The 288,358-nt window shown below is 41.4% G+C and overlaps 10 protein-coding genes and 3 non-coding genes across 20 annotated transcripts; 10 read left to right on the top strand and 3 right to left on the bottom strand.

The window, feature by feature from the left end:
• The first annotated feature begins 4,399 nt into the window (after positions 1–4,399).
• eloca (elongin C paralog a) lies at positions 4,400–7,376 on the top strand. Its single transcript, XM_051410369.1, has 4 exons — positions 4,400–4,524; positions 5,017–5,044; positions 5,328–5,471; positions 6,285–7,376. Exons 2-4 carry the CDS (start codon positions 5,041–5,043, stop codon positions 6,473–6,475), a joined length of 339 nt encoding a protein of 112 aa, XP_051266329.1. The 5' UTR covers positions 4,400–4,524; positions 5,017–5,040; the 3' UTR covers positions 6,476–7,376.
• An 808-nt stretch (positions 7,377–8,184) lies between these two features.
• ube2wb (ubiquitin conjugating enzyme E2 Wb) lies at positions 8,185–17,073 on the top strand. Its single transcript, XM_051410368.1, has 6 exons — positions 8,185–8,272; positions 9,159–9,250; positions 12,305–12,407; positions 14,353–14,508; positions 14,605–14,680; positions 14,819–17,073. The coding sequence occupies exons 1-6, from the start codon at positions 8,258–8,260 to the stop codon at positions 14,830–14,832; spliced, it is 456 nt and encodes a 151-aa protein (XP_051266328.1). The 5' UTR covers positions 8,185–8,257; the 3' UTR covers positions 14,833–17,073.
• A 1,538-nt stretch (positions 17,074–18,611) lies between these two features.
• Positions 18,612–100,091, top strand: stau2 (staufen double-stranded RNA binding protein 2). Of its 3 annotated transcripts, none has more exons than XM_051410314.1 (15): positions 18,612–18,674; positions 20,619–20,826; positions 21,722–21,852; positions 22,699–22,858; positions 24,280–24,415; positions 37,625–37,784; positions 42,581–42,688; positions 50,045–50,257; positions 50,537–50,674; positions 53,615–53,743; positions 56,066–56,123; positions 62,557–62,918; positions 74,963–75,076; positions 98,570–98,635; positions 99,658–100,091. In XM_051410314.1, the coding sequence occupies exons 2-15, from the start codon at positions 20,628–20,630 to the stop codon at positions 99,691–99,693; spliced, it is 2,010 nt and encodes a 669-aa protein (XP_051266274.1). In that variant the 5' UTR covers positions 18,612–18,674; positions 20,619–20,627; the 3' UTR covers positions 99,694–100,091. The 3 variants fall into 3 exon arrangements, with proteins under 3 accessions (XP_051266274.1, XP_051266276.1, XP_051266275.1); XM_051410315.1 differs by lacking the exon at positions 18,612–18,674 and adding an exon at positions 19,874–19,896; XM_051410316.1 differs by lacking the exon at positions 74,963–75,076.
• A 6,130-nt stretch (positions 100,092–106,221) lies between these two features.
• On the bottom strand, positions 106,222–117,908 carry rdh10a (retinol dehydrogenase 10a). The gene is made up of 6 exons (XM_051410354.1): positions 117,261–117,908; positions 116,605–116,840; positions 110,008–110,106; positions 108,749–108,894; positions 107,955–108,086; positions 106,222–107,867 (listed from the first exon to the last, which is right to left on the bottom strand). Exons 1-6 carry the CDS (start codon positions 117,544–117,546, stop codon positions 107,744–107,746), a joined length of 1,023 nt encoding a protein of 340 aa, XP_051266314.1. The 5' UTR covers positions 117,547–117,908; the 3' UTR covers positions 106,222–107,743.
• A 1,885-nt stretch (positions 117,909–119,793) lies between these two features.
• si:ch211-171b20.3 (60S ribosomal protein L7) lies at positions 119,794–128,206 on the top strand. Of its 5 annotated transcripts, XR_007886038.1 has the most exons (8): positions 119,794–119,890; positions 120,400–120,499; positions 120,608–120,774; positions 121,475–121,612; positions 123,182–123,291; positions 123,777–123,992; positions 124,439–125,168; positions 125,248–125,369. XR_007886038.1 is itself a non-coding variant. In XM_051410357.1 (7 exons), the coding sequence occupies exons 1-6, from the start codon at positions 119,877–119,879 to the stop codon at positions 123,983–123,985; spliced, it is 738 nt and encodes a 245-aa protein (XP_051266317.1). In that variant the 5' UTR covers positions 119,794–119,876; the 3' UTR covers positions 123,986–123,992; positions 124,439–125,369. The 5 variants fall into 5 exon arrangements, 4 of the variants coding, with proteins under 4 accessions (XP_051266317.1, XP_051266316.1, XP_051266319.1 ...); XM_051410357.1 differs by having other exon boundaries at positions 124,439–125,369; XM_051410356.1 differs by lacking the exons at positions 119,794–119,890; positions 120,400–120,499; positions 120,608–120,774; ... (1 more) ...; positions 123,182–123,291; positions 123,777–123,992 and adding exons at positions 125,469–125,563; positions 125,934–126,072; positions 126,600–126,707; positions 126,808–126,869; positions 127,461–128,206 and having other exon boundaries at positions 125,248–125,293.
• On the top strand, positions 121,768–121,859 carry LOC127369828 (small nucleolar SNORD12/SNORD106). Its single transcript, XR_007886125.1, has one exon. It is a non-coding gene; the product is annotated as a small nucleolar SNORD12/SNORD106 (small nucleolar RNA).
• Positions 123,512–123,601, top strand: LOC127369823 (small nucleolar SNORD12/SNORD106). The gene has a single exon (XR_007886121.1). It is a non-coding gene; the product is annotated as a small nucleolar SNORD12/SNORD106 (small nucleolar RNA).
• LOC127369824 (small nucleolar SNORD12/SNORD106) lies at positions 124,041–124,133 on the top strand. Its single transcript, XR_007886122.1, has one exon. It is a non-coding gene; the product is annotated as a small nucleolar SNORD12/SNORD106 (small nucleolar RNA).
• Positions 128,207–135,279: 7,073 nt separating the features above from the next.
• LOC127369230 (somatomedin-B and thrombospondin type-1 domain-containing protein) lies at positions 135,280–138,910 on the top strand. Its single transcript, XM_051410361.1, has 5 exons — positions 135,280–135,895; positions 136,894–137,088; positions 137,182–137,260; positions 137,849–138,025; positions 138,386–138,910. Exons 1-5 carry the CDS (start codon positions 135,670–135,672, stop codon positions 138,501–138,503), a joined length of 795 nt encoding a protein of 264 aa, XP_051266321.1. The 5' UTR covers positions 135,280–135,669; the 3' UTR covers positions 138,504–138,910.
• Positions 138,810–145,810, bottom strand: terf1 (telomeric repeat binding factor (NIMA-interacting) 1). Its single transcript, XM_051410346.1, has 10 exons — positions 145,585–145,810; positions 144,901–144,996; positions 142,960–143,087; positions 142,420–142,506; positions 142,160–142,309; positions 140,409–140,518; positions 140,283–140,309; positions 140,037–140,134; positions 139,747–139,847; positions 138,810–139,593 (listed from the first exon to the last, which is right to left on the bottom strand). The coding sequence occupies exons 1-10, from the start codon at positions 145,766–145,768 to the stop codon at positions 139,432–139,434; spliced, it is 1,143 nt and encodes a 380-aa protein (XP_051266306.1). The 5' UTR covers positions 145,769–145,810; the 3' UTR covers positions 138,810–139,431.
• A 3,744-nt stretch (positions 145,811–149,554) lies between these two features.
• On the bottom strand, positions 149,555–233,057 carry kcnb2b (potassium voltage-gated channel subfamily B member 2b). The gene is made up of 3 exons (XM_051410312.1): positions 232,604–233,057; positions 230,790–231,494; positions 149,555–152,509 (listed from the first exon to the last, which is right to left on the bottom strand). The coding sequence occupies exons 2-3, from the start codon at positions 231,372–231,374 to the stop codon at positions 150,518–150,520; spliced, it is 2,577 nt and encodes an 858-aa protein (XP_051266272.1). The 5' UTR covers positions 231,375–231,494; positions 232,604–233,057; the 3' UTR covers positions 149,555–150,517.
• Positions 233,058–251,093: 18,036 nt separating this feature from the next.
• trpa1b (transient receptor potential cation channel, subfamily A, member 1b) lies at positions 251,094–272,843 on the top strand. Of its 2 annotated transcripts, XM_051410308.1 has the most exons (29): positions 251,095–251,189; positions 253,339–253,463; positions 253,713–253,865; positions 254,278–254,440; positions 254,665–254,840; positions 255,998–256,105; positions 256,314–256,422; positions 256,983–257,128; positions 258,381–258,517; positions 260,445–260,493; positions 262,643–262,742; positions 262,849–262,949; positions 263,445–263,620; positions 264,775–264,939; positions 265,699–265,813; positions 266,050–266,216; positions 266,682–266,772; positions 266,943–267,002; positions 267,089–267,181; positions 267,899–267,969; positions 268,128–268,284; positions 269,096–269,185; positions 269,532–269,701; positions 269,793–269,922; positions 270,712–270,894; positions 271,024–271,092; positions 271,504–271,605; positions 271,699–271,817; positions 272,164–272,843. In XM_051410308.1, the coding sequence occupies exons 3-29, from the start codon at positions 253,770–253,772 to the stop codon at positions 272,375–272,377; spliced, it is 3,357 nt and encodes a 1,118-aa protein (XP_051266268.1). In that variant the 5' UTR covers positions 251,095–251,189; positions 253,339–253,463; positions 253,713–253,769; the 3' UTR covers positions 272,378–272,843. The 2 variants fall into 2 exon arrangements, with proteins under 2 accessions (XP_051266270.1, XP_051266268.1); XM_051410310.1 differs by lacking the exon at positions 253,339–253,463 and having other exon boundaries at positions 251,094–251,189.
• Positions 272,844–275,548: 2,705 nt separating this feature from the next.
• Positions 275,549–277,281, top strand: LOC127369235 (musculin). The gene is made up of 2 exons (XM_051410366.1): positions 275,549–276,210; positions 276,524–277,281. Exons 1-2 carry the CDS (start codon positions 275,788–275,790, stop codon positions 276,605–276,607), a joined length of 507 nt encoding a protein of 168 aa, XP_051266326.1. The 5' UTR covers positions 275,549–275,787; the 3' UTR covers positions 276,608–277,281.
• Positions 277,282–288,358: the final 11,077 nt, after the last annotated feature.

The following is a 288,358-nucleotide window of genomic DNA, read 5'->3' on the forward strand; positions in this document are numbered from 1 at the left end:
GGTTTGTCTGGGGTCAGTTTGTACTGTTTCCACTGCTGATCAGCCTTGGATTAGTGTAGTGTTACAGCAGCAGCGGCACCTGCCTGAAATCTGCGACTCCGTGTCATGCACTGGCTGTGCCCTCTGCCCTCACGTCAGCAGACACTGCAAAACCTGCAGAGACTTCTCTCATCTCACACTGTTTCAGAGGGTGAATTTAGGTTTTCTGTGGGGCTGAGTGAGCTAGCAGGAAATTTATATTCTTAACTAAGTTTAGCCCAGAACGAAGAAACCAAAAACTGGCTGTGTGTAGGAGAAACTACCATGAACTCATGAAGGGCCCTATCTACAGCCAGAGTTAGGTTTGTCTGTAGACCCACGCCGTCTGTAGATATAAACGGCTCATTCTAAGGTAACAAAAATCACATTTCTTATTTTCAGGTAATTATACACTAATGAAAACATACCTATGAATAGTATATCCCATCTCTGGCAATAGAGCCTCCTAAATGTTACACAGTGGACCTTTGAGCACTTATTAACTCTTTATACACCAGTTATGGATGCTTGATTAGAGGCATTATAATAAAAAATATTTAAATATATATATATACTTCTATTTACTTACTGTGGACTGAACCATATATTGTACTGCTTATAAATTCTAAATAGGTGGTAAATTTGGTAAATTGATGCTGATTGGTTTATGAAGAATAAATCAACTATATCAAGAATTATATTTCCTTTTCTGCTGTGTGTCTTTTGGCTTGAACATACAGTATCGGCATCTCAAGTCTGGCACATACCCACTAAGATGAAAGCAAGAGTTTCTCATGTGTATATTTAACTTCCCTCTCTGAGACCAAGCCTCCACCTTCTGACTGAAAAACAACTTGGTTGTGCTTCTAAAATTGGATTAAGGCTTGTAAGCAGTGAGGGGATATCAGTGCCCAGCGTTTTTAAAAACTGTTGCTAAGACATCAGTATTAAGCAGATCCCCTTTCCATGCCTTGCATAGCTAGCTTAGCATCACTTCATCTGTTATATTTACACAAACAAATCTCAGTTATAAGAGCATAAACCTACCACTCTGTCATCTAAAGTAAACTATTATAGGTGTATGATAATTCAAACATGCAACACTTTTTGTGCTAACATTTCCAAGTGACGTTTTTATAGCACATGGACAGCTAAAAAGTAAACACAATTCACTTATATGCCTTTTCATGGTCTGTTTATCTAATGACATGTGAGTTGTGGTGAAGGTTTTATCATAGGGGCCTGTTGGGTGAGTCATTATAGTTCAAACAAGCAAGGCCTCAACACAGCGCATTAGCCTCAGGCTATTGAAAGTAAATGGTTGTCACATCCACTTATCTGTCTGTTATGCCATTTGAAGCTTTCATCATGTGGGGAGTAAGGGCAATGGCATTGTTTTGTATAGAAAATGAACATCAAAAGCAGGAACATGTTTTAAAGGACTTTTTAGATCATTTTATGATTTAGGAAGATGTTATTTCTCCTCAGTTTGATTCTCTGCTTGTGGCTAGGTTATGAGCAAACCACTTTGTCTTAATGGTCGCGTAAGTTGGTGGCTTTGAATCAATATTGTATTGCAGGGTGCACTGTTAATCATGATTATAATAATGTTGTTTCAGTGACTCAGAGAGCATTGTGTATTGCTGCTGTGCCTGTAATTTTCAAAAAGATTTTGATAAAATAAATAAAAGCCCCTTTTCCCTTTGACTCTCTGTTTGGTAAACAGCTCTGCTTCCAGTGCATCTATTTATCCAAGAAATGATTAAGAGACTCTGACCACTGTGTTTGGGTAAATAAAGGTATCACATTACCGGACAGCACTTTTTTTGTTAAGTCGAGCACATTCGTGATGCCAATGTCAGCCGTCAGCGTGTAATAAGATTCCTGAAGAATTTAATGATTTAACAATTTGTCAGACGTTATGTCCATCCAAGGATTGCACATGACAGATGTGTGCTGCGTGAGTCAGTGTTCAAACTGTCACCAAATGATACTACTGTATGTGGTGTTGTGGTTTAGTAGCAACGAGAGCTGATAAGCTTCAGCATGTCTGAGCTTGAAATCACGCAATAAAGACAGTCTAATATGTCTTCTTACACATTATGATACACTATAACTATCACTGATTCCATTACACAAAATAGAAAAAAACAACTGTTCATTAAAATAGATATTATTCTGTTGGTGTATTTTAAGACTATTGAAATAAATACATACTCTAATTTACATTGCATATAATAATTTTACATTTCATGCAATGAGACATAATTGTTTGTGACATGCCATGGCTCCTCTCCAGCAAAGGTTCATGAGATAAGGACCAACATGAGACTTGCAAGGCACTGCGACTTGCTGCAGGCAAAAGGGACAGTACCCTTCAAATTCATTGTGACAAGCCGTTCCCTCTTTTCAGAGAAGAAACGCCCAAAGACACTCCTCCCCCATCTTTCCCTATCATGGCTAAATTTCTGACCTGGTTTCATTGGGGGCCTCTACAACTAAGCTATTGTACTGTTCATAAATGATCCCATACATTGACATTTGACCGACTCTGGTATTGAAACTGGTGGTATTAAAAAGTGGGAAAGGAGGTATGCTAGTCAAATCATTGTGTCAACCATGTATGAACCAATTGTAACCGCACATATTCTCACCTATAAGAATGTAAACCATGCTGAATGCGGCACATTTCACTGTATAAGATGTCAGACAAACACCAATATTGAATTAGACTAACAAGCATAAAGTCTGACAAGTGCCTTTTCTAGCAAGTTAACTGCATCCCACCATCTGCAGAATGACCTGTGCAAGATCTGAGAAAGTATACAGTTGTGTGGGTGATATAACTTGGCATGACAAGAGAGTTTGCATGTATTGTGTGTGTATGTGTGTGTTAAGGAAGCCCTGTTCTAAGGGCCCACAGCAGGGTCCCCAAAATAGAGCTGAGAGCAGCTGCAGCAGGGTGGGTCATATCAGAGAGACATCAAAGCGGCTGCCGCCACCCGCCTGCTCTGATCATAAGCACTAATGGTGTAATGGGGGACTGGAAGGTCAGTGATTGTTTTTGGTTGTGTGCGAGAGCGTGTGTAAGTGTGCGTGTGTGAGTCAACAGGCAACACAGGGAGGAGGCTACTAGAACTTTCTGGAACACAAACTGACAGCATTGCTAAGCCGGGCATTACTGTAAGATAAATACCAGGTCAGGTGTCACCTCTGCAGAAGTCGCTATTGACATCTGAGGTAGCAATGAGAACAGGCAATTAAACAAGAGTGGTCAGAGCATTAGGGGTGATGGTCTACTTTGTCCCATCTGTGAATCAGTTGTGAATCCCTTATATATGTGTGTGTAAATGAACAACAGTATAAAAAAATGCTATAATTCCTTCCCGTCTTCCACCTCTGGGTCAAACGGCACAATTTACATGCAAGCTCAGTAGTCTACTCTTACTGTCCCGGCTCATATAACCCTGCGTCCATTTGGAAGCCTCGGATTTCAACAGTCATCACTTTTCCTGCATGAAAGAAGTCCAGGAAGGATCAGGGCAAAGTCACATTCTGAACCTGACCGTGACAACAGAATGTGCCCGCTTCTCAACTGTCTATGATCTATATGACTGACACCCATCTACCTGTTAGAAGATACTTGAGCTGTAAGGGTTGGTTGGTGATACAAACAACAAACTTAATGGTCTAGTTTAGAAAATGTGGGTGTTTTAGATGACCCTGCAAGGTTATAACACTATCAAAACATGAATACTCTTCTAACTGTCCTACCATACTTTTCTAATTAAAATAAAGTATAATATTCTGAAGTGCTGGGTTTCTACTCACTGGGCTTTTAAAGTGTGTGATAGTGCAGAGTGCATGCCTTCTCTCTCTCATTCTTTCTTGAATCCAGATTTATGGGCCTGCAAAATGTCTCTGTCATGTCCAATCAGCACCTGCTTTCACTCATCACAGCCAGTCAGGGAGGGTAACCTGAAACACAAGCGCCCCCTATAGGCGTCAGAGGGAATCTCATCTCCTCCTTGATGGCCTGTAAACCAGTGTAAATTTGACAAGTCATCTCAGGTCTTTATTGAAATTAAAAATTCATATCCTTATTTCCCGTCTCTTATCTAAACTTAATATCCAGTGACACTGACTTATATTGAGTGGCGCATGTGTTAATGTTCCTTATCCAGAAATAGCCTCTGCTTTGCCCATGTTTTTCATTTGCGCATTTTGTGATTAACTTACAACATATGGTTTTATTAAACGTGTTGTGTCTTCTGAAAACTGAAGAGGGACACAAATAATTTCAAACAGACATTTTTTTTTTGTTGCGACGAGCAGGATGTAGAGTAAATAAATTAAATGGGGGGGGGCGATTCTCTCTACAAATGAAACTCTACGGAAGACATTTATCGCGGACGGGTGTTCCAAAAAACTAGTTCCGGGTATCAACAGCCTGGTGGCTAACATTAGCTGAAACGCAGTATCCACTCCACATTCTACTACAGAGTGGTAAGAAACAGTGTTGTGTTTGGATTTCATGCCGCTGTGCGTTGTCGTGTGTCGAACTGTTCATCCGATATGAGTTTTAAACACTGAACAGTCGATAAAAAGAAAAATGAAGACGTTGTCGTTCGCTTGGTACGGCGTTAGCTTGCTAGCCGACGCTAGCTAACGCAGACGGCTGCGAACTCACTGAAAAACATTCTGGATGGAGAAAGACATCGCCACTAATCCGACTTTAAACTGGATTAGAGTTGAGAACTTACAGTTATAGTCATTTGTAACGATAGACAGGTTATGTTTTAGTACATCACTGGTAGATATTTGATCTGGTTAAACGTTATGCGGTGATTTTCACTAAAATAAGGCCTAGCTTCTGAGATAACGGACAATTGATCTAAGAGAGACTGTTTAAAGATACATACCAGCATTACGGGCGACTTTATATCATATGTTCAAGAGTCGTGATGTCCTAAATAAGATGTGTCTGTTTCCTTTCAGGCGTAACAGAAATCTCGGAACAAGATGGGTGAGTAATGAATTGATCTAACGTTATCTATCTATATATATATATATATATTATTCTGTAACCTTCCCAGAAATGTTTGCCCATCCATAACTTGTCTCAAGTGTCATTTGTTGACGTTTCTCTTCAGTAGCAAAATCTGGCTGTTCTCCAAAAGTCACTGGCGTTAATACAGTTGCTCAAATGTGTGTGTGTGTGTGTGTGTGTGTGTGTGTGTGTGTGTGTGGGGTATTTAAACATTTGGCTTACACCTGTTTTGAGAGTGTCAGTTTGTGTTGCTTCACAGATGGTGAAGAGAGAACCTACGGTGGCTGTGAAGGGCCAGATGCCATGTATGTGAAATTGATCTCTTCAGATGGCCATGAATTTATTGTGAAAAGAGAACATGCCTTGACATCCGGGACCATCAAAGCCATGTTAAGCGGGCCAGGTGAGAGTTCAGACAAATTAGTAGAAGTATAGCAAACGGCTGCGTCTGGTTAACATTAGAACAGCTGTGTGTATGGATCCACTGTAGGTACTCTACTTTAAACCACAATGCTCAATAAATATATTCCCCAGCTCACTCAATACCACTCTGATGAGGAAGTCCACTTTGAATGGAAATAATTCATATTGCAACAGTGTGACACATGTTTAGGAGCTATCGGAAACAAGCAGGGGATTTGCCCATGGTATTTTCTACTTACTATAGCTTCTGTTTGTTCTAGGATTTGATAAATGTTGGCAGTTCATGCAAGGTTTGCTCTTCCAAGAGACAATAAACTAAGAATTGGAGTGGAAAGGAATAGTGCTGCCCAGATGGATACAACTTTATTATCAGATGCAGATACAACACTGATGTCATTACTGTTGAACAAAATAGTTTGCCTGGATAGTTTCAGGCAGTTCTGTCTTTAAAAATAACTGTCAAATTTAAAATGAGACCTGCTCCTCTGTCAATATGTAGACTACCTTGTCTCCCAGTGTTAAATATGTCATGAACAGGGTTTTATTGAAATGATAATATACCGCTACTCATGTATTAGCCTAGTTTCCATTGTGTGCTTTGCTTGCTTAATTGCTTGAGATTTAAAAAGGCAGGGAAATAAATCACCTGTAGTTTAAGATCATATGTAAATCATTGGTGTTTATTAAGTTAATACTGGTTGTCCAGTTGGTGGCACTATGCTGCCTCCATACAACTGTTTTTGTTTTAATTCAATTTCTACTCATGACACCAACCTTAACCCTCCATCTGCAGGTCAGTTTGCTGAGAACGAAACCAATGAAGTGAACTTCAGGGAGATTCCATCTCACGTCCTGTCCAAGGTCTGCATGTACTTCACCTACAAGGTCCGTTACACCAACAGCTCCACAGAAATACCTGAATTTCCCATCGCTCCGGAGATCGCACTGGAACTGCTCATGGCTGCAAACTTTTTGGATTGCTAAAGTTACAGAGATAATGTAGCAGCTTAAAACATTTTTTTAGATTTTTTGAATATTTAAATTGTTTTGCCATTTACATGAGTTAATAAGTATGTCACCTTCAGTTTGTTTTTTTTTCTTTTGTTTTTTTTTTCCGCACCTGGCTTTCTGTCATAATTTTATTAGTATTAAAGAATTTCTTTTTAATGTAATAAATGGATATGGCAGGATGCATCACTTGCCTCAAAATGTGATAAATGTGCCCCCCCCCGCCCGTACATCTTTCCTCACCTTTCCAGCTTAATAAAGACCTGTTTGGTGAGCACTTTGTTGCCTTGTTCCACGTGAAGTGCCACATTCACTGACTTTAAATACCACTTTCACAAATACCTACATCCTACTTTAGTTGTGTGTTTTAGTCCAGCTCAAGTAAAACATGACAAAATGTTTTAAAATCTACAAACAACAATTGGCAGAGATATTTCACACACTTAAATACATAATTCAGTGTTGAACATTAGTGGTTTTATATAACGGAGAATAACTTTAAAAATGTTACTCTTTATATGCACTTGATCAAACACGATATGATGTCTAATAGAAAATCTGTTGAATTCTCTATAAGGATAAAAATGTAATAACAGCTGGGAAACAATCAACATTCAGTTTTATTTAGATAGAAAAACTCATGTTTCAGTGTAATGTTTATCTTGTAATACAACAACCACAGTGGTTGATGTAATTGCAAGAGGCAACAACACAGTTGAAATTGCTTTATGAGAATGTCTTACATCTCAAATGTGGTTTGTTTATACTTTTATAAGTGGTTGGTAGGTGGTAGTCAATAATGTGGGTACATTAACAGTTAAAGTGTAAGCTGATGGCCAAGATCTTATAATTCCCAATAAATGTTGCTTAGAACATACATGTGTCCTTCAGCGTATATTAGCAATATCAATACAAATGTGGTTTCATGTGTCTGTATGGTCTACTCCTGCGATGCTTATAGTGAGTGTGGGAAGTCTCTTCTGAGCCTATATCTGTCTCCTTGTGTCAACCATATCAGGTGGGAGCTCCTATCACATCCGGTAACATTGGCTACAGAGTGAAGGTATTTTATTTTATTTTTTTTAGTAGTCACTTGAGAAGGCTTAGTCAAATTACACTTCAGTTGAATAAAATATTATAAACTTTGCTGACACAGAAATTAATATACTTCCTCTGCTTTTAGACAATCCAGCTTTTATGACCAATAGAATAAAAAGGTATGAGGGTTTGAACAAGTTATACATTCAAGTTTCTCGGGATTTCTTTTTCCAATTGTTAATTAAAGGAAGCTGACAGAATAAACTTCATTTATCAAGTGTGTTGATGGAGCTATGATAACAGACATTAATCCATTTTATAGTATTATTAAAGATGACTATCTAGCTGCGGGATATTATGATTAATCAGTGTATTTTTAATATTTCACTGATTGTGATCATGTTTTAACAACCAAAACACAAACAGTAATTTGTTTACCTCCGGATCAGGGACGACAGGCGGGTCAGCCCTCCTTCGGCAGAGGTCATTGACCCTCCCTGATGTCCTATGTGACCTCAGTGGACTCAAACACCACATTTATCTCACAATATTATGTAATTCTGTCGTAAAGCTGCCAAATTGGTCCGCTAACGACATAAAATGAGTGAGTGGTGACCCGGGGGGGGGGATTGTTTTTCCTCTGTCAAAACAACTCCTCGTCTCACGTGACTGCCTGACGTACAGTCCTCCACTCTGCGCTGATGCAGGGGGGTTTCCATCATGGCGTCGATGCAGGTAAGAACACAAATGACAACGATCCCATATTTATAATATACCCGACCTTCAGTTTGGTCTTTCCTGGTAGTTTATCAACCGTTTTAATTGAGGTACACGCGTATTTGTCCGAAGCAGCGGTGACATTACGGTAAAAGCGATTAGATTTATCCTCCACTGTCCAGGGTTAGCGCTAGGTCTTTGCTAGCAATACAACTAGCACATCATCATCAACAGCACCAAGTCAAGGGCTAGCATCGAAACCAGCTTCCCGGATATATATGTATGTGTTGATGAGTGGCGATGTATGTTCTTCGTCGTAACATATGGATTGTAATTCAAAGAATGTGAGGTTACGAGTTTGAATTAATTATATATATATATATTTTTTTTTTTAAAAGGAGCGCTAGCTGCTATTTGGTTGGCGTTAGCTAGCTAACGAGACGGTGCGCAGATTGAGTAGTTCCAGTTTCCTCTTGAGCTGAACAGGTGCATCGCTTTCTTTAAGATAGCTTTGTCGATTTAGCCTCGTCTAAAAGCCCGCAAATATAACGTACAACCCGTAAATTGGTCTATTGGTGAAGCGGGTTTGTTGCTTATGTCTAACGGGACATCTCACCTGTCTCACGTTGTTTCATATGTAAACGGGTTGTATCAGTCAGGGAGGTGATTTGCGTAAACTACATTTCCACGTTAGCTACAATGGTGCCGTCATTAAACGATATCCAGTGATGTTTTACGGTGGCTTGGTTAGGGGGCTCTTAATCCAAAGATTATTAGGCAATTAGGTTATATTTTCTATCCTTGTTTTTATTTGATTTGCCTCTGTTATGTTGGGTATATTCTCGTGATGCTACAGTTCATCATATAAGTGTGGTAGAAACCCAAACACATTTCTCTCCAACAGAAAAGGCTACAAAAGGAATTATTAGCCCTGCAAAATGATCCGCCCCCAGGAATGACTCTAAACGAAAAAAGTGTACAGAACACCATCACACAGTAAGTATTTTTCTCTCTTATTTCTCAATGTGATTCATTTGTTACAGCGTTTTTCGCAGTAAACATTAGGGCAGGGTCACCTTACACCTGCATTAGTCACTGAAGAAGGGTTTGCATCTATGAATAAACACAAACCCAGTGTGGCTTTTGTTAAATGTCGTGTTTCAGCGCTGTGGCAGGGCAGTGTGGGGAGCACATGCAGTAAAGGTTGCTGTTGGAAGCGGTAGGAGAGTCTCGGCAGCGAAGGGTGAGGAGGAATCGGGGTCATTCCCAGTGACTGGCAGCTCCGGCCCCTCAGTAGAGTGTCTCTAATGCGCAGTGTCACTATTCATCCTTATAAAATATTTAACAGTTGGCATGGAGGAGTTGGGACTAGAGTAGCAAGGAACAGAGGCTCCTAAGCTGACCTTTCTTTCTTGGTGTTCTCTTAAACGCCCCGTGAATACTGTAACTCAGTAAGTGGAGTTGTGTCTGATAAGCAGCGAGGATCGACCGAGTTGCGTCCTGTAAATGGACTCGAGACACATTTCTGGCCGTCGTTCAAGTGTCTTTCAGTTGCAGGCTTGCAACGTTGACTTTGAAAGTTACTACCTGGTTGCGCTCATCAAAATGTCTTCCAGCATCAGGGCCGTCTTAAAGAGGCAATACGTGTTACAGTGCTTGTGGTTATTTTAGGAAAACAAAACAATGAAAGGTCCTTTATGTGGCATCTCCTTCATCTTCCTGGAGGACAAATGTCCCGGTCAGACTGAATGAATGTTTTGGGTTTTGCATGACTGATATGTCTCCAAAACCTGTTCTGCTGGCTTCCGAGTTCTCTGTGCATCCCAGGTTTGAGATGGTATGTATGGGTGTGCCTTATTGTCTTCAACTCCGATGTTGAAAGGTGTTTGAGCCTGGTTTAGTTTTCCGTCATAGTGACAGTAGTAGGGATTTGCCATGCGTGTCCTAGAGGAGGAAGGGACTTCGACTTGACATTGAATCTTACCATATCCTTTAAAAAAAAAAGAAAAAAAGGGGAAAAAAAGACTCACTAGGGCTGTGCGTATGACAGTGATAAGGTGACCATGTGTTTTTGGTTATATAGCTTTTGTTAATATAGTACACTCTGTCTCTCAGTGCTGCTTGTTAGATTACAATGTCTTTCAATGCAGATGGCTTAACTCGATGTTGTAATGAGTCAGCCATTGCAAACAAGGAAACAGCTGCTTTAAAGCACTACAGAGTCTCTCATGTGTGTACTCAGTTTCCCCCTCTTTCACTAAATGGCTCGGTGTTATTTTTGTTGACTGGATCATATAATCACCAGGCTATGGGGAATTTGAGCAAGTTGAGCATAATGTCCTTGGAGTCCTTGCCTGTGTTCAGCGTGGGTTGCATCAGGTGTAACTCAGCTTTATGTACAGTGATGCTGCCTCCCTCTAAGCGTTACTTTCAGAAGAAAATTTGAGTTCCTTCAGACGTTTTGACCATTGGATTTTCTAAAGGCGATGTTTTAAACGGGACTGACCTTGTAAGTAGGCCGAAATGATCATGTGCCTGAGGGTAGATTTGAAAGAGACACAAGGCTATGAACCCGAACAACAGCCACAAGTCTCTTTGGTGTCCTATCTTCACTGCTAGCCCGGAAGAAATTAGGCCAGAGATTGCAACGCTGCCATCAGTATTGCTCCTTCTTCTCCTCTGAGGGTTCTACTGTGATCAAGCAATCCCTATAATTATTGTGCACTGGACGTCCCATGAAGCAACATCTCGCCTCTCGGTTAAATTGAGAAGGTAGACTGCCCTTCATCCCAAAGACCCGGGATCAAGTCCCTGTGTTTGCAATCATCTCCCTTTCTGAGCAAGACATTGAATCCCTCACAGCTCAGTCAGCACAGTTCTGTAGCTTGGCTACAGAAGCGAAAATAGATTTTGTCCACTAGATCAATAAAGTATCACATTATCACTAAACCACTGTAATAACCCAGCGGAATATTGAATGTCACTGGAATGAGTCAGACTAAAAGCTTTTGATTACACACTTACTGCCGCATTGGCAGCTCACATTTTGTATGATTCTTTTTTAATGATACTGAGATGGGATCCCTGCAGTGATGAAAAGAGCATGTTATTAATCATTAGTCAACAAGACTAAGAGTCTAGAGCCACGCTCTATGGCTCTATGCGTGGGCATTTACATGTACAACATTACATGCACAACATATATTAATTAGCAGGTAAGACCGAGTACAGCTGGGGCTGATGGGAACATTAAGGATTGGACACATTTTGAAATGTTGATTTGATGATGGCGCTAAGTGGAAAGCCTGGGGATGCCGAAAATTAGTACTATTCATCCTGAGGGGGGCAAGAATGTGTCAATCCAGTTTCATGGCAACCCATCCAACAGCTGTTGAGACAGTTCACACAAAACTACATGCCTATGTCATGATGGTGCTACAGGAAAAGTCAGGGAATCACCAAAGTAATTGATACATCATGGCATAATGGATGTCTGTACATTTCATTGCAATGTATCCGGTGATTGTTTAGATATTGAAGTCTGGACTGACCGACTGACATTGCCATCCCTAGAGCCGTGCTGTTAGTATGGAGAGAAAAACAACAACAACAACCCTGTATTGCATAAAACCATTTCCTCCCAAAACACAGGACAGACTTGTTCTTAAAGGAAATGTTAACCTCATGACTTGACAGCAGGAAGTTAATAACTCTGCTCTATTACCTTCAAAATATTTTGCAACAGTTCAGCCTTAAACTTATCTCAGTCATCTTTTTTTAAACTGCTAGAGGCTTTGGTTATTTAAACTAAGAGTGTAGTTAAAACAGATCAAATCAAAGCTAACTAACCTCTGGGTTTAGGACTCTATGAGGTCATAAAAAGTAGCCTTAACTGTTTTCAGTCTGAGCTCTAAGCAAAGTTAAAAATGTTTTACTTTTGGGACACTACCTTTGTTTTGGTTTATTGTTGGGATGATATGTATATATTTTTTTGCTCTTTTTGTTTGAGTGAAATGTTTAACACATCTTAATATTGTGTATTTCTTTTAGGTGGATTGTAGACATGGAGGGAGCAACTGGCACACTGTATGAAGGAGAGAAATTTCAGCTGCTTTTCAAATTTAGTAGTCGATATCCCTTTGATTCACCTCAGGTAAGCAGAAGTTGCTCTGCAACCATCAGTGTGTGTGTGTTTATTTGTATGTGGGTAAATATGAGGCACTTTGTCTTGCTCTGCTCTTGAAAAGTGTTCTATAAAGCAGTCCATTTACTATTTTGCTTTGAGGTGCTAGAAAGCACTGACGGCGTTCAGCCATGACATCATGGCAGCTTTGCTGGGTGTGGACACCAATGAACGAACACACCTGGAGTCTGGTTACATTAATTTTGACTATACTGTGTGCTTTTGTGACTAAATGTATAATATCCCATCTCCTGCGACTGTTCGATCATAGAATTAAGTTCTTAATTACGGAAGTGGTTACTGTGGGTTTACAGGTACAGAGTACAGAGGTGCCCTTTTCCAAACAAAATCAAAAACTGATGACCTGTGTAAACAGTCCGCTATATCCACTGTCTGGATGCCTGCCGTAATCACATGAAACACATTGGCTCTGCAGTTGTTAGTGGAATGAATCTCGGCTTGGAAACATTGGAGCCAGGAATCACCGACAGAGATACCAGAACAGAGCTCCCACTGAAGCCATGTTTGAGTGGATTAGTTTAACTCAACAATCTTGTTTCGCTCATCAGTAGGCTGGCCAGCTAAAAATAGATAATGAGCTGATGCAGAGAAAATTAGATGCTTTTAGCTCCTTAGCGACTATCCTTTGAAATAGGAGGGGCAGGCTGTCAGAGTATCCCTCTGTTGGGACTCTTCTTGGGGCTCCTGAAGGAGCTTCAGTGTTGACTACTGCAGTGCATTACTGGTTGTGTGGGGAGCTTCAGTTGTAATTCTATATTGCACAAATGTGTAGTTGTGATAGTATGTGCGCATTGTATAGTGAATGCTGTTATTGTCATGAAGAAAAGAAATCTGTTGTTGTTGGCCTGCTCAAACTCAGTTGAGCTGCTTGAAGCTTCTGTCCCTACAGAGCCTGTATAGTTCTATAGTGATTGTGGGCTTGCTGCGCTTCGCAATCAAAGCCACATGCAGCACCCTGTTTTGGTTGCTAAACTGCCATTTTCCCCACTTCAATGAGTTGAAATTGATTTTGTTCTGAGAATGCTTGTAAATTACAGCTCTGGAAAAAAAGGACACAGAATAACAACAGAAAACAAACAACTAAAGTGGCAAACAGCAGGATGCAAACACAAATAGTACCAAGGTAGCTGCAGTATAACATGGAGATGGGAAAGCAACATGTACATTAACTTCAGTACCTGTCTGCTCAGAACTCCTGCTCAGACCTCCTAAGCTTTTTGTGTTTCAGACATTTCTGGTAATATTTTAACTTTGTGTAAGCGAGGAGCCTTCAGTTGTCTTGATGTTTTGAGTGTAGTGCCAGCTTTACTTTCTGCTCCTATCTGTAACACTCATCCTGTCACCCACCCCTCCAGCCCCAGTGGAGTGGAGTCTGTACTCTCCTGTGAGGCCCTATCTGGTGCCAGACTGCCTCAACCCATTGTTACACTGCATTACCCTCTTTACCCCCCCTTCTCTCTACTTTTAAGCACCTCAATGTTGAGTTCCTCTCTTCTCATCACACTTTCTGTATCTGCTCTGACTCTTACACCCTTTTACTGGCTAATATCCCCGTTCCTTTTTATAGAACATGACTCTTTTCTTTTTTTGTTTCATAAAACTCCTCTATTAGTCTCCCTTTCTCTCTTCCCCTCTCTCACCCCACCCCGGCCCCTCTTTCCTAATGCCAGAGCCTCGTGTTGCAGTTCGGGGCTAAGCCTAAGCTTATACAGCAAGTCTCATTATTTTGTCATTAATGAAAAAATCTCAACTTTTGACCAGACTCTCTGAAGTTGTACCACCAAAATACCCTCAATTCAGTAAAAAAAATAAAGAAACAGTTGCTTCTTTTATGACATATTCACTGAATGATCTTAATAACCCCTGATTTGTTTGTGTCTTTGTTTCGCTGCAGGTAATGTTCACAGGAGAGAATATACCTGTCCACCCTCATGTGTATAGTAACGGTCACATCTGTCTATCTATTCTAACGGAAGATTGGTCGCCAGCTCTGTCAGTGCAATCAGTTTGTCTTAGCATTATCAGCATGTTGTCCAGCTGCAAAGAAAAGGTAGGGGACGTGTAATGATGCCCGTGGTGCACAAATAGTGATTGGTGTAAATTATACGCTTTTTAAATGTTAAACCTGAATGTTCTTTTTCTGCAGAGACGACCGCCTGATAACTCCTTTTATGTAAGAACGTGTAACAAAAATCCAAAGAAGACAAAATGGTGGTATCATGGTGAGGATTTTCAATTTTACCCGTTTTGTTTTGGTGTTTTTTTTCACTGTTTTTTTTTTTTTAATTAGATGACATAAACGCAGTTGCTTGTGATCGCAAAGTTGATGTCATTTAAATATTTTTTGTCTTCCTTCACAGATGATACATGCTAATGTACAAACTTTGTAATAATCGTAGAAGAAAGAAGTCCTACTGACCTACGTAAAGCACTTTTTAAATCATTCAGTCTTTGAACTCTGACCTTTGACTGGAAAAATGGACACCACTCGCTGGAGGCTCTTGACTGCATATACCCCATGGACAGTTGGATGCATGTTTTAGTCGGCTGTAATATAGAGAACGAAAATAATGGAACGTTTAGATGCACCCGAGACGGATCATTTTTTGTTTGTTTTTCTTGGCAAAAAGGTAGTGACGCAGCGAGCGAGCGAGATGATTATAATTCCTGTTTTAAGATTATTATTGTTACTTTTTCGTTGTGTGTGGGTGCATTTTAAGGTCCTTGTGTTGTGCAATAATAACTGATGGATGCATGCTTGGGCCTACAAAGAGAAATCCAAAAGTAATCGTTTTCTGGAAGGGATCTGACCATCGTAACCCCAAGAAAATGCTTCATCTGTGTGTTTATTTTTAAATTATATGCACTGTGAAAGTATCTAGTAAAGTTATTCGTATGTTATTCCCAACTTGCAGTCGGACTGTAAGCAGTCCTCCACTTATTTATCAGGTTAAAGGGTTTTAGTTTGCAACACTGTATCAAGAGTAGACGCAATTTTCTTCTTCATCTTCCTACTTTAGACCTGGGCTGCAGTTCTTCCTGCTGATGGACAGAATGTCGGTACAGATGGGAATAAAACAGATGCGGCGCTTTAGTCAGCTGATGACCTCAGTGTACGTCTCCTGGTAAAGTCAGGCTGAACTCGTGTAGTGTTCACCAGTCCAGTCTAGAAGATGTACAGCAGCCTCTCTTCCATTTAAAGAATGTCTGTGAGAGAACATTTGTTGCATGATCCATTTTTATTCGTACGATACTTTTTTTTTTTTTTTTAATTTCATGCTTTAATCTTCTAAAATGTTTGATTTTAAAATGTCTTTTTTGTACTGTTTTTCAACTAGCTGATACTTTGAAAAGGGGGGTTGTTTTGATGGGTCAGTATGTTTTGGGGATTTTTTTCTTTTTCTTTTTGTATTTGTTATTTAATTTAAATCTTTGTTCTTCAGAATGGTAATGAATGACGAAAAGGAGAGTCTTTATAGAAGTCGTATAGACGAGGCTTTTTGTGATTCCCCCTGGTCAGAGTTTTGGCTCAGGTACTTTTTTCAATAAAGAGATCACCTCTAAAAAGATACCTATCAGATATTTTGAATTTAACTATATTTTCACCAAAAGAGACTGTTATGTTGTAAACTTATAACACGTCTGAAACTATTGTATATAAGTCTTTAAATTGTTGGATGATGTGAACGAAATTAGCAGAGGATGCATATACTTTATAGCAGAATGATAATAGGAGCGCTTTAGTTCATTGGAAATTATCCTGCATCTTTTGCTAATTAGGATGTGTACAGACAACAACAAACACTACTGTTGGTTTAAAAAAAAAAAAGAAGTTTAGTAGTTTTACAGTGGGGGTGCATGCAATTTTAAACCCTACTTTTTTTCTTATTGGCATCAGACATTGTGACAACTTTTAGTCTTTCCATAACTTAGGTAATGGTTTATGGGATGGATATTACAAACCTCGCCTCCAGAGGCTGTGTGGCTCTTTGTCATTTCAGACTGTAATCGACTCCATTCCTAAAGAAATGTTTATCGCCATCCAGTCAGAGATACTTGAATTTTTCCATCTTGGGTTGTTTGTATTGCATTTGCTTTTTCCAGAGTTTTCTTGAATGAACTTGAGTGAATGTGATGATACTCTATACTGTAGAGGAGATTACCACAGCACACCGCTATCTCAAAAACTATATTGATAACTTAAATCTATTTAACCAATAATTTTTTTTCTTTCATTGTAATGGTCTTGTCTGCTGTCAGAGAGAAATAGACGGTAGGACTGAGATAATTGTGTAAATGCAGTCACAACAGCATTTGTGTGGGGACAAGTAGCCTTCACCCAGTGGGCAGTGGATCAGAAGAGATTTGAAAAACTTTTGAGTGAATATGTTGCAAACAGTTTGGATGTGACATGTTGTTTTTTTTTCTTCTTAGGTTTTTTTTTTTTTCTTTTTCAATGCTGTTTGAACTCTTAGCTTGCAGGTTGTTGTGAGTGATCAACACTAATGAGGGTGTGTTATTTATATTTGACATTTTGTTCTGGGATGTGCAAGCTCCATGTAATAGGTGCCTGTTCATTTTCATAATCAATAATAAAAGCAAAGATTCACTTTTATTCAACCTTGGTTTGCACATTGTTTAAATAGCTAATGCTTCTGTTCTGCAGCCTTTAAAAACCTTTTATGGATTTTATGCTGACATAAAACTAAATTGTTCCACTATTAAAGGGAGTGGAGGTGGGGATGAGGATGATTTAGGAAGAGAATGGTTTAGCTTGCCAAAAATACTGAAGGATCCCAAGACATTTCAAAGTGTAACAGAAAAAGTGGATGGATCTGGAAAACTATTTAAAAAAAGTATTTCATACCAGTCGTTTCAGAAAGCTTAACAAATAAAAAGGTTTTCAGAAAGATTCATTCTCATACTCGAGTACAAGTACACTAGAGCTATGGATGCATTCATCACTCCCCTGTTTAAAATGTAGGCCAAACTACATCAGTTAGTCTTCTTGAACGTTCAGTTTTGTGTATAATAAAAGTGTAAGCACAATCAGTCACAAGACCTTTACAATGCCAGATTTTTACTGCATGAAAGAAACCAGGGATTGGTTCATGTTATGTCACTGTGCATGTGTGTGTGAGAGATCACACAGAGGAAGAACCCAGTGTTTCATCTTTGTAAAGGAGAGTGCACTGGTCCCTCTGTGACAGGCAGTGCGCCACAGTAACACAAGAAAGGGTGATTTAGTGGCACCATCTAGTGGTCACATTACAATAATACTCTTGTCAAGTTTGAATCCACAATTTAGTTATTTTTTTTACCTTCTCCCTGCCACACTTCATAATAAAAGGTTCATACTGGACGTTATGTGGGCCCTGTCCAGCTGTGGGTCGCCAGAATCTCCCCCACCTACCATCGTAGCAATAACAGCCCTGACTGGTTGTGGTTTCTTGCGCAAAGAGATTGTTGACACAGAATACACACCAGGTGGTCTTGAGGTTTGAGAGACACTTAACTGTTAGACCTCTTCATTCAACACCAAAGGTGTCCTCCCAAGTGCCCTTGAGCAAAGGCAGTAAACCCTACAATGGCAGGGAGTTATGTTCTGTAGGTTATGTGCTCACTAAAATAAACAAACAACATTAAAAAACACTCCAGCTATAAGTTTTATTGTTAACTTAATAATTAAACTCACTCAATGAAGAAGCTTCCCTGAGAAAAAAATTCTCATTTTCAAAATTTCATTTAAAGTTATAAACACCGATCCATAGATCAAATCTCAGTGATACTTGTGCTGTCAAATGCATAATATAAATATAACACTATCCAGTAATCCACATGAATAAAGTGTGCAGAGAACAAGTTTGAAAAGGTTCATTTTGTGCTCTGAATCAAAGTTACACTGTTTCAGGCTGTGAGGTAGCAAACCAGGACTGAACCATTCACAGCACCGCGGGGGTGGCTGATTCATTCAAGATTCACCTCAAACTGCAATGATGGTAAGTTAGCGACACCCGAAACATAACACTGGCGGCATAAACACAACACAAACTTCATAAATGAAATCTCAAAATGACCAGTCGTTTGCCTCTAATGGGGCTTGTTTTATTTTTTTTTACCCAGATACAAATAACGTGGTCTGTTCCCTCTTCCATCCAGTTCTCTTTAGTGTTTGCCAATGTCGGAGGTGTAACTGGGGTCTGGCCCTGGACAAAGGTAAAAAATACCCTAAAATATTTGCCCCTTTGTTGTCGGATAGTCTCTGGATTATTCGTCACGCTGTCGCCAGTCCGTATATGATGTTGCGGTGGGCTGAAATCCCCCAGATTTTCGTGGAGGATGGGGTGGTACGGAGATGCTAGCAAGAGGGGTGCTCGGCCGATCAGCCATGATGAGCGTTAACCGGCTAAAGTAGCGTTACCGGAGGTGGCTAGATTGTGTATATTCATCAGAAGAAATCACACTGACACAAGCATGACAGCATGCACGCTCGCCAGTCCTGGTGGTTCGTTTTTAGGAGCTGACATTTGCAGGAAACGGCGTTTTTCTCGTTGGCAAACGTTAGCTTCCTGCTAAGCTGGAACACAGTCGAAGCTACAGTGTAGGTTCAGGGGTTGCAGACAAACCCTGTAGCTCTGTCAGTCACCCTTAACGCAACACCACCTCCATATTCAGCTCAGTGGACGGACAGACATGCATTCGGGTTGCTGTTTGGCGTTGGGTTTAATGCGTGTTGCTGTGAGAGAGTGGAAGAAAAGAGAGAGAGAGAGACAGGGATTGTGACCCCCCGAGAACCTCAGGGGGCAAAGCAAGATGCAAGCAATACATAAACAGGGAGAAAAAAAACAACAACAATCGATTGCATGCAATGAAATAAGGTCACAGGTCAGAGTTAAACTTGCATTTTATTTTGTGGATACGCAAGTGCTCTGTTGTTTACACCAGTCCAGCCATGGCCCTCCACTGTAAACACTGGACCTGGGTGACACCTGTAATCATGAGTTCAGGCTGAAGCCCATCTGAAAACTGCCTCCATTGATCTATGTGACATCTCAAACTAGAGTAAAGGCATTGATTATTTTTTTTTTTTTCATGCACTCAATTTTACAATCCTATAGATTATTTTACGCTGATACGCGGATTGAAGATATTGTCCATCTCCTTGAGGTGGCAGGTTTAAAGCCAGCATTTCAGGTGTCCGTGTGCAATTTCTCCACACACCGGGGGGTTCAGTTCGATGTCTGACCCTTTGCTCTGACCTCTGTGGGGACAAGAAAAGAATTTCCCTTCATATCCCTTTTGGTTCATGCCACATATTGATGTGAACCAGTAGTTGAGCCGTTTTGGCAAAATGTTGTGATACACTTTATATCTTTTTAATTATTTTTTCTTACATTTCAGTGTTCTGTCTTCATCTTTTGTTGATGAAAAACACAAGGTAGACTATTATGTTACTTATATTGCATAGCCACAGGCTGTAACCTGTGTGCAGTTGAATTTGCAAAATATTGCATGGATGCATAAAAAGATGATTGTTGGGCCCTCTCTGCTGATCATGTTAACCTGGTTCATATAGGTCCGTCTAGCTCTCTTTAGTCGGAAATAAAATGTGATTGAGCGTTCATTGTCTTGTTCAAGCTGCTATCACAGGATTCTCTCCTTTTTCCGGGGAGCTTAGCTGCAGTAACATGAGCAAAGCTCCTTCAAATAAAGCTTCATTGTCTGGGTGTATTAGCTGCCAGTGGATCAGAATGTGAGATAGGCCTAGGGCTGCTCAGTTTGAAGTCCATTCTCCAGGCCCACAGGAATCTGTCAGATGACAGTGAACTGCTTGAAACTGTGCAAAGACTGGCATGGAATAATGTGGGCTAGAGCACAAGTGCAGACAAATGCGTGTTAATGATGCACACTTCATGTCAACCCTAACCCTCCTTATTTATTATGAATTTTATTCTTTTAAACACACACCTCTGATTTTCCCCAACACTAGTTCAATTCAATTTAACTTTATTTTAGACTCATACTTCCATATTAACATAAAAACAACAAAATTCCATACACAACAACAACATAGTCTTTTAAAGTGATATGATTGCAGTCTGTAATGATCACTATGTTTCTAAAAAAGTTTTAAGCTCTTACTCCAACGTTACGTTCCAGGAATAGAGCATGGCTCAAGTGAAAGTACAGACCTCAGCACCCCTGGCTGGTCCTGGCCTCTCCCCCGGAGTTCCCCCGACGGCCATGGCCAGCCCTGGATCCCTGGGTCTGCAGCCCTCCGTCAACGGCACAGGCCCGGCCCCCACACCCGCCTGCCCTGCTCCTGCAGTCGGATATGGGGACGCCCCTGTGTCTGCCACATCGCCAGGTAGACCACCAACAGACTAGTATGCCTTTCGGGGGAAATTAAGTGATGTTTTGTAATAACACTGTGGTCTCAATTATTGTTGATGATTATGTTCATTTGATTTATGATAAATAATTAACCACTTACGTCTCATCAGCATCTCCTATTCTGAATTGCCACAGGCAATGTTAGAGAGATTAAATGTTTCAGTGCTGCAAATGTGCCAGCATTGTACAGTTATTGTGTATTCCTGGTTGTCATATAATATTCATTGTATGACAAGAAAAGAATGATATAAATTCAAGTTACAAAGACAATGGTAATATCAGAATAGACCTTGTCACAGACCTTTCCTGCTCTTGAGTTTTTGACCAGCTTTGGATGTAGGTTCAGTGGTAAAGGGTTGCGCTCACCAGCGACCGATGTAGACAACCTACCTCAAGATTAGTGTTGTGCATGTGTATGGTGTTGCACTATAAAAAAAACATTTGTCGAGCAAATAGACCTGCAGCTCCTGTTCTCTCCACTGCTTATTGTTAAAATCTCATAGTATCGATCAGATACCCTAGTATTATTACTAAGCAAAATGAGATTCTCTGCACTATAAGCCATGGTCTTGGATCACAATCAATACCCTGTAAGATCCTGTCGCTTTCAAACAAATGAAAACACACCTGAGCCCTTGCCCTTCTGCCAAAGAGGAACAGTATCTTGAACATTTCTGTTTTCTGTAATGCATTTTGTTTCTTATGCATGATAATGTAAATGCTGCACCAGATGCATGCTACGATATATGAATATCCCATTTCAGTCACACATTCAATCTCACATTCAAATTAATTCACAAATTTTAAAATGTATTATATCCATACCATGTTGCTCAGTATGCCATGTATTCTGCTGTGCTCTGTTTTAGGCCCACCCCAGGAGAACATGGCAAACCCTAAAGAGAAAACTCCAATGTGTTTGGTGAATGAGTTAGCCCGTTTCAATAGGATCCAACCACAGTACAAGCTCCTCAATGAGAGAGGGCCTGCACATGCTAAGGTAAAGAAGGGGGACATGACACTGAAGTCACCTGTTATAACACTGTTATGACATTTAATTTTCACAAAATTAGTGGCATGATGACCAGTGTGCCTTTTTTGACTGACTTTCATCCTGAGGTAATCAGTGCTTATTTTTGGCATTTGCTCCTGTGATGATGTTTCATATTTTTGAGTACTTTTCATTAGAGATGGGAATTGATAAGATTTTATGTTCCCTTGTTGATTTCTGATCAGTTTTCTTTGTGGGGAAAAAAAATAATGCAAAAAAAAACAATGTACCTATAAAGCCTGGGATGGTAAGCTTATGTCCCAGTTCAATATGATTCCAATACTTGGGGTGCTGATTCTGTAAGTATTGAAATGATTATTTATGTTCGATATTATGATTTATTGTGATTTTTGTTTGCTTTTTTAACACTACACCATGGCTAAATGTTTTTTATTTTAGCATTATCATTGCTATACTACATATAAGAGTGGTAAATAAATATATAAATGTATAATTGATTCAGGAATTTAATTTTTTTTTTAAAGAATTGCAGTACTAAGGTGAATTGAGCCATGACTCCTCTTGTTGCCAGTGCAGATGCATGAGTTGACATTGTTTTGCAAAGCACAACTATCAGGAAAACATGGCGGCATCAATAAAAGAAACTGATAAGCTCAGAGGCATACGATTGCAATGGATCGGAAAATTTGGATTCTTAATTCCCATCCCTACTTTTCATAAATGAATATTGGTCATGTAGAAAAACAGCTTCTACCACATGGGTTACAGCGGGATGTTGGTAAAAATATAGTTGCTCTCGGGTAAAGTGTCTCCCTCTGGGTGTTACTGTTCCAGATCTTCACGGTGCAGCTGACTCTTGGGGAGCAGGTGTGGGAGGCAGAGGGCACCAGCATTAAAAAGGCCCAGCACTCCACAGCCGCCAAAGCGCTGGACGAGAGTGTCCTTCCCAGGCCAGCACCCCGCTCCCCTAAGGTGGATATCAACAGCAACCCAGGTACTGCAACTACAACAAAATCTCATTGAAGTGAATGATTACATCTAAACTCACTTGTTACTTATGTTTAAGGCCTGGAATGGCTATTTTAACTGAGGCTGATTGAATTGGGAAAAGCTGCAACTCAGCTTCATCAACTGATAACAGATGCTGCCTGCAGCAGCCAGACAAAGTAAGTTGGCATCAGGACCTGTCAGAAATAGAGGAGGACCTGTTAAGCTTCTCAATAGGGTTGTCAATAGTGAGCTTCATTTTTTTTAAAGCCGGAAAGCTGGTAGCAGCTCCTATTTGAGTGAAGCCTTACTCAATAAGTAAAATAACCAGGTCCCATTTTCAGGTCAGACTATATTTATTTTTTCAAGTTAAGCTAATATTTTCAACCCCTCTAACTGCTAGTGAAATTCCTAAGCATGTAGAGCATAGAACGTATTCTTAATTTAACTTAGTATCTATAGTAACGTCTTCTAGTAATAACTTATAGTGTCAATGAAAAGTGTGAGAGTGGAGGCAGTGGCAAAATATGTCAGCTGTGGAGTTATACGTAGATTACTTGTTGCATACTGTAATTATATATATATATATAATAATGTATAATTGAAAGCTGACAGCGTATCTGAAACCACTATAGAATATGACTGTGAAGGTATGGAAGGGTAGAAGGGACATCTTTTATCTTTCTTCTCCTCTGTATGTGGTTAAATGTAGGTCGCATCCACCTACAGCCAGTCATTTGTAGTGCTATCGATGCATGTGTTCAAATTCTGTGTTGTGGTTTAAAATGTCTTTACAGATATGAACTGTTCCTTTAAGGTTGCATTAGTGCCCTCTACTGTTCATGGTACCTGCAAGACCTCTGTGTCTCAATTATTAATGGAATTTCTCAGTATTTTGGATTTTCACCTGAAGGACTTTGGCTTCCAGGTGTAGCTTTAAAGCCACTGGATATATTTAGATAATCCGTGTTCAGAACAAAGCCAGCACAGACCCTCTCAATAAAGCCTAAGTGCAGGCTTATGTTTTGTCTTTGGCTAAATTAATACCGCTAGCTTGTTTTACCTTCCCTGCCCTCTGTGGCATTGTTGTGAAAGACCTCATGGCCAACCTCTTGATGGGATTAAGAAAGCCCTGTGATAGGTTATGCAACATCAGTGGGGATCTGTGTGATTAGCGGCGCGTGCATCATACACGGTTAAACAGGTAGGCAAGTTCTACAGTTTTTAGGTAATACAGAAATCCTCATATTTCAACATGTTAGATGTAAAGTCCCTTGGTGATGCTGTTTTAATTTTGAGCTTCAGAGGCAGTTTTTAAAGTTTTATTTGCTTAAGTCAGATAGAAATATTTCATGTAACTTTTGGTATGTAATGTTTACTACAACCTTTAATGGCCTTTGTTTTAATCATGTTTATTCTCATTTACAGGCAGTATAACACCCACAGTGGAGCTGAATGGTCTGGCCATGAAGAGAGGGGAGCCAGCTATCTACAGGCCTTTGGATCCCAAGCCCATGCCCAATTACAGAGCTAACTATAACTTCAGAGGGATGTTCAACCAAAGGTGAGCTCCAAAAATAGAACTTTTATTCCTTTTCGGTCCCAGAGCTATGCAGTGACACGGCTTATTGTTTCGCTAATGGGGGGGATTATTCCTCTTCCTTCGACTGACAAATTACAAATTCCTGCTCTACAACGTCATTTGTTAATAATTAGGACAGACACCGCCTGGTTACTCAGCAGGTTAAACATCTGTTCTGTCACCTCCCGCTCTACACGGTCACCTAACTTGTGCTTTAATGTAGCCAAACTTGCACTTCAGTTGTTCAATTTCAGTGCAGATATGTTGGAGAGAAGCTGAGGCTACAAATTAAGCTTTAGAGGGGACAGTGAGTTGTCTTATTAACGTTACTGTGTCTGTAGAAGCATATCTCATCATTTTGCAACAGCTTTGTTTCTGCCATCTATATTAAAAATAGAGTTGTTTTTTTTATTCATCCACTTTGGAAAATATTCAGTTTGGGTGCCTGAAATGCCAGCGTATTGTGGAGTGGGTAGTTGGATGAAAGCACAAAGGGAAAGTTGAGCATTTACATTCATCCAACGTATTGTGGACATGGTCTTGATGTGTTTTGGATGGCCTCAAACTGCACTGTGTCTTTGATCCAACCGGCTCAGATGTGTGTCAGACGTGGTCCCCCGCTCCATATGTTCTCTAAACTGATCAATGTGGTGCCCTCATGGGGTCCCTTTGCACTCAGTCTCTGTCAACTTTCTTTCTCCCATTTCCTTCCCGTTGTTTTTTTTTCCCCCACTTTACTGGAGCCATCCAACCATTTCCAAACCTCCATAAAAATGCCACAGAGGTGCAATTAATGATCTTCCCTCCCTCGGTGAAAGAATGTTATTTAGGGGTCTGGATGTGTTGACTTGCCCTACATGAAATTCAGGTACACTGAGGTACTCTGGGCATGATGCCACTTTTTAGGTCAAATCAAGCAAATCAACTAAGGAGGGTAGAAAAAAGTGTGTTGTGGGAGAGCAGTTGACGTATCTTTTTCCTATGTTTAAAAGGCAAGCCATAAATGTTTGTCTTCAAACAAAAGCTTATTCTTTGTGACGATTCTACTGAAATGTCAGCTTAATATAAATATTATCTTACCATAGTAGTTTAGGGTGTTATTAGTGTTCTAAATATTATGGTATCATTTTAAATACATGAAAAATAAAGGACATAATTTGTGCATACAGTTTACAGAAACAGAGGTATTTGGCTCCAGAGAACACACTGTTCCTGAGAACATGGCAAATTTCATAAAGCCAATTTTTATCTAGGTTAGTTTGATATGGATGGAGTTATTTTCAGGAGATACTATGATTCCCTCCAGATGGCAGTGTTTCCTCATTTTAAGAATCATGTAGCACTGCTTTTATAAGGTGATTGAGCACCCATTTTGTAAGAAGCAAGGTCAGAATATGATGATTTTTAATATAGGTTTTCATAGGCACGGATCTCTGCAGTGTAATCTGTAATATTTACATGCAAAGCTTTGCTTATTAAAGGAATAAAAACAGAACACTGTAACAGAGAATCACACATGTCTGTTTTACTTTTGACATAAACTTTGGCTCATTAAATTCCGATGGTAAGGTATTCTGATGCCAAATGTGTGGGATTTTATTTTTAAAATGTGGATACGTTGCCAGAAGAAGTCATTGATTCTGTTGCAGTGTTGGGTAACTGAGTCTAGTCAGCAGACAGTCTAACATCTGGCTCACATCTTCTACTATTTGATCCATGCAGGAACAAACAGGGGGTGAAAGACAAATGTCTGTGGGGTAGGAGGAGAAAATCTGTTTTCAAGCATCTGTCTGTCAATGTCATATGTCACAGTGATTTTGTCAGTGTTTCTAAGAGACAGGCTGTATCCATTCCTCATGGTCCGTTTTGTTTTCCTATGGCACTTTTGTAAGGAAGAGAGAGGGGGGTGGGGATGTGTGTGTGTCCGAAACAGAAAAGACATAGGAGTAGATATTATCCCAAGGTCACGTGTGTTTTCATAAGGTCTCTTTCTTTCAGTGTAGTCAAGCCCCGGATTAATGAAAGCGAGACCTTCTGAATATGAATTCTCTTCATCAGACGACTGACTATGTGGCAGAGTGACAGACCATATCCACAATCAGTCACCTTAATGATGCTGCGGGGAAACGAAGGTTTCCATATGCCCATGTCCTTACCTATTATGATGAATAAGAGTGATCCGGAGTCATGTTGATGGAAAATCTTACCATTAAAAGGGCAGCCTGGCTCTGATCCATCAGCGCTCTAATCACCACCAAGACCAGTATTGATTCATTCAGAAAGTGCCCTGATGTGAAAATATGGCGATAATATGAAATGTGCATTTATCTGCGTCTTAATGAATCTTATTTATGGCGAAGGGCCTGTGCATAATTTCTTACCATCCAAGTCCGAGTTTAATTCAGCGATTCATCTCTGTTATCCTGCGGTCTTAACCACACCATTGTTCATTCTCAAATACTGAACATATTTAGAATGATATGTGTTTTTACAGCTTATTCAATCAGTTACCTAGCTGCTGTGAAACATTGTACAGGAATTCAGCCCAGTCACATAAGTGATCACTGAATCAGGAAAATATTTTTGTTATCAAGAAATGTGGTTACATCAACCTTTCTTCATGGACAATCCCGACTCCTGTGTTATCATTGGAACACCTGATTCCAGTGACTCATACTGGGCTCCTCCAGTCTATCCATGGCACTCCCAGCTTTCCTCCTGCTGCTCTGATCCCAAGGGGGTGGGGGCGCCTGCATCCTGCATTCTGTCAGAGTTGGAATTTGGATAGGACTTTCCCTGTTAGAGCAAAGCAGAAAAAGTCAGAAGCCACCCACCTCCTCCGGGCCCTCATTTGGTTATGACCGTAACATTATGTCAGCTGGAAGGATAGTGGGCTGAATGACTGGGGGTGCTTTGCTCTGTGACATTTCCTCCTGTGATGATGTTCAGATACTGAGCTGGCCGTTACTGCTTTCTCTGCAGGAAACCGAGAGGAAGAGTGTATCCTTTGCAGCACCTATAGTAAAGTTGTATTGGCCATTCTGAATTTTTAAATGTGTAAATAACATATATAAATAACACAATAATAAAAAAATCCACTGTACGCCACCTGCTCAGCATCAAACAATAGACCGACGAAGTTAGCAACTAGCTAGTGAACATAGTGGAGCACTGAGTAGCTGAAGAGACGGATATTTCCCTCAGGAGTTGGTGGAGACCAAACCAGAGTTAAAAGGAGAGTGAATATTGGAGTTCCAAGTGGACCTGGCTCTAAATAAATGCTTTTGTTGTTCAACTTTCAACTTTGTAAGGCGATGATATGCCAGTATTTGTGTTCACAGCTAATTGCGCTGCCCTCAAGTGGCCATAAAATCAATTAATGTAGTTATTGAGAGTGAAAAGCCTAGTGTTTGCTGACCTTGGCTTTTGATTGTGGTACATAAAGGGTTACAATGGTAATGTTCTATACTGGCCCTTTTCACTATATGGCAGTGTCCTTGTAAAATCAATCATAACCTCACATATACCCCTAGAGAGTGTGTGTGTGTGTGTGTGTGTGTGTGTGTGTGTGTGTGTGTGTGTGTGTGTGTGTGTGTGTGTGTGTGTGTGTGTGTGTGTGTGTGTGTGTGTGTGTGTGTGTGTGTGTGTGTGTGTGTGTGTGTGTCTTCATGTAAGAGCTGTAAGAGACAGTTGCCATTGAAAGATACTTATCCTTGAAAAATGAATACCTTTCTCATGCCTGCAGGACATCAGCATAACACCAGACAGCAAAACTGCAGCACACACACAAAGAATGCACACACACAGGTGTACTTTGTCATCTACATCTCTAATTGGGGCAAACCTGACTCACTGAAAAGGCAAATCTGCCCATGAGCGCTTTTCTGTATTCAAAATTTCCTCTCATCTCTTCCTATATGGAAGTATCAGATATCCTCTGAGGTCCCCTTCACACGCGCAGTTGCCTTTCTTTCCCCCCACTCACTTTCTCCCACTCAAGTTTATTTTTCTATATGGCTTACCGGCCTGTTGGGCTTTACAATCTCATATAGTCTAATCGGGACACTGTGTGCTCTTTCGTCCACTCAGGCATGCCACAGATATGGTTTCTCTTATCCATCCCATCATCACTGTTGTCCAAAAACAAAAGGGAGCTGCCAAAGCCCACAAGGTAGAGACGTCAGAGGAATAACGTTTTATTGCATTACGTTTTTTTTTGTTTTGTTTTTTTAAATCGCAACGTATCTGCGTAGATCAGATGCATTCCCTCAGATAGTTCATAAATTACCATGGGCGACATTCCAGAACAAAGGATAATCTGTCCAAATTGTACAAATGGGTGTAAACTCATAAAGCTGTGTTTTATTGAGGAGACTGGGGGTGGAGGAGTGGAATACAGGTCCAACATAAACAAATGCTTAGAATGATTTGTGCTCAACAGACTCAATGACACAGAAGTCTGGTCTCTCCTTTCATCTCCTCTCCTCTGAGTGGAGTTTCATGTTTGTGTATCCCTGCGTGTCCTCCTCTCCTCTTTGCCTTGATGTATTGAATGTAAAAAAACGGACCTGAGACCAGTACGTACGAGGCAGGTTACATCAGTGGAAATACCTTTCGTAATTTCAGTATGTTTGGAAAGGCGCGTCAGAGAACCGAATGGGCTGCTTCACAAAAACTCACATCTTTTGTGTTTGTACAAATACACACCACTTTTATCTTTCCCTAGGAAATTGGACTGTTCTTTTTCTGGAGTTCTCAAAGTGATTTTTTTTCAACTCCCTGGGTGAACACTTTCCTTTTTCTGGGGAAAAGGGTGACTTCGTCACAATCACTAATCATTATCCAGGTCTTTGGATGTTTCACTAGAAGGAGGGATGAAGAATACAGAAATTCTATAAAACTATTACACATCTATCATTTGTTTACTTTGGGTTTGAATCCCTCCAGCAGTAGACACACCGTTTAACTACGCATCTACGTCTTTTAGGGTTCACACTGCCATATTACCGTTAACAGACATCTTGCGCCATTATAATACTTATCAGAGTGGGAAAAGTCAGAATAAAGTTTGTTCTGTTAACTGATGCTGCGCTTCTTCTTTGGTGGTCCGACCAGCTGAGAGCTCACAAAGAAATATGGGAATCTTGAGCACCTGTATTTTACATGGTGTAATTGGTTTGTGTTGCATTCTCAGCAAAAGCAAACCACATTTTAAGGGTGTCTCAGTGTGATAGTTTGTTGCATGCGAGTTTGAACAGCATTATTATCACCTGACCTTGAATAATAAGCCGCTAAATTATTAAATTAAGTTTTTTATTTTTTTTTATTGGTTTGGTTGTATGCTGTTCTTAGAAGATTGTATACAAACACTATGGTATAAAAATACACTATTCAGATCTGCATTCATCTCTGGCACGCATTCAGTCTAGAATGCTCATTAATGTGACATTTGTAATGGGGACTGAACGCAAGCAGCCGCATTAAGGACAACAGACAATTAAGAGCGACCATTTATCTGTCAGTAAAATATTTTGCATGTTTCCCTAAGAAATGCCTGTATGAAAAGAAGGAAGGGAAATCATTTGCAGGCAGAGAGACTCGCATAGAGATCAAGTCAGAACAATTTGGCAATAACAAAATCATATTATTTCTTTTTTAGAAAATGGCACAGGTTTTTTTTTTCTTTTTTTTCAACAAAGCAATTCGTTTTCCCCACTTAATGACAATGAACATAAAACAGCAGGTCACAATGTAATATTCTTAATAAGGACAGCAGGGTCTGATTTTAGACTGATCCCCAGCCAGCCATTCCTCCCAGCCAGCCAAGTCTTAACAGTTGGCACTCGAAGGGCACTAGGGTTAAGAAGTTTTTTTTTTTTTTTTTTCTTGTGTTTTTTGCTGTGTCACATAAATGCACACATGGTGTAATTGGTTTGCACAATTATATTCTGTAATCATCTGTTTTTAGTCCGATGATTAGAGTGGATTATTTTCCAGTGTTTGCTTTTATTACTAGCATAATGATACCAGCCCTTGTTTTTTTACCTAGTAAACCTATTCCCCTTTTTTCTTCCTGTAGCGTGCTACCTGTCAATTACAACTCTGTAAATCTATCATGTTTGGAAACAATACTTGATGTACGACTGTGACTCAGCAATAAAGTGTGACAGGAGAGCTGGGGTCGGTTTACACGGTGCTGTGACTTCTCGTGAGCCAGGCATGGAAGGAGGGCACAGAGACGGCGCACTGATTACAGAGCTCGCACAAAGACAGCTTTAATCTCTTGTCCAAAATTGAAACCACAACAAACAGTAAAAACAATGAACACCGTCAGATTGTACAATTTAATTAAAATAAGTTATGAAACCTCCGCTTTATGCGCCGAGTCTGTTAGCAATTCTGGATAAATAGCTGTTGTCAGTAAAGGTAGTGATATGAGTAGAGACACCAGCTGTCTGCTGCTACAGGAGTGCATTACACTGGAAGGATATGAGGTAAGAAAATACATTGCTCCCATGACAGGCTTTAATGAAAACCTACAGAATGTAAGGTTTGGTTATATTAAACTGTAAAATGAGAGCTATTAGTGACCGCTTGAAAGCCTTTGGACGGTGAGCCAACACACCATCGACTTAACGTTTGCACTTATTGCGTTTTACACGTTTTACACCTGACTCATTCGATGTGTGCTGGTGTCCGTTTTTAAACATTCAAAGAGCTTTTTTTTATTCCACCACAAGATCCACTTTCTAAATGCAATCCGACACTGATGGTTTCACAACACATAAACCATTTTAGTTATTTATCTTCACAGTGAATGAAGAAGGGATCTCTGAGTCAGCGCTGCCTTAGGGGGACGTGTGATTGAACATTTGTTGTGGCTTCTCTGAGACCGCTAAGGGTCTCACATACACAGTTTCTCATTATCTCTTCTATAAACTGTTATAACAATCATCTGAAGGTGAACACAGTTATACACACTCAGATTTTATTTTGTGTGAGTATGTGTGCTAGTTATTGTCAGTTCAGTTGACATTATAATAAGAGTTGTTCCAATACTGGTTTCGGCATTGGAACAATACTGGTATCAATATCGGAACAACTTGAATCAAAATTCCTCTGAGACCACCTACAATGTCGTATTTGGTGTCTGTGAGTACACACGTCTGTGCACCGATCCAATACCACTTAAATTATCAGCCCCAAAACTAATAAATAAGCCTGTTCGCCCTTTTTCTTCCCCCTAGGATAGCAAAGTCATGACCTGCCCTAGTCTGACTCTCCCTCCATACAACAATCGCAATCTTACAGGCTTAATAGTATATAAACACTGGTACCGGACCATCTCTATCCAGGTCTCAACACACCTCTTACCATAGAGTCAGTACCAACAAAGCTGGTCCTGGTCTTGTCACCATTATCATCACACCAAGCATGATGTTTTGGTTTTTTCAATCCCATCACTGGGTTTTATTTTTTAAAATTAATTTTAAACACCATTAGAACATTTTTAGTGAAGAACATTTGTGGATTGAAACAACCTTAACTTGTCTTTTTGTATTTAATGTAACACATGGAAAAATGAATGTGCAGCTACTTACAAAGAAACAATTTCATGTGCAACCACAACTCCACCACTACATTTCTCTCATGTGGATTAGTGGTTCCTAACCTCAGATAGGGTCCAAGGAACTTTGAATGCAACCCCCCCCCCCCAAACAACATGACAGTTGGTGTTTTTAGCACTATGTTTACTTGACTACATGGACCGCGTTCTCACACCGCTATGTATTTTCTACATTAACAATGGCGTGAGGCAGAAGAAAGGAAAGCAATCAATGATGGACACAGGGAATGAAGTATGGATGTTGGGAGGGAGAGAAAACAAGTAGAGGTCTGACAGGAGATTGGAAGAAAGTGCAGCTGGTGGAGGAGTGAGCCTGTCCAAGTTTTTTTCTTGCCCCCCCTCTCCAAAATCTCTGTCACCCTTTTGCTCCCAACTCAGCTCCATCCCCCTTTTCAAGCCTCTGAGTCTGTTCTGCGTTTTTATGCGTGTGTGATTGTGGTTTAATGCATACAACCATTTGTTTTTGCATGTGTGGGTTGTAGATGTCTTGGTGGTCAAGCTCAGTGACGCTGGAAGACAAAGTGGGCCAGTACGCCCCCTCATTCCTGCCTTGTTATCTGCCTGTGTTTGGTTGGCCCACTTTCTCCTGTCTGCTGCTTTTTGCTGTAGCAGAACGCATATGTTTCCATCCTGAAGAGAAACTAACAAGTATGCTTTAATTCCTTTTTAAAGCTACTACCGGTAGCATTGGGGGAAAAAGAGGTCTGTAATATTGAATGTAGAACTATAGTAAAGCTGAAAGCAGTACAGCCAAATGTTTTTATAATTTACTTCCTGACTTCCTTTACCCTTTTGGGCTGTCTCGGGCAAAATTTATTTGACAGTTGTGAAAGAAAAGGGTTGAAATGGGTTTTCATCACTTTAGAAAAGTGGTCCTAAATTTCTTACACTCAGCTGTCGGATGTGTCTCACAGTAGGATCTGAAACCGAAGTCCAGTAGCATGACCGTTTGTACGGCCGACATTTAGAAACCAACAATCAGATTACCACGCAGGCAAGCAAGCATAACGCTATTGCTGTTCACTCACTCGTTTATTTTGCAACCGCTGCATTTGATTTTGACTTCTTTTCCACACTCTCCTGCTCCTCTTCTGAGTGCCAGCACTACAGCCAAGTCTTTGTTTGTTGTTGCACTACAATTTTATTATTATTGATTTTGAGGAATACGCCGTAAAAAAGCACGACAGATAAGTCACATGATCAAAAGAACACAGACAAACTGAAATGACAGCACCATCTCACAACGACTTTTAAAGTCCATTATCACAGCACCAGTCCAAGGCACGGAGAGACCAGTAAATATTTACAAAAACCAGCAACAAAATATCTCTGACTCTACTATAAATGCAAGAGCCCACCCGTAAAAAAAAAATCACCAACATGTTGTGCTACATTATCTACACCGCTGGGGACTCTATTGACAACCACAGTTGACTGGGCTGATTGGGGGGGGCAAGGCAATATATTCAAAACTAAATTGAATTTGATGTTCTCATGAGCAAAAGGGCAGGTTTATGACTAAAAGGAAGTGCTGCATTTGGTTTTGATTGCTGTGGTCTGCACAAGTTTGCCAGCCAAAGCTGTTGAAATGTTCACCGCTCCCTATACACTGCCATCTGCAACTGGTCAGCAATGTCATGTGTAAAGTTACAGGCCATGTATTTTCAGTTTACTTCAGTTTAATTTCTTTTCGATTAGTCTGCTCCAAGCATGACTTGAAAGCTCCTCCATCTGGCTTGGCCACCATTAAATAAGTGGATTGTTGTACAAATATATCACTGTAACTACTGAAAATGATGCAGGATTTCCCCAAAAACGTAGAAAATAAAGTAAAAGGAAAACCAAAATAAGTCTATAATATATTTTCATTAAATGTATACAGCCTATGGTACATAGCTCTGTGACCACGGTACTAATTTGTGTGTGAGCTGGGTTTTGTTTTTTGACATTATATAACTACAATATTGATCTGATCTAAACCAGTGGCTGTATCTGCAGCCGTGAATGTTACCAAATAAAAATGTCAAGGTGGTTATAACCTATTCAGTTTAGGAACAGGTGTAAGACAGAATGAGCTTTTTTTTTCTCTACACGGGCATTTAGAGTAGAAATAGTTTTGTGCCGCGGGAGAAAATGGTTTCCAGCCGAAATGTCACCCTGTCATTTATTGTAATAATTGGAATACCATATCTCCCATTTCCCAGTAAGACTGTGTGTGGGCTCAAAAACCCCAGTACCTTTTTTTGAATGCGTCTGTCTCTGTGTGTGTTCACGCATGAGTCTTTGAATGATTAAGATGAAATAGTAACCTTAACTAACGTGGCTGACATTAAAGACAGATGCAGGGAAAGCTTCTGGCCTCAAAGTCAAATTCATTACTCACTGCTAAATGCTGATGAGTTATCATTTGATTGAGTTGTGGTATCAGTTGTTTTTTCTCACCCCAGAGTCTCACAGCAGACGCACAGTCACATCATCACACAGACACGGTGGTGTTTCTTTTTTCTTTTTTTCCCTTATTTTTTATTTCTCTTTCAGCAGTCTCCACACCCTCCCTACAGGTGTCCTGGTCCAATTCCCTCTCTGTAGTAATAATAATAACAAAAATAATAATTGATAACACTGAACAGGCAGATCCAGCCAGCATGTGCGGATTTTTGTGCTGGCCACAGAACGCTGACGTGATTTTCCCTGTCTTTTTTTTTTTTTTCTGTCTGCATGATTTTGTTGTGTGTGCGTGTGCTCGCCTGTGTTCTTGGCTGACTTGCTTGTGTGTAAGCCACTACTTTCCCACGTTGTGAAGTAGGGTCTCCCACAGGCCTCCCTCCATTTCCCTCTCTCTCTTCTCTCTTTCTTTACTTCCCTTCTCTCTCTCTCTCTCTCTCTCTCTCTCTCTCTCTCTCTCTCTCTCTCTCTCTCTCTCTCTCTGTCTGTCTCTGTCTGTCTCTCCCCTTCAGTCTCGCTCCCCTCTCTTTCTTTTCCCTCTCTCTTTCCTCCTCTCTGCACCTGTACTCAGTGCTCCAGCCCCAGCTGCTCCCATCTCAGCTTAGCGCTGTTGGCCGGAGCCCATGTTGCACTTGGCATGTCCTCTGAGACCCTGGGGCCACACTTGACGTGCGAGGGCCAGGCAGGCCCCCGCCCAGGCAAGGCTCCCGTGGCCAGGAGGAGCTGAGAGCAGACGGATGAGAGTAGGGCTGTGGGCTGGAGAAAGACCTGCTGGAATTCTGGGAGTAAAACGCTGACTCATTGTTAGGCTTGCTGAGCAGGAGATTGAGGAAACGCATTAGGAGAGAGGAAAGGAAGGGAGGAGAAGAAATTGAACAATTATCTTGTAAGAGGGAAGAGTCAGTATTTCTGGTAAATTGGTGGAAAAATAACCACACGTCAGCTTCCGGAGAAGCTTCGGAGTTAAAAGTTGATTCCAGCTTACAACTTAGGTTCATAGTTTCAGCCTTAGTTTGTATCAATTACGATAGTCATGATAACGCTGCAACTGCTGAGATCCGGGAACATGGGAGGATGGCTGACATGTTGTAAACAATCCTACAATTCATTCATATTATCTTAATAAAGTAACTATTTAAGATTACAGTCAGTCTGGCTGGTTTGGCTAATAGTAGTATACTGTTGTCTTTGTTTTCTCTTTCAATAAAACGCTGGGGTATGTTTAGTATCTGTATGACTGCTCATGTTTCTTGCCCCGTCTGAGCAGTGTCTTCAGCCCATTTACAGATCTCAGCTATTAAATACAGTACAGTGTTATTATTGCCAGCAGGACTGATGGCCAAAACCAGCAAAATAAGATCTTAAGTCATAAAAGATCTTAATTATACTGTAATTTTTGGTAACATTAGCAGACCTTGCCAGTACTGTCAGTACTCTTCCGAGACAGAGGCAGCTTCACAGTGACGCTCTAGCAATATCTTCATTTAAAAAGATATTTACTGTGAAGCATGTTACAGAACGCTCAAACTTTACTTTTAATCCCCGTGAGCAGCGTTTGTCACAATGTCTGTCAACCCGCACCTATGGTCCACACTGAAATATATAACAACTATTGTGTTATTTATTTGTACAGCCGTTCGTGGTGTCTTTGGAGATTCCCTGACCTTTCCTCTGCTGGCCCCTTTAGGTTTACATTTGTGGTTTTGGATGTTGGACCGATTGCCAATATATTTGGAACACGCGTAAATGTCCAGATAAACGAAATGACATTTCAGCTCTACTTTTTGTTAAGTGCTAATCAGAAAATGTTGGCATGCTAACACGCTAAACTAAATAGGTAAACATGGAGTATTGTCTTGTCTTTTTGCACTTTAAGAGACACAAGAGAATGAATGACTTGTAGCATTTGATCTCAGTCATTAAATACATTACAGTCTATACAAGTGAGTGTTTGTAGTTTTTCAAACAAATCAAAAAGGGTTTGTTGGGTTGAACATGGCGCTACAACTTGAGATCTCCTCGTTTAATGATGTGCATGTGTGCGGTTGTGAAAGAAACGGCGAGAGTTTCCAGCACACACAGGTTTTCCTGTCCTACATAATCGAGCTTCTTAGGTTTTTGAGCTTCTTAGGTTCCCCAAATTCCTTTCAAGTATTGAATCTCACAGCTGCTGCAGTGCCAAGTAGGATGTTTTGGTATTGCTGAAAATGAACAGATACGTATACGCAGAGAAAAGGGATAGCTGCTTTTCTGTAAAGCTTGTTTTAATTTTCTTCAGCATGGAGTGAAATAAACTCCACCACATTCACTTACTATTGATTTTCTCTCATTAAAAGCCCAATTCCTTGACCAAACATGAAAATACTGAATACGTTTCTGGCTCTAGTCAAGGCATAGTTCCATAAATATAATTTTGTGTCTACCACATAATAAGCTGGCTCGGTGCTCTTATGAATATAAGTGCATACTGGCAGAGAAAAAAAAGGACGGGGAGACGGATATTAAAAAGTTTGGATTACTCTCTTCTCTTGTTAGCTTTCCCACTATTTCTCTTTCCTTGTTCTCAGCCTGGCAGACATTCTCAGCCCTTCTCCTCCTGACCCAGGAGGGGGTATCTCACACACGGACTCGCAGACCTCTAAATCTGCTCAGTGACAGCTCAGTCCCGCTCTGTCAGGCCCCAAAGAAAGAGCGCAAAATCTATGTTCGGGGCCAGAAGAAAGAGGAGAGGATATATATGTCCCTGTGCTTTGTTTGGCATCCCTAAGCTGAGATTCAATAGCAAGACATTAGTCAAGTGGTTGGCCAGCAGGCTATTGTGTAGTAATTGACCCTGATGAAGTGGTGGGCCTTTAATTTGGGAACATTGTAAACGGTGTGAATTGATAACTTGGCCCATAAAGCCTGAGCCTCTGCCTTCCCTTGCTTCTATGTGTATATGTGTATATATACATATATAAATATATATATATATATATATATATATATATATATATATATATATATATATATATATATATATATATATATATATATAACACACACTGTATGGTATATATACCCAGCTAGGAGTTTTTATAATCCATTTTTCCTTCTTCTTTCTGTTTTGTTAATTCCAGGTACCATTATCCTGTTCCTAAGATTTTCTATGTGCAGCTGTCTGTGGGGAGTCATGAGTTTATTGGTGAAGGACGCACCCGCCAAGCAGCCAGACACAGCGCTGCCATGAAGGCCCTGCAAGCCCTGCGCAATGAACCCATCCCCGAACGGCCACCACAGGTAAACACACACAAACACTTATAAACACACAAAGGGTTACACTAACAGTGCGTGCCAAAAGCTGTTAGACAAGGACTTGCTGACTTCTCCTCTGAGAACCCTTGCTGCTATCTTCAGTACATTTCTATTACTATAAAAGATTAAATTGACTCCTGTCTGACTGACCATTTTAGACTAATGAAAGTAAAAGATTGCCATTTGTCTGGACACAACCATTATTGTTTACCTCTGCCCTGTATTGTATTAGCCTATTTTGGCACTATTACAATGTTTTTTTTTAAATTAATTTAATAAACAAAATATATATATATATATTGTTTTATTAATGTGTGTTGCTCTAAGTGCACTGCAGCAAGCAGCTACAATAATCTTTGCACTGCATTAGTAATTATATCTAAATCATTTATTACTCTTAATGACCTGCTTAAAGGTCCATTGTGTATCATTTAAGAGGATCTATTGGCAGAAATGGAATATAGTGTCCATAGGTGTGTTTTCATCAGTGTATAATCACCTGAAAATAAGAATCGTGTTTTCTTAGAATGAGCCGTTCTTATCTACGGAGGGAGTGGGTTCTCTTCTAAGGAGTCCCACATGATGAACTGCCATGTTTCTACAGTAGCCCAAAGCACACAAACCAAACACTAGATAGAGATGATGTCTGTGCACTTCCCTAAAATCTGAGATTCAAAAGCACCCCGGGCAATGTAGACTTGGTACGTAACAAAATTGGCGAAGAAACCTGTGACTTGTCAGTACAGAGTGCGAGAGTTTGCACTAGCATAGTGAACGTTTTGACAGTGAATGTGGTGAGTGTAGTGTTTTGTTTTGGAACTTCCTTCCACTATTTACTGTTAATAACAATGTGACCATGTGAACACACTGTAACACCATAGCAGATATCACAGTATGTTTTACATCCACTAACACTGGGTCAGCCACTGCCAGTTACAAGCTAACAAACATGTAGGTTGATCGACTTTTTGTTTTAGCTCCGTTGACATCACAATCATATGAAAACTGAAATGGTTATATCTGACGTCACATGAGTAGTTGCGCTGCTGTCTGCACATATTTCAACATTATGAAACCTCTAGTCCCCTCCACAAAGCTGTTTCCTTTCCAGCCTGATGTTCTGTCATTCATTCTGATTATTAAAGGTCGCTCCACTCTCCACTCAAATTGTCCTCCAGTCATTGTCACCCCATCCCTTTAGCACATTTGTCACCTTGTGGCTGCTTTCAGGCCAGATGACTGTCTCTCTACTCAACCCCCTCCTACTCAAAAACTCTTCCCTTAATGAAAAGTCAAAGGATTTGCGCTGCTGATTTGTTCATGCTCTCCCCAGACAGACTCTCTTAAAAGTGTTACGCAGTGTTTTTCTGCAGATGCAACGATGAATACATAACAGGCTTTTCATCAAATTGAATCCAAATCCACCACAGCTCTAATTACTCTAATGTATAACTTAAGCCATGCAGTCCCTATAGTTTAGTTTGCACCTGGCAGGAGTGTATTTCCTCCTCCCAATTTTTCTTTATTTTGTCCATTTTTTTTTCTTTCTGCCTACTCCCAATGTCACTGTACCTTTCAGAGTGTCCCCTCAGGTATAGCTGTTAACTGTTGTTAGCATCTCCCACCGGAAATCAAATTACCCATATCCTCACCGCCTGGCATCGCTGATGGTTATTCAAAACGCTTTGGCTCCTCTCACTTGCCTGACTCGCTGTCTTGTGGCGTCGGCCTCCATAAATGTGCTCTTTGTTTGCTGCTGCTTCTGAGTCTTGCTTTACAAATTGAGGCACATTGTGTCTACACTATATGTCTGTCATTCTGTCTCTGCGTGAGTGTGTGCGCTCTTAGATGTGTAAATGTGTGGACGCCCTCAGGCTGAAAGTGTTCCTTGTTACCATGGGCTGTCAAACCTTTATTTTGAGGAAGACCGCAGAGAAATATCAGTGATGCTCTAATTGTGTTGTTTATACACCGGTAGAGCAACAATATGTAACCCTAGGGAACACAAAAAACACCTCCAACTTTACAGGGCTTCGGCCAATAAAAATTATAAAATGAAACTGCTGACTAACTCATAAATCCCTTGCAGGTAGTTTCGATGCCAGTGATGATATTAAAATGAAGATATCCGATGTTAAACAAGTGCACTTCCTGTCTTGAAAAGTGCTGGTTGTTTACCACACAATCAGTGGGTTGAGTGGGTATTTATGAGGGGAAGTCTGCATCAGTATCTCGGAAGAAGGGTTGCATTGTCATGACATGGTTGGTGTGAAGTAGGATATATTTAACTTAACTTTATAATAAGGTTTTTATGTTGTTCTGTCCAGTGGGAGCCCCTTCTTCCTATCCTTTTGATCTAGAATCCTTTAGCCCTATTACGAAATCAATTGCCCATGAGCATAGATGTGAATGTGAAGCCTTCTGTTCGCCCACAGTCACTGTTCATTCAAAGCAGCTCCTTCAGGGTGAGACTTGATGTCTCAGAGCACTATAGGGGTTCTTCTCTTGCTTACACTTTTCCCAGGACTCTCCGTCTGGTAGATCTATAAGTAGAAGCTGCAACAAAGTCAGATTTAGCTCTCTATTTGTCTTTGTCACAGGAAGGTTGCTTATCTGCTTCGTCATTCCAGTTTGCACGCTAATACACTCCCACAGACACATGCGGACACTGACTCCCGGCAGCTTGTTAATTCAGCCTTGAGAGGGGATTCACACTATTAATCACACACATCACGAATAGTGACAGAGGGAAATGTAACCATGAAAACCACGAATACACATATTGTAATGAAAACAGTTCATGGAAGAAGGATGGATGAGGCACTTTTGACTGGCTCACTTCTCTTATGTCGACATATATTTCTGGAGATGGAAAATGTACGTCTCAGCACACACAATAACCGTACAGTGCGTACACGCACACCTCTCCCCAATGTGAGGTCTTTCGCCCAGTGCGGTAGGTGCTTCGTACCACGTGACAGCGTTTCCTGTGAAATCCAAGAGATCTCACAGTATGAATCATGCGTCGTATCAGGTCGCACAATGAGGCAGGAGAAGGGAAGAAGCCCAAAGGGAAAGACCGCAGCCATTCAGACTTAATCAGACAAAGAGCTGGACATGCAAAGATAAAGATCGAGACAGCACTCTGCATTCCCATAGACAATTGGCACCAAAAACCCCTCATTGTATGGCAGATGAAATTATCTCTATGCTGTGAAATAGGTTTCTTTATTAGTAGAGGGAGCTGATAGCTAATTCTATTCAGAGATTAATAGTAATCAATTTAAAAAGATTTAGTCTGTTTCAACAACTAATAATTTAAAAGACATTAAACTGACCAAAGGCTCAAACCTGAGTCATCTGGTATAAAGTCCAAAATTACTTCATAGATTCAAGGGCGGCAAATTTTGAGGACTTAGAAAAATGTTCTTATGTCTGGATCAAAAAAAAAAAAAAAGGTTATCCCAATGAAACCTGCCGGTGCTTTCCCACTGACCTTTTCCTTATTAATTTTCTGATTTGAACCCTTGTTCCCTAGTTTCTTCTTACAGGGAGAGACAGTTCTTGATTTTCACAAATAATAATTTGACTATCCACAACAAGAGACTCAATATACAAAAAATCTCAGATTTAATAGACCACCCCTTCAAGAGACCTTCCTGTACAGACAGAGGACCACCAGTCATGTCCTGGAATACCGAGTTCTCAATCCCATATCAGATAAGGATCATAGCCAGAAAACAGACAGGCTTCTCGTTGCAGCAGCTTGGCCGAAATCCACCCTGTAGGCGTGTAATTCTTGGTTTGATGTGTGCCACAGCTTTTGGGTCACAGTTTGGTATTTTTTGACCGTAATACTTCCTTTTGAAATTTTAAGTACTCAGACATTTGCATTTGATCAAGTAAGTCCTCTAAAAGAAAACAAAATCTTAGTTTTGCTCCAACTTATTAACAAAAATATCTGCATGTGTAGGAACATTATAGCAGGCCCCAAGCACTTTGTGTTCTCCACGACTAAATATGATTTCGATTTTTGTTTCTACTTCTTGTGGGATTCATTATTGCTTTGACCCAGGAAGTTTTTGGGAAGAACATCTTGCACCTCAGTCCCTTTTATCCACGCTTTTGGGATGGCATTTCAGTCGAGTACATCTTTTAATGTAACTATTTCCGCAGACAAAATGTTACCTGATGTTTAGTTGGTTGAACAGTGTCCACGTTTATTTGTGGTCTAATCCACTCCATCTGTTTTCAAGCAGGGAAAAAATGGTGGTCTTGTCACATAAAGTACTTTCTCAAAATACAGCTAACCAGTATACTAAAATGTGTTTGTGAAAATATTTTTTATGGTGAGAAATAGGCAGTAACAGAATCTTGATTCACTGCCTTGTTTGACAGTTTTGTGAGACTATCTATTGCCATGGACGGACCTGGAGACTGGACGCAATTGGACAGGCCTACAATTTATCAGAGCAGCGAAACATCTGACGTGACTTTTCAAATTTGGCCCGGCGTCGCTCCTCGGTCAATCATCATACAAAACCCGCTACATATTAAATAAATGGCTGTGATTGGCCCAATCAGATCCAGGATGGGTGGAATTCAGTTTGAATGGAAGGATGGCCTGACCCGCCTGCCAGAGCAAATTGCATCATGAGTTGCATCGTTACAGAATAATAGGCCATTTGAAAACCTAAAAGTGGCACTAGGTTGAGCGGTAACAACCAGAATGTCCCCATTTACCATTTTGACCTCTGATTTTTTTCCCTCCTTTTTTGCAGAGCCCAGAGGAAAAAGGTGAGACTGAGGAAGGCAGTGATGCCAGCAAATCAGAGATCAGCCTGGTCTACGAAATTGCCCTCAAGAGGAACTTATCTGTCAACTTTGAGGTGAGGGAAAATATGCAAGTTTGGACATTGTATTCCACAAACACCTGTAGAAAAATGGCCACGTGATGGCATTATTACTTCTTTGAATTATAACCATGTTCAAGGTGAGGATAAGGCCACATAGATGTATGAGTAGTCATGAAATCATTGTAACTGCGCAAGGATGTGTGTTTACCCAGTTTTGCTTAATTTTCCCATCAGTGAGGTCACTTATTGTACAGAGAGTCAGAAGAATCTGCGTACAGGAAGTTTTAGATGGATCACTGCCTTTTTATGCGTGTGGACATTCTTATGGTGTTAAGTTCAAAGTGTTTCTGTACTGATGTAGGACGTCACTATGGGTTCATTGGTTCATTGGTCATTGGTTTTGGCGGTGACTCAGCTGATAAGGTACGAATTTGTTTTCCTGTAGAAGTCAGCCATGTGTCCAGTCCCACAAAACAAAATGAAATGGGCTTATAGTCATTCCTTCATCAATTAGATATTCTTTATAAAGCAACTTTCCTCCTTAAATTATGTCTTATTTTTTAGCTGCAAAGTTTGATAAAACATTTATTTATGCACTTTCTGAAATCTCCTTTAAGTTACTAGATTATTGGGTATACCTGTACAATGTAATGCACTCTCCAATAAATCTTGCTTTGGGAAGAGAGGTCTAAAGCCCTCGGTATACTCACCGTTGCCGACCTGTCACGTGACAATGTGACATCACGGGAGCGCCGTAACTATTTATACTTGCGCGTGGTGGTCGCGACTGAGGAAAGGCTACCGACTTTGCTATTCCTAGGCACTAGAAGAAGAAGAAAACGTTTTTTATTTTTTTATTTTCCAAATCGGTCGCGGAGGTTCTTCCAAATTTTCCAGCATATGTCCTCCTCTTTTCCAATTCTGGCGCCTCTGGCCATCTCTGTGTTCCTTCATTGAAAGATCGTACAGATCGTCCATCTTCCTGTTTCCGCTTTGGCACGCTCACCCGAAAAAAACAGTGGTGTGCGACTTGGCGCGACTGGGCCAAAATCCTGGCGCACCAGTGAGATCTACGTCATTTTGATATCAAGTTGTCGTGCGACAGGTCGGGAACGGCAAGTATACCGAGCGCTTTACACCTCAGACTTTCTATGGTTTCATTGCTACATAATATAAAAAATGTATGAGCCTTGGAATCTGGACAAGAATTCAAAATGTAATTTTGTGGGCTTGAACAGTGAGTGCTTGCGTACACAAAGCCAAAACATCTATTCCCTGTCCCCACATTACAATACGAGCAGTCCTGTTCCTTAATTTACCCCGTTTACTGTCCTGCACAGTTAAATCTGCCTCTGACATTTCATATGTTCTAGCAGTAGATAGATAGATAGATACTTTATTTATCCCGAGGGAAATTTGTGATCCGTTATGGTTTCCAACCACAGGATGTTGTTTAAGGGCAGACAACTTCTGATGAGTCATTGAGACAATCAATACAGAGCTATTGACATTAAAATACAAGTCCAGCTGCTCAGAATCAAGCAACAAATGATCTTAATCTCAATGCATTACATGCACATGAAAAGTGTTTGCAGCTGGAGCTTTTCAGACCAAACTAACTTAAATTCAGTACTTAACCTGCAATGCTGCTTGTGCTCTCTCACATGTGAGTTATTTGTCACACACCAGGACCTGACCGATATTTCAATCACTGTCATCTGCTGGGCCAAGCCTTGCAAACACTGACATTGTGGGTTCATTGGGATCATTTGATGTCCTATGCTTGGAGAAGAAAAGTGTGTGTGTGTGTGTGTGTGTGTGTGTGTGTGTGTGTGTGTGTGTGTGTGTGTGTGTGTGTGTGTGTGTGTGTGTGTGTGTGTGTGTGTGTGTGTGTGTGTGTGTGTGTGTGTGTGTGTGTGTGTGTGTGTGTGTGTTATATTGATATTGAAACCCCAGTGCTTTGTAGATTCTTTGGGATTTTCCTTTTCATGTCAGTACATTCTTAGGCAGTTTTACACCCAGCATGTAGTGACCATTGGAGGAAGTTAATCCTAAAGCCACCTCTGCATCGGTCAGTTTGTTCTGCTGTGTTTGTTTCTGTTTGGTGAGAACATATTTTTATTGACGGCTTCCTCTTAGAAAAGATTTTTGCAGCGGAGGGTTGGCAACCTTGGTAAAATCAGCTGGGAGCTGCCCAGTGCTGCTGCATTCTTCGACTGTTGGCCACTGGCCTGTTCTGGATAAGATGAGGGTTAACCGCCTTGCTCAATATTTTAGTTTTGCCTTGCAGGATTCCTGTGGACCTTGCAGGGAATCTTACCACTGCTTATCCATCCATCCCTGCCCCTCTCAACTTTTTTCTAAATCCATGTAGAAGTTTAGTGTGTCCTTACGTGACCTGCTGGGTCCGTTCTCCTTGGCTTTCACCATATCTCAGCTGACTCATCCAATATTCACTCCCTGATCGCCCCCCTCTTCTTCTACTGCATTCTGCAAGGTGCCAAAAACAAGGGAGGCTCAGTTTACTCTGTGTGCCCCCTCCCTTCCTCCACAGAATCCCTGCCTTCCACCTCTCTTACCATCACTCCCAAAAATCACACAGAGGGCGGCTGCGTGTTGAGGCTAGGGGGATAGGTGGATTTGGGTGAGAGGAAATTGAGACAAGGATGGAAGGAAGGGAGGGGAGACTCTTCTCAGTCTGTTGACTTTGCTTGCTAATAAGAGTTTACACAACGTTGGAAAAAATTATCTGGAAAGCCGTCCAATCCTCCCCTTTGTTCAAAAACGCATTTGCTCATCGGACCATGACATGACTATCCTTCCTGGAACTGCTATTAATAATTTCAGCCAGCTAAATCTAGATTGATGTAATTTCATTATCTGTCATGTCTGCGTCACTGTCAGCAATTACGGCACTTTCATTTTCAGTCCTTCCAGAGTGGAAGCTGACAGCAGCGGTTTTTTAAAAGCAGACCACAGCCACATTCCTTCAAACACTTTTCTCTTCTGCGTGCTGTCAGTGTGGAGACTGGCTGTTCATTACTGCCATCTGATGAGCAGTAAACCACTTTATTTTACCATCTGTCTACAGCTAATATTCTTTGCCAGTTGCAAAGTTGCTAATTGTGTGTTAAGTGTGGACCCTTTCTGTGGTGTAAATAGACTATGATTTAAAGGTCCAGTGTGTGACGTTTAGGAGGGTCCTTTGGCAGAAATGGAATCTAATATTCATAGTTTTCAGTTAAGTCTTTTCTGCTAATATCTACAGAGGGAGTGGGTCATCTTCTACAGAGTTCTCCATGTTGAACCACCATGTTTCTACAGTAGCCCAGAACAGACAAACCAAACACTGGCTTGATTTGAGTTCCGTGCCCACCGTTGTTTCTCCTACACGCTTGGAATGGGATGGTCAAGGCGAGGGGATTGTAACCTGCAACTAAACCGCTAGATGACACTAAATCCTACACACAGGTCCTTTTTAAAGTATAGAGTGACTCTTTCCCTAAGTGCTGCCTTTTCATTTGTGCTTCCTGTCAGTGACTGCATTTCTACACCCCAAAACTGATCAGTTTTGTTCTCCACCTCTGCATATCAGTCACACCACATTTGTTTCCCTGTGCCATGTGAAACTAAACTGTCCGAAGGCCAGGCTGTGTTGAGGCAATTATCCTCTCCCTCTCCTGGCATGTCATACCTTTCTCTCCCCCTCATAGCCCTGATGGCTCTCCAGCAGATTCACTTTCATCCTCAATCAGCATGTTGCATGCAATATGCTCTCATACTGCCACTACACTGGGGCTAGAGACCAAGTGTGAGTTACACATGTCTCTATGGGTCTCTTCTTGCCCATTGGGTCCATTACATTATAACTCATTAGACAAAGTTTGGCCTCATATTTTACCCTGCCATGTCATATCCCCTTTTACCGTGTCTTCTTTGATGCACTGAGAAGAAATGGAACACTCCCACACCCCCAGTAACAGTCAAATTCGCACAGATGCACGCACAGTTATGTATTCATGCACCCTACACAAAACCGTAATGGTCATCTCCCATGTGAACGCCTTTCACAGCAGCCATGTTTTCACATCATCTCATCCCTGCCCTCACTAGGGCATGAAATTACCCGTGAGTCACTGCTCGCCAGTGTCTGCTTTCCCATCCCTCTGCAACGATGAGGGTCGCCGCCACCCTGAGAGCCAGTTGGCTCATTTAATCCCCCCGTCAGGCAATATCAAACAGATGTCAGCATCAAAGAGGAACCAATCTATAAATCACAGCTTGTGTGTTGGATCAGAGGCTCCCTTTCCAAGGAGGACACAAGAGAAGAGGGTCCGAGCCAAGAACCACCCATCTTACAAGAAGCAGCTTCCCTCGGGGCTTGTCCATCCACCACTCGTTACAAAAGAGCCTTTCTTCCCTCTACCAGTCCCCACCATTGTCCTACCCTGCTCCCATAGCCTCCTCTTCCAGAGTACCTGAGGTCTCGCATGCACCGACTGCGCAGGGTATTAATGTCTCTATGAGAAGCCGAAGAGAAGGCTTCCCATGTTAGAGAAAAGAAGAGATGAGGAGACAAGAGGAGAAGGGGATTGGGAGAAAAAAAACATTGAATTACCAAGTGTTTCCTGTGTACAACCTGATCCTTGTCATTAGGTGGTAGACAGGTGTGTTTGTGTGTTTGTTTGCATGTATGTGTGTGTGGGCGTGCGTGTAAATGAATGGAAGTGCTGAAATCCCATCGGTGTGGCGCAGATCCTGTGTCGTCTGCCAGGAGACTGACTGCAGCTCGTCTGCCGCCATCCCGGGCCAAGAGTGTGTGACATGTGTGCACAGATACACACTTTGTTCCATACTTTTGGTTGACTGTACCCTTTACGTATACAGGCCACGTTGGAATTTTGTGCTTCCTGTCAGAGACTGCATGTTTTCATTTGAGACAGTACAAGTGAATCTCATCAGTGCAACATTTCAGTCCATCGCTTATTCTTCTGTATTTTGCAAGTTCCCCAGAGTGTTTTGGATAAGCGGAAAGGAAACAGACAACTTAGAATGCCAAAAACCAAAGAGCACTGACTCAGTAACAAGCATGCTTGAGCATTTGTTTCTGTAAAGGATTTTGGTGTGTTATTAATAAAATAATAAAATGTTCACTTTATAAAGTTATATTACAGTTGTTAGACTGTGATCTAAAGATACTGGAATATGGTCCACAGCACAACATATGCTCTTGATATTTTAAAAGGAACAGTTTGACATTTTGAGAAAAATTGCTAAGAGTTAAAGGAGAAGCCCGATGCCACACTCACGTCAGCAGCAGCCGAGTGAGCTTATCTTAGCAAAAAGACTGAAAATCGGGGTAAAAGCTACCCTGACTTGGTCTAAAGGTAACAAAATTCCTTCGATCAACCCTAAAGCTCACTAATTAACACGTTATATGTTGTTTCTTCAATCCGTACCTAAACCAAAATGTAAAATCAACAATTTGTTATTTTACAGGGAGTTATGTGTCAGACTATTTCTTGGCTGGAACCAGCTGAGTGTCCGCTGGTTGCCTGACAAACAAATAATGTCGTGTAACAGAGTTTCATGGTCGGAATCAAACCGGGAACGTCGTGGTCACCCACCAGGATGCAAATATGTTTATTTCCCGGTCAGCTTACCATCTTGCTTAACCACATTAGCTGAATAGTTACACATGTTTGGAAGAGCCAATGATGGACATGGAGAGAGAGGAACAGCACAGTACAGAATTGAGGACAGCTGAAGACACTGCCTTTTCCTACACATACCATCATCCACGACAGCAGCATTCGACACACAAATCCTAATGACAAAAATCTCAGCCGACCAGTGGCCAGCGGTGTGCAGTGTCATCACCAAGTTCAGAAATGTGGATGGATCTAGTCCCACTGAATGTTGTACAAGAAGCTGCCATGTTACGTTTCCTTTTTCAGGAGATGAGCAAGACCAGAGCAGATCCCCTGGGTGGGAGCGAGTTTGGCTGTTAGCTTGGACAGCTCCAAGGCTTCCTTACAACACCCATCCTCATATATACTTAAAGTCATTGTGCTGGAATGCTGACAGGTACATTGACAGTGAACATGGGGCCAGTGGTAGCCATGTTAACAAGAGTGTTCTGCAGTCATTTGAGCAGAAATATGTAATATAGGGTGAAGGAACCTTAATATAACCTTCTTTTTTAGCCTTTATGTAATAAAAGTGACTTGTAATTTCACAGTAAATAGTGACATTGCAATTATAGAACTTATGGGCATGAATGTATTTTTTATTTATGTTTGTTTTATCCATTTCTGAACATTTAATCATTAATTCAGCTTCACCTTTCTTTGTTTGGTTTTCATGCACCAGACTTTCATTGTAATCTTAGTTTTTTAACTGAATTAAAAACACAAGTTTGTCTGGGTTACAGTATGTAGTAGGAAAGGAGGGGTATGCACACATTATCCTTTGTTCTCCTCGAGGTCTGGTATTAGTCTGTGTTGATGTGTGAAGTATTTAAAGAATGCTTAAGGTTCCGCTTATCAGTTTAATCTGTTTTATCGGTCACTGGGTTCAAATGAACTGTTTCTAGATTGCATCTGATTGCTGCAATTTGTGCTGTCTGCACCACAAATTGAGCTCAAATAAAAGAGAGCGAGCGCGAGAGAGAGAGGGATAGAGAGGTGGGGGCCTTTTGAGAAAGTCCAAAGAAACATTTACAGACGGCAGCTACAGTTAGAGGCAGAGCGAGGGAGAAAGTCAGTGAGCTATGAATCAAAAAAGGCGTCCACATTAGCCAAACATGTACTGTTGGACTCAGTAAGTGTGTGAAACCTAATTCTTCCTCCAGTGTGTTTTCCTAAATAAGGTTGGGGAGAACCCCACCTGCTGCACACACACACATACACACACTCGCACTGTTCTCGGACTTCACAGGAAGTAGACGTGATTGCAGAAGCATGACCTAACGCCAGCCGGTGTTTGTTTTAGGTCTCCCAGGTGACCAGAGGCTAGAGGAAGGAAACTGAGCCCTCAACACTAGAGACTGTCATCTAGGAATATGTTCCTCCTCATATGTGTGTTTGTACGTCTGTGTGTGTGTGTGTTTTGTATATGAATAACACACACACACATGGGTGGGTAGCACTGTGACCATCGAGAACAGATGTGTTGGACCACCTGGTGTAGCTGCTTGCAGAGCGCGCTACACACTCCCTCACACATACGCTTGCGCATGCACGACAAAAACACACACATTCATTCAGTCTTTTCTACTTGTAACTCAAATCTGTCTGTTTTCCATGTAGCAAACCCTGGTACAAGAAAACCTTTTCCATCCAAACGTTCCTAATTTCCAAACCCGTCCACCCTGTATCCTCCCCCCAGGTGTTGAAGGAGAGCGGCCCCCCGCACATGAAAAGCTTCCTGACCCGCGTCACGGTGGGAGAGTTTTCTGCTGAGGGCGAGGGCAACAGCAAGAAGCTGTCCAAGAAGCGTGCCGCTCTGTCCATCCTGCAGGATCTTAAGAAGCTGCCCTTCATCCCCGCTGTGGAGAAACCCAAGACGCACTACAAGAAACGTACCAAGACCATCCTCAAGGTAGCGCAGCCCGGGGTCTGGACCTGGAGGAGCTGCGGTCTGGGCACACAGAGATGCTGTGATTTCAGTCTTTATTATGCAGAAAAGTTGTTTGATACAATTTTTTGATGACTTATTTCTCTTGACTTACATACAATACTGTTGTATATTAGCAGAGAATACACATACACACCTACTGTACTATTGATTGAGCTCAGTAGACTGCTGACAATTGTGATAATACAATCAAGAGTGTGATAATTTGAATTGATCGTCACGTGTCACCTCTTTACCTCCCAGACGGGACCAGACTATGGCCAGGGCATGAACCCGATCAGCCGTCTGGCCCAGATCCAGCAGGCCAAGAAGGAGAAGGAACCAGAGTACCTGCTGCTCTCTGAAAGGGGGATGCCCCGGCGCCGGGAGTTCATCATGCAGGTGAACAATGGTTTTGTTTCATATTCTCTTCATTTTCTCCCCATTGTCACATTTCTAATTACATGTACGCTAGAAGAAACCAGTTTCCCTTCAAGGGGTTTTATAAGTGTAAGCTAATGCAATGGCTGGGGGTCATGTATTCACAGGTGGAAAAGGAGCTTAACTATCACATGCTGAATTTTACTGGAACATTGAATATGAGCAGCACATTAGCAGAGCAACAACAGCAGTGCTGTCTGTCTGTCTGTCTGTCTGTCTGTCTGTCTGTCTGTCTGTCTGTCTGTCTGTCTGTCTGTCTGTCTGTCTGTCTGTCTGTCTGTCTGTCTGTCTGTGGCTGCAATGGATGCTTTCAGGCACAGAATTGAGTGTAGGTCAGCAGTGTTTTGGCACCTCTCAGATCCCAACACACAATCACTGCTGAAATGCCTCCAGTGCTGATACGTCGTAATGGATTAATCAAAGAATGAGTGTATGAGTTGGTGGAGTAGGAATATGCTTGACAAAGTGCTCCATAAGTGGATGCACTGCCCAATGGCAGAACATAGGCAACCAGCAGCAGCATTATATAACCTCTTTATGCTATGACAGGCGTGTTTTGGTTTTCCTGTTTCAGTTAGGTTCGTTGTCCAAGTCCAATCCCACACACAGCCAACAAACTCCATGTTGTAGAACAAGGCCTGAGGTCATTTAGGCTTAAGAACATGTTTATGCATCTGCTCAGAAACTCACCCTCTCACCCCGCTCTGTCTGTTCTCTCTTGAAAGGTTCTGTTTTAATGTTCATTATTTTTATAGCATGCATATAAAGCTCAGGATAAATGAACATCCATCTTTACAGCCCTGTTTTTCCTCGGTGGAACAGCCAACTGCTTTATACTATTAAACAGCTATTTCAGGCTGTTGTTGCTGTTACAGAAAGCACACAGACTGACTTTTGTACTACAGAAAGATATTAGAATGTGGCCTGTGTGGTAAGGAATTGGTATTCATTAACAGAATAAAATGTCTTGGTCTTGCTGCAGGAACGACCTTTAACCCTTAACTAAGTTTTGGGCGATTTTCTGTTCATCACTAATCCAGTAAATAGAGCGGGGACTTTGTATGGAGAACTAATCTCATCAGATACAACACTCAACGTTTTCAGAGTTCCTTTAAGTGTTTGAGGTCTTGCATAAAAAAGCCACATCGTTGCTAGTCAACAGGAAAACAAGTCATGAAAATCTGTCAATTAGTTCATCGTGGTTAAGATTTTGGCACCAGCGCATTACTGTTGGTCTGCCTTAGATTAGACATGCCTAGTTTTTAATGAGACACTGCCATTGCCTGGCTATATTTTATCTTAAGTTAAAGCTTATAACCCGATACTGCCATTTTTTTTACACAAGTATAGTCACAATAAGCATTTACTTACAATTCAGTTATTACAAAATTAAGAAAATATGAAAAAAAAAATACTGTCATTCATGAAAAAATTAAGAAAATGAAAATGTGGATTTCAAAATTCCTGTTTAATTGGAATTAATTCATGCTTTAGTGAGCCAAGTCCGGCTTCTTTAGAAACCGGCTTACTGTGAATCATGTTACTGTTTCACTGAAACTCAGCCACTCACAGTTGTGTATGTATAGAAGTTGTAATGAATGTGTCAGCATCACAAAGTGATTGATAAAGCGTTTTATAGTCTTTGTCAGCAGAGATGGCAAAATATGAAAAAATGGAAAGGGAAGGACAGCTGCACAATTTATATTTTAAGAGGAAAAATTAAGATTTTGTTAGTTAGTTAGTTAGTCTTTTTTTGGTTGTTGTTGCTCCAATATGTGTGTATCTTACAACCCCAGTCAGCAGTCCGTTTCATGTATGAGACAAACAACTAGCGAAGCCGGCGTAGTACATGTTAATTTACGCACAACACTTTTAACTGCATTGCTCTTTGTCTTACTCTTCCTCCTCGTCTTTCTGTGTCAGTCTCTCTCAGTCAAACTCTCGCTCTTTGTCTCTCTTTCCGTAATCCTCTTCTTTCATAAGAAGAACAGAGCTTCTCTTAGCATCAGGCAGTAATTCAGCCTCAAACCTATTCTCCATGCCTCTTTGATACACACATTAGGCCGTGTGTGTGTGTGTGTGTGTGTGTGTGTGTGTGTGTGTGTGTGTGTGTGTGTTCCTTTTGTGCAGTCCACTCACTCTTCTAAAATTTCCACATTGTTTCCCTCGGTAAGCAGCAGGGCTCAAATGAGTCTCTGTTTTCACTTTTTTTCGGAACCTATCGCTAGTTACATAAAAAGCCTCCACCAAGTGTCAAAATGCCTCCTGAGTTGGCGATCATCTTTTAATTTTTTTTATAATAAGGGGCAATGGTGTTTATTTTGCAATTCTGTAATTTATTGAGGCTTTCCTTTCTTATTGTACATTGGAGCCTACTTGATGCATTCAGACGAGCACTTAGTGAGCATGTCAGACTGCTTTGAGTAACTGCATGGAGGCCTCGCCGTTCACAGGCTTTGGCTCCCAGAATGTTATTTGTAGAGTGTAATTGTCTGTTTGCATAACATAACGACGTCTGATATTCTCTTGGAAATATCTGCTTACATTCTGTGTAGACAGATTTAATGTTTTGGGATCAGTGAAAAACAAACACTTCACTTGGAGGCTTTTTTTTTTTTTTGTGCGATGTAAATTGCACGGCTGACTGGGACCAAAGTGCTCTCGGCCGAAAGTGAACAAAGTCATGAGAAAAAGTGCTTTAATTTAGTACTGGTTTCAGCGATTCATTCGTCATCCCTGGTTGTTTCTGCACAGACATAATATTCAGTTGTGAATCTGATGATGATCTAACTCTGGATGTGTGTGTGTGTGTGTGTGTGTGTGTGTGTGTGTGTGTGTGTGTGTGTGTGTGTGTGTGTGTGCGTGCGTGTGTGCGTGCGTGTGCATCCGTGCACAATGCAGGTGAAGGTGAATAACGAGGTTGCCACAGGAACAGGGCCCAACAAGAAGGTGGCCAAGCGGAACGCGGCCGAGGCGATGCTCCTGCAGCTGGGATACAAGGCCTCCACAGTCCCTCAGAACCCCACTGAGGTACGCACCCTACTTTACTTCCCTTGTGTGTTTAGATAGACAGTGTTTCGATGCATTTTGAATCTTCGTCAGGTCCGAATGTTTAGAAATGGATACCATGCTGTTAAGCTTTATTATGGCAGGTGTGGTTAACCATCCAACCTGCCCAGGGCGATGAGCATCACAATACAGTTAGTTACATGAAAGGACAAATGTATATGTTCATACACTTATATATTTCATATGATATTTTCCTCTACAATAGTATAAAACAGAGAAAAGTAGCAAATCCACACATTAAGGAAACTGGGACTGGTATATAATTTGTATTTTTGCTTGACAAATCACATAAATGATTACATGATCATCACAATTGTTTTATCAATTTTGTTTCAGACATTTTTTAAGCACATTTTTTAAATGTTTGCTGGTCTTCTTAGTCTTCGGTGGTATTATTTGAATATCTTTTTGTACTGTTTGTACTGTTGGTCAGATAAAAAAAAAGATGTTACGTAAATACCCCAAATAAATCAAGGAAATAACTGGCTGATTCATCAGTAATGAAAATAACCATTAGTTGTAGCCTGAATGTTTATGATCATTTAACATTCATGTAATTTGTGGATCCGTGGATATGGATTATATTTCACAAATGAGATTTACACTCTTACATTAAGGTGGTAAAAATGTATAAATATGAAACATTCACACAGTTGATGCGCACCACACATTATACAATAAACATACCGTAAGTAGGTCACTCACAGATGTCTCTGTAAAAGTGCATTTTCTATAAATGCAGAAACACACCCACACACTTGGAGAATATAGGACATCTTGCAGTTGGTATTCCAGCCACATTAGCAGCAGGGCAGCAGGGTACCTGTGTAGCTGCATGCTGAAGGATTCCATAAAGCAATTATCTGCACCGCACCTATCTTTTCTACACACTATCTCAACTGTGCAGCACTGCACAGAACTATACTGAATACCCATACTCAAGTCGATGCTTGCATTCATCATGAGATCCAGTGCTTCTGACCTGTTACGCAACCTGTTCAGCTCCTCTGAACCGAACGTGTTTTGCAAGCAACCATTGATCTCCATCATCTTCATTCACCTCATTGGTTTTTAAGCTCAAGGGAGCAGATTCTGATAGACGTGATGTTACATAACCAGCCTCTCTGTAGAATATTCATCGCTCCCCAGACAGCTCATTAGTTAGATATGTGCTGCTGTATGTATCTTATTCAGATAACCATACCATATAGCTAAAGGATGACACATTGCTCTTCTCACAATGTGACTGTGAAGTTGACTAGTTTTCTCCAAAGACACCACAACCCAGTTTGCAATCTATATTTCCTTTTGCCTTCGTCCTCATACTAAACAGTCGAGGTCTGACTTTACTCAGTTTGGTTACCTCTGATACGTTTCAGCACATTAGTTTTTGAAAGTGTTGAACCATCTGCACACTGAAAATGCTCTTGTTGCATCTGTCTACAAGGAAATGTCAAACATCGCGCACAAGTTATCAAATTTCTGTTTGCATCATTGCCTGTTTTATTTGTTAGCCCTATAAACTACTATGTTTTGATGTCTAAGGTTTCAGATTAATGAGAGTCTGCTGCTCTGGAAATAAGCAGTCTCACTGTTTAAGATAATTCCTGGCAAGAGGTGAGACCTTTCTGGTTACACTCAAGGCAGAATATTTAGACAGAATGGAGTTAGGGGCTGGTACATGGCTGTGCATTGGCTCGAAAACACCTCGAGGAGTATTAGTTTGACACCCTACTTCTTCCGAGCTTAATGTAATGATTAAACGGTGTGTTGCCGGGCTTCAGTATTGTATTACACCCCCCCGTCTTTCTCTGCCTCCCATTTCGGTTGGGAGCTCTGTTGCACTACATTCCCACCGTGGGATTGTGGACGATCTGTGCATAAGTGTGAAGAGACTTTGGGGGGGGGGTCAGATTAAAACAAACGCATCCCACATTTGTTTACAGCCATGTCATACACAGAAATGATTTGTTTTTCAGTTTCACACACGTGTGTCTGTGTGTGTTTGTGCAGGCAGACACACATACCACAGAAGAAGTAGCACACTGAATAGGAGCCTTTTTTTTTTTTTTTTTAAGTTACCAAACACTGACAACCCCCCTAATTAAGTAGTTGGCCTAGACAGACACTAGGCTCCTGAAGCATCCCCTCCTGTGACCGCTTGTCTCTTTGTGGCCCAAACAGTAGGAAGGAACTCGTCTGACATGCGTGAAGAAGCTGTCTGTTCAGGAATCTACATCTCTCTTACCTCCCCCTTCTCTCCCTCTCTCCGCATCACTACAGATGGACAACAAAGGCTGGAACGGACAAAAGGCGTCATTTACCGAAGCGACAAGTAACAGTGAGTATCGGCACGTCCCCCTGTGTCTCTTTCCATTTCCTTCTCCGCCTCCCTCTCTGGCTCTCCATCGCTCCCTCCATCCCGCAGGTGGTTTTAGCCGCCGAGATGGCCCGGCGTTTAATCTCTGTGACTGGTCAATGGGCTTCTGACTGTCAGCTTAATCGGCCGTGCGTCCTCGTGGGGAGCCTGCGAATTCAGGCTCATTCACACAGGCTTACAGGGCCGGCACACTGAGGCCCTCCAGGGAGTCCCCCCACTGCCTTCCTGTGCAAAGAAACGTAGCCTTTCACTCAGGATTAACACACAAGCACACTGCAGCGCAGAACCGCACACACATACCCATAATCCTGCACACAGAGACACAAAATTGTGAGACAGGATATATGATGAGATGATATGAGGATATACGTGATGCCAGATATATCTCACTCAGCTGTGTGTCTCTTCCACGTATCATCTGTAGACAAAATAAGATAAAGAGCTCATGAAAAAGTGGTGGAGGTTTGAAGAAACTTAATCATCTTTACACAAACACTGCTACAAAGGAAGCTCATAGTAACCCAATAGCAGTACTGATGTATTATATATAGTCCTTTACACTGTATATCTCTATAATTTCCCTTTTGAATAGTCTGTTGAATAGCCTGTGACTTCTTTCTTGATGCAGTTGGCAGTTCTTGGCACATGGTGTCACAAGTTTAGAGGCAGGTCTCAACATATTTAATCATTTTAGATTTTTTTTTTTGTCCCTCCAGTTTGAGTCCAGCCCAGATGCTCCAGCCTCTCTGGATCTGGTTTTCAGTCGGCCCACCAGGTAGGTCCAGACTTAAATATCTGGACTATAACTATTGGTTGGATTGCCATGGAACTGTGTACGGCCGTGGTCCCCAGAGGATGACTCCTGTTGACTCTCCCCTAGCTCCACCAGGAGGTTGACATTGTTTTTAGTTTTAATGAAACAGCTCAAACACTAATGAATGGATTCGCATGAAATACAGTACAGATATTCAAGCCCCCCTCAAAATGAACTGTAATAATCAAATTCCCATCATCCTCAACTGTACTTTGTGCTTAGTGATTATTAGCAACTATTACCATGCTAACACACTAAACTAAGATGGTAAACATTACACCTACTAAACATCAGTCATTTGAGTTTTTTATCATGCTGGAGAACATTCAGCTCAAAGCACCGAGGGGCTTCATAGAGTTGCTAGAATGGCTGTAAATTCCCAGTCTTGTTTAGTCTCACGGTGCATCGAAAACCAACATGTCGGATCACCAGACCTCTTTTATAGCTGACAAATGCTGCTGTAGCTGCAGGTGTAATGCTAATATATCGTAAAAGATTCTCACTTGCTTCAGTAAGCTGACAGTAACCTGTTTACTTAACCAGATAGGAAACAAATGCAGACGTGGAGTAGACAACCTCCTAAATCATCACGTCATTTGGAAAAAATCCTCTACTTTAGGACATTTTTAACTGTAGACAAACACAAAATAGTTTCATGACAGGATTTATGTTTGAATTTACATGGGATTGTGGTGGCCTTTAGGGACATTTCATTTATAGAGAGGGATAGGAATAAAACGTGCAAGGATGCAATTTTGTAGGAAACAGCTGGTTTCTATCAGCTGTATCTGTTAAGTTGGCTGTCTTGTCTGTAATCAAAATAAAAACAGTGAAAAAAAGTCAAACGCTATTTCAAGACATCACATTCTATTTTCTGTTTCCTGGTCTGGCAGCGATGTTATTTTTCCATTTATTCCACATGGTGTGGGAGTTAAGTAAGTAAATATTTATTACAGGTGTAAAAATGCAAAGAATTCATAGTCATGGTGTTGCTTAAGCAGATTTACGTGTCTCATAATAACGTCTGAGCTTAATTTGTTGTGATGTACCAGCTTGATAAAAGGACACACTGCAAGCAGTCTCGCTCTGGATGCCAGCAAACTAAATGCCAGCAAGTTTGAGAAAGAGCAGTTTAAGGGACAAATGAACAGTCTGTGAGATGTGGAGCAGCAGAGTGGAAAACAAACAGATAGCCTTATTAGATTTGAATGTGCTGTCGTCACTCAGCCCTAATGAAGGCTTTTGCCAGCGCTGCAGTGCTGTGACATGGTATCCAGCTTCAGTCTGGAGAGGAGAATGAATGTGATGTTTCAGCTTTCTCATGTTGAAAAGCACAAAGCAGATTGGTAAGACTAATCACTCTGCCTCTTTGTGTTTGCACATTGCTGGTCCAGACTTGATATACAGAATCCAGATGAGAACGAGCCCCTGCCACAACTTTATATAGCACTCATATGTGTGATTTAGTCCAATTTTCTGAAAGATATGTCATCTAAATTGTGTTTATAGATAAATGGTTGTTCTGTTGGATAAACTATTTTGGTGGTTGTGGTTTCTATGGTAGCCCAAACTCCAGGAATTGCCCAATACCTCCGGAGCGGAGCCCCCTGGGAAACGAAGTCTTCCTTATTTGGTGATTATTCCTATTGTTGGCTCAAAGCGTGCCTTTGGTCCCGTGCCATTCCCACTCATAGTTTATCTCACACTCAGCGTGAGCCTTAACTATCTGCTAATTACCTCTTTAAAGTTGCCCAAACCGCACAACACTCACACGACGCTAATGTCTGAATAATGTTTATTGCATAAACACCATTTACAACTCATTCAAACAGATACAGCTGGTCTCGGTTTTGTGTGTGTGTGTGTGTGTGTGTGTGTGTGTGTGTGTGTGTGTGTGTGTGTGTGTGTGTGTGTGTGTGTGTGTGTGTGTGTGTGTGTGTGTGTGTGTGTGTGTGTGTGTGTGTGTGTGTGTGTGTGTGATTGCTGAATGGAAGATGTTTCTGGTTTGTCCATTGTTTTGATTGACTATGCAGTTTATTGAATAAAAGTGGGAATAACTAAATCAGTTTGCAGAAAATGCATCGTACTCAGTAAAAATAAGCTCTGGCCTCAGAATTATTGTAACATATTTTATGCGATAAACAGTGCTAATTGTAGTTTGTGCTGGGTTTTTTTTTTTTTTTGAGAAAATAAATAAAAGGAGTTGTTTGCCTTGACTAATTTCTGTGCAATCAAAGTTGAAATCCAATAGCTTCTTCTTGTGGATATTTTCACATTCAGCTTTTGGCAGACTTTACTAGTGTTTGAAATTACAGGAGCTTTTTCACTGCTAAGTTCCTTTTCACTATTCAATACAATTGTAGCACATGGTGACATTATGGTTGCCACTCCCAACCACATACTTCAGGGATGCTGGCTGTAGGTGCAACAAGCTTGAGGGGTTCAACTGGAGAGAGTAGATCGAAGCTCTTCTTTTAATCCTGGTATTAAGTTACTCTTTAAAGTTATAAGCATAAGATTTCAGTCCTGGTTGATTTTGGAGGTTTGTGGTGTGATTTGATAATACAGGTCAGTAGGAAAAGGCACATATGTCAACCACAGGAGCTTTTGTCTTCTATTGTTTGTGAATCCTGCATAAAAAGGCGGACTCCGCCAGTCAAGGCAACAGTAAAAGCTACAGTAAAGATTTACCTACAAAATGCAATGGCTATTGCAAAAAAAAAAAAAAACCACTTGAGAATTTGCTTATGGTAGGTGGCATGGTGTGGCATGACAGACAGATTAAGTAATAAACCAATGAGGTTTATGAATAACTCCTATTTATTGCTGTTATAAAAATCTTTTGGAGTATAATTGTGGCTAAGAAGATGGTTAAGCTGTGTCACAGTTGTACCTGAGCTAACGTACAAACTGCTCTCTACAAAACTGCCATTGGCCGGCTGTACTCCACATAAAGACTGTTGCTGTATTACGCAAGGCAAAGCAGCAGAAAATAGGTAAATGTGTCAAAGGGTGTTCACTTATGGCTGTGTCCTTCCATTCTTGCTGTTCCACATAGAACACACACACACACACACACACACACACACACACCCCTCAAGCACCCACAAGTACTCATTGTTTTTGTGTATGTGTGTGTATGGAAGTGTGTGGTTGTGTCCTTTGCCCCGTGTGAGCCGTGGGATGCAGTGCTACAACAAACAGGGTGGCTTAGAAGACAGGAAGGGAGTATAAAAGGAAAGAAGAAGAAGAAGAAAAAGAAGTAAGAAGAGAGCAATTTTTCTCCCTTCTATTCCCATGGGTATTGCAGCAGGGCTTTTCACTCGAGTTGCCACATTTCATTTCCTGCTGTGCATATTTGTGTGTGCGTGAATGTGTGTCTGTGCATTCTGTGCGTTGTGTGCATGTGTGAACTATGTGAGGGTCTTGCTCCACCGTGGTGATTTATAGCGGTGGGCTCCGGCCCTATCTGTTTTCGATCAGTCTCATGCTTGGCTCTGGCTTCCCTCCAGCGCTCCCCTGGCCCACCGGACGCCGAGTCTGGGTGGGACCCCTCCAAAACTGCCTGGAACCAGCACCACAAACACACACTCTCCCTTACTCTTTCATTCCCCCTACTTCTCCGCCTCACTCTGCTTCTCTCCTGCTCCTCTAACTTTCTCCCACTTCATGTACACAGTTGCACAATCTTTACCCAACATCCTCACGCACAAACACACTCCGTCACTCTTACTCATTCACTCTCACTGTCTCTGCTTCCTTTGTCTCACTCTCACTCTTTCTCTTGCTGTCACGCTCTTGCTCGCCATCAGCTGACACCAGCTTCAAGCACTCAATCACATGCAAACATCCTCACGGGCACGCCCACACACACACTTAGGCGGACCATCACTCACACACACACACACATACACACACACACACTGTTCCCAGCCCCCACCACCACAGTATTCTTTGTCCACAGCTGATGTCATGTTGGCTAACACCTTTAATTTTTTGCGATAGATTCAGAATTCACAGGCCTGTGAGTTTTACTTGCGTAAATTCAAATTAAAGTTGTCATCGTGATTGGGAGGGGGGAAAAAATCCAAGCAGTTGTGTCATTGCTGGCATAGGGCAGTTTGTTGTAGTATGAGTAATAAGTCCTGGATTTCATTGCTGTTTCCTTCAGCTTCTCTGCTGCTCTGGAAAGGAATGCAAACTTCATTGTTCATAATGGGAAATATTGTCTGCAGGTTCCCAGAAACTTAGACCAGAGCAGGCTACAAGTGTGCAAGAAAATGTCTGTCTTTGTATGTGTGTATCTATGTGTGATGGTAATGTTAACTCAAACAGGAAGTGGCCTGTCAGTCATGCGCTCACTCCAGCGCTTTCTCCCAGCTGTTGGTCTGTACACACACACACACACACACACACACACACACACACACACACACACACACACACACACACACACACACACAGCTGGTCTTCCTGTCTCTGGTGACCTTGGCTGGGCTTCGGAGGCTCCGCATGGTTTTCACATCCACTCATCCCCACCTCCTCTCCCATTTGAACCGGCTCCCAGCTCATCCTTCTCTTTTATCCTTTCTGTCCCTTCACATGTCTTCGTCTTGTATGTCTCATATTCCTTCCTCTTACTTTCACTGCAGCCACAAAGTGATGTACTGAACCCATGGATGTATGATCAATGTGGGTACTGAGTCAGAGGCGGGGCTCCGTTCATTCCTGCTTGGTGTTGCTTAGTGCCGCACAAAGGTTTGTGTGCCTCTGTTACTGAACAAAGCTTGATTAAAACTCGACTGTCTCCTCTTCCACCTGTTGCAACCATTTTGGGACAGTGATGTCAGAGTGTGGGAGGCCAGCATAAACAAACGAGATTCATCGGAACAGTCTGGATCCGAACATAGTATTGGAGTGCTGTTGTGCTCAGCTGGCTAGAACCGCGTATTTTCCAGGCAGAAAGGTTGGTCAGAGTTCCCTGGGTGTCTTGGATCCAGAATTGAGACCAAACCTGCTTCCGAGTTCTGTTGGTAGGTCTGCGTTTTGAAGAGACATTATAAAAAAAAAACAGGATGCCGCTTAGCTGACAGTGCCGTTTCCCATCAGTGATGAAGTCATAGCGGCTCTGTTGATATTGGTAGATGCTCCGTTTGTGTTTGTGTTTGAGAGCGAGAAAGAAAGAGGCTGTGTGTGTGTTTCCCAGAAGACACCGTGATAGCGCTCGGAAGTGCCAAACCACATGAAACTGTCATCTACGTTCGGTGATGGAATGCCAGTTTGGGAGCCAACACGCACGCCTGTACACACACACACACACACAAATGGACACAGTTAGGCACACACACACATGCACAAACACACACTGGCATTGTCTGTTCGTGAGGTTAATAATGAGAGCCATAATAACCCCTTTTCTCTCTTCTCTCTCTCTCTCTCCCAATCTCCCTTTCTGCCCTTCTATCTCTGTCTACTCTTCCACCCTCTCTCCTCATCTCTGTCCATTTATCTATTCTTCCAACCCTTACTTTGTTTCTTTTTTTATGTCCTCCTCCCTCCCCTCTTTCTTGACCACTCCAGCCCAGAAGGGTCTGCTCCACCTGAGCCCAGACGTCTACCAGGAGATGGAGGCCAGCAGGAAGCAAGGGGGCAGTGCTCCCGGCCCGGGCAGCAGCAGTGGCGGCTCCATCAACTACATGACATCCAAAGACATGGGGCCCTGCTCTGCCCCACTGCCACCAGGACACCCTCCATACTATAGCGGCTCAGCCTCCTCACCCAGCCCGACCGCCACCATGGCCAGGGAGCTGCTGCTTAACGGTCAGTCGCCCACAGCCGACGCCTCCCTGCCCATGAAGGGGAAGAACCCAGCCCTGGCCTGCGGCGTCTCGGTGCAGCCTGCACAGCAGCTGGACTACCTGGCTCGCATCCAGGGCTTCCAGGTGAGATGCAAGAAGGTGGACATTAAAGCAGAAAATAGGGAGGTTGAATGTAAATTACAGTATCAACAACTTACTTAAACTACTGTTGAGATCTGGAAACATGCAACAAAATACAGGTTAGACAGTCGTATTTAGGAAAGAAAACAAAGGTGAATGGTAAAATTACCCAAGCTGAAAACATCCATCACAGTTTACAAACTGACTTCCTGCTTCAAATTTGACCAATATTACTTATGCGGGGTTTCTCCCGGGAAAATGTTGAGCAAAGGTGGTATGCTACTGTGAAATGTATGATCTGATCGAGCTGAATTGTACAGGTCCTGAGGCATCTCATTATATCAATATACTAACTAAATAATAGATGCCTCGCTCATTAAATGTGTGGCCTTTGCTGTGCGATGTATCGCCACTGCACATTTCCCTGAAGCTTAAGAAGCCTAATATCATATTTCTCAAAGAATTTACTCATTTCTTCTGACGTTGGGGACGGTGCTTTTTATTTCAGGCAAGGAGTTGGGACCTCCATCGTAAAATGTTGCTAAGTTTAGTTGTCTGCGTATGCAATGAAGTAATTATTCACATTTTGATTGCAGCCTTTCTGATCATCTGACCGCTTGTGTTTCTTGCCCTACTGGACTTAACCGTGTTCCCAGATCTCAGCACTATACTCACTAAAGTAATCTTCAGTTACTTTGAGTATAATCTCACAATTGATAGAAATTACATAAATTAGGAAAGTGAGACCTTAGTTGTAGTAAAGCAGAATTTTCAGTAGTTCAGTTTTGCATGTTGCACTTAAGTTGAAGGCTTTGTTTCCTCTGGCCCCGTCAAAGAGGTCTCTATGGCTGATAGACACGCAAGTTTTTTATTTCACTGTAGGCTTGTGTTTCATTTTAACTGCCGTCATTTAGGTAATAAAAGTCATAATATAAACTTGCTAAAAGTATCAGACACCCTGTGGTACAGTCATACAGTATGTACACATACTAAAGTGACAGCACAGATGTTAGCGTGACCATGCATAAATATAACCACACACACACGCACACACACACACACACACACACACACACTCCTGCCCTAATTCTTCTCCCTCTCGGGCCATTGCTGTAAATAAGAACGTGTTCCTGATCAACCTGTGTGCTTATAAAGAAGAGTTTCACGCAAACACAGCCACACACGCGCGCACTACTTAAAACCTCTCCACAAAATCGATGCAGGCTTTCTGTGTCAAAACATCTATACATAGTGTGTACGAACATACATGCCGCAGTTACAGGTTGATGTGAGGTGGAAGTCGCTTACCAAAGCCCTTCCAAGAAGAAGAGAGTAATGAGAGTGGTGCTCCTGCAGAACAAGTGGACTCGCGAAGAGTAGACAGAGTCTCCATAACACACAATCCGTTTTCTGTTTCTCACTGTGGACATTATTGGCAGGCTATGGATTTAGAGCTGGAACTAAACCTCACAGGTGCTTCTGTCATTACCAGACCGGACACACACACAGAACAGAAACACACACACTTAGCTGTTAGCCGTGTGTGCGAAAGAGAGGACTCCCCGGTGTCTGTTTTAATCAGTGCCGGCCGTTCTGCGTTGCATACCATGCCACTGATACCAGCGCCTGTTCATTTAAGCTGCAGATGCTTTTTATCAGTTTGAGCGAAAACATTTTATCTTAACCTGCTGAGGGTTCCTTTGAAAGGCCTTTGTTATTGCTCTGAGCCTTCCTGTGTGTGTGTAACCTGAGAGAGCTCTGCTGCCTGGCCAAGCCCAAACACACTTGTACACACACACACACACACACACACACACACACACACACACACACACAGCAGGTTCTGTTTAGTGGAAATGGAAGAGTTGAGCTAAGCTTGTGTGTGAAGTTTAAGTCCTTGTCGTTCTCATACTCCACAAACCATATCGCATAAATATGAGTTATTCTCTGTGCATCTTTACATGCATTGATCTGAGTAAATACACAGGCGAGCATCACTTGCTTGTTTCCATGTGCGTGTGTGTGTGTGTGTGTGTGTTTCTTAAGGGAGGAAATCAGGCTGTAATTGAGACATGCAGACAATATGTGTTCTATTGAGGGAATGTTTCATATCATGTGGGTTTGTAATGAGAACCTCTGGTTGCCTACAAAGCCATGTTAGGCAGAGTTTTTAAGGCTTATGTATTCTTATGTGTTTTTGTGGGTTAAACTGCCACAGATTTCAAAATGTTTTTGCCAAAAAAAATGCACTTTCCCTCGACCACACTTGACAACAAACAAGCACTCAGATCCGTCGTAAGTAATTTTTTTTTAGTAATTTGATAATAATCTCCTTGTCTGATTAGTAACTTTGTTTTTGTAATGTAATTATGTTATCCAAGTGAGCGGATTACAGTGACTGCCCAACACTGGATTAAAGGGGGCTAAGCAAGCGCTGAGGACATTCTCATAGTGTCTGTTTCGTCCATCCAGCTCCACAGACAAAGGCCCGGGCCTACCTGCTAAGCCCTTCTTTTGATTTGATTGGAAAATAGCCTCTGGTGGAAGCTCTGACTGGATAAGCAACAGTGTGTTGTACTCACGCCAGCTTGGAGCAAGGATGCTGGCACTTACTCCAGTGTGTTTGTATGTGTGTGTGTGTATTTCCTATTAATTTGGCTGGCGTGTTGTTGGCACGGCGGGTATGTGCGCTGGAAGTAGGGCAGAAACAAAGAAGCAGGAGGTAATAGACAACACATGGACCAAGGAGGAAGTACTGAGTAAGCCACGTAAGAGATTCTCCCTCTTTTCTCTTTGTCCCCGTATCTCTATCTTTGCTGTCTTTCATCATCTCTTTCTCAGTGCAATCGCTTCCACTGTTCTTATTTCTCCCCTTTCGCTTCCACAAATTTACGAACTCTAATTTCTCTCATCGTTTGTGTAGTTCGAAGAAGTTGAAGACTTTGACCCCAGCATTGCAGTCACCAGCTGCCCATTTACTCTGCTATCACATTACTTAATAGAGTCATCACAGACTGCCACCGCTTCACATTATTAACTGTTACCTTCCTTTTAAAGCGAGCAGGAGATTTTTTTTATAGGAGATCAATGATTGATGGAAACCTAATGATTTTTTTCCCCTTGATACACACCTGGAGTACGACAAATCTGCTGCTTCAGAGCTGATTTATTCTCTTTCATTCCTTCAAACGGGCCTTTTATTTCCAATAACCTGCTCGGTTCTCGGGAGACTGGAATGTTTATCAGAGCAGCTCTCTCTCTGTTTGTCCATGTCTGAATGTGGACTGGCAGGGCTTGAGTGATTTAGTGGTTGAGCGAGTTAATGAAGAAGAGGGGAGTGAAAGGGGCAGAGAGAGGAAGGAAGTGTGGATGAAAGATCTTTGTGTGTGTGTGTGTGTGTGTGTGTGTGTGTGTCATCACATGCTGCTTTTATTTGTTATGTCAAATTATAAATATGCCAGTTACATCAGTGGCCAATGGTGCCAGTGGTGGGCATGTGTGCAACCTGGTGTGATTACATTTGGTCCTTTTTCTTTTTTTTTTAAAGGATAAAGATCATCTTAGCCTACTGTGTGTGCATCATATTCTTTTATCAGATTTATGCTTTGGATGAGTGGACCTGATTTGTTTACATCTGTATATCACTTCAGCTATAAATCATGCTCTCAACTAAAGCAACACACAGTAGTTAGTTCATAACAGACACCACAATGTGGAAACCCACATTTAAAGCAAGACTGTGCTGAGCAGAGGTCACTGTGGCTACAAGTGACAGTAATGGGACTAAAATGCTAAACTAATGTAACACCAGTGCAAGTGGAGAAGAGTCTTGCAAACCTACACAGTGATGTTCCTTATACAGTAATATTTACATGAGGTTTGCTAACATTAGCCACCATAAGCTTCTAGTCATACCAGACCAAGTAAGGCTGTAACTGCAAAACCACCTCAGTGTATTGAATTGAGCAAATTAATTGTTTTATTGCTAATGAATTAATTTTGCATCTGTGAGAGAGAGTGTGTTGATGCTTCTTTCAAAAGTGACATCGTCTTCACTTTAAATCCTATGAGGACCAGTTGATTTGGCATTAAGATTTTTCCGTCACCCCGGCCTTTTGTGGTTATGCTGTATATAGATAAGATTAACCTTGTTAAAACAGAGGTGCATGAAAACAATGTGACGCAGAACAGTAAGCAGACATCTCATTATTTTTGCTGCGCATAATACAGTAAGCCATATTCCTCGGTAATTGGCAGATACAGTGAATGTAACACCTTTTCAGCATGAATTAGAAATTACACCCCTCCTGAGGTGCTCTGGTTGTGCAAATGGAAAATATGACAGAACCACTTTGAGTATTGTTGCAGAGATTTTAACCAGCCTGTGGAGTTTTGATGACCTGCATAACCAGATAGAGTAGCTTGAATTATTTGAGTGTGTGTGCAGAGTTGAAACTCTCAAAACAGGAGTGCAGGATCAATCTTATGTATGGTATTAAATATATATAAGGGTTGCAACTACTGTTGTGTGGTAGGACCTTTTTAAAGATTCTGGCAGTTTCAAGTTATATAACGGAATTTATTTATTTTTGCGTGACCTGGCCTTTAAAACTTTTTAATGTCATCATGTTAGGGATATTTATTATTCTGTATTCACCCTTTGGTGCTGGGAAATAAAGAAATCTACAAAGATAAGAATCATGTGCAGCATTTGATAAGCATCAGACGGTCACAGATTGTTGTGTGTCATGGTGTTCTGTCCTGTTAAAGACAGTTTAGTTGTGGGTTCTTAATAGTTGTGTTATAAAGGAACTGAGTAAGAGGGGTATGCAGTTAATAGGTCCCCCGTCTCATTACACGCTACACAGCTTGCCCGGACGGTTACGCTCTTCACTGCAAAAACAATATTGCTGCCTATTGAAGAGCTACAGCAGTTGTTTCAGCTAATGGTGGTATATGAAAATTTCCTATCATATGGGAAATTCAAACCAGTATACCGGTTCATCTGGTGTACCGCCCAGCACTAGTTGCAACGGTAGGAGATTCTCATGTTATGTCTCAGAAAATATCACGGTGCAATAATTATTATTAGCAGATAAAATCTTTACGTTAAAGGAATCAAAAAAGAAGGGTTTTTTTTCAATATCTTTGCCTTAATAACACTAATGCAGTAACATTTAATACAGCAAATAAGCAAATGTACAGAGTACGAAAACATCAATCTTCATACCATTGTATACCGTGAAACAATACATACTGCTGCACGTTCACAGTGCCAGATGTTACATCTCTCAGTGAGACAGGATATTGCAACATTTTCCAAATTGTTAATATTCTCTTACATATGGCGATCAAAGATCAGCATACTGTACTATAACATTCCAGGTTGTGTCTGGAAGAGTTGAATGGTATCTACTTCATCTATCAGTCCCGTCCACCTGCTGAATCCTAATGCAATAACACAGCAGAGATAGCGATCAGCTGAGTTATGTTATCTAGCCGTGACAGGCTTAACTTGGGAGATGGATTTGGAGAAAAGGGAGGGCCCGTACTCTTCTCGGCGCTGGAATCAGAACTTTGTTGGAAATCCCATGTTAATGAAAACACTATCCTTGGCGGGTGGCTGGTGTTGAAATCCATTCAGTACAGTTCCCAGGATTTCTCACACTTTCACGTTGTTTGTTCTTCTCTCTCTCCGCTTCCTTCTTTGGCTGTGTAGAAAAACCACTTCAAATGGTGCCGACTACACCTTGTACCCCGCATTGGCAGTTTCTACCCTTTCTCCCCCCCCACACCCTTTTTTCCTCCTTTCCTGATCTCCATTGCCGACTCTCTGTATCAACAACAAACGCCTGATCTGGTACAAACGTTCAAAGACTCTAACAGTTTGTTTCCAACTTCCTTGTCATCGTCTCATTCCTCTACTCTCTGTTTACTCTGGGATTTGCGTTAGAAAATACATTTTGGGATGGCTAATCCCACCACGTTTGATTTCTGCGGCAGGGTGATGGCTTCCAGCTGCGCTCTGCGGCATATTTGTGTGAAGAGCGATCTTCGAAAACAAGTTTTGTCGGTGGTATAAATCAGACCGTTAATGCTGTGCTGGCTCGGCGCACAGTCTCTCTGCTTGCATGGTGGCCCTCTGTGTGCGTGTCGGTGCGTATGCCTGTTTCTGTGTGTGTTTGGCAAAACTGAGTGATGATGTTTTTACACCACAATCAAGCCCATTTGCAAACCTTTAAATCAAATACCCTCAAGTGCTAGCACAGCATATTGCAAATTTGAATATGCAGCATAATCTTTTTTTTGTTTGTTTTGTACTTGCTTTTGTTCTTTTGTATTTTGATAGTATTGATCATATTTCATGTAGTTCTCAACACTAGGCAGTGATAACAGCTGTGTGCCAGCACAGTCTAAGCATGGGGAGATGGAAGGGTGTGTTAACCTGGCACTTTGTTTGAAATCCAAACAGTTCTCTTCATTATCTGCACATTATCTGTCACTGTAAAAACAGCTATCCTGGCGCTGTACAAAGGTAAATAAATCCACCTAGCTTGGCAACCTCACAGAAATGACAAGACCCAGAGAAGTCACTGCTTCCAGCAAAGAAGAAGTCCCTCACGTAAACCCAGAAAAACCACAAATTAGCATTTTTACATTTACAAACAAGTTATAACATGTTAATAAGTGAGCTCAGCAGTCTTTATCCTGCAACCTTTACAAGTGGGATGTAGAAACTTGCAGCAGCCAGTGCACATTCACTGAGAATGGAAAGTGATGTAATAAGAGACATCTTGTGTCCAGCAGGAAAACTTTAGAAAAGAACAAAATCTATATAGTTAATGTAATTTTTAATGTGATAGAAGGTGTAGATGCCTTTTTAAGGATTTTAATGAGGAACTTATTATCAGACACACATTGTTACAAACAGACTATCTATATCTTATCTTTATTGAGAAAAGATTCAGAAAAACAAACAAAAAATACCATCAGTGAGCCTTTACAAACATAATATACTGCACACAGATCAGTGGCCTGAAAGTGCTGAATGGTAAAGCTCCTGTAGATGTTCAAGCTTATTAAATGTCCAATATGTACCATGGGAGGGTCAGTCCCCTGTCCAGAATCCTCCTCTGGACTTCAGTCAGTACGTGTTTAATCACCATGTCCCTGTCAGTAACAGATAGGATTATAGTCATGGTGCGTCTGATTTTCCACAGTCTTAATACTGTGGGAAATGAACATTGTACATTTAATAATCAGTGTATTGATTTGGTAGTGCCAATGGGATTTCTGTGGTTGTGAGGAAACCAGGGGAGAATCTGCTGACAGTTGCATTGTAAGATTAAAGGATTGTACTGAGGAAGGCCTAAGGTATTGACATGAAATTAACACTTAAATTGTCAGGAGGTCGCCAATTGTTTTGTCTGTATACTTGAGCATTCTAAACGACTGGGAGATAACAACCGTGCCGAGGTCTTCTCTACATGCTGCATGAAACAAAGAGACTCGTTCCATCGCACAGGGTCTCAATCTTTTGGAGGAATTTCTCTTACAATACATGTCTGGAGGGTATTTTTACTACCTATAAAAGTTATTTTAAAAGAGCGAGTCTCTCTTTTGTGCAGTACGTCATTGTATTAGGAGTTAAAGGAGAAAATTCCAGTAGGAGCAGCAGGTGAGTTAAGCCAAAGAAGTAGCTTTTATTGGTTACAAGGGGCACTTCTTATCAATAACATGTAATACACTAATAATTATACAAGTGGATAATGATAGCAATGCTAGTAGTATTTTTACATGCACATATTGTTGCAAGACGGTTGCAAGTAACCATGGCGCATTCAGGCTATTTAACAATATTTACTAAAATTGGTAGCAGTTCTTCCAATAGGTTAGTCATCTGGATGCACATATTGTACTACAGTTAAGACTGTCATTACTTTTGGATTTATCATTTTAACACCCGTCCCTGTTCAGTCAAGTTCTCAATGAATTGGTTTCCTCAGAACTTGGAACTCTCGTTGTCTGAAGACTTCTCTCAGGGAAAGTGCTCTCAAAGTTTTTTGAGGAGCTTTGTTTGCCCTGAACCTCCTGCCATTCGGAGAAGTGAAAGGTATATTAGCAGTGTGCTTAAAACACTCTTGACCCTTGATGTCCCCACTGAAGTGGCTCCGCACAGACTTCTAATTGCTTCTCACCAACAATGACAGCGTCCTCGGCTGAGCAGGCTTGTTTATTTTGGTAAAATGGAAGTTATTTCCGTGCTCTTTGACTCTGCAGCCTGCACTTGGCTTAGTCTGGAATCAAGCTCTTTGTCCTGCAGTGCTTGTGTTCTGTGGTTTTAACTGGAGTAATATGACAACATACCTAATAAGTATTTGTTTTGCAGTTACCTTGACAGCATTGTGTAACACAGTCCTAATGATATGGACATTTGCATCTATGTGTGTGTCCCCACCTTGTCTGTTTGGATTTCGGTTTGTAGGTGTGCACATGCATATTTGTGCCCTTAACATGCTTTCGGGCATGTCTGCATGAGCGCTATGACTGTGATTTGCTTTTTTTTAAGATTGTGTTTCTTCGAATGAAGAGGAGCATTTGAAGAGGAGCCATCCAGCTTTAGAAGCCAAATGTCAGAGGTCGTTCCACTTTAGTGCCGCCGATCAATCGCAGGCCTTGCGTAACTTTCCTGCTTCTTTGTCTCTAAAGGAAGTGGATTAGAGGCTGTTTTCTGAGTTGGGCCCTGGGATGATTAGTTAGGCCTGTTTTAGAATGCGTGCACTCACAGACGCATACAAACATGCACTCAAAACAGACAGTCTGGATGGGAGAATAGACGGCTTGTTTTTGAGATGCTCGTTATTTGTTTCTGCCAAATCAACGCAAAAGAGTTGATGCAATGTTCTTTGATGCTGGCCACTTTCTTTCCTGCCTGCAGGTAGGAGGTGATGGAAAATCCCCAAAGTAATCAGTAACTTTGACTATTTTATCAACAAGCCACCAAGAAAGTAAGACCTCCTGGGGACATTTGGTGATCTGCCAAATTTGCTGTTTTAAGCAGATTTTGGCTGGTGGCTAGAGCAAATCATGTTTATTTATATAGTCCAATATCACATACAGAGCGTCGATGGGCATACAACAGCAGTTTTTCCAGACAGAATAAGATGAGGAAAAAGAAAAGAAAAACGCATGAGCATAAGCACATGAGGAAACAAGGCTAAGAGTCAGCAGCCATGCTCGTGAGCCTGTACTTGTGCTTTGGACTGAATGCCATCATCAGCATGCTGAAAAGGTCTTTAGCAGGTATAATGTTTGCCATGTTCACCATCTTAGTTTAGCATGTAAGCATTTGCCAACTAGCACTAAACACAAAGTTTGAATTCAAATTTTGACCTGATGATGGCGCTAGAGGGAAAGTTAAGGGATCACCATTATTATAGGTCATCCAGTGGGGAACATGAACGTCTGTACCAAATTTCATGGTAATTCATCAAGTAGCTGTTGAAATATGCCACTCAAAACCACAAACGTCAGCCCCGTGGCGTGGCATTGGAGGAGAGGTCAGGGGATCACCAAATTTATTAGGCCTTACCCCGTCTGGGAACCATGACTGTCTGTACAAAACAGCAATGGGATCATTAAGCAGCAGTAGGATTACAATAATAGGATGCTAATGAAAAAGCGACATTAAACACTGACGTTGGATGTTAGGCTTGTAAAGCATATTTCCTAATGTTTGGTCATGACATGGCTGATACTTAATAACTTAATTTATTTAATAATGAGAATATATTGTATTATTATAACACAAGCTTTATCTTGTTTTAGGGACGTTATGATCTTTGCCCCCTCATGGTCAAAGATACCAGATGTAATTGGTAGTTTCCATCAACTGAACATACACACTTGTGTGCATGTACACTCACAATGGGAGAAGTTGGAAATTATTAGTAATTTGATATATATCCAAGCATACATCTCTTTACAATGAGAGCCTGAGAGAGAGCGTCTGTTTCCTCCAGCGCCATCGAAGGGCCTCACCCTCGGCTGGAGTCCTGACAGCTCGCAATATATGAACCGAGCGAAGTGCCCGCCGATCAGACAGCATGATTGCTCCATACATCACAGGCCTTTATACTGCCTAAATGGAACCAGCACACTGGACACACACACACACACACACACACACACACACACACACACACACACACACACACACACACACACACACACACACACACACACACACACACACACACACAAAGATTCATATCTTTGTGATCTTCACACTGAGGCTAAATGCAGAAGATTATGGCAGAAGCTGTATTTCCAGCTCCTTTTATACGTGTTAAAACTTCTGGAATAGGATTCTTGGTACCGAACCATTATATTCTTACCCCTAAAATGTCCCCCTCTTCTGTTTTTTCACCCCTCTTCCTTTCTTTCTTTCTTTCTTTCTCTCTCTGTATTGTTGAAGTCTGGAGAATTTATTAGAGATTAACTTGTCAGAGAAGGCTTTTTCCACGGCTCACTTTACTACATTCATCATTTATACACATAACAGATAGCATTCCACAATTTATCACTGTGGACCCATCTCGTCAGCAGGTGTGTGTGCACACGCACAGCGGTATGTATGTGTGCGTCTACTCGTGTACTGTACGTAACATCACATTGTTTGTGCATATCTCTGCTTGCACATGTTCGTACCTCCCGTGTGTTTGCATATGTTATAATGGGTCTGCATCTTAACGGGCAGACGTCCATGTGTCTGGCCGGCTGGAGCAGACGCACTTTTTCACATATGATCATAACTCATCCAGAGAGACGTACACACCTCGCTCTGGAAGCTTTCAGTCACAGATCATATACAGCCGCTCCGCGTGCGTGTGCGTTCCACAAGTTCAGCATGTATAGCCAGCAAATTGTAGGAAAGATGAAACTTTGATCCAGTGAGGAAAAGACACACACACACACACACACACTCTTTTGTGTTGTGACACACGTTTTCTGTTGATTAAAGGATTGTAATAACTTCAAACTCCTCAGCCAACAAAAATATACAGAGACAAACCAACGCCCACATTGTATATAAATTCAGTAGATACTGACATCAAGCTTTTTTCCGACACATCTTTCGATAATATTAGCTGAACTACAAAAGTAACTGAAATGGACTTGTGCGTCATGATTATGGTATTCAGTTTGGCTTTAACAAATTCCACTCATCATGGCTCAGAAACCAAGAATTATCCTTTTTTTATTACATCTGACTTATGTGAGTTTTCAGTGCACTCCATTTGTACTGACATAGCTAGAAGCCTGTTATGTTCACAGCTATATTGTTTCATACCTGCTAGCTTACTTCTTTTGTTTGCTCACTGAAGTGTAAAACCATTTCCAATCAGTGATGTTCTCTCTCGTTCCTTCTCTTCTTTGTCTCTCTGCATCAGTCAGATATTTCTCTCTCTTTTTTTTTTCTTCAGTTCTCCAAGTTATTTGTGCCATTTATGAAGATGGCTGCAGCTGCCCTTGGCATAAGTAGGCCAGACAAACACATGCGCACGTACACAGACATACACATGCAAATACACACATGTGCGCCGAGTGAGAACCAGTGAGAAGTAGGGCAGACAAGCAGGCAGTATTACCAAAAGCCCTTGGATCTCAGGAGCAGGCTGTCCCAGAAGAGCATCATGTCATAACAGTCCTGATTGCACAGCATTTAGGAATGCCTGCAGAGTTAACCTCTCAATGATGAGGGGTCGCCAGTGATGTCATCACCACCCCCTCGGATGCCCCCCTTCACTTGCACATACACATCCTTACATTCATTCCCCTCCGTTGCCATCTCTGTATGGTGTGGGGTAATCGTCCACAAATGCTCTGTGGTGGCAATTAGACATGCAAGATTTACTCTCAAGCCAACCACTTCCCACTGAAAACTTGAGATGTTTCAGTGGGCTTGTCTTTTGTGCTTTGACTGATCTTTTCCTGTATTTACTTTTGGAGTAACTCAGTTTGCCTACCTTTGCCCTCTCTTCCAGGTGCAGTACAGTGATGCGCAGAGTGGTAAGGATTTTGTGACCTATCTGACCCTCTCCCCTGTGCAAATGACTTTCCACGGCACCGGGAGCACCCTCCAAGCCAGCCATGACCAGGTGTGTGTGTGTGTGTGTGTGTGTGTGTGTGTGTGTGTGTGTGTGTGTGTGTGTGTGTGTGTGTGTGTGTGTGTGTGTGTCTGTGTGTGTGTGTGTGTGTGTTGTGTGTCGTGTGTGTGTGTGTGTGTGTGTGTGTGTGTGTGTGTGTGTGTGTGTGTGTGTGTCTGTGTGTGTGTGTGTGTGTGTGTGTCTGTGTGTGTGTGTGTGTGTGTGTGTGTGTGTGTGTGTGTGTGTGTGTGTGTGTGTGTACACATGTGGAGGGAGGATTGAGTGTCACACCTGTTAAAAGCACTGTTGCTGGTAGAAAATGGTACATAAATATAAAATATTATAGATCAAAGTGGACATCAAACAGTGAGGTTACAACAATTGAGTGATTTCAGTGAGATGGTTTTAGCATTAGCTGGTCATAGCAGTGCCTATCTGAAAATCACCAGATATACAGGTATGAGCAGTTTGATTGCTTGTTGCCTGTAGCTGGTTGCAAACACTTCATACTATTTTGCTCTGCATTGCCCAAATACTTAAGTAAATAGGAATCCTTCTTGTCTACTAATCATAAATATCTATTAATCTCTTTAGTAAAGTCCAATCAATACTGGATTTTTGAGGCCAATACTTTTATTGATACAAATCTCAAAACAGTTATTGTCTGATGTCCGATTTATGCTGACGTTTGATGCATTTTTCCCAGTATACAGTATATAGCAATGCCAATATGTCTATGACAACCCAATAATGGCTGATAATATCAGCCGAGCTTTACTCTGCAGGTTCTGCTTACCCTGGTTCAGTGAAGTGTAGCATATATAATGTAGTATATAGGGCATACTTTTAGGAGGTGTTGGCAGGGCTCTCATCCTTTAATTAAGAGAGAAGCCTTGGCTCCTTGGTATTAATCATTGGGGCATCAGAACCACCTGTGATAATAACCAATGGTTGTATTTATCCTTGACAAGCCTCTGTTCCACCAACACGCAGCCGCCACTTCTCTGTGCTTTTCAATCCATCAAAGTATTCCCCATCCTGATATCTGAAAGATTACCTCCACAACTTGTGGCGTTACCCCTCTTCCTCTCTCCCTCCCTCTGTAGTTTTCTCAATCACACTCTCTCACATACTCCCCGTGTTCAGAAGGAGGCTTTGTCTTGTGTTGCCCAAGCAGAAAACCAGTTGCTTACATTCTATCATCTAAACATAGGACGCCCCTTTATTCAGCGGTCTTCAAAGCTTTAATAAAGGGCCAACCCGGGCCCTGAATGGGACAGCTGACAGGGGGCTAGTGCCGCCACCGCTAACTGAGAGCCAAGCCAATATAGGCCAGGCAGGTCTGCGTCCTTGGGACCTGTTGTTGCCAGGAGCACTGGGGCATGACCGACTGTTTGAGAAGGCCTTTCTTTTTCTCTTCTCAGTACAGTGAGGAGTGCGACCACAAAGGGAGCACGTAACAATAAGGGGTCACCCTCAGCAGCCCCCCAAACCCCAACACTTGTTGAACAAAGTGGGGCTGAAGGCGTCACACTTTGGGTCTGTGATGTTGTACGGACACTGGCAGCTGTGAGGATGGGCCTGTTGTTCATAATAAGGTTGTAGAATTACCTGTAAGTAAATAGAATTGGTTTGGTTGAATCTCAGACTTCCTGTTGCACATATTCAGATCGATCCGGCGTATCTCAGTTTCCAATTAATAGCTCACCAGAGATCCACATGTTTCCTGTGCCACGTGTTGGCCTTGGCACCCGTGCACACACCAACACAAACCACTAACACTTATCTGTGTAATTAGACATTGTAAATCTGATGAAATGGAGCAGGGAATCTCTTGACTAAGAGGTGATAAAAGCCTTTCCTGGAGCATTTCTTTGTTGCTGTGCACAGTAATGTGCAGAGGCTCCGCTGTGTTTTAGTCTACATGGGAATTTCCTGCTGTGTTATCAGCACTGTTATGGAGGTTTATGTCATGTAGACCAGAGGAGTTGATAAAGATCAACAGCCAAAGGAAATCCTCTCTGCACCTCTCTGCCCATGATGTATGAAGGAAAGATGTGTGGGATATGGGCTGCAGTTATGCATGAATAGCTGAGGAAATTGCAGTAGGTAAAACAGCACTTGATGAAAAGTAAACAAAATGTGGATTAATTTATTACTGTTAGAAACTTGGTAGGTTGATTTACAGTTTGCAAACATGACAAATAAACATTTGTGTCATCTTTGACGATAATATATTTCGTATTATTGAATTATTATTATTTTTATCAACACAGGGAAGTCTTTACAAAATAGGAATTGTTTTGGTGTCAGAGGTATAATCGAAACATGTACCGTAAATCAGAAATAAAAATATGTCCGCTCTTGCTTATCACACTTAATCAGCCCCCAAATGAGTATAAAACAGCGACTTGAAGAAAGAGCACGTGAGGCGACTTACTTTTTGTTACAGATAAAGAAAGCATGTAATCTGTTCAGTTAATCATCTCACTGTAGAACAATAGCAGTAGTAATAATGGTAAACATGTTTAATATAAATAATGCGTAAAGGGACAGTCTGCATTTTGTGACCAAAAGTTTGTTGTTCTGGTTTAAAACTCAAGGAATATGCGTCCGTCCCACCCCCATGTGCCCCTCTCTCTTTTTCTGCCCACTAGCCGTTTGTTCCATTATCCATTATTAAGTCATTTCACAGCTCGACCTCTGTTGCATGTCATACGCCTCTCTAGCCTGTTTCCTGTCTCTCAGCTGGCAAAACTTAAAATCATCCCAAAAAAGTTGTGTAAACTTAGTAAGTTTCAAGCTAGTGATTTGCTAAATTGAGGTGCACCATTAAAACTTAAGAAGTGCCTTAACTATTAAGGACATTAGTATATCAGTTGCTAGAAAACATATGTAGCGTTGTCCACATTGACAGGATATATAAGGTTGTCCAATCAAAAGCAGTCAGCTGCTAGTGTCAAACTGTAGCATAGCTTTAAAAAAAATAACAGTTTCAGTAATTTATTTTATTTAAACATGGATATATGGAGAAATATAATATATTTTTGATTATCGATTATTTTAGGTGTATTATATTATTTTCCTAATTCACATCATTATTAAATAGCATTATCAACCATATTTATTATTACTTCTTTCACTCTTAATGGGCAACACATTAGCAAGCTAATGTTATTTTGTAAGTTGGTTCCATTAGCTTCGTTTCACCTGGGAGTTTGTATTTGTAAATATTGAGTAACAGCTCATTTCTACGTAAGAAGTAGCATTTTAATTTAGCTATGTGTACATTTCCGCTTAGTGAACATTAGCATTCGAACTACCGGCTCGTGGTACACCGGGTCATGCTCCCAGCTAATGTCGTCAGCCACATGCTGTTTTGTGTACATGCGTGTTCAATAATGTTACCAGTGAGTTTGGACATAGATAATGAGCTGTGTGTGTTATGTGAAAGAGATTTAATAATCTGTTAGAGGTGCAGGGTTGGTGATCTGAGAATAAAACCTCGGTATCCTTGTATAAAGTAAAGTAAACATTAATGATCGAGAGCAGAGGTGTTAGAGGTGTCGGTTTAATTTTTACAATGGTCTGCTCTTTATCAACAAGCGCAAACACACACACACACACACACACACACACACACACACACACACACACACACACACACACACACACACAGAAGCACCTCCACATAAACACAAACCCCAGTGCTTAGTTGCCATAATCCTTGGCCTTGTGTAGACATTCCTGGAGGGCCTGTATGTGTGAGAGATATACAGCTGAGTGCTCTTTCTGACCTTATGTGCCATCTACTCTGTGCCATCTGCCAAACACATGTGGGCCCGTGGGCTGCTAGGCTTGCTGACACTCGCCTGGAGTCAAATATGTTTGTCAACATGTTCTCCATTTGAGCTCTAAATGATTTCTGTTGATGGTTTCCGTTTTTGCTTACAGTGTAAATAATTTCTTAAACCTAATACATGAGAAGTAAAAATAAAAATACAGCAACAGCTATTTGACTAAACAAATGCACTGTGAAAACACTGACACATTTTGTATATTTAAAGCTTGTCTAATTTTCTCAATTCCCATACTCAGCTTTAGGTTTATCTTTAGGTGACCTCTGCAGCGCAGTAGAACTTACAACCACGAGTCGCTCTGTGACTGCAAACTGCCAGCCTTGCTCAAATTCTCTCAAGGTCGTATCAGTTTTGCTCAGTTGAATCTGTACTCAATCAATCGATCTGTGAGTTACAGCACCAAATTAAAGCCCATCGCACTGGGATATATTTTGAATTTTTCATGACAGGACTGCATGCTTTTTAGACAGGCAGATTTCTGTGTTTGTTCTGCAGAGCTGAAGTAACTCTCTGGCAGTCCCTCTGTGGCGGCAGCGGGACACCAGGGGGGCCGAGGCCCACTGAGCTGTGTGTGAGGTGTCGCTGGTCCAACATGAGCGGCCCACAATCGAAGATGACAGGGTGACTGTTGTCTGCCACCAGACTCTGTATGCGTTTGTGTGCGTGTGTGTGTGTGGAATTGCTTTGCGTGCAGTAATGTCCTCAGCTGAGCCACCACAGGTCCTGGGGGCCCTGTCTCCCAGATTGTCAGCTGTGGCTGCTTGGGTTTCCTGCAGCAAGAGCACATTTTGGATGATTTGATGTGACATGTTGAACATAGTGTATCAGGATTAAAATGTGTTTTAGACATGGCTTCAGGTAATGAGGCCTACTTTTTTGGGGATTTTTCTACTGGATTTATTTCGTGTGAATTGTCCCAGGCCTACCAGGTCTCTCGGGTGTCCCTGGAAATGTGCTTTTTCTCTCCTCTCTTTGTGGTTTGTAATCTAGCAAAGGAAAGGTTAGGTTTTCCATAGCCTGTCTATGAACAGACTTCATTTACTGAGATAGTGCTATAATTACCCCCCTTTCACAAGGCTGACATTACCTTACCAAAACACCATTTGGTCACATGCGTGCTCTCTTTACTGTGTATGTTATCTTATACCAGTTTCACAAACACACAAAGATAACCATGCCATCAGGTTACCCAATCCTCCCTAGAGAAACAAAACATTGGACATTGGACAGCGAAAATTAATTGGGCATCCGACCTTGTCCCTGGTATGTGGATTTTTGCTGCCAGCAGAGTTGCGTTGAGGAAACAAAGGATGAAGGAACAGAGCTGTAGGGGAGTGATAATGAGGAGCAGTGGTGAGGAGTACATTTATTTACGTTTTGCCCACATTCTTCCTGACTTCATTCATTTGGCTGGTTGACAATGGGTATAAATGGGAGAAAAAAAAGAGTGACGGGAGGAGAGAGAGCATGGTGGCAGGAAGAGGATAGACGGGACTGATTCATGGCATGGTGACTGCTGGGATGGTCTTCAGAGATCCCCCATGGAGCTTAGTAGAACAGCAGGAGAGGGAGCTGCAAGAAGGGGTGGAGGTTGTACAGGGCTTGTGTTTGAAGTCTTTCCTTCCCGACTGGGACACAGACGTTACCCAAGGCTGGGCTCCTCTCAGGGGGTCCCGCAGGAGTGTTACCCAAGCAGGCAGGCAGCTGTTGGACAGCCTCTCCTCCCTTCTTATCTGTCTTGTCTGTCTCCTCTTTATGCGCCAGTGTTGTGTAACCAAACACAGCACCTGGACGTATCCTAAATCACTGTATGTGGAGAAAACAGGGGAGTGGGACCTAATCTGCATTGACATGGCCTGAAGGCCTTTTCAGCAAATATGGAGCAGGCATTCTTAAGTTTACATCGCAGACCTGAAAATGTAGGTCAAGACGTAACATGCATATGGCTTGAAACAGCATGATGCATATTTGGCTAATATATAGTCACAGCTGAGTGTAATGATCCAAAACTTTGTCCTGCAGGAGCGTACATCTGTTGCTTCTATGAACTGAGCAAGTCCGAAAAGGCCTCAGCTACATGGAAATGGGTCATATGTGGAAATGTAAATGCTGCTACAGACGCAAACAGTGGCACAAAGGTCATTTAACAGAAATCAATCCAACAGGAGGAAAACAAACAAAAACTTTTTGGGATATTGTGTGCGTTCAGGGGACATGGTCAGCAAAGCATTGTGTAAGCTTAAACTCGTTACCAGTGTAAGACTGAATGTCAATTGGAGAGTTGGCATTGAAAGGGACTGTAATGGGAAATCAAATCTAATTGAGAATGAATATCGTAATAGACTAGCTTATATTCAATTATTAACCGGGGATAAGGTCACAAGCTACCTTCACGTCATGGGACCTGAAGTTCAGGAACTTGACAGGAAAATATGATGCACATGCTTCCTAAGTTCAGGAGGATCTATTTTAGGACAGCGACTTTAGATCACATACCTGTTGCTATTACTGTAAATATTTAGAGCTTAAGTGTTTATTATTAAAGATTAAAATGACCAACAACATGGCAGACTGATCTGTTCTGGTCTCAGTATACATTCATGTATAGCAGGCAAAGTAAATATTGTTTTAGTAGCATGGAACTGCTCAAAGATGGCGCCTTATGTAGAGATTTATATCTAAAATGAACAAGGGAAGGTGAGAGCCTTTGTGCTGTGGTTGGTGGCTGGAAAAGTTGGACATGAATCTCTATTTGAGCAGAAACATTTGACATGCTCTCTCTGCTTCATTAAAGAAGTATTGGAGTATTGTGAGGCTTAATTTCTGTCAGAATGTTACAGTTTTTACAATTTTTGCAAAGTGTTCTGATCTATGAATAACACTGCAACTTCTTTACTATCTGATATTGATGTCCGATTTCCACAGCCTTTGGTCGACTTAACTATGTGCACAGCGAAGAAGTTACTTGTCTTCTTTGCAGTTTTTCAAATGTTTGCATTTTTCGGGAAAAAACTCAATTGAAATAAATTGAATTACAATAATGAGACAGTTGTGATCAGAATTTGCAGCAAGAGTTCTCATCCTTCACTATAAATAACTCCCATCATAATTTTTAAACAGAGATCCTGCTATCCTGTCGTAAACAAGAGTTGTCATCAAGCTGGCTTTGCTTTTTTACATTGAAACAAACAATGCTGGTACAATGGTGCCCCTGTATGTGATTTTAGATAGCATGTCGGCTTTCCGGAAGCAAAAGAGGCGTAACTTGTATCACAAGTGTCGGTGTCTAATGTGACGACTGTGTGTCCCGTCCTGCCTGCTCACCCCCCCATTCTGTCTTTGTACATATTATACAAAATGACCAGGCTTGAACAGGCTTATAAATGGGCCTATAGAGAACCGGAGGGGGGGACAGTCACACACACCTCTCCTGCTCCCCCTTCAACACCACCTTTCAAAGGAGCTTGTACCTTGCTTCCCTCCCCAACACCACCTCACCCAGCACTCCCCCTGTCAGACCCACCCGACCCCTGCTGCTCCCCTTACCCAACCCCACCCGGTTCCCGCCCTGGAGAGAGGACAAAGTGAAGCATCCATGGAGCGATCCATCACTCCCGCCTGTCTTCCCGCATGCCCTCCTCAGGAAACACCTTTCAGACCAGGAGATTAGAGTGTGACGGGAGAGGAGAGGAGCAGTGAAAGAATGATGGAGGAGGAGGAAGAGGGGGTAAACGATTCAGAGAGAGAAAGAGGGAGAGAGAGCACTGGAGAGAAATTGATTGAGTGGGGATACGTGAGATGGATGAGGGCAGAGAATGAGAAAATGCAAGATAGAAGTGACTGTCTTTTCTTTCTTTGCACACGAGAGGAAGCAGTGGACCAGTGGGGAGAGAATAAACATGAACTTGCCCATTAGGGGACGTGTTGATAGCTCCAAGTGGCCCCCTTGGAACATTAGCATGTCTATTAAGGGCTGACATGGTGTGGAAGTAAACACACGCTCATGCAAACACTCCGAGTCTTATTTATTTATTTACTTGCTTACTCACTCACTTTACTTACATAATATGAAAGATTGAAAGCAACAAACCATAAGTAGTGGACATGTATGTTATCTAAGATGTGAATGTTCAGCTCTGTAATGAGATGCTCTGGCAGGGATTGTGTTGTACTGTTTTGTAATGTTACATCACAGCCCCTTTCAGACATGCACACGTTTACATTAATGTGATGACTATTTAACATATCTCTTGTCTAAATAAGCTCCCGAGTCACTTTTATGTAAAAAGGGTTTAAATTGCCATCTTTCATTCAACACTCATTGTTCTTGCAACACGTTAAGGGTCGGTTCACCCACAATACAACAGAAAGAAATTCTTAATTACTTTTAGTAGTACGCTTTATAGACATGCAGATCATTTCATCTTCTCAAGAGCTCCCTCCAGCACAGTATATATATATATATATATATATATATATATATATATATATATATATATATATATAAAAAAAAATTAAAATATGCAACAGCAACATCTCTTTCCGGGAACACTCCTTATGGATAAGGATAATCCCCAGAACACGCTGTCAGCTGTTTTCATAGGGGACTTTTTCTTTGGTATAAAGTAGTCCCAATAAAACTGATCAGTTCAGCGTAAGAAATACATTATAAATATTTTGGTGACTTGACCCTTGAACACCATGTAACAAAGCAGCTGACCTTGTGTCACGTTGCATGTGTATGAATTAACAGTGACTTACACCTCCTGCAGAGTCAGCTTTTCATGCAGAATGTTCGCTGTGTGTGCCGTGTGTGCAAGCAGGCTTCTCTCACATGATACAGTATTTACCTACAAACGCTGGCTAACCAGATGATAACAGGTGATAACTTCTGTTGTGCCCTTATTAAAACAAAACTCAAATGCCTGCATCTGCGCTCTAGGCTGCTGGCAAGTGTTTGTAAAGTATGTGCGAGAAAGTAACTCGAAACTTTCTGCTTGTCAGAGGTGTGTAAAATTGTGACAGATAGTGTTACACAGCCTGCCAATTTAGATTAAGATATTAGATATTGCTTTTTTTATTTTTGGAAAATAACCAGTTTTTGTGAAGGAAGTATGTGAAAAGAAGTGATGTGTGCTTTTAAGTGTAATTTATTTCTATATTTATGTGTTTACAAATTAATTGTTCTCACTCCCTGTAGGTTTCTGAGACCTGTCAAAACCATGGTAATTGCCTAAAGGCAACCAAAGGTGTTAGATTCATTATCGCCTCTATGCTAAGAGGAGCAAGATGTTTTGGCAGTGGCCTTGCAACCTCCACTGCTGTCAGTCTGTGTGTGTGATTTCCCACACACACAAATTTGGTGTGGATAAAGGTCTCTAAACCAATCACACCTCTCTTCACTCATCACCCCCATGGGAGGCATAAGCAGGCCAGGCTGCTAATTCGCTACCTACCACTCTTTGTAGCGTCTTTGGCTCATTAACTTAATGCCATTTGATACTGAGTGATAGTCCGCCTCGCTGAAAAGGTTCCAGAGATAAGGGCCTGGGTATTAAATCTTTTCCCTCTGCTTTGCCATCTCACAGTGACAACGTGTGAGATATGTCACCTGTGGCAAAAACACCTTTTTCTAACATCAACACAGTTAGGTTTTCACTCCACAAAGGTTAACATGTCTCCTTTGTCCCACAATCAGCATTATGCAAACTGTTTTTCTGCCTCCTATTGTATCGTATTGTCCTGATATACATACTATGCTGCAGTAGAGGAATGTTAAGGTTGTATTTTGAGAGTTTCTTTCTTTGCTTCAAAGATATGAAGTGAGCACTAATGCATATTCCCTTTTATATGAGCAATGTGTGACATCATAGCAGGACATGCATAAAACCGAGGACCGCAAACCAGCACTGATGCTCTGAGCCATGTCCAACTCTCGGAGAGTTGCACAACGCATCGAACATCTATTGTGCAACTCTCTGAAGAAAAAGCCCTGATTATAAAAAGCCCTTTAACTTGATATGTGGCACACGTCTTTTGGTTAACATCTAAGAATTAATCATCATAAGCAAATCACACACTGACAGTAATTGCAGGCACACCTCACAGGCATAAAAACAACCACACATATACGTACATTGACAAACACACACACACTGCACAATGACCTGTATTGTTGGTTGTAATTATACTCTTTTGTTGCTTTCCTGACTTACTGAAATCAGATCTCCCAGATGCTTAGGTGCTATTTGTTTGTGAAAGTTGTTTTTGATTTCCATCATACACAATATGATTAGGGTACGTCTTTCTGAAATTACAGGCCATCACTCAGGTTTCGCTGACAGGTCCGTAGGTGTACAAGACGAGGCTCCTCCTGCCTGATACAGAATAACTGCAAGTGATTTATTTTACCCTAACGACAACCATGAGGTAAAAAGATGAGCCTTTCTTTAATGGCGGTCATGAATTGGGCCCTAACTGACCCTTACTGTTCGCTGGCAAGTAACAGCGCTTCCAGTGGTGGGAGTCGGGTCGTTAATGTCCAACGTTAGGATCAGTGCTCTGTGGCTGCGTACTGAGTTATGGAGATGAGCGTAGCGACTGGGGAATGTTTTTCTGTCTGTCTGAGCCCCCCTCCCTCCCCCCACTACAACCACCTTCCTCTCATCTGGATGTTAACGCATTCTCAGGCCTCAAACAGCAGACATTATGAAACACTCAAAACAACAGCCACGTCGGGGGTTAACACCAGTTACGACTAAGGTGTCACACACTCCTGCGGTTTAAGTAAACACTGTGTGTGTGTGTGTGTGTGTGTGTGTGTGTGTGTGTGTGTGTGTGTGTGTGTGTGTGTGTGTGTGTGTGTGTGTGTGTGTGTGTGTGTGTGTGTGTGTGTGTGTGTGTGTGCCTGCCTGACTCATAACAGTATCTTCATGATCTTTTAAATCTCCTCTGTAAATAAAGTCACAAGTGACAGCTTGTGTTCTGTTTTACATGCAAATTCAGCCCAACCTTTTGCATTTAAAGGAGATAAGGAGAGATTAAGCCAACCACACTGTCACTACCTAAATGTGAGAGGAAGAAATCGCAGTGGCAAGTGAAACAAGAGATGTATAGTGCTTTTTCCTTCGTTTTTTTATTAATCTTGTGCATGTCTTTGCTATCTAAGCAAAAGGCGGCGGCCCTGTTTTCTCCTGTTGCGTGTGACAGCTATCACCGGCCAAGAGGCTTGTGATGATTTAGCAAGCATTTATCCCGAATATGATCTTGTGATATGACAAATTGCACTGCAATGTACTCCAAGATGCACTGTGTGGATGTTTTTTAATCTGAATTTAATTGTTAGACCCTTTTCCAGAAACTGTTTTTTTGGATGGATTAAACAAACAAGTGGGCAGATTTTGTTACTTTTGGACAAATCCATTCTTTGTGCTAAACTAACCAGTGACTGGCTCCAGCTACATATTTATCACACAGATGTGGGTGTTGCATAAATTTCTAATCTTACCTCTCAGCAAGAAATAGAATATTTCCCAAAATACCAATAGTTTAACATAATAATGACTTGGGGTGTCCCTCAGGGTTCCATTTAAGGATCCCTGATACTCTCTTTGCATTATCCTTTGTCTTTTTTCAAAATTATATTCATTGCACAGAAATGTATTGTTTTCTCTTCCCTTCATATGCCCCAAGAGTGTCTGTATATGTTACTGGTTTTGATTAGGTACTCTCAGCGTCATTCGGATGAGGTGTAGAAAGACTGTATATGTAACAACGAAACTTGTAGTCAGGAAACCATTAATTTTAAATCCATATGTAACTCATCTGCTATGGATGCATAGACTAAAGGAAACCACAGAACGTCATTATCTCAACGATCATTTATCCCTCTGTAGAACGCACACCTCAATTTACCATGAAGAGAGGGGAATTATGTTTTGATTGCACTTTATAGGTGCTCTGTGAACTGTACATGTGCAACAGAGGAAGGGATTTAATCTCCTCTACTTTAACATGTGCCCACATGCACATTGTGTTAGAGTGATGCTGTAATGACTTTCCCAAAATGGTTTGATTTATTGTACATTCTTTCAAGTGAGAGGTCTAATGCAGCATAGTTACTAAATAAACATTTGTTTTAGAGGCCCCCTTTTCCTCTGGGACATCTTCTCTATTCCTAATTTCCCTCTACCTCTCACTTAACCCAAACTCATTCTTGTTCCTTTTCTCTCCATTTCTGTCTGTCTTTCTCTCTTCGAGTTGTCCCCCCCTCCCTACACATCTCCCTTGTGCCCAGTGAGTAAACGTGGAACCGTGTGAGCCTTCAGGAGGACTTTGAAATGAGACATGGCTGGGACATCAGAGGACTCTGCCACTCTCAATGAAGCCTGCTTGATTTATAAGAGAGCAGGGAGTCGGGGGGGTTGTTTCCAGAGGCATACAAGGCCATGAGGTCCTCCATTAGTACCCTGACCCCTGTTTCATGGGACCAACCACTGCATAGGAGGAGAGGGAGGAGAAGAATGGAGGGATGGATGGATGTTGGTCATGGGGGGCTTGTCTGTGAGGGGGTCTTTTCTTTTTACCATAGAAAGTCTGCTATTTACATTTTCACCACTAAGAAGGCAGCAGAAATGAGAAACCCTAGCTTAGTCATTTGTCAGTGGCCTGTGGTGTCCTGACTTAGACGTCGGTTGGTTGTACCTGATCTCTCGCTCAGGCCTGTCTCTGCTCCCTCTTTTACAATTCCCTTCACAGTTTTACTGTCCGCAATCTAATTAGCTGTGTCTTAATCACGTGTTAAAGCGCAGCGCCTTCCTGGTGTTTACTGTCTGTTTGCCATGCTGTAAAAAAGTGTGAGGGGGCTCGTAAAAACTCGACCACAGAGGATTAAGTGCTCACTCTCCTTTAATGGATACAATCACAGCATTAGTGACAAATAATGGGTTATAGCCTCTGTACTGTGCTACTACAGGAAAACTCAATCAGTTCCAATCATAAAATTTTAATCCTGTTCGATATACTAATATATATATATATATATATATATATATATATATATATATATATATATATATATATATACTAAGGTACCTTATCTGGCTGAAACTTTGGCAAACATCACTTATTTCATTTCATTTTCTATCCAGCTTTGGAGAAGATCATGTCATCCTGCTATTATCCTCCATGCCTACGTCAGTTTATGTTTGCTCATCACGTCAGGCAATCTGTGTGTTTGCAGCCTGAATGCATAACATGGCTTTGTTCCTGTTGAAATTGGTTCTTCTTGTTGATGAACATTTTGTGACAGGCCTGTCAGCTTTGAACTAACCCTGTAATGGCATTATGCTAACATTTTTTAAAAGACATGTGTTTTCAGTGTGCATTACATTATGTTTTTTTCCCCCATCACGCTCCATCTTTGGCTAGTTAGCGTGGCCCCTGGACCTATTCATCAGAGAACTAGTTGGTTGGAGGAGCCTTAGCCAGCAAGGCCTGCCTCTTGATATAAGCATACTGGAATTTATTGTTTTGAGTAAACATGCCTTATACATAATCTGTCTCTGGAGTACACACTGCCAGTTGCCATAGGAACATAGTGGGGTTTTTATAACACTTTCGGGGCTCCCTTAGGCATGATAGGTCTCAGTCAACCCCCATCACACATTGCATTGCAGGCCAACTCAGTATTTCTTGGGATTTAGGTATAAGACAAAATGTCCATACACATCTTATAGGCCCATGCTGGGTAATGAGAAACAGTCACAGTCCTTGTGGGGATCCATAGCAAATTATAAAACACAGCAACAGGTTTTACGGGCGTGTAGAAAGGAGCTGAGGGAGCTACAAGAAGGACGAGACAAGAGGAAGAAGGCGTAAAACGCCGTCTGACTGCGCGTCCTCTCTTGTTACCGGATGTCCTTGTCCACCAGACATCCACTCTCTCATACACACTGCCGTCTCTGACAAGAAAATATAAAGGGCTTGTGATAGAGAGTTGGGGATTATTGCATGCAGCTGGAGGCTGTCACAGTGAGACACTTAGTCCCTCTCCCTTCACCCTTTATCTTAACCCTTCCATATACCACATCCCCAGGTTCCTCTTTTTTGCCTTTCAACACCTGTAAGTCTCCTCTGTAAACCTTGTCACCTTTTTTGTTGGTCTAAAGGGGTCAGTACGCTTCAAACTTATCGGGTCGCTATACAGCGTAACCTCCTCCCCTCATACCTTTCTGATGTAAGAATTTTTGTCACTTTCCAGAATCAACAAACTAACATTCGGAACCACTTCACACAATCACTTGCCAGTGCACAAAAGTGAGACCATAGGCAGAGTTTGAACTTCTCTCTCAGACTCCCTTTTTTCATTCTTCACTTCTTGCCCCTTTTTCAGAAGTACAAGTGTGTGCAACACCATGAATGCCTTCGAGGAAAGACTACAAAATTGTGTATTATAAATTATTTCAATGAACCATTATCACATCACTTCTATGATGGCAGGCTTCTTATCATAGCTTTGAGTGTAGCTGTTCAGAGCAGGTATAAGCACTTTTGCCTTCAGTCATTTTTCGACAACCCGTTGTGCAGGCTGTTTTGTCACTAGCATACCACGGACCTTAACTCATACTAAAATTCTGGGGAGGTTTTAATAACTACTCTGTCTGAAGTTACTGTTTTGATGACTCATCAGACTTACTCATCTCTTCATTTGTTCGAACCATTTTTAATACAAAAGGTATTTTAGCTTCCATTACGTACCCAACAATGCAGAAGTAATTGGATTCCAATTTGAACGGAAGGGCTGATAACAGCCTTTGACATCCAGGCTGATATCCTCACTAGTGATTGATATGGCTCACTGCAGTATCTTTACTAAGTTTATAATCTATGCAAATGGGGGGGAAGTGATTAAGACCATGGATCGTACCACTAGTGTGTGCTGCCCATACCTCTATGCTGCAGATAGACCATGTCTTTATCTCTGGTTGTGTGGCACATCTCCCACCCAACCCCTGCTTGTACCACTGCCCACTCTTGACATGGCTATGCACTTCATCACCAAGCAAAGAGTGTGACTATGTCATTTTGGATTCACAATGAAAATTGGCAGGAAAAGAGCAGTTAAAAGGATCGTATGGTCGAACTTTGACACAAAGAGAAAAGTGGAAAGGAAAGGGAGCAAAAAAGAGAAAAATAGGACGCCCCTTGAGGCCGATCACTATCTCTCCACTGATAAGAGAGCGAGTGCCTGGAGGGTGGCTTTTCTTCCCACAGTTTTTTGTACCTCCCAAGGGCAATTTGAGTCCAATTGTTCAGGATTATAGAAGCTTCTCCCGCCGGTATAGAAAGGTGGATCTTTGCAGGTGGAGATGAGGTGACGTAACAGGGGGAAACCCGATGGAGAAACCTGATGGAGACGGTCCTAAGAGGATGCTATTAGGCCGTATTCATATCAAATCAGGCGTTGCAGCCTTCTTGCAGGGTTGTTTGGGCGTGTGGGCACGGTAATTCAGAAAATAATGATTTATTCAGTGGCTTTCTCACTTCCGCTGCTCCCTCTCCTCATTCGCACTTTAGCTCGCTTGACCACCACTGCTCCCTCTCTCGGCAACCGCAGCACAACACCAGGTTGCATTTCTGTAAAAGTTTATGGTGTTTGAACATTTTTTTGCTCATTTGATAATTTGATGCCTGATTTGGTGTGAATACAGCCTCAGCCTAGGAAGTTCATCTTCAGTGCAGCAGTTGATGATCTCCTCGACATCCCCATAATTGTGAAGCGTCTGCAAGCCGTTGGATGCCTTATAGACACAGTAATATTGGTTAAGCAACATTATTTTCTGTCTATGTCATCTACACAACAAAGCAAAAATTATGAATTAAATATTGCAGTTCCTTGGACGAGTCACAAAGGAATAATTCACCCAGACTGTGTCTTATCACCCAGGTTGTGACTGTGTACAGGTTGTTTGTCCATGAGAATTCAAGGGCCTTTCCTTTTGGCAAGCAATTCAGCTTAGTCAGTGGTCATGTTGATGCGTCACTGGCCTTGAGGCTGTTTTTTTCTTCTTACCCAATATCTTCACAGGCAGAAGTCCCATCACTAATACATTCTTCATGCCCTACTGTATATTTCATCTCATGCTATATTTAGTCATTGATTCATCAGCAACCTTGGAAGAAGTTAGCAATATTGAGGATAGACAAATTTAGGCTCCCTTGCGTAACTTCCTGCTGGTGGCCAGTTCTTTTTCCAATGAAAATGTGTCATAGTTTCCATCCGTGATGAAAAAGGGAAAGTATCATACTTTCTGTTCTCTGTTAAGGAATGTGTCCTTTTGTCCAGTCACTCTTGAACTATATTGCTTTATGGTGTGAAGGCTTAGATACAGCAGCAAAACAATACAGCTCAATGTTATCGATCTTTAAGAAAATCTATATTAAACAGTAACACTTAGTTTTAACCTCCTCCCCTATTTGTTTATAATGTAATGTGTTTAATTTATTTATTTTCAGTCAGTTATAATATATCAATAATACAAATCATTCACAAGTGGTTTTAAAAATTGGCAAATTTACTAATTAAAACTAAGAATGTTCTTATTTCTGCTTACAGCTACATTATAGTGTTGAATAAATTATATTCATTGCTTGCATGCTGGTTATAAATGTTAAATAGTGTTACCAGTTGCTCAGTGGTTTATTGCTGTATCTTGTAATTATGATGTGATGTTATAACATTAAAAAAAAAGCTTAGTGATTAAGTTACCGTGTCTTGACAAAGTTTGATTGCGGCATACTAGCACATTGTATCATATAGGCCGCCTTAAGGCCCGGACACACCAAACCGATTATCGGCCGTTGGACGTCATCGGACAGTCGGGCGAGGTCGGTGACTCGAGTCGGTTCGGTGTGTTCATTTTCTTTTGGGGCGACAACACAGATTAGCGCCGCCTGCTGTTATGGGGACGTATTACGCCTCGCGCACACGCAGAATGTACGCTCCAGACGGCGTCGGTTTGGTGTGTTCGGAGGCACTTTTTTGACCGACTCGGGGAGATGGGAGCCGACTGATCAGTCCAACTGCTTTTCTGCCGACGGTCGGCGATCGGGTTGGTGTGTCCTGGCCTTTAGGCTGTATCTGCTTTTCCTCCGAGAAGCTTTGCTGACAAGGCAGAAGTATGGTATGCTGAGGTGCTTCTGCCTCTCGCCCTCTGCCCATATGTTTTGTATTACGCCCTAGGAGGTGCCATCCTCAGCAGCTTGGTGATGGGAGGGGAAAAGGAGGCCTCTCCGGCCCAAATGACGCATGACATAGCGCTGCGCCCTGGGTCTTTATTTATGGCTTCCCATGTCAGCAAAGGCTTGCTCCCCTGGGGATCCCCGTGGCTGTTACCCGCTAAGCCAGGCTTCAGTTCTCATCTCAGGTCTGGGAGACACACAAAAGAATACACACACTATCCACTGTAGGAATTCTGATCACTATAATGTGGCGGCATGCGCACATAACTGAGAAGTATGCAGAAATCAAATATATTTCCTCATAGAGAAGTTTATTTAGCTATTTAGCAACATTCACAGTTGCTACACTGCTTCGCAAGAAGTGAAGTGGCGCATATGAAGTGCCACTTGAAAAGAATGAACGTCATGTCAGGCTACAGCTAGGCCACTGCCAGGCACACACTGCCTCTTTTATTAATCCCTCTGATGTGGATGAGGATGTGAAATCTGGAGAGAGAGTGAGGAAGATATTTGGTGAGAGGATCTGAATACATTTTCTCTGTAGTTACTCAAGAATCCATGTACATATCACACCGCATTAACAAATGGGCGCATACACTGGCAGCACTCATGCACACACAGGTGTTCTCCACGAGCTATCCAGGAATGTTCCAGTGATCCCTGTCCAGGGTTTTGATGTGGGTAGAACGAAAATACAAGAATTTAGAGGAAACTAAGGCCAAGGGATGAGAAGAAGCTCGAGAGTAGATGACAGAAGGAAAAAAGAAGAGAAAATCTGCGATAGATAACGTTTAAAGAATGTATTGAACATCAGAGAAAGATGTGATGTAATGGCATGGTAGTGACAACAGGGTTAACACAGGACAAAAAGAAGGCTGGGATTTTCTCTTCCCTGGTATCTCATATTTCTTTGTGCTTTGGGGAGTGAGCGTAAAAAGAAGGAGCACTGTCATGGTTTTATGTGGCCTTTTGAAAACAGAACAAGCCCTCTCCAGAACAATATATCCAGCTTCAGAACTTCTTCGACAGCAGGGCACTCATTTTTCCAACTTCCCAGGTCCTCCCTGTAAAACACCCTGTTTGAAATCCACTCTGGCCATTGTTTAGTCTAGTGGAAGTCCCTTAGATCATCCTCATCCGCAGCCGTCCTGCATCCCCTTCATGTTCTGAGTCCCCCCGCTTTGCAGCAGCTCAGAACCAGCCACCCAACGTTAATCAGATTCTTTTTTAGCATCATTAAGACCTGACAGCCAGCGTGTTATTGCAGAATGAGAGGGTGAATTGTGATTACACAATTGAGCAAACAAAAGCGAGCAGTTTGGGTTACGGTCCATCCACCCAGCGTTGTCTCGAGTTCTAAGAGGACACTTTTATGGAAGTGGTTGTGAAACAATGCTGTGGTTTGTGTGTATCGGTGGTGGAGTGGTACTTGGTAGAAGTGGGGAAGTGCGTCTAATATTGTTCATGTAAATGATGCAATGCTCCACTTTCTAGCCATAATAATGACTAATGTTAAACATAAAGTATTAAATGTTTGCAAAAGCTCATGAAAGATTTCAGTTTTTAGCTATGACAAAGGCATCGTCATGTCCATCCAACAACAGTGTCTACTGACTGTGCAGGGAGAATAAGCCTGCATGACACCACACTGAGTTTTAAAATTGTATATCTGCAACTTTTTTGTTTCATTTTTGTATACACACTCACATGCATCTATTTTAGTGCACCTGCAGAGTTGCTAAGGGTTAGTTTTATAGTTCTGTGTTCATATGTCTGAGTAAGAGAACAAGCATTCCCTCTCTCCAGCCTCTTGCTCCTGTGGATAATGTGGACATCCTTAACACATGACTTAAACAATGACGTGTGATCAAAGGAAAAAAATGGGAGGCTGCCATTGATGCCCTTGGCCTGGACTTAAGAGAAAGGGTTCGAGTAGTCCAGCTGGACTGTAGAGAGCCAGAGAAAGCCCTGGGAATCTAGATCTGCTTGGTAAAGAGTGAAATACCACACTGTACTACTGAGACTAGGTCATTGGGTTAAACCTTAAGCTGGTGTCTGTGCTTTCATCTGGCCTCCAGCAGAGCAGAGGCAGCATCTGATCTGATAAAGCCAAGAGAACATGCAAACTAGGCTAATGTTTCCCTTTCTTCTTCTACTCTGAAGATTCAGAGTAGGAGGGGAGAAAGAGATGCAAGTATGTGAGACTGAATGATATGCTGATGGTCTTCACCTCATTAGGACCTCCCTGAGGTCTTTGATGGCTGCTAAAGGCCATAGGGTGAAGTGATGGAAATCGAAGGATTGAAGCCTCCCTTTCTCTCTTCTCACTATTTCTTTCTGCTCCTTTTCCAGCCTTACCTTCTCCTGCCTCTTCCCCACATTCTATTTTATACCTTTTCTCTTCAGCCAGCCTCCTATTCCCCAAAATGTCTTCATTGCTTCCCTAGAACACAGTAGTCTAGCAGTCAGAGCTGACACAGGGGTCTGATTTGTCAGGGTCTTGTGTGATCCAACGATCCATCAGATCCATCAGGCTGATGCCAAGGACTCCTTGGGGGACTGGGCCTTTGTTTGACTAACGCTGATGGAAGCGAAGCCTCTGTCAGGGAAGCCATTAAGAGCACAGCAGGCCCAGAAAAATGAGCCGCCCTTGTCACTCCACATCAGGAGCTGGGCCACGGTCGCAGATGCTCCTCAGACGCCGTCACATTTGACCGATATTTGTCCAAGCCTTTGAACTGGGGACAGCTAGGTAGATAGATGAATGAGCCCATGTGTTAAGTTGCAGAGGGGCGCTTCAGGTTGGCTCCCAGTCTTGGATTGATGGCGCTGTGCTGGTTTGTTATCTAAAGTTGGGGCGAGGACAGGATAGGTGAAGAGGGAGTGATGAGGGTGACTTCAGTACTTGTTACCATAGCAAATTCAAGGGGCTGCAGTGATATGGGCATACTGTCATGGGCAGTGTTGGGCAGCACACGTTACTTACTAGTCATAATAATAGTAATAAAATGACTTTACCCAGTGACTAGTAGTAGTAGAAAACATGGCTTAAAGCTGCCATTATACTCCATGAGTGAGTGCTTGTCTTGCCTCAGAAACCCCATAAAAAAACACCTTTCTGTGTTCGACAATGTCTGTAACTTTCTGAATCCAACATTTACACCCACTTCAAGCAGCGACTGGCTAGATTTATGGAGATCACACCACCTTCAAGTGTGGCTGTTCGAAACCGCTATTAACACCCGCCTCGAGATATGGTAAGATGACACGCAGAACAAATCAGTTCATTTCTAGCTTAACCCAGCCCTCAGAGGTGTGAAAGCTCTTAGTGGCCAGTTAAGAATCAATGTTTTAAGAATCAATTTCTAAAGCCTCCGCCATTTTCATTCCTTTCTCATTTATTAATGACTCCACTCTGCACAGTGTCTCCTCACCCACTCCTTACTCTCTCTTTGTTCCATGACAGAGATGGAACACCTCCACCTTGCGTGTCATGGCCTCAGACTAAACATACTCTTCTGGTGTTGATGCATCAGTGTAGCGGCTGCTTCTAACGATGGCCAACTTATCTCATTAGAATAATAATGATTTCACTGGCTGCCATTCCCACAGATAGGCCCAGTATTTGTCTTAGACTGTGTGTCCTTCGCAGAGCTTCTGGGCCCAAGGATTGGCTGCCACGGCCCTCATGCTTGCCTGCCGTATATCAGCAGTGCTGCCACCGTCAAGCCCCTGATTTATGGCTGTTTATCTCTAGTCCCACCCCCCACAACCTCCAACAGATGGGCTCTGGCTATTGACTCTGGGAGAGAAAGGTCCCAAACTGATGAAATGCAACAAACGAGGTAATCATGGGGAAGTTGGTTGTGATTACAATTTATTGGTCACCAGAGAAAATGGAGATTGATCCATCCATGTTGTTTATCAGGTGTGACCTGATCATGTGTCCTAGATTGATCTGGCTGCATTAGGTTTCCCCTCTAATCTTAATCACTATTTCTGCTTCTGTATATGTACAATACTGGTCAATGTGAGATGGTTAAACAGTTATATCAAGAGTCCCCTGATATGATTTATGATTATTAACAGTGTAATTGTGAAAACATTCCTTCAGCTGTCATGTTCTACAGGGTTGTCACCTTAAATCTCTGCAAGTATATTCCAGCTCTAAATCTCACTGGCTGTCAGATCTTCACAGAGAAAAAAAAACACATTGCACCATAAATTGTCTGTTACAGACTTAGAGGGGCTCCAGTTGATTTCTGAGTCTCTGGAGGAAGGCCTTAAGTAATAACCCCCAGTATCAATTTTTCAAACCAGTCCTACTATATTGCTGCAGATTCTCCGGTACCTGCGAGCACAATTTTTTTTTTTTTTTTTTTTCTCAATTTGATGGATACAGACCAGATTTTGACCCTTGCACCTGTCAGTCATAAATTAGGATTCCTGGTTTATGTTACTCAAAATCTCAAGTTAAACGCTTTGAAAATTGTTCTGGGCGCAAGCACGCAGATAATAGAGTGTAACATCCTCCTCTACATATTGCATTCCATAGAGACACGTTGATACGCCATGCAGTGGGATTTGTATTTTCTCAGGATTAAACCCTGATTAATGATTCCTCTCAGTGCATGCGATCTTAAAGGCAGACCGTTGGTCTCCCATTCAAATATTCTTCCGAGGAGAATGTGTCAATGCCATAAGAGCTGATGTAACTAATAAGAATTAAGTACAAAATGATGTTGGTGGGCTACATAATGAGGTGAACTCAGTCAGTCGTCACATCTCACTCATCTACTGAGCAGATTCACGGCGCCTTATCTCAGCTCTGATTAACCAGTGATGGAGTGTAAGGGATCCAGGCTAGTTCTGACCAATGTAGTACCAGATGTGTGTAAGAGAATGAAGTGGGGCTTTAGGAGGTGATGTTATTTCTTTTTTTAAATGTTTTTTGTTGTAATGTCCACTTTATATTAACCCCTATTTCTTAGTACTCTTCTGATCTACGATCGAGTATTGAAAGCAACCAGTAATCTTCCTTTTCCTCCCATTATACAACATGTATAAGAAATGCTTTTAGAGGATACATGTTCAGATTCAGAATATTTCAATTTTATAAAAAATGGGCACCCAAATTACATAATAACATTACATAACTGCAATAATGAAAGAGCACAAAAAGTAAAGTCAGTTCTGCTGGGAGATATATTCCCCAGCTTACATCCTCTGCTCCAACTCAGGAGACACATCTGGAGCCAATCTTTAGGATCGTGGAAGGATCTGTGTCAGGATCGGACCTGCAGTGTGCTTTAAGATCAGATTGACCAGTTCGTTTCTGGCACTCTTAAACGTCTCTTTTTTTTTCTTCTAGAAGTGGTCCACAAGTGGTTTCTGGTTGTGACATTAATTGTGTTTGGTAACAGCAATTTAGCTCAGCGGTTGCCTGAGCGCCGCACTTCAAAATGACCTTGTCACAAAATGTCAAGAAGATTTCCTTAAAACAACCTCTGCCTCTCTGGGTTTTCATTTGTTATTTTATTTTATCTCACAGTCCCACTGCACATAGCATGTGTGTCAGTCTACACTACACCTCTCGACGCCCACACATGTTGCATATTATGATAGCAGACTGGACCCTCCTCACGTCACCACCGGCCCCTGGCTGGCACAGACAGGCAGGCGATGAGCAGGAAGGAAATGACATAATGGCAGTTTTGATAGAGGCTTGGCACAAGGCATCAGAGAATTATTGAAGCTGCATTCATGGAAATATAGATTGGATGTAGTTTTTTTTTTTTTTTTTGGAATGACATAGAATTAGATTGCTGCACATGGCTGGTTGTGAGTGTGAAGACGCAGTAGATTTAAAGCTATTTCCTTGATAGTGTGAAGCTCAGAAGTGACATTTCGCACTTAAAGCTTCCTCCTCTCAACCACAAATTTAGACATAATTAAACTTATTACATAATTAACAATACTAATGTTACACGCACACTTGTCTATTTTCACTTACGGTTATTTAGCGAGGGCTTTTGGGCTACTCGGATTAAATTATTCTGCGTCTTGTGCTACATTTATGATTTCCAGGTATATCAGACCCGCCGCTATTTCTTTAGCTGTGGTCACCGAGAATACTGATGTCACTCCGACTGACTTAGGAAAAAGCCAAAACATAAAGTGGAAATGTTAACCCAATAACGCTAGATAAACAGTCAGCGGAGAGGAGCCAAAGACAACAGACAGCGAAGGGAAAGTGTCCTGCTGGCATCAAGTTTCCCAGAGTAAGTGTTATTTGAAAAGCAGCTGAAGGGTGACACTCACTCTCCTCCCACCCAATCTCCCTCTCTCCTTCCCTCCCTCCTCCCTCGCTCACTCGACCATCTGTTGTTCCCTCTCTTCTCAGGCTGCTCTAAGTGCCTTGAAACAGCTGTCGGAGCAGGGACTGGACCCAGTGGATGGCCCCATTAAGGTACGGTAGGATACGGATCACGCCAAACTCAGACTCGCTCACCCGGTGCTGGATGTTCGACCGAACGGCCAGGCCCGGGGAGGACAGATGCTTGTTCAGTTAGGGGCCAGATGTGCGTGTGCCAATCTGGCTTATTGCAAATCCTCAGCGCTGCGGGCTGGCCCGTCATCAGCTCCCTCCCAGCCCACACACGCGTCCAACATTTCCGCTCGACATTTTTCCTCCATAGGAAAGCAACAGTAGGCGTATATATTTACATGCACCACACTCCTGTCAGTGCTCCATACTTTGCATGATGGCTATCACCACCAAGGCTCAGTCATGGCAGAAAAGAGGGCTTTCTCCACGCACCTCCCCTCCCTTCCCCTCGTTCCCTATCTCCTCAACGATGAGGAAGGGAGGGAAGGAAGGAGGAAGGACGAAGGTGGAGAGTCAAGTAGGAAAGGTGGAGCGCCGTGGGGGGTTTTTTGGAAACCATGGAGGAAATCAAGCATTTCTGGAGTATTTTCATAGTAGGTGTGCCCTGGGAAGTTAAGGCAGGGGTGTTTTCTTGCGACAAAGAGAGGAAAGACAACCGCAGCTTCATTTACGTCACCGTCAGAGGAGAGGGGCAAATATGGCAGCAATTGCACTTTCACCTGAGGAGTTAATCACTGCTTTCTCAAAACAGTCCCCCCCCCCCCATCAGTCTCTGACTCAAAATTCCTCCATTTTGGCTGCACCCCCACACATTACATTTCTGATAAATCCCACAGAACAGGAGACACAGCTGATCAGTTAGCGCGAAACAGATTGAGGTCAAGGACTTCTTAAGTGTCTAGAGTGTCAGCACTTTCGGTTTCCCAGAAAGATTTCTTTTACAAGAATCGCTGATCATGTTTTGAAAGCATTACTGAGCGAATCCCAGTATCTTTCTGAGGAACATGTAGAACAAATTACCAACAGCAGGACTGATTAATAGCAACATCGTTCGAGTCCTTGGACAAAATCTGCCCTAACAAAGTTCTGTTTGTCTTTTTCAGACCAGTGAACCATGTGGGAGGGAGGATGGACATTAAACAGACTAACTCAGGCACCACCACTCAGGTCTGCAAGGATTCAAAGGCTGTCGTCTAGGAGCTGACAACCCCGAACCCCTCCTTCGGCATACACAAACCTGACAAAGCCCCCACCCACCCACCCCACCCTTCACCCTGATCTCCCATAACCTACAACCCACGGTGTCCCCACTACCCTCACCCTCTCTCCCCCAACCCAACCCAACCCAACCCAACCCCACCCAACGATTGCCACTGTATCCTGCAAAACCTGTCAACATGCAATAGGGTGGATGTGCACCGAGAAATGACCGACTAAAACACCATTACCTGAGTCTATGTGAAGACAACGCTATCTTAACACGTTTATTGATGATTTCAGTCAAAATTTAGAGGTCAAAAAAAAAAAAAAAAAGAAATACACAAAACACAAACTAATGAGATAAATGCATGGTACTGTATGAAAAATCAAGGGAAATCCAAAGTGATACACTGCATAGACAACTTTCCCTTTGGATCAATGTCTGTTGGTATGGTTAAAACAAATATGTACATCATGCCATTGAAATACAAAAGAAACATTTTAGGGGAGAAACCAACTTGCGTACAGTAGCTTATTTTTTTCGGGGGTATTATGTTTCCATTTTTTTTTTTTCTTTTGTTATTTTATTAATCTAACAATGCTTGAGTACTGTATTTAAAATTAACCAATGCCAGTGCTGTGAAAGTTGTAGTTGTTGTCTTCATATATAGTCACCCAGCTTACCTTGTATGCTGACATAAGAAAAAAAAGAGTTCATCTATCTATATGGATGTGTATGACTTGCAAGAGTATCATATTCCGAATAATAACACAGAAAAGTTTTTTCATGTGGACAAAAAGGACAAAACTGGTGTTAGCCGTAATCAGTAGAAGTGTTGACCACCCAGGAGGGAAGGTTGGACTAACCTTTACTTCCTGAAGGGTCTAACTTTCCCGTTTAACATGACCCCACACTGGCATAGCATCACTGGAGCATCACCGGAGCAAGAGCGGAGGAAAAGGGGGCCACCAACCGTTGTACTTTTTATCTAAAAAAAAAAACAAACAAAAGTCCAGTTGCATCGACAATGGCTAGTTTTTTGCGCACATTCTCTAATGCCAGTAAACTTTTAACCTAGAGTCCAAACTCCAGAGGGTTTTTGTAGGGGCGTGACTGCATGTCCTCCAGTGAATGAAAAGTCCTCTCCATTCCAGTGATTTTGTGTCAGTGGATCGTCCCCCCCTCCCCTCTCTCCTCCCCCCACAGTTTTGTCGATCACATCTACACCCATTGTGTGTGTTGTATTGACCCGCCAAGGCATCAACTGGGTGCTTTTAATGCCTGCATTCTGGAGTGCATCTTTTGAGCGGAGAGAGCCTGCGTCCGATTCGCAGACTCCCTCCCCTAAAGGCCACTTTGAATCACTTTGTTCACTGACATTGAGGATGTGTCGTCTTCTTCGTGTGAGTGCAATGTGTAATAAGGCTGTTTCTGTTACTGAAATGCAGTAAAAACACCTCAGTTCATGTGGAAAAAAAAAAATCTGTTTTTGTGTCTTTATTGTCTTCTCCCAACAGGTGTAAACACAACATCCCTCCAACTGCAATTAGCACTGTTTCTTAATTAAATCTACTTTTTCACACATTTTCTGAAGCATAAGCTGGAATGGAAACTGCATTCGAGTAAGGGAGAATGAGAAACAGTGATGAGTCTGCCCCCCCCCCACCATCTGTTGAATACTCCAAAGGCAGTTTGACAAAATAATCTTAACTCAAGGTCCATTTACTAGCTTTTTCCAGTACTTTCAAGTACATACAACAGTCTTCAGCAGTGTATAAAGTTTGCTCAGTTGTCTTCACATGACTCAAGTATGGAACTAGTCACATGATGCGTTTGAAAGCTCTGGTGAAAGCTAGTAAGTGAACCTTGGAGGCCTGATTGTTTGTGAAACTACTTTTCCCAAGGTCAAGAATGAGCTTGATCCAAAGGCTGTATGGAAACCGTCACCTGACTCTACTCAAGTGAGACAATCTCTGCAAGAAACATAGAGTACTTCTCAAATAATCCTTTTCATCTCAAGGAGCAATAGACTTCACATTGTCCCCATTAATAACATTTATTGTATCATTAAAGTTTACCTCTTAAATGCCTACACTACTGCGTTCATCAGTCATAATGACTAATAAAATTTAATAAGCAAATTATAACAAATTGGGTAGTTGTGCTCCAAAACCAAAAGAGCACTAAAAATTGTAAGTGTGTTATCATTCCAACTCTCTTCATAGCACATTGAAATCTACTGCTTTATCTAGTGCACACGATTAATCAGCAACCCTAACTGGTTTCTTATATCTCAGAAGTATACAGTATTCTTTATCTTAAGAAAAAGTCTGGGGATAGTCTACGTTTGTTTTTTTTACTCTCAACAAATCCAGTAAAAAGACCAAAATCAATAATGCATCAAAGCACTGACTTTCCTACCTTGTCTGTGGCTCTCAGACCCACGCGCACTGTTTCCTACATAAAATATACATCTAAACATTAATATGTAAAAACATATTGTTTCATAAAAAAAGGCTCAGTAATTTACTAAAACAGTTGAGCATTAGTTTTTAGCAAATGTTACTCAGACTGGAGTAAACTGCATTTGTTGGGGACAGTTTTGAACTGGGGATTAATAAATGCCAGTGCTCCCTGAATTTAGGGAAGCAGGATTTCGTATTCTGTGTTTTGACTTAAATAACCTACCCATGTTTATCATAAAGTGTAACTGCACCACTCAATTTTGTTAAGTCCCTCTCTCTTAGAACATTATTAAAAAAATCCTGCAAAGGACAAATTCTTCAAGGAGTGTGGCCTCGACACCGACTGGAGTGATTGACAGACTGACCACAGCAGTCTAGCAGGGAGAGCAAGCTGGTAGTCAGAGCTATCCAGCCATGAGTCACTGTCAGACTCTCCGTGTCTGCGCCGGAGTCACTAGACACACATTCACAGCCCTTTGTAAATGTACCTGTACCCAAGCTAACGGCTCAGAGAGGCTTATAACTTACTTTACAGCTCAAAAACAGGTTTAAGTATGCAGTACCTCTTTAAGGAACACAGAGGAAAAAGCTATGTCAGTCTTCAGCTATACACACAATACTTGTTAGTAGGATCAATTCATTGTAGGTTTTGATAATTTCATGGGATACTTTATTTATTTTACTTTATTTATTATATTTATAATCATTTATTAATATGTAGCTATGCAGACCATAATAAAACTTTTTTAGAACAAGTCCTTCACTTCTGCTATTTAAAGATTTAGCTTTACAAATGAATAACTATAGCTTTTATAATGTCATGACATCCTGTTAATTTATACTGGAAACAAACAAACCTTATTCTGTAGTTGTCACTGCCACTTGGTGAAGGAAAAAGGCAGTTTGTGTTTTCCAAATAGACAATCTTTAACTTTATGACTCTCAGCTGGTCTGATAGCACAAGGATAGATTGTGTGCACCTTATCTATCACATACTTGTGTTGCATCATTCCATCACATTTACATGGGTTTCTACATGTAACTCCACCACCTCTGCAACACCAAATCCACTCTGTTCTCTCCCATTAGCGAGATGAATGAGCGAACGGGACAGCGGTGGTCTAATTCAACTGCACTGACTAATGGACTCAGCTGGCAGCTACATCTGCTAGCCATTGAGGAGCGCCAAGGCTGTTCACACACATTAGCAGCAGATCTCTATTCCAGAAGCTTGTTCAGGTAGTGGCAGACCAGCTTGAGGCCATGTTAGACCCGAGATGAATGGCCCTCCTCTGACCAGCCAATATGGGAAGTGAACCTTACTGCCCAAAATAGAACAAAATCAATGGGGCTGTGGAGCTTGTGCGTGCCATGCAAAAGCAAATGCCAGAGCCATTGATTTTTCTGTCTGAATTATGTGCCATCAACCCCTTTGAAGTCCTCTAAATTAGAGCTGTATTAACAGGAGGATAAAAGAGTGAGGGGAATCCTATAGATGTTGACGAATGTCCAAGAAACGATTCCAGCCAAAATCCTAATAGTTTTCTTTCTTGGATGAATCAAAAGCATTTTTGTGTGTACTTAAATAAAGGCCTGTTTCACACAGTAAGACTGTTTTGAGTCCTTGAGTGGCTGCATTAGGTGCTGATTGCTTCTGTACACAGAAGGATCGAAACTGTCAGTACAGCTCTCCCTCATATTAGAACTAATCTGCCACTGAGCAACTTTATCCAGCCCCGATTAGTCACGGCAGAGGAGCGCTGCGTGCTGTGGGCTGAGGCTTTGACATCTCAGCGCTTCCCTGTAATGCACCGAGGAGGTTGGAGTAGAAACTCGCAGTCAGCAGTCAAGAGTCGGTGGGATGGGGGTATTCTCTGCGACTGACCAAGAAATCAATTTGTTCTGTGGGGAGATGAGTGTCTGCTATCACACTGATAGATATGTGGAGAATCACTTAACTCCTAGACTCCATTTTGGATTCAACAGTTTTAAGATTCTGAAGGTAAAAGCTTTGTTAGATGAATTAGTTCAGTTCCAACATAAGAATGTTCGAGATGAATGAAGAAACCTACTTTGTTCTTGAGATCTGGTTTTTAAACTATAATTCTGCTAGCTGACCTTTTAATGGCAAATGTACTACATTTCTCCAGCTCTAGCAGGCCTATAGAAAGCTCAGTTTTTGGTATTAAAGGTCCAGTGTGTAACATTCAGAAAGATCTGTTGGCAGAAATGGAATATGATATTCATAGTTACATTTTCATCAGTGTATAATCACCTGAAAATAGGAATTATGTTCTTCTTACCGTAGAATGAGACATTTTTATCTACAGTTGCCACAGATCCTGCTCCTATGGCGTTCACCATGTTGAACCAGCATGTTTCTACACTAGGCCAGAAGGGACAAACCAAACACTGGCTTTGGATTGGGTCGATGCATTTTTTTGTGTGAGTTTAACACCCACCATAGTTTCTGCCACATAACATGAACTCTGTGGAAGTGACCACTTCCTCTGTTCCCTTCTTATTGTCAGGTGATTATACACTATTAAAAACATACATATGAATATTATATTCCATTTCTGCCAATGGATCCTCCTAAATGTCACACACACTGAACCTCTGTGTTATATCGGTGGCTGGGGTCAAGGCTGACTAATCTAGAATTGACCCGCTGTTTGAAGACATGGCTGTTTGTCTGGACCAGATACAAATATATAAGTTGAAGCCTCCAGGCCTAGGCTCATGACTTTTTTTATTCATAAAAATGTCTGCGAGGGAAAGAACAGTGTTTTTTCACATTTAGTTTATTGGAACTGTTCAATTATATTTTCTCTGCACTTCATTTATTTTATTTGTTTAAAGACAGTAGCTTTCCCAGAGTTTAGAAGCCAATACAAACAGACATTTCTGTAGAAGACATGTGGACCATTGAATTCTTTTTATATTCTTGGCTTAAGAATCTCTGGAATCTTTAAGGACACGTCTAAAAATGTTTGTATTTGACTAAAACCACCAGGATTATATGCTCATCCATGGGTTGAGAATCCCAACTGAAATGTGTAAAAAATGCATTTTAACTCTAAATAAGTCTGTTTTTCCAACAGACTAATTTTCAGAATATAAACAGCACCTTAGGTCACTAAAATCCCCAAATTTTTCTGACAAATGCCAAGGACATGACCTCAAAGGCAACTACAGCCATGCAAACAACTCAGCTGTTTGAGCATGTGAGTCCAGTTGTAGCTCATGACATCTTAATGTGGGACACATTAGGAGATGTTGCTTCTTTTTCTTTTGGGGAAGTAAAAGGTCAGGGTCAGCGACATTAACAGCTCCTGGAGTTTCGTTATTTTTGCTCCCAGACGGTTGCCAGAACTGCTTTTTAACATAGGTAGTACCATTGATTGTTCTTGCCAACCATTAGGACACCCTGGAAGTGTGACCCACAGCTAACTTTTTGTGTACTTCACATTACACTTGTGCATCATCTTTCCTTTTTAGTAATTTACAGTGCGACAGCCACCTTCTGACTCTTGGGTAAGCCTTTCTTTCGCACATCATGTGTGCTTGAGCTGTATGTACAGTATGCTTACTTACAAAGGCAAATGGCTCTTGCCCTCTTTAGCCAACACCCATATCTAAAGGCCACCTGACTCACTGTGTGGCACAATGTGGGAGGACGGTGATACCGATACTAGTCAAAAGAGAAGTCATAAAGAGGAGAAAAGGGCTGGTAGGGTGTCATTTTAACAATGGAAACAGCGTCCAAGAAGTTCATCAGCATTACAGAAGATCCTCTTTCCTGTCACTTTCTGTGGTTATTCACAGAATTCAGATACATACTCACCACTACGTCTAATGACATCAGCATCAAAAGTAAGTGTGGGTGTAAAAACTCTTAAGGGCAGGAGAATTTCCCACAACCATTTTCATGCCATTTTCTCCCACTGCTGATTCAGGTTGACAATTCACATCCTTACTAATATAATAATGAGACACCATTTAATAATCTAAATCACTTTTATTAATTTAAGTTAGGTAGAGACACTAAACATTGGAACCACATTTGCTCTGCTCTGGAGCAGTCTTCAGAAAATTACAAAAGAAAAAAAAAAAAAAAAAAAAAAAAGAGGCTTTTATGTCATACTGTCAAAACAAATGGCAAAAATTAAGAGGTAGAGAATTTAGGCTCATCACTGTGACTGAAGGAATGATGCCTATTGGAATGTAGTTGAAATTCAAAAACTCTTGTCGTCCCAAAGGTATATAAAATATTTATACATCAAATAGGGTGGAGACAGGTAATTTTGGGATACTGGGGTATTCACAACATTAAAACATTTACATTTCACTTGGACAAAGTGGACTATGGACAGGAGAGTTAGTGTTACTTTGGAAAAGAATAGCTATGGTCTTTTAATGCATTTCCCTCAACCACACATCAGTGTCGGGACAGCGGTTCACCTGGAGTTACAGCCTATGTCGGGTTATTTTTTTAATTTTTTTTTTTAAACAAATATTGGTAACAGATAAATTTACAATATAAACACCACATATCTTGAAAATAAAGACAAATGAGAGAAATAAAAATGCATTTCCTCTCAGTTTCTCCCAAAGCAGTACATTCTGAATGTGTCACACAAGCTAGTTCAAACACATTGACTCCCTCGTCCGCTTTTCATTTGAGAGGTTTTGTCGATACGGACCTGAAACAACAGGACCATTTAAAAAAAAAAAAAAAAGGTCAATGTTGAGTCCCATTACACTGGAAACTCCTATGAAGATTTAAGTCAGCCACGGTCTGGCCTTTAAATGTCCCATTTGGAATGACTTCATTATCAACATATGCTACATGTGTGTAACTTAAGTATTTAACAACAACGGAATATGGTAAACATTAATTGTGAAATATTCTTGCTTTGTTTTAAATTGGAGTCGTGTTAAGCTGCAAACCAATTTCCTGACTGCCTGAAAAAGAGCCTCTGCATGGGGAGACGTTGGGTAGTTTGAAACGCTGTGTTGAACCTTCCTACACAGAGAATGCTGGCAGTGTAGAGAAAAATCAGAAATTACAGTGCATGTCTACAAAAATAAAATAAAAGTGAACACATTTTTTTTTTTTTTTTTTTTTACTGTTTGTACAGTAACATACTGTATATTTCCACAATGACACTAGATAAGGCTGGTGACTACATTACGTAAATAGTTAATTATTGGATACCTTTTCTGTATGATTTCAAAACTAGTGACACAGAATATAGATGGTTTCTTTTAACAAACTTAAAAGAAAAAAAAAAAAAAAAACACAAGACAAAGTCAAATAAATCCTTTGTGTAGTACACAGCTTTCTTTGTTCCAGAGGAACAATATGGTAAACCTTTGCATTTGCTCAATGCAAGTGCACCAGTCTAGATTCAGTCTTTCCTTCCCCCGCCCCCCCGTCTTCCCCATTTCATCCTCAGTGGTTGTTTCCTCATGCTTGCAGGTTTTATGTGCCTCTGTTCGTGTTACAAACAGCGCCCACTAGATCCCATTCTTCGCCTCGTTGTTGTTCATGGCCTCCTTTCTCTGAGCTAGGAAGGGGTACATGCACTTGTCGGCGCCCAGGAACCGGTACATGCACACAATGGCCTCGAAGGGCAGGATGCTGCAGAGACAGGACAGAGAGATAAGCTTAGTGACACAGGACACTCCTGTATAGTTTACTGAGAGCTGATGGGAGTGAAAAACGGACCTTTTCATGAAGTTGACCATATAGACGATGCGAGGTGTACAGATCATGGGCTGGTCAGTGAGGATGGCCCTCATGGCCTGTTTCACGCAGAACTCTGGCTTCAGGGGAGGTAGAAAAGGCTCAATCTCCTTCCTGAATGGAAAAAACAATAATCATAGACAGATAGTTATTTACAGGCCCAAAAATCAGGGGGATTAAAAATCTAATTTATTAAATCTGGTTTGGAAATTTGTTCGGAAAACCCATCAAAAATCAGTCAGAGTGGAAAGAGCTTTTTTTTTTGGTGCATTCCATTTAAAATGTTGATAAACTTTAAAGATAAATCAATCCATGAATAAAGTGGTGCTGGTTAAAGAGGTTGTTAACAGTTCTTGCGCACAGTAATAAAACAGTTCTAAGGACAGTAAAGCTAAAGAACATGCCACCTGCTGACTGTAACCATCAAACAAAGTGAGAACTATTACAGCAGCAGCAGGGGGGGGGTGGAGTGGGGGGTGGGTGTTAGCCCATGGTGCACCTGTTGGTGAGGTTTTCCCCTGGGAAAGTCGCCCTCTTTTGTTTAAGCAGCGCGGCCAGCCAATGGCATACAAGTGACTTTATAATATCTCGAACACAACACAAACTGTCAGCTGCTGCTTTGAAGTTCAAAAGGTGTTTGTGAGGCAATTTTATAGTGAAAATTAGAGACAGCAAAGGCATCCCAGGTGCAAGAATGCTGGGGGAAAAAAAAAAAAAAAAAAAAGGAATAGCGCACACAAAAACAATAACACCGGCCAGTGTGTGTCGAGGCTTACCTTATCCTGCAGCCTTTGAACATTCCCGTGTCTACCAGGTAAGGGCACACCAGAGTCATGTTGATGCCCTCCTTCTCTGAGGCCTTCAGCTCATGGCTCAGTGACTCGTGGAACCCAATGGCACCGAACTTACTGGCGCAGTAATCCTGAGGGAACAGAGAGGGAGAACAGTTAGCCCTGTTAAAACTCTGCCCCTGCCCGCACCCAGGGACCACGGAACATTATCAAACATGCCCCGCGGGCACAGAGGTCTCTCCTGGCTGGTAATGATACAGCCACAAAAACCTGAGCGAGCCTGTCCGCCACTCTATGGTTTCATTAGCATTCTTCTCAAGTGCATCAGGAGACCGCTCTGCTCGGCGGAAAGGTTTTGATGTGGTTCGCTGTGGAAATAATCTTTAAAAAAAAAAAAAGGGCTTGGGCAAACACAGATGCATGTCGATAAACATGGGGAGGATTTGACTGTGCCCACATGACAGACGGAGGCTTTGGTTCCTTGAAATTAATGTGCACGTTTGAAATGACAGTCGAAGCATTTCCAGGAAGCATAATAGGTTAACAAAAACGGACTATACTGCATTCTCTTTGAAGGAGGGGGGGGGACTTAATCATTATGGATGAATGCTTGTTCAACAAAAGCAAATGTGCAGCTATAAAAACAGAGGCAAATGGAGTAGTAGTCCCTGTAGACCATCTGAAAATGACACCATTCTCAGCCAAGGGGGATAAATGAGAACTCTTTACTGTGAGATATCAAAATAAAACCTTCTGCAGGGGCTACCAGTTTACTCCCTATGCTGTTATGGAGATAAATGACTCCACTAAACATTTTAATATGTATTAAATAAACAAAAAGAATCTGTACTGGGAGAGAAAAAAAAACTATAGGAAGGAAAACCAAAACCTTATCCATTGAAAGCTGCTGTGAACAGAATACTGAGTGAGCACCAAGTTGTTCACAAAGCAGTGATGAAGATGTCTCTGTCCCTTGGGGAGCTGTCAGCTCATTCTGGCCCCGGGGCCAGAGCCCAATAGGAGCTCAACACCCCCACTGCTGCAGATAGAGGAATCTATAAGAGGCTCCCCAATGCTCATCTGTGTCCCTTAATTTAACGGGTGGAGGGACAACTAGAGAAAGGGGGCCTAACCTCCCTCGGCCCAGTGTGCTAGCTGGCACGCTGAGGGCTCTGGAGAAAAAGCACTGGTTTTGGATGGTGGGAACGATAGGATGTGTATGTGTTGTTGTGTATGATACTAACCTCCACTCCAGCTGTGCTGAATAAACCCAGGGAGCTGGCAACCGTCACAATGTGACCATGATTCAGCTCCAGCATCTTGGGGAGAAACGCCTTGGTGGTCTGGGGGAAGGATAGAAGAGACAGAAGGGCAAAGGGAAAAAAAGAAGAAGGTTAGTTCACTTGTGCAGTTTGTCTGTGCCAAAGGCCTTTGATCCTCTCTGCCTCCCTCTCATTCCCCCTCTCCATGTGTTTCTCCCTCTTCTCCATGGTGATGCAGTGAGAAGCGTCTGAATGGGAATTCATAACAGGCACACAAAAAAAAAGAAGAATCAGTCTGAGTACTGGAGGTGCAGCACTGTTAATGATAAAAATAAAGATTTAGGTTTAGTTTTTCCCCTTTGTGGTGGGTGTGAATTAGATGTTGATGTAAAAGAAAAATTACGGTTTTCCCCTCTTCAGGTATTCACTGAACAAACAGGTATGTGGTGTGTGTGTGTGTGCTGCTGTACAATCTGTTCTTTTCCCACACAGATCTGGTGCCCGTCGCTGGGCCCGACTCTAAAGACTTGGTGACAACACCAATCATAGGCCTCCGTTCACTCAACAACAATACAATTCAGCCTTTTCGTCTACCCGCACAGCCTTGCGCCCTGCCCGAGCAGCAGTCAGCAGAACAATTGGGGCGAGATGAGCTCTGAGATGAAAGGGTTTCGCCGGAGTGCCACGTGAGAGCCTGAGTGGTTCCACCGGCCGGTCCGATGAGTGTTAGCGAGGTGGTGTGAAGAGCAAACCCCCGCGGAGGAGATTCAATGAGAGTTAGCGGTTCCAGTTGATTAACCTATGGATCCGTTCCTCATTCCGGCTCGTCTGCTGACTTTTGGACACAGCGTGAGCCAATCAGCAGGTGTGACATGTGACGGCAATGACAGGAACTGACCAATCACTCTCCCACTAGGAGGTCTAAAAACAACCAGCAGGCCTTTTGTTGGGAGCACTGCTAGATCTATTCAAGCTAGATGTGCGCTGCCATAGTGAAGAACAATACATGACGCCTGCAACACTCTTTTCAAATGTCACTGAGCTTGCAAATGAAAACACCTTTATATCACAATAACCCGAGATTACCAGTGGAGTGGGGGGGGAAAAAAATAGTCGATAATTTGATTTAAGTACTAAGCCGGAGATTTAATAAATTCCAATTTTGACAAGTAAAAACACCACACTTTGGCTGTAATGTAAAATGTGGTACCTCTGGGTTTTTGTAAGCAATTTTAAGAAATCATTTTGGGTTCTGCAAAATTGGGGTTAGCGTTTGCAATTACTTTTGACAGTTTCATTCCTAGCTTCCAATAATTCTGTGGTCCTATAAATGAACGCTAACGTTTTCATTGGTTGGTAGAGTATGTAAGCCTGGCCAGAGAAATAATTCAGCCTCCTTTGTAAACATTTGCTGGAGGGGAGCACAGAGCCAGAGAGTGCATGGTACCAGGTAGTACAGCCATGAAACCACTGGCAGGGGAGGAAAGCCTCATTAAAACTGCACCCAGAGATTAACTGCATCGGACCTACTGACTTCTAGCGTAATCTCTGCTATGCTTTACATCTGTATTTAGACATCTTTCTCCTTGTTTTGTGACGTAAGTAAAACTGGAAGCAATAAGTCAGATCGATGCAAAGAAAGGCTGGCAAACGCGAGATGACTTCACTGTTTTGGAGTTTATTCTATAGCCAGGTACAGTATAACTGATCTGACTCAGCTCCAAACATCTGCACTTTTCCAGGACATAAATTTTCAACTTGCTGCAAAATTCGACTCATTGAATGATGGGGCCCAAAGAGAGGGAGCGAGAGAACATGAGGCCTGGATAAAAGCTGAGAAAGGCCTCTGCAAGCCAGAATGGCAGTGGATGAGGGAGAGAGTTGCGTGCAAATGAAGCATTAACTTAAGATATGCCCATACCTGACTTCAGCCAAAGTTTCCCACTCCCACAGCAACTTTGAGAGAGCAGGGAATGACTCGATCTGGCACAATACTCTACGACTAAAGCCAACACTCAGATACAACTAGACAATTTTGCTGAGTGGTCTGAAAGTAACTGGAACTGATGGAGGGAAGGCTAGAGGAAGGGGCTAAACGTGAACAAACGTCCCATCTTTCTCCCACCCTTGTGTGGTGTCCCGCTTCTCATGGCAGCTCTGGCATGTGGGTATGACCCCCGCTGACCTCTCAGACACGAAATGTGTGAAGGCAACCAGGGGCTCGTGTCTCACATCAGAGCTGCTGTAATTGGGTCTCAACGCTCCCTTGTTCCGCTAAATTACCCGCTGACACAGTCGGGCCTCCTTGGCCTATGTGGGGGTGCCTTGCCCGCTGCACCCCCTAATTGGTGCGTGCCCCCAGGAGCATTTAAGCCACACAAAGCCTCTTGCAGCTGGGGTGTCAGGCTGTATTAGTGCAAGCGCCTGACCAACAGGAATATGAACAAAATATTGGCCTTTGCGGAGGACCAGATGGCCATTTAATTGGGCTGACTTCTCCCTGGATGAGAGAATGAAGGAGAGAGAGGGAGAGAAAAAAAAAAAGGCCCGAGTTCGAGAGCTTGTCTGAACCTACAACAGATCGTGGAATTTGAGTGGGTTGTGTTTTCTGCTCATCAGGGATGATGGATGCCTATTGGTCATGTTGTGGTGGCCATGCTAGTCAGTTAGCCTCTGCTGTAGTTGACTAAAGCTCAAACCTCCTGCTGGTTGTGCTACTGGAATCCAATTTACCTGGAAAGCAACCACATCAATATGCCACAGGGGATGTAGTGTTAATGCACTACAAACACCCCAGCATCCAACACATCACCAAAACTAAACTGATGCCAACAACCCAGTTAGTTCAGTGATTTTAACCTCTGTTGGTCACCAGATCACTTAATTTTTTTAAAAAGGCTCACAGCTTGAGGTTCTAACAGTCAAACAGCCACAGTTTGATAACCGTGGCGTTTTCATTATTTCACTGTCACTTTGTAATACTCTAGTAGCTCTGTAGCTAGAAAATCTATGCATGAATGCTCCAATAGTATTTCAGTGCGATAAAATCAATTAGTCATAGGTCACTTGGTAAAATATCGATCTAAATGTCGACATTTTACAATTTTCATGTCCAAAAGGTTGTTGACTTTTCCTTATTCCTAGCTACCCATTCTATTTTAATCTCGTCTAGAGCTAATTTTCATAATTGATTGAAGTAAATTATCAACATTCTTCTTTGGTTCCAGCAACTCAAATGTGAGGATTGGATGCTGTTCTTCCTCACATGACAGTTAACTGAACATCCTTGGGTTTTGGACTGTTGGTCAGATTAATAAAAAAATCTGATGGCTTTGGCTCGGGGGAAATTATAATGGGGCGTTTTTCACTGTCAATACAATCGGAAGGTTACTAGATAGTGAAAATAGTCATTAGTTGCAGCCCTAATCCCATCCCTTGAGAACAGGTACATGCTCAGGGAGAAACCCAACATCGGAATAGTCATTGATAGCTCCAGTGAGGGGTACAGGTGCACCAGGCCTGAGGAGGGGCCCATATAAAACCAGTCAAGTAGGACCCTTCTGCCTGGCTGCCTCCTTTCTCTGGATACAGCAGGAATGCAGCCTGCGGAACTTGGCTCCTGTCGCCTGGCATCATGTCAAGCTGATCCACAGACAAGAAACCAATTGTCAGATAAAGTGGGTCAGCAGCAGCTTACCATTACCCTCTCGCCTCGCCTGTGGAAGGGACGGCACTGCCTTCCTTCCTCTTTTCTTTCCCCTGCTCTTTTCCCGCCATGTAACTGTCGAGCACTCTGCGCTTTCATGTAATCGCACAAGAGAGGTACAATTTCCACGAGAAGGGGGAAATTGCTTCCTATTGTTCATAAACCACCTGTTGGATAACCAGCTCAAGATGCTGAGGATGATTTCCTTTCATGTCATTCCACTAGACACACACTAATCCTCAAACGCAAACTCTGGTGACACTTCCTGAAATGACTGCACATTCCCCGTCCCGGCATGACTAAACACTGAGGTTCAAACATCACAAATCGCCAGCTGGACTAATCAGAGCATCATCAAATAAATTAAATGTTATGATCCCCCTGCCTCGTAAAAACCGAAAGGGAACGAGGGACTGAATCATAGCTGTTTGTCCGTGTCCGTGTGTGTGTGTGTCCGTGTGTCCGTGTCCGTGTGTGTGTGTGTGTGTGTGTGTGTGTGTGTGGCAGAGCCGGATGAACAGAGCTGGCCTCCATGACTGCCATGCAGCTGCACCTACTGCCTCCAAATCAGGTTGGGAGGAGTCAAGAGGGGCCTGTGGAAGGAGGACAGAAGAAGTGTGGGGTCTGTGCTAGGCCTATCTGGCAGACACCCACACACCCACACACTACAATTACCATCCGTTTCCTGTCCATGTATCCATCCCTGCCTTGTTCCCACTACACTGATGACAAATGGCAACTTACACAAAATAAAAAATCTTTTCTCCTTCTTCATTTGGACTTGGGCCTTCCCTTTGCTTAGTTTACACTCTTAACTCTGTGGTGCATTTACGAAATAGGGAAAGCTTTGAACTTGATGTCATGTTGAGAAACTGGGTGTTTGGGTTAATTTCAATAACTGGCTGGAATTAATGCAGGGAGTTTTGGGGGTTTCTCTGATGCCTCCCTTAGTGGCCAAAGTCATGATGATGTTTTGCCAAATAGTGATGCTTGACAAGCTGAATGAGATGAACACACATCAAAAGGAATGCACCACAGGCTATCTACATGAAAAATAAGAAATGAATACAGTGGAGTGAGAAAATCTTGTGTACATTAAAATAACAAAAGCCAAGTGGCTGTTTGATTTGATCTTTAATGCCTCTTTTTTTAATATCCTTTAGTGCTGGCATTGAAAGAATCAACCTAAACAAACAAGGTTTAAAATCCACTCTTCAAAATTTGTATGACTAGGCCCTAAACTGAGGGCACTGGTTGAGTCATAATCCATAGTTAAGCCATTTTAAAAAACTGTTGTTCAAAAAGGGGGAAAACTAAATGAAAAGGTTTGTGTAATGCACCACCTGCATGCAGTGAGTAACTGTATCATGTTTGTGTAAGAGAGGAAAGTGGACAGGTCCCTGTTAGTCTAAACTCTATTCATCTAGCTTGTGTCTTTAATGAACCACATCCTCCATTCTGGCTGTCGCCATTCATTAAGTCCCTCTTTCATCTGCCCCCCACCCCCAACCCTAAAGAAACCACGCTCTCCACAGAATATGGGAGAACACAAACACAGACCCCAATTAAAAATCCCAAATCTGCCACCCAACCACTGGATCCTGACTCCAAATCCTGGATCCAAAAGAACGTGGAGATGGCCAGCAGAGAGGCGCATGAATAGTTGAATGGAGCATCCATTAAATGAGGAAATACACAACCTGTCTGACTGAAAACACAAGAGATTTTCATGCTCAATTAGGGAGCTTCACAATCACTGGTTTCATGGTATCACTGAGAATGCAGTTGTCCGTAAAAAGAAGAGCCCGCGGCCAAAGTCTCAAAATGAACATCATCCGCTTCACTAGACCCATTGCTCAACATATCGTGACAAATGCAATCAAAGCTGAAATAGTTAATTCGGAGCCAAGGACACATTCTCAATACTTGCAGTTCACTCACCAGCAGGCCTATACACCAATTTGTGCACAATCACTAATATTGTCCCACAGAGATGGCTGTAGCCAAAGCAATGCAATCAATTATTGGTTTATTGGGGAGTGGGGGAGAGGGGCTTAAATGCTAAACACTCTACTCTCAATCCCCATCAGTAAGCTCTCTTTTCAAAGTGTTTCTAATTGCCAGGCTGCAACCTCTCTTCTTTCACCCCCTGAAAAAACATTCACACCAACCAACACACACAGAAACAAGCGGTAATAGCGCCTCAATGCTGCGGCTCATGCTTATCTAAAGTGCAGCATACTCACTCCATCAAGTCCACGTAGCCTTTCAGATAAGCATTCACACTGAAAAGGCCCGAGGAACAGAGCCAGAGTAAAATCTGATACACAACAAATCACTGCCTGCCAACAGCATGTGGTGAGCTGATCCGACACAGATCCAACCCACGTACAGAACCCCCTGCCTCCATCACGCAAGTCAGATTTGTGCAGAGCTGCGCGGCAGAGGAGGAGAAGGAAGGGCTGACATACCATGTGGATCATCACTGATCGGGGCTGCCAAAGAGCGGCGAAGGCAAGACTTATGAAGCCAAACCCGTGACTCTCCTCTGGCAGACTTAAACTAAGTGGAGCTGAAATTTGAACATGCAAGGGAACTATTTAAGGTCATACTTTTTCAATCCTGGGAGACACACACACACACACACACACACACACACACACACCTTTAATTCTTGAGTTTGGCACACAGAAGGATAAGATTATGAATAGGCATGCAAGTCAGACTGGAAACATTCCTGTGAACCTAGCATCACAGTAAACACATTTGATAACACTGTGCTCATGGAAACTGAGGCAGATGTACAAAGCCATACAAATTACTCACAGTTTACCCTTTTTCACATGCTTAATTGGCCCTGTGCATCCACTCACCCAGAAATGTGCGTGACAGTTGACCACCATGGTGCGCTCGATCAGCTCATCGGGGCACTCAAGAAGGTGATGGCCGGAGACGACTCCGGCGTTGTTGATCAGTATGTCCACATCTCCCACCTCCCGACGTACCTTCTCGGCTGTGGAATACACACTCTCCCGTTTTCCCACGTCACACACATAGGTGTAGACCTGCGGCTGGAAAGGAGGGACCTCCTCCACCCCTCCAACGGGTCCTACAGGGGAGAAGAGAAGGAAACAGAGATGATAAAGTTATCAATGAAAAGTTTGCTCAGCAGCCTGGTTCTTAGTGATTAAGTGTTATTTTGACAGTCTGCACATACAATTATTATTATACAGGGATTATAAAGAGGTAGCTGTTCTGCTAAGTGTTGGACGCTTTTGGATAATAGTACACCTGAACATGCAGGTAACAGAAAACCTGAGATTGTGTGCAACCATGTCCACATATCTTGCCATGTGAAACATTTCACTGTGTTTATTGTAACAGCGACAATGCTGTAACAATTATCCTTTAGATATAATTTGCCACAGCAGAAACAAAACAGAAGGCCACCTGAGTACAGCAATTTCACTGACCGTGCGTAAAAAAACCACTGATAACATCCTAATTGCTGCAAAGAAAGCAGACTTACCGTCTTTTGTTATGGGGGTGTCTAGTTCATGGTATATCTGCCGCACCATCTCCGCTGTTTCCTCATTGCTTTGGCTGTTTATGTCCCATAACACCAGTATCGCTCGTCTCCGGGCGAACTCCTTGGCGAAGAGCCGCCCGAGGCCGCTTCCAGCCCCGGTGATCACGCACACCTGTCCCGCCACGCTCTTCTCCTTGGGCCGCACAACCCATTTCGCCCCGGCAGTCACAATAGCCCAGAGCACCTTCAAAATGACCACGAAGAACTCCGCAATAATGATCATCATGTTGACCAATCAATTCAAACACGCAGCGGTGGGGGAAGAAGCGCACGAAGTGAATGGTTCCCTTTCTGGAAGACCGGTTTGCAGCAGATAGGTAGGGTCACAACTCACGCCGACAAAACTTGGGACCGCAGTGCAAGGCAGGAAACGCAACAACAACAACAACAAAAAAACCAACGCTCATACAAAAGAAAGAAAGTGGCGCAAGCAGGAGCGCAACTTCGGAGTGTAGAGAGAGTTGAGATGCGGCTCAGTCAGAGTCCAGTTGCCACTACAGTTGCAGTGAGTTGTGAGCAGCTACTACAAGCTGAGCCTCCTACTTCCTCTGCTGCTGCTCCACTCATCTCATCCTCACTCGCATCTCGCTCTCTATTTATTCAGTCCACCCATAACTGCTGGACCCAATAGGACTCAGGCTTGAGCGCCTGTCAGAATGAAGCGCCAGGTCCAGACACTACACTCAAGAGGTGATGTAACCTAAAAGATTTCAACCTAACACTGAGCTGCTGCGATTTTTTTTTTTTTTTGTTTCTTCTCCCAAATCAAAAAATCTCATAGGAAGATATCAAAGAATTCCTACCCATTGTCTATCCCTGTGGGCTTTATGAATAAATGAATGAATAAATAAATGGCTTTAGCTGCCAGTTATACAAATAAAAATGTCAGATGAATTATCCAATTAGACTTGATTCATTTCATGGGGGGGTTTTAATTATATGGTTTTTTTTATTAGGATTGTAGAAACATTGAATATACTGACACCGAGCAAGAAACGTAGATTTCAGACAAACACAGATCAGACCATATCCTATAAGTCTATGTCAATGTCCGGCCATACATGCAAACAGCAAAACCATCGTTGTTCCCCAAAAACATATTCCGACTTTATGTCATTTTTTTTAATTTTGTTTTTTTTTCAAATTTGATTTAAAGAAGTGCCATCTAAGACACATCCTCGCTATTTATTGACAATGACCCATTTGCAATCTGTCCATTGAGGGTGAAAGTGGGTCGATAAGGTAGGCTAAGCACCCAGACAGACGTATAAAAAGGCTGGGCAATACCGATCCATATGTTCCAGTGAGCAGAATACAGCCAATAATATTCTGCCTTAACATGAAGGTAATTATGCAGCCTTCACACAGACAGACATGCTTGTTTTCCATAAGACGCACTTGTGTGAGTTCAATGTAAAAAGCGTTATTTATTTATATATATATATATTCCAACAGTTTTCCTGTTGAAGCCACGCTTGCGACGTTGTGTAACATCCTGCAGCAGCCTTTGAGTTGTACTGGCCCCTGTGTGGTGGGCGAGTATGGGGACCAAATCGCGGGTGGGAGGGTCTTCAGATCTTCAGCACTTCAAACTTATGCTTCAGAAAAATAATAAAAGTTTCCATACTTATTCTGAAGGTCCCTTACAGAGCAACCGGTTATTGATGGCTATTACTGATGTCGTTGTTAAATATAGCCCTCCATGGTATTTAAGCCCATGTGTTTTAAAGATCTAAAATGATTTGCATAAGAATATTGCACAGAAGAGAAAAAGTAAGCTATAAAGTAACCCAAAACGGAAGTACTCAGGTGGAGTAAAATGTGGCAAGCCTGTTACTTGGACCTCATTTTTTAATCTAATTAAATGTGCATTTAACCGTTTAATTCTATATGAGCTTTAAAGTTAATCTATACATATTGTTTCTTATTTCCATAACCTTGCTGTCCATTACACTGCCTGTGTTTTACAAACTGAAGTAGGCAAGGTGGTCTTTTTTTTCCCACTGAGATCCAGGATCCAGCGGAAAAATTCAGCGAAGGAAACTTTCCCATTCAAACGCTCTGAGATCCAGGTTTTCAAAATGAAGTGTTTGCGCCCTCTGCCGGATCATCGTGTGCATAACATGGCTGTATTATCTAAGGTGCATCACCATCACCTGTGGCATGGGAATTGGGAAGGTACTGTCATAACGTACATTAGATCTTATTTCACAAATTACTGTCGAAAATAGGCTCACGAATGACAGAATAAAAATTTTAAAGTTAACTTTAACCTTAGCTTTTCAGAACTTGTAACTTGTAACCACAATCCAAACAAAAAATTTAAAAAATACCGAGATATAACAATTTAGAGGCCATTTAACTTAAAGTATTACAAGAGATTACTAACAACGAATGCAATATTTTATCTAAGCCATGATTATCATTTTAGAAGACTTTTGGTAGACTAACAAAAGAAACGTACAAATCAGGCAGCTGGAAGGACAACCCGTGGAGGTCCTAAATCCTTTAACGCGCACATGCGCAAAAGAAGATTTCTCTTTCTCGGTGGACGCAATGGCGGACGCAGAGTGAGTGTTCGCTGCCCTTTCAAAATCTAAGCACATCCAGTGTTAAAATGACCATCTTTGTTAATTTTACGCATTGGATAGATTGTGTACTTTGTATACATCACAACACTCGTAGTATTGTTAAGGATTGTCATTCTTATTGTTGTTAAAATCACTTTATGGAGACTTAAGTGTCTCCGTAGTAGTAGTCCAACATGGCTGTCTTTCCAGCCTTCGTGCCTTCGAGAAGATGTTAGTTTCTGAGCTAGAAAGGAGAACAAAGGGAAGCATTAACTGACAACTAATATGTCGTTGTTTTTTATCTCACATTTTGTGCTTCCTGGACACGTAGGTTAACTTTAAAGTGAGAAACACAACCTGTAGGGAAGCCGGTAAAGGACAGGTTAGCAAACTAGCAGCTAGCTTCCAGCGGGGATGATGAGTGTCAGTTTAGTCAGATTTCCTGCGCTCATAGTCGATATTTTAAATGTGTTTCCAATTTGCTCCTGACATTTTTGTATCCCCGACAGAAAAAAGGTTCCGGCGGTCCCTGAGAGCCTTTTGAAAAGGCGAAAGGCCTTCGCCACCATGAAGGCCATGCGTGTCAAGAAGATGCTGTCTGAGAAAAAAGTAAGTTGCACTGCGTGTATGATGGCCCATCCAGAGAAGAACCGATACATGTGAGTAGGTCCTGAAGTCCTTGCATTGAATGGGTTTGTATTCATTGTGTGTTCGTAGGCCCGTAAGGTGACCAGGAAACTGATCTACAAGAGGGCTGAGAAGTACCACAAGGAGTACAGGCAGATGTACAGGCGTGAGATCCGCCTGGGCCGTTCTGCTCGTAAAGTGGGAAACTACTATGTGCCAGCTGAGCCCAAACTGGCCTTTGTCATCAGGATCAGAGGGTGAGTAGTGTCCCCTACCTGGGGAGAGAACTGTCCTAGTAGTCTTAAATTACATTTACATGGATTGCAAGACTTCAAACTTGACATTAATGCTCAAACTGTTGTTAATTTTTATGAATCAATTAATCGTGTTCCTGCTCACATGCCATGCTGTGTTACCTGTTAAATGGCTGATGATGCCCTTTCCATGTTGTGGAAGGTTTCTTTATAGGATTCAGTCTTTATTAAACCTTGTTCCAAACCTCTGTTTCTATTGTGGTTATAGCTAGGTTGCTAATTCTGCAGAAGCTGTTTCAACTCGTTCTGTGTGTAGTGGTACATGAGGGTGTTATAAATGGCTGACCCTCTGTTTTCAAACAGTTTAGATATTGTGATGTTCAATGCAATCACAAATGAATTAAAGTAAATATGTTTTGGTGTTGAGGGTCTGCTGTTTAGATGGCACTTTCATTCAGTAGTGCCTTAGTTAATGCATATAATTGGTTAATATTGCAATCCATGTAAATGTACTTGCGTAAATTGTAAATGCTTTTGTTAGTTGCGTGGTTAATGATGCACACTCTTTCCCCGTCTGATCGACTATGGTGATACAGATATGCAAAATAAGCCAATTATTTCTGAAACCACTATCTATGGAATAGGTCTGAGCGACATACTGATGCTGATCTATATGCTAATAGTTATCATCTTTGTCTTCCAGTATCAACGGCGTCAGCCCCAAGGTCCGCAAAGTTCTGCAGCTGCTCCGTCTGCGCCAGATCTTCAATGGTGTGTTCGTCCGACTGAACAAGGCTTCAATCAACATGCTCAGGATTGCTGAGCCTTACATCGCTTGGGGGTAATTTTGTTGTCCCTTAAATTTTATGATGGAGGCAAACGTAATCACAAAAAGTAGTGCAATACCATTGTGGTTCATGCTTAACATTTGTAATTTATAAACTAGTAACTCATGGTGTATTTGCGACTGTTAGTGGTTATAAATGTTTTCTCTGGGATGTGGTTAATGATGCTCAACTTTTTTCCCCATCTTATCGACCATGGTGAATACTGACTGAAACTAAGCCAGTTTTGTCTGAAACCACATTCCCTGATAGTAATAGAAGTATTAAAAAATAGTTTTTCCATGTCTATATATTGAAAATAAGTTTGAGGTTGGATTAAAAAACATGAATATCTTGATTGGGGATAAATGTATAGTTTTCATAAGGACTAACAATCAGTTCAAGACAACCCTCAATAGTGACACTTTGGAAATGTTTTTCCTGTTTTCCTGCGGTTGAAAGTATTCTGTCAATCCCTCAGAATATTATCATCTGGGGTAAAACTTTAAACTATCTGTAGGCAGGTAATACAAATAGAGTATTAGAAACATTTGCTTTGTCTGGAGAGGTTCAACAGATTATCTAGAGTATATGTATCAATTTATGAACATACCCTAACCACAATGCTTTTGTGCCTTAACCTAACCAAACGTTTGATTTGTGAAACAGAATCACAACTAATAAGCTGTTCAAATATTACAAATACTATATTAACTATCTGAAGGCGGACTATCCAAATAAAGTGGACCCTAATCTGGTATTTAATGCACCTAATGCCATGGTTATCTTCACTTCAAATGTCAGGGAATAAGTACTATCCAACAGTGGATATAAAAAGCAGACCGAATGTCAAACTTAATTGCAGGAGGTTAAGCATGCCTACACAAAGGTATCTCTTTAATGGGATTTTGAGTATAAGGTAGAAAGTTAATGTTTCTGATCTGTTTGACACTGCTTAGTAGTGCTGTAAAAGATTAAATGACCTGACTTTCAGCCAAGAAACAAAGCATAATAGTGCGATATAGGTGCACAATGCATTGAAGAATAACTTTGTCTCCTAGGTCCGACCTCAAATGTTTGCTTTTATAGAACCGTAAGTCTTTAATCACTTAATCACTTATATCATTACATCAAATCTCTGCTTGATTGTGATGAAGGTTAGTGCAGTTTAGTTGGACACGCTCCCCCATACATGCCATTGAAATGTTGATGCGGGCTGTCTGATACTGAGTGTTAATGACACTACCATGTAACTATAATTTCAGCAAAATATCCTTCATATTACATAACTGATTAGTGACACTTCTATGTACCATGAGGTCTTTTTCTTTGTCAGGGGTTGAAATCTTCAATCAATGTAGACCCTCTAGTCACAACCAAATAAGTGCTGTCAGAACATCTGATTTGCCTTTTTAACACTTACCTTACCTAACAATACCTCAAACTGAGATCAGTGGAAAAATTCATGAATTGTATGGCTATATGGAAATCCAAAATGTCTAACAATGCGTTAGTGATGTAGTGGGATATAATACAGATATGAGCTCACATCATAACCTTTAATACATGTTGTCCCCCTCTCCCAGATATCCCAACCTGAAGTCTGTGCGTGAGCTCATCTACAAACGAGGCCATGGTAGAATGAGGAAACAGCGCATTGCCCTCACAGACAACGCTCTGGTGGAGAAGGCTCTCGGTATGTAAACGTACAATGTTTACTGTTAAATTGTTGCGCAGTCTACAAGTGTATATGAGGTGAAGATTGTTCTTGAACAAACCCTCATTATTTCTCTACTTTGAGAGAAGATGTGTTCCTGAACAAGGTAGGTTTAGGGTATTAGTTATTGTAGCTACAAACCAGAGTTTAAAAAAATGAATCACAACTTAATGTACTGTTAGATAAAGGTTTAGTGCTACATGTGGTTAATGATGCACACTTTTTTCCCCGTCTTATCGACTATGGTGAGAAAACTGAAAACTAAGCCAGTTTTGTCTGAAACCACATGCCAGTCTCACAGCGACTTTACCACTAGGATCCATTAATAGCAGACTTCCATTTTCTCAGTTGGTAATTGATGTATGAAGTCAGCAATTCTTGCCTTTTGTTGACTTCTCACATTCTCAAGTGAAAGTGGTTGTGTGCAGTTAAATTTGTTAAGCACATTGATTTTTGATTTGCAGGCAAATATGGCATCATCTGCGTTGAGGACCTCATCCACGAGATTTACACAGTTGGAAAGAACTTCAAGCCCGCCAACAACTTCCTGTGGCCCTTCAAACTGTCTTCACCTCGTGGTGGTATGAATAAGAAGACCACACACTTTGTGGAGGGAGGCGATGCTGGCAACAGGGAGGATCAGATCAACAGAATGATCAGGAGGATGAACTGAAGTTATGGTGAGTTATAGGAACATTGCAGGTCTTGAAAGTATGCATAGCTCATTAGGTGTGGTTAATGATGCATATTCTTTTTTCCCCATCTTATCGACTATGGTGAAAACCAGCTGACAATAAGCCAACTATGTCTGAAACCACATCTTAGCCGTCAATCTTAAATCATCTGCTACAGATGCTTCATTCTTTGCAAGAGTGTAGAAGTAATGTGAGGACAAATCTGACTTGGTTCAAACCATTTCAAATGCAGATTGCATCCAAATTGAAATATGGAAACATTTTTTCCAGAAATGTTGCAAAGATGGTATCTTTTTTTAATGTCCTATCCATAGACTGAACGATCTGTATGAAGCACAAAATTAATGGTGTACTTAGTTCTTCACTTAAACTATTTAAAGTTTCTCTTTAATCCAGATTCCTCTAATGGTGTCCTTTTTTTTCTGTTTCAGGTTTTCAAAGGACTCAAAATATACAATAAAAACATGGGGAAAAAAACTGTCTTGGTCTTGTCCATTAATGTGTGGTTGTGCCATTTACTGCAATGTGCAATCTCATCCATATGATCTATTTTTTATATAGTTTTGGTATTCAGCAGAGGTATCTATTGACCCCTAACATAACAGGAGGGCGACTTTATACAAATATTAATGCATTGGTTTAATCCTGTAATTAATGAAGGGCTGTTTTGGAAAAATAATAGACCGTTAATGGATATTTTATTGGGTTTTTGGCTAAAGTTACTACAAACCCTAAAGTGAATAATACTAACGGAAGTACGAGTAACGGTTCAAATGAAGCCTGTTGCCATAGCGACGCGGTGAGTCGGAAGCATTCACCATAGTGAGCTGCAGCTTTAGCATCGCTGCTCGGGAATGACTCGTTTGTGCGAATTTCCCGTTATAATGCCCAGGTTTTACATGTTCGGTCTCTAACCGGTTAATGTCTCGAACAAGCGTTTGTATGGCCGCTCCAACATGATGACTTTCCAGGTTAATGCATCGCTACCTACCGCAAAGGCTTTAATATCAGGGGCAAGCTCAAATTGCAGCCAGCGCGGCCCTGATGCGGTTGGATATCCAGCATACAGGAACTTCGGGATGGGAGCGGGTGGAGGACAAGCAGCTTTCAGACAAAATAATCGCATGAGGAGGAAATTTCCTGCTATACAACCCCTGAGCAGTGAGTACGCTCATTGAAGTCGCAGCTAGCTTAACGATAATATGTCAAATGAATGCTGAACACCATTCATCTCTTGTAGAGTCCGGCGATTGGAAAACGCTGGTTAGCGGCATCATAGCTGCAGGGTAAGATGTGTCAGATGAATATCCGTGGTGGTATTGCACTTGATTAAGGATCTGAGAACTATACACTAATGCTGTACTGTATGTGTCATTATTCTGGGTGGTATTCACCTTTTTCTATAAACCCCATGTGTGCTGGTATGGCTGCTTCCTGTTTCTCTCTTAAATCTATGTGTAGGTCACCTAACTTAGCCAAAGATGACAACCTGGAGTCAGAGAACAATGCCCCGGAGAAGGACATCTGTGGGAGACACTTTCTTTTTGATAAGCAATGTAAGAGTAAGAGTTTAATTAGTGCAAATGTATGAGATTCTTTATATTTCCAGGCTCTGAAATATGTGAATCATATTTGACCCAAGCATTGAATTGGTTATGGAAGATTTATATTGAATTTAATGCTTGTTCCTGGATTGTCACTTGACAGCCAGTAGGTGGAGTTGTCTTCCTATATAATGAACACAGGTCTCATTTCAGTGCAGGGGTTAGGGTTAGGCGCTTTAAGTGTAAGACTTAATTGAAGTTTTTATGAAAGGTATATATTTACCGTACCCCCTTGCTCTCTAATGTCTATAAATATCCCTTTAGGAAATTGTAGTCTTCATATCAGATGTCAGTTCTGTATGGCTATGTAATTATTTCTTAGGTACGAGGTTAGAGAGGACGAGAACTGTGATCCCTCCGCTGAGAAGAGACTACCATGTGCACAGACCTGGCAGCCTGCATCCTTTCAGCCTGTCCAAGGAGCTTTCCCACAGCCATGCTGGGCGGCCCTTCACCCTGGGGTAACCTGTGGATTAATGTCACTCAGTGCAGTAGTTGTAGCTGTACTCTTCACAGCATAGTTCTGGAGACAGCTGCACAGATTGCAGTAATTAGACTGAGTCACTGTCTCATATGTGACAAGAATATGAGGGGGGACAAAAAGGAAGCCAGATACAATTAATATTTTGACATGCATAATTTATAATTTGTCACAAAAAGAACATTTCAAGTTGATTGCTTTTAGTGTTTAATATTGTGGTAACACGGGGCACATCATTCTAGCTAAAACTAAATAATTATTATTGCACAATAATGAGATAATGTATTACTATTAGACCTCCATTTGTGGGAACAGTTTGGTTTGGTTGTGAATAGACAGAAAGCTGCCTTCACGTTCACATAGTACTTAACCCTCAAATAATATTTGGTAGAATATAGTGTACATATCTATGAGTCTAAAAGCTAAATATAGATGCTAATATAAAAGGATTTATCCCAACAGCCTTATATTTCATATGTCCATAACATCCTCAATTCTGTCTTCCAGCTACCCTGAAAGATATGAACTGAATACGAGTCCAGCCATCCTCTTTCCCTCCACGTTAGTTCTCAATGGCAGAAACACCTTCTCGGTTGAGAACTGCAAGCTCAGCAGGTATTTTTGCCCTTACAAACTAAATCAGATCAAGCCAATCGATAGCTCTCTCAATTATTTATCAGACCTATGGCCCCTCTGCTTTCCTTTTGCTCTGCAGGCCTAAGGTGCATTATCCAACCTCCAACCTACTGACTGTTAAAGATCAATCAAATCAAAAGAGTGAGTTATCTTGATGCTTTGACTGTGAAGCCAAGACAGGTATTTGTTGTGGTCTTGACACGTTGAGTCAGAAACGCCCTTACTGTGTAGCAAGTGAACAGGAGAGTCCAACCTTCAACCTGTACCAGTGTTTATGGCGTTGATTTATTAGCAGCAAACACGTCATTTTTATGGTTTTTTACTTCTTCAAACAAAAAGCACGGATCTTTACAAAGTGGGACAAGGGGTCACATGGAGAAAGGGAGTGTTTCGTCTTGTCAGGTGGAGCGAGGGGTTCTCCTGAATGTCTCATTTCAACTGTTTGCCCCAGTTTTTAAAGTTCAAATACAGCACCTTTCTCTTTTATTGTACACTTTTATTTAGATTTACTGCAGTACACTGAAAATACCAATCACACTTATTGATTAGGCAAAAATATCCAAGACATCATCCCTAATTGATATAAAGTATTAAATCAATACTAACAAAATAAGAAGATGTAGAACAAAAACCAAGCAGCATAGTGTGATGATTTTGATTCAAGCTAAGCTCTTATCCAAATATTTCTTCTTCTCTCCCTCAATTCATCCCTTTTTGCTTCTCGCCATACAGGCCAGTCCTATCCAGACCCAATGGTTGGAGCCTCTCGTTCTTTCATCCACAGGATATCTGAGCTGTCCTCTTTGGAGGGAGAGACGGTGAGACAAGAAAAGCTCAAGAAAATGCGGAAACCTAGAAAACCTTCATCCTGACAATCACCTTCTTCCCAGTCACCCTGGTTAAGGATCAAAACCTTTGAGTCTGTGCCAACGACGTCTGAGCAAAATAAAACATTTAGTGGACCGTGCTCGTTTCAGTGGCTCGTTCTAACTGCTTGTTTGTCCTCAGTGATATTAGTTTCCTGCTTAACATGGCTGATCTTCACTTTCTGGGATTCCTGACCTGAGCTCCGCTCTTTTAGTGATTTACATGTAGTATTTACTGTGGTAAACTGCAGCGTTTGCTCTGCTGATAAATGCTGATGATGAATATTATTGAATATTTTCAACCCTCACTCCCAGCTGCCGGTACTCCTCCACTCAGCATCTGCATGAACAGATATTTATTTTATCTTTCTAATGGCTTGTAATGGCTGTTATGTTATACTGCCATATTTATCACTGTATCGTTAATATGTTACAGAGTCTGTCAAGCTTGCATCTCATTACAACAGTGTTTCAAATATTGCCGTTATAGACTAATCAAACTTTGTTAGTATGTGAAATATCTATGTACATATTAAATAGTTTAGCAAAACCATTATTGTGCCTTGTTAAACGTCTTCCTGAAATTAAATAAATTTATTTTTGTTATTATTACTTTTTTTGTAAAGAACTTTTTCTCTCTCTGCAAGTCCTGACTTTTTTCATGTAGCTTCTTGCAGAGCTAATAAAGGGAGCTTCCCCTTCCTTTTGGCATGAACACTACATATCGACCAGCACAGTAATCAGAATGACTAAAAGATTGCAATGAAACATAATCTGCATTCCATATCTACAAAACAGACACAAAACTGTGCCCCCAGATACTAGAATGTGGTACTTTCCCACATAATACATTGTTTTGTGGCTGTATGGAGGGCAGCTCTTGTCTCTGAATAGTCTTGTTCATTGTATTTGACAAAGACAGCAGTCACAGCAATTGTCTTTTTGTTTAGAGAGAAATGGATTTCATTATTTGATGACGTAGCAACTAGAGTTATCTCATTTAAAATGTGATAATTCAATTCGTAGAGTGATTGAGCTTGTTATTATTGTTATTACCCTTTCCCCCAAAATGTGCAAAATGTAGCCTTTACTGTTCACAGAACTCCACTGTTATCACAGTGGGAATGACAAAAGCATAAAGGCAGGAGGCATGGCCATATTGCATATCGTGTCATACAAAGATTCACCTCCTGCCATGTGAGTGTGTATTACAGATGATAATTGGCACAAGGTATGAAGGCAGCACAGCCACAGACATACTCAACTGTAAGAAAATACTGTAAAATGACCCAAAAAAAGGCATTGTGTTTTACATAATTCCCATCTTGCTCAAAGGTTTGTTTATTTGAAAGAGAAAGCGGAAGAAAAAAAGCTATTATCTGTTTTACAATCTACGTTCTCTTCGTAGATTGAATATTTTATTTTGAAGGTCCTCAATATTTCACAAAGCATAAGGAAAAATAAATAAAAACAATAATTCAAGTTCCCACGTTAAGTTGTTTGGGTTGCTTCACAGATCTCTGATGTAGGTTATGGGGAAAGAAGAGCCAAGATGGCTACTCTGCTGTCATTTCAAGGTTGCCAATGGGCCTGAGAGTGACAGATCAAGGCCTTCTTGATGATCTGAAAGACTTCCGAATGAAAGATCAAGGATTTTATTTCATTCTCTCTCTCTCTCTCTTTTTTTAAATTTCCATTTAATTAAACAAAGTGGAGACAGAAGAGTCTGGGGAGGGAGGGGAGGACAGTCAACAAAGTGTCTCCCTAAGCTCCCTGTTAAATACAAATGTGATGTTGTCAAATGTTAGGTTCTGTTTGTGTTCCTCCCTCCCTCCCCGTGGATGGCGAGGTGTTCATTTCAGGGACACACAGTGACCTAGAAACACAGAGCCATCCCCTTATTCATGCTAAGTGAAGGGGCTGTATTCACGCTCAAACGGAGGCCGGGTCTCCCTCTTCTTACAGGGTTTTACCGTCCCTTTCAAGTGTAGTGAAACAAAATGACCTGGAACAAACAGTCAACAATGAGGTCTTTAATAAGAGCTGTACAGGGGCCTGCCCACAAGTGGTTTATCGTTTCACCGTATCCACGGAGCTCTTAACCAGAGTACAGTGCTCATTTAAATCAGCCAGGGTCAATTTTTGAAAATTGTGGAAAATGCTAATAGGCTGAAATGGAATTTTTTTTTTGCTCCTTTATTTCACAAACTATTACTAATGTAGTATTTTCTATCAAAAGCAGTAGGTGAGTGTCCCCAGCTCAACCAGTGCTATAGTGAAGAAAAAGCCAGGTTGTGTTACTGTTTCGCCTGAACTGATGTTGTGCCAGTTGACTCTATCAGCAGGGATCGGAGAATGTAGCCCGTCTGCCAAATTATAACTTTGCCAATGCCTCAAATCAAAAGTGCCCTAAATATGTTTGGGCCGGTATGAGAGGGAAAAGAGCCAGCTTGGGTCTGGGGACAAAGATCAACGCTTTATATAATTAATATGGACGATGTGTTCGCCGTTCAGCGTGCCAGTGCACTACCTGAAGTTAACTCAGCTATAATCAATATTTTTATTACGACATTGGGTCAAATGTGTAATCTGAGAAGGATGGCTCATTGTGACTTACCAAAGAGAATGATCAACCCACTCTGCAGTTCCCCCTCAGCCCTATGGAGCTTTATAGCATCTTTCAGGCCCCTAACTTCTCAAAATGTGCCTTTCCTTCCCTTGCATTATGGTAAATGAATTATTCTCTGGTTTTAGACTGTTGGTCAGATAAAACAAGACAGCTGGGCTCTTGGAAATTGTGATTAACATTTTAAGTCTTTTTCTGATGTTTTATAGACTAATCAAAAATGAAAATAATCATTAGCTGCAGCCTCGCTTGACACATTTCATACTGATAGATGTAGGCTTGGCGAGCTCACTGCAGTGCAGTCTCCATCAGGCGCGTTATCTCTCACATACCCTACAGCATCATATCTTCTATTTACCAAGAAATTAACATAAAAGACCTCCAGCCAGCCAATAAAAAGTCTTTCGTTATAAAGCCTATAACTCTCCGACTGAGATGTTCTGCCTCTTCTGTTGTGGCAGGCTATAAAGAAGCTTGTTAAAGGATCCTAAAAGATAGTCACACAGCAATCAAAAACAAATGATAGAGCAAACAAGCGACATGTGTCAACAGGAACTCCTGGTCCCACAGTAACATGTGCCTCTGTGTATTCTAGTGGGACACCCAGAGGTCAAATCTAAGTCCGCTGTCATACAAACACAACACAGCCCAAAACGATGTCAAATCTATGGCAGTGGAGCCTATTGTGCTGCAAATATTCACGAGTTTCTTTGCTTGCGGTCTCTGTCTGGAACCACAAGATAGTAAAAAAAAACAAGATAATTCTTATCATTAAAGAATGTTTGCATACAAGTTTCTACAGCTGCCAGGTGAAGAGATTCTTTTGATTCTCATGCCTCAAAAGTGTCTGTTATTGCCAGGTATGAGTGAGATTTGATTTGTTTGCCAACAACGTGCAAGTCAAAGCATGACTGAGAAATTCTGTAAAATGATTTTCAGTGCCAGCCCTTGATGTATAGCTCCTGCGGTTTTGTGATATTTATACACTTTGCCCTTGGGGAAGCAACATACACAGGGACCTAACCTTTCCGCTGCTCTCTGACATTTCCCGGTATGATTTATGAAATCCACACTGATAGATGCTCCCTCTGTCATAGTCATTACTATTACCTGAAGTTTCATCTCTCTCAGAGGCAGGGGTCAGCCCCACTCCCCACCCACACACCGTGCCTCATCTGCCTTCTAATGTCCGCACTGATTTACACACATATGGAAGTATATGCCAAGATAGGTGACTGATGAGAGGACAATTATCAGTGATGATGTCAGGTTCGGGCAGAGGAAAAACTTTCATCAATATCACTGCCTTTGTTGTCATTACGTTGGCTCTGCTCCAAAGCCAGTCAGCCTGCAGAGCTGATGCCAGAATGTCATAAGTCCTCTGCAGCCCTGGAGAAGCGTCTTATCATCCATAAACTATTGAACGGTAATGGCCTGTAATGAATGGAGCATCATTAGTGGGATGTACTACTCAAATAGATGCTCATGTAAGTGTGATGTGAAGAGAATTGAGGGTCATGATGCCAGTTGTAATCCTCAGGTACAGTGCAGGCAATGCCACATACATGTAAGTACTTTTTATTTTTATTTTTTTTACCACAATTCTCTGTAGGAAAATCCATTTTCCACCTGGATTCACCTGTTCAGCCTCACTTATCTGTTTCCCAGATCAACCTCCGCCTGAATGCTGTGTTCTGATGACACAAGCTAAGTCAAACATCCAACTTCTCCCCTCTTTAAATAATGACTCATACTCACACTTACTGTGTGTGTCATAACCAGGTACATCATTCACAAGAAATAAGATTAAAGACATTCTCAAATGCCACCACATGGACAAATACACACGTACAGGTTACACACAAACAGACAGTGCACACTACACACACCAAATGTGCAGATGTACATGCGGAGGGAGGAAGGTAGGAGACAACTGAGCAGAAAATAGCAGACAAAGGCTTCCATTCATGGGACAGAAACTGACTGCACTCAACAGAAAGAGACAAACTTGCACTAATTGGTCTGACTAACTCCAATTAAATATTTGGTTAAGGTTAAATATTTTTGAGGTCAAACAGTCAAAAGTAAAAATGGATGAATTATTGACAGCTGAAGGGGACTCGCCACATATGTCAATATAAGCTCTTTGTGCATTCAGATTCTAATGAGACACTATCAGTGTAATTACAAAAGCAAGGACAAAATACATCTGTGTGTGTTTGTGTGTGTGTGTGTGTGTGTGTGTGTGTGTGTGTGATAGGGAGTGGGTGTTATCCTGGTCAGAGGTGACATCATCAGCGTACCTTTACAATGTGTGGCAAAATGAAAAGGTGAATTCTAACATTTGTCAACAAAAGGTTTTGAAACTATAGCAACGCAGGTCAGCGGTTGCCATGGGGACAGCCACAGTTTGCATTCCCCACATAGGCGAGATAGAGCTAGGATTCACCCTGCCGTCTCCTTGACGCCCGCTACAAGAAGTGGTGGCATTTCATTCCCTGCTAAATCCAATCTATCTCTCTCTGTATCTGTCTGTCCAATAAAATGACTTGTGTGTATGACTGTCATACCTGTGACATGGCAGCTTGTGACAGAGTTTGAAGACCACATAGTTACAGGTGTGAGAGATGAATGAACATGGGTGTAATCTCCTTTCCGCTCTGCTCACATACACTACGAAAACTCCAAGCAGGGTGTGTTCCTGCAGAAGTCTGATTGTCTTTGACAAGTGCACAGTAAGGGCGGGCGGTCCAGGGTTGGGGGCCTGTCCAATGTAAAACACACATGCTTTGATGTGCACTTCCAACGTGCTGGAGCCATAGCAAACTAACTGATGCAGCTGTAAGTCTTGCATCAGTGGGCTGATGAAATTAGCACTGGAAATGCAATGTGTGTGTTAGCCTTAGTGACTTTTTAGGAGTATCCCTTGTGTTTTTTCTCAACATAAAGCATTGTTAGACTTACACCCTCTCAAAATGATTGAAAATATGTAGAATTTTTTTAAGAGAAACTTTATAACATAAGAATTTACAACAAGGATTATCTATCAAATGATGTCATATTTATTATGTGTAGATTAAAATGACCAAAACACTTTGGAGGTCAGTCTGGGTTCAGCCCCCTCAAACATTAATATACACTGATTCGGACACATGCTCCTCAGTGATGCTGCTTCTGATGATTATGGTGAAGATGAAGGCTATTACTGTCGCTTGACCTACCTGCTTATGGCAAGAAGAAGAATCAAAGGACCCAAACAGACCCCCCTCTGCTCTCCGCAAGCTGTTTTTCAAGACAGCAGAGGCAAAGTATCCAGATTATTACAAATATCTGCTCCTTTTAAAGCAGTCGGCATACAGAGGCCTCATTCCCTGCTAATGCTCCCTGCGGAGGCCTCATTTGTTTCCCATGAGATGGAGGAGGAACTACTCAAATAAAAGCTGACCCTCTGGAGTTCAAAACATCCTCAGACATTCAGGCTCCTTGAGAAAACATAACAGTAAGAAATGCTGTCGGTGCCCTGGCAAAATAACATGTCTAATGTTTCCTAAAATGTATATGCATGAATATTTGTTATTGGAAAGTCTCCCTTGAAATTGGGTTTTACACTAATATGGAAACTGAATTGTATGGAAAGAGTGAAAATAGAGCGAAGTAGCATGTGGATTATCAGCTTTTATATGGGCAATAAAAATACTTTCTCCTTTAAGCATGTCTTAATTTCACTCAGAGCAGCAAAATCTAATAGTCCTGTTAATCAGTCATCTGTCAAAGACAAGCCCCCATCCTAATGAGATAAAACAATTACCCTGGCTAAGGTTGTCATAGACATGCCTCTCAAGAATTAAAGTATATGAAATTAATCTCATCTACCGTTCACCTGCACTGTATGTCAAGAGTTGTAAATTAAGGCCACACCCTGGCCTGCAAATAGTCATGTACACTGGAGCTCCAGCTCACCGGTTCACTGCCCCGCTGTAAGCATGCTGTCTCACTGCAGGACCTTAAACAAACAGACATTTTAGGAAATACACTTTCTTGCCAAGAGCTAAATAAGATCAATACCATCATGCCTATAGTATGAAGCTACAGGCGGGAGAGCTTAGATTAGCATAAAGACTAAACAGGGAAACAACTAGCCTGGCTCTATCCCAAAATGTTTGCCAACCAGCACCTATTAATAATGGACTTCCAAACTAAAGCTAATTAACATGTATTACTATGTGTTTGTTTCTGTATAAAAACCAAAGTGTAAAAACGACTGGTTGTAATTTTACAGGGTAATGTGCTGGACTATTTCTTGGCCAGGTACAGTCACTTCTTGGAGTCTTTTCAGCATGAGATTGCCAAGCAACATGTTGTTTTTACACTTCAGTTACTGTATGGATTAAACAAAGGAGATTTATTTATTAGTGAACTTTAGAGGAGCTGGTAGGTTGGCTTCTAAAAATCCTGTCTTTTTGCTAAACTAAGCAGTTTGTTGCTGTGTCTCCATATTTAGTGCACAGATATGAGAGGTATTTATCTTCTCATCCAACCTGGCAAGAGAGCAAATAAGCCTTTTGCCCAGAATGTCGACAAATAACATATCAGATAACTTAATTCATCAAATAAAGGAACAAAATGTAACAAAAAAAACCAAAAAACGTTACACTGTAGTGTTTCTGGTAGATTACAGTAACAATAGCAATAGTATGAGAATGAGAAAAAGGGAGAGAGGTGAGAACCAAAGGGTGGCTTTACAACACTCAGCGGGCCCCCTGGCACAATTGTCTGGAGACCTGCCAACTGCTCACATTCCTCCCTTTCTTTTGGGATTCAGAGGTCTGGGGTGGCAGAGAGCGGCTGGGCAAGACTGGCAGATCAGGGTCACTGTAATTCTGCAGGGAGACGGTAAGAAATAAAAGGGGTAAACAAAAACAAGACAGGTGAGAAAGAGGCAAGAGAGAGAGAGAGAGAGAGAGAGAGAGCAGGAGCAGGAGCAGGAGGCAGAGCGCACACCAAACTCACCAGCTCACTCCTCCCTTGCCCTCATTGTCTCCTCCCTTGTGTGATCGAGTGAAGGGAGGTGCTCAGCTGGGAACAGGGAGAGAGAGACACCAGCTCTGAAGGGAGAGGTTGCACACACAGTATGAGAGACATGGGAGTCTGACTGGGGGCTGGAATGGGGTGTTCCGTACTGTAGGTTGCTCTGCAGACCTGTTTCTGGAGGTAAACAGAGGGGCTGGACACAGGAGACGGAGACAGGAATTCCAGGTCACAAGGGCTCCTGTGGCAGAGCACGGTCTTGGCAGGGTTTGGCTGGTATTCCAACCTCTCCCTCTCGCGGTCCTGAGTATGACAGAGTAGGACCAGGGAGGGAATAAATACACTTAGACATAAGAAATTATATATTAGTGCAAGTAAGAGGCTAGTGTTTTGCTCCAGGGGTCTGGCCTGACCCCACCTCATGATGGGATCCTCAGTGGAATTTGCCTGTTTGCTGCTGGTGGTTTCTACTCTGGGAAAGAACCACTTGGTGTTTGGGGGTTGCTCAGGGAAATGCTGCCGGGGCAGAGACTTGAGCTGCGAGACCACTGACTGGAGGATGGACCGTGTGTATGGGATGTGCTACTGCGACGAGGGCTGCGTCAGGACCAAGGACTGCTGCTTCGACTACTTCACAGAGTGCCCAGGTGAGGGATGAAATGATGGGCCGCTGTGAGTGTGAATGAATCACAAGAGGAGGTGCTGTTTTTTTTTTTTTTTCTCTTTGCACACACCTTAATTATATGACACCGGTGGGAGATAACCTGTTGCATGAGATAACCTGAAGATCTTCTGAATCTGTCTATTGGAGAGAAGATAAAGATAACTGGGAGAAGAGGAGATTATTTTCAGTACCTGGTCATTACTGGGCTGCTTATCACATATCTCTGATGACACAGAGCTGGCAGGGCCGGATATGTACCAAATTCATCCAAGGCATGTGAAATTGTTTGTGCACATTTATCTTCAAGTCCTGTCAAACTCTTATGTGTGGTTTGTTCTAGGTATTCTTCACCGTCTAACTTTTTGATGTTTTTTTTGTGTCAAGGCTGTTCAGTCAAAAAAAGGCAGTAATAAGTTCACCAAATAACCCAGGCAGCTCTGCGTCTAACCTCATTTCAGTGGACTGGCCAGCATAATGGAATTAGTACAAATATTTGAAGAATGTGATTCTGTCAATCAGTTGTAGCAATTACAGTTGTAGTCAAACAAGCCGAGCGTACCTAATATGTGTTATAGGCCGGCAGTCACTAAATCTGCATGCTTAATACATCAAAGCTTGATCATCAAGCACAGAGAGTAAATGAAAAGAGAAATCACAGGACTTGGTGATTGAATGGGTTTGCTCACTTGGCCTGCTCTCAAAGTACTTGTAGTAGAGCATGGAACACTAATTCTACAAGTCACAGTCAATGCTTCATTGATCTTAAGTTATTTCCTGAATATTTAGCTTCATTACTGTAATCGCTGCAAGGTTTCACTGTTGCTCAGAAGAGTCACCTCAGCACACACTGTGAACTTAAGGAGTGTAGTGTACGGTGTTAGGTCCAACATCTCTTGAGTTTCAGGGCAGGTTTGATTGTTTGCTACCACAGAAGGTATCCTGTAATAATCTTTCTCGCACAATGTGGGTGCCAACATCCAGCTCAGGACTGTGCTGTGAGCGACTGGAGCTTTTGGAGCGGCTGTGCCAAGCCCTGCCAGCCCTCGGTGCGCGTCCGTGTACGTCACGTAGAGCAGCAGCCCAGTAACAGCGGCGAACCCTGTCCAAGCCTGGAGCAACGAAGTGGCTGCAGGGAGTACAGAGACCACCAGGGCGGCCACTGTGGACACAACTCAGGTACATAAACACATTGATCTTTTATGTAGTTTCCCCGTTTCATCCTGTTTGCACTTTAAATCGTCTTAACCTGAACTTGGTTTCTCTTACCAGGTCCTGCATTCATCACCAGCATGGAGTTTGGCAAGGGTAGGCCCAAGCATGACAACTATGGAAACCCCCTAGATCCTGGGTAGGTTTCATATCATGCTCCTAAAGCCTCCCCAAATATTCTGAAAATGCACACAGCCTCACATATCTGTAAATTCAAGAGTTGAAAAGTTCATGAATGCAGCCAGGGGTTAACTTCATTTTAGCATTATGCTGTGTAACTCAAACCATTCTGCAAAAAAAAAAAAAGAAGAGATACTCTTTCCTCTATCTGCATGAGCTACTAGGAGGTGTTTGCTCACCTGGATGTCTGTCTGCAAACCATTAATGCCGCGCGACTGCCCACAACCCTTTGAAATGAAACACTCAGACTTTAATAAGGACTGTTACATGAAAAGCACATACACAAAGGGTCTAGATGACAGTAGGTGAGTTATTTTGTGCAGCTTACAGTATAGCCATTGGCTGAATCAGCTATCCCCACGTCATAAAGGGTGTGTCCATACTACACTGATGAAGCAAATTATCCCTATGCCAGTCACAAACTGGGTGATGTCTTCCTATCGCATACATAAATTGTCTTCTTAAGTCTTCTATCTTGACTGATTGCTCCCAATATCCCAGAATTGAGTGTGTGAATCTCATGACCCTGACCCCTTCTCCCCTCTAGGTTCTGTGTGGAATTCACACTGGAATCCCGGACACCCCACTGTACGGTGGAGAACCGGCCACACACGCACTGGATGCGCTACATTACAGAAGGCTTTAAAGTGTGTGTGGCGTGTGAACCTCCTGCCATGAGAAACAATAGTGGGAGCTGCCAAGGAGATGGTCAGGAATCAGACAAGTATGAAGTTATGAACCTTTATATGCACGTTCGCTCCGCAGTTGTTTATGGCTGCGTATTTGTTCAAGTTAGGCATCTTACATTCAATTGTATTTTTCTGGTTTTGCCATTTTATCAGCCCTTATTTCATTTAAGTCAGAATCAAAGCGTAACCAATTCATGAAACAGCCCTTTTATCCAGGAGAAAACTGAGCAGGATCAGTTCCCACCTCCCTTTGAAATTACACTTAAAGTGCCCTTGAGCAAGGCAGTAAATCAGTCGACTGCAGAGATCTTGTACTGCACAAATGTGAACGCGTGAAATTACGCACACGGTGGTGTGAAAACCCATAAACAACCGTGGCTGTGACTGTGTTGCAGAGAAGCTGTGCTCCACTGGCAGGCGGTGGGGAACTATCAGTGCAGTGGGACATGGAAGAAGATCCAGAAAACCCAGCAGTGCAACTGTCCACCGCAACACAGCTTCATCTTCATCTGATCCAAACCAAGCAGCACAGCACTCTGATCCGGTGTCCACAATAACATTTCACAGCCAAGCTCCCCTCAGCAGTGAAACTGGAATTTTGTGTTCAGATCAGACATCTCAGTGCTTTCAATACTAAGACTTAAGACTTGAGGGAGGTGCAATGCAATTGTCTCTATTAAATATGCCATACACTGATATAAAAGCATATTCAAATCAATGCAATCACCATGCACATTTGCTCTGTGTAACTTCGCAGCATACTGTGTAGACACTACATTATTTCACCTTTTCCTAGCACACATTAAGCACCTATGAAAATGTATTTTGCATGTCTTTATTGAAACAAGCCACTGCTGTATTCCTTTATTGACAATATTTTCTGGCAAAAATATTTAACTTTTAAAGCTATTTTACATTTGTATTGTGAATTGTGCATTTTTTTCCCTTTATGAAACAGAAACAACAACAAAAAGATGCCATGTAATGTTCCCTATCACAGGGGGCAGCCCAGCTCATTGTTGTGTTGACTGCCCTCTGGTGGTAAGATATTTTCATGGTGCAAACAGAGCTGCAGAAAAGCACAATTTCAACTGTTTAAAATGAGAAAAGCTAATCACATGTTTTAATTAAAGAACTGCTATATTGTGCAAAATAGAGGGACACAGTTACAGATTTCATATACTATCAAATGTATCCTGTCATAGAAGGAAATGCAAACATCCCAATTTATTATTCTGTGTTGAGTTCCTTCTAGTGGTACACTTTCTTGGTTCAAACAAGCAGCAAAACCTAACACACCAATAACATTCAGGAACATCAATCAAACAACAAGCAATTAGGCTACACTCTGCAATGGGTTAAATTAGTGGACCAGCTAAATCAGTATTTTATTTACAACCAAATTGCTACATTATACAAGTTAGAGAGGCACTGCATGTTTTCAGCCGACTTTATGTGCCCTCATTAGAACTCTCCAGCGGTCTTTGAGCATTGTGCCACTGCGTCCTTCAAAGTCATAATCCAATAATATGCGAGACCACTTCCCCTGGCCGTGACGTTTAACACCATCCGTGAGGTATTTATCCAGCTGGGGAGTCCATTTCTAAATAAAAGTACAACATAAACTCAAATTGTTTAGACTTTCAAAAATTCCACCCAAAAGAAAGGCAGCATTTCAGTGATGCTTCATGGATTTATTTGATTTGAAATGAATTAACTGGACATAACATCAAATGAGCTGCGTGATTCAACTTACCTGAGGTGGTTTTCTTTTTTTTGTTTTTTCCTTGTTTTCTGAGGAATCCATTGACTTCTCAAAGCAGACCATTGACTTCTCAGATATCATCCGAGACAACTCTGATGGTGGGAGGTTTAACATTCTCTTTGACTTTGTTCATGCTCAGAAATATGTACGAAATATAATGTGCTGGTAAATGTATTTCTACATTTTATAGAAAATAAAAAGTATGTTTACATCAAAATTAAAGACAAATTCATTTAGTTTTTAACAAAAAACATCACAGGCAGAAGAAAAATAAAACTTACCACTCTTGGACATTCTCCTGAGAGAGACTAACGGCTTCTTGCATGAATCAGGTTTCCATACATCAGTTATTTTGGTTGACAGTAGTTTTCGTTTTGTTCTGTGGAAGTGTAATACAGAGTGACAACATAGTCGGTTACCCTACATATGTTTAGGACAGCTGGCTGAATTTCTACTCAAGGAGAGACAGCAAACTCCAAGAAAATGTTTCATATTAAAAAGACATTTCAACACTGATTTCTACTAACCTCAAACCTGCAGCGTTCTCCTTTTTCCTGTTGGGACAAAAGATGTATATTGTTCAATACAGAACAGAAATGGGCCGTGCACAAATTTCAAAAATTAAACTGTGAGTGTTAAAAGTAATTTCCTACTTTCTATGCAGTTTTAATTCGTTGGCTGTTTCTGACAAAGAGTTGTCCCGTGTCACCGTGTCCTCCAAACCCTCCATGTTCTGTGATGACTGGACCGTCTTTGTAGCTGCCTAATAGATGGAGAGGCAGACAGTAATACACAGACTAACATAAATTATGTTACTAAGTATTACCATTTCATACTCTTTCAAAACAATGAACTTTCAGGTTTAAGTATTGCTTTAATGTGAAAGCAAAACTAATGAGGCCTGTCATTACAATAACCTTTTAAAATTTAACCTTGGTCAGCGGCCTCCATGTAAATCACACTTGAAACTTTCATGAATAAGCGAGTCTGTTAGACCCTGAGGAGGGCTCTGCTGAATCTAGCAGTTTGCCCTTCCAACTAATTTTGATGACAAATTGTCAATTAACTATGACTGATAATGTCACATCAGCACGTACAGTTGGTCAAAGCGCCATTACTCAGAGGAACGAGAGCTGAACAGGTCGGCGCACAAGAACAAGAAGATTTACTGATTTACAAAATTTGTTTTTGAAACCTTGCCGTTAGCTGGAGCAAAACACTGGACACCTTGTGCCTGTATTTGCCTATTAGATCATGTGTGACTGAAGAAACTCCACACAAACAGCTGCGGAGCAAAAACCTGACTATTCTTTTCACACTTTGTATTAAAAGACAGATATGTTAATAAGTTAAAGCATCAAATACAGCACCACTCATAATATATTTTTCAGTGGGGATAATCCTCTTGGTTGATGTCTTGCACAGCTATTCTCATCCCTTATGTTTCAGCTATACAAAGTTGATCTTTAAATTTACATTGGCATTAGCTCTGCAGGGCCAGTGGTATAAACCATATGTATGCAGTATAAATGTTTATTATCAACATGAATACTGAGTAAATCCTACCCTGGGAAAACAATTTTCCAAGTAACTTTTAAAATGACCTGACTGCGGCAGATGGTTCGTTACACAAAACCATCCTTAAAGTCGTTCGTTAGAAACTACTACTGCAGGTGACTGGATGAACCATCTGTCTATCACAGTCCATCAAGAGTGAACTTCAACCAATCCGATCAATGTAGTCAAACTCTCTTTTAGGTAAGAACTCATCATTTTGTTTTGTGTGCGGACACTGGTTCTCCTTTTCAGAATTATGCTGTTCTGTTTCATGATAACTCTCCTGCATGTTTGTTTGTGTTGCCTTCATGCAAATGTCTTGCCTGCATCCATGCCGTGCAGTAGAATGCAAAGCATCATCCAGATGAAAAAATAATAATAATAACATTGCGTAATATGATTTGTGACAAAAGGAAGAAACAATAGAGCATAATACGATATGATAGACACTTTTCTATTGTCACACGATTTATATACTGTCATATTGCACAACCCTACACTGTACACATAGATTGAAGCCTGGCAAGATTCTTTCAGGATTTTGTGATCCAGCTGCCTCACAATGTTAGATTTGTGCTTTGCCTTTCTGCACAACTCTTTTCCCCCCCTCTAATAAATATATTTAGATTTAAAGGTCATGTTTTACTACACTGAACAGCACTTCATTCATCATTTCCCCCGCATGTTCAGTGTCCAAATATCTAACGATCTGTTGAAACACATTCAATCAAATGAATACATATTCTAGGAAAGACAGTTTATGAACTAGGCTGAACTTGGAAGGGGTGACATAGTGTAATTTTGATACAGGCTGTTGGTCTACAACATACTGGGGCTGGTCCTGTACCTTGAGAAGGTAGTCAGAGGGGTTCTTCTCCAAGTAGGCATCCAAGTAAGACTGTACTGTCTCCAGCAGGCGGCTGAAGCTGAAGCTCAAAAGGAATGGGTGGTATGTTTCCTTCTGTGTCACTATTGTCGACAGCTTAACTCCCAAGTTCTGTTGAAAAACATTAGTTGTTGAGAATTTAAAATGATTCTAGGCCACTGAATATTCAAGTTATAACTATGTGCTGTGAAAAGAAAACTGACAATAATGGACATACAGACCTGTGGGAATCCATGGTTATTCTCAAACCACTTGAGGGCAGAAGAGGCAGAGGATCTCTGGCCTTTCTCCATGCACACAGCCACAGACTGGAAACGGGGCAAACGCATCAGACTGTTACCACTCAAAATGAGGACAAAATATCCTTGTGTGACATCAGGACATTAACCTTGCTTAATCACAGAATAAAAATAATAACAATATTTATTTATAGAGCACTTTTCAAACCAAAGTGCTTCACAAGTCATAAAACCATCAATTTAAAAGAAGAAGAAGAAAAACAGATAAACAAGAAAAATGTTCAGGAAGTAAAAGATACTTCCCAACATTAACATTCAAGTAAAATCAAGGTAGGTATAAAAGTATGCTTTAAGAAGGGATTTAAAAGAGATCACTCAGCTGACCTGACCTGAACCTGATTTCCTGAACTGGTGCTATCTATCTGTTACAGCCAGCAATCAAACCCGGACACATTGAAAGCCATCTCTGGAAATTCTCTCATCTTGTGTACACAGACCCCACAAAATATTCAGTATGATTACCTGGACAATCAAAAGGATGGTAATGTTTTTGAACAAGCTTTCGTCTGCCACGGTGTCCTCTAGCTTTGACCATATTTTGGCTGCGGACATCAGAGGCATCACACAGGAATCCTCTTCAAACAGGACATCTGGGGAAAAACGGTGTATTACATGGTAAAAAAACAGGCCATCAAGGTTTTTGTGAGTGTGTGTGCAGTTAAGAAGCACAAGATAAATTTTTAATCCATACATTTTAGCTTGAAGTTACTTTCTGATAGTTTTTTAGCATATCAACTAGGTCATCAAAACATCGACTACATGTCTCTAATAGCTATGCAGTTTTACATAAGCGTGAATCTCAGCTCGGAACAGTTTCAACTGGTAAACATCCTTGGGCCCATCTGTAAACAGAACCCCAAATAAAACACTTTTCTCATATAAATGAGTTTTTATAAGAAATGTACTAATTGGCTTGAGACTTTTGGATGTATTGCGATTGTGATGGTAGCGTTCCCTCCCCACTCTAGTTTAGCCACGCCCTGCAATCACTGATTGTCAGCAGGTGAGGCTAATCACTTCTCAGTCCTTAAATGTAGCTGTGTAGCAGTCAGCAGTAGGTTTTGCCTCACCCTACCCTGACTCCGCATTTGTTTGAGGGATGCCGATGTCCAACTAAGGTATAAATTGTTCTTGGCTTGTGTGTCATATAGTGGGTGCATGCATTTAGTTCTTCCCTCACATCTGTGCAGGTGTAATTGCAGGAATATGGGAGCTAATTGAAGGTAGCTGCTGCTCCCTCCACTAGAAGAGTGTGGTGTGTATGTGCCAGATCCTAGCTGGATGAAGTGTTTATGTAACTTGCAGGTATGTTAATCTTTAAGTTGTATGTTTTGTTTAATATTCTTCTCAGTGGTCTTTAGCTTTTAACTACTGAAACATATGTTTTTGGATTAATATATATTGTATATATGTCACTATATACTTTGTATAATGTGTTTTCTTTACAATAGGAACTGGAAAATGTCTGTTCCCATGACCTAGTCCTCTGGCTACTGCTGTTTTTGCCCTTCTACAAATGTGTGTATTGTATATGGTTACCTTATTTTACTGTGTAGATTGTTCATTTTTGATAGTTGGTCTGTGTTTTCTTGGTCAACTTAGTTGTCTGATTTATCTTTCATAAACCAAACTTGTGAGTTAGTGATCTAGTGGGGCTCTTTAATGTTTGTGCAGGTGGGCTGTCTCATGCTTACAGGTGGTGGATTACTGGGTGGAGGGTTTCCTTCTGTCTGGGTTCTATGTGCATGCTTAAGTTGCTGTGTATTCTAACTATGTGCTTTATTATTTTGCTGTGTGTGTGTGTGATCTACTCTTCCCTGTACCACGTGGTGGTGGTGACCCCCTCTTCTCTCACTCCCTCACTCCTGTAGGCCTCCCTGACAGCCACCCTCCCCCTTACACTAGTAATTATCTATTTAGTGAATCATAAGTTTATATTTTGGTAATAAATTCTGACCTGTCACAAACATTGTTATTTATGAGTCTGAAATTAAATCTGTGTAAATAAACTTAGTGGTTGAAACTGGAAATTCACATCTCTGCTTTTTTTTTTTTTTCTTTTCCTTCTCTGTACTATAAGAACCGGTGAAAGTGGGTATTCTCTGGGTGATAGTCCCAGGGTGGCGTTGTCACACTTGCTGTCAGGGTCTTTAATTTCCCTGGTCACACATTTTTGTGTGAAAGACATTTGGCTTTATAATCCCAAAATGTTGCTGCTGAGACTCTATGGCAGGTCATTATAATTCACATGGGACTCTAACGTATGTTGTAAATTATACAGTAGGTTCTGACCTTTCTGTAGTACCACCTTCCACTCAAAAGCACCCAAACAGTGCTGCTAAACAGAGTTAATGTGCAGATGTAGAAAGATGTATAATTCAGCTTCAGACTGCAACAACTTACCCAATTTCTTTCCATGCACGACTCTAGCCAGGAAGGCACAGATCATGGCTTTCTCATTATGAAGTCTTCCTTTCAGAGATGAACACTGATAAATGGCTAAAAGAACAAAGATAAAGAAACTTGAGAAACTTTAAAGTCTCTGTAGCAACATTAATGTACCGTCTTTATTACCGATTCACACTTTTATGCAGGTATCAGGGGTAAAATGAATGATAATTTGTTAATTATTGTAGTAATAATGATTAAATGAGTTCTGTTATTGTAAGGTGAAGACGAGTCTCAGCCACAGCATGGCGGCTAGCAACAGCTGTGTTTTAATCTAGAAGTGTCTGAAAGTTACAGAATTTATCACTTTATATTAATGTCGTTATGTTATCGCATAAATTCAAAGCCTTCTCGTACAACTTTATGTCAACATTGGGCCACATTTAACCAGTCTTTCATTCAACATTGCAGCTTTATTTGGACTCCTAGCTTGTATTTTCAAATTCACTGACCGTTAAAGTTAACGTCTAACGTTTTTAATTTACGAGGTTGTTTTCTGTTTTGTACATTTCACCTTTTGTTTTATAGCTACAGCCGATATTTCTGGACTCAGGCAAGTAAGAGGCTGCATGTAATTCACATAATAGTAACGTTAGTTGGGCAACTATGCTAATGCTTTGTTAGCTGAGAACCACTTACTCTCGAAAGTAGAAAGAGTTTCATTGAATTCATCATGTTTTCCTTCCTTGAAATGCCGACACAGGCTCACAAACATAAAGTCCAACGTCCACCCAGTAGCGACAGCGGTAACGTGGGGAAAACTGACACTTTCATCTATGTAACTTGCGTCTGTAGCGCTTTTATTGTCAATTTCAGGCCCCATGTTTATGTTTGCGGTCGAGTTCTTCTCCGGGAAATAGTTTCATTTCTTTCTTCTTCTTTGGCAGTTGTTTGATTTCCGCGCGCTTTATTGTTTTGCGTGTGGCGTCACTTGACAGCATGCAGCGCCATCTGGTGGTTGGGAGTTGTAACTACAATGTTTTATTACAAAAATCCTTATACATTAGTGACCCAAGAACATAAAATTAAACGCCTCTAAACTTTTTGTTTGTTTTTTGGTTTGCACAAAGCTGAATACACCGTAGGATTTGTTTTCTTTATTGGTTGCAAGTTTAGTCTTTTCTTATTTTGAATATACAGCTACACTTGAGTTCCATAGATAGCCCTGCTGCAAGTATGATCCTCTGTGACACAATGAATGTAATAGATACTGTCTTTCTAGCCCCATTTAATGTAGTAAATACATTGACAATAGGCCAATACATTTGTATAATGCACTATTAACCTCTTTAGCTCAAGTGTATAGGTTCCTTATATTTAAGACATTACATATAGGACTCTATGTTCAGTATCACTATTTGTATGCAACAGAAATGTGAAGATCCATTAATTGCCTCTAATGGAACTACATTTCCCTCCACTGATAAATCATTTATCAACCAGTTACGCCACAATGCTGAGCTGTCTGCAATGTTGGATATGAAGAACAACTTTGCATACTTTCTTGCTGCAAATGCAACATTGGTTTTAATTAGTGCTATGCATTTATAAACTCATATCTGTCTCATATTATGTAATAATCTTTAAGATGCAAAAGAAATGCATGCAGAAACTGCTGATGTGGTCTTCAAACAACAGCTCATTTGTAGAGTAGAAAACACCAGACACACAAACACACAAGTTATATACACATTTATTTGTTATTCTGCATATGCTAATAGACGTAATGGGGAACAATGCTCTACAGAAATGTTGACATACATACAAGTGTTCTGTGGTCACATAATTGTTCGGACTACTACATGCATACAAAGATGTTGCTTTGTACATAAACAGTCTGTAGCTCAGAATGTGTCTAATGATAATGTTCTCCAAAGCTGAACAGAAAAAAAAAAAATCAAAAAACAAAAAAATGTAAGAGGCAGGATACACAGAGAAATAAGAAGAAACAATGCTTTAGGGAGCAACGTTTGGTAAGCACGGATGAGGGACACAGACAATACCCATTCCTCTCAGAGAAAATAAAGACACAACCTTTTTCACTCTGTACAGCATCACACATGATAATGCCATTGTGAGACAGTAAGACAGAGCACAGTCCAGTCCATTCACTGTCAGCTCACAGAATTATTTTCATTATCCACACAAACATCATTCCAAGGGAATATAGCTGATCAATCCAAATCCCTTGTTTCTCTACCCTACTTGTCAAAATGAAGGATTACCCGAGGCTAACACAGATACATGGTTACTACAAACAAGGGATGAAGGGAAAAAAACGTAAAATTGAACGTACAGGTACAGAAAAAGATAGTTTTAACAAGAAGGTTATCATCTAACCTTCCTTTTTTTTAACGAACGAAAAAAGACAAATGAAAACCCCAAACAACAACAACCACCACTGACATTTTACTTTGGAGAGTACCAAAGAATCCGAGTTTCCAATGAGGGATCAATAATTTCACATGAAAGACAATTCTATGAGCTCTCACATGGATCTCTGAAGTAAAATTGTGTTGGTCTGGGTATACAGTATGTACACAGACAAAAGGAAATATGGACCACAACTGATCATTGATGTGATGAAACCATTTGGGAGGACCCCATTTCACCTCTCCTCTTAACTCTCAAAACCTTCCTGTATCCTAGCCTTCCTTTTACCCATTGATTGCTGTTCCTGAGAGCATTCTATGGGGTTAGAGCCTCTGAAGCCGTAGGGATTGAAGCACTCAACGGTGTCGGCATGGGAAATAATCAGATGTATCAGTTCAGTGACAGTAGGGATCTATGTCTGCCTTCCAGGTTCTCAGTTAGACACATCTCTCCCTTTCTGTCTACTTCTCAGCTCTTAAACCCTAACGCTTAAACTTCTGTCCCTTTGTTTGTGCTCCTTCCTGCCTCACTGACTGATGGGGGTGGACACTGAATGTGGTGCACAGATTACCCAGGAGGAGGGAGAGATATTGCCACTCCTTACTCCAGGAGCCAAGACATCAATGTGGATTTGACAACATCACCTTTCAAAAAGTACAGAAGTAACTAGTTGACATTAGCTGTTAAAGAAAAAACAGAGAATCTATCCAATCGGAACATCAGAGAGTTATAGAAAACCTGAGAACTCAATAACATTACTTGTATCTATTACATAAAGACCTGATTTCTCCTATAAAATTAGAATTTTCTGTACAGTGCTATATGAACAAAGCAAAATGACTTGCTGCCTTCTCATAAACAGCAGTGTTATGAAAAGGCACGCATCATTTCAACCACCATATGGCAGGAAATTGTGGTCGTGCTCCATTTTGGTTTAGAAAAAATAGAATCATTCTCAACGTTAATTCACAAAAAACATAAAATCCTTTGTGTGTGGCCATTGAAATTAGATTATCTTAATATCTTCCACAGACATTTGTTAGATCTTTTTAAATGAAATCCAACAGCAATATAAAAGGCCAAAAGTGGTCAATTTTGGATCCTTATTCTCACTGATAATCAAATTTGAGGTCCATGGATATCTGGCATGAAGGTGCTTGACAGCATATGCCAGTCATATAATATGAAAAAGTAAAAGTCAAATTCTCATTTGCATTGTTTGTGAGATTCTGGTAGTTGTAATACTGTTTTGCCTCATATTAAAGATATAACATTTGAAAAATACAAGTAATTTCTGCCTGTACACTTACAAATCCCATAGACAGAAAATAAAGTGCCACAATTCTTGGCCTGCATAGATTGCAGTATGCGATATTGCACATTCCACACCTCTCTGTGAGAACAAAACAAACAAACAAACAAAAAAAACATGATAATAAGAAAAAGAAAGAAAAAAAATAAAACAACAAAGAATTCGCCCACATACTTCCTGTCAGTGTCATTCTGGTTTGTGTGGCTCTCACAAACACACTACTAATACACTCAGCCAAGTGTCATGCTGAAACAATAAACAAGTATTCCAGCAATACAATTGGTATCAAAGGCAACATACAACGGATATTTTCAGTCAGTGTAAAACAAAAGCAAGAAAAAAGACAAAAATAAAACTCCTTTGGGTTTAAGTTTGACTGAAAATAGTTTTGTTCACAATAAAACACAATAAATTACAGTCCAAGACACTACGGATATATATATATATATATATATTAAAAAAAAGATGCCTTAAACTTATCAGCAGGATCGGATAAACTTGCAGTAGTATGGAACAAATGTCAACAACGACATCGGGGCGCTGAGGATAGGTTAATGAACACAATGCAAGTAAACATAAGAAAAAAAACAAAAAAACAAAACATAACTACTGTCATAATACATGTTATTAATGATACCTTATATGTTACTATGCAGCTGAGATAGATGAAAGCTTGTCAGTGTGCTTGTTTTGGTCCATTGGTATCACAAGGAATATTGTCTTTTTTTGTGGTAGTCTAACCTTTTTGAATTGCCAAAATATATAATTATAGTGTAAAGCATACATGTGTATTAATGACCAGATCTACTGTGCTGAATTAATAAATAGTCTTAACTCTGTCTTACCTACTGTAGAATTTTTCTACAACCAATCTAGACCTATGTATTTCATATTGTATTCTTAAAACTACTTTTAGATCTATATATCGGAAGTCGGAGAGTAAATAATATATACTTTTGCGATTTGGAAGGTATCAAAAGGCAGGACAAGGAAAAAAACATCTTAAGCCATGTCCTTACTTCTGAAACCTCATGATAAATATTTTCAACAGCGGTAGTATCTGATAGTTCCTGTCCTTACTGCTTACATACGTATTTGGCAACTTCAGGCGCATTTAGAGGAATCAAGGTGTTTCTGTCCTCCTTGCCCACCGTTATTAATTCAAAGACGGAATATCAGATGCTCAACTGAAAGTTCAACAGTCGTTATGAAAACCAAAAGCAATAATGTCAACGTTACAGTCTTATACATCATTTTTCACACGAAAAAACATTACAGGGTCGTCATGGGAACACTTTGCATTTCCACAAAAGGTAATGATATGTTTTTTTTATAGGTCGCTACGATGCAACTCCCAGTCTGAGGGCTCTCAATTTTACCCCCCACCCCTCCTTTTTCACATTACAAATATTTGTACCTACAGTGACAGTTTTCCTTTGCCATTCTGTGCATTGTCATTGCCTTAGATGTCCTATTATTTACAGTGGAGCGCTTTCAGCAAACTAAGCACCGTAAAATATCTGTCTTTTTTAAATGCATGCTTTTTACAGATTAGTCCCTCTGTGCATTTCTTTCTTTTGCTAGAAAAAGGAGACTGTCATTATGTACATTTGGAGGACCAAAGTGTCTACATAAGTTGATGAATTCCCTCTGTTTCTCAAGAGCCTCCTCTTTGAGCCCACTGTTTGTCCCAAAGTCATTCTCAAATCTGCACAAAGCACTGCAGTTACTTTTTCAGCAATACACAACAACACAAGTAAAAGGGACTTGTCATGCCATGCAAAAATATCTGTCACTACAACTGCATCCTTGTCTTTTCTCCCTGCTCTCCCACACACCAGGCTGAGGTTGCAGTGGGTCTATTGTCCCTCAGAGATTCTCTCACAGTCACATGCTGGTTTCACAGGTCGGAGACAGGCTGCCATCCCCGGGTATCAGGTGGATATCAGATGTAAACATGTGGTTCTCTACTTTGTGTCCACTTTGGTTGCTGTCAGCCTTGACTTCTTCACCTGCCCCAACCACACCTTGGGTGCAATTTTGTGCTGCTGTCTTGGGTGACAAGGGTGCAACTGCAGCGCCCGCCACCTCCATCAGATGCTTTTCCTCGTGGTTCTCTGTGGATTGATCTTCATCGCCGGGTGGGGTGTCCACCACCAGCCTCTTAGGGGACAACGGGCAGGTATCCTCCTCGGTGACTGGGAGCAACTCCTCTGAACTGGGGATGAGCGGTGACGTCTCTCCTTCCGGGGAGTCGTCTTCCAGGATGCTGGAGCTGATGTCTCCAGGAGAGGTAGTGCTGGGCGGTGTTAGCGGGCCTTCAGCAGAGGTTTTGGTGAGGTTGACCTTCAACCCCTTTATTTTAAGAGGGTTGTTCTCTCTTAGAGAGCTCTGGATGTTCTCCACAGCACTGTCAAAGCTCTCCCCTTCCTCTATGTGGAGCTCTGATCCGCCACCTGGGTTGACGGATTCATAGAGGCCATCTTTAAGTATGACTTCAGGAGAGCTGTGTTCATCGCTAGCCCTCAGTTGGCTAAGATCCAGATGGGGTGGTGCCCTGGGATGTCGGGTTTGACAGGGCACAGCGTCATCCTCATCTGAGTCAGAGCCTTGTTTTCTAAAGTCTGCTGAGCAACTTGCAAAGTTATCTGGTGAGGAGGGTTGGACCTCCTTCATCTCCAGCTCTACTTCCTCTTTTAATGTAAATTCAGGGCTCTGACATTTTCTAGGTGAGACAGGGCCAGTCATGGTTGTGCTCAGAGTGCTCATGGAGCTTGTAGTGTTGAGGTTAGTGAAGGACTGTGACTTGGTCATCTGGTTGTACATCTCCTCCAGTTTCTGCACATTAAGGTGCTGTGGGGTCCTGTTTGTCCTCTGGGGACTTCCAGTGGTGGTGATGGTTATACGATGAGGGGAACTTTGCAGCAGAGAGTCTGGGTTTCTCTTTTCTGGGGATTTCAGGTTAGTCTCTGAGCTGGCGTGCCTGGTTGAGCCACCCCAGCGGCTAGGAGACAGGTGGTTGTCCAGGGAGGTTTTGTCCTCTCCTTTCTCTACCACCACATCCATCAGCTCCATACTGCGGGCAAAGGCATCTTTTAGGTTCATTGACACAATGCTGCCATTTCTCTTGGCTCTCTCTAGTGCCTCTCTCCTCTTGATGGCCTTCTCCTGCCTCTTTTGCTCCTTGTAGAACTCAGAGAAGTTGTTGACAATAATGGGGATGGGTAGGGCAATGACCAGCACTCCTGCAATGCAGCAGAGCCCACCCACAATTTTTCCAAGTAATGTCTGTGGGTAAATGTCACCATAGCCCACTGTAGTCATTGTAATGGTTGCCCACCAGAATGAAGCGGGGATGCTGGTGAATTTTGTGGCATCTTCATCTTTCTCAGCAAAGAAGACCAAGCTGGAAAATATCATGATGCCCATGGCAAGAAATAAAATAAGCAGGCCCAGTTCATTGTAGCTCCTTCTCAAAGTAAACCCTAGAGACTGGAGCCCTGTGGAGTGCCTGGCCAACTTCAGGATCCTCAATATTCTCATGATCCTGAATATCTGCACCACACGGCGTACATTTTGGAACTGCAGTACGCTCTTGTTGGACTCAGTCAGGAAGATGGTGACATAGTAGGGCAGAATGGCTAGCAAGTCAATGACATTCAGCGGGCCTTTGAAGAACTTCCATTTATTAGGAGAGGAGAGGAAGCGAAGGAGGTACTCCATGGTGAACCAGGCAATACACACGGCCTCCACGTGGGCCAACTGGGGGTTGTCGTTGGCCTGGCCGAATTCATCTATGATCTGGAGCTCTGGTAAGGTGTTGAGAGACAGAGCGATGGTGGAGAGGACGATGAACAGGATCGAGATGATGGCTAGAATCTGAAAAGAAAGCACAGAAAGGAATAAATATAAGTGGGATTACAAAAAAGTCGTCAGTGTTCATGTTTCACTGTCCTTCTTAATCGACTGAAAGGGAGGATAAATATTCACACTACAAATGCATTAGCCATAAAATATTAACTCAAGATATAGATCTTGTGTTGCTAAGTCGATCTATCACTTTGTTTCTTTCAATCAACGTGTTATGGCTCAGTCATTTGTGACATCACTGTGAATAATCCTAGTTAGGGACAGAAAAAGATGCATAAATAAAAGCTGAAAGGTGTGGAGTATAAATGATACGAATCTAATGGAGTGTCCATCTTAGGGCTAAAAGGTACCGTGGGAGAGTTCTTGAATGAAAATGAGCCCTCCTTACACGTATTAGAATTCTAAAGCATGTCACAGTATTGTTTGAAAGGACAAAGGAAGGTAGCATGGTAATGTAAAATGACAAAAGAAGGAAAATGATTAAGTTTTTAATGAATGCCAGGTTGCAGGATAGATTATTAAATGGGGAGAACATTAAATAAAGGAAAATAATTAGGCCAGACATCTATTTTGGAAATAGAGGAGTGTGTGTGGTACCCCGTCTAAAATAGATAACAGGGCAGAAGGATTTTGGCTCCACCTATTGGCAATCTCCCTCTATCTGTCTTAAAATATAATTTATTCAATTCAGTATTTGAAAAGTAATGTTTCTTCTTGTGAAATTTACAATGGAAATATAATGCTTTGATAGCATTCCGAGTGACTGCTCCTCAATAAGGAGATGGGTAAGAACATCCTGCATAATCCTATGAGGTCAGCGAAGCATGACGTTGCACCTTAACTGCGGTTCTTTACCTTGACCAAGATTTACTGACCTCTATAGATTAAATCTGGCTTTTTCTGACTGAGATTTGGTGTATATGAGAGTGTGGGAGAAATATATGGTGTTTGGAAGTGTAAGGAGTATTCCATGGTTCTCTCATTATTCGTCCCTTTATCGTTCTTCTATAGTACTTATCCATATTTTATATACGCCTCTGCCTTGCACCAAGATATAACTCCTTAGAATACTGCTGGGATTAGTTGATGTCCTTTTTCCACAGCTCAACTCCGCTCAGCCCAGCGTCGCAACCCACACAGGTGAAAAGTCTCTGTCCTACACTCTACAGAACTGCAGCATAACCTCAACAATCAAGTGAAATCCAGTGCATGGAAAAATTTGCATTCTTTTGTGGGAAGTCCTCTATGACCTGAGCAATATAAAACCTATTAAAATCTAATGAACAAAGATTGAAGCGTCTCAGTCAAGATAGGACAACAAGGCACCCAGAATACTAATCACAAACCACATTAAGTTGCAGAACACACTGATTATCTTACATAAATTTACACAGTGGTATCTGGAAACAGTCACTGCCTCTCCTGTGAGACTTCCCTAATTTAGCAAATATCACTTATATGTGTTATAACATCATGCAGGAATGGAGTGTGCAGGGGTCAGCCATTTCTATTATCTATTTATTTTGCCTCTAGATAGCACTGAAACACTACCTGAAATAGACAAATGTAAATGTATAAACATTTTTTTTAAAGAAATGAAATTCCTTCTAGGTAAGAAAGAAAGAAAAGGGGACAGAGAGCAAAAGAGAAAAGACAAGGGGGTGTCATGGCTCAGCAGAGGAAGTGTTATCACTAAATGACTACTGGTGCTGATTAGGTTAAACCTATTAGAAGCTAAGTGAGGCAACTTCGGCCTGGAATGGCACTGAGCTGCAAGACGCAGATTGCTTCCGTACCCCTGAACATTTTGGCAAGCTCGTCTAAGGCTCACCCCATGGTGCTGAGCCACTTGATCAGAGGACTTTTGCTCATGTTCCTGTTGCTGAACACCTTGGCACCAAGTCAACTCCGAAGGTGGAAGAGTAGATTAGTGCATGAGATAATGATTTTGCTCAGTTCATAGGCTTACCGACGTTCGCTTACATAGCTGATTCTTTCAGATACAGTACCAGAATAAAAATGATTTATGAAAATACAAGCAAAAGGTCCCTCATTCTCTTGAGGTCAACTATTCTTTATTTAGATTCACATTAACTGCCTCAGAGAAGACAGTACTATCTTGTACTGTTCCACACTTTGGAGCAAGTGAGCCCTTTTAAGACTTCACTATGAACAGCTGAATGAAGGGACTCGTGGGCATGCACACAAACAAGCTCATGCTCACAGACAGAGAGAAAGTGATTAATGTTTTCACTGACCCACACCCATGCGATCTCACCTTCCTACACACCCATGCACCCCTTGCTCATGGACCGCAGCAAATGGCATTTGAGAGTGAGGATGAGCAATCCTGAGGTAGCTTGCATTAACCTACTGTAATTAGGTGGGAGTATAGAAGATCAATTACTTGTACTCAGTCTTCTTTGCCCCTGATTTGCATGCGTGGTGGCATTAAGTATAGCATCAAATGCCACGGGTGGTGGATTAAAAAACGGAAACCAACGCAGCCAGGCCAGTTGACCTGGAAGTGACCCAGTGGAGGAAAGCTAACAGAGACAGGAAATGGAAACAAGATACTTGACTGAGGTGAACACTTTCAGATCTCTGAACAAGGGTTCAGAGAGGTAAGATGACAGGGATTACAACGTCACTGGTACCCTGATCATTTTACTAAACTAATCAATGCTACCTGCTGACCAAGCTGCCTGCTAGAGTACTGTCTGAGATGATACGCTAGGAGCAACATTTCACTGAGATTTTGCTGGAATATACAAAACGGTTATTGCTTTTGTCCTTAATAGCCAAAATAAAAAGCAATTTAAAAGAAATATGCCACTAGTGACTAAAAATTGCTCAATTTGAATATAAACAGCTAAATAAAATGTGACCAAATAAAGCTGTCATAAGTCAGAGATTATTTGTATTTTAAAAATGCTCGATGACAAAGGTTTCACTGTGTGTAAGCCCTTTGTCTTACTGTCCTCTCTCTATCTTCATCTTTCCGTCTCTTAGTCCCTGTTCCTGTGACCTCAGGACGCCATAGTCAGGTCATGGCCTGAGACCTGATTGGCTTAGACAGGAGGGTAATGTCTTCAAATCAGGTTAATGTACGACGTGCTTTAGTTGTCCATGGCTATTCTGGCTCTTTTACTATCCCTCCACCAATTCTACTGCAAATACTGCTTTAGCATGACTATGCTGGAAAAAAACTGCTTCATTTTGAGGGTTTACAATGAGATGAAAGACAGATGGAGAGAGAGAAAGACGGGGAGAATTGCTGAATGTCACATGACTTATTTTTATACAATACTCTGAGGATTTCCCATGGATACTTTGGTCTTACTCTTGAGCACATTATAAAACACATCATGAAAAAATAAATCACTTGATGAATGTCCTCACAAAACAAAAACCAGCTGGCTCAACTCCTCAAGGGAGAGCTTAAAATATATTGCTAGCGACAGTGTAGGCAGCAGCTTAAGAGAATATCTTTTTTGCATCAAGGGAGGGAATGCTCTTTAGCCACCAACATCCACTATCACAATTTTAATTGCACAGTTCTTTCAAGGTAGTATTGGATCCTCTGGGAGACCCGAGCAGGACGAGTGAAGTTGATCCACAGGAGAAACAGCCATTGAGTTAAGAGCTCACTTGAGCCTCTCCTCTCAGCCTCTCTTGATTTCCATCTTCAGCCACCTGTCATCTCAACCACTACCCTTGAAATTGCAAGAATCACCTTTCCCCATCCACTTTTAGTTCCCACAGGAAGCAGTCAATAGGCCCACTAACTCCTCTCTAAATGTCCTGTCATCAGTGACAGCCCTGTGGTCACACAGTTACACCCTACTTCACCTCCTCTGCCTGCATCCCTATCGTTCCTTAGTTTGAGGAAGGAAAGATGCTGCGGGGAAGAAAAATAACCCGCGCCACACCAGTGGCCCATCTGCCAGCTTGGGGGAAGCTATCGATTGTGTACACATCACATTATGGACACTGAGCCAGGCCCAGCGAGCCCCTATTGATCTCCTCACTCAGAGCTCTTATGGACCATGATCCACCTCTGAGGTCCCTACTGACCCTCTCTCACTCCCTTTGTGTCATCAATTTATGCTGGACAAATTGAGCTGTTCCTCAGGTATGATAATTTTTTGCTGCAGAATCAATCCAGGCGATTATGGCTATGGTAATGTGAATTGATCCCAGGACTTGTGTGCTCTTTCATCTTCTGAGACTGTATCTCTTCCAGTGTGATGACCGTGTCGAAGCATGCTTGAGTGTTGGGTGTTACATAGCTACACAGCTTTGTGCATACATTAAAGTGTAATTTGTTAATTTAATGTATTACTGTACGTAAGTTCACATGTACCAGTGGGCAATTTCACTTCATTATTCAGATCAGTGGCTGCACATGTGGGAAATAGGTTTAGGAGGATCCAAATGGTCAGGTTTGACTTTTAAATGTGCACAAATTCAGTTAGCGAACCATTAACAGCTATTAATGATGGCACTGAGCAAATATGGCATTGTTAAGGAACCTGGCACACATACTTAAAGGGAGATTTATAGGGCATGGATAGTAAGGGTATAACTTGAATACATGCACCCTTGGAGAGATTCAACATTAATCAACAAAGGAGGAGAGACATCTTCCCTCCCACTCTGTCAGGATTCTGCTGGTTAAGTGCCTTTTCTATGGCTAGTTTCCAAAGAGTTCACAGAGAGAGAAAAGCAGAGGGGGAATGTGATATTTGGTGGCCGTCCACTGTTTTGTCCCGCAGCACCTCCAAGGATCAGAGAGGTTTTGGAGGAATGCCATAGTCATTTTGACTTGGACAACTAAATTCCCTCAAACTGGCAGAATATGTGTGCAACTGAAATATGTCCCATTATTTATTTTTTTCAACTTTGCAACAAAATCTGATAAAAGAAACCACTTCAGTGTCCATCTGGCTAACTATTTCTGGCAGCTCCAGTGGGAGTTTAGTGCATAATAATGATGGTCTATTATTTCAAGAAAGACTATTGAGCTGTTCATATATCTTTGACAGTCCTCAGTGCGGTCAATAATTGCAGTGGATATAACCCATTTGTCTTGGCATAACGCAGCATCACCATTCTGTGTCACTTACAATTTAATTTGTCATCAGTCAGCTCTACTATATTATGTGTCCCTCTGTGCTTGGCAACCTTTATGAGGAGTATTGGCATGATGTGATTAAAATCACAATTTCAGGGTCAATCTCAGTGAGGAGACTTACAATCAGTACGAGAGACAAACTTTGCATGGAAATTATTTTTCTTGCTGGTTTTATTTTTTGTAAAGCACATTACCTATGGTAAAAACCTCCATAACAGATACAGAACTCTCTCTCTCACTTTCATGTTATCCTTGCTGGAGGCATGCAATAGAAGGGGTCCTGGGGGCTTTAGTGTGTGAGATTCCCTCAGCAACAAGAAATTGGTTGAGTAGGATGACAGCATTTGAGAGGAATCAATAATAAAGTCTCATCAGTTTGCAAGAACCAATAAATAAATACACGTAGAGGATCCGTCTTTCACGGTTACGGTACAACATGGTTACCGTTTTCTCTGATCTCTTCAACAAACTTCACGGTGTCCCCCTTTTTCTTCCCATTCTTGTAAACACATTGTTCGTGTGCTTTTCACTCTCCACCCTCAAAGCCCTTTCACTCCTTTCCAGGCTTTATTTATACTGGTGATATTTGTTTGTGTGTTACTTTCTTTTCTTTTTTTTTGTAGAACCAGGGAGGAAAGTGGGCTAATATGAAATATTTATAGAGTATGTTCGTCCGTCGGGCCACAAACACGCCTGCACATAACAGGCAACTCAGCCACAGAGTGTCAGTATGTGGCGCTCCATAGCTCAGATGTGTTTCGGCTGAGTGACGCAATCATGGTTAGATTGAAATATCATACATATAAAATTATTTGCTAACATGTTGTACTGACAGTTCACCCTTTGGTATTTGTTCAAATGATACATTATAGGAAGGTTGCTCAGTCATTGTGGCAATAACAGTGGGAGGGAAATGTGCCAGAGTATGAATCCCTATGAGTCCTGAGAGTTGGCAAACAGCATACAGAAGACTTCTTTCTTGATGCTGCAGTCACATTTTGGTGTTATGGAGGAGACAGCAAACCAGACTTTTGTTCAGCAGGAGAATGATACTGGTAGAAAATGCAGACTACCTTCAACTTAGAGACAAAGGATGAATTTCCCAACCTTTTAGTCATACGGGACTAAACTAAATACGAATGGGAAGTTGAAAAATTCTGCAAAATCAGTGCAGTGCAGCCTGTCTGCCTTTGCTTGCTACACTGTCAAATAAACAGAGCCAGTGGTTGGCAACCGACAAGCATTAGCTAATTTGTTGATGCTACCTCTGTGAGCTGGCTAAAAAGTTTGTCTACAGCAGATTTTTGATGCTAGTTCACTTTAGCGCTGTAAAAATGTTGCAAATGATGGACATGATGCAAGAGGCTAAAGCTACATGTCCCAGGCAAAAAGTGAGCATCCTCACCAGTTGATTATCATCCATGTAGAAATATCATGAGCAGCATTGTTCTTGGAGGGAATTTGCCATATAATACAGTCCAGCAATGCTGACTGGGGTAGCTTTTTTTTACAGTACAGTACAACAGCACTTAGGTAAACTTAAACATTTATGAATGAGCTGCCACATAATGAATTGACAGTCACACTTGCAATGCTTCAAATGCTAAACTTGACATCACAAGCTAGTGAGGCCATTTCTGTACTCAACCTTGAAAGAAATTCCACAACTCTCCTTCTCAATCAAGTCTATTGACAAATGTATTTAAAGCTCTGATAGGATCCTTGAGCCATCCGCTGACTGAAATAGATACCTAATGCTTGGTCCATCCTACTGTATATCTCGTTACATAGCCCTCTCACTCTGATCTCAGATTTCTACGCCCAGTATAGTCTTCAGGAGAGATATGATTGCAGTTCAACAATACTTCATCAGTATATTAAAAAAGATTTCCCACAGTGTGCTGATGCTATTTCTGTTGACAAGTCAGCATTTTTGTGAATTAAGCATTGGATATAAAAGTGGTTCCTGCTGAGACCAAGCCTCCCAGGAAGGGCAGTGAGGAAAGTCATGCACACTGTGCCACAAAGCCTTTAATACAAAGAATAAACTGAGAGTTAGGACAATGTCTTGATTAGTCTTAGTGAGATCATCACTTTCAGCTCTTTTCATTTCTGGGAAACTTGTAATCGCAACAATCTTTGTTGCTCTCTTTATCTGACTCTCGCTCTGTCTTTGTCTGTCCTCTGTAATCTGTCCATCACTATTGCCCTCTTAGCCACCTTGCAGCCAATCAAGGCCTGTGACTTTCACAACACAAATGTCATGAAAAAACAGAGGGAGAGAGAGAGAGGGAGAGAGAGGCAGGCCTGGCGTTGCAGGGGCGAGCAGGCTGTACTAACTGTGAGGCAAAGCTTTATTTCCTATTACACTGTCATAATTACAAAGATATGGGAGCAAAATTAATTTATGAAAAAAAAACTAATTTATAAGCTTAAAACCTGCAGTAATAAACAAAAGATACTCATCCTAGTGGGGGAAAATCCAATAAAACTAATTCTCGTAGCAGTAAAATATGTAAGAACATGCCGTGAGCTATGAGAAAGCCAGAGCTGAAGGTTTGCTTGTTTCTATGCCTTTGTCTTCTGTTAACATTACTTTGTTGCTGTGTAATTGCTTTGGCAATGTTTTACCCTGACAATAAGTCTTTCTGATGATGATCTTGATATATATTTACATTAGAAACCAATTTAAACAATGTCCTTCCTCCTTGTCCTTTTCCTTGCCAGGAGAGATGGTGGTGGACATTAAAAAAAAGTGTGTGCATGTTTGTGTGTGTGCACTTCATGGTGTGTGTGTGTTTCTGTATGTGTGTGTGTTTCTGGGGAGAACAAGCCTTCGGCTCTCATGGCATGACAACATTATTAACCTATATGCCTCTGACACCCCCCCCGAGAGAAGAGAACAGCAGGCAGACCAGAGATACAGCCAGTACCCTCCACAGCACTCACTGATGCACATACATGCCCACGTCCAGTATGTATTTATACACCTAAACACATGCTCATTACACTATATCTACATGTTCAAAAGATTCATCTTTTAAAAAGGAACAAAAGCCAAAGGACAACAACATAATTGCAACAGATAACTTTATTATGTCTTGAGTAATTTTCGGCTGAGCAGCTTTGCGTTCCCGCAGGGGTGTGTGCCTTCATGTGTGACAGAGAGAGAGCGCCAGAGAGAGCAGTCAACAGGGCTAAGTGTTATTACCGCTAAGTGTGCTAGCCCCTGCGCCTGAGTAGCGTTCACTGTGTTAATCACCCAGCCAAGGCCCCCATAATCAACACTTCCTCGAGCCACAGACCAGAGGAAGGAAGGACAAACACACGCAGTCTTTCAAAAGTTAATATTCATGATGCTCTGAGTGCTGCAAATAGCTCGCCAAGCACTTGGTTCCTCCAGCACTCGCCTGTACGTATGCAGATAACAACACGAGAAGGGATCTCTTACAAGCTCCCCTCTCCCCTCTACCCCCGAGTCTCCTGATAACATCATCCATCTAAGGTTGGAGGCAGAGGGAGGATGAGATGGTGGGTTATTGTGGTGAAAAAGGCGTGTGTGTGTGTGTGTGTGTGTGTGTGTGTGTGTGTGTGTGTGTGTGTGTGAGTGTTGGTGTTTTCCAGAAATTTACTCAGAATAAGAATTACTCTCCTGTCACCTCTCCTGGGCTTTTTTTCCCTCCTTCACAGATAAGACCGGGAAAACCTCAGAGGAAAAACTCTTCTCTACACCTCCCACACACATATGCACAATTGCACACGCACAGACACACACACACACACACACACACACACACACAAAATACATAAAGCAAAAATGCTTGTTCAAATGCCCCCTCCTTGCCTCTTGCTCTCACAATCCTTCTCTTTCCAAAACACACACTGTCACATTCAGCTGCACTCAGCAGGCTCCTATAGCTCTCGGCACTACACCCTCACATGAAAAAGAGATCCCCCCCCCTCCCGTCTCTACCTCTCTCTCTCCTCCTCCTCCTCCTCCCCTCTCCTCTCATACCTCTATCTGTTATCCTCAATGACTACACGTCACCTTGCTGTCTGAGTCAAACTCTGTAACCATGGAGATGTCTCCCAGCACTACTCGCGCAAGTGGAGCAGAAAGCAGCTTTGTGACTTAAACATTGTTTTTTTCTGTGATGCAGAGCCTTAACCGTTCAGCTGAGTGATCCGCAGAAGCCCTTTGAGCAGCGGGATGACGGAGACAGATTTTCAGGGTAACGAGAGGTTACTTGGCGCATTGGAATTCAAAGCAAAACCTGTCAGCCTCAATGAGTGCCATCATGAATTCCAACAATATGAGATAACTTTTCCAGTTTAGGGGGACGTTTTGTTTAAAGTAGCTTACATTGTTACAAGTAGGAACATTTTTGTTAGGATGTCGCAGAGTGAACCGACCCACAACACAACATAACACAACACAGCATTATTACTTCGCTGGTCAGACACTGAGCTTTAAATGACCTCAGACACATTAGAAGGGTTACTGGTGGGCTGAGAGTTGGACAGAAAGTGCTAGTACCCACAAGAGGGAGCTCCTCCTCCCTCTGGAGTTGAATTCAACTAGTGAAAATGTCTTTATCTGACTTTGTGATTTGATTTTTTCTTTTTTCGCAAGGAGGTCAGTTGGAGGTGGAGAGAAAACTGAAGCTACTGAGTTTTGATGCGCAAAGGAGTTGAGATAATCCCTCGGCTACTCCTTCTATCCTTCACGCAGTGAATGAAAAACAGACACTTTCATTTTCTCTCCGTCTCCCTCTCTGTCTCTCATTTGGGACTGCAGGAAGACTTGTGGTCACCAAGGAGTCAGCTTATCTTTATAAAGTATAAAGTATAAAGAATAAAGCTCAGCCCTGAGCCCTGAATGGTACTTCCCTTCATTTATATTCCCCACAACATCAGCATCCAGCCTCTACCCCAACACCATCACTGCAAAATGTGGACTGTTTGACTATTGGCTACAGATGTGCACATTGTGTCAATCTCAATTGTACCTCTCACAAAGTCTCTTTCAAGTTAGTGCTAGCGGTGCAAAACTCCCCGTCATGGCTTGGCTGATTTATTGTTATTCAGCTTCACTTCCAAGAACAGACCTGTGCCTCCATCACAGTTTCTCTTTAAAGATCCCTTCCAGACAAGTATTAAGACATATATACAAATAATCTTCCTAACACAATAATGTGTGTCTGAAACAGTATTTACTTTCCACATTAAAATCCTTGAAAAGGTATTTACTCCTTCTACCTCATTAGAAATTCCAGAATATATGAAAGAGCACATTGTGTTAATTTCTTAAATTTTCTTGCTGGACACAAGATGGCTCTTACTTCACAATAAAGTCCATTCTCAGTGTTCTTTGCACTGGTGGCTTCAAGTTTCTACATCATGCTTGTATAAATTGCGTACTGGACTAGGGGCTGGGCCTAGAAGCATGATTTGTGATCACATGCTCGTAGATGTTCACTGAGCACAGAGAAACTTTCCACTTTCAGCAGATGAATGTGAAAACATCCTTCTAGTGTCAAACTCTGCACATACATCATTCTGAACAGTGAAGCTCAAACTGTAGGAACAAGTAGAAAAAACACCTTTTCTAGTGCTGGGGGACTTTAACAATACTCACACAAATACCACAAAATCACACACATATGCACACACACACACACTCAGACTTTTTTGCATTCCCTGATTTTTTTGGAATGTCTTTTTCTGTCTTTCCTCTGGGGAACTGGGGTGAATATGAACTCTGTTTACCATGAGAAACACACCAAACTGACAACATGGTTTACTTTCTAATGAGATTCACCCCGATGATGTTTGCATGAATATATTCATGAGTGACACAGAGGAGACACAAGACGGGCACAAGAGCAGCAAACTAAGTGAATAACTAAATGAAGAGTCAAGCAACAGCCAACGAGACCAACAAATAGCGAGAGAAAAACATAAAAAAAAAAATAAAAAGACAAAAAACGTAACGTTAATTGACATTTCAGAGCCTCTACATGACTGCTGATGCTGCATTCACTTTGTATTTCTCAGCCATATTTTACACAAATTTCAGTTTGATCCTCCTCCTCCCAATTACCAAACAACACCTTGACATTGCCGTCTGCTCCTGCACGGGGAAAGAGAGAAGCTTAGCGACCATGGTGTCAACAACCTATTGACGCTTGTCACCGTAACCATAGAAACTTCTGAATGGAATTCCCGGTTCTCATGTGTGAAAGGCAGCCGTTATCACAGGAAATAACTGTATCACCAGAAGAGATTTTGTGCCCATCAAGGCTTTGGATATCTTATTTTGTGCCACTGGAGCTTAGATAGAACACACTTCCTTGCGCACATACATACACAAGCACACACTACACTTTTAATAAAGCCATGGATCAGCTGAGTGATTTCAGTAATTATCTTCGCTGGGGCAACCCCTTCCGCAGAACAACACATGCTGCTCTCTCCCTCGCAATGTGCCATGATGTTTACTTCAGTAATGACTCATGCTGGATCACACTCAGTGGTCGTCAGCAACAAAAGAACAGCCGAGAGACCACAATAGAAATGCGACTTTGAAAAAAAAGAGAAAAGCGGTATGAATGACTGAGCAATTGAGCGGAGTGCTGCTTCATGGCAGAGGCAAGCAGGGAGCGCTGATAAGGGAGCAGTAATAACAGGCAGAATTTCACAGCCTTTGTTCCACGGCAAATGAGAGTGATGATCAGCAGGCTTGGAGCGGCACTGGGTGACTGTTTCCATGGTATTAGAATGAGGTATGCGTGTGCGTGTGTGTACATCTGAGTGGGTGGTACTACTGTGTGTAGGTTGGGGTGGAGGCTGGGGCATTATTGATAGGTTGCCTGTCCTTGAGAAGGCCAGATTGGGACGCCCCCACTCTTCACAGGAGATTTCCTTTAATTAATCCAAATGAGGACACACTTGCAAATTCACACAGGCACACACACAAACCAGGAAGACGCACACACACACACACACACACACACACACACACACACACACACACACACGGATGACTGCATGCAATCATCACCGCAGTGAGGGACAGGATGAAAGTGTGGACTGCGTGTACGAATTTTACTGATGTTATTCTAAAAGTTGCAAATTAATTACCAAAAAATATTACGGTAAGAGTTTATAGCTAACTTAGCAGCTCTGTAAGGATGCTAAAATGCTCCGACTGACAATGCTAACATGCTGATGTTTAGCAGGTAATACTGCCAGGTTCAACATTTAGCATTTTAGCGTGCAATTTGCTGATTAGTTCAACTGAAGCTGATGGGAATGTAATTAGTTTTACAAGTTTTTGGTAAAATTAAAGAAATGTAAAAGACAATTTATCCTGAGGGGAATATAAATGTCTGAACCCAATAGTTGTCAAGATATTTTAATTCAAAATCACAAATGTCTGCCTCATGGTGGTGCTAGAGGAAAAGTCAGGGTTTTACCAAAGTCAGTAGGCCTTATCCTCTGGGGATCATGAATGCCTGTTCCAAATTGAATGGCAATGTACCTATATGTACGTTAGCTGTTGAGATGTGTCAACCAAAGTGGTGGACCAACCGGCAACTGGCAAGTTTAAAAGTAACATATTGTAGGCAGCAGTCTTACTGTGAGCAGGATAGTGCACTTTGCGTCTGTTTCATTTTGAATTTCCCATTTTATGTTTGTGTGTCTGTGTCCATCGCTTGTATTGGCAAACATTTGAGCGTGATGTGAGTCAGTGTGGCCTTACGGCTTATGGCCAAGTCAAATCAGGTAATCAGCACAGCTGCGTCGGAGCAGGTATAGGATTAACAAATCTGTGTGTATAAGACGATAAGCCCCCACAACATTTCCACAAACACCACGAGTGTTTCCATGCAGGTAGGGGGTGGGGGGCAGCTGAAAATGAAAAGCTAGGTGTGCAATCAGATTATTTGTCTATTACCTCTCATGTGAGGGAAAGAGTGAGTAACTACTTACAACCCTCTTTATAGCCTTACTAAAAATAGAATTGAAATCCTATTACAATTATCCTGAATCATCCTCAGATTGAATGGTATGATTGCCCCTGCAGATTCAACACCCAAAACCGCAGGTCCCTGCAGGAGGCAGAGGAGGAGTGAAAGGAGAGCTTCTGGTGTTGCACCAGCACATGGACGGTGAATTCTCAACACACAAGATGTTTTCTTTGCACAACATGGGTTAAGTAAGCTGCTGCACAGTTATTACAGCCCAGTGTGGGGGCTGACGGGGGGAGATGAGAGAATTGAAGGGTTGAACGTACATGAGCAGACACAGCAAGAGACAAAAATTACAGCCGAGCATTTACTGATAATAATATAGTCATCATGCCCTGGGGCTGCTTCACTTGTGAATCAGAACACATGAAAAATTCACATGTGGGGGCAATGACGTGGTTTAGTGAGAAGAGATGTTGCCCTTCATGCAGCAGACCCATTTTAAACCCACATGTTGGCAAGCATCTGCGCTGCTGAATGTGCAAGACACCAAATCCCAACCAGCTCTGTGGCTGACCGTGACCCCTGAACTCCCAGTGGAGGGAAGTACAGACAGCCTTACTACTAATAATATCTCTCGTGTGTCGCTGTGTATAAAAAAATTAAATCAAGATGAAATCCTGTCCATAAACCGAGACTAAGCTGAGCATGCTAACATTCTGAAAGCCAATCAATCAATTGGTCGAGTGACAGTAAATCACCACCATATAGTTTTACCTTTTTAAATGTGAGAATTTGGACATGGATTTTGGACTGTGTATAGACTAAACAATAAAACAATTAATCAGATAAAACCATTTCTTTGTCAAAAACAACAATGCATTTAATAGATATAGAAATAGAAACTATTACAGAAGCAAAGAGTAAATAATAATAATAATAATAATAAAAACAACAATAATAATAATAATAGACGGGTGGCATATTGTGCTCGTACCCAAATCCAGTGTTGAGTGAACAAACTATTAAACCTTTACACTCTGACATTCTTAGATGTGTAATCCTATTACTGAAAGAACTCCTGTGGTACATTAGTGGACTGTGAAGTGGATCAGCAGTGTTGACAAAGATTATATTAACTTAGGAAATAACATTAGAGGTCTGTCACTGACTGAAGGTCGCACTTCATAGAAAAGGATAGAGACAGACAGAACTGAGAAGAGACAATACTGGTGGTGGCTGATTGTGAGAAAATGAGCACAAGCTGTACTTTGCTACGTCAAATGCTGCCAGCCAGCTCCTGAGAACCCAATGCAATCAGGAATCAGTATTGCCCTGGCACTTTGAAGTATGTAAGGTAAATGTGTTTAGATGATTTGTTACAGAAGACTTCATCCTTTTTTGCTGTAAAAACTCTTTAAATACTGTGAATTAGCAGTTCTTCTCTATCACTGCTTTTACTGAAGAGCTTTTGTTGATTAAAAGTTCCCCTCAAATAGTCCTGTGTGAAGAAATGTGCTTACATGTTTTAAAGGCCTGTGATATCATGATAAGAAAGCACAAATATGTTATCATTGTCCGATGATAACATATTTTGTTGATGTAACAATGCACTGCCAGGGATTTAAAAGTCTATTAATCATTCTTATTACATAGACTAATAAAAAGCTAACACTGCAACCTTGTAGGGGACTATCACATTTTTAAAAGCCTAATAATTCCAATGTACCACGGGAAAAAAAACACTATAAAACTATAATGTGGGATCAGAGGTAAATTATATCTTGATTAAGAAGGAGCCAGGAGCATTTTTTCTTCAAGGTTGTAAAATAGAACCCTCCTCCCGTGACCTAATCTTCCCTTTTAAATCTGTAAGCATCTTTGAAAACCGTCCATCTCAAACAGCCATATAAGTTATTCCCAAAGACAAGAAGTCCAGTAAAAATTAGGCTGATAGATATAGCAGGTGAACTTCTGCGCTAAGCCTTTGATATTGCAGAAGTTGTCATAAACCAGTGACGGCTTTATACGGTTTGCTTGTTTCTGGACAGCCAGTACGAGACATTATCTTAAAAGTATGAGTAAACGTACTTGGACAATAAAGCTGATTCGACTGATTTGGATTCGGTTATGAAGGAGTGCTGTGAAAACCAGAGCTTGTCATTCCTTTAAAAGTCAGACATTTTTGCGCTCTCATGAAAAGTTTAGTGAACTCTGGTATGTATAATTTATAACTGTGGCTTCAGTTCTTACTGAGCGTGTGAAAAAGTTGAGAATTGTTAGTAAGAGTTTCCAAACTTTCAGGCCTGCGGTAATTGGCCTGCTTTTTGAACTTTTATTTTGCACTTATTTGCCCCAGCTCTGCAAATCTGAGTAAAAGAAAAAAAAATAGTTGAACAACACTTCACACTGTGATGCTGCTTTAGCTGCCTTAGCCAGAGAAACTCAAGGTCAAAATAATTGGCCGTGTCTCTTTGGGTGTCACTGATTCCTCTTCTTTTTTTCCGCTATGTTGCCTCAGCTGTGTAGTAGCAGGTAAACAATGTCTTATAGTTACACCCTCCCCAGCCCCCTCCCAAGAGCAGGGGAACTCTTCCTCTTCATAATTTAAGCCAGGATACAAGAAAATAAGTCCCCTCTGCCTCACCCTGCTAGTGATGCACATTGAGCTAACGCCTCATAAAGTGATTCTGCGCTGAGCAAACAAACATAACCACTCTCCACAACACTTAGCTTAACACGATTGATACGCTTGGGGCAAGTCTTTGGAAACAGCAGACACACACACACACACACACACACACACACACACACACACACAGGCACACACAAACTGAATAATGTACAATATAATGAGTGTAAACCTCTGCCCCTGGCTTACAAGGTTGAATACATTCACATTTTATTATGAGAAATAGCATAGCAAAATAACTCCCAAATTACTGAAGTCATTATACTGGTAAATATTGTTACAGGATATTTGCTAAAGAATTTGATACTCTTTAAATCTGACTTTTTTTTTAACAATATTTAAACTATGCTCAGGTAGAGCTGGATATATCGACAGGATCATCATTGTTTATGTGAGAATAGTACTTGTGTATGTGTGCTTTTGTGTTAGGGCATGTGTGTGAATGACAGTGACAAACAATAAATCGCGAAGCTCTTAGCGACTGGCCCATTAGCAACCAGTACTAATGAGCTGCATTAGAAGCCTCTTATTTCCTGTGTTGACCTCCCCTCACTTTTCAGCTTCATGCTCCAGTTCAAATACAAAATTTATGCCACTAGAACGGCCCATTGAGGCACACACACTCTCAGAAAATCCCACAATCAATGTCAAATATTGATTCTTATTCATTAAGTCCAGTCACAATCCTCCCAGCGTGCGGCTTTTACTCTGAAAAGCCCATCTGAAATTTTCAGCAGCATTAATGGGGATTGGTTGGTGGGGAAATGTGATTGCATAAACTGGGAGGTGTGTGTGTTTGTAATAATGGATTTAGGACAGTGTGGTATGAAGGCTCAGGTGTACTACAGGAATTACTGCTCCAATGAGTCAGATTTCTTTTCGTTCCACAAATCGCAGTTTAATCCCTCTTTATGATGACTTTCTTGCAAAGCAAACAAATAATTTCTTTGTTTCTCTCAGTCTGCATCTGCACCACCTATTTCTCCAGTGAAGAAGAAAACTGTGGCCGGACAGTGACATGACACCACTGCAACACAAATAACATCGACTGCACTTGTAGCATGTAAAGATGATATTCCTGTAGGGAATTTGAATGCATGTGTGCTAGTGTATGTATTTGTATGTGTGTGTGTGGATGTGTGTGTGCATTTCTTTGGTTTAAAAATTTCCTGTGTGTCTGAATGATGATGTCATTGCTGGCATCAGTGGTTCCTGCTTGACAAACAGGAACAGTGGATCCCATGGCTGCCAGCGTATGTGGCTAAATTAGGCTTGAGGACAGCAGACCACACTCTGATGTCACTAGGGGTCTGAGAACAGTTGCCACATGAACAACAGTGGCTTTAACCTTGGCACCCAGATTACATTGCATTCCATCACTGCATTTCCCTCGAACCATCCCCTCGCTTAATCTCTTTCATTCAACCCTCAACCTCTATGAGAAGCCACAGTTTCACTCTCTTTTCCCCCCTTGTTCACCCACCCTAAGTATTTTCTCGTTGTTCTCCTCCACTGTGCTCCACTGTGTTTGTCTTGACACCCCAGCTAGAAACTGATTACTGAAGCCCACAGGGACATTAAGAGCACAAAATACACAGATTTTTCCAGGCTGACACTCCTACCATGGATAAACTTGGTGCTAGAGTGGAAAAATGCTAAATTTGGATGAGATGGTGGACAGAGCAACTTCTGACCATCAATAATGAATGATTCTGCAAAACCCTAAATACATACATTTTACAATATCAAGTTATTTTCTTTACATCCAATGCCAACCTTTTATATAATTCTCCCTATCTACTGCAGCACAAATGCACATGGTACGTAAAGGTACATGGTTAGGGATAGGCAATTAAAACACTGTTATGGTTAGTAAAGGCTAAACAATGATTACAGGTATTAGATGGGACATGAACTCCAGCCTCCTGTATGAAAGCCTGACACACTACATGCCTTTTTTACTGTGCTACATAAACGGGACACCGCTACTTATATCAGCACTAGACATAAATTATGAGGTGTGGAACTGTCCAATATAGACATAATTCCTGGAATAATGAGCTAGATACTGAGATGGGGTAACAAAGCCTGTAAACTCAACGAAACTTCATAATAGTGAGGTGAACTCAAGGCTCACTAATATTTGAATTAAGTGCACTAATCAGTAAACTGAATTATCATTTAGTCTTTTTTGCAGTTCCATTTTTTTCATTACCAACGTTGGTGGTCTTGAATTTTGTCATAAAAGTGCAACATATTTTCAAGCAACTGGATCAAAAGGTTGAATATTAGAATCCTTAAACTGTGTGATTTTACCTCCTGACAGTCAACACCAACTGCCACAGACTGGAACAAGACTTGATCCAACTTGGTCTGATTAGTCGTAATGCCCAAAGCATTATAATAATCTGCTTAATACAGTTATGCTTTGGGTATCCTGTGTCCCCCTCTTAGGGTTGCCTCCTTCCCTTTTGCCTCTCCTCCTCCCACCGTTCCTCTCAATTCATCTCCTCATTTCAGTACTCCTCTCTCTTGCATCTAATTCACACATCATCACTTGTGACTGACTGACTGACTGACTGACTGACTGACTGGATGTAGAATCAACACAGTGTGACGCTGTCTTTGTTTCCCCAGACGTCTCTGTTCAGGACAAGAAAAGAGACAAGTTGCTAAAGCCTTCTGGAGGAGGATCAAGAGTAATCCCGCCTGACAAGCAAACCCCCCTAATGACTCTGTGTGCCACAGTCAAGTTTATCAACATGAACAAGGCAGATATTGATGATAGTACGTGGCACCACTCATATGCTGCATTGCGCCGGAGCATGTGGCTCCACTGTGGGCTGCTGGATAAACAAGCAATATTCTTCTCTCTCATGTCTGTGTGATGATGTGTGAGGCTACGCTGGGAAATGAGGGAAGCCAAAGAACATGTGAATGCCTTTGGGGTGAAGGGGGCTGCAGCATTCTAGGCACTTGAATGCCTACAAATAACTACGCAAGCATGCACACACACGCAAAACAACATAAATATGCTGAAACATTAATTTTTTCTGCTATATTCTTTCTAATTAGGTAAATTGCTCCTCTCCGTCTTTCTTATAATGATCTTGAAGTTAACCCTTAGGACCTTTAGAGCATCAGACACTTATTACAGACAAATGACCAATTAAAAAAGAATACATGACACAGATTGGCGACGCATTCCTTACCCAATAATCAATCTCTCTCAATTATTAATCTGATGCAACTTTCCCTGTCTGCCTCCCAAGTGTGCCATTACTTTGGCCTTAATGGATACACAGACATATAATGCTGATCCGCCTGTAAGCAGATGTTACAAATACCCTCGACTGGCTTTATCTTTATTTCAAGCTGCCTATTCTGGGTCAGCACTTTGGGCAGGTAGGCTATTTACACGAGTGTAAAGGTTCAAAGACTTTTCATGGGACCCAAAGGGAGGGTGCTGGAAGGACTAACACAGACTGACCATTAGTTGTTTGTTTATTATAAAATTGCAATTGGGGCATATTTGGAATGCTAATAGGAGGCTGACACAACCCTTTCAACGTGAGCATATGCAAAAGTTTGCATTTTATTTATTTTCTGGGATGGTGTGTGTGTCTGTGAGTGACAGACAATGCACAGATTTATGAATGAAGTATGAAAATAATCCTCGGAGAGAGTAAGTCATCTCTAACCTCTTGAAAGCCTCTGCGAACAAGATGAGAGTGGGGAAGAAATCTAGAAAGGAGAGTGTCAACAGAAAGATGGAAGAGAAGAGAACACGTGCAGGACTGTCTGAGGAAATGAGTATAATTATCCTTCTGTCATGACTAATGAGCTATACAGGCACACACACACACACACACACACACACACACACACACACACACACACACACACACCACACAGACAAAAATAGACACTACTTTTAAAGCAAATTTCCTCAGTCTCTCCTTTCAGATTAATTTCCTTAGCAAATTCCAAGGTGTAAAGATATCATGATCAAATACCTGCTAATAACAGATCTGCAGCAGGGGTGATAGACTGGATGCTTTATTGGGCTGTGTGCTGCTTGCACATGTGCATGCACTCACGCACACAAGTGTGTCTGCATTGGCGGGGAGGAGTGGGGAGTCACAAGTTACCACAAAATACTGCAGAAGGGAGTACATGTGGGAGGACCACGGAATCTCCCCAAGAGTCTGTGCCGCATCCACGCCATATTTGGTGCTTCAGAGTATCGCTGTCAGTCAAGCCAAGTTTCAAGTACAGTGTGTACATCCAGTGGACCTTGGATAAAAAGCCTTTCCAAATAATTTCTAGTGTTTGTTTTACCCTGCTTGGACTGCCTGAAGGTTGGCATTTACGGTATCAGCACTATTCAGATGTGCCAGATATTGTCGCTCACAGAAATGTATAATAAACTGACTTTAAAATACTTTCCAGTGATTGCCTAATCTTTCCACAACTCCAGCTGGTGCTAGGTGCCTATGTGACAAATCCAACCCATTTGGCACCTAATATACAACACACAGTGAGCTCAAACAAACCATAACAACCCTTGTGTGACATTAAACCACCCTCAGCAGTAAGTAAGAGGCCAGTCCAAGCATGCTGGCCCTCCTGAAAGAGCCACTGTCCTCACAGCTGCTTAAAGTATGCTTCAGGCGTCCTGTAGCCTGGCTTATGATCCCTGACCAGAAACAAGCACAATCCCTGATATCTACTTTATGATCTACTCTCCCCAAACACACACACACACACACACACACACACACACACACACACACTCATCTCTCTGTCTCTCACTGTTTTTCTCTTCAGAGCAATAGCTGAGTGTGGGAGCACAAGTTAGTGTCTGTATTTGTGTATGCGTGTGTGCACTGCAGCTCCTCCTGCCTGCTGCTCTCTCCACTGATCTGCAGCAGCGTTGGTGGGGCCGCCTACACACCTTCCTCATCATCAGTTGCATCCTGACTCCTCTAAAGTAGTAAGTCCTGTGAGTGAGCCCATTACCGATGCCAGCATTTTGCCACCGTAAGCCTTCACAGTGGATGTTTGGAGGTTTGAGAGTAACTTGACATCAGGGAAACTGTTCCATTTTTAGATACTTGCATAGTCACAGGCCATTGCCGCTCCTCCTCGGGATGAACTGAGAGAACTAACATTTCACATGGGGATACACCTATACAGACTGGCACTGAAACCTCTAACAGGAAATGCAGACCGTTCTCACACAACAGCAATGAAAAACATCCTGAGAGTGTGAGCTCCTGTTGCTGTTGGTTATTCTGTTAAGCCTGTTAGGTGGAAAACATGAAATGAAAAGGGGGAACCTATAGTAGCACAGGCTGCAGCAGGGGGAGGACAGATCCTGACATGGACATATTGCCTCTCCAGTGATGCATAGAGCACTGAGGCCAAGGGAGCCTCCTCTTGACTTCCTTCAACCCTTAATAAAGACAAAAAGAAATCCTCTCCGGATGACATTGCTTCTATTACCCTCCCATCTTTTACTCCTCCTTCCGCTTTCCTTTGAAGAGGCCACCTTTAACCCAGCAGCGGGAAGAGGATCCATTGTTTTCCTCCCTCTTCCCCCACACCTGTCACTGTTCGTGCTTACAAAAAGGCCATGGTGATGGGGAGATTGCTGCCTTTCATTTGTCTAGCCCACTGCAATGCTTACTGTGAAGCTGTAATTAGTGTCAAGAACAAATTTGTTGGTGCTAATAAGGCTCCAAGCTGTGGTGCTAGCAAGCACAACACGGCTACACACAGAGCAGAGGGACCAGATGTAGCTACTGCTGGCTGATAGATAGATAGGCTGGGACCCTGGAATTTCAGAAAGTGCCATGCAGTTTTTAGCAAATTTTGCAAACTGCGTGGCTCCAGAGATGTAAATGACAGTCTGTCATGATCCGTCCGGCTTTCCGTCCTACTGCCAGTTCTGCCAGTACTTTTCCTGTTCACCTGCCTGCCACTCCACCTCATCAGTGCAACCACCTTCACCTGTGTTCCCTCACCTGGTTTAAACCCACTCTGTTCACTCAGTCTCTGCCAGATTGTCTTTAGCAGCATGCAAAGCTCTCTCGCAGTATTTTCCGGATTGCTTCCTTGGTTTCGACCCTTCTTGTCCTTGACCCGTCCTCGTCGCCCTGCCCAGGTAACCTGAACTGCCCTTCTGTCCCTGACCCCTCTGCCTGCTCACCCCTCGTCTGTCTCCAGTTTGCTTGGATTCCCTCCCTGGAGATCTCAACTAGAAAGTCAGACTGTTTTGCTTTGTGGATTGTTCCTGTGTACTTGCTGTGGATTTACGACCCTGCTTGGTCAATAAACTGTCGAACTTTGCCAACACTGGTCTCAGTCTGTGCTGTTCTTGGGTCCAATCTCACGCCCATTACAGTACAATCTGGCCAAAAATGGACCCAGTCCAGATTGACGACCGGATTTCTCGGATGGAGGACATGTTAAATCAGCTGATTGCTGCCTCTGCGGCTGCCTCAGCAGAGAATCGGCGGGGCCTGGCACAGGTGCGGGATGAAATGGCGAACATCCACACCCGCACCCAGGCTCTGGAGCAATCACCGGCTTCCTGAGGCCGGATCTTCTTCACCGGCTCGGCAAGCGCTGCTGCCCGCCACCTGTCTCAGCAGGAGTTGGTGCCCCTCCCTTCGCCCCGTGAACCTAATGTGGGAGCACCTGAGCGTTAGATGGCGATCCTGTCACCTGTAACGCCTTTCTCTGCAACTGCTCCATCATCTTTCCCTGCAGCCGCTCACCTTTTCCTCCGAGGAAGCCAGGGTGGCTTATACTATTAACCATCTCACTGGGCGGGCGCGCTTTGGGGCACCGCTGAGTGGCTGAGGGGGACCTCTGCCTGCCACTCTTTCCAGTCCTTGCCAACGAGCTCAGGAGGGTCTTGAACCGGATCTCTGGGGCCACGCTGGACGAGAGTTGTGGATCTGGTCCAGGGAGCCGCTCAGTCACGGATTTTGCCATAGACTTCCGCACCAAGGCCCCCATGTGTACTGGAACCCGGCCGCTCTCCGTGATGTCTTTATGCGGGGCTGGCTGGGTACAGAAAGAGAACTTGAGCTTAGAACTGCCGTCTACCCTGGAGGGTCTAATTGAGCTCGCCACCCGTCTCGACCTGCGCATCCAGGCTCGCAGGAGGGAAGACGCCTGAGTTCCAGTCACGTTCTGCCCGGCCACACAGCCCCTTCATTCCAAGTCTCCCGTAACTCCTGCCTCCTCCCGAGCCTCAACCGCTCCTGTAAGTGTGGAGGATCCTGAGCCTATGCAGCTGGGTCACACCCGCCTCTCACTTGAAGAGGGGAGAGAAGGCAGAGACTGAACCTTTGTCTGTACTGCGGCCAGCCAGGACACTTTGTCAGCCGGTGTCCAGTAAAGCCAGAGCTCACCGTGAACGGAGGCATACTGGTGAGCTCCATCCTGGTCCTGCCCCCAAAAGGCCCAGCCTCACTGGTGAGTTCCTGCTGCCTTCTGGCCCCACTCCATCGCCGTCCTCGTCGATTCAGGGGCTGACAGAGCATTATGGACCAGGCCCTCGCTCTCCGGCTTGGTCTCCGCCCAGAGAAACTGTCATTGCCCATCTCAGCCAGCGCCCTGGGGACAGTGCTGGGAGGGTTACATCACAAACCAACCCTGTGCGCATGCCCGCCGGGGGCCACAGTGAGACCATCCAGTTCCTGCTCCTGTCTACACCAAGCCAGCCTGTCATCCTGGGGTATCCCTGGCTCGCAGGCACAACCCCAACATTGATTGGACTACCTGTTCCATCCAGAAGTGGGGGAGACCTGCCAGCGGACCTGCCTCAGGATACCATCGCTGTCATCTGCTTCTCCTGTTCCTGCTCCAGCCCCAGATCTCATCGGAGTTCCAGCAGCTTATCATGACCTGAGAGAGGTGTTCAAAAAGCTAAGGCCACCTCTCGCCACCTCACCGCCCTATGACTGTGCCAAGACCTCCTCCCGGGCACTTCGCCTCCCAAAGGACGCTTGTACTCTCTCTGCTCCTGAGAGAAAGGCCATGGAGGAGTACATACAAGACTCCTTAGCGGCAGGGATCATCCGCCTTCCTCTCACCTGCTGGTGCAGGGTTTTCTTTGTGGATAAGAAGGACAAGTCTCTGCGGCCCTGTATAGACTATCGTGGACTTAATGACATTACAGTTAAGAACCCTACCCCCTCCCACTCCTCTCCACAGCCTTGAACTGCGCAGGGGCAACAGTGTTCTCCAAGCTCGACTTGAGGAATGCTTATCATCTGGTTCGCATCCGGGAGGGAGATGAGTGGAAGACGGCCTTCAACACACCAACTGGACATTATGAATATCTGGTGATGCCCTTTGGTTTGACCAACGCCCGGCCGTCTCCAAACTTTGGTCAACGACCTGCTCCGGGATATGCTAAACAAGTTTGTCTTCGTTACCTGGATGATATCCTGATTTTTTCCGTAACCAGGGGAGCATGTCACTCATGTCAGATCTGTCCTCCGCCGCCTCCTGGACAATCCCTGTATGTCAAGACAGAAAATGTGAATTTCATGTACCCTCAGTCTCCTTCCTGGGATACATCATTGCCAAGGACTGCTTGCAATGGATCCAGCTAAGGTCTCTGCAGTGACCTCCTGGCCGTCGGAGACACGCAAGCAACTGCAGCGTTTCCTGGGGTTTGCCAATTTCTACCGGCGTTTCATCAGAGGTTTCAGCTCCATTGCCTCTCCCTCTCAGCCCTCACCTCATCCAAGACATCCTTCCGCTGGACTGACGAAGCACAAGGCGCCTTGACACCCTCAAGACTCGCTTCCACTGCTCCCATCCTCCAGATCCCCGACCCTGATCGCCAGTTCATTGGGAGGCGGACGCATCCAGCGTGGGGGTGGGGGCGGTTCTGTCACAGCGATCCACCGTCGACCAGAAGGTCCACCCCGTGCCTTTTCTCTCGCCGCCTAACTCCCGCGGAAAGGAACTATGATATTGGTAACAGGGAGCTTCTGGCGGTGAAACTGGCCTTGGAGGAATGCGCCACTGGCTAGAGGGAGCTAAGGTGCCATTCATTGTGTGGACTGATCATCGCAACCTGGAATATATTCGATCTGCCAAGAGACTGAATCCAGACAGGCCCGCTGGTCACTGTTCTTTGACAGGTTTAACTTCACACTGTCCTATCGACCCGGGTCTCGTAACATCAAACCAGATGCACTTTCCCGGCAGTTTCCTGAGTGTCCTGATGAAACGGTTGAGCCCTCCACCATCGTCCCAGCCTCCTGTCTCGTTGCTTCTGTCACTTGGGAGATAGAGGAGGGGTGCGGGCCGCCACTAGGACCAGCCTGGTCCTAGTTCCTGTCCCCCTGACCGTTTGTTTGTTCCGGCTCACCTCCGCTCCGATGTGCCCAGTGGGGGCATGCTTCCCGGCTCACCTGCCACCCCGGCATTCAGCGGACCCGAGACTTCCTGCAGCAGCGCTTCTGGTGGTCTTCAATGGAGGAGGACGTCCGAGGCTATGTCAACGCCTGTCCTGTGTGCAACCAGAACAAGACCTCGTCGTCCACCAGCCGGCTTCCTGCACCCATTGCCTGTTCCTCATCGCCCATGGTCACACATCTCCCTGGACTTTGTAACTGGCCTACCTACTTCCAAAGGTCACACTGCCATCCTCACAGTTGTCGACCGTTTTAGCAAGATGGTCCACTTCATTCCCCTTTCCAAGCTTCCCTCTGCCAAAGAGACAGCTGAACTGGTTCTCCAGAACATCTTTCGTCTCCATGGACTGCCCACTGACATTGTCTCCGACCGGGGCCCCAGTTCACATCCATGTTCTGGAAGGAGTTCTGCAGTCTAGTTGGGGCCTCTGTCAGTCTGTCTTCTGGCTTCCACCCCCAGTCCAATGGGCAGACAGAGAATGAACCAGGACCTGGAAACCACTCTTCGCTGCTTGATCAACCACAACCCTGCTTCCTGGTCTGAACAACTGATCTGGGTAGAATATGCCCACAACACCCTCACCTGCTCTCTACTGGACTTTCTCCCTTCAAGTGCGCCTATGGCTATCAGCCTCCACTGTTTGCCAACCAAGAGAGGGAGACTGCCTGCCCATCGGCACAAGCCTTTGTTCACCGTTGCCGGCGCACCTGGGACCAGGCACGTACTGCCTCCTCAGGTCTGCTGACCGCTACGCTGCTGCCGCCAACAAGCACCGCACGCCTGCTCCCGCCTACCAGGTTGGCCAGAGGGTCTGGCTCTCCTCCCGTGACTTGCCCCTAAAGGTGGAGAACCGCAAGCTGGCTCCCAGGTTTGTTGGGCCCTTTCCCATTGCTCGCATCATCAACCCTGAGGCGGTACGTCTTCGGCTTCCCCGGTCCATGAAGATTCACCCGACGTTCCATGTCTCCAGGATCAAGCCAGTCCGAGAGAGTCCTCTGGTTCCTCCCATGCCGCCTCCTCCGCCTCCTCAGCTCGTTGATGGCGGTCCGGTGTAGCTGTCAGGCGCCTCCTTCGCTCTCGCCGCCGTGGACGTGGGATGCAGTATCTTGTGGATTGGGAGGGGTACGGTCCGGAGGAGCGTTCCTGGGTGCCGGCTCGGTTCATTGTGGATCCTTCGCTTATTTTTGACTTTCACCGTTGGCATCCTGACCAGCCTGCCCCGTCCTCACTTCCGCTTCTGCGGGCCCATCTGCTGATGGACCTTCTGATCCTCTGGTCGGGGGGCACCGATGTGGCTGCCTCTGCCTGCTCATCTTCCTCTTCTGCTGCAGAGGACGTGGACTCTGCTGCCTCTGAGGAATTTTAGCCCTCCTCCGGGCCCCCTCCACCCTCCCAGCTCGGGCTGGTACGCCTGGGGTCGCCCTTGCCGGGGGTACTGTCATGATCCGTTCCTGGCTTTCCGTCCTACTGCCAGTTCTGCCAGTACTTTTCCTGTTCACCTGCCTGCCACTCTCACCTCATCAGTGCAACCACCTTCACCTGTGTTCCCTCACCTGGTTTAAACCCACTCTGTTCACTCAGTCTCTGCCAGATTGTCTTTAGCAGCATGCAAAGCTCTCTCGCAGTATTTTCCGGATTGCTTCCTTGGTTTCGACCCTTCTTGTCCTTGACCCGTCCTCGTCGTCCCTGCCCAGGTAACCTGAACTGCCCTTCTGTCCCTGACCCCTCTGCCTGCTCACCCCTCGTCTGTCTCCAGTTTGCTTGGATTCCCTCCCTGGAGATCTCAACTAGAAAGTCAGACTGTTTTGCTTTGTGGATTGTTCCTGTGTACTTGCTGTGGATTTTACGACCCTGCTTGGTCAATAAACTGTCGAACTTTGCCAACACTGGTCTCAGTCTGTGCTGTTCTTGGGTCCAATCTCACGCCCATTACACAGTCTGACAGTAGGTTGGTTGGTCCACCACCATTCGCGGTCCCCAGAGAATTAATCCTACTGACTTTCCTCCAGTACCATCACAAGGTTCACACTTTTGGTTTTGTCTCAACAACTACTGGATGGAAGGTCATAGAGTTTGGTTCAGACGTTCATGTCCCCCTCAGGATGAATTGTAATCACTTTGTAATCCCTTAGCTTATTATTGAACACCCTCATCAGGAGAAACATTTTTATTAACTAGTTTTATTTTTTTTTATGACCACCCAAAATAACCTGGAAACTAATGAGATTCCCATCAGCCTCAGCTCTCTTTCCTCACACACACACTCTCAGATACACACCTACTTTATCAATAACCTTGTGACTTTTGTACTTCTAATGCCACTATTCTGTTGCATTTCTTATGTCTTCTGTTTATTGTAGCAGGTATTAATAGTATTGTTTTATGTGCAGTTTTACTTATTGGAACTTTTTACATTTTTAATAACATGGTGCACATCTTTACATGTGTGACACTTGTTACCATGGTGAACATGGTAAACATTATAACTGCTTAACAACAGCCTCACAGAGCTGCAACCATGGCTGTAGACTCTTGCTTGTTATACGAATGGCTGCCTACACACATGACAAGGCACTAAATCTTCGGCAGCCTCTACTAGTCAGAATGGGTTACAGAGGTGTTATCGTAACAAGCATGCAGCGCTGATGTAGCCAGAATTGAATCAGTGATGAAAGATGAGTCTTTCATTTGGATGTGTCAAAAACTGTACAATCTATCTATTGTGATATATTGGATACCCCGCAGAGATTTCACATAAAAAGTAAGTGAGAATAAAAAATAATAATGATGCCATGAGGTTAAGTATGTATATGGCTGACTTACATGATTTAAGATTACATTGTGACGCAGAAAAGAAAGCTTTGATGAAAAGATTAATGTACAATGAGATTTTCCCTAATCCATATAATGATCCCCAATGAGAATGCAGCACACAGGCTGGCTGAAACCAGGCAATGCTAATGGAAACCCTAACGGGAGCATTTTCCACAGTCTGGGGCAGAAAAACATAATTTTATTTCCTAAAAGATATAATAGCCAAATCAATCACTTCCATTTGCAATGAGGAGAAAAATACAGGCTTAATCTATCTCTCTTTGGAGCTATAAGCTCTTTCTACTCAAGACACTCTCTTCACGCCCTCAATATAGTTTGTGCACCATGAAAATAGATCTACAAATATTTCCAGCTGAAGCGATACCAATGTCACACCTAGGCCGTCTCACAGTGGTCCGTTATCAAAGGGGGTATTACTCCAGCGTATTCAGAAAGAGATAATCCATACACAGTGAGTTCTCAGCAGATATACACCTTAGGAAAAGCCATTTCATACACCTATCACAATTTTATTGCTTATGAAAGAAGAACTAAAATCCTTTACCATAGACTGAGGTATGAGCTCCTGTGTGCTTGATTGAGCAAAAGAAACAGTGTTTGTGCAGCTCAATTCACCTTGTTATTTTGGAAATGAACATAATTTACAAATGGCAATATCAACTGCGATGTGCAGAGTGATTCTTTAAAACAGAACTGAGCTTATTGCTTGAAATAACTCAATTGCTGTAATTCAGAGGCCCCATAAAAGTACACAACAGGGTATACATGCAATCCTTCAATGTTCTAAAAGTCTATACTCTCTGAATATTAGGCTTGATTATCTATTATTTTCCCCCTCCCTTCATCCCACCCACTTCTCCCTCCTGTCCTCCTCCTCTCCTTATCTGATGTCCCTGTCAGCACTGTCCACCTGAAACAAAGTTAGCCTGTTTATCAGATAGTGGAGAGCGTGTCAGTGCTGATTAAATCTCTATTCCTCAGGAACACAAATTGAGCCATAGATTACAGCCAGACCCCCTGCCTTAGAGAAAGGGGTTCCTAAAAATATACAAGACTACTCTAGCTTGTTAGATTACACTGTGCATTGGAAAATAATGAGGATAGGAGTTTCCCACTTCGACGTCCAGTGTGGCTAATCATCTGGTATTCATCATTACAATTTTAGTTTCCTCTCACTGATTAAAGTGTGAGACGATCTCTGCTAGGTGAGTAAATGGACTTTGCTTCTTTGTCTGTACTATGTGGTTAATTGGAGGGCTGAGTGCACCTCAGTATCTCTTGGTTACAGAGAAGGTGGAAGAAGGGAAAGGTTTTCCTTTTAATTGACTGCAGGTACTGTAAAATTCAAAAGTTTAACTTGTCCCTCAGGTTTGTGCTCCCTCCCTCCCCTCCCGTCTTCACCTACTGTCTTTCATTGTTGTTCAATTATACGACCTTCCTGTCTAACCACAAAGCAAACAACACCATTATTTTCTAGTGAGACAGCAGTATCCCATTACAAAGAATGCAAGAAACATTTAGTGAACATTTCTCGTACAAAAATAATATACCAATGCTGTAAACGTAATGTAATATAATGTAAAGTGGGGTGTGTCAATATGGGAGAAGATGGGTGTAAAAGAGAATCTGAAATGCATATGCGAATATGCGCATTTCTTTCATATTTTCTCATTATTACATTCTAGGGGTGGTCTATTAATGAAATCTCCTAACACAGTATATGTAATTTTATTGTGATTGATTACATTTTCTGGAAATTAAATCAAGAAACCTCTTACTAATAATATAACCAGATGTGAATTAGTAATTCTGACAGAAATTCGAAGGAAACATTTTTAATGAACCTATCATCAAAGTTACACAATGCTTGTGAAACGTTGACTCATTTGTTCTCTATCTGCTCATGCAACTGAAGCATGATTAAGGTTCTTATTCGAATGTTTGGGAAAGTCAAAGCACCTTACAAGGTAAGGATAAGATCATTGTCTCTGCTAAATGCTGAATAAATCAACAGTGTTAAAATTACAATAAGACAATGATGAAGAAAATATTGCTGTATTTTTCAGCTCAATGGCATATTATATTTTGTTCCATGATTATTTGGTAAGTCTCATGTTTCAGGTTGTCTGAGTGGTCAAGAGACTGTACGCAGTCAAGAATGAGTAATTTTCCATCCATTGCACAAAGACAGACTCTGAGCATCACTGGCATCACTAGTGAGTTGCTTGTACCCCCAGAACCCAGATGGTTGGTGTGGATAGAAAAAAATGAAACAGAAGCAAAGATTTAGACAAGGTGGCTGGAAGGGCAGAGAAGATTATGTAGAGGTCTGTAACAACTCAGGAGCAGCGATCAAGTTTTTTTTTCACTCTTTATTCCCCTTGCCTATTTATTTCTCTGACCTGTGCCCTGCTGCAGTCTCTCCCAACATCTGCCCACAGGGGAGCTAAGCAGATTAATTGAAAGATTTGGATTTCTTTTCATTTAGTCTTGGCTGACTCTAAGACTTTTCTCCCCGTTTCTCCCCCCTCCTGCTCACAATCGCTCGACCTTTTCTCACACGGCCCTCTCCACCTCCTCCAGCTACGCGTATCACTGCTCAGAATGAGATGAAGAAACCCAAAAATACTGTCACAGGGTTGTTTATAGCAACATATCCCGCTGCACATTTGGAAGTCCTCCTCTGCCTTGCGCCGAGAGTGGAGAATTATGTTTATCATTTATAGAGGAGATAAAAACAAGCTGGCAGGAGAAATTACAGGCCTGTGTGTCTGGGTGTGTGAGATGAGGACACAATGAGCTAAATAAAAAATATCAGTCATCAGGGACATAAACTTATGATCAATCCTTATGTCCCCACAGAGCAATAAAATGCTAGTTTTCCACATTGCCGATGTGCTAATGAGATTTTATACAATAGAATTACAGATCCTGAAACAGTGAGATTGGGGTTGCAAAACAGTGACACTATTCATATCTATATGGCTCTCAAGACTGGCATCTCACACATACACAGCGTCCAATGAGACTGACGGACGCAATTCTAGGAGCATTTCCTGCTTTCATTGCTGTGATATTCCCGGACAGGCGAGGTGATGAGTTTTGAGGACATGCATGAATTACAGCAAAGGCAGATGGAAAAACTGGGGAACAGGGGAATAAAGAGAGCCGAGGAAATCATAGGAGAGGTAGGTACAACTTGTAATCTGGAGTTTTGAAGGTGAACCTTCAAGGTAGCTATTACAGGCTCTGGGCACTTGGCTGAACTCTATTCTTCCTGCTCACACGTGATCCTGCGTGTCCACAGACACATGCACATACACAAATGCAAGTGCATGTAGACCTACACACATGCACCCACACAGGCACACACCTATACACACCCACACAACAACAAAATTACGCATAAACTTTCCACTTTCCCTGAAAAGGTCAAATTTCTTGCTACCGTTTCTGAGTCAATTGATTGTCATTCATTGAACATTAGAGGGCTTGGACTAAAATTTGCTGATGAACTGAAGACTGGTCTCAAAGAATGTCAAATGCTATGAATTATAAAAATGACATTTTGCCTGAAAATCCTAATTTCATACCATATTAACATCATGGGAATGTCTTGAAATGTCAACTGAGACAAATCCAGCTCAGCAACCTGAAAGTCCCTTTTATTTCTGCAAGCTAATGATTGAGCAAATAATTGAATTACCGGTGATATATCAGCATGCATGTATAATCTCACACACACATAAAATGCACAAACCTTGACTAACATTATGCAAAACACACACACACAATAAACTATATCCTTCACAAAATTAAATCCTGTGTGACACACATGTACACACACACACACACACACACACACACACACACACACACACACACACACACACACACACACCCATGGGTACCATAATGAGACTGTCTGATTTAGTGTATTGATCACCCGCTGTAAGCTGCAGAGGGTCCTTGGAGAGCATGGCATCACATAAAAGACAACATTACAGCTTATCAGCTGGGGCCAAACACAAGGTGACCTTCACTTTACTGCCTCATGGTCCAGGCTGTTACAATTAGTCGCATGGGTGGAGCGATAAAGAGTATGTTCCAGGATTTCTCAGTGTATGCAGCCTACGTGTGCATGTGCATGCATGTCAAAATAACTTTTACAACCAGAACTTGAAACAAGGTTGAGCAGGTATGTTTAATATTGAGAAAATATTATGAAACTTCAAATAATGAGTGTGTATTTTGGATGTACCTATTGGGGATTTTCTCTGACTGAATGATCCAATCACTTTATTGGCAATTTTATAGCAAAACCATGCATATTCAACAACAAATTGAAATATAATTTGATCATATCACCACATTTGTAATAATAAGAACTAAAACTACAATTTAGTTTTTCCCTGAAGCCCATACACAAATGTACAAATGGATACACAAAATTGCAGAAACACAACACCTACCTCGAAGAATGCACGCACAAACACTTTGCTTTTTGATTCTTTCATTTATGTTCATATATTTAAATCAAATCCAAGAATTACTTTTTTTAGGTTTGTCAGGATTCACAACACATAACCTGGCAGACGACAAACAAAGAGTAGACAACATACCAAACAACATGTTTCAAATGTCCACCAGTAAGGTTTAAGTGTGCCTAAGAAAGTCCGTAAATAAATAATAAATTGGGTCAAAGTAGCTCAGGCATTAATGAGTTTGAAGTGGGCACAAAGCTTGACATGGCCCACTTGGTCATGGTCTGGTGGCTGTATTGATTGTGTAGTGTGTGTGTGGTATCTGAGGCTATTTGTAGTCCTTTCATTTTAGACTATCTGATGTCCAATCCTAGACGAATGATTTTGCTGCTTATCCTGATGATCTAGAGGACTGAGGTGGGTGTTGCTCAAGGCATCAAACCAGACTTTTATTTTTTTTAGGTGACGATGGAGTCGATCAAGCACCTGTCAAAAGCTAATAAAAGCTGACTGGTGGACCTGGAGTTTACAGAGTTTCCTCAAAAGGTAGAGGCGTTGCTGACATTTGGGGAAGATGATTTTGCTGTTAGGTTTGAATGTGAATTTGTGGTTAGTTGTAGTTCCAAGGTATCTGTATGCCTCCACTCTCTCTATAGCCTGGCCACTGACCTCCAGTGTAGAGGTGGTGAACTGCTAAGACCAGCTCTGAGAACATGTCCATCTCAATGTCTGAATGAAGCTACAACTGGGAGACCATTACCTAGAAACACATAGCGTGGCCCTAAATAAAAAAATATTACCAGTTATTCCACGTAAAAACTCCTGGCTGTAGTTTGAGATTGATAAAATGTAAAACTATTCCTTTAACACCAGCAGTAGGTGTGCGCATATTTGATTGTAAAATATGCTTGTGTGTGAGTTATAAAAACAACAACTACAATGTTGAAGCAACATGTTGCAAGAATGCAGCAACCCTGACACACACAGAAATACTGTACACATGCAGTTTGAACATCCAGCATCATCATCCCAGCACAGCACCGTGCCTGTTCTCGCATCATGCAGACTGGACTGAACAGCTTGTCCATACAGCATCCTTGTACAACAAACAGCATAAAGTAGCATCATTAGCGAGCTACAGCAGGAGGGCTAAACATTTTTACTTTTCGCCTTCCTCTCTTGTACTTTCAAATGACCATATGGCTCATGCATAATCATGTATACATTTTGAATTTATCGTTCCTGCAGAGTAATCTTGCTCCTCTCCCACACTGTGAGGTACAGAGCCAGTGTGGAACAAGATGTTTCGACTTATTCAACTAGAAACCTTTCATTCATGTTGCACAGAGTAGACAGAAAAACAGAATCACAGATGAAATAAATCTAATCCTCCTTGTGTCATCCTAGTGATTGACATAGTCTGTTTCCAGATGAAAGGAAATATGGGCAGATGTATCTCTTTTCTTGACCTGTGCTTTGACAAGGGTTTACATCTGCACTTTATAATCCTTTCGTGGGAAATGACAGACCTTCTGGGTCATCAGGAGACAACCTTTTGTCAAGGGACTGCAATGATAAAATACCTGCGCTGCCAATAGGAGGTCTGCATGATTTTATAGGTTGTACTGTGATACTGTATATTCTGTGTTGTGTATTTGAGAGGAACTGTTGTTTTCTTATTATTTTGTTTCCAACCTATGTGTGAAGCACCGAATACCACTCTATTTTTATAAATTGTTTTTGGGGCTTTTACCCTTTATTGGATAGGATAGCTGAATATAGACAGGAAAGGGGGTAGAGAGAGGGGATGACACACAGCAAAGAGCCACAGGTCGCCAGCTCTACCAGGTGAGCTATCTGGGCGCTAAGTAAGTAGCTTATTCCTTCTGTGGAACTGTAATTCTTGTACAATGTCAAATCATATGGGGGAAGAAAAGTTATTGATTTACTTTGAAGTCCCTGTCCAGTTGAAGCTTTGTATCTCTTTGTATCTCCCAAACTGTCAACTTTTGTGTTTAGGTATTGCTGTACATATACAGTCTTTATCACTTAGTTCCTTATTCATTAAAGATTTGTTTTTAGCAAAGTTTTCCATTTTCTAATTTCCCTGCAGGGGCTGATTAAACTTTCATCTAATCTAACAGAGGTGGGGGATATGGACATTCCCTCAACTTCCATCCATCTTGATTTTCCAAATGCATTCAATTATTTATCAGTTGTAGAGCATCTGTGAAGCAGGCTCATAAAATGTTGGATTCCTAAGAGCTTTTACAGCTTTACATTAACATACATTAATGACCTATGACCTCACTTTGTACATGACAACTATTTACAATTGAAGCTCTCAGATGAAAGTACAGTCAGTCTAAATTGGCATACAAATGTAATCCATCACATCAAAGTGTTCATCAACCCAAAGAACACACACTCTGATCATAAAATTCATATCCATATCTGGTATCAAACCCCCAAAATGGAATGATACAATTATTTGACTGCAAGTTTTCTTTTAGCCAGCGCGGTTAAGAGGGTGAAGGCTGAAGGATGGTGTATTTTGGGGGAACACTTTTTGAGTGCTCTGTCCTCCAGAGTGAGGGACCAGTACTCCTTGCCAAAAACGGAAGAATACCATAATCGATACTGCCGCCACAGCTATTCCAGGGACAATGACAAAGTGGGTGTATTGAATTTTCCACATTTTGGTCCAAGAGAGATGATACTACTGGAGAAAAATCCAAAGTGTTTCCCAGGAACGTTTCAATAAGAGTGTCTTTTGATATGCTTTTTAAAATAGCAATGCCACGGCCTCAGCAAGCTCATTTCAAATGACGTCAAAACTGTACCTGTCATGTATATCTAATATATTTGTCCAAAGGCATTCAATTACCAGCAGACCTGAAGTCAGGCACTGACATCATCACTTTCAATACCTGTAGCTACTTACCTAAAATAACTCACATTTAATTCCGTGGCAGTCATTTATGAACTTGCAGAGCGCTTGTGAGTGTGTAGGTGTGAGCGAGTGTGTGTGGTGTTTTGCAGAGCTGTAGTGCTGTCTCTTCTGCTATGATTTTTTCTCTCTTCCTCTACTCCTTTAATGAGGTGACCATGGTTACGATTTTCTGAAGCCCTCGGTGCAGGAGGATGGATAAGGTGTTCATAGTAGAGCGGTATAATCTGTCCTACCTTATGAACTGGTGGCTATAGTGGACCATTACAGCGTGTAAGGATGACCAAGTATCTAGAGTATGGGCTATGACAGTCATATTTCTTTATATGGTCAACTTTCTACTGCCTTTTCCTATATCATGCTGCTGACAAGGTATCTGTGAGTATGAGGTGAGGTAATCTACTCTATTAGGCTATAAAGTTGGGTGCTTTTTTCCCCTCATACTTTTCATTTCAAAAGAATGGAGTAAAAGTAAAATATGTCAACACTAGTTTGAGGTGTCTTTTGGCCAAGTGGGCCAGGGTGATCCATTGGGTTTCTGGAGTGTTTGCTGGTGTGGAAGAGCTTCATTTCACTTGGCCCATTGAGCTTTATCGCCCACACATATCAAACCCCTACTTTAGTCCACAAAAAGCTGAAATCAAATCCATTGTCCTACAGTCTAATGTTGAAAAATGGAAAAGATAATACCAGCTATGGCGCCGTAACAGGATGTAATATACTGTCCTAAAAAAATTCAACTTGCACCACTCCTGCTAGTCATATCATAATTACCTGAAACCTGCTAACAGTGGTTTGAGTTTAAACTGATGAAGCAGGCACCCAATCATTGCAGGATATCTACATAAAACAGACTACCAATGTGTGGGGCTGGGTCAGATGTTAGTATGAAAGTTCATCAATAAATCTTCGCTCAGGGTCCACCTATGAACTTTTTCCATATGAGATGTGCTTATAAGCTATTACTAGCTTAGCCTTGAGTTTGGATTTCTTTCCCCCACTTTTTTGAATTACATCGCATAAAATCTTTTCCACAGTCCACATTTCTGGATTGAATCATAATTTATTAGATACCAGTAATTAGGGCAACACAACATGATATGATAACAACATCCTGATGTGATTCCACTGAAATGCACAGTACAGTTAATGGTTTGTATAAAGCTGAGTGGACATTTTAAAGCTGCACTAAGCATTTTCTAACAACCACCCTTACACTGGCTCAGCTCAGGTAGAGTTCAACCACTTTATGTGAACCTCTGCCCTGGGAGTGGCTGCCCTGAGATTTATAGGAACTGGCCATGACTTGGGTTGTTGATTTTTACAGGGAGTCATTTGACTCAGTGTTGATTCAGAAATATGCCTTAATGCAGCTTTAAATATCAGAGCATATTGCCAAGACACCATCATCCTTCCAGGTTTTTTGTCAATATCAGAGCAGATGGACAGACAGACAGACAAACACAGCTCAACCCTCAAACCCCAGCACCAGACGATCATAACATCGTAGTGATAGCAGTCATAAATAAAGATTTGTAGCATCGCTGTTAGTTACTCCCCAGAGAGTACTTTTATCAGCTGCGTATATCTGAATTAGTGTTAAACTCGTGAGGCACCATACGGCAAAAAGAAGCACTGAAAGTGGTCTTATTGCTTATACTGAGAGGTCTTTATGCTTCACATAACATTGTATCTCTCCATTTGGCACAGTGTTGTTTCAGTTTAAATCAAAAGTGAAGGGTTATAAATATTACACACCCAACCAGCTATATAAATAGAATAAGTAGACACAGCTATGACGCTTCATGCCAGCTTGATTTGCATAAAATGCTGCATAAAACTGTCTTGTTTTATGACGATAAGCTTGTCAAAACCAGCTTGAAACATGAAAAGAAGATTAACATTAGTTCTTACTGCAAAAGACAAAATTCCAGTTCAAAGCATAACTTTGATGTTGGGTGTGAAAAAGCAGCAGAGGCATTTCTTTTGCAAAGTGTGGGTGTTAAATACAAAGAAAAAGACTCCTGGTGGCTTGCCTATACGTCTTTAGGAACACATTGCAGGTTACAGCTCTCTGATTATTATCCTGTAGAGAAATGTGTGTGTGTTTGTGTGTGTGTGTGTGTGTGTTCCATTCATGTTTACTCTAAAGCATAATCACAAAGATGCAGCCATTGCCTGTGGAAGCCCAGTCAGTGACAGTTACAAAAAGATAGGAAGACTGCAGGAAGATATATGGCAGTAGACCAATCAGAGGTGAAATCAACCCTCGGGCCAAAGAGTACATGACAAGTTAGGAGGTCAAGGCGGGTCAGATTGTCAGAGACATGACTGCGGGGTAGTGATTAGGAAAATACAGTCAGCAATATGGAAATGTGAGAAGGATTAGGATGTTGAACTGTGCTGGTTGGGTGTCTTTAGGTGAGGCAACAACAGTGTAGAGGTGAGGAGGAAGAGAGAATATCCGATGTTTTGTTCTGAAGGATGCACATAATTTCATTCAGTGTTACCACAGAGGTAAAAAAGCTCTGCTACCTCACACACTTGCTAAGATAGACTGTACATAGAGCTTTCAAACTTTAACACTAATCTAAGTTGTTATCTTTGTTTCTAACGGAACAGTAAGATCACAGTTTATTCAAAAGATGTATTTGTATCACTGACTTCTATTTCATAACCGTCTTTAAGCCTCTTTTGTGGAGCAGTTCATACTACGTTCAGGGGTAGATAAAAGAGGATGATGACACACAGCTAATAAGCTACAATGGCTACCTCCATTTTGGACTATCTAGGTCTCCATTCCCTCAAAGTTCAGCGTTGTCCAGATGGCCTGCTATTGGTATGGTTCAAATTCACAGGTCAAGTTCACTCAACGTAAAAAACGTCCCCACTTGATTCCATTGTAATACATTCATTTTACAACACAGATTCGCCGTTTTTAATTCTGATGCGAGCAGGTTTTAGCTCTTACCGCCTTTGTCAGCTCTTTGGTTTAGGTAATAGCGAGGATGTATGATCTCTCTCGCTCTCTTTGTCTAATAAACTGTAAAATGCACAGCCTAAGAAAACCTGACATAAACAAACCATAATCTGCTTTGACACCCAGCACATTCTCTCCGCCATAACACAGCTTTTATGCGGTTACATTACACCCTCTCATGTATGTGATTAAATTAAGAGTCAAATGCAGCTTCTGTCACTCCGGCTTTGTGCCTGCTGAACTTCCACGCAGCATCCCATGAGACTTTAATTTGCGGAGTATGTTTCTCTTAGTATGCAGGCACAATGGTTCTCTCAGTGCATACAGAAAAATAAAAACAAACATTTTGACAGCAGGACATTTACTCGCTTTTCTTTTTTTTAAATCTGAGAGCGTCACAACACAAGTCTGGTTGATCTTTCAGCACTTCTCAGTGGTGCAGTACCTGCAGTACAGCAAGACATTGAAGAGGGAAATTACGCCTCCTCTCCCTCCCCTTGTCTTCCTAATGCAGACATCATTCTGCCTTCTCTTAGCTCACACTCCATGAAATTGAAAGATAAATAATTGAATTGATTAGGAGCCAATCAATGAGTAAAAGTTGGCAGAGACAAGTTCCCTTTGCATCCCACACTGCCACCTTCTATCAAACACTCATGTCCTTTGAAGTGAAGAATGGGAACGTCATGTTGTCAGCAACCACTGGCACACACACACACACACACACACACACACACACACACACACACACACACACACACACACACACACACATTCGCGCACACACTTCCAGACCAGAATTAATGAGGTAAGAATGCCAGCTTAAGGCTCGCTTGGGATAAATCCATGTATAGATGAAGCAAAGCTGAGGAAATTCAATCTGTTGTCCCAACCTTTGCCGTCAAGGCTAACACACAGGTTTTCCTCTCCTCCCCTTTTCATTTGTGATCACTGGCCATCGAACATTGGACTGTTTAGCTGATACAGATTCCATCCATCAAGTCCAGTGAAGTTATTGAGGGAGAGCAACCAACCAAAAAAGTACCTAAAACCTAATCCAAATGTCTTTAGATGGGCTTACTGAGGCTTACACCGGAAACACCCTTCTACACCATCTCTCTAATAGTAATAATAGTATTATAGTTTCAAGAGGGTGAATCACCATTTAGACTTAGCAAGAGAAGAGAGGGAAAAGAAAAAATGAGAAAAAAATAATCTTTCTGCTTTTTACTTTCGAGACTGCAGTTCAAGCACACTTCAGGTTAGTTGCATAGCGAGGTCTTATGTAAGCGGCATGTTGTCGGGAGTCAACAAGTCCAACATCGATTTGCACTGGCAAGAGTACAAGCATTTAGCTCAGGAGTTTTAGAATCCTGAAAAGCATCGTATAGTCACAGAGTTGTTCCGGTGGCCCACTCAGCTGTCAGCGACAGATTAGTTACCCTAAACTGGCCACAATTTATTTGAAATGAGGTGTAACAGAATAGCAATGGTATCAGATTAATTACGTGTTCTGTCAAGTGTTCAATTTCAGAGTTCATTTTCAGATCGAAAAAGGATGCAAAATAAGTAATCTGACCACATTCTATTAAGGGAAACGTAAATGTACTGAGGAACTTATTACACACTGCATCTCTTACATCCTCAGAAGTATCCTCTTCAAATATGCGATTACCGTAGCCGCATTTCCCCCATCATTAAAATGTGAAAGCTACTGAGATGATAGAGTTTCAGATAGCAGATGAATAAAAGTAAATTAAAGCCATGCGGGTCAGACACAGCTATGTAAGTCTATAAGAAGCTTACGGTATTGTTGAAATGTTTACATGAGAAAGCTTTCTTTTCTGGGAAGCCTTCCACAAACATCTGCCCACACCAGGCCAGGAAGAACAACTAAGCCGCTGCCTGACGCGCTCACATGTTCACAAACACACACACACACACACACACACACACACACACAAACACACACACGCACAGATATGCACAAACACAAGCCCAGGTACTTGCTCGTGCACAACCACACTGCTCGCCCAATCCACAACTACTCGTAAATTTTCGCCATGCCTCATATTTTTATTTCCAACTTTATTTCATGCTTTTGCACATGACCAGAGTGGGTCTCTATCCACCCAGCTACAATCCAAGCATTACTATTATATAATGGAAATTTCATGGGTCCATACCTTACTGTGGAAACAAACTGCAATATTTTACACTCTTTGGAAATCAATGGTCCCTTGGGTTCATTTCACCAATCACCTTCTATCGCCCTCCTTAACACTGAGCCTCCCCACTGCTGAAAAAAAAAAAAAAAAAAGCCTGCGCCACCAAGCGTATCTACAGATATGTATGCATGGCAACAGTTGCCTGGAGCTACCAAAGCTAAGAATAACTCGATTTTGGAGCAAGGGCTAGAGAAAAATCATTCACAAGAAACCTTTGCAGTTCCAGTTAATGAGTCTCTCCTCTCATGCTGACAGTTAACTTTAATGAAATGCAGTCCTTTCAATTTACATAATGATCCCTTCACAACAAAATTAATAACAATGTTGCAGAGAATCAATCACTCCTAATTACGATATCAGAAAGTACTTTGAGTCCTTATCTTTATGTTAATATTCTTATTCATGCAGGAGGTGGCATCATTGGACAGTTTAGAGGCAGCGCTTGTGTAGGGTACAGAATATCAAGGGCAGAGGAGAGCTTCATTTATGGATGAACTTTCTGACATATAATCACAATATTCCTTTAAAGTTGATTTCACATATCTCAGATTGTTCAGCAGTTCAAGAATATATAAGCACACCAAGCCCAACCCTGGACTTACACACACACACACACACACACACACACACACACACACCACATACGCAGCTGTCAAGAACTCACTGTGGCCCGCAGTCAGTAAATACGCTACAATACGACCATGGCAACGGCTAAATGCCACAGCACAAGTGGAGCACATTTTACCCACTGGGAACTCCACACTACAAATCCAACTAAATGTCAAAAGAATATTCAAATAAAGTATCCCATAACTCCGGGGAAATAAAACAAACACTGGTGTCCTTTTTGGCTGTCTTTAACAAACCTGGATTGCGATAAAACTGATTTTAGGAAAGTCTCATCAACAAGTTAGTTAAGGCTATAAGATGGTTGTTTTTGGAGAAAACGTCTTTGCACTAAATACTAATCATTAAAGACGTATGATGGCAAAACCTATTGTCAACTGATGTGTTATGCAAACCATAAATTCACGTGAGCGTCGATGCTGTTGACCTTTCACCATCTGTCCTTTCCCCTCGCTTCCACTCTCTCTTTTCCTACATCTTTCTTCCCCATGCATGTTTATCCATTGTTGTTCTCCCCGTATGGCCAGCTGCTGTCTGCTCAGTGGGATGCTCAGTGAAGGTCCATGCGACCATGGCTGGTGCCTTTGGACCCTCTTTGTCCCTCATCTACCAGTCTGAGCAGTCTAGGTGGGCACACAGCTCAATACCTGGCTCTCCTTGTGCGTCCGTGCTGCTATCATTAGCCTGTGCCTTTGTGAGGCAACTGACCCTTGTATCCTCTGTTCCTCCCTCCCTCCTTTCCAGTTCCCTATCATTCCCTCACCCACAGTCACCCACATGGGAGCAACAATTAGGGAGGCATTAGACTGGTGAGCCAAATAGCCTCTCTCTGTGACCTCCCCCATGGACAAGGCAGGCATGTTAGGAGAAAACAGAGAGATAGGAGAGCTGAAAAAGCGCCAGCACACAGCTGTACCCTTTCCTCAAAGGCCGTAACCTCAACGAGAAAAAGAAAGAAAAACCCATCCAGATGAGCAGAGAGAGAAGTGGCTGGAAAAGAGAGAGAGAGATGAATGACAGTGGCTGTCCAATTGTCCAACTGTGTTCACTGTGGAAGGTGAGAAGGGAAGTCATAGGGGTGAAATAATTTACAGCAACCCCAGTCTATCTGACCTCGCTTGTCTGCGAGTACACCAGCTGCAGCAAACCTGACCACAGCCTCACCTGTCTGGCTCTTGCTTTTTTAAAACCACCCATGATGTGATGTCTTTGCCCTCAGGCCTTTTGCTAAGCTATAAATGAAAAAAAATGATGAAAATTACTTTGAAAGCTTCCTGTGAGCCGTCCCTTTTAATTTAGTGTTTGAACCAGGTACATCAAAAAATGTACCCTTGACGGAAATTTTAAACAATACAAGGTAATTATTCACACTAAATATTTGAACATAATTGAATTTATTTCACAGAAACAGAATTTTTTAGTAAAGGCAGACCGCAGTTCCTACTACTTATAAATACTGTAGTAATGTAATTCCCTCTTTTATATGTAACCCCATATACAGAGTGCTCAGGCCTGCTCATTAAAAATAGTAGAACATTAGGAACAGCCGGGGGTTTTACCAACAACTACTCTTCGAGCTGAGCCACTCCACCATCTCAACAACCATGCACACAACATCCCTCACAGCCTAACTGATCTCAGTCTTACAAAAATAACTAACAGTATAACAACAATGGAAATTTGGCACAACATTGTAGAGCACAATGTTAAACCAAATAACAGCAAAAACAATACAGGGACACACAGTAAATGAGACTTATGTGCCTGATTCAGTTACCCCAGTGCATGCTGGGAGCTTTCCCTACAAGCCTACCTATGGATGTTGTAATTAAATTTCATACAAACTAATCATTTTAGATTGACTGCAGTTAGAAATTTGTCCTCCACCGCAAACTGAATTAAATCTAATTAAAAATGTATACTTAATATATTAATTTTTCAAGAATTGAACTGTGATGCGGGTTCAGCTTGACTCTATGAAAAAAAAAGTTACTTAGTATTCTAAGTATGTGGCCCCAAGGCAGATTTTTCTTCCCTGCATGGCTCACCCCTTTATTATTTGGGCAGGATTTGAACAGCATTCAATGATAATTACAGAAGAAAGGTGCCTTTGTCACTGCTTTGCTGTCAGGCTAAGACCTACAAGGATTTTCCCTAGTCTAAAATCTCCTCATTATTATCAATTTAGCATTGATTTATTTCTGACATAATTTCCACAGCTCGTTATATTAGTTGTTATATTATTGTAATCAGGCTTCAGCTTACTCGTGGACAACCTTAAATGACATGTGCAAACCCTCACTAGTCATACATGTGACTGTACTCTCCCATGTCTCTCCCGAGCTGTGATGCACATGTAGTCATAAACATAAACATGAGCACTTGCCCAGCCATGTGCAATCATACCTGTACACACATCCCACCATACAGACTTCACACTCTCTTCCAGCAAGGAACTCTATAATTTTTTCAATGTTTTGGAAAACACTCAAATGTCTCCAGACTTTTTGTTGACTACCCTGGAGTTTGTAAGAGCAGGTAACGAAGATGCAAATCAGCAATGAGAGAAATCTAAAGGCGAGGAAGAGTGAAAACTGACAGCTAAAGTGCAAAAACATGATGGGCCAAGAAATAAAGGAGAGGAGAGGAATAGAAAAGTAGAAAAGAACACTGAAGAGCAGATAGAAGAGTAGAAGAGTGGGTACAGTAAAAGCTCTCCTCTGTGTTGGCATACTGCCAGCGCCTGGACAGAGATGCAGCTCGCTGCTCTCCGCCTACTGACCGCCTCCTTATCTGAACGCTCACTCTGCATTAAGGGCCCCAATCAAATATTCATTCTCCAAAACCAGCACTTATATAACCAATACAACAAGTGTGTCTATATGCTGACCTGACCGAATAGAACAATGTGTTACACAGAGCGAGGAGCAAACAATCATCTGTGCAGCAAGCAAAGGGTCAGCAGCGCTGGTGCACTCAGAAAAGATGATATTCTTGCACAACAGCTAACAAGCTCTGCCTCTAAAGTGCACTGCTACAGCTAATTAATGAATAAATCACTTCAGAGGAAAAGTGGGAGGCTCGGTTCATGAAACTGAGAAATGGGCAAAACCTTGCTTTTATTTGCTTTGATAATGAGAGCAAAACAGCTCTAAATAATTAAAAAGGAGACATATTTTGTGCATTCTTGAAATCTAACAAACAATGTTAAGTGGACTTCCTTACTCATAAACAATATTTGCAAAGCCAATGTCTACATCCATTTTTGCACATTACTTAGTCCTCCTCTTGGGTTGCACATTGTTGTTTTTTGGTGTGTTACTATTCCAAACTGTGGATGAGTGGAATAACTTTAAACTGCTGCAGGAAAGTTACTGTATTGTAAACACTGGTCCATAGCTCAACTAGTTGTCAAAAACTCCACAGGGCACCTTTAAAAGCAAGCCAAATTTAGCTAAAACATTTCTAGGCTACATATAATCAATATTTATTGTTTGGGGCATTTTTTGGGCCATTTAATATAATTGTTAGAACATAGAGTCGCCACAAAGGGTTGACTCTATCTCAGCATTTGCCATATATGTTTAAAACAGTAGCCATTTTTAACCCACAAAATGCAGATTTTCATAAATTTGGTTGTAATGACAATTTTAACAGCAGCATTGATGTGTTTCATCACAGTATAGTCATATAACTCAGTTTACAGCTCAAATAACACGTTTTAGGGTGCAGTACTTCTTCAATGTTTCAACAGTAGTTTAAGGACTATATTTCAATGTAAAGTAGTTCCTCACAATTTGTTGAAATCTGTTATTTGAAATGCTGATTATAAATAATTAAAGGTTTAAAATTTTCAGTTTTCAAACTTAGATATTTAAAGGACTTGCAGTGCTTTTGTCTGCTCCCTTTAAAATGTCTTCTTTATTACACAAATTGGCTTTTTGTCAGGTAGTGAGGAATCATTCACTTTTCAAGCTTCCAAATTTATCCTAGTTTAAACCACATTCATCACATGACACACACTGGCCCAAGAAGCATTTTTCTCATACACAATCATTGGAAAGGGAGCAGCTATAAAAGAGTGAATACATTTTATTTGAGCATCACAAACCCTAGAAGAAGAGCCTAATTTTATCCCATTCATGTGTGCAGAGAGCCAACAGGAAGTCAGCCGACTAGGCCAGAGGAAGTCTTGAACGCACATGCTCTCTTTTCTGCATACGCTATGAGCCTGGGGTATGTACTCAGTGATCAACTTTTATAGGAATGAATGAGGCGCCATCTTTATCTATTTCTCCTTAATACATGTTCCTGACACTTAAATTACCAGTTTAATGCTTTCTGGGTTGTGTCTTTAAAATGTCAAGGGTTAGGGGGTTAACAGTAAATCTTTCATGTACTGCCTTGCCCCTTTAACAATACAGCACAGTAACTGATTTAATCTTATCACAAACCCAATTATTACAACAATGGCAGAACTCACTGGCCATTACATTCTGTCACCATGGTAACTAGCCTCATCAGTGGACACCATTGAATGCGTTTGTTATTTATCAATTGACCTTAACTCTTCTCAAGACCTGTGTGGCAATGTCATTTCAGCAGAAAGGCAGTAATCCAGGACAGGCTCAACGCGACACCATGTAATCTGCCAAATAAAGACACTTTTCTCTACAGTACATTCCTCCTGATGCAAAATCTAGCACATCGAAAGGGCTATTATTTTTAAGGGGGTAAATTATCCAGTCCTTAGCACAAGACACTGGTCGCTGGAGCAGAAAAAGTTTTTTGGTTTTTGTGGTTAACATGACAGACTGCCATGTGATTCTTTATTCTGCTTCTGCTCTCGACACTTTGATGATTTGTGGGTTAGACCCAAGACATTAAGGTTGAACTGACTGATGGTTTAAGGATAGTGGTGAGTTTCATTATGTGGCATCTGTCAATCAACCACAAGCCGCAGCTCTGATGCGTCTAATAATGTTCTTCGAGGGCAATTAAAAGAGAATCAAACCTCAATACTTACCTATGCAATGTTTCCTACAGTTCGGACTTTTATGTTACATTAGAGAATTTCAACTCCCAACAGTAGACTTTGGCAGCTTGATGTGTGTTTCTTAGTTTTCTGTCTCCAACCTCTGTCTCCGGAAAGTGGATGAAATAGAGTGCCTATCATCTAGACTTTCATAACCTAGATGCTACTGTGTGGGGGGAAAGCCAAAGTCTCCACTGTTAAGTGGTCAGTAATGGCAAAGTAATTCAATCCGAGTGGGTCTTTCTCTATCCACTCAAAACTTCCGGTACAATCCCTCCTTGTTATACGGGTGGGCAGCTTTCCGGAAAAGACACCAAGACATCTTAGTGACTTTGCCAACAAGCCAGTGATGCAATGGCAATTAGAATGCAATTAGGGCTGCAATTGTTCTTTAATTGAATTGGGTTTCGGGCTTAGAGGGCTGTGAGAATAACGCATATAGGCCACATCTTAATCTTGAGACATAATGTGTGTGGTGCTGCCTGCTGAGGCAAGACGGTGATGCCAGGGTTTAAGAACAGGCTGAATTTTGTGCTAATCCCCATCGGAACACAAGATTAGGGTTGTGTAGGATGAGCTCCAAGGCATGGGAAGAGAAAGAGAGAGAGGCAGACAATGAGAAAAAAGCTCAAAGTTTAAGAGGAAACAAGCATTTTTTGTTCTTACACTCATAAAGGTCATAATAATTCTTCTCTCACTCTTATTTTTTTGCTCTCGCACAAATCACCTCTGAGTCTGGAACACAAAAAGATTGTTTTTCTGTCTTTGTTGTTGCAGTGTTTTTCACACTCCATTATAAAATAACTTTTAACACATTTCTCATCAAGTTATATTTGATTACACAGGGTTTCATAATACTGCACATAGATCAATGTTAGAATGGAACAAACACAAAACACAAATACAGCTGCTTAATGGAATAGCTTGATTTCCTGCTGAGAATTAGATGAGAGGGTTGATGGTAAATATAAAGTTACAGACATCTGCCGGTTAGCTTAGCTTAGCATAAAGACCAAAAACAGGGGAAACAGCTGACCTGGCTCAGTTAAAAATGTGACAAAATCTGCCTACCAGCCCCTCCAAAGCCTTCTAATCAACATTTCTCCTTTGTTCACAGAAAAGTAAAAAAAAATGCATGTCAAGCAATACACTGGCAACCTGGCAATCTCATGGAGATGACAACATATAATCTCCCCCTTTATCTGTTTATAAAGTTAAAATGTTGTACAGATGTACAGCAGAGGACCACAACAAACCTCCAACTCCAATAAAAACTAGAAAAGGTTAATGTTATTACTAATAATGCATAATTCAGCTTTTCATAAAAGGGAACTGACAATCAAGTGTTAAGTGTGAAACAGAGGTCGTGGTTGCAGAGGTTGTACTTTACTGGTTATAGTTCATAGTTCACATACTTTACTTGTCATAAGAGAAGGTTTTTTTGGGTGTCAGAATGTCACAGCAGCACTGACACTTCCAGCTCAGTGAGCTGAAGCATTCTGCAAATATAGAAGAAGTGGTAGGATATCAAAGTCAGTGCCAAGAAGCGCATTGCCGCGTACCGACAAAGCATAGCTGCCAATAGTGAGGTTCAGGGGACACCTGAGCTCAGGGCCATTCGCTGGTGTTTGGCTTCTATAATTGGAGACAGTCTCATCTGAGGTGTTATTCCAATTAAGGAAGGAGACACAGACCTTTTAATGGATGAAGTTGCTGCTAGTAAAGCGGAGAGGTTCCTTTATTGTGCGTTAAAAAGCGTCTAAGCACCTAATTACACACTTCACAGGTTGTCATTCATAAATGGCTTCGGAAATAAACAAACACAAAGTTTAAGCCTGAATTTTCCTCATGGAAATGATCCAGCTTCACCAGTCCCCACTCAAGTTCTTTTTTTTTCTTTTTTCTTTTTTAAATAAACCAATTTTTGTATCACAAGCACAAGTACTCATTTTTTGAGTTGCTTTTTGTGCATATTCAACACTTACAAATGACTTTCTGTTCTGCATGCTCTTCCCTGTCAAACACATTTAGCACTTTCTCAGTATCCACTTATTTCTGTTTATACCAAACAGTGATGCAACAAACAGTGCGATAACCAACACATACGCATATATACACAAACTGCGCGGTGCAATCCCATTTAACTAGATTAACCTTAGTCAAATGCTTAGTGAACATGCAACTCTGACTCAGACAGGTTGTACAGCAACTCTGACCATGCTGCTTGTTAAACATAACCCAACTCTCCCTCTCTCTCTTTGTCACACACACACGAAAATGTGCAAAGAGAAATCAAAGTGAATACCCTTCTTTACATGTGTAATGATGTTATGAATTATGGATGTACTGCACCATTGTCTGTAGTGAAGGTGGAAAAGGCAATGCAGTGCCAACTGATGTGTCATTTCTAAAGAAGGGGTGGCAGAGGGTTCTGTAAGTTTACATATTCAATCTGTTTCCCATATAGAAACATCTATATTTACATGTTTTTCTGTGCATTAATGTGGATGAGTTACATACATCATGTGTTTATGGTGACTTTGTCACACTGTGTGCACATGTTGGGTGTTGCTTTACGTCAAGCCTCAGTAAAGTGACAGGAAGGCTGGATGCCAACAGCCATCCTCTTAATAACTGTCAATGTTGTCTTTTCCAGGAGGGCACTCTGAAGTACACATAAAAGACATGATGAACTTGAGACAGCACGCTTCACTGCTGCTGCCTGAACTGTTGAGTCGGAGGGTCTTCTGCTCATTCAAAAAGTGGGTCATTTTCCCACATAAACTGTTGAAAGCATCACAAAAAGAGGAACAATACAACCCCACCAGTGCTCCTGAAAGTGAAACAGTCACTCGATTCACAGGTAGGTTCATAAACAAAGGGTTCTGTAGTACAACACAGAAATAATAATAATGTACTAATCAGGTAATATCTTGAGAATATGCGTTGATAGTAGGTTTTATTTTACATAATAGGGGAACAATGGGGAACACATCTCAAGGTAGTAATAGTGCAGAACATATATATATAAATAGTAACATGGTCATAAATAACATTAGGCTTATAGATGGGGTTTAGTTTAAAGTCAAATACCAATAAAAAGAACATGAAATGCATTATTTATCGGTGGTTGTTCTCAGAAAGAAATCAAAGCATTTGAGTGGAAAAAATGTTTGTGCTCTAGTAACTTGTGACAACTGTTTTTTTAACTGTTTGTCTGATTATTAATTGATCAATTAATAATCAACATAACTTCATGAAAATAACTTTTAAGTCATAAGTTTCTCCAGTCATTCGTGCTCTAAATGAATTCCTTCTAACCCAATACGCTCTTGTCCCCTGTGTATCTTTTCCAAAAAGTGTATTAAGCTTTTGAGTGAAGAACACATTGTACAGTCGTATCAGTGAGTGGGGAGGGCCACATGCAGTGGGAAAGCTTTCCCCTGTGATGGCAGTGATCTCTAAGAGCTTTTACCATCTCTATTTCCCAGAACAGACTTTATACAATGTCTAACAATTAGCAGCTTCCTCATAGGGATACTAGAGTGTATCATTAATGTCCACAAAAACAATTTGGCCAGCCACTGCATACTGTATAGCCTAATGCTAATGCATTTTTTCATGTGTTGCACATATTATGGCATTGTGTACACAAAACCAAAAAGACAACGGCCTTTATATTTCTAATCATAGCTCCTACAAACATTAAAATATGTAATGCCACAAAAACCTGTGTCACTGCAAGCACAGTACATGATATGGCACCACACCAGGGGAAGATGCTACACTAAATTGTGTGATGTATAAACAATGTGAAGTTTTACCATTGAAGCAAATCTATACTTACTCAGAACATGATTTATGAATGCAGGCAGTTACAGAGAATGTGCCAGGTTCCATGCACGCTGCATGGGTTTGGATAAAGTAGAGCCATGAATCATTTTCACATGGCAAAAGCCATGGATAAATCATAATTGGCTTGCACTGAGTCACGCGCTGGTGCTGGCTACTAGACTGGCTCTACAAATTGCAGCGGAGATGGACAATGGTGCTGCGTTATGATGATGGCTTGCTTCTCTAACTTCCTGAAATGGGTCTCATCATAGGGCACAGACAAACTCTCTGTCTCAGTTAACAGATCCTTCCACGCAGCGTCACACCTGCACCGCTGTGTGTTGAATGGGCTGGTGCATCCTATATGTCAGATCATGACAAGAACACACACATACACACCACACACACACACACACACACACACACACACACACACACACACACACACACACACACAACACACACACACACACACACACACAAGCTCACACACCTAGACACCTCAGATCTGGATAAGAGGAAAGTCATCAAGTCCTTGACAGTTGCAAAAATAATTTTCCCTATAGACCTTCACACAGACATCCATGCTCAGTGTCCGTCCCATCCTGATAAGCATCGTCAGTGATAATGGCCTTGTTAATGAAGCGAGACGTGCTTGAGACCAGCGGCTGATGCAGCTGATGGTTATCAGTGGGTGGAGCCGTCAGTGGTGCAGTAATAAAGTCAATATTTCCTGGGACACACTACTGAGCCTCACTATGTCCTCTCACATTATCTTTGCAATCTGTGTCTTTGTATGTGTGGTTTTGATTATGCGGCTGCCTGTGAAATGTGATGATCCTGTATGATAATGACCTAATGAACACATGGTGCACTTGCTCTGTGGGTTTGCGTGTGAATCTATAAAAAGGAGCATTACAACATCCCGCACAGCTTCCTGCAATCAGCGACAAAGCATCATTCAGCTGCTCACGTTAATGACGGCTTTTATGTAGAGCACAGCAAATTACAACATTCAATAGTAACAGGAGATCACAGTGGGGCCTCTTGACCATTACTAAGCCTGCCAAACACACATCACACGTATTTAACTCCCATCATTGAGAAACAACAGCATAGAGGATGTTACCTCTCCTAACAGCCAGCGATTTGATAGGATGAGGGTTTGGCGAATGTTCTATAATGTGTTGGTTATATCAGGTCCCATATTTAATCTCATCTCTTAACCGCTCGTTCAGTGACAAGACTGCCTGTAGCGCTGGACTTCAGAAACTGTTTACGGGCATTTATCATCGAAGAGTCACACAATGATGTTATTAGAACCAAGCTATGATGCAACAAATTCAGCTCACATCTTTCAATCCGGCGATGAAACCCTTCAGGTGTGTCAGTGTGTCATATAATCAGCTTGCGTTAAATTAGACCAAGGCTAATGTCACCCCAATCTCAGTAGGGTGGTGGATGGATGGAGGAGGGTGTGGGGGCTAATTACTGTCACCAATCCTCTCATCCCCTCAGAGATGCGGTCACAGGGAGGGTCGGGAGAGGCTAAACAGCAATGTTGAAGTCCAAAGGGTTTGAAAGAAGGAAAACTGACTAAATTCATCATCCTACAAAATGAAATTGCAGAATGGACTATGGATCAGCCTTGATCCATCTGATATATTGTACCTTGGATTACACTCCAAGTCCAAAAGGGGGCCTAGAAGACAATTTATTTGCCAATGAGTACATCGTGCACAATATCTATCTATCTATCTATCTATCTATCTATCTATCTATCTATCTATCTATCTATGCTCTACGAGGTGACTGACAGCTGTCTGCTCACGCCCACTGCTGATCCCTATCAATCACAAATTCTTCAAGCATTATGCCCATTATGTGTCATCCAAAAAGAGGGAAAGACACATCATTCACCAAATGCTCTGCTGTTTCTGTCAAACAGAACAACCATAGAGAAATGGGAGAGAGGGATGAAATGAAGACAGGAATGTAAGGGGGAAAAAAGAAGGAGATGTGCACACCGACGTAAAGCCCCCATTAATCACGAGGCTGTCCTGCACGCCTCATGTGACAAATGAAACAGAATAATGGTTTCTGTGAGGAGTAAAATATGGGATAGAGCAGCCCTCATACTGTAATGATTCCCCCACCCGTCCTCCATTGCCGGATATCAAATTAATACCAGCTCTAGGAGCCTACTTAGAGTCTGCACGACCCTTTGCCACGCAGGCGTTTCTTAATGGATTAGACAACTGCATCACGTGTGACAGAATTTATATGAACTCATTTGCCAATTCTCTCTTGCAGTTTTCAGCCTTCACTGATGACTGCATTTGTTCCCCAAACACAAGTAAATTGTTGAGCGTAATGATGATAACAAATCACTTATCACATGCACCTGGCATTTCCAGAGAGGGCTACGACATTAAACTATTACAGCAAAGAGACAGGTTGTACTTCATTTCATTGCAATTCACTGAGTTGTGAGAGGTCTCAGGAGATACACAGTGGATCTCAGTATTAATGATGTTATGCCCGTAGGCAAGAAACAAAAAAAATGTAAAAAATACCAAAACCAAAGTACGGATTGCTTTGAAATACTGCAGGTCTAAAGACCAGCAAGACATAATAGGATGTAAAGTTCAAACAACTGATAACTTACACAACTAAACCTAACATTCAAGGGTAAAAGTGGAGATGTAATCCATTCTATCATTTGAAAGTAATTATGTTAGATTAATTATCTCCTTTACCCTTAAATCAGTTCAAGCCACATGTGACCACACCATGAACAGTGCATTATTTAACTTACTCTGGAACACATTACATTCGTTAATCCCAGTAATGCTCACTTAAATCTGGGTGCTGGCTTGTTTGTTGCCTTATCAGGAATTTCATGGCAGGATGATGTTAATTTGATCTCTCTGTGTTCACTGGAGAAGCTGATCAGATCAATGTTAGAGCAGCGGATGGGCTGGAGTGTTACGTTACAGCAAAAGAGAGGAAAAGCAAAACTCCTCCTAATGAGAACTGCGCCTACTGCAAATTCCAAAGTTGTCTTATTTCAAGGTTGTGTGTTCTTTTTTTTATTGCCTTTAATCGATAGTGACAGCTGAAGGGGGACAGAGACGGGATGAAACACAGCAAAGGGTCACAGGTCAGACTTGAACCCTGGGCCACTGCAGCAAGCACTCAACCTCGGTGCAGCTTGTGTGTTTTTACCTTAACTTGTTAATGTTGTGAGCCCACATTCAGAAGAACTTGGTTTTGTTATTGGAAGAGTTGGAGAGTGAGCTCACAGAGTTAATGTTTAGCTCACCATCAGTAAATACCTCAAAACTGTAGCTAGCCTACAGCTAACCTCCTTCCATGTGTTACTATATATACAATCGGTTGAACAAAAGTAATATAATGAGTATAATATATATAATAATATATATATAACATTTACTTTTCCTGAGGATTAATAAACTAATGTAAATACTTGTAGAAATATGTAATAAGTATACTGCAAGCAACTAGTCCAACATTTATATCATGAGTGGATGCATTCTTACAGACAAATTCTAATATTTGACAAGGCTCCTCTACCTGCATGTGGTGTAGCAAAAAAATTCAGAGGAGACTGGGGAAAAGCCATTCATTCGCACTACAGACAGAATAACAAATTTGCCAACTTTCTTCTGTACGTATCATATCCAGCTGTTCAGCACCACATCAAACCCCTGCATTTGTTCATAATTAATGGTCTGCAGCATTGTGGGACTTGACAAGGAAGATACAATACTGCCTCATTGTTTGGTTAAAACATGAGGATGGTGCACTGACTCAATGTGTTTGGAGTGGTACATTACACGAGCTAACACCACAAAGAGGTGGGGGGAGAGACACAGTATACAGATTGGACTCTGTATTGGATGAGAAAGTGAGAGATATTACTGTAGCTTCACACACGGTTCACAGCTCCTGGTTCTGCCCTTCCTGGGGGTTTTAGATGAAATGTCAGGATATTATGAGGTTTGATGAGGTGAGGGGACATATGTGTGTGTTTGTTCACCTGTATATGAACATAAAAGAGAAAGACCAAAGGTAATAGGGGCATGTTCATTTATCCAGAGTACGCTTATGTGATCTGCTTAAATATATCACTATGATTCTCTATGTGAGAGCTTTCATGGAGATGTGGGTGTATAGATATCTATGTAGGTCTGTGTGTGTTTGTGTGTGTGCCACAGCTTTGGTCAGGTCATGTAATAAAGAGGTTTTGTTCCCTGTGAAGTAAATACAAGAGATGGGAATAATCTAAGAGAGATTGCTTTTCAAACCGCCAACACCATCTCACTGAAAACAGGTTAATACTCCCAGTAAGGTAGAGTATAGCACAAAACATATAATTCCCCTTTTCTCTTTTTCTCTCATTGCTCCTCTGTTATTTGGACAGGCTCACTGAACCTCGTGCAAAAAAAAAAAAGAATGAAAGAAAGAAAAACAACCCAATAATGAGCCACGATGATGTTGCAAATGTCACCAAGTAAACAGTGTGCACATCCACATAGCTTCCCTCACAGTGCTTCCTCGCACTCCCACAGAAGTCCATTAGCTTGTCATTCGCTTTCTTTACAGTCATTCAGCTTTTGCACATGGCCCGTGGCAGTGTGGAGCAGCTTGCTCCACATGAATAACAATATCTGATTATTCAGACAGAAGCCAAGTGACTCAGCTGTCTCTACTGTATTCTATCATCTCATCTCTTCCTTTCTTTCTTTCTCCTGAATATCTGTTCAACCACTTAGGTTCCTTCTTTTCCCTCTATTCTTTCTTTCATTTGACTTCTCCTTCATTAATCTTGCAGGTTATGGTTCATGTTGTTCATTTCCCTACACCGTCTCCCTCTCTTTTCTCTCTGTCTGTTTTATTTTGTGTGTGTGTACAATCTCTTATAGATGCGGAAAAGCTAACTTTGCCAACGGCCATGTCGGCTTGCTGTTGTGTGGGGGCGGGATCACAGAAGTATGAGGGGGAGTCTGCCACATTCATAGGACAGGTAGAGCACAGTAAAGTCAGTCCTGTGTGTCGAGACATAAAAATAAAGCCTGGGACAGAGCGCCCACAGGGACAGCCTTGTCTGTTTCCACCTTAGAATACACTTAACCTCCAACTGGATATATTTAGACCAAACAGGCATTTTTCTCCTTCTTCTATTTCTACTTTAAACTATGAATGGCTGAGCAAAAAATGCCAAAATGCTCTGAAAGAATTTAAGCCTATAATTAGCTTTTGATGAATAGATTTTTATCAAATCCATATCTTAAATTCAGCATCTGTAAGATGTCAGTCCTGATTTTGTGGTATACCAATACTGGTGGTAAGATCCAGTGTGGACCCAGAATTGTGGAGGCAGCAAATATGAGCCACAGCTAGGCTACTTTATAATGTATACAGAAATACAACAGAAGAGCAACTAGTGTGACCGTTTACAGTGAAGCCAAACAAACTCGAGTTGCTTTAATAAAGAAGTCAAATAACAGGCCATGAAAAACCACAATTTGATTTCATGCTGCACATGAAGTTGTAGTGTGTGTGCAGCCTGTTGTCCACATTTCTTCATCTGACACCTCACTGCAATATATATGACTGATGATCAAAAAAACGCAGAAAGTTTCTATTGTCCTGTTTTGTAGATGCATTTTTGATAAAAGATTGCTGTCAGCCAACCCTGGTGAAATGTTGAGTTTGCACGAGCAGAACTTCTGCACCTGTAGAGAGTAAGTAGTTAACAGTGAGGCTGGTATCAATTAGACACAATCATACAGTATCACCTGGTAGAGCTGGCAGCCATGGGCTTAAGTCTGACCTGTGGCCCTTTGCTGAACCTCATCCCTTCTGTCTCCCCCTTTACTGTCTATCATGAGCTGTCCTGTCCAATAAAGGCAAAAAGTCTTGTCAATGTCAATAGCTATTAATGAAAACGCGATGGCCATAAATAGTATTAACAACTATTATAACTTTAAAAAGGGTGTTTAGCTATGCAAGTGAATATTTTGAATGCAAAAACAAAAAAAGTTTTTACTGCCACGCATATCAACAAGTCAGCAAGGGCAGAGTGAGGCTAATACAGAATTGAAAATGTATGAAATGCCCGCCCTGTTCTCCTGACTAGTTTGCATAAGAGCTGGATTCATTTAAATAAACTGACAGGGCAGACAGTAAGACAGGCCCACAGTCATGGTTTCTAAGAGGTAGCGCTCTTTGATAAGGAAATAAGCCTCAGAGGACTCCAAAGAGCTGTCCGAGTCAGCCCATTTCAGATCTGGGCAAAGTGCACCTGAACAATAAAGGTGGGACTCTCACTAGAGCTAAACAAAGTCTGCATCAAAAGACCTCTGTCCTTTCCTTTGCCTTTCATTGCCACTCTTTCTCCTTTCTTCCCTCCCTCAATTTATATCATCTGAGGAGTAACCTCTCTCTCTCTCTCCTTTTCCCTTTTCCCTTCATCAGCCAGTTTCTTTTTTTTCCCCTCTGATGAAATATAACCCCATCCCCTCTCTGTCAAATACTGTGAAGTGGGAAACTTAGGCATTAGCATAAATGCAAGGACAGATAATCCCCCTACCCTTTCAATGCGCACCCGCCCTCCTTCCATTTCTCCCTCAATGCACACTTTGCCATGAGCCCCCTTTAACACCCAGTGTCTTTCATTTCACCTCCTCTGGAGCGGGAGACCTGGCGACCTGAAACATAAAGCTTTAATTGTGGTGATGGAGTGCCGCCCTATGATGATAGGGGCCACAGGAACCACTCTTGCAGCAGGGTCACTGTGTTATTAGCAAATGAGGAGATGCAGGGCCACTGATAGCACAGCAACAAAGGCACAGCGATGCAGGTGTGAAAAATCTCTGATCCTGCAGGATACTCACTTTGAGAACATAAGAGCTGTTAACTAACGCTGAGTAAGGTTGTGTCTAATTAATAGAGGTATGATAACACAGCTATCCTGCTCTACCAAATGTTGTGCTCCAGTTCTGTTTCTTGGGGCTCTGTTTGATAATTACCCTGCTAATGAGAGCGGGGGTGGGGTGGGGGGTGGCAGATCAAATCAGTGCAGATAATAGAGGTTAAGTGAATTGTAAAGACCAGAATGTCCCGCTGTATTCTTCTGATGCACTAATTACTACTCACCATAGCAAACAGAAACCCGTATATAATCTCTATTGTTGCTCCTCTCTTCTAAACAAGAGATGACAGTGAAACAAACATGAGGATTAGGATCTATCAAGAGGTATCAAATGTCATGCAGGAACAAAAGATTCAAGGGAATATGTCATTGGTGGCCGGATAGAATTTGAAATATGATATACAGGACATGCACTGCCTTTTGCTAAGAAGCATAGTTGGACGTTCTGCGCAAAGATTTCCCTCAAAAGGAGATCTATGATCTATGACTGTCACTCATGGATGAAGACCAGCTGACTAAAATCAGTAGCCATGCAATTCCTCTTGAAAAAGCCATCAATAATGGAAAGGGCCCGAGATATGAGACGAGTAGACAACGTAGTTCTGTTGCATTAACCATGAGAGGGTCTCCCTCCTTTGTCTTCCCTTAGCTTAATTTTCATAGGAAATTCAGAAAAGAACAGATGGAAATCAGTCCGGTAAGAACAGACAGCAGGTGCTCTGGCTTCGTAGAAGAGCCTGGGATTGATCGGGGAAATGAAGGAGAGGCCATGGGCACAAACCAATGCCTGGGCCAGTGGCCAGAAAGAACGCAGCTGCACAATTCCCACTGTCCTGGCCAGGTCTGTGTTGAGGCGCCTCCATCTTGTGCTCTCTGTGTCTAACACGCTTGATCTGCCAAGTGCTCCTTTTTAATTAACTACTCCATACAGTTGCATAATTTCTCCACTAACCTTCTCTAATCAGTCGCTTGCTGGTGCATACCATATTTTTCTGCTCTTGTTCATTGTTCATTACCTGAATCCCTAATGCGAAGCCAAGAGGAGACAACTCAGGGTTGACTGTTTTGGACAACAGGGAGTGCAGGCTAATCCAGTGGCAACACTACTTTGTATAAGTTTGGCACAAACTGGACACACAAGTTGTTTTGAGACTGAGACAAACAATGTCGCGAATTATTTTTACGAGATGTTATTGTGTGAAAGGTGTTTACATGCTGCACACTCTGTTCCACAGTCGCTTCTGTTTGGATGTATTCACACCAGCTTGTGCATGTTCTGTCTCTATAATCAGGCAGCTGTATCGCAGTAAGGGAAGACACATAATTGTATGCTTTCTTTTCCATTCAGCCCAATCCAGTGAGAAGTGTGAAAGTATCCACTGTTGTCTTGGTTACATCTTCCTTCTTGTCTTTTCTGCCTCTATAAATAACACTGAAGGGTCTGAACTCAGAGGAAGCCCCCATCGGCATGAGTCAACAGTTGGAACACAGTGTAAAGCGTCAAGTAGCAAAACTGAATGGCAGAATATAGAAAATGACATTTTAAAACAGGTAAATTGAACGTTGTCACATAACTGTAATGATACAGATTAGGTGGCGAGTTTGGGACACGAGAGATTAATTTGAACCACTCAATCTGTCACTGGATCAATAATGAGGCTTAGTTAATGAACATGAACATAAACATGTATTAAAAAACAACATGACACAATGGCATGTGATTCCCATACTTGTGGTAGCATGACCTTCTGTTAAGCCTGTGCATGAGCAATCCGACACTGTAACAGAGCCGATATGGATTCCAGTGTGTTGCTGTTGATCCTGGCTCACAGGTAGGATTTAGCGCAGAATTTTAACTGCATTTGGTATTTAGTCGTTCTGCTTTTAGGGCAGGTGTTGATGGTTGAATGTGTTACACAAACTGCACCTGTTTCTTTTTTGCTAAAGTTATTTTTTTGGCCTTTATGCCTTTATTTGACAGAGACAGCTGAAGACAGACAGGAAAGGTGGGTAGAGACAGAGGAGATGACACGCAGCAAAGGGCTGCAGGTCGGATTCGAACCTGGGCCGCTGTAGCAACTCACCAGCTCTACCGACTGAGCTAACCGGGCGCCCACAAACTGCACCTGTTCTTTGTGAAATACAGTCTAACATACAGGCAGCTGTACAGTATACTGGGTGTTAGTCCAGATAAGGTGACAAGGTGACATGGTGAGATTAATTGTGTTGCCTATGTTGCAGGCTTATAGATATGGTTTAAATCAAGAATACAGTGTCAATAAGCAAGTTTTTCCAATATGGATAAACTTTATATTTTGATAAGTCAAATTTATGCAAAATCATCTGAACTAGTTTCTTTCATCCCAATCAGAAATCTGTTTAACAACAAAACACAGTCATATAATCTACAGCTGAAACAATAAGTCAGTCAATATTTTTGGACTATTGGCCAGACAAAGGAAGCTGTTTGAATATGTGAGCTTGGGCTTTAGGAAATCATGATGGGTATTTTCACTGCTTTCTAACATTTTGTAGACTCCTACAAGAATAGAAGAATGAATCAATTAACTGAGAAAATAAAAGTCACATTTATTGAAAAGGAAAATAATTGTTAGTTGCGGCCTTAGTATCATCACAATACTCCTCTGAAAGCTGATAAATGATTTTGAATTGAAATGAAATTATTATTATCACACAACCCAACAGCAGATATGTTGGATACCCATTTAAACTTGGATAAACTGAATCTAAATTATAAGTTATATTTATTCTTCAGGTTAATATGTTCATGTATTATGTATATATATAGTGTAATACACATACTGCATGCATTTCATAAGTCAGATATCAACATGTGCCTGCATGTTGCTGCAGGTGAAACTACAGTCAAAATGTGTTTGTGGGCTCACTCTTCTGTAGAAAACAGTGATATTTGTTGTAAAGTTACTTGTTTACTGGGTCTCTTGCCTCACAGGAATATAGGAAATCATCTTACATGATGTTGTTTATTTAACATCTTACATGTTGTTTGCTGCTTTGCATGCGAAAACATGCAAAGCAGCAGTAAACACGCCTAAACCACAGCATCCTGCAGATAAGCTTCTCCCATCATTCCCTCTGAGAGTTGTAACTGCCTGTCTGGGATGGGTGGGTGATGTCACTGATGCTTTCTGGTGCACTGCTCCTGTAATGGAGTCAATTTAGCTCCACGCTGAGCCATTTCTGTCCAGCCTCACCCCATGAAGGACACATTAGTCCCCTCGCCCTCCATCCCACTATCTATCGTTTCCTTCTCTCATCTCCCTTGTTCACTTCCTGCTGCTTCCTCTGATCTTTCTCTCTACGCCTCTCCTACTTCATATTGTACATCCCCACATTTACATTTTGTTTCCTGTGCCACCCTTCATCAGCTTTTCCCATATCCCACCTTACCCATTCCGTTCTGCAATAAATACGCTCCACCTGCTAATGATACGCTGCTGCACGGGGATATAAGCATAATTATATTATAGTCAAATGAAAACTGCAGCAAAAGGTCTTGATTAAATGCTAATCAGTGGCACTGTGAGTAGTGATAGTGCTCAGAGAAATAAATGTATAAACCACACTCACACAAAGACACAACTTCATACACATATCCCAGTAGCCTGAGAGTGTATTTTGGAATAAAGTAAACATCACTTTCACTGGGTTGTTCAGTTTCTTGGAAGCAGTTGTGTGGGAGTGCGTTGTGTTTAAACACCACACTATCTGAGGCCAGCACTCCCGCTGCCTCCTTTGAAGCTGTTTCAACTTTAACCCAAGACAAGTTTCACATTCTCTCTGAACATTTTCTTCTTTAAATCTCTGTTTTAACCAGAAGCATAAACACAAGTTGACTTCCATCATTATCAAAGTCCATCACGGTCATTCCCTCTCCATCACCTTCCTGTATCTCCAGTATGTGGTATTTTCCTTTTGCTCTGCCCCAGCCCCAGCCCTAGAGTTCCATGAGCTTATTAATACACGCTCACACCCATCCAACCTCCAACTCCATCCCTTCCATCTCTGCCTCTTGCATGACTACACAAAGAAGGGATTAAGTTATCAGGATGATAAAGTGATATCCATACACTTCTGTTGGTGTGCTAAATTTGACTTGTCGCAGTGGAAACTGAACTTTAAATAGCCCACTCTATGTTTATGCCAGATTAGTACCGGCACACGCACAGCTCACTTGCTAATTTGCCTAAACTGTCTTACGCGGTGGGGTCAGATTAAGTGGTGTGATGACTTGCACTCTTGCCGCACAGGCCTGTGGGCTTGTCATTTAGAGTTCACTCAGGGATAGAGGATACGGATACACAAACACACACACACACACACACACACACACACACACACACACACACACACACACACACACACACACACACACACACACACACACACACACACACACACACAAACATAGGGTCACATTTGAAAGAAAATGGTTACAATTACATGAAATATTAATTAGCTCTAAATTCAAATGTAACATACAATTTGGGATGATCAAGGTTACATGCAGTGTCCTCCAGAGGGGAGAAGTAAAATGCAGAGCAGTTTTCTCTGCTGGATAGAGGAACAGAGGATGGTGGGTGTGCGTGTGGGTGGAAGCAAATAGAGGCCAGAAAAAGGGATTGGCATGAAGGGAAGAAAAAGAGAAAAAACAGATAAAGTAGCAGGTTGGGAAGAGATGAAGAAATAAATAAGAGGAATTAAAATGAAATCTAAAGAATTGATATTCTGGTGTTTTATGGTAAAGTTATGGACTGGGTGCAGGTACAGTGGATCACTGCCCTATATTCCAGTTTACATATTCCCTGATGTGTAGACATCTCAAGTGTCTCAGTCCCAAAATTAACCTGACACCTTGACTTTGCTCTGTTTGTACTACTCTACATTATGCCCTGTTATACTTTCAGCCTAGTCAGCTAAATGCAAATATGTCTCATATATATATTTATATATCTATCTATGTGTGTATATATATATATATATATATATATATATATATATATATATATATATATATATGAGATATAACCTATGCTTTGAACTGCAAAATAAAAGAGACTATGAGGTCAAAGACTGATTAGGTGAATAAGACTTCAAAGAAGGGGAGACACGTAAAATGGGAGATTACTGTACATCCACGCATAGATGGGAAAACACATTTCTATTGCACTACTATACAAATCTAGAGTGGAACGCGTGTCTTGCAAAGAATGGTACACTTTAAGGCTCAGGCTGAACACACATGGTCATTAAACATTTACCTCAATCTGCAGTGGCCAAGAGAGAGAGGCCAGCTAACATCGCCAAATACAACATTATTTCATTTGACAGCCATATTGATGAAACTCTTGGAACAAAACATCAAATAAATAGAGTCAAGAAATTATTTAGGGACTATTGATTGTACCTCAGTAGTGTGTTTCTCTCCCATGTTAAGCTTTCTATGTGGCCTAGCAACAAACACTGAGCTGGCTGCAAGAGAGGAGAGGAAAGGAGACGAGCCCTGAAGCTATCAGGAAAAATCTTGTGGGTAGCCACGTCCCTGTTATGGTCACAGAATCACAACCTTAACCAAAGCTTCATCCCTGTGAAGCTGTGTCTGCAGCTTTTTCATAATATGCTTTTATCCCTGCAGTCTGTTACTCTGATAAACTGTAGCTCCTCTATCTCTCTCTGTTCATGGTATTTCCCAGTGCTTGCTCTATCTTTCATTTTCTTTGGCCAAAACCCCCCGTTTCTTTCTGCGAGCACTTTGTTGCGATTCAAGTAAAAGTCCTGGCTATCAATATTTCATATCAAAGTACATCTACCTTACTATGTCCTCCTTCACTGGTGCTACCAGATACAAATGACTTCTTTGTCAGAGCACAGAGAAGATATCTATGGCTGATAAGATTGGAGATTTCATTATCATACTATTAAAGTTCATAGAAAAGCAAAATGTTCGCTCAACCAAACCTCATGTTTAATCTAAAAGACAAAGGACTAAAAGGAAATTTCTTTGACATTTACTATTGAAATGGTATTACATTTATTCTTGTGAATGGAACTCCAAGCTTGCTGCAGAGCTCTGCAACATGCTTTGCATGATGCTGTGCATGCAATGTTCTACATGGCTGGCTACAGTGTGCTGCATTTGCACTTCTACATGGTCATGCACACATACACGCACACTCTACACACGTATGCAGTGTGCACTAATGTAATCTGCTGGCTGTGTACACTGCATCTTTCAGTGCAGAGCCCTGTGGGGACCAATGAGAACCCTTCTATACACTTTCTGTTTCTGCAGGCATGGAGGCTGCCCACTTGAACACAGGCAGAAATGTGGGCACACGTGTCTGTAAACACACCTTATCACACACACACACACACACACACACACACACACACACACACACACACACACACACACACACACACACACACACACACACACACACACACACACACACACACTCAAATACAAATGGACATGCATTTATGTACTTGTCCTCAAATGCAACAATTACATCGCCTGAAAGGATTTTGAATTATTCTTCAAAATCCCACAAAAAGTTTAGGGAAACATTGTGGTTATGGCAAATAAGGCACAGTTAAGGTATTTTAAGCATGCTTATGTTATGGCTGAGTTAAGGTAACTCAAACACTTGCTAAAATGTGCTGTAGAATTGAGGGAAACTACAGAGTTGGATGTTAATTGTCTGTGAGTTTGTCACAACAAGCAACTTCTTTCACATTACACAGTAATCTGACCAACACAAAAATACTGATTAGAGCAGCTTTAATTTTAAGCAATATCCAGTTCTTATGTTTGTCCACCTCCACCTGTTCCGCTCCCTATTTTTATTTTTGTTAAGCCTAGAGATAGAGTAGCCAATTGCTCCAGATTAGGGCTGTGAACCCCAGCAAACCACAGTGTCCCTCAACAAATCTAACCTTCCACCATTAAGCCTCTGCTTGGCCTTCTATCAGAGAAGCTAAACAGACAACCGCTTTAATGAGCCCGCCTTTGGCCCTGTTTAGCCTTAATCTGATATATGCCATCAATGCTAATTGATTCACCATCGTCATAAGCATGTGATTGTTGCAATGACAGAAAGGCAAGATGCCACAGTTGACACGGTGTAACAGGGCAGTTCATTTCTGTCCTCAGACTCTGTAGTGTCGTCAGAGGGGATTAGGGTAGCAGCACATCAGGTTGGGGGTGTGTCTGCCTGTCTGTCAGACAGACGGGAGGCTGGATTTATACCTCTCGACACCAGAGTTAATCCCAGCAAGAAGACAGACTCGGGTTTTCAATTAGGGAAGAGTAATTTGTGGAATTTTCTTGTGTTCAGTAAGACGTATTACACCGCTGAGATTAAATCGGCGCACCTCTTAAACACGCCAAAATGGTAAACATTTTTAAATTAATATTTATTAAACTTTTAAACTATTAAATATAAACAGCATTCCTCTGTCACAACTTTCCACTGCCAAAGTGTGTGCTGTTTCTCCAGACACATTCCTCCAAACTCTGAGGACATCCATTGGCTGTGTAAACCTTTAAATCTGGTGGTAAACTCACAGATATAAAAGCAAAATGAAGGGGTGAATCTCAAGTGGAGGAATGAGACGAAAACAAAAAATAAATAAATGTTTTAATGTTAAATAAATTGACATGTCAAAAAGAGAATACAGATGAATATTAATCTTTTGATGAATACATCCCTGTACTGAGAAATAAAGTGATCTTTCAAGTGAGCAAAAATTGTCTAAGGAATGAAAATGAAACCGACACCATGTTATCTATTTTGTCTTTCATCTGTCTTGTTTGAATATTCCTCAGTCGGAATATTATATTATATTATATATATACATATAAATGTATCTGTGTGTATGTACTCTTGTGTGTTTGAGACCACTTGAAAATTAAATTAATATGGCTTCTGAGACATACATACCCATACAAACACAGCCAAAAGGTCACCCTGGAAGTGCGTCACTTTATAAAATTCCACACTGCCCCGGCTGAATTGAAGATTAAAGGCCAGGGTTTCATCAGCTATGACATGTGAAGAAAGGGAATAAATACATATTGAAGTAATAACAGAGGAGATGAATCATGCATCCAAGGGTGGATGAATCACTGCCTTAGCCGATTTAATGCTTCACATTATAATCCGCATTAGCCTTTACCCATTCACAATGCAGCTATATGTTTAAAGGAGACCTCCTAATCTCTCCCCGTATTACCTGAGACAAACAAGAGAAGAGAAAATCTAGATTTTCAGGTTTTATTTTCTGCATGATTACACATTCTTGTTTACTCCATGCGTTGTAATGTGGTGGGACTGGCCGCGTTGTTGGTATTTTTAGAAGTGAGCTTTCCTTCACATCTGCCTCTAAGTGTTAAGCAGTTTTACAGTAATACTAAGCTTTATGGTGTCTATCTGTGGCATAAAATTACTTTTATGCAACATTAATGCAGTTTTAAAGCGGTATTAGTGTGATCCAAATAGAGCATGTATGGCGGGGGGAAAGCAACCACTCAAAAAGGCGAGAACAGCAACACTGGAAACGTGACAAAGGCCGGTACTACTTTGCCTTGTATCAACAGTCATCCATCAACATTAGTATTGTTATTTGCTTTCAGACACCTTATTCAATACCTTGGAACAGGAGGCTAAAACTAGGGATGCTTAAGAGGGCTAGGTGGCCTTTAGATACTGTCACGCTACTTAAGGGGGATTTATTGCTAAACAAGTATACTTTAAAAATCTTTACTTGGGCTAGTTCCAGAAACAGTGGTAACTCCCGCTGCATGGAAGAACTCAGACTTCTAGTGGGTTTGGCTGATTCATATGCCAGCATACATCGCAAATTAAATACAAAATAGGTGGAGAAGTCCCATAAATGTTTAGAAGTTCTGTATGAAAGAGTGTCTAGAAATAAGGAAGACTTTAGAGGTAACAAGTGATTTGGGAGAAAGGGGAATGATTGGAGGACTCTGGGGTAAGATGAAGGGCAGAGAATACGGGGTGAAAAAGCATATATTTCACACAAGAGATGTGGATAATCAAAGAAGGATATAAAGAGAACTAACTTAACAGTGAGTCACTGGAGGTGAATCACAAACAGGCATAAAGAAAAAAGCTGAGCTGCTGTAAAAGTAGCACCAAGTTCAGAAAAAAATAGAGGAATCCAGACATAAATATGCTGCTGAAGCTGAGGGAGTAAAACCGCAAACATTAGAAACATGCAAGCGTGTAAAAGCACCAGCACGTCCATAGTGTGCTCAGCCAGTGGTGTTTCTTGGTTGACACTTGCACTGTACACAGCCCTGTATTCTGAAATACAAAGAGACAGGTGGTCCTTTCAGCACACCGGTCAATACCTGAGAGTCATCCTATCGATTGGCAAGGCTTCAACCAAATGTCAACACCCAACAGACCGAAATCTTCCCTGATCCTGCAGCGGTGGAGGACAGATCCCTCTTTAGCTGGGAGTACCACATAAAAACACAAAGAAAATGTGTGCTGTGATATGTCTGACAACACTTCAGAAGATGCACAGATACCATTCTTTTTTGACTTACTAAGTCACATACACAGACACGTATTCTAATGGTTTGACTACAGACAGTGGGCCAGACCCACATCTGCACATAGGCTACACCAGAGAAAACCAGAAGGTGTGTGACCTTTGAGGTATGTCAGATGCTGATCCTTTGGGCCACTCCTTGGCTTCCTGACATTGACACATGGGTCATGTAGTCAGAGTGTGTGTCCCTGTCCCAGTGTGCCCTCGGGCCAGTCGGGTGATTCCCTCCAATGGCAGTAAGTTGATTACAATCACACTAGGAGCTAGCTGAAGGACTGTATCAATGCCTCTTGTCACATCACCTGACTTGACACACAGATGGACAGTTCCAGTTTGGGGCGCATTTAGTGCTGTGTTTGAGTGATTTACTGATTTTATGAATGGCTCGGATGACAACTGAATTGGAAGAGTGGGATGATCAGAACATGAAAAGCTATTGATCTTATATCATCATCTAATATCTCACACATGAGCTGTTAGGGGGATTAAAGCTGTGACCGCTGGGTAACAGAGAGGTTTCAGTAACTAATATGGACCCTGCAGCCTCGACTGACTGCATAACATTTAGGAATTTAATCAAAGTTTCTGTAATATTTTTTCTTAAAATAAGTGGAAAAAAGGTTTAAACTGTTTTAATCAAAGTGATTCTTTTAAATAAATGTCAAGGTCCAATTTCAGTTGGTCTCCTAACAAGTCTACAGCCATGCTAGCGGTATTGTGAGGTTGTACTTAAGGCTAAATGCTAATGTCATGCACATATAATGTTTACCATGTTCATCATCTTAGTTCAGCATGTTAGCATGCTAACATTTGATAATTAGTGGTTAAAAAAAGAACACCTGAGGGTGATGGGAATGTCTTTAGTAGGCATTTGTTAAAATTCAAGTTAAAATTTTAATCTGCTGGATAAAATGTCAGGGAATGACCAAAGTTTTTATTCATGCTCTAGACATCATGGATATCTGTAGTTGCTGAGATATTTCCGTTTGGACAGAAGTAGTGGCAGAGAAGCAGACTGACATTGCCATCCTTAGAGCCATGTCGCTAGCATAGATTAAAAAAAACACCCAAAACATTGGCACATATCTCAAGACAATTCAAGAAACTCTTGAAACAAGCAGAAATATCTCCTGCCATGCATAAATTGTTAAATACTGTGCTTAAACTTTTACGGCTGAATATAAGAATACAGTATTTAAGATGATATTTTTGCAGAATGGATGTCAGATGTAGGAAAAGGTGCATTAAAGCATTTGAAGTATGGCAGAGTTACTGTGGTAGCACGACCTTGGCTCAGCAGAAACACAGGAGGCGCAGGGTATAATAATTTCTTCTGTCACTCATTATAAAAAAAAAAGCCATAGAGGCCAATGGCATATCACAAGTAAAAAAAGGGGGGAGGGGGGTATGAAAAAGGGGGCCGGCCCCAATAAAGAAAAAAAGGAAAAAGGCAAAATAGGGGGGAGGAGGGGGGGGGGGGGGGGGTGGTGGTGGTGGGGGGGGAATGTGAAGGAATGTGTTTGCACAATCACAATAACTATCTGCTTCGTCACTCATTATCCATGAGGCAATGGCTAACAAGTGGCTTCAACCCTTTTCGAGCTCCCACTGATTTGCGCTATCCGTCTCTTTTCTCTTATAGGTCCTCAGAGACCCCTTCATAGAGCGGAGGTTTTTAATTAATCTCTTCTGTCCTACAAAACCAAGTCCCCGTTCTGCTGCTGATGCTTCGGTGACCCTCTGATTGGCCTGGAGAGTCAGGCAGAGACACCGTTCTTCCTCTTTCTTTCACATAAACACAAACTCAGCTTGCCAGCTTCTTTTTGCCTCTTTTCTTCACTCTCAAACAGAGGAGAACAGATTATTACATCTCAGTGCAATTAAAACTGACGATATTTCACGCTCATCATATCCCAGCAGCCACTGCACTGAATATGACTGTGTGTGCTCTCCGCTGCACAATAGGAGGTAATTTCAGCGTGAGTGAGAACTATTAAAGCGTTTGGCAGAAATGACACAAACAGTAAATTACCAAAAACATGGGAACATCGAGAAAAAGAAAATCATCCCGCTGAAAAAGCATGCAATCTGAGGACAGGTTTAAGTCAGAGACCTGAACTGTGCTGGTGATGTACAGCACAAGCATTTCCCTTGGATTTGCATTAGAGGTTGGTTGTGGGGGCTGAGGTACCAGCTGCTCTGCCTCTCACACAGCCTGTATAGAGATGAATTGCTCCCTGGGTGTCAATAAGTCACCATGGCACACCACGGTCACCATGGAAACTACGCAAACACAGCATTTCCGAGGAAAGAAGTAAAATGAAGTTGATTACACATTGCTTTTTTTTTTCCTTTCAAGAGCTCCTTGGAGGGATTTTCTTGGTCAGGGGAGACTGCCAGGACACTGCCTCCAAAGGATATCCCTTTTGTTAGAGAGGATTCTCAATACGGATCACTTGGTTTTGCTTCTCATTTTTCAAGGTGTCTGGATTGTTTGTGCATTCACTGCATGTAAAGCCGCTCAGTTTCTATATCTAGTAGCAGCAGGGCACCTCTGTGCTGCCACTCTGGAAGCAAACACACAGGTAGTGGAGACACCTGAGGAAGTACTTCTCTGACCAGTGAATCATAAACATGACTGATATAGAGCCAAAAGTTAAAATTCTACAGTGAATACCAATGCACTCTCATATCACTGCTTCCAAGATGGAACTGTGAGCTGGATCACAATTCAGCTTTTACCCTGAAATAAAGACAGAAATGTGGAGGGGACAGGAAAACAGAGCAGGGAGATGAAAGGCCGCAGGAAGTCAGAGTTATAAGAAGAAATGGAGGGTCGTAGAGCCATGGTGATAAAAAAGGAAATGTAAAGGAAGGCTATGAAAGCAGCTGGAGTGGTAAACAGGGAATGGAGAGGAGGTGAATGATATTGAAAGAGAGATGGCATGGGAAGAGTGAGGGAGACAACAGCGTGGCACTCACTGTGTTGTGGCACCAACAGAAAGCTGGCTCAGCAGTATTTTAAGGTGTGCGTGTGTGTGTCTACGGGCATGTCTGTTTGCGTGCTGTACTTACTGAGGGCATACTGTGTGTATTATTATATGTATGTGCAGAGATGTGGAAAACTAACTGTGAGCTGTGAGTACACAGTGTGTGTTTGTGTGTGAAGGGGGTTCATTGAAGCACGTAATGGAGACCGGGTGTTCACAGCGTTTAGAATGATGACTCTTCTACCCCCTGTCCTCCCTCCATCTCCCCGTGTTTCTGATGTCTTCTGGGATGAGGGAAACGGCAAAAGACAGGGTGAGCAAACCTCACAAGAGGCAGAGGTGGATGCAGTGAGCAGGAGGAGATGAGGAAGGCAGGAGGAGGAAGGAACACATTAGCCTCTTACCCAGAGTGTCACTCAAGCTGGCAGTGCCAGCCAGCACTGCCGCTCACTGCTGGTCCACAGCCACTCCCAGCCTTCAGTGGGATTTATGCCTCTCTCTGACGGTGCTCAGACCTCCTGGGGCATTTTGCCAATTTATATCCCTTGGACTTTTTGCAAGCTGAACAGGCATCATACAAAGTGTGTAACAAGAAATCGAAGGCTATGGGAAATTAATAATGCTTACCTAAAGAGGCTATAATCAACATTTTGATCACATGATTACTTGTATTTGAGAACCCTCTCACTACGAGAGAGTTTGCTTGTAATAATGAACCCACAAAGAATTAACTCCTGACTCTGAAGTTCCCATTACTCACTGTTTGGGCTGCAGAAGACAGCTGTTTTAAGTGAAAAAGGTTTGACTATACGCTACCTGCCCAGCACCAAATGGCAAACAGATAAAGTAAGGGACTAGCTGGTGAATATAGCATTCACAGCATTTAGCAGCTAAAGAGCCAGATATTTCCCTCAGGAGTTGGGGCAGACCTAAACTATTACATTCAGGTGGATACTAACACAACTCCATATGAACAGTACTGTTGTTCCATCTTTTGATTGCCAGCTGTTTGACACGTTTGCCATCTCAACTGAAACAAATGATAGTATGTCAGATACTGTAAGTATCAACAAAAACTTGATAAACGTGTATATGGAGTTGTTATAACAGGAATCGCAACTGATTCATTGTTCAAGTAATTTACCAATACAAAATGGCAAACATTACACTACACTACTTATAAACACAAGTTCTGGCATCTGAAACGCGAGAAGGAATTGGTGATTTTTTTAATATGTCATAATAGATTAAACATCTTTGGGTATTGAACAGCTGGTCGGACAAAACAAGAAATTTGAAGATGTCACCTCTGGGAAATGAACGTCTTATACAGTAAACGATTACTTGAAAAAAAGTGACGGATGAATTGATTATGAGAATAATCCTTAATAGCAGCACTAGTCATAACTGATTTTTTTCACTTAGGAAATGTGAGGGTGTATTCTGGGGATGACAGTAGAATTACTAATGAGACTTCAGCCATCAGGATTCTCACACCATCTGGCCACTCATTAGCCTTGGCTTGTATTGGCCATGTTATTTATACTAGACTTGTGTTAAAGTGAGTTTTTCTTGTACCCTTAAATCCCGTTTTGCCTGTTGTTCTCTCCTTCTCTATTCGTTTAAGTGTACAAAAAACAGAGTATATTAGCCATGCCTCATGAGTTCCTTTTCATGATATTTTCATTTGTGGATCACTACATGCATGGTCAAATGCAATAAGCCTTAAGACAGGCCAGTGGGCTCTGCTGGGACACCATTGCCACTGAGCTGCATCCAGGCGGTAATTCCTCTGCATGCAAGTTCCCACTGGTAATCAGGAAAATGGAAGAAAGCAGCAGCGGTTTGTTTGTGCAAAGCAAAGCAAAGCGAGAGACTAGGATAGAGGTGTGTGTTTTGCAATTACTGCACACACAGATCAATAAGTATTTCTGAAATAATTAAAAATTCACAACAGCGTGATTGCAACAGATAATTTAAAGGGTCAGAGGCATCAATAGCATTCTCTTGCATCATCTTCAATAACTTCCTTTGCCTCACTTCAAATGTGAGACTCACAGATACATTTTACAATTAATATACATTTAACATTTTGATTAAAATTAAAGGGCTGCAGTGTACTGACCTCCTTTAAATTTTAAATATGACCCTGAGATACCGCTGCTGTAAAACCAAAAGAGATTTAGTCAGCCTCCTAACAGTGAGATATAATCTGACAAAATTGTCCCGAACCGTTGATTGTTTTCCTTGTTACCTTGTTTTTTTTTCTGCACATGCAGTGGTGCACCAGCAATATAATATAATATAATATAAACACATATTAACACTAATTTCATAGATTTTAAAGTCATTTTAGTATTTCACAATCTGCTGATATTACAATCCTGGTAAACACACAGTTGTTATGAAAGTTGATATTTGCTGCTTAGTAACATAACTATAAATTCAAACAGCACTAACACAACTGTGGAGAGTGGAGAGTGCTCTATCCACTGCTTACACCACTCCTGCAGTTTGTTGTCCATATGAGGAAATTCATGTTTAGAGTGAGTAAATAGCAGAACAAACGAGTGAGTATTTGCTGTATATACAACAAATCTGCCACTTTTCATGAAAACAATAGAGGGCACGCTTACAAATGCTTTCAACAAATGAAATAGCTATAGAGTATACAGTACAAGGTACAGTATGAGTGTGTTTTGAAGAAGGAGAGACATTAATTCCAAAAAAGTGCTGCTTGTTATTTAGCGTGTAAAGAGTCTGTGCCTTTAAAGCTTCCATTTTACTTTCAGTCCCAATATTGGATGATAACCATTTCTGATCTGAACCAAATCATTAGAGGACTCATTTCAACTTGAGCTAATCGTGTTGCCGGTGATTTTTTAAAGAGTAAACAAAGACAGTGGTGGGCATGGGGACTGAGTAAGTGCAGGTCCTGGAACATCCAGATGATAAATGCTGCTGCCTCATACCATGCAGGGACTATAAGGACTCATGCCACCTATAATCTAGGAGGTTCACTCTTATCTGATTATGATTGCGGGGTAAAGAGGATTTAGGTGCTGGTGTCTAAATGCTAGGCTGTACTGATTAGAGGCCCGGTGGAAGGCTTATGTAACTCGGAGACTGCAGGGGGGGCGAAGGTTTGCACTTCCTAAATTACAAACTCCTCTCCTGTAATACATCCTGATAACTTCCTTAAGGCCAAATAAGATAATGTAGTACAAGGCTAACTCCTACAGGTTGGAGTTGTTATCAGCCGCTCTGCCTCCTGCACAGAAGCATTACCTTGAGAGAAATAACTGACTTTAAAACATTGAGAAGAGCTGATATCTGCAGTCAAGGGCAGTATTCATTGGACAGGCTTTTTACAAAATAAGCAAAAAGTAACTCAAATCAATTTGAGCAACAAGCAAGAGAACATTTCTTCCATAGTATGCCAATGCCTATTGATTTAACCTTCTGAAGACTGACCACAATCCATGCAGGGATGAAAGGATGATATCAAAACACAAGGTAGTGGACCCGCTGCTTGAATTTGCCCCAATGGCACATACCGTGGAGAACATTTGGCTTAATGCTGACTAAAGGCCTCTCCCTCACTTTCCCTATCCCCACCTCCCTTCATCTTTCCCTTTCGACTATCAGAAACTACATCAATACACACAAAAGGCAAAATGCTTGCAGCAGAGCTGTAAAAGCTTGGAAGAAAATGGACGGGTGGAGAGAAAGAGGCTGTCTGCAGTGATCTGAAACAACAGACAGCTGTGGACTTACTGAATTTGCTCCACATTTTCAGCATTTTCTGCTGCTCTGTCACTTATTCACAATTACATAAATTATATACATAAACAAAATCAAAAGTGTGTATTGTGCACTGGTGGCTGCACTGCATTAAGGCAGATGAATATGACAAAATTCACATTCACAAAGACTGGCATTTAAGGTGTCTGTTACAGTACCTTATTATGCTACAGCTCGCTCACATTGTGTCATCATCAACAGTGTCTGTGTTGGACTGACTTTGGCTGCTCCCAAGCGTGGGAGGACCAAACAGCACAAGTCTGCGCCCATGAAGGCCCATTGCTTAGCATTCCCACTAGCTAGACTACATTATTAGATAAAGGCAAGAGTAATGGTGCACATGCACAATAAGAGCAAGCACAAGGCTAGACGTGGCTGATGCAGGGAGGGGGGGGGGAGATAGAAAACCCAACTTGAAATGTCTGGCAAGTAGAAACATTGATCTCTTTAAAATGCTCTGAATCCTTGGCCATTATTTTCCAGGGCTGGCCAGACTGAGTGGACTCTAAAGTGAAGAAAACCCAAACAGGGGAATGTTTGCTGTCTTAGAGTGATGGGTGTGATACAACGTTAATATTTCATATGACGTTGTTAATATTCTGAAAAGCGTATCTAGTAGCTTTGCATGGACACAAATCAAAATGAAAAGATGCTGCTCTTGCAAACTATGAAACATATATTAAAACTGAGCACTGTAGGCATCCATGTAACAAGTAATAGCGTTAATTTATGATACAGGGAGCACAGCCTGACTCATATGTTAATACTGAAGCACTCACTAAATCACAAGTTGTGTAGCAAATGGCTGGCAAGGTCCTGATATTTATTACACACTTTCTGCATATCGTTGTGCGCTCATCTGAACACAGAAAGAAATGCATCTGAGGCATCTAATTCCATTTCCCATCACGCTGACAAAAGATGCTTCCAGTGTAAAAACACAGGCAGGTCACAAGTTATATGCACAAAGATGCGTCTTTGCAAGAATGATGATTGGTAATGGCAACACATTTACTCAGGGAAATATAAAAAGCACAAGTCACTGTAATTCAGACTCCTTACAGCAATCCAGCAATTTGGATATGGCCTTGGTGAATGAGCTCGTTCTAAGTGTATTTGCTGCACAACAACACCCGTGACTGACTCATTGTAAACAAAAGAGGGTCAGGGCAGCACAAATCCCTCTGGCTCAATATCAAGGATGACACGTTCTACTGGATTAATAGAAATTATAGCCTAGAGTAAGGAAACAACGGAAACATGCATCTGATATTTTTTCTAAAGATTATTGCCACTTTAATCTTATATGATTTAATAGCACATGACAGCTTTTTACCAGTGGCTATAAGCTGTGGAGAAACAGAGCAGATATGTAGCACTTAAAGCTGCAGTAGGCAATATTATTCCATTATAATTTTGTTTTTGAGTCCTTAACGCAACGGCACAGGTTCAAATCCAGTCCTGGCCCCTTTGCTGCATACTATCTAACTCTTTCGCCTGCCTTTTCTGTCTCTCACTCCCGAAAAAATGCAAAAAGGCAAAAAACAAAACAAAAGTGTGTCTATAAGTGCCCAGACAACGAATTGGGGTTAGCGAACACAGAACAGAGAAGGAAGACAGAGAAAAAGAAATTACTAAATGAAAACAGAGATCAGACGAGGGTCAACATCGGAGTGACATTTTCAGGATGGATAGAGCTGTGGAGGTGGTCCTATTCCTTCTTGACAGAGTGCTATTGGTAGCACTACACCAAGTCATCTGTGCGCGTTTGGTGCATCATTAAGTGGTAGGGGCTTAGTGGAGTGATATGAGACAGCAGAGAGAAGCGTAAGGTTTTTGCACTTTGTATGTTGCCTACTGTAGCTTAAAGAAAAATGCACGGTTGTTGACAGATATGACTTTAATCTGTTTTGCTGATCAACCTCTTTTGCAAGTTTTGCAATTCTAGCTTCCAAAACACAGGTGTGACGGAAGTTCAACTGAAGGGTGTGAGTGCACATATGGAGTACAAGGCCTTGCAAAATCTTGTTGTGACATGAACTTTTACACTTTTCCCCGAGGATGCTCACCTGTGACAAGTCAAGCACTGGACACAAGATAAAGCCCTGCCCCTCCTCTTCTTCCTCACGCGACGGAGTACTCAACCAAAAGTCACGCAGTAACACAAAGAAGCCACAGCCTGTGTCCTCTTTGTTTTGACCATTGCATTCATTATTCATTGGGAAAGGTTTGCAAAGATCCAGCTCAGCATCCTGAGGCGTGACTTACATGACTGCATCTCTTACATCACTCTCTCTCTCAGGGATTTCCTCTGCCACTATATTTTCAGCCACCTCTCTTCCTTCACTTGTGGCTTTCTCTAAACACCTCTCTGCCGCTTTCTTCGGCCACTGTTTTTCTTGGCGCAATATCGGCTTAGTTTCCATCTTTTCCATTCCACATGGGCTGGCCCGTTCTCCTAAAGCATGCACCGCTGTTGTTGCTAATGAATGTAATCCTAGCTTGATTGGCCCAGCTGAAAAGGTCAGTCCTCTCATGCTTAACCTTTATTTAAGGGCAGCAAGGGCCATAGGTGCCATAAAGCAGCACACTGGTATCTAATATCTGATTAAGGCAGTGGGAGAGGAAAAAGGAAGAGAGTGAGAGAAAAGAGAGAGACAGAGAGGGATAGAGAATATGTATATGCCAGAGGACTCCGTGATTGCATTTGACAAAGGGCTCAGGTTGCTTTGTATAAAAGCACACGGCTGTGTACCAGCCTAGTAATGTCATTTCCTTGGTCAAGGGCTTTCAAGGGTTCTCACTGCACGGTGTGTGCCCCATAAAAGGCTTCCCTGACCTCAGGGAGCTGCCATCTGACAGTCAAGCAGTCCTGGTAGTCTATTTCCAAATGTACTGTTAGCTGGATAACCTTAGTGCGATCACAGGGCTGAGCCATTAGGAGTCACGTTCAAGTTCTCCTCGTAGAGCACTCAGCAGAATGTCAATGCAACTTAAATCAGGGCAGGATTTCCCTTACAGGGTTTACAGGCTTCCCCCACATGATAGTGAACAGGTCAGCAGTACTGAGACGTGTTTGTAGACTGAGTGACCGTACTGAGGAGGTAAATTACTTTAAATATGACAGTGTGTCAAATTACGCCTCTGCTGTCACCTGAGTTTGCCTTACTTTAGATATATTGGCAGCATCCTGATAATTAATTCTTGTGATATACAACTTACCCATTGTAGGCTGAATACACTTATTAAGCTGACGCAGGATCCTTGTCAATCACAAATCTACTAGTTGATTCAGGGAAAACAAGCCCTGCAGGAAAAGCACAACGTGTATAGTAGCCCCATAAAAAGGAGTTGAACCTTATGTATTCCATGCCATTACCATATTCTTGCCATTTTTAAAGCTGAATAGTGCACTATAAATTTTGCACAAGGCACCAGGGTTCTGAAATTGAATCTAACATGATTTCCAAACTGTCTCAGCCATAGGGAAATATTGTTTGCTTCAAGGGGAGAGGCCGCAACAATGCACCACACAGCACATACAGCACATCAGGAGCTGCATTTCTCACACAGAGGGGATGACGTTGCTTTGGTCACACACACGCAGGACCCTGTGTTTATGATCCTCTGACATGGAATATAATCCCAGCCAGCCCTGCCCTGCACTGCCTGATGATGAGATACAGGATACTGGAGACCAAAGGTAAATTACCAGTGATTGGATTTCATCAAGGTTGACCTACCTAATTGAGGACTGAGCCAGAGTGGGGATGAAATGAGGAGGAGTTGAAAGAGACGTCATCATTTTACCAGGAACAGCCTTGATATTGCTACACAGTCCTTTGATTTCTGTAAGATTTATTATCTACTAAAGAATCCTGCATGTAACTGATGCAGCAGTTTTCTCAACATGTGGTACGCGGGAAGGGAGAAGCACTGATGACTACCTCAAGTCGCAAATCAAATCAAATGAATGTGCTCGAGGTAAATATAGTAAATGGCACCAGAAACAACAGTACTCAGTGAGACACCTGCAACAAACTTTTGACATCATCCTGTAATTTCGCTGTCTCACAGTCAGATCCAGAAAGGAGGGCATCCAATCAGTGAGTAAGACTGACACATAATAGCACTGGAAAAGAAACTTGTACGCTGTCACAAGTCATTGATGGATCTGGTCTACACAGACACACTTTATCCTTGCTTAGAAAGCAACACTAGAAGCTGACGCACTTACCAATTAGTTTGTCAAAGCAAAGTGAGTCTAAATGCAGCTCCTGCAATGATTTCACTACTAATTTATCAGCGCCAGAACTATAGGTTTTCCTTTACTGTGATGTTTGCTTGCACTCCACACATCTACTTCCGATCCGTATCTTCTGCTTTGTTTCTTCCATCACATCAGCAGCTTTCTCTATATTTAATTCATCCTAAACAACTGTTGCTGCTTACAAAGATGGAAAGCCGACAGATGGCGAAAGAAAACACCTGATGAGAGTACAGTACACGCCTGTTTAAGATTCAAATTGATGAACTCATGCTTATTTTCTACAGGTGGGAGTAGGCCTTTAATAAGTGTGCTTGTAATGTGCTATGATCCAGGCAGAGTGTTCGGCTTTGAATGTGATCAGGAAATGTGACATGGGGGCGGTGTGATCGCACTTCCAGTTTCGGTTCCCTACCTTGGCAGCCACCGAGGAGCTGGGCTTCTCCAGGAGATCCCACAGCTTCTTCCTCTTGTCTGGGCAGCAGGTGTTATCAAACTCTCCCTCTCCCTCCCTCTCCCTCATTGTCTCTGCCTCCCTGCGCAACTCCTCATTCATCTGCTCTTTTTTCTGGTGGTACCGGGCCTGGCAGCAGGACTCCAGGTAGATCTCATCGATCCCCCAGTAGTCTAACTCCTGGCCAAACGAAAGGGCACACATTTCCTCCATCATGTGTAACTTGCCCGTGCGGTAAAAGTTCAGAATGGAGGTGAAGGCCCCCGGGTGCCGGTCGAAGAAGTACTCATTTTCGTTCAGGCTGTAGTCGTCACAGACTTCCATCAGGGACTCATGGGTGTTGCAGTCCCGTAGCTTGCCGAGCCTGGTCCTGGGTAGCCGGTCTAGGGTCCGCCACAAGACCTCGTGGTTCAGACCCCCAACGTTAAGGCGGACTCTGCGGGAGCGGGCTTTGGTGCGGATGATGTCCATGGGCTCCGGGGGCAGGGAGGGAGTGGTTTGGATGTTGGTGGGCTTGACCCCTGCTGGTCCAAGCTTCTCAGCCATGGTGATGGAAAAGGAGACTTACTGGGGTAGATGTTACGATGACACAAAAAAGGAAAATAGAAAAAAAAGTCTAAAAATGTTTTATTATGTTGGCTCCTCTTTAGGGAAGTCCCTCCATGGCTGGGAAAACAATAAAAGACAGTTTGTAAGTTAATCAAGTTCAGCATCGAAATTGGGATTTATTACAATATTGGACATTTTTTAAATGTTCTGTGTTTGGCACATTCCAAGACACAAAGGATATATAAGCTATTATCACCTGTTACTTCAGATGTCACTCAAAAATAGTAACAGCTGCACAGTGTTATAGATCCCTTATATCTCATTTTGAAGGTGTTAAACAGAATCAATAATTTTGTTTTAACAGTCAATATGGCTGCTTTGCTTTGCCACTCCACTCTAGCACTGTTATGGCTGTAGTGAGGCAACGAACTCCTGCTGGAGCACTACTCTCTATGCAGCCCATCGGTCGAAATGGGACTCAGTGGTAGGTCAGGAAACAAATCAACTGAAGGAAGACTACAGATCTACTGATGTGCTCTCACTATTTGGATGGAGGTGGCGAGTGTGACAGCAATTTCTTGAGTCTTATTCAACTTGTTATTTTTTCAAATATATTTCCACATGCCACGCTTGGTCATTATAATCACATTCCCTGACTAATATAAATCCCCTTGCACATGAAAAGAGCCACTGGAGTTTTTAATTTCAACAGTGGATTAAAATGCACCTTACACTTGAATAAGTCATCAAAATTATACAAATAGTTGCAAATATTAGAGTTTTTATTCATTCATTGAAGCAGGTTACCATTTTAATTAGGAATAGGACTGTATCATTCTTGCACAGTATTGAGATAAGCGGATGTTCTTGAATGCAACAGTTTTAAGTCACATTTTGTACTGCCTGACTATTTGTACCAAGCATCTGTGACAAAGCAGCCAATTTTACTATTCACATGGAATATTATGAGAATATATATCTCGAAAGGATGTAAAGCGGCATCACGTTGCTAATCTATATGTCTTGACTTGTTCCGCAGTCCTATAAATTAAAAAACACTGCATACCTGTTACGCTACAACGTATTTTGTGTCCTGTAAGATTTTCCTAACCCAACATCTATGTAAATAAGCCTATAAAATCCGTACCGTACAGCGCACGAATTCTTCCACTCAGTTCAAAGTGATATCCCATTTTAAAAGTCAGAGAAAAAATAGTCTCTCTCACCTTGCCGAGATAAACCACCTTTTGCATGCAAACTCTCTCTTGTTCCTAAGGGAGTAGAGGATGAAAAGGGAGCCGGGATCCCCCTTCAGTCAAGCGGCCGCGACCGAAGAGAGCACTCCGCGGACGCCGCGCAGAGAACGCGCGTCCCACATATTGTTAAAAATGAGTCGAGAAGAGAAAGGAGGGTGGAAGAAAAAAAAAGCTTGAATATCTTCCTCTACAAACGATCACCGGGACAGAACCAGTCCCGTTTCGCCATCGGAACACAAGGGAAAGAGTCCTGCCTTCATCCAAAAAGCTTGTGGCGTGCAGAGAGGACGGACTCACTGAATCACTGTGCTGCAGACGTCGTGCGCGTAAAAGGCAACGGGAAGGAACGGGATAAGCCAACTGCGGAGTGTCCCGCTGTATACTACATAAGGAGGAGTGGAGGAGTGCGCACGGGCTACACCACATCCTAGAGGTGAAAACCTTAATGCAACTGAGCAGGAAATTATATTCTGTAACACTACAAAATGAAACCAGCTCCTTCCCTTTCCGGCGAAGTGTGGATGAGTTAGAGTTTATTGATTCAGTTATTTACAGATAATCGTCGGGCTGTAGTATAAGCACACAGAAACAAGAAACACACACAGGCCATTACCTTTATCTCATATCTTAGAAATCACTATCACTATCAGTGCCCCTCTTTAAAGGTTGGTTTTGAAGTGTGCACAATTTGCACTGGGGACTCGACCATGAAATTTAATGTTGATTCTTACTGTAAATGCACAATAACACCTGGTCTATTACTTTGCAGCTCTGTGAGGAACCCCCGCTAAAAACTGTCACAAAATAATATTAATTCTAGATTATTTAAGACATAAGCACAACAAATTGCTTCCTCCAAAGACCCATTACAAGTAAAACAGCTAAAACCTCAAAGGTAACAGCTAACCAACCATTTGAGATGCTCCATTTGACCCACAGCAAGTAACCTGATCCACATAAGAGAAGAAGATGGCCTGACCACTTTAAACAGCAGTCCACAGTAAGGCAGCGATAAACCCAGGCTGACACACCTTATGCCAAGTAATCAAAACCTAACTTATATTAGCTATCAATATGTAATGATCTTCCCACTCCCTGGTCTTAAATGAATAAATAGAGATATTAAATTATGTATCCCTTATAATCCCTCAGATCGTTACCTACACTACCCACTCTTCTCTCTCCATCCCTCACTCTCAGTTCATATGAATAGTGTTCAATACAGCAATGATATTTCCCCATCAAGCTTATGTGTCAGCTGTACATTTCCCCTTAGCCAAGCGTTTTTCCTGAAATTTGATTATACACTGCATATGTGTAATTGATTTCCTTGCCATGTTCCTTCCTTCCAGTGACAAGTGATCAATAATGCTGCATTGACTAAACAGAGCCATGGTGTGCATGTATACTATGTCTTAACTGTGTGGGGACTGTTGTTTGAAGGTCAAGGGCTGTGGCACTATCATATGGATCTGCAGATATTCAGAACAGTGTGTTCCCAAATCATCTTTATGGCAATCACATATGGACCTGATGAATTATTTGAATGTGACTTTAGCACTCTGGCTGTCAAGCACATAGGCTGCCACCATCTCTTTGCCATGCAAATATGATTTGAATATGGCAAGAGGGTTATTGGAGTTGAAGCGTGAAAATATGCATCTAAGGTGCAAAAATTCATGGGAAGTCAAGTTTCTTTTCCAACAACACAATGTTCATCACTTATACAGTTTTTTTCTTAAACCCTTGATGCCATAATGACATTCATTTGACAGTGTTTGGGACTACAGGTATTTAAGCATCTCGCTGACCCCTAATTGACAGAAGTAAATTATTCTCTTGATGACAACAAAACCACTGACGACACGGTCGTTAATTACTTGGGGTACAGAGAAATTATTAAGGGCAATTGACTGTGTCTCCTTTCATTAATTATTACCAAACTGGCAGCCAATCAGCTATCCTATGAGTCATGATGTGTGAGGTAGCAGTGATACAAAATAATCAGCAGAGCAGGATTGTGCACCACAGCTTCTAAAGCAGGCAAATGTGTTATGTGGAGTACTGTCATACTTTGTGCAGTAGAGGCTTCCAGCTCTACTAACACCACCTGCATGCATGGGTACTCCGGGGAGTTGAAGCCAGCCCGCGTCCCATCATGTGGGCGGAATAACTCTAGTTAGCAGCAGCTTTATATCTGTAATTACTAACTTTCCATATAGAAATGCGTTGATGCACTGCAGGTTGCAAAAGACTACAAAATGTTGTTTTTTCTTCCTAGAGGGTGTTCATAGAGATGAGTTTATGCAGGGTTTTTTTTTTTTTTAATTCTAGTGTACTATGTGGGCATGTGTGCGCTTGTGTGGGCTGTTGCCATAGCAACCCAAATTGTAGCATCATGCTGAAGAAACACTTTGGGCCATGGAGCCAGATAGATTTGAGAGCTAGTGTGGCTGACAGTGATTGAATCAACTGTTTGGCCAATTAACCTTTGCTGTCTGTATTTATCAGAATATATTATACACCCTGACAGTGATATCATGATGTGATAATGGAGACTGAATCCCATGTGAACGTTTATACAGAACATTCTGTGAGTGAAGACAGAGAAAAGTAAGTTATAAAGAAGAACTCAAAGGTGAGGGGCTAACCAAACTTAACAGTCACCTCCAGCTTCTCCCTTTGTAAGCATGTTCTCATCAATCTCAGGCCAAAAAAGAGTTGACTGACTGTACCGGCTGCCTCATCCCTGAGCCGTCACTGCCTACTGTATTTTCCCTTTCCAATTTGTCATAAAATGTGTCCACTCCATCATCCAAACAACACCGTGGACACACTTGCAATCCACAGCTCCTGCTTCTGACGCTGTCAGCACTTGAGAGAGACACACCATCATCTGTTCATAACGCCCTCATTAGAAAGATACACTAAGGAGCAATGCACATAGCATTTTCAGCTGAATGTATTTGGTTCCAGAATATCCCATTGTGTCCACTGTGCTGAATATATGCACTAAAAAGTACTACAGCAGCTTTAAGCTAACCAGCCATGTCGCCTTGCATTAAACTGGGCTTGTGTGTGACGATAGAGACAGGGAGGGAGACAAAGAAATGCGGATGGCTGTAATTTACTGTGAGCATCTGCAGGAGAGGGGGAGCAAAAGTCACATTCAGTTCAATTACAATAATAAGCATTCAATCAATGTGGGGCACCTTTCTATTAATAGAAAGCTGCAACATATTTGAATACTAAAAAAAAGACGTGAGGACAAGGTTGAAAAAGCAAGCATGCGTTCTCTCCCACTCTGTTTCTCTGCTGCCTGCTGCCAGTGCAAGGCTCGGATATAACATCATTTTCAAAGGTGTCATTTATTTATTCTGTGAAATTCAAAGTTGAGGAAGGCCCATAACTGGCTTGACGTTAGGCCACCAGCTGTGAGTTTGAAGGGTTTGTAAGTACGCCATGTGCAGTATGCGCAAATGTGTGTGTGGCTGCGTCTGTACGTGCTTGTGTGTGTTTTTGTCAATAAGAGGGAGGAAACACGCCATAGCAGCAGCCTGTTTATTCTCTTTGGCTATTTTTAGCTGCTGGCCATGTCACGGTCCACACACCCACCCCACCCACCCACCCACAGTGGGCAGCAGTGGCCTTCAATATAATGGTCTGCCGCAGACCGAACTCATTAATCTATGTCATCTCTTCATTCATGCCACAAAACACACCTGTTCGTTCACCTCTAGTGCTGCCAACAACACCTAACATGTAAAAAATACACACAACACAATGAACATGAACATGCTTTGGGTTCTTGTTGCGCAAAATGCGACGACAGTACGCATGGTGTCCTGGGGGCTTATCGGGTTGAGTCGACTAAATCCTGGTTCAAATCCAACCAAGGACCTTTGCAATATGCCATCTCCCTCTCTATCTCCCTTTGTTAACTGTCACTCCTTACTGCCATCAATCAAAGCGAGGAAACAGTGCCTTAAAAACAACCCTGTTTTCTTAATGTGCATATGTAGTCCGTGGCACTCTGGCCACAGACTGCTGCTGCTGTTAGCAGGGGACAAACAAACATGATTGATTACTACTCCATCCTGCTGGTTATGTTTGCATGATACATCCAGGGCCACGAATCACTAATTGAATGGGTGATGTTTTTTATATTTTTATTGGGATCTCAGTGGCGACTGCTGGTCAATTGCTCCCGCAGTCAAGTTGTCCAGCAAAGCAAAGCACACCACAAGCAGACAGAAAGGAACACACAGGTGCTCTGCTCTGCTTTGACTCTACACCTCAGCATCATTGTTTACCAAATACAGAATGCCACATCCTTTGCTTCAGTGTAACCTCCAAATTTCAGGAGTTTGCGCCACACTCATCAGCATTCATCAGTGTGAATAATGCTGCCTTGCAGGGTAGACAAGATGCTCAGTGCTGTACCTTAACCCAAAGTGCTTGTGGCAGTATGATAATGTGAATATAATGCACTTGGTCTAACTGCTGCGAAAAAACTCAGAATGGCAATTTGGCCTGCTACTAGTGTCAGGAGTCGTCCTACGACAGTAAGCGTTTATGTAATCAGGGCAGGTGTGGTACCTCTAGCGTGTTCCAGTGATCACTGTGTGTTGCACACTGAAGTGAAAGACAGGAAGAAGAGACCATGGGATGAATAGCAATGAAATTACTTGCAGTGTAGCTGGCATATTAGCTGGGCTTGGGGTGGACCATGAAGTATCTCCTGTCTCCACTGGACTTGTTTTGAAGCGGAAAGTGTTCTGTTTTTTCCAATACACCCTGCCTGTGATAATAAAAGTATTTTAGACAATAGGTTTCTCAACGGAGAGCACATTCTTTCACTTTGTGCTTTATTGCAGCACGTATGTGAAACAAACCAGTTTTAATAAGTGTGTTTCTATATCATAGGCACTGGTGACAGGTCTGTATCATGATCAGCCTGCTCACTGTTTTGCATCTTTAACAAAATACATCTTTATGCATCCATTCTGGCCTGCTAATCTATGCAGATCATTTCTGTAAATCACTTATGCTGATGTAGCACAAAGGCCTTGTTTATGTTGCCATAAGTCAGAGAGCTACATTGATACTGTTGTCAGTTGTGTAATTGGGTCCACAGGTAGTGTTATGGTGTTATGAGTCCCTCTGCGAAATAATGTGAAAGATTAATCATTTGGACAGGAAACCAAAACTTGCCCACTCCTGGGAGGGATATTGTGATGGGGAAATTCTTTTCTTCTCTCACAAATGAACACAGAGGAAAGAGGAGGGAGGTCTATTTAAATTGGTGTGTAATGCTGACTGTGTTTGTATCTTTTCACGAATGGTCTCATCTTTAAAATGGGCAGAACTTGCTTGAACTTAATTAAGAAAATCCAAAGTCCGAAACACTGAGGAGCTTTATACCATGGTGTTAATAACAAAAAGGTATTTTCCAACATAAAAAATGGTGGGGCAGTTTTTTTTTTTAACATATTACCCACGTATTGCACTGAGGTGTTATGAGCCTCTGTAATATTGATATGGTACTTAACCGTAATGTGTTGCAGGTCCAATTACTTAGCCTTTTGGGGGAATACACTGTGTTGAATGGTTCACTGGCTAAAAAACAACACGGTGTCTGGGATTAGTTTACTGACAAGGATCAAAGTTAAGAGACTCAAGCGCTCTAACATTGAAATCTCACAGAGTTTCTGGGGATTTGTTTTTATGTTTTTCCTACCTGCAATCATTTTTCATTCATTTTTTATTAATTTACTTGATTTATGTATTCGTGTTGGCAGTGTGTCCTGCTGTGAATAAACCAATAGGTGACAAATGTTTACAAATAGAGCTAACTATAGGTGTGTGCAGACATGTACTGTCTGTGTCGAGGTCAAACCAGAGCAGGTGATGTCCCCCTATCCAGTTTCTCTGGCTGTTATTTACCTGCTGACGTGGGTCTGAGGTCACGCTAAAGAGATTGGGCAACAGCGATTCTGGGCTTTAAGTATGGGAGATGGTATGACATGATGACTGACATCCAATTCCCTCAACCAACTGGACTGTGTATGTGTGTCTGTGTAAGTGTGTGTGTGTGTGTGTGTGTGTGTGTGTGTGTGTGTGTGTGTGTGTGTGTGTGTCTGATAACCTTGGATATTTACATTAACCAATGTATCAAGTCACTAGATGTGCAGCAGTCCAATGTACACAATTGATATGTTCAATCACTATCAGCGTCCAGTGGTGATATGATATCATTTCATCTCGCTCGTGTCCTTCAAGGTTACACATATTGGACTTTAAAGATAATGCTAACTGCTGGAGATGTCAAGGCTCTTGATGGACTCTGGTACATGCTTTCTGGAAGCACCTTCTAATTTAAATCAGTCTATTGAAGAGGTCACTGGTGCTTTATTTCTGTCCTTGACAGTAGGTGATCCCTGAACGTTTCACACAGTGATTGGCCCACACCAGATCATCATACAGGAAGATTGAACATTTGGGACCAGGCCTGGATTACCAAGCAACAGATGTACTGTATGTCAACTGGTTTGTGCCAGTTTAAGCGACAGTTGGTTTGGGAATATGCACCACTAAAGCACATTACCAACTGACATAACAAGAGCTTTAAAGTGGCTTTATTCCCTTCTTGAGGTCCTGTCTTGAAGAGAATCTCTGAATCAAAATCATCCTGTATAACATCATTTTATATAAAAGTTTTGTTCTCATATGTTAGGTAATGATATAGGACAAACTAAACAAACACTTTGGCATTATCCCAGATGGACATTTAAGAGCCAGTCACAATGTTAGAAGTATTCTCTTACTCCAAACAGCACAGTCTGGGGGATCCCTTTGCTTTGCTCTGCTGTGAAATAGATAAATTGTGCCTGCCCTCCTGTGTCCCTTATATGCCTCCCTACACGCAAAAACATACAAACACACAAAGATGCTTTCAGATTCAATCTCTTGGAACATGGCGTATATATTTAACTTGAAATATTGGGGGAGGCCACTGTTGGGACTCACAGACTCTATGGAGCTGATACAGGAACAAGATAGATTTTCTTTACAGAGAAAGAAAACCTTAACTTTAACCTTAAGTAGCCATGTAGTCTTAACCAATGTTTTTCTTCACAGTAATGTTCTATGCCAGGAGTTCCTGGGAGAGTTTAACGTCCCTAGCATCCATGGTTGCAGTTGCTTCTCTAGTAGAAGCTCAAAATACTGATTCGATGAAGTCATCTTTGATGCTGTTGATGTATCCGAAAACTCATTTAAAAATAGACCTGACAGCCAGGCTTCTGTCTGGGAAAACACAATGCTGATGATACACATGCCTTTTGGGTACATAATGCCGGTTCATGTGTTGTGAGGCTGACATGCACATTTGTATTTGTATTAGGGTAGTTTATATTTTGGTCTGCTTGTGTAGTACATGTCATGATTTTTCATGATCTGGTACTTCCATTCATCGGTGTAAATCTAAGACAGGCCACTTAAGTGTTTTCTTTCTTACTTTTTTTTCTTTGACTGCCTATGTCCAGTTGGGAACAAAGGCTCAACACTGTTTGGGTCACCCTCAAACTTTCAAGGTAAGCCACACCTTTTCACATGACATGGCCCCTCTAGGTACCACCATGTGCCAAGGAAAACCCTTGTGGATAGACTTCCAAAGTAGAAAAGACCAATTGATCTTTATTGTGAGGTTTCTGTGAGCTGATGACAGCCAACTATATATCATAGTTGGTCAGAATTAGGGATTGAGCCAAGTTCCTCAAAAATATCTCAAGGTTAATATGATTCTCATTGTAGGTATAATGGGCTAAGATCAAAGTAACCTTGAAGTCCCCCGTCCCTCACAAATATGGCCTTCTTCTTGTTCCTATAGTTAATTGTTAGAGCTTCACTGTGATCTATGTGCAGAGTTTGTTTGTTTTTCATCTGCTGAAAGTGGAAAGTTTCTCTGTGGTCATTGAAAATCTAATTTAAAGGGGTGATCCTGCAAGCATGTTTTGTGACATCACATCTATTTTGGAAGTGATCAATTTATGCAAGTGTGATGTAGAAACTTGAAGTTGCCAGTGCACTTGTGAATAAGCGACAGAAAAACTTTAAACTGAACAAAAATGGCATATTCATTGATTCTGGGATTTTTAATGAGGTGAAAGTATAAGATTTCTTTTTAGATTTTTCTTTTTAAAGGAAATTGGAAATGTAGAAATTGTAAGAAGTATTGTTCCAAGTAGAATATTTGTATAAATGTTTTAATATATGTCTGGAGGTGATCTTTAAGATAATTTTGGGAGACAGTGACATCATTGATTTTTACTGCACTGAAAAATCAGATACGGGTCCTGCACTCCCAAATCCCCCACTGACAAGGCAGGCTGAATGGATCCTGTCAGGAACTAACACCTCCTTCCCTTCATCCATCATGCGGCATGCCTGGCAACCCTGCGCAGTCCAACACGCCCTCTACCCAGAACACAGGTCCAAGCCCTTGTCCAAAAGCGGAGTCGTGATGAGAAGTATCAAAATGAGTTATTGCTGTCACCATAAAGGAGAACCCCTGAGGACAGATGGCGGTCCTTGGATCATTGCTCCCACATTAACCTTCCGGTGAACAGATCAGGCGCAAGCTTACCTTCACAAGGGAGTTGGGTCATTGTTCTAAGAATACCTTCTCTGGTTTTTGGAGGGTACAGATAGAGACCTGAGTTCAGTAGCTCCTGTGGCAGAAAAATCCTTCCGGGCCTGGCAGATAGAGAGGAAAGGAATGAAGCCCTCAAAAGAAACGACAGACAGGCCCTTGGCAGCAGGAGTAATGTTATCCCTTGGGTGCTCTGTAACTCACACCTGAGGGAAAGGTTAGTGCACAGCTGAACTCTATCCATTTGATTACCGTGACAGAGGCAGAGGTAATTAAGTTAATACAGTTTAATTATGTTGAGTAGGATTCAATGAATGTTTCATTGTTATTCCTGGTTACTGGCAGCACAATGCAGCGTGAGATAGCCGTATCACCAGTAGTGTTACAGGATTGGGGTTTGAATGTGGTTCCGGAAATGAACACTTACACAACCACCATAGTGAGCAATTTAATATGTGTAGTCACAAGTCACTTGAGAGGAGAGGGTGATCTGTTTGATAATTCATCCGGAAAATATATTGTTTTTCCTCACTGATAATAAAAATCATTAGAGTAGCATCTTTGTGATGTTAATCACGCTTTACAGTATCTTTGCTTAAGCTTAAAAAACTATAGCTGTTTGATTTGAATAAAGTAATTTTAAAGCCATCATCCTTCATGCTGTGACGATAGATGGGTCCCATTACTATAGTGAATTAGAGTGTTTATACAGCACAGTGACTTTGTTATCAAGAATACCGTTGACATATTTTTCCACCATGCATTAAACATAAATTGGGTCCTTTCAACATGTCACACAATGATTAATTTAAATCAAAAGTAAACACCACTTTCCCTTTCTGTTAAGTAACACACTCGTTATATAAAAGCTTGATCGTGTGTACACACTGAAACAGTGTTTTCTGAACGTATCTTAACTCTCGCCCATTATGCTTCAAGGTTGGTGGTGTGTTTACTGTCCATTGTTGAAACCATATTGAGTGCTGTCTTTTTTAATTGTTGCATTCATCAGTATAAGCTTCCAGTCATTTGAAATACAGCTTCTATACAAGGTGTTTAATTGTCTGCTCTCTAAGTGCCCTCTTGGTATTTTATTGAACTAATTTATTCTGAATAGAAACCCTAGAGGGTATAAAGCCATCTGTTTGACATTGCCAGCTGGACCCTGTCCGATAAGAGACATTTTTACAGCGAGGTTAAGCTTCAGAGTTGAAAAAAATAAAAAATACACAATGCGTCGAGCTTGGACCTTTACAATTGGAGGAAGTTTACAACTGATTCCAAATGAAGGGAAAGGTACAGAATGCACACTGATTAGATAATAAATTATGATCTCAATCTTGGTGTCCTAAACTAAAGACAGAGTGTTTGAAGAAATCAATAATCTGCAGGGTGCAGGAAGAGACACTTTAAAACAGCTGAGATAACAGCTGAACACCTGATAGAAGATAGAGAGAAATTTGTGCAATGCCAATGAATAAATTATTGTCTTTTTTTTACTGCAAGGTCAGCTCTGTTGCTCAGCTTCTCCAGGGAAACCTCCGCCAACACATATGAGCTCACACACAAACACACACAAACACACACAACTGCAGTCCCACACACTGGTCAATCACAGGCACCCCACCAACACATGCATCACTGCAAATGTCTTTCTCCACAGAAATGCATCCTATGAGTGCATGCACATGCACTTGCAGCACATACTGCAGCACGTAGGCTACACCTATGGACAGGAGATGCATTTGTGCATAAACACAAACATACAGTCTCTTTTGTATGGCTTTCTCATAATCCAATGTGCTATAATGAGTACTGAGTTATACAAAGGGCACCTTTACAGTGAGTCTCTTGACCCTTGCATGTGGGAAGCTGTTGTTGTGGGAGAGGAGGAGGTTCAAGGGTGAACACAGCTCTCAGCAAATACACTGAAATTACTGCACAGAGGAGACAGCCAATAGATTTTCAGATGCACTAACAAAATGCTTCTTCTGTGCTGGTTTTTCACAATCTTGCTGGCACAACATTTTTACTTTAATATACAACTTGACTAAAATCTTACAGATTTGAAGGTGACATGTGTGGTAAGATGGAAAGATAGTGTTAAGCCTCTGCCCTGGCTGTATGTACTTTAACAGTATATATGAGCTCACATAAATATCCCCAAAATAAATCGGAAGGATGGAGAATGATTAAACTTTTTAGGATTATTTATTGTGTGCTGAGCAGACATGCTGGGAGTTATTTATTTGCGGACCATCAAAAACATTTATGAGTCTGTTTCAGCAGTATGCTCTGAACAAGAAGTCATAAATCTACCAGTGTATCCTCACTCCCCTCCTCTCCCTCCCTCTGTTGAGCTGTCTCCACCTCACTATCTCTTCCTCCACTTCTTCTTCTTCTTCTCATTTCTCATTTGTCAGTGGCCCTCATCACCTGAGTAAGTGCCTGCGCTCACAAAGATTTGCCATCAATTTCAAGTTCATCAGTCCTGATTGGATTGGGGGTGGGGGAAAAACAGGAGGTAGTTCCCTCCATTTGATTTGGTGTTGCCTCTTAAACAGTGAAATGAAACGCATTTCAAAACTAATGTCCTTGATACAGCAACTCTGGAAAAAGACGTAGGATAGACTGTGGCCATGAGGTAAAAAGGATTAATAAGAGGTTCCACAGTTTTCAGGGTGATGCTGCCTTCCACAAGCACATTCATACATTTGTCAGATAAGCACTTCCTCTCCAATTAAAAATTTAACAGCGCTGGCTGTCAAAGCACAGTGTGACGTTCGTGAATGGTCCATCTAAACTACTGAAAGAGTTCCCGCAGTTTGTCCCTCAGCATGTGCGTTCCAGTCAGAAATCTATGTTGTCTCCACAAGGTGGTGTCATGCTCATTAGCTAAATGTTGCAGCTCATTTTCACAGCCTGGTCTGATGTGGGACTTAGTTGTGTGGGTGGTGCTACCTCTACCTTTTCCAACATCTGAATCACTAGCTGAAATGAAGTGTATTGAAGTAGTCAAGAAAGATTAGAGTACTGGGCTTTTTATTGCTTATCACAGCCAGTTCAAAACTGTCTGTGGACACTTGTTATCCTGTAGTAGGAAGTGCCAAGTGTGACTGTACAAAACCGTTCAGTGCTGAGAGCAGTTCAGTGAAGTGAGACGGTGAAGCCAAGCACTCATTACCACAGTTTGGAAGGTACTGGTCTGTAGAGTGGGCTGTCTTGACCCGTCCATTGACCTTCAAAATAATGGTTGCACTGGAGTGGAGACAGTTCATTACCCACAATGCCTGTCAGTCCACTAGCTCATACATCCTCAATCAGTAAATAGGGGCAAGAAAACAGGGCATCCTGGAGTGGCTTGAATCTCATCTCTATCTCCTCTCCTCGTCCTTTTTTCTTTTTTCAGCCTTACAGCCTAATCTCTTCTTCCGCCTCTCCCTGCATTACGTCCTCACTCATTACCTTCACATAAACTCTGACTTCCTATCTTTCTCCAGCCATAGATTTTTTAATTAATCAGAAATAAATCACTTATAGATTTTTTTTTTTTTTAAACCAGTAGTTCCCAGATGGATGCAAAAACACATGATTAGTGATTATGCAATGCAATTATAAGTAAACCGCTTTCGTCTCTCTTGACACATTGCCATGGTGATCAGCTGTGCTTGTGGCTGAGTTTACCCAGGCATAACCCCATAGTGTCAGGGTTAACAAGCTTTGTCTGGGCCAAGTAAGTGGAACTAACCATGACTCATGATCGGCTTACTGATCCACAACTAGTCTTGTAGGAGCATTGAGCTGTTAACACTGGTCAGCCTACATGTACGTGACTGTATAAACTTGGCAGAAACTTCAGAAATCAGTGGCTCTAAGATGAACTTTTACTTTAAGAAGCTGCAAAAATGTATAAGGGATTTCCTTAGCTCTTTATCATAAAGTCTTGGGCTGTGTAAATGTTTGCAAGAAGTGGGGTCTGGTTGTAAATTGTGGAGAATGGATATGTTATAATGTTTTGGAGTTCCCATAAACTAAATTGGGTTACACCTAAAGCAATGAGATTAGGGTCTTTCGACTGCTGATATTGAACTGTATATTATATGTTGGTGACCGGCACAACATACCAATACCATACCATCATGCTCTGACCTTAATGTTAAAACCAAAGTGAGACATTTCTGGATTGTATTTAACAAATAATCTGCTATCTAAAAAAAGAGATAGATTAGAGTAAAGAGTAAAAGAGGTAACATGAAATATGGTCACATATGTCCCATGACATTTGATCAAACTCCTGTTTTGGATTACATTTCACAAAACCACCATAGGCCTAGGCAAGATCATTTCATCAAACAAAATGGCTAAGCTCTATTATCAAAATTGATTAACCATCAAAGATAATAAATAATAACTTCCTCGGGGCACCACCCTTAAAGAAGGGAAACGATAGCCAACAATTGATTGATTCAGTCTCATAAAATACACTAAACATTTATTATTAAGAGATTATTCTCAAAGTTTAATGGTTCAGTGTGTAACATTCAGGAGGACCTATTGGCAGAAATGGAATATAATATCCATAGGAATGTTTTCATTAGTGTATAATCACCTAAATATAGGAATTGTTGTGTTTCTGTTACAATGAGCTTCCATCTACTGAGGGAACATGTCACATGTGTGCAAAGTCTCTTAAATGCATTCTAATGAATTTAAGACAAGCTGTGCAGCCCTGGTCCTGGTCATCTGCTGCCCCAATGAGAGCAATGAGAGTGTAAATTTAGCGTTAATGATCGGCACAGAGCACAGCATTGATAGATGAAAGGATACTGTTAAAAGAGGATTAAAGGTGGGCTCAGGGGAAGTGGTCCTCCAGGTATGTCAGGGGCTGGAGCGGAGAGAAGCACATGAAGTGCATTGATCACTGTCAGGAAAAAGCCGCAACACATATCCTTTTCTTCTTCAGTTGTGGTCTGGAGTTATTGATGAGAACTATTCTGGTGTCAGCAATTAAGCACAAATCTTCGACTTAGCTCATCTTAATAAGCAATTTAGAAAATAATGCAATTAATGATACAAGCAGGACAACTGCAGCACATTTGAAAATGACTGTATATGAATATATATATATATATATCAAATAAAGACACTGGAATACTGACAAACACAATGCTCCACTAATAGGTGCAAGGGCATGGCCTAACAAACTGAGCAGATGGTGTAGCTGGGATGGGATAGAAATGATACTGTCTCTGATCTGACAAGCAGCAGCAGCAGCCTGTGTAGCTCATGATTGTTTTTCCAATTTGACCTGTGCGAATCCACGCAGATAATCACAGGCACCAGGATCAAGGATTTAGACCTCAGGGGGTTCCATCAGTCATCATGCTCATGGTAGTCTCAAGACAATGCAGTTGAGCTCACCTCAGCTTAGCTCAGACCAGCTGGGGCTTGGAGAGATGAAAAAAAAAAGGATATAGAGGGAAGAGAGACAGATACAGAGTGATAAAAACAGAAACTATACTTTTAAGTGTCCAGGAGGGAAAGACCGCCATCTATTAACTACTGTTAGATTTGTTCAACACAGCTCTGACCTCTCAGCCTGTCACGCACAAATAGTTTTAACATAATCATGTTATGCTGTCAAAAATAACATTTTGCCCCACAAGGGAAAACTCAAAGGGTTAGGTTAAAAAATACCCTTCTAAGCCATCATTCAGAGCAGCAACGGAGAGGACCAGTCCAATTCCCACTTCTGAAACACTGTCAATTTGTCATACTGAATCTGCCTGCACATATTAATTCCTAGTGTGAGACTACTCTTGGTTTGCTTATAGCAGGGGTGGATCTAGAAAAATATTAATGGGGTGGCAAGAGGGTGGCAGGAGGGAAATATATGCTGGTTTTATCAAAAAATAATTACATAATATTAACATTTGCTTGGGAAAGCCCCCACATAAAGGTAATGTTAAGTCAAAAACATTATATTCCCTTTTTTGTCTTTTTCCATTTAGCTTAAGCCTATAACTTAATCTAAAATGTTTACTATTAAAGGTGTTTTTTGTTTTTACCAAAAAGCATAATGTCATGTCAACTTGCTTGTTATTTTTCCATTTCCCCAAATGAGGATAATAAAGGGAAAAAACAATTATTATTATTTTTGAAAAAAGACACAAATAAAGAAATACATACAAAAATAGGGAAAGAAAGAAATTATTATTTGGAATTTACAGTACACATTGACTCAGTATGTTTTGCAATATTTTTTTCATGTCACATAGGCCCCGCACAGATGTGAGTCAATGTGTAAAGGGGTCTTATAAACATTTCATAACTTTGCAGTAAGCAAAATAAAAATTCCTGCTTTACACTGGATACAAATTTGAATAAAAATCTACACAGTGGGAATAGAAATGGTTGTTATAGTGGTTTACTTTCACTGCAGACAAACCAAAAATTGTAACATTCAATTGTGGTATTCACTGAGCAACTGATGTTTCCAGATGTGCAACACCATCCGACTGTGTGCTTTCTTTCTTGTATGGGCAATTCAAAATCACATTCATAATTCATTCAGTGTTGTGTGGAATATTCTGAAGAATAATCACCTTTGGAATATTGTTATTAACACCAACATTTCAGGCTGTTTTAATTGCCCAGAGGAAACACACGGATAAAAACAAATATTATACATGTTTCCCGTTCAACAGAGGAAAGCATTCAAATGTGTCTCTCTGGCATCACTCCATATCTCAGTAAAGCCTGAAAATCATGCCTTTTAGCTGTTAATTATATGCGTAGAAAGAATCTAATCCCCACTATGACTAAAGAGATTCCCTATGAATACATATTTATATTGAAATTTCCGAGTAATTTACAATGTGTGACAGGTTTGTCACTGTCACTAAAGCGAGCTTAACCATTATGAAAAAGTTGTGTTATGTCATATTAGTTTAATCGATGTAAAAGTGACTTTTTGTTCGATTAGATTCAGAGATGGCAAATGTGAAAAGTCAAACATGCTGAGTATGTTTTCTGCAGGGGACAAATAGAGTGTCAAAAAGCAGCCTGGCAGCCAGACCTGCAGCACAGTCCTCAAGGACAGCACCACTCTTAAGAGGTAACCTCATTTATAAGTGATGGAACACCAACGCAGTGCCACATGTTACCAGGACCACACACACCCACAGACACACACACACTAACACTACTTATGCTGCTGTGAACTTCTGATTGACAGCTCTGCGGGTAAAGCACTCTGCATATCGCTGTTCTCAGCCACTTTGTGTGCAGTAACGCATTAACCTGTCCTTTTTACACTTTGTAAACCAACAAGAGGTCCTTCCACTGCAAGAAAATTTTAAATAGGTCTTATGGGTGACATGCGTCACAAATATTCCTCAGTGTTGCCTGAGGATGTTCTGTTGCAGACAAAACACTTAATATGTAAATTGGGGCAAACGAGTAAAATATGAAATTGAAAGTTTTTATGTGTGTTGGTAATAATCGTATCAAATGCATGGGTGGTCAGGTGGGGAAGCATGTAACAAATGACACTTTTTATGCAATGGGGATTTTTACAGTGCGCAGTAAGCCCTCTGCATAATGGCATGAATGTATAATTTAGTCCCCAGTAGCACCAGACTTTCGGTAACCAACTTGTCAGCAGTTGCAGCATCGTTCGACAGGTGCAGAGTGTCCTATATTTGGAGCCACTTATACTAAACACACAATACTTGTGCCTGGACAACAAAATATTCAAATAATATTGTATGCATAGCCATTACATATACAAGAACACTCACAAAAGCAATTCCTGAAACAAATTTAGTCAAAACACACAAATGCATCCTCTGGTCTTCCTCACCCAGTCATCCGTGTCAACCTTTCTGTGTTGAATTATTGCTCACCACAAATTTCCAAGCCAAAGACAGCCATATTGTTGTGCAGGTGGCCATACTACTTATTTATGCTGTCTAACGCAACCTGAACTAGGTAATTTATCAAGCTCAGTTAGAGAGATAATACTCTCTTTGTGACACTGGCTCCACTTGTGCAGCATGTGTGGCTTTTCCGCAAACATTACTTGGACAACAGCATATCGCAAAGATAAGCCCGGAGAACAATAACCGGGCAAATATTAGTTTTGAGCTATTAAGTTACATCTGGGACTGTTGGTGTATACCTGGCAATGTTTGTTATAGTGGATAATGATTTTGTACTTTGTTATTTGGCCACAAATAGACCTTTACTAAAATTAGAATATTGTTTACTTGTTGCAGGTTGATTGGTCCATTAATTACCATTCAGCTGCTATAAATCAGACCCATGTCAGTTCTTGCCATTCAGTTTTTGTGTTTAAAGTCAGATATATTGTCAGCAAAATATGCACACGTTTCAAAGATACACTGGACACATTCCAACAACTACTACTACTACTACTAAATGGAATCAAACTACAACACGATTAAGTGTCTACAGCCATGCTAGCAGCTCTGTGAGGCTGTACCTTGGCACTACGGTGCTTTGAGCTGAATGCTAACATCAGCATGCTAACATGCTCACAATGACAATGCTAAAATGCTGATGTTTAGGAGGTACAATGTTGATCATGTTCACCATCTTAATTTGTCAGGATGCTGATTTGCCAATTTGCATTTAAGACAAAAGTACAGATGAGGCTGATAGCAACGTAAATTTAGGGAATTCAGCAAAGTGGTTATAATTCATCCTGAGGGAGAAAAAAAAAATCTATCTATTTCATAACAATCCATCATATTTGTTGAGACATTTTAGTACAATCTGAAAATGTGGTTCCAGAGGAAAAGGTAGGGAATCACCAAAGTCATTCAGATTTAAACCCTGGGCCCCATGAATCCGTTCAAATTCTCATTGCAGTCCATTGTATTATCCATTGTCTGTTGCTTTAGCAGCTATTGTGGGCAATTTAAAAAAATAAATCCAATAAACTTTTCTACTGTTGCTGTCAGACTGAGTGGCTCATCTATTAAAGTAAAGTAATAAAGTAAAGTAATGAAATATAGCTTCTTCCTCAGGTAGTAATATAGACAAGTAATATTCTTGCATTGTTTAAAATTCATTACTGCTAGCGTGGTGGCTATAATATTCTTTTAGTGTAGTCAAAGTCTGATACTTATTCCCTTGATGATAATGCTGGTAGAAATACTAGTATAATCCTTAGTTAATGATATACCTTATCTGATAATCCTGCCTGATAAAGATTCCCTGAGGAATATTCCCATAATCCCCGCCATCAACAAGGAGGTCTTAGAGGCCACCTTTATTCTGTCTTGTCAAGAGTCACTTGCTTTAAGAGAAAAAGCAGTAGGTCAGGCCTCGTCTCTACAGTGTAACAGTTTGATAAATGGTATGTTATGTGTGGCTGGGTGGTCAAGTTTGTACTTTGGTTTGTTGAAAATGTCAGCAAGCCTTCAAATACTACACAATAATAAGGTCAGCCCAGCTAACTTGAAATGATGGCAAGGATTGTTTTGGACATGAATGCGTGCTCTGGTTCCTCTAGTGGAAAGAACATGAGAAGATGGGAAATGAAAAACACTTTTTAATACTTTCATTATTGTGTAAAAGATTAAAAAGGATAGGGGTTTTCAGTAAAATGTATTGTGAATGAGACAGCGGTATCATGTTTGTCATGCTTAATGTGTTGCTGCCAGCTAAATGTCCTATCACATTACAAAATGGGTTTGCCTTTTCTGTCTGTCTTCTTTGTGGAAACATCATGAGTGTCATTTGGTCACAAGGGGCAGAGTCTTGCGTGCATTAGGAGACAGACTGGGTAACAGCTCTTCTCAGCACACTATTTAAAAGCCCTATTGCAGCAGTGAAGAGAACATCCTGATTGCTCAGCTCAACACCAGCATCACAGTAAGTACCATTGTCTTTCATGGTGAATGAACTTTACTGCTTATTTATCAAGGATAAAAGATAAATATTAGGGGTATTTTTGATGCTGACCTTCATTGTAGTTTTAACTGGTGTTTCACTTAAAATTACAGCTTTACTAAAAATGTCTGATGCAGCTGGATTATTGTGCAGAGTGTGAGTGACATCCAACAAGTGTCCACATTGAGTGCAGCAACAAACTCCCTCAGTAAATATTTCTTTACATTGGTGGAAGACATATTCAGATCCTTTACTTAAGCAAAATACAAAAATGTAGAAATTCTAATAACTTTATATTTTATAGTAATGTTTTTTACAACTAAAAATTCCATGTGAGAAATTCTATTTAAGTAAAAGTACGGAAGTATTAGCAGCAAAACTGAGCTAAAGTATTAAAGTAAAATGACGAGTTTTGTCCCTGATGTATCAGTGTTCACTGTGGCATTGTTACTGTTCTACTGTTCAAGTTAATTTCTTTATATACAGTTATATACTACAGTCTGGAAAGGGTCATAATTTCATCATTTTTGGATGTTTTTGGAAATAACGGATCATTTTACCTCTTTGGGCATTAAATAGTTATTCCTCTTGGTGGAACTGCTAACAATTTAAAAATGTGAAAAGCTCACTCAACCTGACACAGCTTTTTTGTGAGTGGTCAGAAGCCCAAAAAGTTGAAAACCACTGGTTTAACAATGTGTTGTATGATATTTTTCTTTTTATATCAAATCTGAAAAGTAACTGTAGCTGTCAAATAAATGTGATGGAGTAAAAAGGCAAATATTTCCTCCTGAAATGTAGTGGAGTAGAAATATAAAGTAGCATAAAATGGAAATATCTAAATTAGTAGTAACTCAAAATTGCACTTAAACTGCTTCTTTATTTATTTGACTTTGTCACTTAAATTAATATTTCAGGTTATAATCACTTAGATGTTCCATGATTACAATCATAATTATAATCTAATAGTCCATGTGACACTTTAAATTTAACTATAATTCTTAATTGAGAATCTCTCTATTGTTTAAAATCAGACTGGTCACAATATTATTGTTTTTTTAATTAAATTCTATAAGCAAACATTTATCCCATGTGTGTCTACTGTGTACTGTTGAATATGAACAATGTAAGACTAAACATATAAAGCGAATTCCTTGCATTAAAAGATGTTATTGTTAAATGCAATTACATATACAAACCTGTTTTTAAGCTGTTTGGGAAATGTCTTTACCAGTGCCCATTAGTGTACTTCCTGTATATGCGGCTTCTGCCAACAGATGAGTGGCTCAATTACAAAAAACAATGGTGATTATTTACTACTGTTGCTCGGAAATGATGGGGAGGATGAAATGCAGTGGGCAATTAGAAGAAACTGAGGCTGCAATGTTTTTTACTGTAATATGAAGTTCTATGTGGGCTACAGAGGAGATGAAGTGACCACGTTTACTTTGTGGTGACGACTTAAGTGCCTGATCAATGGTATCAGTGGATGGAAATGTTTTACTACATACAAACATAGGGTAACTACATTAAATTGCATTTCTGGGTCTTCTTCAGCAGAAATGCTACCTCTGTAACATCTGTAGCAATAGTCTATATGTATGTATGTACATAATTAGTGTGTAAATCCTTGTGAAGTCCCCTGAAGCAAACACCAGATGTTGGAGTAAGAGCTACACTTTTAATTGATGATTCTTTTTCTTTATTAACATGTCAGACGAATCCATTGCTAATCTGCAGAGCTGCCTGAAGAGAAGTGAATTAAATTGATTGACCACAGCTCACAGAGGTTAGAGTTAATCATTGATCTCTCAGCTGGTGAGAGTCATTCTGCTCACCTTAAAGGAGCAGGTCCAGTTAGAACCTCTAAATGTAAATGTACAATACGGGCAACATAACGTTTCCACAAAATGAACTTCCAGAAAAACTGAGTTGCTGTTTTGACCTGAAGCTGGATCAGTCACAGTCTACACTTAAGGAAGGCTGCTGCATGAGGTCGACGGGATTTCCAATGAGAATTCTCCATAGTAATTTTCTCACCCAAAAATGTCATTTGTTGTTTGGCCTTGCGATGTGACTGAGGGCCTCAAACAATACAATTACAAGGTCTTTCTCAATCTCACTCACCCAGGATCACTCAAGGACACCTGGGACAGATTCAAACAAGCAGCCCCCCAGCTGCGAAGAAGATAATTGCTTTCTTCAACAGAAGGGTTTCAACCTCCAAACACTTGCCGGATCTGAATGCCCTTCCGGGTAAAGACAAAGTCATCTGTGCCCATATCCCCTCATGGCAAGAGGAGCCTATGGCTTAAGGCATTATCTGCCCTCTCGGTCACATAACACTCTATGTTCTCCTAGCTTGTAAAGCAGGCTTTGTACACTCAGTTATGTGATGTAATTGAAACTATGGTGGATTTCTTTTTTTCTGTTTTAGTATTTTGATGTTGCCTGCATACAGATATGTGCATCCATGTGTGTTTGTGTGTGTGTGGTTATGTTTAGACACGTGCCGTCACCCTTCATGTGGGTCCCCGGGGTTTGACTATAGTGAGTTGAGTGATGAACTTCAGCAGGGACGTGGCCCGACAGACCAGTTGTTATACGTATGTGATAGAGGATGAAGATTCAGCTCTGGCAAACCTTAATGTATTCGAGGTGAGGCTGTCACCGAACTGTATGAAAAACAAGCACATTTATTTAGAATAAATAATTATTTTACATAGTACATGAACAAATGAATCAACAAATAATTTAAAAAAACTTTTTTAAGACATGGTTTCTCTAAAAGTAAGTATTTACAATATGAGGAGTCTTTATGTAATACACTACCATTAATCCCAACCCTGTGTAACATTATAGAAAGTCACAGCTGGATGGAGACCTGAAGACAACTCTAGTGTTGTATAATAATGTTACGTGAGTCCGTAAACTGAACAGACATTATGTAATAGATATTATTGCAACAGAAACAAGACACTGATAGCTGTTGATACAAGTATTAATTCTCACTATGAAAACATATAACAGGCTCTTCTATTATCTTCACTCTCCTTTCATTCTATATTAGTTGGCTGAGAAGGGTGACCTGGCTCTCCTGGAGAACCTGGTGAAGAAGAACCCAGAGGTCCTGAGTGAGAAAGATGAATGTGGAGCTAGTCCCCTTCATCATGCCGCCGCAGGGGGCTACATCACCCTTATCCAATTCATCACTACTGTCATAGACTCACAGGGTAGGCATGACTCAGTAATCTATCATAAGTTGCACTTCAGCACAAGTAAAATATGTGTATTGTGCATCACCATAATTCTGTCTTTAGGTTATAGTATAAAACATGTTACATTACACACAGTACTGCATCTGGTACTTATAAGAGTTGACTCTATTTACATGCATCCGTGAATGCATTTGTGTGTGTGTGTTTGTATTTGCATGTGCTCTCATATCCCCTCTCAGAGCTGAACAGCTCCGATGAACAGGGCAATGCGCCCCTACACTGGGCAGTGGAGAGGAACCAGGCAGAGAGCTGCAGGGCTCTACTGGACCTGGGGGCCAACCCCAACATCCTCAACATTGCCCTCATGTCCCCTCTGCACCTGGCTGTCAACCACGGACACAACAACCTGGTGGAGGTGAGGAAGCTGAAAGCGCCCAGCTGAAATAACAATTCATATGAAGTGCTCCAGTGTTTTTGTTTTTTCACGCTGATAACAAGGTCACTGCAGAGGCACTTGATTTATTTAGGCCCAAACAGCACACCGCATGCAGTGGTGAGTATTTTAGGGAAAAAATACATAGCACGATTACACAACTTCATGCATAGATATTGATGAGTACTCTTTTCTTGTCAGTGGAGATTATGTAATCTCCATTGCACTGCAATGAAAGTCACCAATCTAAAGAATGAGTTACTCTTCACAGCTAATACTTAATTATCTTTTGTAATGGAATATTTAACTATTTTTTTTAAAGGACTGTACAAGAATTATCGGGGAAGGAGAGGGCATGAGAGAAAGTGGAGGGAGTTGGATTTTTTTTTTTTGTTAAAGGGAGTGGAGGGTTTCATCTCTACTTTATTGCCTATTTAACATTTGTGAGATTTATTATATGAGAAACGGATCAAATAGTTACATCAAGAAGATGGTTTTATTGTGTGCCTTCTGCCATATACAGAGGATATGGGGTGGGGTCAAAACATCTTGATGCACTAGCCCTTCATCACTTATTTGGTGGAACAGTTTATTTTGTGGCAGTGTTTTCATAATTTAATGTTTGCAATAAATATACTATTTTCAGATTTTGAGGGGAAGGCATTGCAGTGAATGAGAGGGTCTAGAGGGTCTAAAAAACATTTCAATTCATTGTATTTTTTATCAAATAAAATAAGATTCGGCACCAGATCCCACCTAAGTAATTTTCCTACAATCCTTAAAGGAGTATATTTACATTAGCATATTGCTGCCACTATAGATTTTACTACTTTTTTTGCACTTGAATATTACTTTTTCCAACAATCATATTATCACATCCCACCTTTTACAGTGCATGAACTTGCCACTCAGAGCAGCCACTGCACTCTAAACAACTGACAACTGTTTACATATCTGACAAAACCTGACTCAACCGTCTACTTGGAAAGACCTTGTCCCCTCGTCCCCATAGCATCTGGCTGTCGTCCACAGACTGACACAGTATGGTGGGGGAAAGGACACAGCCATATATGTAAGAGAGTTGAGGACAGAAACAGGACAGAACTCACTGTTAAGTTTTTACCTCCGCCCCCCTGCAGCTGCTGCTGTCCTACAGTGCTACAGACAAGAATCTACAGGGAGACCTTGGGAACACCCCGGTGATACTTGCCTGCTCCCTCAATAACTGTGAGGCTCTCAACATATTGGTATGTACAAGAGTGATGCTTTCAGACTCATGTATTCATTTAACTCCACTGTCTACCTGCACCAGCCTGTAAAGGATAACTGTCCAGCTGTACAGAACAGATTATGTAGCTGTTCTTTATACTGACTGCCAGCCCACTGCAGCTTCATCTCTGACAAAGAATTATCTCTGTTTTTCTTTGTCTCCATCCATTTCCCTGTCTGTCAAAGCTAAAGCATGGAGCGAAGCTTTGCCAACAGAACAAGCTCGGCCATTTCCCCATCCACGCAGCTTCCTTTGCAGGTGCTAAGAAAGCCATGGAAGTGATCCTGAAGTTCGGTATGACAAAAAGAATGATCTGTCATCAAAAATTGAGAGTGCTGACAATAATGAAAAAGTTTTTACAAGGCCAAACAGCGCATTAAACCCAGAGTTCACCTGAGCCCCCAGAGACGTTTAGCAGAAAAATGCTTGCGCTACTTTGTACACTGGAGGCCAGATGCCACAGACAGACAGTGTTTATTCACAGTGGGAGGTCTGTTTGGTAAATCTTGTGTTGTTGGAGGAAGGTTTAGTCAGAGCACAAAATATTTATGATATATCTGTGATTGCTCAGCAAGGGAATTAATGGGTATTCGCATTCTTGTGCTGTTCGGGAATTTACACAGACAGCCCACCATGAATGGACACAATTACTCATTACTTCCTTCCACGCACAAAAAAAACAAGGGACAAGATGGAGGCCCTGCAATAGAAATTCCCTTGAAGGCCTGTCAGCAATAAAAACAAACAAGCTTTTACCAACAAGCATTAACTAAGAAACCTTCATTATGAGCCTAATATGTATTCAGTATATTATTCACAATTAAGAAAAAATGTTTTATATTCTCTGCTGGCAGGAGAGGATTTTGGCCACCGAAGTGAATTACACATCAACTATTTAGACAAGTCCAGCAGCAGCCCCCTCCATCTGGCTGTACGTGGTGGGAATATGGAGGCCATCAGTCTCTGCATTGCTACTGGGGCCAAAGTTGACCAGCAACAGGTACTGATTGAGAAATATATCATGTAAATCTCTACATTGGTTCAATTGTTTGTCACCAATGTGTTCTCTACCCCTCTGCATCACATCGTCATGAACATATTAATGCCTGGGAGCTACAGATTGGATGTATTCATATCCATCTCCCATCTGTCCACTGTTTGCTTTGCCAGATTTGCATTGTTTTTTAATCTAGATCTCATTTGCCTACACCTGTAAAGCTGGCAAAGGGTGTCTGTACCGAATTGTTAGAGCATGTCAGTCTTATCATGCCCATCTGGGAGTGATCTTTATGTCTAGCCGTGGGGTAGTGGCCGAAGCTACAGCAGGAATAGTGAGTACAGTAATAGCTTCGGTTGGCTAAATTGATACAAATTACCTCCACTTACACAGTGAAGCTGAGTGGAGCGATCACTGGCCTCCTCCTGCCAGTCCTGGTTATCTCATTAAAGGCTTGTGTTACAGCACCCGGTGTTCAGCCAGCAAGTCTGGGATATCCTTGCTAATGTTACACTGTACAATATGTATGGGTGTAAGTGAGTAGGGAAGAGTGGGGTAAGTTGAACCAAAGGGTAAGTTGAGCAACCCCTTGTTGCTAGGAAATGGTAAAAAACATTGATCATGTGACCAAATATTTAGGAAGGATGGAGTCTGTGAATGTAAGAACCACATGGGTAAAGTGGTTTGATATTTATTTCCAAAAAATAAATTTTCACTCTTGAAAGTGAATTTAGTCTATCATAAGTTTCATGACAATTGTGTTTAGACCAAAATAGATAATTTTAAATTTGTTTTATGCATCAATTGTGGTATCTATGAGCTACAACATGAGGTCATAAACCTAGCATAAAAGTGGGGGAGTAGGGATACGGCTCATCTTACCCCGCTCCTATGCTCAACTTACCCCATACACTGGGTAACTTTTTTGAACATGCTATATTATCGAAACAGTTATGTTTACACTCATTCTGTTTGTTTGAAGGGATGCACAACATCCTGAAATATATGCAGATATATTAGTTAGCGACAAAACTATGATTGCCTTGATGTAGTGATCCTAAATATGAAAATCTTAGCCCACTCTCCCCTACATGTGGGAGCCTGTGTGCATGTTTATGTTCTGCTCTGTCTAACTCAGTACGTCGCAGTGCCTCTGAGTGGAGCAGACATAATCATGCTTGAAGAGTTTGTGAATATTCATTATATTTGTTCATTATTCATTGCTCATAATGTATCCATGTTTGTTGCCACCCAGAATGACAGGTCCACACCGCTTCATTTGGCCTGCACCCAGGGTGCTACTGAGGTAGTCAAACTGATGCTGTCCTCCTTTGACCAAGTGGAAGACATCATTAACCTAACTGATGGGGCGTGTCAGACCCCTCTACACAGGTGGGCTTACCCTATCCCTTCACCCCGATTCTGAGAGTTTCTCAGACAGTTCTTTCATTTTTTTGTCTAATTTAAAGACTGAACTGACTGAAGTAAAGTCATAATCAACAATCAATCAACAATCCATCGTCATGGTTACTGTGTGCATTAACTCTCTGGTTGGCACAAGCCCCATGGCATCGTAGCACACTGTAGTGAGCTAGATTGATATTAAAATGTCATATTAATAAATTAGGTCTCTACTGGATTACTGTATTGCAAAATGGCTGCAATTAATGAAAGAATAATGCTGTGTGGCTGTTTTACTATTTATGAGTATAATTCTGTGACATTTTATTATTTACACTTAACTTAGGGACATGTGTAACTATTTATTTCCTATTTAGAAATCGTGTTGTAACTTATCTCTGTGGTGCAACCGCTTTTATTTTAGTAATGCATACATCACAACTGAATGATAATTTACATTATAACTAGGCTAAGTATACACAGCTGACACAACAAGCGGCACGAGCTTAGAAATTAATTAATGAATTAATTTATCATTGACTTGAATAGGTGCCACGTGCACATTCGAAGAGGTTACTTCCCCAAACAAAAGACACAAAAGAGGACCGACGAGTAAATGACGCCTATGTGTTTATTCAGCATGGGTAACATTAAATTTGATCCAGAGGAAAATAAATATTGGAAAGCAATACAGAATGCCTCAGAGCCTTACTGCATTATATTCCATTATGTTTTGAATTGTGTTTTAGTTTATAAAATAAAAACACTGCCACCATAAATTGATGCATAAAAGGCACAAATTGGTCCATAAAAAGTCACCAGAATGCATGAAAGTGTATGATGCTTGATGCAGTTTCCCCTTTTCCCGTATTTATGCTTAGCTACGCTAAGCAGCTGTCAGCTGTGGTGTCATATTTGGTCAAGCTGATCCACAAGGGTCTGATGAGACAGAGACGCATTGCTGTCACTTACTGTATGCTGTCTGAGCTTTTACAAAACTTCAGAAAAACTTTGTAGCCCTGTAGGCTACAGTTAAAACTTCACAGTTGTAAATCATTATGAACCGACATTGTTTCAATTAAACTATTCAGAGTTAAGCCTCTTTTAATCGCTGCGTTCATGTAGATATGTTATATCTTTGGTTACCATCTCAACTTCTTGCTCATGCTGTGTAAAGATCAATCCATGTGCATAATATCAACACTATAACACTGTGACAAACAAGAGGAACAAAGATATAAAACTCTTGTGTATGGATAGCAGAATAATGAACAATAAACAGTAATAATGATATAAATACATAATAAAGATATGCTTTCCACATTGATTTTATCTAAAAGCTATTTGTGTTGGCACAGACAGCAGCAGAATGAGACCAGATACAAGGGCAAGGGAAGGGGGTTGGATCCATGTAACCCTGTTTACCCTCTGGAAATAAAAGTCCTTTATATTCTTATTTTGATATCATTGCTGTAATGTACTGTAAAATACCATCACTAAACTGACTAATAGCTGGTTTGACGTCCAATAAGTCTAACTCATGACCTCTAAATTGGTCATGCCATTGCCTTTCCCCAGCCATAGCATGATCTGTGGATTTTAGATTTCGAGATTTTCAAGCCTCCCCAGATCATCATTCAGTCATGGAAATCATCTTTTCTCCATTTAAGTCTCTTCGTGATGCACAATGTCCCCAGAATACCAGGAAATAGTTGTTAAAGTGCGTCATTGAAGTGAGCCATTACAATCCAGGAGATAAAAGATGTAACCACAAAGGAAAATCTGTTATATCATACTCTGACAAGGCAGAATTAGAATGAGATCATCCTTGTTCAGCATCTGACAGCAATGGTAAGACCTTGACTCACAAATCACTTGTTGTGTGGCTGTTTTACAACAACTGTGTTTACCTTTCCAGGGCTACAATATTTGACCACGTAGAGCTGGCAGAGTACCTAATTTCTTTGGTAAATAAGGGACACACACACACACACACACACACACACACACACACACACACACACACACACACACACACTGACTCATATGAACACACCCTGCAGCTGTTATGCACATGACATTTCCACCTTCAATATCAGGGCCTGTGTTATCTTGCCAATTAATTACATTGAAGACAGGAAAGCTGATTTATTTCTATACCAAATATTCCAAATGTGCAAATTAAAAGGCAAATCAACAACTTTTGCATCTACGCCAGGAACTGTTTTCAATGTCCCTTGGAGTTAATTTAGTGATTAGGTCATTTTACAATGTGTGTTCCCATTGCCGCCACTAAACAATGTTTGCATTTAAATACACAACAATTAATACACCGCTATTCAGGCACTACCCATTGCTTGTAGACCATCTGTCACCATCTGTTGCACTCCATTCACTGTTTTAAAAGAACTGTGTTGCTAGGAAAAAGCTGGGTCCAGTTTTCCTGTCAGCTCATTCTGTTTGCAAACACGGCAACAGGAAACAAACTTTTACACACTGAGTGTGTTTATCTCACAGAGAGTAAGAGTAAGAGAAACTGACGTCATTCACCAAAGACCAGAGAATACATTTGCTTTTCAGTGCTAGAATTAGAGATTTTGACTTTCTGTGTGGTTTTTACACTAACAAATAAGGCCACGACAGAGATAATAATTAGCCTCTTTGATGTTAGTGTTTGTTTTTTTTCAAAATGAGGACCAATTTGTGTCATTCATATTTTAATTGCTTTTGAAAATACAATGTTGCTTCAGTGTCGCCCCTTTCCTCTCATCTGGTGTTTCTGTAACTGCATATGAATGAGATAAAAAAATGTATTAATTTATTTCACTGAACAGGATATATTCATGTTCATTTTTAGGACGCCATGGCAGATTCGCCTACATTTTTTTAAGTACTTTATTTCAGACAGAGGTGGTCAAAAGCAGTCTTCAATTCTAGTCTGCAATTCTTTTTGGCTAAAAGGACATATTTGATCAGTTGTAGCTAGAAAAATAATTAAACTCAAGTTAGCTGGATGAGTTGGTTGAAAACACTGTCTCTGGCTGACGTTTTAATGTTTCCATCTGACTCGTTTTAAAATGGGAAACTTGTAAAAGGGTGTTAAATATGCACTTAATGGCTACATGCATAAAATGAGGCTGAAGCTGAATTCCCCAGGCATAAAGTCAGCAATTTCATCAGATCAGTTGATGAATTATAGACTGTAGTCTTAATATTAGTATGATAAGGAAAAAACTTAACATAAGACTGTCAGTTTGTTTTAACATCAGCCAGTTCGACTGTTTGGCTTACAGTAGGTTTTCACTTTTAACGTTAAGAGAACGAGGTTTTGAGGATGACGGCTAAACGATGTGTTCATCACACGTAACACTGTCTCGGGTAACATTAGCCGGGGATGCCTGGAGTATGAACTTCCAACAAACTTCAGCAGGATTAATTAGCTGGACATGCTATTGCAACTTATGTTGGAGGAGACATACACAGGCGGCATGGTGGCCTAGGTTCGATTCCCAGCTGCGTCAGGGCCTTTCTGTGTGGAGTTTGCATGTTCACCCTGTGTTTGTGTAGGTTTCCCCACCATCAAAACATGTATAGGTAAATTAGTTCAGTCGGTGATCTTGACTGAGGATTGATCAAATGCAGAGAATATCTTTTCCAGGGGGGTCAATAAAGGATTTGTATGTTTGCCTTGTTACAGCAGCTAAGCTTAAAAATCTAAAACATCTAAACAACATCTAAAAACCTAAATGTCCATTTCATTTAATTATCCATGAACTTGTGCATGTACCACACAGCATGCCTCATGTTAAGATAAGATAATCCGTCATAAATACCTAAGAGGGAAACTTTTTGTCACACTTGCACATGTGATTTAACATTATGAGAAACCTCTGGTGTTTGTGCTTTTAAAATAGCACCATCTTATTTCTATGTACGGTAAATCAGTGTACAATTCAAACTCCATGCAAACTCCATTCCAGTTAAAAAAGCATGTGACATTCATATAGATGTTGCTAATTTTCCCATAGTCCTATTTGTTTGCAATAATTACATTAATGTATGTTTAAATGAATGTGGTAGTTAATGAGCTGCATGCATGGTGTATTTTCTCCTCAGGGTGCAGACCTTAATTGCATTGACTGTAAAGGAAACTCTCCCTTGCTGCTGGCTACGAGCTGTGGAGCATGGAGAACTGTGACTCTGCTACTGTCAAAAGGTGAGCTACCGTACTGTACTTCGCCACCAGCAATCCTCATATTATTTTCTAAAATGACCTGATAACGCAGGTCGTTCACACTCATGCATATGTTTATGTCTTTTAGGGGCAAATGTAGATGTGAGAGACAGATGCGGTTGTAACTTCCTTCACCTGGCCATTCTACAACCTAAGGGTCTGAAAAACCTCCCACAAGAAGTGCTGCAGGTACCCTTAATCAGTGTTGCCTGTTTGTGACTCATCAAATGCACTGTATGCTGCTTAGACAAAGATGTCATTAAGATTGGAATCTAATTACTACTCTGTCCTTGATCAATTTTCCTTGAGCCTAGCTGCATGTATTCAAGGCCAGTTGAGGAAGTTTATTATACTCTCACTAAGCCAGATGACTCTTTAAAACATCGTAAGCTTTACCTAAAGCTACAGTAAGCCACAGGGGGAGGCTAATATTGACACTGTGACTGGGATCTCTCTGTATCTGAGAGTATTGTTACATTACATTGTTATATAATCTCAGTATTTGTGTGTGTGGGGGGGTGTGTGTATGTATGTATGTATGTATGTTTATAACTGTAGCCATGGTAGAAGTTACATAATGTGCCATTTGTGTTGCATGACTGTTGCAGCACTCACTTGTGCTTTGTTGAATATTACTGTACATTATATTGTATGAATGTATAATTGTGTTCTGTGTAACTCTAGCATAACAATGTGAAGGCATTGCTCAGCTGTGAGGATAATGAGGGCTGCACCCCACTCCACTACGCTTGCAGACTGGGTATCCATGACTCAGTGAAGAACATGTTGGGCCTCTCGGGGCAGATCGGCCTCGCATGCAAGTCCAAGGACAAGAAGTCTGCACTGCACTTTGCTGCCCAGTGAGTTCGACTGGTCCCTGAGGGCATAACTTTCCATACCATCCAACTAAATAATACTGATATGACCTGATTTTCTCTCAAAGTTGCTCAAACTTTTCAAATTTGATCAAAGAAGTGCCAGCAATGTAACTGCTGTTGACACTGACCAGTGTGTGATGCATTGTATAAACTCTTTTATATCGTTTTGTGGTGTTATTTTAAAATGAGAACATTCAATTTGCAGTAAAGTTGCAAGATTCACACCCTAAACCACCCCACTCTATTACTGTTAAAACTCGGAAGCAGTTGATTTCTATACAACAGAATTGAAGTGATGTATATTGATCAATGATACCACAGGACTATAAAATATTAATCAAAAATGGCTCTTAAGAGGACTTTGACTCATGATCGTCTGAAAGCCAGGCCTTTATATCTGTAATTGAACAACAGTGGTCAGATGAAAAATGAACAATGTGGCTACATTTAAAACTGTTACCTCACTGCTCTTTTAATCTGGTGAGCAATTTCTATACTCAAAAGGCGTTTGATGATTAATTGCCGCGACATACCCATTATACAGTGACCCAAAGCGATTGTCACAAGAATAGAATTCAATTAGCGAAGCACATATGAAGAAACGTTGCTAACAGTGTGAAATGAGTGGACATTCAACATTATTGTTATTGATTTTTCTATCATGTACCTTCTATTTCATTAGAGCTAGAGGGCAAATTAAGGCCATGCTATGATATCATACCTTAACTATAGTAGACACCTCATTCCCTTTCTCCACCAGTCCCACTGCACTATCACAAAGTGCTGCTGACCTTCTTAAAAGGTTCAGAGACAAGAAATATCATAGCACAGGCCAACAAGTCACTTCTGTTTATGTCTTCTTGCAGTTTGTCACACCATTAGTCATTAACATGCCACAGCACTTTTTACCGATATTTTACATACAAGTTCAAGCCCTGCAACAGCAATCTTCAGTGTCTTTGAGCAAGATACTCAATTTCCAAGATGTACTGTGCTGTACCTGCCCCTGACCTCTGGCTTTACTGTGCTGTGGGCTTTGCTCAAAAAGCATTTCCATTTCAGAGATCAACAGATCATAACAGTGAGAAAAGTTCTTCCACAACCTAATACTTCTCCTTATCTATCTCTTCTTTAAGGTATGGGCGCATCAATACATGTCACAGATTATTGGAGACCATCACAGACTCCCGTTTGCTAAATGAAGGTGATGAGCGAGGCCTGACACCCCTGCATTTGGCTTCAAGAGAGGGGCATACCAAGGTTGTGCAGCTGTTGCTGCGCAAAGGAGCTCTCTTTCACAGGTAGACTCAAATACATAGAAGACATGAACATGCACAAACATAAAAAGTGCATATACATGCAAAAGCACAGTGTACTAGTGGTTCCCAACCCATTTCCTTAAGGGACCCCTTTACTATCATTGAATACATTGAGTAACTGATGACCCCTGACTAAGAGATATATTTTATGATATTATACTTATTAACTGATAGCCTGTATAATTAACACAAATAGTGATCACAATAACTGCAGGAAGTTTGTGTAAAACAAGCTATTCTGGTTCATTTTAAGCAGATTATTCCCTGTAAATTTTGCATGTTTTATATAATTCTCTGTCTGTATTATGTATTTTTTGAAATTCCAACAATTATATATACTTAATAGGCTTCTTTTTTTGATGCATTCTGTTTTCTTATCATTGTTCTAGTAGCTCTTTGGTTGTTTAACTGTGTACTTTTCTAATGCAGGAGGCTGTTTGGCAGTTTGTGAAAGCTCTGTGGCTATAGCTTATGTTCAGGTCTTCAAAGTTAAGATTTTAAATAATACAGTTTAAAAGTAAGAGTTTCATTTAGTTTTCCCCCTTAAAATCAAGAAGGCCAGGAGACGCCTGTGATGCTTTGGCGACCCCTAGTGGGCATTCTGATCCCCCGGTTGGGAAACATTGTACTATACTATCATTTATGTACTGTAATGCTGTGGTTGCAATATGCAGTACGCAATGTTTACACTTACCGTCACACATCACCAGTTCCCATTAGTTGAGCATATCTTTTTTACAGTGATTACAAGGGCTGGACTTGTCTGCACCATGCTGCATCGGCAGGGTACACACAAACTATGGACATTCTCCTGTCAGCCAATCCCAAGTTAATGGACAAAACAGATGAGGATGGGGTACGATTTACTATTATTTCAAAAAGTTCAACATCATCCAACTCTGTAATTAATTTATCTAACTCTTTGTGATGCCAGTTTTAAGACTATGGGTACATTTTTGCAATTCATGAACAGTTATGTAAAAAACATCGCTGCCTTAATAAGTAGGAGTAGCACTGAATAATACAGACTGTTCTATAACTAATAAATAATAAATAATTGGTACTGTCTGCTGTAATGTACTGATATACCAGAACACTGCGCTTCACGTCGCAGCGAGAGAGGGACATGTGGCTGCTGTCAAGCTCATGCTGACTCGGGGAGCAGAGCTCATCTTAAACAAGAATGACACATCGTTCCTCCATGAAGCTCTGCAGAATGGGAGGAAAGATGTGGTCAACGCCGTAATTGACAGTGACAAGTATGTTATTAATACAAGGGTCTTTTCTGTAGAGAAATAGCTCAGCTTAAAACAGCTTCTGCACTGCAGGTGTTTTATGTACTCCGTTTGTGAATCATGTATTTATCTAGCATTTCAGTGTTGGCCTGTGAAAACCATGTATCTCCAGAACATCAGCTTTTAGTTTGAAAAACAAATCTTTTTCAGCTTTGTGAAAATCCATTTTCACATGATTTGATGGGGTTTAAATTTAGATTGATTATCTATCATAAGAAGTAGGAGAACTAAAGATCACCAACCTTTGAGTTATATGTTGTTTATTATTACTTGACAGCAAAAGCTTTAAGTTGTAAGTGACCATGCCATTATTCAAATTCTTGCATCAATTTCTTCTAGGAAAAAGACCACTGGGTCACTCCCAAAAGTGTTTCAGTTCTACACATATTGTTGTGGCATTGTGATTCATTTGTGTTTTTCTTCTTCCAGATGTGCTGAGGCTTTGAGATTGTTCAATGTCGGCTCCACCCAGGGATGTCCAATACTAGAAATGATTGAGTTTCTTCCTGAAACCTACAAGGTTGCCACTGACAAAGAAAAAATGCGTATCAAACAGTACATCATCTGTGCATATTAGTCTTCATAAGTTGTCTCTTTCTGCAGTTTGATGTCGTATAGACTGTTCTAACTGAGCATTGCTCTAATGCCCTTAGATCCTTTGTCACTGTGTTTTTCTGCTTTCTTTTTTAGCACCTACTGGACCGCTGTGTGAGAGAATCGGATGAGGATCACAACAGTTGTGACTACCATGTAATTCAGCTACAAGTTGCACAAAAGAAAAATAATCTGTATTGTACAAAACAATATTAAGTTAAACAATTATTTTTGTTGTGTAGATTGAATACAATTTCACATGGCTCCAAGCTCCCATTGCAACAAAGAAGTTAACTGACAAGACCATGAGGGTTCAGCCGCTAGCTGCACTCAACGTAAGCAACTTTTTAATTTTAATAAATAGAGCTTTGGTTGGTTAGGAGCGACAGGTTAGCAATCTTTAGTGTGGAAAGGGGAGCACAAAAAAGACTGCTTTGAGTCAGCTTGAAGAAGAGCGAGGTCCAATCCTCGGTCCAGTCTAGGCCTCCTCTACCCCAACAAGGGGCCAGGTGGAGCTGCTGTCCTCCTGTTAACGCTACCATGTGTTGGGTGTACATGCTTATGGACAGGCTGATAAATGTGTTTGTCTCCCATTGCAGTTAGTGATTAGCACTTTTTTTTTTTTTTTTTTATGCACTGCTGTTGACTGTCAGCTGTGGATGTATCGGGGGACAGCAGGGCTAATTGTTTTCAGTTGGAAAGTGGCAGCTGAAGAGGCAAAGGCCATGAACCTACCAAAAGTTTCAAAAATTAAATCTTCATGCAAATGTTCACAAATAGGCTTTGGTAAGCAGCCAAGTCTGCAGAGCCCTGTTAAACGATCTCATCTACCACCAAATGTTAGAAACACTTCATAGCATGGGTATGCCTGCTGAAGTGATCCTACATTATGCCTGTGGCGATCAATAGGATGCATATACTTTAAAATCTCTCAGGCTTTACCTGGCAGGCTTTTTCTGTTTATACCAAATGTGGCATTAACGGGGCTATTTTTCTGTTTGTACCAAATGTGGCATTAACGAGGCTATTTTTCTGTTTTACTCTTTGTGAAGGCGATGGTGCACTACAACCGCATTGAACTCCTCAACCACCCTGTCTGCAAAAAGTACCTAGCGATGAAGTGGTGTGTATTCGTGATTCAACATTTCTCATTCTGTTACGTTGCGACTGATCAGATTGCAAGAAAGATGATTTTTTCTGCTGAATGCACCAAAAACCAGCGCATTATTTACTTCTTCTAATGTTGAGACTGTTTTGTTTTTTCTTTGTTTCCATCCTCAGGATTGCTTATGGGAGTACGGCTCATTTGCTCAACATGTTTTTTTACCTGTTAGGCCTGCTACCCCTGACTCACCTGATAGTGACTCTGAGGCCCACCTTTAACACCACTACCACGGGCGAACACACTATCACCATGGTGCCCGTATCTTTCATAGAGGTACAGTGAACAGTATTAAGGATGGCTTTGGCTCAGGAGGTAGAGCGGGTCGTCCACCAATCAGAAGGTTGGCGGTTCAATCCGTGGCTCCTCCTGTTGTGTCCTTGAGCAAAATACTGAACCCCAAATTGGTGTATTGGTGTATGAATTAATTACTTTCTGTTTGTAATGGCCTTTGCCATCACTGTATGAATGGGTGAATGTACAGTGCTTTGAGTGGTTGGAAGACTAGAAAGGCACACGTAAGTACAGTCAATTTAAAGAAGCTCTCTGTTAACATATGTGGAATTTATGTTTAATTTCAAGGTCCAGTGTGTAGCATTTAAGAGGCTGTATTGGCAGAAATGGAATATAAAATTCAATATTCATAGGAATGTTTTCATTAGTGTATAATCACATGAATATAGAAATCGTTATGTTTTTGTTACTTAAGATTGAACCGTTTTTTGGAGTCTGCCATGTTGAACCGCTTTGTTTCTAGAGTAGCCCAGAAGAAACAAACCAAACACTGGCTCTAGATAGGGGCGTAAGTGATTTTCACATGTTGAACAATACATACATACAATATATATTGACTGCCCTGATCTGTCCCCTAATGAATACACTTTTTAATTATTCAGATACACACAAAGTACACAAGCAAGTATGTGAACAATGTTGCTCGCATTGCAGCTGCTCGTCTTCACACGTGTTGGTAAAAAGCAGATTGTTAAGCTAGAACCAAACCAAAAAATAAGTAAGGTGACATTATTCAACATTTGTCATTATGATCCAATAATAAAGTAAATCTCAATATTCCTCCTTTTTACAGCAAAGTACGTTCTTGTCCGTCTGCATGGTGATGGTCTTGGTCATGAACATCTATGCCATAGCAAAAGAGGTGGTGCAGATGTCGCAACAGGTATTGTTACGCAAGTGTCATTACCTCACATGTGCTCATAAATCTGTTCAGCACAAGGTCTGTGTGGACACAAGGGCAATCAGGTTTGATGGATGAGTGCCCTCTGATTTAGATGTGCAAGATCACTGAACGACCACAGTCAGAATGTCCCCTTCACACTTAGCCTGAAACATTTTGATTATAACTATAAGAAACGCTCCCACATCACATCACATGTTCAGTAGTTAAAGTGTTGTTGTGCATGATAGTGTAATAGAAGCACTACACTCACCTATTGCTCATACTGCAAGGTTGTTGGTTTGTCTAACTACTTTGTATTTTTGCTGCTTTTCTTGTCACTTAAAAGCGCTGGAATTACTTCAAGGACTTTTCCAACCAGTCTGACTGGTTTACAGCCATCCTCTCTCTTTTGTTCATCATTCCCATCATGCTCAATGTAAAGGGTTCTTTACACTGGCAAGCAGGGGCAATGGCAGTTTTAAACTCCTGGGTTGGATTTCTCTTTTATATCCAGAGGTACTGTTCACGCTGATTTAATTCCATTTCAACATAATGTCTTCTCTATGGTTTAGAGGCCACTAACTGGTATAATCTCCTGTTTCTCCAGGTTTGAGCGTGTTGGCATCTATGTTGTGATGTTCTGGGAGATCATGAAGACACTGGTCCGCATTGTAATGCTCTTCTTGTACCTGATGTTAGCATTTGGTTTGGCGTTCCATGCTTTGATGCTGAACCAGGTAGGAAAAGAAAGAAATAATCAAAACTCAGTAAGACTAAATGTTACAAGTCCCTTGAGTGGGCCCAATAGGCAGAAAGAATAACATACACATGTCTTCTCCCTTATCCCTGTTGGAGCCAAGAATATAGTTTATACTGTGCATGGATGGAATGCCATTTGGTAATTTATACCAAATACTTGTGCTCTTAGGAACATGAATGCACTTAACTATTTCTGAATTAGGGTAGCAAAACTTGCCTACCAGCAGCCCACTAACTAACATGTTATATCTTGTTTGTTTAATCTATTCCAAATCCAAAGTAACACATTGTGGTTTTATGGGGGCAAACCCAGGCAAGCTGTTTCAAGGATTCAAGGTCATTTTATTGTCCTTTACAACACAGGGTTTTTGAATTACATTTAGATATAGTTCCCTTTATGCTACTTTTAAAAATTGATTAACAGTTTAAAAAATAATTAAAAAACTTAAAAAAGGCAAGTTTGTACTTAGCGGTCTCAAAACCTGAGGGAAGAAGCTGTCTTTAAGTCTGCTGCTGGTACCTGCTCATTTCAGTCTTTGGTATTTTACTGTGTAAGATCACTTCTTGGACTCATTCTGTTGACTGACTTGACTAAAATCACTGACATTAAAAATGTTGCATGGAAAAGAGACAGGTTATAGAAAAATATTTTAAGCTTAGGACAATTTTGAATATTGAGCCAGGGCATGTTTTATCGTAATTGTTTGAAAGAAGTGACATAGTATCTAACTCTGATAGATAAAATTGGTATTCTTTTTTACCCTTAGAAAGAGTTTGACAGCGTGCCACTCTCAGTGATACAAACCTTTGTGATGATGGTCGGGGAACTGAACTACCAAAATAACTTCCTGGACGCTTATCTGAAGAATGAGCTCCCTTTTGGTCTTCTGACTTATTTCATTTTTGTGAATTTTGTTCTGCTCATGCCAATCCTGCTGGTGAACCTGATGGTACGTATGCACATAGTGCCCATCAACTCCCTATAGACATCTACTGTACTTCTCACTTCTGTACTAGTTAATATTTTGAAATGGCTGAAAAGATGACGTGGTTCTTATTTGTTTTTGGGTGTGTTGTAGATTGGTTTAGCCGTTGGAGACATTGCTGAAGTACAAAGAAATGCCGCCCTAAAAAGAATAGCCATGCAGGTATGGATTTCATTTTCAAAGCAAAGAAGTCATTCCATCTTTTATCATGCTTGCTCTGTGCTTGCCCGGTCTACCATGATGGACAAACACAAGCACAGTAGATAATGCTGTGGTGTTTTGTTCTTGAGGCCTTTTTACAAGTAGATTTGGAACATAGACATGTAAAATGTTCTACTTCTCCAAAAATATTATTGGCAGGAGACTGTACTGTGAGACATCTAAGTGACAAACCCAAATATAGCTTTTTAACTATTTAGATTTCACTACAAAAAAATTAATTACTAATGTGACAGATGTACTTAAGAATATGAGTGATGATATTTGTTTAACTTTAATAATGTACAACCTTACGGTCAAACAGAGAATAAAATACTTGCACCTTTGACTTAAACTCTGAACTTCTGACCCCAGATTGAACTCCACACCGCTCTGGAAGATAAGCTGCCTTACTGGTTTGTGAAACGAGTCGACAAAAACTCCATCACCGTCTACCCCAATCGCAAATGCTCCAAGGTATCTTCAATATTTAAAATACTGTACAACATATTGATTTGTCTTTGTTACTAATGTCAGTTCCCTTTCTTAATCCTTACCACTTTTCTTCAGCACTTCATAAGGCAACTATTCACAGGTGATGATGAGACAGATGAAGTCTGGAGTCGTCTGCAGGCTAAATCACAGAGGTGCCCTGCAATAGAGAATGAACTCACAAAGCAGAAGTACAGGTAAAAAGAGGGGTACACAAGTAATCACATGAGAGTCAGTTTTCTATCCCCTGGAATAATAAAACTATGTTCCAAGTAGGTTTACTACTGAGATGTTAGAGAGCAAATAGTCTGTAACAAGCTTCTACAATGAATGCAACAACTATGGTCTATTGAGCAATTTTATAGTAGTTTTTGATGCATGAGCAGCCCCCAGTGGTGACAAAGAAATAAAGACAGAAAGATGTGACTCACTGTATTTCTTTCTATATTAAGTACATGGAACCACTCAGCAGTATCAAGCCTGAATTACGCATAGATGAAGTCTATCACCGAACCACACAAACTTGTGTTTTTTCCTCTTCAGGATGAAGGAGATGTCGAGCACGCTGGAGAAGCAGCACAACCTCTTGAAGCTCATCATCCAGAAGATGGAGATCACCTCGGAGGCCGACGAGTACGATGGCCCCATGAACGTCAGAGGAAGCATGTGGCCAAGATTGAGTCAGGCTAAACCAAGAGTACACAATGTGTCTCGGTGGGTCCCCCTGATGAAGGCCATCGAGTCCAAGAGAAAATGAAAAGCATGAGACAAATAAAAGATCTAGCAACAGCTATACAGTTTTACAAAGTGAATTATCACTACCATACCTAATTATACGACTACTGCACAATGTAATTCATTATATATATATATATATATATATATATATATATATATATATATATATATAAGATTTAGCACTTGCATCCACTATATGCATACTGTTGATTGTAACAGTTGATTTAATGATTTTAGACTGAAACAGTAACTTCTTGTCCAGTACAGCGCTATTAAGTTATGCTAGTGACCCACTGATAATGATGAACGTTAATCTGTGGTGTGTATGCAGCATTGTCATTCTTCCATAATGTGCACAGTAGCTGTTTAAATAATGCTGTAATGTGTCTTTTCATGAATATGTTTTCTCTCAAATATTATGTTTTACCTCTCCTTTTATGTCACCCCATAATTAAACATGTCTATGGTCATAAAAGATAAAGGAATATCAGTCAGTTTTCATAAAATTTCCATTTGTTGGTTGAGAGAATTTAAAGTTGCAATAGGAGCTGAGAGGACACCTCCCATGTGTGGACGAATTACAGTGGCATGTCAGGTACAATAAGGCCTAAAATGAACAACTCAAGGCAAAATTATGTAACCCTAAATCCATTAAGCACTATTTTCTCAGTGCATACAAAATCTATACGAATGCATACATACCAAAGTTACATTAGACTGTATATGGTTTGAGTTGTTTGCCTTGCAGCAGCTTTCTTTGATGCTCAAAAATTGTACAATACAGTAATATATGCTTTATGAGTAACGGGAATTTTGTTGCGGACATCAATGTCTGAAAATCTGATTATATAAATCACATGAAGTGATTTTCTTTGTAATATTGTTTGAAATTGTCTAGATCTGGTTCATATTAATGTGTAGTGTCTTGTAAGCCAATACAGGTCTCTAATGTATGACACAATGATAGAAAAACTTCTAAAACTTCACAGCGGCTGATGGATTATTGCCTCTGATTAGTGCACTTCCAGCAGATCTGTGCACTCTAGCTGCTTCAGTGGCGATCCTGGGAATCAAAGGAGGTCGGGAGAGAAACAGAGAGAGCTTGCACCTGTCCCTCTGCTTCTCCAGCATAGGGCCCTGATAGAGGTCACCACCCCTGAAAGTCTTTGCTGATAGACAAATGCTAGCTCTCCCTTCAAGTCAAGTTTTAAGTGATATTTATTACTGTTGGCCCTGAATGGAATTATTCCCAGGGCAAATGCAATAACCATGTAACCATCAATTACACTGATGTTTTGGATAATATTTTCTGTTCTTACTTGAGGAGCTCCATCTACAGAATGACTAATGAGCAACCTTGTTTTATCTCAACCTGCTTCTTGTTGACAGCGAATGAAGCAGCAGGTTGAAATATGTGTCAGATAGCCAATACCTTTCTGTGTTACGTAAAAAAAGATGACAGCTTATAAAATAAGGAGTAAATCAAACAGTAGAATCCCTTAGCTTGCACCTTCAAGTGTGTCAGTCAGGCCGTCCACATCGCTGACGGATGCAGTGACAGGGGATGAGATGGCTGCCTGCCTGTAGCTCTGTCTTACCAGGACAAGTGGAACTTAATATCTCAACCTCATGACACATCCAAGGATAAGCCAAGATCCCTCCAAGGTCCAACTGATGTCAGGTCTTCTTGTGAAAACTGCATGGAGGAGCGGGATTGTGGGAAGCATGGGGATGTGTCCTTGGATTAGGAGGCATTCTTGGTCTGTGAAAGAGGGAAATTTGAGCAGTGGAAAACCACAGAGCACTTCAAAATCACAGTGACTTGCATTTTGACACTGAGAAACTGAAATGGAATATCATAAACAAGTATAACACATTTTGAAAGACTGAATATATTAGTAGTTTAATAAAGTGAGGTTTGAGCCAGGATGTTAGGATAAATTACGCACCATCGTGGGAACTGTTGGAGTACAGTACAACATTCATCCCAGTGCAGAGTACAGTCGTTCCCCTTTCATGACCCTGGCATGGCCAGCTACCAAAATCAAGCATGCATCTCAGCTGCAGTTAGGTAATTCTTGGCAGAGTCTTACTATTGTCATAAAAAAAAATCTAAATTTCACACATATTATGTGGAGTAATAGCTATCAGGGACCTGGGATTTTCTTGGAATATCTTGAGTAAGTAAAGCCGGGTTCCTGTAAGTGCTGTATAGACACAGAACACAGAAAGTTTCTCCTTGACTTGCATTTCTGAATGTAGTGTGAAATGTGCTCTGTATTTTACTTTGTGATGTGATCACAAAGAGTACAACAGATATTCTGTCTGAAGGGTAAAGTTTAGTATAAAACGAATATAGAAACTTTTCAGACAGTATGGTATCTCTGCAAACACATTTTGCGATCCTGTAGCTTCAGAGGCCCGGAGCAATCTTAGTCTCATCTTCTCTTCCCCACTTCTGTTAGCTCTTGTTCTCAATCCACACTAAAATGTGCTACCCTGTCTGATCTCTATCGGCCGCTGCTCTCAGAAAGGTTTGGAGGACACAAAATGAAAAAGATGCCCAGTGAAAAATGTTTGCAACACCATGGGAATGAAGATGGTGCCTCCTCGCCTCTGCCACACCCTTGTCATGCCAACGCTCCAGATGTCATGGGAACCGATAACAGCTGGGGCTGGTGCACGCAGGCTCCGTGTGAAAGGCTGCTCCATCTGCAGAAACCCAATCCCTCTGTGAAACCAGCAAAGGATTATGCACTTTTGATAAGGTCCTCAAGACATTTCTATTACCAAAACACATCTGTGGAACCGACAAACTTAGGAATTGTTTATTACATATGTGCATTTCCAAATGTTGCAATGAATTGTGTGTATTATTATTACACAGTATAATGGTATGCTAAAAAAAAATCAGCCCTCAGACATCCTTATAGTCACATTGCAATTTCATCACACCTCCCACTAGATTTACCAATAATAAGCCAATCATTTACAGGGATTAATGTAATCATCAAGTTGCAGATGAGCAAATTAAGTCTTTAACAGTACACACAAGGAGACAGAGTTGTGGTCTCACTGAGGTCATGGTGGCTTGGAGAAAAGGGGGAGGAGAAATGTTCAGAAAAAATCTCTGTACAAATGCCAAGTCCTGGACACTTAAATTAGAGGAGTAGCTAAGCAAGGAGGCATGTTTCAGTTTTTAGAGAGAGCTGCAATTTCCAGACCTGACCTCACGCCGTTGCTACTGTAACACTGTGATGACTTGGTGACATTTGCAGGGTTACCAAATGGGAATTTAAAAGTAGTGTTAGTCAGCTGTCTTCCAAACTCCAAACTTTAAAAAAAAAAAAAAAACCTCATCAAATCTGAGAATCTAGATTTCCAGTCATTGCTGTCCCTGAAGTGCCACTCGGCACAGGTGGAGCAGCCATGTCCACTGGCTCTGCTGCAAGTGATGCTGAGGACTACGAGACATGTCACAGAGGGACTGCTGCCCCTTTGGAGAGGAGTGCACGGAAGATGACTTGCTACAATCCCAGCCGGTATTCGGATGAGGAGTTGGATGATGACGGCCTGGAGGGGAGGATCAAGCATGAGCGCAGACTGTCCAAGGCGCACCAGAAGGAAGCGCGCCAGTCGCAGAGAAACGCGGCCAACGCCAGGGAGAGGGCGCGAATGAGAGTGCTGAGCAAAGCTTTCTCCAGACTAAAAACCAGCCTGCCCTGGGTACCAGCGGACACCAAGCTGTCCAAATTGGACACGCTTCGACTCGCATCGAGCTATATCTCTCACCTGAGACAGCTCCTGCAGGATGACCGATTCGAGAATCGCTTTGCGCACCCAGTCAATCTGGTATGAATATTACAAAACAAAGATGTTCAGATACGAAAACAAGTTTTAAAGTGAAACATCTCAGTACTAACTTTGAACAAACAAATGGAAAACCACTTTATTTATACTTTTAAAGTAACTTTAAAAGTAACTTTTGACTTTTATAGTAACCTTATATTGTAATCTGACATAATCACTCTCATAATGTCCCTGCTATTCCTGCAGTATCATTGTAATAATGGGGAATCTCTTCATCAAGACTACTATAATTAATAGTGAGTCTGGGGAAAATGTGTTTCTTGACTGCTAAACCTGTTGTCTTCTACTTTAACAGACCTGGCCATTTATGATGACTGGGCGATCAGAGGACAGTCCAGACATCTCATCCCCTGTCAGACTATGTGGAGCAACAGCATAGGACTCCCTTCTTCAAACACCAGCGTTGGTTCTTCTGGAGCCTGCAGAGATATAAAATGTTGACTCCTCCTGTCCAGTGCCTACCTTTATGAGGACTGTCTGCATAACTGTGGCTCAATCTCTCCCTGTATGTCCTAAACAATGACTTTGAACTCAACTCAACCTTGGATTGTGTATTTCAGAGTATGTCAGTTAGAAAAATAAAGATAGTAGGCTACTCCAAGTATGTTTTCAGATATGTTTTCTTGTGTGCATGTTTGCTGTAATTAGTATTATGACATGTTTACACTGTGTGTAAGATCATTTATATTGGATTTAACAAACTCCAGTCTCACTACTAGTTTTGTCATTTCATTGACTATTGGACAGTGTTACAAATATTACGGTTAATCACTAAAACGTATTGATGTACAATACAGTTTGGGGAGCTCTGTCTGTATACAGCAGCACTCTGTCAAGTAGTCAGGTGCTTTTGACAGGTTAAAGAGTACATTTAAAAAAAAAATCACCTCATACCAAATGTCTGTTTTTCTACTCTGACTTGACAGTATAAGCACTCATCAAGCTAAAATGGGCAGCAGGATTCTTCTGTATTGTAAATATGCAGTATTTATTGTGTTTGTGATGCTTGTCTTTAAATATTTTTGCATTTTTCGATAAAAAAATTATAAATTACGGTTGTCTCCTCTCCTTGTTTTGAATCAAAAATTTGAATCCCCTTATAGTGATTTAGCAGCATCGTATTGTGTGTTTATTTAATCTTTTGAAACTCAGGTTGTCATGTGACTTAAATTCATGAATCTTAATGGTTTAAAATGATATGTTCATAGCACATGTAACTAGTGGCCAGCTCTTATAAGGTGTGAAGAGCAAGTAAAGGAAAAGTGTGATATTTGTGTCATTTGTACCTGTAACCAAACTCCAAGTGTGCATAAAAAACATGGTAAGCGTTATCAGAAAATTGTTTGGTTTGGTTTTACTCTGTCAAAATCAACCAACACATAACACAAATATTCCCAAAACTATGAGCATATTGAACCACACATTTTTGTACAGACTCCTCAGACTTTTAGACATATTTTATTCATTTTCCCTTGCAGAGGCAATTGTATATTTGCCATAAAGCTTGCTCAGTGGACAACACTACCCACCATACACACCATTAGGTATTCAGATCACAACTCAGCAGGACTCGAGAGATCTTGAGCCATGCCATCGGGTAGAATGCAGTTGTTCATATTTCAGTCAAAACAAAAAAATCTTCACAAAGCATTGGTCAAAAGTTCACCCACACAGCCATACCAACACCCCTCAGCGCACACATGCACAGCGGAACTTGCACACATGCCCATAAACATCCATACTTAGTCGACAGAGAGAGAACAGATGACAGTGATCTCTTGATCTATGAGTCCTTTTATTTTCAGTTAAACCCCAAAATGATGTGCGTACAGATGGATGGAGATCCTAGGGCCCGGCAGTCTGGTGGTACAGACTGACAAAGTGCTTGAGAAGAAGAAAGAAATGAAGAGAAGAGAAAGAGGAAGAGTTTTCATCAGGTTCATGTGGAGTCGCAGCTGTTGGCGTGTTGGTGAGTTTCCCAGAACTCTGAACTGCTCTCCTGGGAGAAAAGCAGCCACTCTTGCTGGACAGCTAATGAGCTGCCTTCTCACACTCAGTCTGCCCCGGCTCTCGCACCATCAACTTCAAATGTGACGCTAAAGGAAAGCAACTTGTAAATTTCCAACGTGCATCTTGACTGCACTGAAAATGAGGTGCTATTAATCAAAACATGGCATGTCAACAAAATAATGACGCTTGGGACAGGCTTGCCCACAGTGAGCTGATCTCAGATCTCTGGGAGTGAAGCTCTCGGGTTTCACGAATAAAACAAAACATATTTTGTGCCAATTTGTAGCATCACTGGCTGGAACAGCAAAGACACTGCAGATATAAATGTGTTACTGTGGCAAGATTAATTTAAACTCATGCAGTTTGTAATGTTACATGAGTGGCATCTAGTGGTGGGGATTGTGAACACAGACACTCCTCACATTCAGCTCAGCTGAGCAGAACAAAATAAACCTGAAGAAGTCATGATCATATACAACACTTGATGTCACTTTGCAGAGTGGATATCAAGTACGACCCTTTAATGGAGAAAATAATGATGAAAAGTCACCTCCTTTAATACTGAGTTACAGCTACAGCCATATCTGCACAGTATATTTACTGTATATCTGCACGTCTGCATCATTGTTCATGACACTTAGCATTGTTGTTGTTACTTTTAATATAATTTTTTAAAAATTGATTGAAATTAAACCGTCTAGTTGTCTCTATCTAACATTGGCAACAAGTGGAATAATCTTTCACTACTGGAATATTTGCTTGTTTTAAGAAAAAAAGGGCAGTTTAAATATAAGATAGCATGACTGGTAGTCTAAAGGTAGAGACATCAGAGGACATTTTGAAAAGCACAGATGCATTTAATATTATAATTAGGTTGAATGATGACTCACTTTCACACGGACATGGCATACTGGGGCACCTGAATAGAACACAGAGGTCAGTGTTATTAGTAACACGTGTGCGTTTTCTATGACCAGGGGCGGATCTAGAGAAACATTCATGGGGTGGCAAGAGGTTAGCATGGAGACTTTAAGGGGTGTCAGAAATAATGCCGATTTAATCACAAGCAAATGCATATATCAATATTTGCTTGGAAAAAAGCCAAATGAAGATATTTGAGGTCAAAACTTTATTGTGGCTTTATCAGTGAAGCTTAAAGCTGGCAGAAATCAATAAAGAGTTTCATTTCCAAATCTGCAGGCATTTTTCCAAATTCACGTCTTTTTTCATTGAATCTAAAATGTGCATATAGCATAGCAGATAATTCAATTATATTTGTTTATTTCCATTTTTATCACATTATTTTTTAAATAAATCTGAATAAATTTGACAGCATTCGACACCCCAGGCCACCCCTCTAGATCCGCCACTGACTAAGAAAAGTCATACTATCAGCTGTGGAAAATCTGTTTTTAAACTGAGGTTTGTAGGTAAGATAAATTACAGACAAATAAACAAACCTGCCTTATCCTAATGCAATAAAGCTTATCTCATATACCTTAGGTTTAAAGATATCCATAGACATTACTGGAGGACACAGGGTTGCAGTTTGTACCCAGTAATATACAGTACAATATATTGATTATCATGAGCCATGTACCTGTATGTCCAGCAGAGGTCAGCATATCTTCACAATGGTCAACATGGTCGCAACAAAATGTGACATCTACTGCTTTCCTTACATTGTGCAGTATATTGAGCATCAGCATTAAATTCCCTTTTCTCGATTTTTTTCCTTCATACCTGATTACCAAACCAATACTTGTTCAATTAACTTTAATTTTAAAATAAAACATGTGCATTTAACTGAGAATGTTCCAACTGTGCATTCACTCTTTTGTTCCTGCTGTGCTTTTCACACAGAAATATTTTCTTGATTAATTGATTCGTTTTTAATTCAACTATTTTTAAAATCAACATTTTCAGATATCAATTTAATTCAGCACATTGCTTTGATATACAGCTGCATCGTCAGCCATCGAGTCTCAGCACAATCCAACCTTTTTTGTTTTGGTACAACTGAAACATTTTTCGTTTGTAGAAGAATTTCCATGAACAGGAAGGAACTATAGGTCCAAAGCCAACATCAGGGGTTCAGTGAGGCTGCCTTTGTAGCTGCCCCAAAAGCACTAACTTTGGGCCTTACAGCCTGCAGGAATCCAGCCTGGACGCTTTGAGCTTTCCAAACCCACTTTCAGCATGTTTGTTATTTAATATCCAGTCACTCAATACCACTAATGAGAAAAGGGATATGTAAATCCCAAACTATTTCAATCACGTTTGCCTAATGTATACACTTCCCCATGGGGAGATTAGTTCCTCTGCTGTGTCCAGACTTTGTTTAGAAAATACATTCTTTCCAGGTATGAAAATGTTGACCCCTGAACCTAGAACTGTCCTCCTAAAACAGATATTTAAGCTAACTATTTGGGCTATTGCTTTTCTAAAAAATTGCTGTAGTTATGATCATTGTAGTGAGGTCGTGGTGCAAGATGGATGTGGATGTTGTTTTTTGATAACCAGCCCTATCCACACTCATTTTGGGAACTCAGCAGTTTCTAAATAGAACATCTCCGGGAACGTGCCAATGAACCGAGGAACCAGACATTTAAGGATACTTGCAACAGATCCAAAGCTGGACTTTGAGGGGAGGAAGTGGTGGTTTGTCTGGCTGAAGGTCACTGAATGTTACAAAGAAATGTCTGTGCTTGTAAGTGCAACTGTGTAAGCATATAAACACTTGTCTTTTCCATTTCAAGCACATACATACTTCTATAAATGTTATGATACTGAAACACAAATATTTGACCATTCATTCCTACTCAAGATTTAAATCTTATAATTATTCTTTCATCAACAAAAAAGGTTTATCCTTTCTTAAAAGGCTGCCACAGATTTGTTGTGCTTTAGTATTTCATCACTATGATGTGTGTGGTGTCAACACTAAATAAACTACAATGTCCATGATCATCTAATGATGGACTATGTCACTCACATACAGCAACATGGGTAATGAATGGGATTTAAATAGACAACAATGGAGGCCTGTGAGGAACAATCTCAACAAGACTTTGGCCACACAGACAATACTTCTGGATTTTCTGACAATTAGAAAAAATATAGAATATCACAGGCGTATGTTTAAAGAGCACAATGGTGTCTATGTAAACCCCCAAGTAAAACATATATATAAAAAAAAAAATCAAATGTCATGCTGTTTTGTTCAGGATATTGTTCATTTTCTGTTGAGAGCGTCCATGCGTGTACTGTATGCTTATGCCCTCTGGTGAGTACGTGTGACTGAGAGAGAGACGGAGGCAGAGAGACGGAGATCTGTCTTGTGCGCGAGACTTCCTGTTACTCTGTGCAGATGACACACTCTTCTGTTAGATAGGTGATTGGGTTACAGTGCGGGACTGGCAGCCTCCTCTCAGGAGAGAATGGAGGCTCTTTGTGGCAGGATGAGCTGGACACTCTGAAAGGGAAGGTCGAGCCAAACACAGAAAAAAAAAAAAACAGGAGAAGAAGACGGGAGGGAAGATGCATAAATTGGTGAGGAAGGGGTAAGGAGGGTGCAAGGAAGGGATGGTTTGACAAAACAATATCCACACAAGCCCTGCGGCCCTCTCTCAGCGCCAGGACAGGGGGTGAATATCAGCTCCGTGCTGCTGTTTGTTGGCTTAGGCAGTCACTGAGCTGCTTGGGTGTTGTGTCCTGGTTCCAGCACTGCTACCAATGGGAGCCCAGAAGAAACAGATATTTGTGTTTGCTCTCAGGGCATGTGGAGCTATTCCAGCCCTGTTTACAAGGACTGGGTGGTGCCCCCTGGCCTATTATCTTGTCCTCGCCTTTCTGTCTCTCTCACAAAGAGATTTACACCACCAGGTTCTTTCAGTGGGCTTGTTTTACGTACATACTGGCTGCATATTTCTTCCATTGTGTTTGAGTTTCGGGATATGTAAGATGTGCTCTAAGATATACTCTTGCAGGCATGCACACAGATTTACGGTGTGGACAAACAAAGGTCAAAATCATGTAATTTGTGCCTAGGGAAAGATTTTGTATAGTTATTTAAAAAACATTACAGTGCTCAAACCGTAAAGTCTACATCTTTTGGTGAATTTCCTATTTGTTTTCAGCAATTTTATTAAGATGATAATGCAAATTACAAGTTGAAATTTTGAAATATCAACAACGACCAAAAAAGAATACCAGTCATCACAGTTGTTGATAGTGTATTTCTTTGTCAATATACTATTGTTTCTATGCAGCATTAATGAGGTCAAGAATTTGTTTTGAGACAAGGTTTTACGCTAAAAACCTCTCAACCTGGCTGAATAGCGTTCACACAGTCTGAGCTGTTGGCTGTTCCAGTCCCCCTCCGGTGGCATATTCTCCCCAAGTTCATCTTCTGACATTACAAAGAAGGCCACAACCTGACAATGGAGATAATATTTTCCCTTCACAATGGTCTCCCAGTCTCTGCTCTGGGCGAAGGCTCAGTCGCTGTAAGTAGCCTGGGTTTTCCCATCCCTGTCAGACAGTGGAGAAATGAGTCCCCAGGTTGCTTAAAGGCCCAACCTGTCAGCGGTCCAGAGGGATTAGCCATTCACAGCCTCCATATTGTTCTCCAGGCCACAATGGGCTGCATGGGGCCCGGCCCTTTGTCATCAACTCTGTTGTGAACTTCTGCTGGGGCAACAAAAGTGTAACACACCTGCAACTACGGATTAGATCCTTTTTAACCCTCTTTTTTCTTCTCTCTTGTCTTTTTCTCTTTCTTTTCTGACACATTGCCCGTGGCAGTGTTGGCCACATCAAAAGTGATCTTTTTGACAAAAAAAGTGGCTTTCTTGGTCAACACCCAGAGCAATGTGGACAAGATATGTAGATTATTTTTCTTTTTTTTAATACTCTGGCCGTGCTGTGTATATACCTGTGACAAAAAAAGTGCCTTTATTTTGGTAATTCCAGATTAATATGATGAAATGATTTATATTGTTTTACAGGAGTCAATCATTTCAGTCAATCCAATTATATACACCGAATGTTTTTACAAGTCCCAATAAATGTCAGGAAGGATATATTTCCAGATATCTGTCTTATTTTGACATCCCTGCATACCCTTTAACCTTGTGGAGAAAATATTCTGTCAAGGTTCTCTGATGGCCAAATCCAAGCAACTAAACCCAAATCCAACCTTTTTTCTGAGAGGCTTGAACTTTCCATGACCGCATCAGAAATCAAAGCGATTTCATGGTCATCATGTAGAACGTGACGTCCTTAAAAATCTCGGTGGAAGAGAGAAATGTATTGATATGTGGTCTCTTTTCTTGTTTATTGCCTCTGAGGAACGTTTAGTCTGCACAGGTGCAACAAAGAAATGTGGGCCTTTTGAATTTTGAAAAGATAAATACATTTTGAGTTATTGCAGTGATATTAGTGTTTGTAATGCTTTACAAAGATTCCCTTGTTATTACAACATTTCCAAATATCCCCTTTCAAACTTCTTGGATGTCAGTAAAAACTAACTCACTCCCCTTACTCATTTTAAGGTTGTTCAACTTTTGAGCTCAGTCAAGGTGGAGTTTTGTAACACAGGTGAAGCCTCATGTCTAATTTACACAGCAGCATGAATAACTTAACACCACTATTCAAATGTTGCATCGACACACACGTCTCATACACAGCGGCCACATATTTTACAATTTAAATCAATTCTAATCCATTAAAATAACTTTTTTGTTAAATGTTTTTTCTTTATTGTTATGTCTTTTTGTTTCTAAAAGCATGTACTAGCAAGAAGTAGTTCCGTTTTGGAGGAGTTTGATTGTTGAGTAAGGTTGTGTAAAATGCATTTTTGATATATTGATGCATTTTGTTAAGTTAATATCTAGTGGTTAATCTAATTGTAAAGAAAGTAGACCATCCTTACTATACCTACCAACACAGCAACAAAACATAAGTATACATATTTCAGAAGCTGTAGTTCCAAATAATTTAGTAATAATTTAGACTTTTTGTGATATTTGACATTTGTAAAAACTTATTTTTAGTAAAGTTAAAGTTAGGCAATGCACAACACACTTTCAAACTACACAAAAAGACAAAGACAAGATGTGTTTGTATGATTCTGAGTCAGTAGTTAAAATACCCCCACCCATTCCAAACTATCCCTTCAGGGTAATTGTCAGAGACCTTCAATCAGACATCATATCTTTAGGATTAGTTTTATGGTGCATCCAGTTCCAAATTGCTGAAGAGGGGATTGTCATTATGGCACATGATGGTCTCTTTGGGCTAACCTCAGGGTCACCATCATACACCAAGACACAGCTGACAGCAACACTCGGCCAGTTAACACTGTTTGATGGATCGCCTGTGCGTGTAAGCGTGCAAGTGTGCATGCAGGTTTGGTGTGTGTGTGAGATGTCTGTGTGTCCCCCTGGAGAGCCTCAATGGCCGGATGGTGTATCAGATGGCACGTTAATTACTCAGCCTTCAAAAGGGGGCTGTCCTGGGTAGAAGTGAGTGGAGGGCTGATGGCTGTGTGGTGGTCAGAGAGGCTGCCTGTGGGGAAAAGGCGTGGGCATGAGGGGCACATGTGGAGATTTACATGCCTACCCAGCGATCACACAGAAAGGCAACCACTCACACAGGTGAGCACTCTCATCAGACTCATCATCAGTATTTTTCCCTGTGTGTTTTTTCTTCAGATTTATTCTCAAAATATGACATATCAGTGAAACTATCAGCAATTTGTAAATAATTTATGATAATCAGTCAATTTTAACTCATTTGCTGAATCCATAAATGTACTGAATAAACAAATTAAGCTAAAATCACCCTGAGCAGAAGGTAGAACTGGTTACAGCATGATGACACAAAATATAGCAGATTTTAGTTTTAATTTGGCCACTTACAGGCAGCAGAAATAAGCCTTAAAACAACATTATCACCTTTTAAGTTGTTAAAATGTATAAGTGAACAGTTTATTTGTTTAAACGTCTAACAGACACGTAGCAACAGTAGCATTAATTTGTCATGTTTCTGTCCATCTGTCAATATTAGCCCAATATTCACTCTTCTTTTAGATATGTTTTGGTTTCCATTAATTCTTAAGGGAAATATGTGGTTCTTTAAATGTTAAATGCTCCACATCAGCTAGTCTTTGCTCCACATCTAACTTTGTCAGTCTGTCGTTTTGTGCCGGGCAGGAGAGAGTACAGTCGGTTTTTAAGGCTTTTTAAACTGAAAACAGCTTCTGTGCTGCTGGCACTGTGAGAGTGGATCAAAATAGTGAAGTTGAGGGGCCAGGAAACCAAAACAATGTGCTGAAAGTAGCTATAAAACTTTGCAGAGCTAATGGAAACTGGCAATGATTTTCACTATGAGAAACACCTTTTAGATTATACATTGTAACTTGGTCCTTTGGTATTGTAAAAATATTGATCCTAGCAGCTTTAAACTCTCAATTGTAGCAGCTTTAACCTCTATGTCTTTATATATATATGTAAGTGTATGCTCGTACAAGTGTAGCTGTTCTATAGCTAAAAACAGGACAGTTGAGATGGACGTCGGCCTTTGACCCCACCTGACCCTGACCATCCCCCTGCCTTTCTGTCTGCTACCCCATCTCACACACACACACACACACACACACACACACACACACACACACACTAGCTTAGAGTTGCCTCAGACCCCCTTCTGCTGTCCGTCAGATCAAAGCTGGCCGGGGGTTGAGAGGGACCTGACCCGTGGGAGAGGCGGAGGACCCTGCTGTTTGGCTAGTTGGCGGTGTGGAAAGAGACAAGCAGGCAGCTCCAAGGACAGCCAGAGAGCCCCCCAGGCTGATGGAGCCCTAAATCCACAGAGGTTTCTCAAGGCCATGCATGACAGAGGAGGTCATTTGTTCTGTCATCATAGAAAGACATACTCACACACACTTGAAAAGACACACGCACTGTGTTTCTCTCACTGTCTCTTCCTTCCTCTCTGCATCAGAGAGACACACACACTCTCTCTCCCCCTTTATCACTACATCATAGATGCACAGACACACACAGTCTCTTCCAGTGCCTTTCTCTCTTCCGTTATCTGCATCACATGGTTACCATGCAGACATTTTCCATCCATCATCTTTCTCCCACTGTCTGGGCCTGTGACACTGATTAATTTGCGCCACAGAATGGAGACACAACTCATTTCTAGGTAACTGTTCTGCACTCCTTTATACATTGTGATGAACATACACAACATCCACATACAGTTTCCCTAAAAGTTATTCACCAGTTAACTCCTAGCGTACAAATTTAATTTAAATTGTGATTTTTCTGGTCATCATAATCAATAATCAAAACTATTGCTTCTACAGTAATTACACAGGATCACTTTGTTTAACTGATATTTTACAGCTGTTTTGCTTTTTTCTGTACAATGGTTATATGGTAAAGTGTCAAAAAATGCCTATATATAAAAAATGGTATATGTTCTCTTTTTTGACCTCATTACGCATCTTTCTTGCACTGTGAGTATTCCAGGCGCCTGCTGCCTGAGCCTGTGGCGTTGATTAATCTGCGTGATAATGAAGACACGCCACAAACCCTGGTGGGTGTGTAATCACCGTAATCATTTAATAATTATGTTGTATTCATGAGGAGAGGATGTTTCATGATCTGTTTACTCACTTTATCTCCACTTGATTAGATCTAATCACTCCTCAGTCATACAAAGCAGTTTTTTATAATAATTACTTGTAGCTCAGGTGAATTTGTAAATTGCCCTTTCACTTATACTGAAGTGTAGGTACAGTGGCGGCTTATTTGCATCTATATTGCACAAAAAATTCCCCAAACTAAATAATATCCAATGTCAACAATAATAGGCTTGTATTTCACGATCTCTCTTAGCTGAGAACCATAAAATACAGTTTTGCAGCATGAAATTTCCTTTGAAATCCCAGAGACACCTGATGCTTGTTTGAGCTACTTCATGCGTCTCATACTAGCCTCCTCCGCGTTTTTATTAAGCACCGTGCAATTTCAGGCCCTGTGTTCCCCTCTCTGCTCCCTCTGCCTCTGGTGTGCAACAAAAAGACATACTGTAGTACCTCTCATTGACTTCCCCACACTTCTCTGTCTCTCCTCTTTCGTTTACAAGGTGACAAAGCTTGCCGCAGTGTCTCAGTGCAGCTGGCATCCCCAGTAAACGGGGGGCTCCCATGTGATCTATCTGCATGGTGCTCATGTTATCTCCAGTGAGGGCATTTAAAGCTCTATGTCTTTTCCACATGGCCCAGACTAGTTTAATTACCCTGCCCTGCCTCAGCTGTGACTGTGAACGCCCACCACTCTGGTTCACTATGTGGGAACCAGGGCGGAGGAGGACAAGGGCTGGAGTCCTGCTGCATTAATACTAATATGAACTAATACACATTAATACAATGTGTTGAGAGAACAACGTAGTTTGGAGGGAATTGCATATTCTGTTGTATTATTTTGTATTGTATTATAATATGAATGTGCAGATATTCATTTACACAATGTTGAGGTTTTTTTTTTCATTTTTGTTTATATTTTATTGATATTTTCCTAGAAACATATACTAGAATTCTACAATTGTCTGGATACACAAATATTTACTCTCCTGCTTTCCAGCTATTCCTTTCTTTCACCATTATGCACTGATTCTCATTTCATTACAGTTTATAATCCACACAGTCCTACTTCTCCTAAATTCTATATGGCTGCAAACACATCACCTCACAGTGATAGTGTATTTTAAAGACCACCCCATTTGGGCACAAAATGCTCAACCCTGTCTCTCATTCTGAATTTGGTATTCCTCACATGAGAGAACCTCAAGCTGAAGAATCCATTAATGAAAAGATGGTTCCTCTGAATTGTCCCAGCCCCCTAACAAAACCAGCCTCCCCCACCATTAGGCTCGTCTGGTTTACATCCGAATCTCTACAGTCCACTATAATTAGTGGGTCAACTAACACAATATAATTTAATCTTAAATACATTTATGGACCTTCCACCAAGAAGTCTGAAGTAAAAGGCAAAGCTTATAACTGGTCTTTCAGATTCTTGACATTTCCAAGACAGTGCATCCT

This window comes from Dicentrarchus labrax, unplaced genomic scaffold, assembly GCF_905237075.1.
Source record: "Dicentrarchus labrax unplaced genomic scaffold, dlabrax2021, whole genome shotgun sequence".
NCBI lineage: Eukaryota > Metazoa > Chordata > Actinopteri > Moronidae > Dicentrarchus > Dicentrarchus labrax.

Bases quoted from the DNA above. Each gene is read 5' to 3' on its own strand.
- eloca (XM_051410369.1), top strand. The intron at 5,472-6,284 runs GTGAGAGTTCAG...CTCCATCTGCAG, and splicing joins AGCCATGTTAAGCGGGCCAG to GTCAGTTTGCTGAGAACGAA.
- ube2wb (XM_051410368.1), top strand. The intron at 9,251-12,304 runs GTAAGTATTTTT...TATTTCTTTTAG, and splicing joins GTACAGAACACCATCACACA to GTGGATTGTAGACATGGAGG. The intron at 12,408-14,352 runs GTAAGCAGAAGT...GTTTCGCTGCAG, and splicing joins ATCCCTTTGATTCACCTCAG to GTAATGTTCACAGGAGAGAA.
- stau2 (XM_051410314.1), top strand. From the start codon at position 20,628: ATGGCTCAAGTGAAAGTACAGACCTCAGCACCCCTGGCTGGTCCTGGC. The intron at 37,785-42,580 runs GTAAACACACAC...CCTTTTTTGCAG, and splicing joins TCCCCGAACGGCCACCACAG to AGCCCAGAGGAAAAAGGTGA. The intron at 62,919-74,962 runs GTGAGATGCAAG...CCTCTCTTCCAG, and splicing joins CTCGCATCCAGGGCTTCCAG to GTGCAGTACAGTGATGCGCA.
- rdh10a (XM_051410354.1), bottom strand. From the start codon at position 117,546: ATGATGATCATTATTGCGGAGTTCTTCGTGGTCATTTTGAAGGTGCTC. The intron at 108,895-110,007 runs GTTAGTATCATA...CTGTTCCCTCAG, and splicing joins TCAGCACAGCTGGAGTGGAG to GATTACTGCGCCAGTAAGTT. The intron at 108,087-108,748 runs GTAAGCCTCGAC...TTTTCCATTCAG, and splicing joins TTCAAAGGCTGCAGGATAAG to GAAGGAGATTGAGCCTTTTC.
- si:ch211-171b20.3 (XM_051410356.1), top strand. From the start codon at position 124,964: ATGATGACTTTCCAGGTTAATGCATCGCTACCTACCGCAAAGGCTTTA. The intron at 125,169-125,247 runs GTGAGTACGCTC...CATCTCTTGTAG, and splicing joins TGCTATACAACCCCTGAGCA to AGTCCGGCGATTGGAAAACG. The intron at 126,870-127,460 runs GTGAGTTATCTT...CTCGCCATACAG, and splicing joins AGATCAATCAAATCAAAAGA to GCCAGTCCTATCCAGACCCA.
- LOC127369230 (XM_051410361.1), top strand. From the start codon at position 135,670: ATGATGGGATCCTCAGTGGAATTTGCCTGTTTGCTGCTGGTGGTTTCT. The intron at 135,896-136,893 runs GTGAGGGATGAA...GCCAACATCCAG, and splicing joins CTACTTCACAGAGTGCCCAG to CTCAGGACTGTGCTGTGAGC. The intron at 137,261-137,848 runs GTAGGTTTCATA...TCTCCCCTCTAG, and splicing joins GGAAACCCCCTAGATCCTGG to GTTCTGTGTGGAATTCACAC.
- terf1 (XM_051410346.1), bottom strand. From the start codon at position 145,768: ATGGGGCCTGAAATTGACAATAAAAGCGCTACAGACGCAAGTTACATA. The intron at 140,135-140,282 runs GTTAGTAGAAAT...ACACTTCCACAG, and splicing joins GAGAACGCTGCAGGTTTGAG to AACAAAACGAAAACTACTGT. The intron at 139,594-139,746 runs GTAAGTTGAATC...ACTTTTATTTAG, and splicing joins AAAAAAGAAAACCACCTCAG to AAATGGACTCCCCAGCTGGA.
- kcnb2b (XM_051410312.1), bottom strand. From the start codon at position 231,374: ATGGCTGAGAAGCTTGGACCAGCAGGGGTCAAGCCCACCAACATCCAA. The intron at 152,510-230,789 runs GTAGGGAACCGA...CTTTCTTTTCAG, and splicing joins GCTCCTCGGTGGCTGCCAAG to ATTCTAGCCATCATCTCGAT.
- trpa1b (XM_051410310.1), top strand. From the start codon at position 253,770: ATGAACTTCAGCAGGGACGTGGCCCGACAGACCAGTTGTTATACGTAT. The intron at 262,950-263,444 runs GTACCCTTAATC...GTGTAACTCTAG, and splicing joins TCCCACAAGAAGTGCTGCAG to CATAACAATGTGAAGGCATT. The intron at 269,702-269,792 runs GTACTGTTCACG...CTGTTTCTCCAG, and splicing joins TTTCTCTTTTATATCCAGAG to GTTTGAGCGTGTTGGCATCT.
- LOC127369235 (XM_051410366.1), top strand. From the start codon at position 275,788: ATGTCCACTGGCTCTGCTGCAAGTGATGCTGAGGACTACGAGACATGT. The intron at 276,211-276,523 runs GTATGAATATTA...CTACTTTAACAG, and splicing joins TTGCGCACCCAGTCAATCTG to ACCTGGCCATTTATGATGAC.